The sequence below is a fragment of the Hypanus sabinus genome, chromosome 7 (assembly GCF_030144855.1).
Source record: "Hypanus sabinus isolate sHypSab1 chromosome 7, sHypSab1.hap1, whole genome shotgun sequence".
Taxonomy (NCBI): Eukaryota; Metazoa; Chordata; class Chondrichthyes; order Myliobatiformes; family Dasyatidae; genus Hypanus; species Hypanus sabinus.
In genome coordinates this window covers 62,792,948-63,012,284 of record NC_082712.1, presented here as the reverse complement: position 1 = coordinate 63,012,284, position 219,337 = coordinate 62,792,948, and the positions used below count along the sequence as shown (strand labels likewise).

Here is a 219,337-nt window from a genome sequence, read left to right as displayed (position 1 = left end):
TTCAGTAAAGAAGTCATATAAATACACATTTGTCCTTTCCAAAACATCGAAGTTTGTACAATTATATTTTTTCTCCCAATATACAATAATATTTATACCAATAATTGGCTTCTTTCCATCTCTGAATCTTGGTATTTAAACAAGGCTACTTTTTTAAAAAATGTTATTTCTTCAAACCATTAGCAAAGGTCACAAATGATGGGTAAATAAAAGGATAGGTGTGATCAATGGATGCAGCAAAAAGTTTGCTTTGTACAGCTAAGGAAAAGTAATGATGTGGTTATGGACATGACAATCTTACTGGGAAAACAACACTTTACACTTATATAGGGTAGCAGCACTATTTAAAAACTGATGGGTACAGATGAAAAACAAATTAAATTCAGTGCATGAATTTAACATTGTACATGCTGCTGGGTGGGAATGTTGAGATTAAAAACCTTCAATTCTATTGTCCACCATATGAATATGTGGGGTGTGTAGGCCACAATTGTAATTTATCAGTAAAAATGTCTTTTTAAAAAATACATAGCACAGAGGACAGAAAACAGGGTGGCATGGGACAGACCCTTCAGCCCATAATGTCTGTGCCATAATGCCAAATTAACTCTTCCCATCTACCTGTACATGGACTTTTCCCCTCCGTTTTCTGCCTGTTGCATGTGTCTATTGACATGCCTCTTAAACATTGCTATTGTACCTGCTTCTGCCTCCTCCACTGATAGTACATTCTAGGGAACCTGCCCTCGTGTACAAAAAACTTGCCATGTGAATTTATTTTGAGCTTTTCCTATTTCAGCATATTTGACATTTCCATTCTGGGAAAAAGACCATCTACCCCATCTCCGTGCCTGGAATAATGTTATATTGCTTGCAGATCCATAGGCATTCTTACAAGAATTGTGTGCCATAAAATGAAAGTCACTGAAAGATTGCTATTTATACTCTGCTTCATATTTCTAAAAGAAATCAGGTATCCAGGGGTCAAACTTTAATGACTGGGAATCCAGAAGGGTGGAGTGGCATTGGAGGATGGAGTGACGGGGGAAGAGTGGAATGGCGGGGGGGGGGGGCGAAGTGGGAGTTCAGATACTTTGCTTCTATTGTGATCATATTGCAGCATATGTCGTACAGACCAGCAATTTTACAATCTTCATCCCAGCTCCGTGTTGGATGGATGTTCATCTAGATCTCGCTATCTACTGCTTACTGTCTATTCAATATTGCATCTTGACCTTATTGAATTTATTTCCTACACCCTTCATATACATGAGTAAAAATCTTTATGTTACGTCTCCGTCTAAATGTGCAATTTATAATAAATAGAACAGTCAATGTGACATAGAAATACACTCAAATCAGCATGAGTTAATCAGTCAGCTGGCCTGGTGGAAGAAGCTGTCCCGGAGCCAGTTGGCCCTGGCTTTTATGCTGCGGTACCATTTCCTGGATGGTAGCAGCTGGAATAGATTGTGGTTGGGGTGACTCAGGTCTCCAATGATCCTTCGGGGCCTTTTTTCACATCTATGCAAATGTCCTGAATCATGGTAAGTTCACAACTACTGAGCTGTCCGCACCATTCTCTGCAGAATTCTGCGATTAAGGGAGGTACAGTTCCCATACCAGGCAGTAATGCAGCCAGTCAGGATGCTCTCAATTGTACCCCTGTAAGAAGTTCTTAGAATTTGGGGACCCACACCAAACTTCCTCAACCGTCTGAGGTGAAAGAGGCGCTGTTATGCCTTTTTCACCACACAGCTGGTGTGTACAGACCACATGAGGTCCTCGGTGATGTAGAAGCCGAGGAACTTGAAGCTGTTTACCCTCTCAACTCCAGATCCATTGATGTGAATAGGGGTTAGCCGTCTCCATTCCTCCTGTAATCCACAACCAGCTCCTTTGTTTTTGTGACATTGAGGGAGAGGTTTTCTTGACACCACTGTGCCAGAGGGATGACTACTTCCCTGTAGATCACCTCGTTATTGTTTGAGATTAGACCAATCAATGTAGTGTCAGCAAATTTAATTAGCAGATTAGAGCTGTGGGTGGCGACACTGCCATGGGTATACAAGCAGTAAATGAGGGGACTTAGTACACAGCCCTGAGGGGCTCCTTTGTTGAGAGTCAGAGGGGCGGAGGTGAGGGAGCCCACTCTTACCACCTGCCAGCGACCTGACAGTTATTTGACAGCAGAAGACATAAAAAGCAGTAGTATAACAGCACAAGAGTATTTATTGATTTTGGCAATGTTAAAGTGTCTGTATACACTTTCCCTCATCCATAAGCAATGTCTCATAGAAGACCAAGCATAATTTTATTATACACATCATGCAAGCACAATTCATATGGACATTCTTCATGGGGCCCACCAGTTTTCTCAAACATTTCTTAGATCCCCAGTTCTAAATGACATACACTGACACAGTGAATCCGATCCATCTGATGTTTATAAACTGCTTTTATGAACATATACTAAGAATGTACATCCTACTGTGCCCAATTAAGCAAACACTACAGGGTGCTCAATTGTAAGGCCAAATGAAATTGTCACAGAAATTACATTTCTTACTGACACCTTTAGCTTCAGAATAAAGATTTAACCTGGCAAAGGAGGCTGGAGTTATTTAACTCTGACCTGAGTAAATTAATCATCACCATTAATATAATTCAATTTAAAGTTAATTTGAAACTATACTAACCTACAGCAGTAAAATGGGCTTTTAATTAGGGTCTTATTTTTTTCTTTTTTTGTTAACCAAGTCTCAGATTTTTCTTCCCATACAAACAATTCTGTTAAGAAGTTCTGAGAGACAGAACACAAGATTTAGTTATCAGTACAAAGTTTTACCAGTGAATGGCTGGAGTAGCATCAAGTATTTGCCCACACAGGGCATGGTACAGTGTTTATGGTTAGCAAAATAGTGCAATCATTCTTTATAGAAAACTTGAGAAAGGCCACTTTTCTACTTGGATGTGGCTGGCATCAATCGTTCCCCCTCGTGAAGCTCAGCTTGAAACTATTGAGAACTCAAGCAAGCAAAGCATCCTAGTGACATATTGGTCAATAAACAAACTGCCACATACTATACAATACAACACTAAGAACAACCCAATATCAATTTCTAGTCTTTGCTCTCACACAGCTACAGGATAACCATACTTAAATTATAATTTAACTCCTCATTGCAGATCATTCACCACACAGAGTAGGGCGATATTTGGTGGGATTGAAGCAGTCAGCCAATTCTCCCGTCTGGTGTATGAGATGCTCGACCACAATTTCTTCATTAGGATCAAACTGACCCATTTAATGGGCAGATGTAGACATCAAACCCTTAGCTTTTGAGACCCTGTCCATTCTATGAGTTTGCCTTTCTAAATATTTCAGACCTGTCAACGATTTTGCAATTCCCAACTTTGCTCAACTTTGTTCTGCATTTACCTTAATTACTGTAAAAGTGCCATTGACCACAGAAACACATGATACATCTTACAATCTCCAAAAAAAATATTTATGTGAAGGAACAACATAATACATCGCCTTTTGATGACCTGGCACATCTATGAAACACAAAAGACAGACCATTTCATTGTCAGTATCTCAGGACTGATGGAAAATTAGGGGAGGTCTGCTTACCCAGATTATCTGTTGGGAGCCTTCTTTTGAACTGCTTTACAGGATCAAAGTAAAATGAAAAGATTTGAAGCTTGTTAGTTTGATGGATTTACTTAAAACATTAAGAATAAGAAAAAATTAACACACATATAGTGCAAACTGATCTTGCTTAGGGCAATAGAGGAGAAAGGTTGCCATTTATGAGCCCAGCATACGTACTAAAGCATACACTTCAATACAGCTCACCTTATGAATGCATTAGAAGATGCGTGACATAAATGGAATTAATGTATACTGTAAAGGGAAATGAGACATCTTGATTATCAGCTCCTTAGGGTCCTTAGAGATTTTATGCTTATGCAAAATTTAAAAGGACTGCAAAATGTTTTGCAGTTTAGATGGTTAAATCCTGTCAAGTATGATAATAGTGGTGAACTCTGGGAACAACCAAAATAATTCCTGTGACACCACTTCCATTTCACAGTACAAATGATGTTGCAGAAAATTCAAACTTGGCAGTAATAATTATATCATCAAAAACATTTTCTTCATCTTGTTTTTCCTCACTGCCCAAATTCTAGAAAAATGTTGCAATAGAAGTTCTGCAGCAGCATGGAAATAAGAAGTGCTAAATGTTTAGCTAGCTAAAGGGAAGCAGCTATGTGCTGAAATCAGTTCTAGAAAGAACTGATGTCTGAATGGCATTTTGGAGTGCACATTAATGTGCAATTATATTACAAATGCTGCCACAATGACAGTATTTAATGACATAAAATGGAGACACACTGCACCTTTGACAGCCAAGTGCTACCTCCTTCAGATTCAATATAATCTAATATCTCGTTGTAATTTATTTGACTAACACTTAACTTCACTAAAACTGGCACCAACTAAATTGATGTGCGCACCTCATAACCACACTTTCAACTCTGAACTACTGTTTGACAACCATATTCAATGTTTCATAACCAGAACCTTCAGCCTCTGTAATTTCCTGATTAATTGGAGGAATACACAGAGATATAATTTGCATCTTGAGCAGATATGAGAATCTGCAAAGCACTAACTGAACACACGCAAACCAACATCAGAAAATGGAATTCACCACACTCGCACCTCTTCTAAGCTGCAGGTACAGCGTTTGACTTATACTCTTAAACAGGCCAACCTGACAACATACGAAGCAAAACTTTAGGTCTAATGTATCCAAAATGATTAGCAAGAGTTTGGTTGTCAAGTCTTCAGCTGAACAGTAGGACTGTGCAGGTTTATGGGACACTTGCAAGGCGTTTCTTAAGAGTTGAAGCTTTATCTTTCAGTTCTGGCCTGTTGTCTGATTCCATGCTGGTTAGAGACTTAAGAATTATATCCCTCTTTTCAGGTGTCAAAGCTGCCCACTGATTAGTCTCTGGAAAAGAAAAGTGAACACAAGTTTTAAACAAGGAAATGGTTTAATGCATGGCCAAGATATGCATGGCCCTGGTAGCAGCAGAGATACCGAGGAGCAGATTGGGAGGCAGATTTTGGAAAGGTACAAAAATAACAGGGTTGTTATCATGGGTGACTTTAACTTCCCTAATATTGATTGGCACTTGATTAGTTCCAAGGGTTTAGATGGGGCAGAGTTTGTCAAGTGCGTCCAGGATGGATTCCTGTCACAGTATGTTGACAGGCCAACTAGGGGGAATGCCATACTAGATCTAGTATTAGGTAATGAACCTGGCCAGGTCACAGATCTGTCAGTGAGTGAGCATCTGGGGGACAGTGATCACTGCTCCCTGACCTTTAGCATTATCATGGAAAAGGACAGAATCAGAGAGGACAGGAAAATTTTTAATTGGGTAATTGGGGAAAGGAAAATTATGAGGCTGTAAGGCTAGAACTTGCGAGTGTGAATTGGGATAATGTTTTTGCAGGGAAATGTACAATGGACATGTGGTCGATGTTTAAGGATCTCTTGCAGGATGTTAGGGATAAATTTGTCCCAATGAGGAAGATAAAGAATGGTAGGGTGAAGGAACCATGGGTGACAAGTGAAGTGGAAAATCTAGTCAGGTGGGTGAAGACAGCATACATGAGGTTTAGGAAGCAAGGATCAGATGGGTCTATTGAGGAATATAGGGTAGCAAGAAAGGAGCTTAAGAAGGGGCTGAGAAGAGCAAGAAGGGGGCATGAGAAGGCCTTGGCGAGTAGGGTAAAGGAAAACTCCAAGGCATTCTTCAATTATGTGAAGAACAAAAGAATGACAGGAGTGAAGGTAGGACTGATAGATGAAAGTGGGAAGATGTGCCTGGAGGCTGTGGAAGTGAGCGAGGTCCTCAATGAATACTTCTCTTCAGTATTCACTACTGAGAGGGAACTTGATGAGGGTGAGGACAATATGAGTGAGGTTGATGTTCTGGAGCATGTTGATACTAAGGGAGAGGAGGTGTTGGATGGTTAAGTCCCCGGGGCCTGACAGAATATTCCTCAGGCTGCTCCACGAGGCAAAGGAAGAGATTGCTGAACCTCTGGCTAGGATCTTTATCTCCTCGTTGTCCACTGGAATGATACCAGAGGATTGGAAGGAGGCAAATGTTTTCCCCTTGTTCAAAAAAGGTAGTAGGGTTAGTCCAGGTAATTATAGACCAGTAAACCTCACATCTGTGGTGGGAAAGCTGTTGGAAAAGATTCTTAGATAGGATCTATGGGCATTTAGAGAATCATGGTCTGATCAGGGACAGTCAGCATGGATTTGTGAAGGGCAGATCATGCCTAACAAGCCTGACAGAGTTCTTTGAGGAGGTGACCAGGCATATAGATGAGGGTGGTGCAATGGATGTGATCTATATGGATTTTAGTAAGGCATTTGACAAGGTTCCACACGGTAGGCTTATTCAGAAAGTCAGAAGGCATGGGATCCAGGGAAGTTTGGCCAGGTGGATTCAGAATTGGCTTGCCTGCAGAAGGCAGAGGGTCGTGGTGGAGGGAGTACATTCAGATTGGAGGGTTGTGACTAGTGGTGTCCCACAAGGATCTGTTCTGGGACCTCTACTTTGTGATTTTTATTAATGACCTGGATGAGGGGGTAGAAGGGTGGGTTGGCAAGTTTGCAGATGACACAAAGGTTGGTGGTGTTGTAGATAGTGTAGAGGATTGTCGAAGATTGCAGAGAGACATTGATAGGATGCAGAAGTGGGCTGAGAAGTGGCAGATGGAGTTCAACCTGGAGAAGTGTGAGGTGGTACACTTTGGAAGGACAAACTCCAAGGCAGAGTACAAAGTAAATGGCAGGATACTTGGTAGTGTGGAGGAGCAGAGGGATCTGGGGGAACATGTCCACAGATCCCTGAAAGTTGCCTCACAGGCAGATAGGATAGTTAAGAAAGCTTATGGGGTGTTAGCTTTCATAAGTTGAGGGATAGAGTTTAAGAGATGTGATGTAATGATGCAGCTCTATAAAACTCTAGTTACGCCACACTTGGAATACTGTGTCCATTTCCGGTCGCCTCACTGTAGGAAGGATGTGGAAGCATTGGAACGGGTACAGAGGAGATTTACCAGGATGCTGCCCGGTTTAGAGAGTATGGATTACGATCAGAGATTAAGGGAGCTAGGGCTTTACTCTTTGGAGAGAAGGAGGATGAGAGGAGACATGATAGAGGTGTACAAGATAATAAGAGGAATAGACAGAGTGGACAGCCAGCACCTCTTCCCCAGGTCACCACTGCTCAGTACAAGAGGACATGGCTTTAAGGGGAGGGAAGTTCAAGGGGGATATTAGAGGAAGGTTTTTCACTCAGAGAGTGGTTGGTGCATGGAATGCACTGCCTGAGTCAGTGGTGGAGGCAGATACACTAGTGAAATTTAAGAGACTACTAGACAGGTATATGGAGGAATTTAAGGAGGGGAGTTATATGGGAGGAAGGATTTGAGGGTCGGCACAAAATTGTGGGCTGAAGGGCCTGTAATGTGCTGTACTATTCTATGTTCTATAAGAAGAATGATGACCCACGAGCAACAAACACAAAAGATTCTGTAGATACTGGAAATTCTGAGCAAAACACAAAATGTTGGAGGAACTGAGCGGGTCAGGCAACATCTATGGAGATAAATAAACAGCTGATGTCTTGGGCCTAGACCTTTCATCAGGATCTTGAGTTCTTCTAGCAGTTTGCCTGTTGACTCGCAAGTAAACTGCCCAGAGGTTTGGTGATACTACTCTTGAGATTGTGTACACAGTTTAGTCTTCATACCCAAGGAAGGTATGCAGTTACTGTTATATAGACTCACTCAGTTGACTCCTGTAATGAAAGGTTTATCTTATCCAGGGAGATCAGAAAGATTACTCTATGTAGGTTGGGTCAAAGAGGAACAATCTCAATTTAACTTGGTGGTTTCTGAAATACTTAACTGGGTAGAATACTCAGCTGTTGTTTTCTTGAGTGTTTAGAAATTGTAAGTAATCTCAGGATAAGGCTTGGCCAGTAGAGGAGAAATTTCCTTACTCAAAAGGATAACAAACTTTTAGAATTACCTAGCCCAGAAAGCACTGGATGCTCTGTTGGTTAAATGTAGTAAACGCTGTAAGAGAACGAAGTGTCAGATGTACCGCACAGGATCAGTTATGAACTGAACTTCAAAACAGGCTGGAAGGAGCATGTGGCCTCCCATCCATTTCTAAATCTTAAGATGTTTAGCATTCTAGTAACAATGAGGGATTCCCTCTGGCAACAGGAAAGCCTGACTTTTGGGAGAATTTTGACCGTCTGTTAAATCCATAATGATTTAGCACTTAACATGCATTCTATGAACAAGAATCAGCTCCACGAATGGACGTTACAGAAGTTCATGACATACAAAACCTAACTAGCTGAGCCAATGTGAGGAAAATGGTTGTGTTGAACAAGTTTCTAACGTGATTTGACAAAAGCTAGTAAGCTGGCAAGTTAGGAAAATTTTATTTATTAATTTACTAAACTTTAATGGAAATGTTTCTCTCTAGGCCAAGAACACTCTTGAAGGGTAGCATGAGCTGCATTAACCATTAGTAATCAACTATTTATGAAGTAATAGGCACTAGCCTAGGAAGGAAGTGTTTTTAAGAAAATATAAACAAATATTTGAGTGGAAGGCTCAGCCAGACCTCTCCAGATGCATTAACAGTGGTTTGTGAGAGCATCATACCATCGTTAGGTGGCTTCAGACAATAAATCATTTCCAATCACAAGCTGTCCTTTGCAGTGTTGTGTAGGTAACTTCTATTTACATACCCTCAAGTTTTTTAAAGAGGAGTTCTAATACTGATAAAGCTTCCGTTCGTACTGAAGAGTAGCTCTTGTTTTCTGAAAAGAAATGTTAAAACCTGTGAGTTTATGTTTAAACTGTTCTCCAAACCACACAAAAATCTCATCTTTTACATTGACTCACCTAATGGAAAGGTGAGTGCAGAGCAAGTGTCTTTCAAGATCTCAGATAATGCATTTGTGTCTTTGTTGTCTTGGCTGAGAAGCAGTAAGCTGCAGGAACAAATGACGTCCTTTATTACCAAGTCCTATAAAATCCACAGGTCAGGTTGCAGACACAAAATGTCATTAATTTACTTACCCTTGGAAGTAGGTGTTCATTGCTTGGAGCACTCCCAGTTGAACTTTCCATGTACTTAGCTTTAGCCTTTCACACATTAAATGACACAATTCTACATGGTACCGAGCTGCAGAAGAGACAAATACCATCTTTATTATCAAATCATCAAAATGTCACCATACAGTATATACTTTGGACTCAATAATAAAGCTCAGAGCAATGCATTTTCCACCCATGAGAAGTGATATCTACAGCAACCCACAATGAATTATGTGCAAAGAAAAATATACAGTACTGTGCAAAAGTCTTAGGCACATGTATCCACTAGGATGCCTAAGAATTTTGCACAATACTGTGGCAATTTTATGTATTGCACTGTACCACTGCCACAAGAAAAAGCAAATTTTATGACATAGGTGAGTGCCATTCCTGTGTAGCTTTAGCTTTATGCTTGGGGTCATTGCCTTGTTGGAAAACAATTCTTCTTCCAAGTCACAGTTCTCTTGCACACTACACCATTTTTCTTCCAGGACTTCCCTGCATTTTGCTGCATTCATTTTACCCTCTATCTTCACAAGCCTTCCACGGCCTGCTGCAGTGAAGCACCCCACAGCATGGTGCAGGCACCACTATGCTTCATGGTAGGGATGGTGTGTTTTGAGTATACATAGTGATTGGCTTATGCCAAACAGAGCATTTACTCTAATGGCCAACAAGCTCAATTTTGGTTTTATCAGACTGTAGAACCTCCTTCCAGCTGACTTCAGTCTCCACATGCCTTGTGGCAAACTCTAGTCAAGATTTCATGTGAGGACTTTTCCAAAAGTGACCACACACAGTGATCTCCATTTAACTAATTATATGACTACTAAAACCAATTGGCGGTGCCAGTGATGATTCGGTGAGTCATATTAATGGGGGTGAATACTTATGCAACCAATTAGAAACACAGAAAACCTACAGCACAATACAGGCCCTTCGGTCCACAATGCTGTCCTTACCTTAAGTTCGGGGAGTCTCTTAAAAGACCCTATCGTATCTGCCTCCACCACTGTCGCTGGCAGCCCATTCCATGCACTCACTACTCTCTGAGTAAAAAACTTAACCTGACATCTCCTTTATACCTACTTCCAAGCACCTTAGAACTGTTCCCTCTTGTGCTAGCCATTTCAGCCCTGGGGGAAAGCCTCTGACTAACCACATGATTAATGCCTCTCATCATCTTGTACACCTCTATCAGGTCACCTCTCATTCTCTGTTGCTCCACGGAGAAAAGGCAGAGTTCACACAACCTATCCTCATAAGGCATGCTCCCCAATCCAGGCAACATCCTTGTAAATCTACTCTGCACCCTTTCTATGGCTTCCAAATCCTTCCTGTAGTGAGGCGACCAGAATTGAGCACAGTACTCCAAGTGGGGTCTGACCAGGGTCCTATATAGCTGCAACATTACCTCTTGGTTCTTAAACTCAATCCCATGACTGATGAAGGCTAATACACCGTATGCCTTCTTAATCAGAGTCAACCTGCACAGCAGCTTTGAATGTCCTATGGCCTCTGACCCCTGACCCAAGATTCCTCTGATCCTCCACACTGCCAAGAGTCTTACCATTAATACTATACTATGCCATCATATTTGACCTACCAAAATGAAACACCTCACACTTACCTGAGTTGAACTCCACCTGCCACTTCTCAGCCCAGTTTTGCATCTTATCAACTGTAACCTCTGACAGCCCTCCACGCTATCCACAACACCTCCAACCTTTGTGTCATCAGCAAACTTACTATCTCATCCCTTCACTTCCTCATCCAGGTCATTTACAAAAATCATGAAGAGTAGTGGTCCCAGAACAGGTCGCCGAGGCATACCACTGGTCATCGGCCTCCATGCAGAATATGACCCGTCTACAACCACTCTTTGCCTTCTTGGGCAAGCCAGTTCTGGATCCACAAAGCAATGTCCCCTTGGATCCCATGCCTCCTTACTTTCTGAATAAGCCTCGCATGGGGTACCTTATCAAATGCCTTGCTGAAATCCATATTCACTACATCTATTGCTCTAACTTCGTCAATGTGTTTAGTCACATCCTCAAAAAAATTCAATCAGGCTAGTAAGGCACAACCTGCCTTTGACAAAACCATGCTGACTATTTCTAATCATATTATGCCCCTCCAAATGTTCATAAATCCTGCCTCTCAGGATCTTCTCCATCAACTTACCAACCACTTAAGTAAGACTCACCAGTCTATAATTTCCTGGGCTATCTCTGCTCCCTTTCTTGAATCAGGGAACAACATCTGCAACCCTCCAATCCTCCGGGGCCTCTCCTGTCCCCATTGATGATGCAAAGATCATTGCCAGAGGCTCAGTAATCCCATCCCTCGCTTCCCACAGTAGCCTAGGGTATATCTCGTCCTATTCCGGTGACTTACCCAGCTTGATGCTTTCCAAAAGCTCCAGCACACCCTCTTCCTTAATATCTACATGCTCAAGCTTTTCAGTCTGCTGCAAGTCATCACTACAATCACCAAGATCCTTTTCAGTAGTGAATACTGAAGTATTCACTAAGTAAGTCAACTCTTTTATGTTTTATATTTGTAATTAATTTAGATTGCTTTGTACAGATCTATTTTCACTTTGACATGAGTCTTTTTCTGTTGATCAGTGTCAAAAAAAAGCCGAATTAAATCCACTATAATTCAATGTTGTAAAACAATAAAAATGAAACTTCCGGGGGGGGGGGTGAATACTTTTTATAAGCACTGTACATGTACAGTATTCAAGGCTTTTGCACAGTACAATGACCAGAGATGTCAATTAAATGAACAAATGACCAGAGATGTCGATTAAAGCGTGGCATGTTTAGATTAAAATCTTCATTGTAACTGGGGTCATGGAAATTTTTAATGGAAAAACTGAATTAAAAATGGTAAAGAGGCAACAGAGAAAACGATTGCATGGATGAAATAAACACTAGATTAAATAACCGTGTCTTTTTTCTAAAACAGCATTTTTATGCCCTACACAGGCTGTCGCCCACGGTTGTCACTGAAGTACAATTGATTCTACTGCACAGATTACTTGCAAATTGTTGGAACATTGGAGAGGATGTCTGCTGAGTGGGGGTATCCAGAACTAGAGGGCACAACCTCAAAACTGAGAGGTGACCCTTTAGAACAGGGATAAGGAGGAAATTTTTTAGCCTGAGTGTAGTGAATCTGTGGAATGCTTTGCCACAGACTGCAATGGAGGCTAAGTCTGTGGGTATATTTAAGGCGAGTGTTGATCGTTTCCTGACTGGTCAGGGTATTCAAGGATATGGCGAGAAGACAGGTGTATGGGGTTGAGTGGGATCTGGGATCAGCCATGTTGGAATGGCAGAGTGGACTCAATGGGCTGAATGGCCTAATTCTGCTCCCATGTCTTATGGTCTTATTTCTTACTCTTGAAAGTGGCAATTGAGCATGCAGGGACTGAGAGAGCATTATCTGATTCACTGAAATAACTTACCCTGTGTTTCTAAAGTTCTGGGCCAGGCTTTCCCAAGAGTATCAAAAGCACAAAGCAGATATTCCATCCGTAGTTCTTTCTCTCTCTCCCCTTCCTCTTCCTCATCATCATCTTTTCTGGATGATCCTGTTGCTGTACTCTGAAGTAGAGAATCGAATGTTCAATAATCTCTTCTAAGGCTTTTGCTTTTTAGCTTTAAGAGGTTTGACTTGTAGTTATATAAATTCGATTCAAACCCCCCAAAGTGGTTAACATTCTGAAACTACTGAGATGTACATTTGGACAAAGTATTGTAAGCTGATGTCCCCACATCACATTACAGAAATTATATATGTAATGGCCAGGTGTACGTTAGTTTTAAGAAACTGAGAAGCACCCAATAATTTGTTTCTTATTTCATATTTTACTGTTTTTATGAGGAGTGCAAGTTAGAAGATGATAGGTGAAGCCAGGTGAGCGTCACCTATCACCTTCTATCTTGTACCCCTCACCCGGCTCCATCTATCACCTTCTATCTTGTACCCCTCACCCGGCTCCATCTATCACCTTCTATCTTGTACCCCTCACCCGGCTCCATCTATCACCTTCTATCTTGTACCCCTCACCCGGCTCCATCTATCACCTTCTATCTTGCACCCCTCACCCGGCTCCATCTATCACCTTCTATCTTGTACCCCTCACCCAGCTCCATCTATCACCTTCTATCTTGTACCCCTCACCCGGCTCCATCTATCACCTTCTATCTTGTACTCCTTCCCTGGCTCCATCTATCACCTTCTATCTTGTACCCCTCACCCGGCTCCATCTATCACCTTCTATCTTGTACCCCTCACCCGGCTCCATCTATCACCTTCTATCTTGTACCCCTCACCCGGCTCCATCTATCACCTTCTATCTTGCACCCCTCACCCGGCTCCATCTATCACCTTCTATCTTGTACCCCTCACCCGGCTCCATCTATCACCTTCTATCTTGCACCCCTCACCCGGCTCCATCTATCACCTTCTATCTTGTACCCCTCACCCAGCTCCATCTATCACCTTCTATCTTGCACCCCTCACCTGGCTCCATCTATCACCTTCTATCTTGCACCCCTCACCCGGCTCCATCTATCACCTTCTATCTTGTACCCCTCACCCGGCTCCATCTATCACCTTCTATCTTGCACCCCTCACCCGGCTCCATCTATCACCTTCTATCTTGTACCCCTCACCCAGCTCCATCTATCACCTTCTATCTTGCACCCCTCACCTGGCTCCATCTATCACCTTCTATCTTGCACCCCTCACCCGGCTCCATCTATCACCTTCTATCTTGTACCCCTCACCCGGCTCCATCTATCACCTTCTATCTTGTACCCCTCACCCGGCTCCATCTATCACCTTCTATCTTGTACCCCTCACCCGGCTCCATCTATCACCTTCTATCTTGTACTCCTTCCCCTCCCTCCACCTTCTTAATCTGGCTTCTTCTTCCTTTCTTTTTAGTCCTGATGAAGGGTTACAGCCTGAAATGTCGACTCTTTATTCCTTTCAACACATGCTGCATAACCTGTTAAGTTCCTCCAGCATTTTCTATGCGTTGTTCTGGATTTCCAGCATCGGCAGAATCTCTTGTGTTTATGATTCTCCCTTTTACTCCCTGTCTTGAAAAGATAAGGGCCTACAGTTTCCCAGCAGGAAAAGGCCTGCATGGACATTGAATAAACAGTTGGAGGACAGGTCCTACCATTAGAAAAGTGTACAGAGGCTCTTTGAAGTTAGCTAATCTCCTTTCAAGTATTGCTAGAATCTTAAATAAATTTCAAAACTACAAGGATCTGGCAACCACAAAATCTTTACATCATTAAAAATTGTTAGCAAACTACCACTGGATCTGCTCAAGTCCACTTGCAATATTAATTTTACCTTTTTAATAACAGGGAATAGAATATCCACCATATCCTGGAAACAATCTTCTTTTGTTGCTTGCAGAATGTTTGCAATACTTTTCAGAGCAACCATTTTGTACCGAAGATTTTCTTTGTGGCATTCTTTTAGCATAACCTGAATAACGGTGTCTATACTCGGCTGGCCAGGCACTGATTTCTGCAATTCTGCACTGGGGACAAAAGTCAAAAGATAAAAACAAAGTCACAATGAAGACAGAAAAAAGACCCTTTGTTAAATATATATAGTTGTTATATATTGAGAGTGATACTATTTTTCGTGATACTTAAAAGGCTGCAATTTTTATTTTTATTGTTCTGCTGAATTACATACCACAATTATACAAGAATGACCGATTGTGTTTGTTGTTGATGCTTACCTGCATGTAGTCACGACAGTGTCAACAGCTTTCAATAATTCCTCCTGAAAGAAGAACAAATTTTTGCTATGATAGCATTTTGGACTCTTTACCTTCCTCCATCCCTCTCTCAATGACTTCAATTGTGAAAATAACATCTCAAATGAGGAATACAGTTCAGAACATTGTTGATTGCTTTCACTATTTTCTGTTTTTGTTTCAGATTTTAAGCATCCACAATTTTTTTTTTTCAAATTTTCATCTTTAAAAAGACTATCTTAAGTTTGAACATTACTTGCAATTCCAAAATATTTTAGGTTTATTTAGGTTCATTGTGTTTACAACCATGCAGATTCTAAAGATATCACTTATGAATCCCTTTTGGCAAGCTGAACAAAAACAAGCATTCCTAACAACTAAAGGTTAATCCCATACTCCTCTGGCATCACCTTTGCATTCATTTCTGATCCTCTCTCAGAGACCTGCGGTGGAGGTAGAACCTAGTTGGGAGGGTGTATCTAACCATTCCTACACAATTCAAATGATCTTTTATGAAGGAGGCTGTAGATGTGAAATCTAAACTCCAACTATACAATGTGAGGCAAAATTGCAAAGACACATAAAGAAGAAACATTTTAAAAGTACCAATAATGGAAAATGCAGTTTTACAATGACTCTAACCATAAAACTAAATAGAAAGGGAAATAGATAGCAATAAAAAAAAATCTATCATGTTTATCAACAGAAAAAAGGGAAAAGAGAATATGATGAAACACACACAAAATGCTGGAGGAACTCAACAGGCCAGGCAGCGTCTACGGAAAAAAGTACAATCGATGTTTTGGGCTGAGACCCTTCAGCATTACTGAAGCTTGGCCTGAAACGTTAACTGTACTTTTGTCTATAGATGCTGCCTAGCCTGCTGATTTCCTCCAGCATGTTGAGTGGGTTGCTTGGATTTCCAGCATCTGCAGATTTCTCTTGTTTGTGAGAGAATATGATGATATTGATTAAAAAAAGTTACCATATCTAGTCCTTAAAACAAGTATGTCCCTACAGTTTTCCCTTTTACTAGTTCCTACTAATTTACTTCTGCAATGCAATATGAAACATGATGTCTCACCTTTCCCGTCCAAGTTCGACCTGCTATTCCCTGTAAAAGTGCATTCAGTATCATCCCTAAGTGTGGTGGAACCAATGAACCTGTCTGCTGCTTAGCAATGGATGCCATAGCCGTTGCTCCTTGCGCTTTCATCTTCCACGATTGGGACTGCAGTGCCTTTTGCGTAATAGCAATCAATTCCTGCATGTACAGTCGTATTCCACCAAAGCTACCTGTAGTAAAAGCATAAATATTAACCTATCGATGCCAACTGAAAACAGATTAATTAGTTTTCTTAAAGAGACCATGTTATTCAAAATTTATTTCACCTGCTTTAAGATATAGACATATTTATCTACCAACGAAATTGATGATTTAATTTGATTTAAAATTCAGTGTTTCTGGTTGTGCATGACTGACATAACTTGAGCTGATGGTTCAATAACACATACTACACAGAAAACCCATTTATACTTTGCATGTTGAAACATCAAGCCAGTCTGTATCAGGTATTCAGCTACCTGTTCTAGAGTTCCGTCCGATTCTCTCACCTTGGCAGGAAGGGAGGTGGGGGGGGGGGAAGCCCATGGTAAAGACAGGAGGTGAGGGAGACACAGAAATTGAGGGATGAAGCATGAAAGAAAAGGGAAAAGAGAGAGGCAAAGAAAGAGTTAAGGGAAATGTGATCAGAGGGATGATAAGCGGATTAAGCAGAAACAAATAGAAAAAAAAATCAGATACTGAAAATAGACAGTGAGAAAAAGTACAAAAAAAGTTAAAAGGAGAAATTGGGAGAAAAAAGTGCACAAAAGAATGGAGTGCAGAATGTAGAAGAATGTTTTAAAAATATTATTTTTTCTGAATTATCCGGGAAAAACATGACACAGTGACTAAAACCAATACAGATTCAGAAACTTGGTAAACAGGATTTAACTAGTTCTTGGCACTTTGAGATGTTATCTGATTTTTTTCCATGCAGCACATTCCATAAGATCCTTAAGACGTAGGAGCAGAACTAGGCCATTTGGCCCATCGAGTCCGCTCATCATAGAAACATAGAAAACCTGCAGCACAATACAGGCCCTTTGGCCCACAAAGCAATGCCAAACACGTCCTAACCTTAGGAATTACCTAGGGTTACCTACAGCCCTCGATTTTTCTAAGCTCCGTGTACCTATCCAGGAGTCTCCTAAAAGACCCTATCATATCTGTCTCCACCACTGTCGCCGGCACTATGCACTCACCACTCTCTGTGTAAAGAAAACTTACCCCTGACATCTCCTCTGTCCCTACTTACAAGCAGCTTAAAACTGTGTCCTCTTATGCTAGCCATTTTGCCCTGGGAAAAAGCCTCTGACTATCCACACCTCTCCTCATCTTATACAGCTCTATCAGGTCACCTCTCATCCTCCGTTGCTTCAAGGAGAAAAGGCCGAGTTCACTCAACCCATTCTCATAAGGCATGCTCCCCAATCCAGGCAACATCCTTGTAAATCTCCTCTGCATTTCCACATCTTTACTGTAGTGAGGCGACCAGAACAGAGCACAGTACAGGCAGTCCCCCAGGTTATGTATGAGTTACATTCCTGAGTCCGTCTTTTTTTTCTTCTTTTTAATTTTTTTTTTAAAAACTACCAAATTGAGCCAACAAGGATAAAATAGTGGGAATAGATCTATCAAGATCAGAAATATATAACAGCAAATCATCAGCATAAAGTGATAATTTATATGATTTCTCATTACGGGTAATACCAAAATTAGGAGATTCACGAATAGCAATGGCTAAAGGTTCTAACGCAATATTAAATAATAAAGGACTTAAAGGACAACCTTGTCTCGTACCACGAGATAATTGAAAAAAGGAGGATCTATAATTATTTGTAAGAACAGAAGCAACAGGTTTATAGTATATTAGTTTAATCCATGATATAAAATTAGGACTAAAATTAAAATTTCTCAATGCATTAAATAAATATGTCCATTCAACTCTATCAAAGGCTTTTTCAGCATCTAATGAGATAACACATTCTGGGACTGTGGGTGATGAAGTATGAATTATATTAATCAATTTCCTAACATTAAAAAAAGAATACCAATTCTTAATGAAACCAGTTTGATCTTCTGAAATAATCTGTGGTAGTACCTTTTCTAATCTAGTGGCTAAAATTTTTGTAAGAATCTTAGAATCTACATTTAATAATGATATAGGGCGATAAGATGTACATAAAGTAGGATCTTTATCTTTTTTAAGAATTAGAGAGATAGTAGCTTCATAAAAAGACTGAGGTAATCTCTTCTTAGCAAATGCATCGTTAAAGATTTCACATAACCAAGGGGAAAGCAAAGAAGAAAAAGTTTTGAAAAATTCTACAATATAACCATCAGGGCCAGGAGCTTTCCCTGAATTCATTGATGAGACAGCCTCACCTATTTCGGCCATAGAGATAGGAGCATCAAACAAGCTACGATCTTCACCAATCAGTTTAGGAATATTCAAATTGTTAAAAAAATTATCCATCATGGACAGGTCACCATCAAATTCTGATTGATATAAAGATTTATAAAAATCTTGAAAAGTATTATTGATTTCTTTATGATCAGTGGTTAAATTACCGTCTTGTTTACGAATTTTAATAATTTGTCGCCTGGTCGAAATAGCTTTTAATTGATTAGCTAACAGTTTACCAGTTTGATCACTGTGAATATAGAATTGAACTCTGGTCCTAATTAATTGATTTTCCATTGAAGAAGATAATAATAAACTATGTTCCATTTGAAGCTCAATTCTCTTCTTATAAAGTTCTATGGTAGGAGTCACGGAATAAATCTTATCAATTTCCTTAATTTTATCCACTAATAAAGCAATATCTAAATATCTTTGTTTCCTTTTCCCAGCGGAATACGAAATAATTTGTCCACGGATAAAAGCCTTAGAAGAGTCCCAAAGTATTCCTCTGTCAATTTCTTCAGTATAGTTTGTTGAGAAAAACAAATCAATTTGCTGTTTTATATAGGTGACAAATTCTGGGTCTTGAAGCAGAGTAGCATTAAGTCTCCAAGATCTAACGTTATTGGAAAAGTCCGGAATCTTAATAGATAACTTCAAAGGTGCATGATCCGAAATAGTAATAGAATCATATTTACAATCAATAACATCCGTTAATAACCAATGATCAATAAGAAAGTAATCAATTCTAGAATAACTATGATATACGTGAAAAAAATGAAAATTCTTTATCTTTAGGGTTCAAAAACCGCCATATTTCTGTAATTCCCGAATCAACCATAAAAGAATTAATAAGTAAGGCTGATCTATTCGGAAGAGTTCGAATAGGTTTAGATCTATCCATCAAAGGATTCAAACAACAATTAAAATCTCCACCCATTATCAACATATATTCATTCAGATTAGGAAGGGAAGTAAATAAACGTTTAAAAAATTCAGGGCAGTCAAAATTTGGGGCATAAATATTAACTAGAACCACTTTCTGATTGAAAAGTGAACCAGTTATCAACAAAAATCTGCCCTGTGGATCAGAAATAATTTCGTGATGTGTAAACAAAATTGAGGGGTCTATAAAAATAGACACACCCCTAATTTTAGCGGTACAATTCGAATGAAATTGTTGATCCTTCCAGAACCTAAAAAAACGTTGATTATCCTCCCTCCTAATATGGGTTTCCTGTACAAAAATAATATTAGCGTTCAATCTATGGAATACCTTAAATATTTTTTTACGTTTAATCGGATGATTTAAACCATTAGTATTCCAAGAGATAAAATTAATAGATTTATCCATCATGCCAATATTAGTTGTGTATATCATAATAGGTTAAAAAGACACATAACCCATAATTTAGGAAAAAGGAAAATAGATTCAGGAGCAACCGGAGAACATGACACCTCAACAATATTAATAATTTAAAGTTGGCCCATAAACTAAAAGCAGAAAAAAAACGCAAAAGCGTGAAAAAAGATCCCCACCCCCTCCCCCCACCCTTCGAAGAAAAGCCAAGCGGCAAGCGCATAATCTAACACTAACCTTACCCCCATTTCAAGATGGCAGCTCCATAAAAAGCTTTTAAAAAAAACTATGTAACACCCATATTTAAATATAGGGCTGCAAAAAGAAAATATATGTCAATCAGAATGAGAAAACTAATATAATAAAACAAACAATCTTTAACAAAAAAAATAAACATTAAAATTTAAGAGTGTAATATACCTTTAAAAAAATTTCATATATAAATGGAAGAAAGATGACGTTTCAAAAGCAAAGACTTATGGGAAGAAGAAACGACATTTTGAAAAAGCCATCTTACAAAATATAAATGTAGATTCAACAATCTATTAAAAAAGTTTAATAATAAAAAAAATACCAAAATAGTATCAAAAAAGATTCAATAAACACTACAATATATATAAAAAAAACTAAAAAAATTCAAAACATTCGTCCCATTTCTAAGTACAGGCAAACAAATAAATGTTTATAAAAAGCAGAGTCTTATGGGAAGAAGAAACGACATCTTGAAAAAAAAATAAATCATTATTACAAGATATAGATGTATATATCCGAAACAGAAAAAATAAAAAAAATATTGTGAAAGTTAAGAAAGCATCCATAAAACAGTGATAATAGTGAAAAATAAAAGCCAGACCCGTAGAACGGGATAGAAAGTTATAACCCAACTTCGTAGGTTACTTAAAATGAGATGGCACCCTCTCTCCGAGGAATCTTCAACATGACACATAGTTCAAGTTGCACTAGAAGATCTATATTCTTCAACAAATTTCTTCGCTTCTTCCGGTGTTTTGAAAAATTGCTGACTGTTGTCGTTTAACGTAATTCTGAGCTTCGCTGAATACATTAAAGCTTGTTTAAGGCCAATCGAATAAATCTCTGCCATCACTGGTTTAAAAGCGATTCTTGATCTCATTACATCATAAGAATAATCTTCAACAATTCGGAATGAATTGGTGTTATAAGAAATCATGCCTTTTTTACAAGCTAATCGAATTAAAAGCTCTTTCTCCCGAGGATAATGAAGGCGAACAATCACCGCTCGTGGTTTATCAGACAGAGCCGAAAATCTCGCAACTCTGTGAACACGATCGATAACAGGTTTGGATTGCAAACCTTCAGCACTGAAAGTTTCCCATAGTAATTTAGAGAAAAATTCAGTTAAATCACCGGACTCAACTTTTTCGGGAAACCCGATGATACGCAAATTCTGTCTACGAGATCGATTTTCGAGATCAGTAATTTTAAACTTATACTGATCCATAGTTTTAGCATTCGACTCTACCTTCTTCTCCAACGCTTCAATTGTACGTACTTTTTCACAAATGGATTTTTCAAGAGTCGCGATCTTATCTTCATGCCGCTGAATGTCCGATGCCTGCGATTGAAGTTTAATTTCAAGCGATCTATCAGCTTCTTCAAGTTCGGATATTTTCCTGGTAAGTTTATTTTCCAAACTTGTCAGTCTGCTTCCCAATCTACCATCCAATCTGCCTTCCAGACTCGAAAGTTTAATATCCAGTTTAGCGTCCAAAAGAGTAGAGATTGCGTCGATGGATACAGGTTCCTTAGACAATTTCTTGCTTGTAGCCATTTTAAGTTTGTCGAGATTAGATCAAATATTATTTTAGGAAGAAAAAGTTAATCAAAAGTATCAACCCATGTGATTAAATTCGAAAAGATTTAATTAAGAGGTGATTATAGTTGAAAAAATGAAGAGCGCCTAAAGGCAGATGTTTACGTCGCCATCTTGAAACTCCACCCCCCTGAGTCCGTCTTTAAGTCGGATTTGTATGTAAGTCGGAACGAGTACATTGGTATTATTTAGCATCAGTTCGGCAAATGTTTGTCTTAGTATATAGTATCTATTTTACCTTTCTATGCATATAAAACACTTAAGAACCATATGTATTCCAATAATTAAACGAACTGCGTTGCTTTGTAGTAATTGTAGCTTTCATCGGGGCAAGGTCTTTCACATGCTCCATTATTCTCACTTTAACTGTTATCCTTTAAAATTGTTCCGATCGTTGACCGACTGTAGCCTAACGCTTTTCCAATGACCAATGGCATTTCACCTCTTTCCAAAAGCTTTATTATTTCCATTTTATCTTCAATCGCGATCGCTTCCCGTCAATGGAACAGAAACACTGTGGGCAGTGGGTCCCGAGCTCCACTGGCTCCCGAGGTCCGCTGGGTCCTAAGGACCACCGCACTGAGACAGGTTAAATGGGACAAGTGGGGGCTGTGCTGAGTTTGGGTATTTGATCATCCACAATATTCCACGTGGGAATTTAAACTGGAGGTGGCAGTGTTTTTTTTTACGAGGTTGAGTTACGAGCTTGATATCAACCCGGAACAGATGGCATGGGAGTCACTGGATTAATATTAGCCCGGCACGGGAGCGGTCTGTCACTGGATTGAACTCGGGAACCCCGGCGCTGATCTCAGTGTGCTATCAACCGACTGGAATGGAGTGGGTGGGGTCAGGGTGAATCTTACTAAGAAAAGTTTAAGCCAAATACAAAGTTAAACACTCAACACAGTGTCAACGGCAACAACTTAAAATGGCGGACGGCGTTTTCCTTTCGCGGTTCATAAGTATGAGTTGTCTGTACGTCAGATGTTCATAACTCAGGGACTACCTGTACTCCAAGTGGGGTCTGGCCAGGGTCCTATATAGCTGCAACATTACCTCTCGGCTCCTAAATTCAATTTCATGATTGATGAAGGCCAATGGACTGTAAGCCTTCTACCATTATTACTATATTCTGCCATCATACTTGTCCTACCAAAATGAACCACCTCACACTTATCTGGGTTGAACTCCATCTGCCACTTCTCAGCCCAGTTTTGCATTCTATCACTGTCCCGCTGTAACCTCTGACAGCCCTCCACACTATCCACACACCGCCAACCTTTGTGTCATCAGTAAATTTACTAACCCATCCCTCCACTACCTCATCCAAGTTATTTATAAAAATCACGAAGAGTAGGGTTCCCAGAACAGATCCCTGAGGCACACCACTGGTCACCGACATCCATGCAGAATATGATCCGTCTACAACCACTCTTTGCCTTCTGTGGGCTACTCAATTCTGGATCAACAAAGTAAGGTCCCCTTCGATCCCACGCCCTCCTTACTTTCTCAATTAGCCTTGCATGGGGTACCTCATCAAATGCCTTGCTGAAATCCATATACACTACACCTACTGCTCTACCTGCATCAATGTGTTCAGTCATATCCTCAAAAAATTCAATCAGGCTTGTAAGGCACGACCTGCCTTTGACAAGGCCTTTCTATAGGGGCACAAATGAGAGCACCCTGACTGGCTGCATCACTACCTGGTATGGGAACTGTACTTGCCTCAATCGCAGGACTCCGCAGAGACTGGTGTGGACAGCCCATCTGTAGATGTGGACTTGCCACTATTCAAGACACTTACAAAAACAAGTGTGTAAAAATAGCCGGAAGGATTATTGGGGACCCAAGTCAGCCCAACCACAAACTGTTTGAATTGCTACCATCCAGGAATCTAGTGATTCTTGAAAGTTCATTATTAATGCCTCCACAATCTCTTCAGTACCCTGAGGTGTAATCCATCTGGTACAGATGATTTATCTACTTGTAGATCTTTCAGCTTCCTAAGCACCCCTCTGTGGCAACAGCACTCACTTCTGCTCTTGGCACTCTTGAACTTCTGGCATACCGCTTGTGCCTTCCACAGTGAAGACTGATACAAAATACTTATTCAGTTTATCCACCATTTCCTTGTCCCCCATTACTACTGCTCCAGTGCCATTTTCCAGCAGTCTGATATCTACTCTCGCCTCTCTTTTACTCTTTATATATCTGAAAAACTTTTGGTATCCTCTTTGATATTGTTGGCTAGCTTACATTCATGTTTCATCTCCCTCCACCCCTCCCCATGTTATTTAGTTACCATCTGTTGTTTTTAAAAAGTTTTCCAATCCTCTAACTTCACACTAATCTTTGCTCTATTATATGCCCTCTCTTTTGCTTTTACGTTGGCTTTGACTTTGCTTGTTAGTCACGGTTGAGTCATCCTGCCTTTAGAATATCTCTTATTTTGGCACATATCTATCCTGTGGCTTCCGAATTATTCCCAGAAACTCCAGCCATTGATGCTCTGCTGTCATCCCAGCTCGTATCCCCTTTCTATTAACTTTGGCGAGCACCTCTCTCATGCCTCCGTAATTTCCTTTACTCCACTGTAATATTGATACATCTGAATTTAGCTTCTTCTCAAATTGCAGGGTGAATTCTATCATGTTATAATCATTGCCTCCTAAGGGTTCCTTTACCTTAAACTCCCTAATCAAATCCAGTTCATTGCACAACACTCAATCGAGAATAGCCGATCCCCTAGTGAGTTCAGCCACAACTATTTCCTATGAATAATTTTGGAGTTTCCAATATTCATTTATTAAACTGGCTTCCATTTTTTGTTAATAAATAAGAATTGTGATTCCAGTGAAGAAAAAGGAGTAAGTATGAACAAGCATTTGAAAGTGCAATAATGATTATGATTAGAGTGAGAAAAATAAAATCTGTTTTATGAGAAAGGATACCATTCCTGTAGGCCTTGATTGAGGTAATTATTCAATTACTAAATTTGACCACTGTTAAATTTTCTATAGTTTAAACAGTTTTAAACCTGCAGAGGTAACATTTTTACCTACCAGGTACGTTCTCCTGCCATACTTCCATCCACAGCTCAGAGTCGCTGTTTTCCCCCTTATCTTCACCTGGGATTTCATGCATTCCAAGAAATGTGAGGGGTAAGGCCAGGGCTGCATGTTGCTTGATTATATCAGGGCTGTGCCGCCCAATGGCACTTACAGTTAGTACACAAGCTGACTGATAGACGGGCTCTGAAAAATTAAAAGGCAAACTAATTTCCTTTTAAATAGACCAGTTAAATAAACCAGTTAAATAGGCCGTGAGGTTTATTTAGCAAATAAGATACAAACACAGTATGGAAAACTCCCAAATGTTTCATGCTCTTTGAATACTGAGATAAATTCCACTTTCAAATGATCAATTTTTATGACAGCTCCCAGGTTAAAAATAGACATGTTCAATTCATTTATTTTGGTGAAACATATTGGATCAAAGGGATAACTCAAAATAAATGAAATGACAAGGATGTCATTAGATCCATCTTCAGGATGCTAGGTGGCATCTCCTACCTCTACCCAGAAGGGAATGTAACACATTTCTAAGCTTTGTGTCCTTTGGAATTTTTAAACACATGTTCACTCTTTCTACAGCATTCCAAGGTAGATTTTAAAGATGGTAATTTTAAAGGTCCACAACCAGCAATCGGAAGGAATTTGTCACATTACTTCTAAATGTGCTCCTAAGACTATACTTTTTAGTTCTGCACTCTCTGAGAAGCAGCAGCTACTTGTCGATTACATTGTCTGTCCTCAATGTGATCACTTCTCATTTTTCTAAATTCCAGTGTGTATAGACCAAGTTTCACCCATTGACCTTTGGGGGTGGGGGGTAACTCCCCCATTCCAGGAATAAGATTTGGAAATCTACAGACCAATCCTTTAGAACTTTAGGTGTAGTGTACTTGGATATCTAGAATCATTCAGTAAGGTACCATGTTGATGTACAAGATAAGGCTCATGGTAATGATGGTGATATAAAAGAATTTGTTCTCTACTCCAGTAAGGTGTAGATGTGGAATCATTAGCTATATTCAAGACTGAGATCATTAGATTTCCAGACTTGAGGGCTATAGGAGTCAGGAAGAAGGAAGAGGAGATCAAATCAGCCATGATATTATTGAATACCCCAGTAGATACAGAAGGGAATGTCTCAACTCTTGTTCTCATTCAATTGTTTATTGATGAAGCCGAACCATGTTAGGAAAGATTCAATCTTGCCAGTGGAAAGCCAAAAACATTCAACCAGATTGTCCATTTACACTACTGATAAATATCAAACCATTAAGCAACTTCTGCAGTCAACTGAAGAAGTTGATATTGTATCAGTTAGATTATATGTCCAAGTCCCCTCTAAATATTGGGGAAACCCAGTTTACAAAGTAATTTTGTTTTACAGCAGAGGTCTTTCCAAGATAAAAGCAATAATAATTGCCACTGGGACAGTTCCAATTATGAAATAGAATGATTATGAAGGTTAATCAGGTGTTTACAATTAACCATAGATCACATGGAACTTCTGCCGAAAGGAATGCAACCTACTTTAATGGGATTTCTGAATGAGAGGAATTAATGGATGAAAAACTGATGCAGAGGAACCCAGTGCCAGAAACAGAATTTCAAGTACTCTTCAACCAAGTTCTTTAAAAAGAATTTGTAGTCATGTTCTCAAAAGAATTTGCATTTGTCTTTCTTGGTTTTTTTTAACCTCTCTAATCTCCTTTGGTAATATTAGTTATATATGCTGTAGATCTATTGAAATTTGAGATAGGACATTACGATAACACCCTTTTTCTTCATGATATAGTGTGATGGACCTTTTTTGTCCATTTAACAGGGTGTCAACATCTCATCCAAAGGATGGCACTTCTGAAAACTCACCAGAGTGTGTCAATGCAGGCTTTTCTAATGTGGGCCTTTAGGACAGACTTTTACTCACTGTGGGTTCTACTCAACTGTGGGATACTTCTAAAGCCATAGCTGACACTAAAACAAAGTGGATAGGACATAACATGTAAATGTACTTACCATCTTTCTCAAGGTACCACATGTTGAGTTTTTGAAATAATTTTTCTGAGCTGCTGGACCGTGCTGTCTGTAAGACAATATTTGAGTCTTGTATCATTAGATATTTACCTTGCACATCAATATATGCAAAACATGAATTATGTATTCCATTGAATCCTCCCTACAGAAAGCTCAGAATATTGCTGCTGCACCAGTTTCTTATCATCATTGGCATACCAGTCATGGTATCTCTAGCGGCAGACAACATATACAAGAGCATTATTCTACTTACAGTTTGATTTTGGGAGAGGGAGGAACAATTGAGGAAATTTTCGACCTTTGTCTTCTGTGAACGTAACTGGCTTCCAGTGGCAAAATTAATGCTCAAAAGCCACATGGCATTTTAAGTAGGGCTGCTTTGCCCTCGGAAGTGGTCCAACAGAATCTCATTCATGCAGTGACTACATTTACTACGTGAGGTGAAATCTAATTCAATAGGTCAACCATTGTCAAGGAAGAGAAGTACAGTCCATGAACATTTATTCTGGGGCTTTATGGAGCTTCTTATGACCTCTGATATTCCAAAACCGATCCTGAGCACAACCATGTCATAGTACCCCAAAAATGTACAAAACCTAAGGGTAGCTGACTAATCCTAAAGCCTTTCTGAATAACTCATTCTTGTAAACAAGGAAGTTATTCTCAAGGGGACACTTCAGGTTTCTTCCAAAAAATTGTGCATTATACACGTAGTATTTCAAGGGTATCCTAATCATCATGAAGAACAAGTTGAACTCTACTGGACTGAAATCTCAACACACTCCGAATGCCTGCAGTAGTCTGTTCTGTTTTGTTATCACATGAAAGAAAGTTAAAAAGGAAATAGTAATTCATCTTAAAGTTATCTCCCATCTGCCTTTCTGATCACTAACTCTGCTCTGATTCAATTTCAATTTATTAATTTCAATTTATGATCTGATCTGATTTTTATTTCACACGTTACCCAAATTCACATATTACTCAATCACGAAGCAGATTTCATCAGAACCCGAGAACCTTAGTAATGCCCATTCAAGAGAAATGGACACTGAAATAATTAGAGCCACTATTATTTCAGCTCAGAGACTCAAAGTTCAAAGTAAAATTTATTATCAGATTACATATATGTCACCACATACAATGAGATTTTTACTGAACAGTAACTGTAAACAGGATCAATGAAAGAACAAGAGCACAGAAGACAAAAGTGCAAATGCAAATATAACCATACAGCAATAAATAACAAGAGCATGAAATAACAAGATAGAGTTCTTAAAGTGAGGACATTGGTCATCTATCTTAATAGATAAATATAGTTATCCTCTTTTGTTCAAGAGTTGAGGGGTAGTAACTGTTCTTGAACCTGGTGGTGCGAGTCCCGAGGCTCTTGTACCTTCTACCTGATGGCAGAAGCAAGAAAAGAGAAAGGCCTGGGTGGTGAGGATCTTTGATGACGGATACTGCTTTCCTATGACAGCATTTCATGTAGATATGCTCAATGATTGGGAGGACTTTACCTATGATGTACTGGGCTGAATCCATTACCGTTTGTAGGATTTTCCATTGAAAGGCATTGGTGTTCCCATAACAGGTCACAAAGCAGTCAGTCGATAAACATTCCACTATAGATCTATAGAAGCTTGTTAAAGTTTTTGATGTCATGCTGAATCTCCACATATTCCTAAGAAAGTGGAGATGTTGTCATGTTTTGCTTTATATGGGTCCAGGACAGGTCCTCTAAGTTAGTGACACCCAGAAACTTAAAGTTACTGACCCTTGCCTCTAAACTTCTGATGAAGACCAGATCATGGACCTCTGGTTTCCCTCTCCTGAAGTCTACAATCAACTCCTTGGTCCCTTGCTGATATTGAGTGAGAGCCTGTTGTTATGACACCTCTCAGCCAAATTCTCAATCTCTATCCTGTATGCCAATTCATCACCACCTTTGATACGGTGGACAATATAGGTGTCATTAGCAAACTTGAAATACGATGTTCACTACTGCAAAGCCTCTCCCAGTGACGCCTACACTGAAGAAGTTTAAATCTTCTCTTTGATGGGAGTTCAGTGAAACCCTCTCTCACTGCTCCCCATCTACAATTTCTTTGGCCCTTCAACTTTTCAATCCATTTTGACCCAGACACCCTATTACAGCTATATATCCTTCCTTGGAATGTGTCTCCGCTGCCAACTTACTCCAATTGGCTTCAGGATTCGTTTTCAAGCTCCTCAATTTGGACCTTCTGAGGATCTCAGGTACTCACATTTAATTGACTCCGCCTCCCGATGTTTCTCCCTTTGAGCTCTGAGGGTGACACTCTCTGCCATGAGAAGGTACCTGGCATCCCTATCCAAATCCCTTCCACGCCTCCAGGACACTTTCTTCGCCGTTTGTAATGGACTGGCCCATTATTTCATCCTCTGTCAGATCCATGCGTGCAATTGCTGTTTCTTTGACTTTGTCACATCCTGTAAGTATCGCAAGACCTTCCATCTGCAGACCCCAGAGCCTGCCGGCTCCGCCACTAGCCATCGATCTCAGCCGCGTCACCAACCTCGGGCATATTCAAAACCCGGACTCCAGCAGCATCAACGAGGGTTCCAATGACTATGGACACATTCAAAGTGATTGCGCGGCCTCCAACTGCGACTCCAGCCTTGATCTCCAGGCCAGGTCTTCACATGCTGCGATTGTGACTCCCGTCTCCCCTTCCCCACCATCACTCTGCAATCCCCTCTCCCTCAGATCCCATTGTCAGCTCCTGGGCCCTCAGAGGCTCCATCTTCCTCTCACCCCAACACTTCCCTCTCCACTGACACTACCAACCTCCCTTCCCCCTCTGATCCCATCTCTCATTCGTGCTGGGTCTTTACCATCCCCTCCGACCTTCAACTCTCTGAGGCAGAGCACTCTGTCCTCAGTAAGGGCTTTACCTTTGTCCCCCTTTGCTCACACCTCAGCAAGTTCCATGTACGCCATGATGCTGAACTCCTCTTCCGCTGGCTCCATCTTTGAGCCTATTTTTTCAGCAAGGACTCTCCCACCCCGACTGATGACCCCTTCTCCCATCTTAAACCCTCCTCCTCTTCATGGACACCCCACTCTGGTCTTCTGCCTGCTCTGGATCTCTTTACTGCTAACTGCCAACAGGACATCAACCATCTCGACTTCACCACACCTTGTTCCAATTCCAACCTCACTCCTTCCGAACACTCTGCTCTCCACTCCCTCTGCACCAATCCCAGCCTTACTATAAAACCCGCTGTTAAGGGGGGTGCTGTTGTAGTCAGGCGTACTGACTTCTACCTGGCCCAGGCACAGTGACAACTCGCTGATACCTCCTCTTACTTACCCCTTGATCATGACACTACCAAGGAGCACCAGGCCATTGTCTCCCACCCATTGCCACCAACCTCATAGTTCCCACACCCTGCACTTCCCGTTTCTACCTCCTACCCAAGATCCACAAACCTGCCTATCCAGGTAGACCTATTATCTCAGCTTGCTCCTGCCCCACCAAACTCATTTCTGCATACCTTGACACTGTTTTATCCCCCCCTTGTTCAATCTCTTCCCACCTATGTTCATGACACTTCTCACACTTTGAATTTTTTCAATGATTTTAACTTCCCTGGCCCCCACCGCCTTACTTTCACCATGGATGTCCAGTCCCTATATAACTCCATCCCCCACAAGTAAAGTCTCAAAACTCTCTGCTTCCTTTTGGATTCCAGACCTAACCAGTTCCCCTCTACCACCACTCTCCTCTGTCTAGCGGAATTGGTCCTTACTTTCAATAATTTCTCCTTTGGCTCCTCCCAATTCCTCCAACCAAAGTTGTAGCCATGGGTCCCAGCTATGCCTGCCTTTTTGTTGGCTTTGTGGAGCAGTCCATGTTCCAAGCCTATACTGGAATCCACCCCCCACTTTTCTTTCACTACATTGATGACTGCCTTGGTGCTGCCTCCTGCACGCATGCTGAGCTCATTGACTTCATTAACTTTGCCTCCAACTTTCACTGCGACCTCAAATTTACCTGGTCCACTTCCGACACCTCCCTCCCCTTTCTTGAGCTTTCTGTCTCCATCTCTGGAGATGGCTTACCTACTGATATCTATTATAAGTTTACAGACTTTCACAGCTATCTGGACTATTCCTCTTCCCACACTATCTCTTGCAAAAATGCCATCCACTTCTCGCAATTCCTCTGTCTCCACTGCATCTGCTCTTAGGATGAGGCTTTTCATTCCAGGACAAAGGAGATGTCTTCCTTTTCCAAACAAAGGGGCCTCCCTTCCTCCAATTCTGCTCTCAAATGCATCTCTCCCATTTCCTGCACATCTGCTCTCACCCCATCCTCCAGCCACCCTACTCGGGTTCCCCTTGTCCTCACCTACCACCCCACCAGCTTCCAGGTCCAAAATATAATTCTCCGTAACTTCTGCCACCTCCAACGGGATCCCACTACCAAGCACATCTTTCCCCTCCCCTCTCTTTCTGCTTTTGCAGGGATCACTCCCTATGTGACTCCCTTGTCCCCCCCTTCCCACCGATCTCCCTCCTGGCACTTATCCAATTGTAAGCAGAACAAGTGCTACACCTGCCCTTACACTTCCTCCCTCACCACCATTCAGGGCTGCAGACAGTCCTTCCAAGTGAGGCAACACTTCACTTGTGAGTCGGCTGGTGTGGTATTCTGCGTCCGGTGTTCCCGTTATGTCCTTTTATATATTGGTGAGACCCGACGCAGACTGGGAGACCTTTTCGCTGAACACCTATGCTCGGTCCGTCAGAGAAAGCAGGATCTCCCAATGGCCACACATTTTAATACCACGTCTCATTCCCATTCTGATATGTCGATCCATGGCCTCCTCTAACTGTCAAGATGAAGCCACACTCAGGTTGGAGGAACAACACCTTATATACCATCTGGGCAGCCTCCAACCTGATGGCATGAACATTAACTTCTGTCAATGCCCCTCCTCCCCTTCTTATCCCATCCCTTATTTATTTATTACTCCCCCTTTTTTCCCACTCTCTGCCCCTTTCACAATCACTCCTTGCCTGCTCTCCATCTCCTTCTGGTGCTCCCCTCCCCCTTTCTTTCTCCCGAGGCCTCCCGTCCCATGGTCCTTTCCCTTCTCCAGCTGTGTATCCCTTTTGCCAATCAACTTTCAAGCTCTTAGCTTCATCTCTCCCCCTTCTTTCATTTCGGATCTCCCCCTCCCCCTCTCAAATCTCTTACTATCTTTTCTTTCAGTTAGTCCTGACGAAGGGTCTCGGTCTGAAACGTCGACAGTGCTTCTTCCTATAGATGCTGCCTGACCCGCTGCGTTCTACCAGCATTTTGTGTGTGTTGCTTGAAATACGACGTGATTTTTAATTCATTCAAGGGATCTGGGCTTTGGAAGTGGAGTCAGCATTTAACTGCCCATCCTTCATTGCCCTTTGAGTAGGTGGAGGTAATGGGCCTTCTTTAAGTGTACATATATTCATAATGCTGTTAGAGAGGGGGGTCCAGGAGTCTGACCCAAAGATGATGAAGGGCGGTGATGTATTTCCAAGTCTGGTAGCTTGGAGGACAACTTTCAGTAGTGGTGTCCCATGTATTTCCTGCACTTGACCTTCTAGCTGGTAGATGTTGTGGTGTTTGGATGGTGCTAAGAGTCTTGGTGACTTGCTGCAATACATTGGGCATTTAGGAGATGAGTTACTGACTCTGCTCTGCCCTTGTAGACACACTGTGTATATGACTACTGCAGTTCAGTTTCTGGTCAATGGTAATCCTAAGATATAAACAGTAGGATAAGTGGCTATAATTCTTTGCATAAAGTGATTATTTTCCTCTTTGAGCCAGTGTATCTTTTTAAAATAAAGTACCTTACAGAACAGACAGACATACTTTATTGATCCTGAGGGAAATTGGGTTTCAATCCTTCTGTAGAAATTTACTGCCTAGTTCTTCAGTAATTTTTTCCTCATTGGATGACATTTTGAACAGTTTTCTGTAAGGTTTCCTTCTTTAGTTTCTCGCTCTTATCCATGATCATCACTCACTGAAATTCTCACTATTCATATCAATTCAAGATTGCTTAATGCCATTTCTAGTACACCAGTGTAAAGGAGAATGAAATATTTGTTACTCCGGATGCAACGAAGCACAAAAGACACAATGAATACAAGTACATTGAGGATGGGAAGAAGAATCGAATGTCCATAAAGTGATGCTAGGCATAGGAGTTCTGTACATGAGGTGACTGACAGGAAAGTAGCAGTGGTACGGGGGTGAGGGAGGGAGGTGTGGAGGAGAGGATTAGTGGTAGAGGTGTTGATTAGCTAACTGCTTGGAGAAATAACTGTTCTTGAGCTGGTGGTCCTGGTAGCCTCTTCCCTGATGGGACTGGAACAAACATTCCATGAGCGGGATAGGTGCAATCCTTCATGATGTTACTGGCCCTTTTCAGTAATTTTTGTATACACATCCTTGACAGCAGGTAGGCTGATACTAGTGTTCTGTTGGGCAGTTTTGACTACCCGTTGTAGAGCTTTTCTGTCCACCACAGTGTAGTCTCCATACCGTGCAGTGATGCAGTATGTTTGGACGCCCTCCACTAGACATCTGTAGAAGGATGCGAGTATGGATGCACATAGTCAAGCTCTCTTCAGCCTCCTCAGAAAGTAGAGGCACTGATGAGCATTCCTGATTGTTCTAGGACCATGAGAGGTTGTGCAAGGAGTGTACTCCCAGGATATGAAACTGCTGACAATTTCCATTGCTGAGCCATCAATGCAAAGAAGGGTATGAGCGGTCAGAGCTCACCTACAGTTAATTACCTTCTCTTTTGTCTTGCTGACATTGAGGAAGAGGTTATTTGCCTAGTAACAGACCTTAATTTCTTCCATCTCCTCTCTTAGAGTTACATCCATTATCTAATCTTAAACTACACCAAAGCATCTTTACTAAACACAGACAAAATAGTGGAGGAACTCAGCAGGTCAAGCAGCATCAATGGTAAGGAATGTTATTTTGGGCCAAGATCCTTCATCAGGGGTCCTGATAAAAGGTCTTGGCCCAAAATAACATTTCTTTTTTCTTTCCATAGATGCTGCCTGACCTGCTGAGTTCCTTCAGCATTTTGTGTGTGTTACTCTGCAGAAACTCCTGTGTTTATGATTTATGATTTACTAAATAAACACAAGCCCAACATCTAACAGCTAACATTGGGACATCTTGTTTGCTCATTTCTATTGTTGGGTGTACAATAATGCTCATACTATGACCAGGTGACTAGATAATCAAAATAGAGATCTCTGGGAGAGAATGACTAATGTAGCACTAATAATATACAACAATTATATAGCTGCTGTGATTTTATGACAACACACTGAAGTATTGGTATGTCTTCTCCTACTGCAGTGAAATATAAGGTAGACCATTATCTTCACAACAAAGCCTAAGACCTCCTGATCAAAATCTACATCACTGCATCATATGCAATATTTTTCTACTTCTTGCCCTGGACTTCACAATCTGACACATCCACACTGGCCTGAATCCATACTGAACCCATCTAAAGCATCCAAGTCATACTGGATGTTACCAAACTGGTTTGAATATCCAAATTTAGCAAACCTGGAACTCTTGCATTGAGATTTGAAGAAAATTAGATTTAGAAAAGCATTGCAGTGTTGGTTCGGAGTAAGTTTTGTTTGAAACAAAGTAAAATAAGTCTTCTCATTTATCTCACAGATGCCATAATTGATCAAGACTACTGAATTCAGAGAAATTTCTGAAGATATTCTACATGGTCCACTACCTACAGCCTAAAGTTCATGTTATTCCTAACACTGTTTCTTCATTTATTTTCCAGTTACTTAACTAAAATCACATAATGTCATATTTTGTAACTCACCCGAACCAAATGACCGATTGCAACAGCGTAAGCTTTTCGTATGGTAGCATTACGGTCATTTAAACCTGTCAATAGAGCGCTCAACAATTTACCTGTCAAAAATGAGAACAATGTTACAACAGAATTACACATTGCAGATGGACTGTCATGTCAGTTAGCAAATTTGGTTCATTTTGTGGGCATATTTTCAACTCTATTGTTACCTCTTCAGTATTTAAAACCAATATTTACAAAATATGAAGATGTACTCACTTGATTTTGGAATGACATTCACATTCAAATGGATGCAAATTTAACAGCAATTTTCAATTGAGAAAACTAACTGAAATCATTGATGGAAAAGTAACTGTCAGGACTTTGATCAAAAGAGCAGTGAACAGAATTAACTGGAAAGCACTTTCAAAGAGCTAGAACAGGCACAAATAGACTGAATGTTTTTGGAGCTGCACAATTTAACGTATTTAACATGAAACATTGATAAGGTTTTGTAGCTTTTTCTGAAAAAGTATAAGTATCAATTAACAAGTACTCTGTACACTCACTTGCAAACGAATTTAAGTCTTGTGGACATTTGGTCGTCAAAAACACCACCACATGGGCACAGCCTCCCTGTAAATCACAACATCATATTAAACAAGAGGTTTAATATTCTGATTTGCTTTTAATAAATGTAGTAGCATAACCATGCTTGATGCAGCTTATGCCTCAAGTTATCTGTAGGATACCCATTAGTAGATCTACCTTTTGCATCTTAGAAAGCAAGGATGTAATTGTTGAGGCTTTATAAAACATTGGTGAGGCCTCACTTGAAAGTATTGTGAGCAGTTTTGGGCTCCTTACCTAAGAAAGGATGTGCTGACATCGGAGAGAGTTCAAAGGAGGTTCAAGAAAATGATTCTGGGATTGAAAGGCTTATATGAAGAGCACTTGATGGCAATGGGCCTGTATTCACTAGAATTCAGAAGAATGAGGGGGGGATCTTATTGAAACCTACTGAATGTGGAAAAGCCTTGATAGAGTAGATGTGGGGAGGATGCTTCCTATGGTGGGGGAATCCAAGACCAGAGGACACAGCCTCAGAATAAAGGGATGTCCATTTAGAATGGAGGAACTTCGTTAGCCAGAGAGTGGTCAATCGGTGGAATTCAATGCCAGAGGCAGCTATGGAGGCCAAGTCATTGGGTATATTTAAGGCACAGGTTGATAAATTTTTTATTAGTCAGGGCAAGAAGGGGAGAAGGTAAGAGATTGGGGCTGAGGGGGAAATGGATCAGCCATGATGAAATGGTGGAGCAGTAACAATGGGTCAAATGGTATAATTCTACTCCTGTATTTTATGGTAGTATTGTCTGGAGGCCTCTCTGCTTTGGCTGCCCTTGAGGTGAATGGCGACCTAATCTTAAATGCTGCAAACCATGGTCCTACCAACAGACTGCCCTGATGGTTTCCTGATAATTTATGCTGTCAGAACTTTTTCTTCAGGTCTAAGTATCTCCAAATATTACAGACATTTAGAAATAACTGAAATACATTCAAATTATTAAATAAAAATTAAACACTCATTTAAAGTATTAATTTAACTTAAAACATTATAAACAATAAATTTAATATTTAATATTGGCCTACATAGAAAACCTACAGCACAATACAGGCCCTTCAGCCCACAAAGTTGTGTCAAACAATAGGTCCCTACCTTAGAAATTACTAGGATTACCCATGGTCCTCTATTTTTCTAAGCTCCATGTATCTATCCAGAAGACTCTTAAAAGACCCTATTGTATCCGCCTCTACCACCCCCCGTTGCCAGCAGCCCATTCCATGCACTCAGCACTCTTAAGTAAAAAACTTACCCTTGACATCTCCTCTGTACCTACTCCCACCTTAAACCTGTGCCTTCCTGTGGCAGCGATTTCAGCCCTGGGAAAAAGCTTCTGACTATCCACACGATCAATGCCTCTCATCAGCTTATTCACCTCTCATCCTCCATCGCTCCAAGGAGAAAAGGCCAAGTTCACTCAACCTGTTTTCATAAGGCATGCTCCCCAATCCAGGCATCGTACTTGTAAATCTCCTCTGCACCCTTTCTATGGTTCCCACGTCCTTCCTGTAGTGAGGCGACCAGAACTGAGCACAGTACTCCAAGTGGGGTCTGACCAGGGTCCTAATAGCTGCAATAAATGCTGGTCTTGACATTAATGCCCCCTTTCCAACAAATGAATAAAGATCAAAGCACATAAGTGATGAGCTCAACATATTTGACTAATCCATCGATGAACAGGAAGACATGTGGAAGAAATCTTGGGTAGGAACAAGATATGAGTAGCTATGAACCTAATGACCAATGAAAAGGCAGTCACTTCCTCCATGGTCAGAAAATTTGATCTACCCTCATTTACAACTGCACGTAGAAAACCCAGCAGTCATGTCTTAAGCCATTGGCTAAGATGGGAGCTAACCAATAGTTCCTTAAGAATATCCCTTTGACAATACCTGAAATCATGAAATGATCTTCAAACATGGTCGTGACTACTCTGATGTTTCAAATATAATCTTATACAGCAGGAAGAAAATAAATACATAACTTAAAACATTAATAACGTAATTGTTTATGCAATCTTGCTGTGCAGTGATGAGCTGCCACAGCTCCTACATTGTAACAGTGACCATATTCTTAAACTATTTCATCAGAGGAATGCATTGGCCACCCATTTAAATTCCACTTCCTATTCCCATTCTGATACGTTAATCCATGGCCTCCTCAACTGTCCAATGTCTCTTATCATCTTATACACCCCTATCAGGTCACCTCTCATCCTCTGTCGCTCCAAGGAGAAAAGGCCAAATTCACTCAACCTGTTTTCATAAAGTATACTCTCTAATCCAGGCAACGTCCTTGTAAATCTCCTCTGCACCCTTTCTATGGTTTCTACATCCTTCCTGTCATGAGGCGACCAGAACTGAGCACAGTACTCCAAGTGGGGTCTGACCAGGGTCCTATATAGCTGCAACATTACCTCTTGGCTTTTAAACTCAATCCCACGACTGATGAAGGCTAATGCACCATATGCCTTCCTAATCATAGAGTCAACCTGCGCAGCAGCTTTGAATAAGAGAACAACATCTGCAACCCTCCAATCCTTCGGAACCTCTCCTGTCCCATTGATGATGCAAAGATCATCACCAGAGGCTCAGCAATCTCTTCCCTTGCCTCCCCCAGTAGCCTGGCGTAAATCTCATCCAGTCCTGGTGACTTATCCAACTTGATGCTTTCCAGAAGCTCCAGTACATCCTCTTTCTTAATATCTATATGCTCAAGCTTTTCAGTCTGCTGCAAGTCATTACTACAATCAACAAGATCCTTTTCCATAGTGTATACTGAAGTATTCATTAAGTACCTCTACTATTTCCTCTGATTCCATATACACTCTCCCACTGTCACACTTGATAGGTCCTATTCTTTCACATCTTATCCTCTTGCTCTTCACATACTTGTAGAATGCCTTGGGGTTTTCCTTAATTCTGCCCGCCAGAGCCTTCTCATGGCCCCTTCTGGCTCTAATTTCCTTCTTAAGCTCCTCCCTGTTAGCCTTATAATATTCTAGATCTCTAACATTACCTAGCTCTCTGAACCTTTCATAAGCTTTTCTTTTCTTGACTAGATTTACTACAGCCTTTGTACACCATGGTTCCTGTATCCTTCTGTAACCTCCGTCTCATTGGAACTTACCTATGCAGAACACCACACAAATATCCCCTGAACATTTGCACCATTTCTTCCATACTTTTTCCTGAGAACATCTGTTCCCAATTTAAGCTTCCAAGTTCCTGCCTGATAGCCTCATAGTTCCCCTTACTCCAACTGAATGCTTTTCTAACTTGTCTGTTCCCATCTCTCTCCAATGCTATTGTAAAGGAGATAGAATTATGATCACTATCTCCCACTGAGAGATCTGACACCTGACCAGGTTCATTTCCCAATAGCAAATCAAGTACAGTCTCTCCTCTTGTAGGCTTATCTACATATTGTGTCAAGAAACCTTCCTGAACACACTTAAACTCCACCCCATCTAAACCCCTTGGTCTAGGGAGATGCCAATTGATATTTGGGAAATTAAAATCTCCCACCACAACAACTTGTATTATTACACCTTTCCAGGATCTGTTTCCCTATCTGCTCCTCGATATCCCTGTTACTATTGGGTGGCCCATAAAAAGTAACAACCTTCACTTTCACTTCACTCAAATGTATGGGGGGGGGGGGGTCATCATTTTAACACAAGGTGGTTGAAGTACATCAAAGAAGCCAGTTGTGTAACTTGGCCCTCTTGTTCAGTAGTTCAGGGGAAGGGCAAGAGGCCAGATGCACCAAAAAAGTATACCCAGTGCTCTGTACTTCGGTCACCAGCAAGTAAACTACTTCCCTTTACTCACTGCACAGGACCTCTTCCTTCTTTTTACCTATGTCATTGGTGCCAATGTGCACCACAACCTCTGGCTGCTCACCATCCCTCTTGAGAATATTCTACAGCCACTCTGAGACATCTTGGTCCCTAGCACGTCAGAGGGAACACAACACCCTAGCATCTCTATTGCAAACACAGAATCATCTGTCTGTCATCCTAACTACTGAGTTTCCTATCTCTAGGCCTGCCTTTACCCTTCCCTACTGAGCATCACAGCTAGCTACAGTCCGCTGGCCTGGCTGTTGTTGCTGTGCCCTGACAGGGAATCCCCCCAGCAATATCCAAAGGGATATACTTGTTGTTGAGGAGTATTAATACAGGGGAAACCTGCACTACCTGCTTATACCACTTACTATTCCTGAAGGTCAACCACTTACTACCTGAAGCCTACGCTCTGGTGTGACCATCTCATTAAATGTTTCATCTATGAGGTTTTGAGTTTCCCATATGATCCCGAGTACATCCAGCTGCAGCTCCAGTTCTTTGACCTTGACAGTCAGGCGCTGAAGTTGGATGCACTTCCTGCAGATGTAGAGATCAGGGAGACAGTTAGGAATCCTGAAATTTCCACATCTTACAGGGAGGAGCATTCCACTACTTTAACAACCATCCTACCAAAACTTGTTAAACCTTTGGCTCTAACTTCTTAAGTTCTACAATCAATTAAATCATTCCAAACCACTCAGCCTCTGCTTGCTCACATTCAAGCCCGTTGAACCCCAACTCAAATATTTTAATTTATGAACATAGTACCTTTTAAAAGCCTGCAAGTCCAAGTTTAACACATGCAAATATGATCAAAGCATTTGCAATCAAATCTTTTGTAATCGATTAAGACTCACCTTAGTTCCAAGACCTATTCCACTCTTCAGGAGTTCACACAACTTTGGAACTAAATCCCCTAGAACATTTGTGTCTATATGCTGGAGACACTACAAAATAAAACTAAGATTTAGGAATGGAAATGCATTTTTTGCTATTTAGAATGATAAAATTAGACTTGTAGGTAAATAAAATTGTCAAGAAGTACTAAAAATCATGCAATTAAGAGAGATTAAAAAAATCAGGCTTTTAAATGTCAGTAATTTTATAAGTGCTTAATCAGAAGTATATTTACAAAACAAAATAACCTCACTTCAGGGCAAGATACTTCTCTTCTGATCTTCAGATTGAAACATTAGTTACTTATTTAGCCTTTCCCCACACTTACCATATTGATGGTTTCCATCATCGGAGAAGACTTGGCTGCACTGAGTCTGGCACTGTCCATAGCAGTCTAGTGTTTAAACAAAAAACTAAAGTTGTCCACTGAATCTGACAAAAAGACTTAGAAAATATATTGTACAATATATAAATCTTGGATATTATACTTCACCTTCTCTTGTTCAGTTGCACGTAGACTCAAATAATTGAGGACTTGTGGCTCAAGTACACTAAGTGATTCCAATAAAGTGGGGATAAGTCTTGCTGCGTGTGGCTTTAACAGTGGTCCTGCATTTTTGCTAATTTTTACAAGGGTGTCGATGCTACGTAAAGAAAACAAAGTTAGTCCAATCAAAATCATGCTTCCTAATGTTGAGATATCTATGATTAGATATTAGATTCTTACGTTTTTGAAATCTCAAGATTTCAGAAATGCACACAAGGGAAACAAGACTTGCAGGAAGATTATATCAGCAAACAAAGGTCAAGCCTGTCTGCTTACATTCACTTACCCAAAGTGATTTTATTAGTTTTCCTATTATCTGGAGTACATGGAAATTTTAATCACAATCATTTTAATTCCCATAGTTAATATAATTATAAGAACTGTTTTAAATCCTCCTTCTAGTACTGCTACAATGAAATTTCCTAATAAAATACTTGTAGTAAAACTCAGATATTCCAGCAGCCTCGGGACTGTGGTGATGTCAGACAGGCAGATTTTCTGAACCACTAGATATTGTTCCTTTCAGTATCCCAACATACTTTTACTCAACTTTAAAAAAAATACAACAGGATAACAAGTCTTGAATTGAATTGACTTTATTACTTATATCCTTCTTAAACATGAGTAGTAAAATTTTTATGTTACATCTCTGTCTAAATGTGCAATTTATAGTAATTTATAATAACTAGTATGTACAACAATACAGATATGTCAGCATGAATTAATCAGTCTGATGGTCTGGTGGAAGAAGCTACACTGGCGCCTGTTGGTCCTGGCTTTTATGCTGCAGTACTGCTTCCTGGGTGATTGCAGCTGGAACAGTTGGGGTGACTCGGGCCCTTTTCACACACCTGTCTTTGTAAATGTTCTGAATAGTGGGAAGTTTCACATCTACAGATGCGCTGGGCTGTTTACACCACTCTCTGTAGAGTCCTGTGACCGAGGGAAGTACAGTTCCCATACCAGGCAGAGATGCAGCCAGTCAAGATGCTCTCAATTGTGCCCTGTAGAAGGTTCTTAGGATCTGGGGGCCCATACCAAACTTCAACTGAGTGAGTCAGGAAGCACAGGGGAGGGCAGGAGAGAAACGGAACCAAAGTGAGTTTAAAGAGAGTGCAACAGTGTCTGGTGAGCCAGATATTCTAATAGTGGGTATTTGAAGTTTTAATGCAAGATCAGAGGAAAGAATGGGACTGATGAGACTGTTAAGATCCAGCACAGAATGATTGAAAAGCCTTTCTTGACGATGCAATAGTTTTATGATCTACAATATGTTTGATGGGGCAAAAAAGGAGGAACATGTTTCCAGTAGCGTGGCAAACAGAATTCAGGTAAGTGATTTTCTGAAAGAGTAACATGGTTTATTGATAATAAGGGTAGTGTAAAACTGAACTATGAAAATGGAACAATCAAATCAAACTAAGGCTCTTTTAAATTCAACCTCTTTATATATATATATATATATATATATATATATTCTCCCTGATCTACAGAGTGCAAGATTGGTTCACTTGATTTTCCTCCAATTCTTACTGGAGAATGAAAGCACAAAATTAGGTGCAAATGGACTTACCCAACAATATCAGAAAAATGAATTAAAAAGTTTTATGCGTCTATTTTATTTTACCAAGTACATAAACAATTATATAATATGATTTACAATACATAGACAATACTCTAAAGTTATTCAATGTATTAAAAATGCATGACTTATTTTGTTTCTTCGTGGTATATACCTTATAGAACGAACTTCTGCCACAGGGCTAATAATGCCTTTGTCCAATAAGCAAGGTAAGAGCACAGCAACAAATCGCTGACCAGCGCTACCATTGGATGGCTCACACATCTGTATGCAGACCTATAAAAAGAAAATGGATTCCCATTAATTCCTTTATAACTGTTAAGTTTAAAAATATATTATACATTAAACAAGATATAGAAGTCTGACTCATTCTGGTATTTCATCATGAAAGACTAGGCCCCACTCAGGATCCCAGGGTCTCTTTAAACCATCCAGTGATTCTGAAGGAAGTGTTCTCATTGCATTCTAATACCCATACTTTATACCATGTGTTGGTACATGTACCCGCTTAACCTTTCTCTGCAACAACACTAACTTCCTCCATCTCAAAGCGGCCCTTTGGTATTCTTTGGTGTTTTCAATACTGCTACAGGTGGTGCTTCCCTTTCCTTTTCAATGTCAAAAATTGCAAACATCAACAGCAATTGAACTCCAAAGCCCTTTCTGCCTTTCTCTCCCTTCATTTTTCTTTCCCTTGTATTTCTCTCTATTACATTTACACCATCTTTTTTGACATTTCCCTCATGATCCCAAAAAAACTATTGTTGGAATTGATCGTATTTTTTACAATACTTTTTTAAAGATATTAGTTGAATTAATGCAAGATTAAAATTGTGCTTCTTATCGTAGTTTTTTTACTGACATAATTTGTATTTTTAACAAACTCATGTACTTTTCTCAGTATGTGATGATCTGTCCCGGCTTACTGGCAGAAGATGGCAATTGCATATACCTTTTCATTTTTGAATTGGCTAAGTATTAGCACATTATACACAGGTAATAATTGTTTTAATTGTGTAGCCTTTACTTCTATCTGAAAAAATTCTTCTTGAGAATAAAGGTGGTAGATTTTTCAAAGGTGCTGTCTTCTTCTTTTATTGATTCTCCTCAGCTCCTCAAGTGCTTTGTATCTTTGTTTAAACTAAAATAAATGAAAATTAAAGTTTTTCACTCTTTCCTGAGCTCCTAAAAGATCCCAGGGACTGAAAATAACAGATTTGAAACCACCCTCAGAAGAAGGGACTGTTTTATTGCCATCTCAATGAACTTGGCCATACATTGAAAAGTTCAGAATGATGTATTTTTCTCCACCGTCGCTTCCTCTGTGCCTATCTCTTTGGCCAAGAGCCCTTAAACTGCGGCCAATGTCTCTGGTCTCCAGAATTCCCAATTCACATGGATCCTTTTCTCAGGCCAGTTACCTTCTCTTGATCTAAATACAAATGGGACATTGGTTTTTCCACCCCCCCTAATCTTTCCACTACATGAATCTGCCACTCTTAGTACTGCTCACCAAGAACCAAATCTAACATTATCATCAAACCTATTCTATCTGGTGCATTAAAATTTATCATGCAGAGATTAAACATCACCTCTGACACATCACGACACTAAACATCAGGCTTCGAGAGATTTTCCCTTCAAAGCTTCTAACTTCTGCCTAAGATCCATAACCATGTGTGGGTAAACTATTGACTCAGTTTAGCTCTTACCCCAACAAACTTACTTCTTCCCAACTTGATTCCATCTTTTCTCCTGTGGTCCGGTCATTTTCCACTTACATCAGTGACATTTAGGACGTCTTCCCTCACTTTGATAATTTTCATTTCCTGGGTTTTGACTGGTTTGTCTACATCATAGATGTACATTCAGTGGCCACTTTATTAGGTACTTTCCATCACCTTCCTGTCAGCTTGAACTAGTCTGATCATGCTTCTCTGACCTTTGTCATTAACAAAGTGTTCTTGCACACAGAATTGCCGCTCACTGGATGTTTTTTGTTTCTTGCACTATTCTCTGTAAATTTTAGAGACTGTTGTGCATGAAAATCCCAGGAGATCAGCTGTTTCTAATATACTCAAACCATTCTGTTTGGTACTTACAATCATTTCATAGTCAGAGTCACTTAGATCATACTTCATCCCCAAACTGACGTTTGATCTGAACAACAACTGAAGTTCTTGACCATGTCTGCATGTGTTTTTGCATTTTGCTGTCATGTGATTAGCTGATTAGATGTTTGCATTATTGAGATGGAATACTGGTGTAAGTACCTATTGAACGGGCCACCGAGTGTATGATTCCCTTTATAATTCTATCCACAGCAGAACAGACTGACAGTCCTCTACTTCTTCCTTAAAGAGGCCCAGCTAGTTCCCCTCCATCAGCCTGGCCAAACCTGTTCTAACATTGAACAACTTCTCCTTCAACTCCATGTTTTCTCCAGATCAAAGGTAATCAGACGCGCTCAGCTAAACTATGGTTTTGTGGAATTATGTGGAGCAGACCCTGTTTTCAAGCCCACTCCCTCAACTCTTTTTCCAGCATATCAATGCCTGCATTTTTGATGTTTTCTGCGCCATACAGAAATCTATTTTAATTAAGTTGATATCAATTTTCATCCCACTCTCACTTTCACATCTCTGACTCTTCCCTTTTTTCCATACCCACATCATGCTCGGTACTGACATCACTACAACTCTGCAAACGCCCACAACTATCTTGATTCTACTTTCTTCACCCCTGCAATGACTCATTTTCTCAGTTCCTCCTTATCTTGTCACATTTGCTCTGATGGCAAGACATTCTGTAGAGATGTTTCCGAAATGCCTTCTTTCTTCCTGAACCATGGTTTCCCCTCTACTATAGTACAGAACTCTTAACTGCATCTCATTTATTCCCACACCTCTACTCTCATTTCCCTCCCCTTCTGGACTGGATAAGAGCAGAGTTCACCCAGTCCCTACCTTCCACTCCTCCCAACTTCTATACTCAAGGCATTATCCTTCATGTTTTACTTCCACAGGGATATATTCCCCTCCTCTGGTTCAGCATTTTAAATGAATCGCTCCTTTCATAACTCCCTGGGCCAGTCTTCCATGCCTACCAACTAGTCCCTGTTTTATGGTACTTTGCCATGTAATTGTAAGAAGTGTAAACATCTGCCCTTTTGCCCTTTTTTTCCACTCTCCAGGGACTTCAACAGTCCTTCCAAATGAAGCAACAATTCACTTTCATGTCTCCCAATCTGGTGTATTGAATATGGTGTTCACAGTAAGGTCTCCTCTGCATCAGTGAAACCAAAATGCAGATTGAATGATTGCCATGTTAGCTCTACAGGTATGATCGTGAGCTTCCAGGTGCCTGTCCCTTTAAGTAATCATTCCACACCTACTCTGACTTTTCTGTCTGTAGTACTGTTACAATGAGGATCAATACAAGTATGATGGACACTTCATCTTCCACCTGGGCACACTGCAGTTTTCTGGACTTGATATTGAATTCTCCAAAATGCTGTTCACTCTATCTTTCTTTCTGTCTGTCAATCAATATGTTGGCTCAGATGTTGTTATATAATCCAGTACAAAGGTACAAAGTACAGTACAAAGCTTTACTATTTACAACACCTCAGATAAAGAAACTTCATATGTTAATAACTGCTTTCATTAAACCGCTTGGTCTCACCCTTTTAGAGATTTCCTTTTGTTCTACACATCCCTGCGCTAGGTTCTCTTCTACAAAAAAAAAATTTGTATTTCACTGTTTTCTACTTCTGAAGAAGCGTCTTGGCATGAAAAACTTAACGTTTTTCTTTCCTGACCTGCTGTCTCAAATTTCCAGCATCTGCAGTTTTGTTTTAATTTTTCAGGATTGATTTCCTATCCTGTAAATTAAATTTACACAAATACATAAACATATTAGGTATACAGATGTCTCTCTATGACTGTACTTCACTGCATCCTGCAATCTTCTTTTATGGTTTGTTCTGTTACATTTACTGCACAGAAACAAACTATTTGGAATACAAAGTTGTGCACCTTAGAAGTTTCAACCCCACTCTTATTCATCCAAACTAATCAACAATATCATTTCTTTCTACTTAGATGGACGCCAGCCGTCTCATCACAATTACAAAGCAGAACATCTTCAGTGGCAAGATCAATATGATAAAGGTGTGCCAGATGAAGTGAAAAAGGAAAATTGTGACAAATTACAAAATCAGTATGACAGAGACAGTAAAAAGTCCAAAGAGCAAATCTGTGCATTAACTGAGCAAGCTGAACAACAATGTAAATGGAAAAGGATCGAACTGCACTGTACAGAGCTGAAGTATAAACTGAAATAGTATGAAAATAAAGGAGCTCAGATGGGCAATTCTGCTCCTGATCCTCTTCCTTGGGGCACGCATTGGACAATAACTAAAAGAGGTATCTTCCTCCAAACTCAAGAGATATCGCATGACGGACATGACACAAATTCTACAATGGTTCAAGTGGTGATGACAACGATGAGGAAATAAGACTGGCAGCCATGCCTTGATTTGCCCCAATAAGATTGATAAATAGTCCAAAGAGGCTTCACATCCTAATAAAGGAGGGTCCTAGATGCGAGCTGAACTTCAGTGTATTAAGAATATATACAGTTTGCAGCCATATGATGCCATCCAAATTCTGACTACCATGTTACCTTCACATCAAGTCAAACAGTTGACTAAGAGTTGATATTGATATGGGAAATGATAAGCAAAATCTAAAAAGATAGCTGGAATGACATTAAGTGGTGGTTGGAAGACTGGAGAATAGTAGTTAATTCACAAACAAGAGAAAATTCCCCATTCCCAATGTCTCCTTATCTGCCCATCACTTCCCTCTGGTGCTCCTCCCACTGCCCTTTCTTCCATGGCCATCTGCCCTCCTCTGTCAGACGCCCCCTTATCTCTTCACCTCTTCAACTTTCCAGCTCTTTACTTGATCCCTTCGGGTTTCACCTGTCATCTACTACCTTGTATTTCTTCCTCCCCTTCCACCCACCTTCTTACTTTAATTTCTCATCTTTTTTCTCTGGTTCTAATGAAGTGTCCTGGCCTGAAACGTCAACTGTTTACTCTTCCATAGAGGCTGCCTGGCCTGCTGATTTCCTTCAGCATTTTGTTTGTGTTGAACAGTAGTTAATTGCAAGCCATCAAACTGTCCATAGAGATTGACAGTGGATTATATGCTAATCTGTCTATTGACAAATAACTCTAGTGGTCAACCCATCAACCATTTTTAATGCATTAAAACCATGACACAAATTATTTAGTTATTGATACATCTAATGGATTCTGGTCTGTACCATTGGAGCCTGTGGTAAGCTTAATGGACAACAATACGCAGCCATATGGGATCCCCAACAAGCTAACAATAAGAAGTCCATCGAAAAAATCCAATGCAGTGCTGCTGGCTTTGTGCTAACTGATTACAGCAGGAATCCAGTGTCACCAACAAGCTCTCTAACCTTCAGTGGGAACCACTTGAAAACCGACGTACTAAACTATGGTTAATCTCCATTTTCACAGAAGTTCACAACATCACTCCATCAAACATCCAAATTTGTCACAGGATCAGCTCAACTCAACAGCAAACTGGACCTTACATACTGGAAACCCCTTCATTCAACAAGATTTGCTACCAGTACTCCCTCTACCCAAGATCAACAAGAGAGTGGAATCTTCTGCTGCCAGACCTGCGCAGTATTTCTGACATTAATATTTTTAAAGATAGACTCAATCAAATCAATTTAGGCGATCTGGTAAAAAAAGCTCACTTTACAATTTATCTCTCACACTGTTCATACAGACTGTGCGTTATAACAGCCGTCCAGCAGTGCTTGCACAGTACCAAGCAGAAGCAGAAGAATACCAGTGGATGAGGCCAACACAAGGGGTCCACAACAACTCCACATGGCAATGAAACATCTGAGGGATTTACTAGCCGCTGATTCTACCAATTTACAATAGGTGGATGATGATTTGATTGCTTCTGACACTGCAGACCAGCATAAATATGATGTGCTTTATTTACTCGTTTATTTATCCGCCAAGGGTCACAAAGCAAGTTTGGACAAGCCACAATTACAAGTAGTAGTAGTAATTTCATAGGGACAGAAAATTACCCAATGTAAGTGGAAAATTACTGCTTAGTGGGCCAGTGTTAGAATGGTCAGGCTTTGGTGAAAGCAGGCAGAGGAAGAGGTTAAGAGGCAAAGGTACAACAGGTACAGGCAGGAAGTGGAATGCTTCTTCTTTCAATGTTACAGAAAAGAAAGAAAGGGAGGTAAAAGCGATGGGGGTGTTGCGTTACTAATCAGGAACAATACCACAGCTGCATTCAGAGGGGATATAATGGAGGGCTTGTCCACTGAGATTACACGGGTAGAACTCAAAAACAGGAAGGGTGCTGTCACTCTGATGGGGTTGTACTGCAGACACCACCCCCCACCCCCCAAACAGCTACCAGGATAATCAGAAATAGATATGCAGGTGGATTACAGAAAGGTGCAAAAACAATAAGGTTGTTGTCATGGTGACTTCAACCTCCTTAATATAAACTGGGATCTTCTTAGTGCAAGAGGTTTAGATGGGGCAGAATTTGTAAGGTGCATCCAGGAGAGATTCTTAGATCAATATGTATATAGTCAAGAAGAGCAGTGACTCTACTGGACCTGGTGTTGGGCAATGAGCCTGGCCAGGTGAAAATATTTAGTGAACAGTGGTCACAATACTATAAATTTCAAGATAATTACAGATAAGTATGTACTTTGCAAGAGAGTATTAAGTTAGAGCAGGGTAAATTATGAGAGCATTGGGCAGGAACTACGGAGAATTATTTGGAACAGCTGTTTTTGGACAAGTCCATATTGACATGTGAAGGGTGTTTAATGTCCAACTGCACAGAGTACTGGCAAAGTACATTCCGGTCAGAAGGAAGGACAAGAATGACAAGTTAAGAGAACCTTGAATGTCATGGGAGTTGATGAATTTAGCCAAGAAAAACAGAAGTATGTAAAGCTATGGAAGCTAGGATCAAACAGAACCCTTGATGATTATAAAGAAGCCAGAAAAAACCTCAAGAAGGGAATTAGGAAAGCCAGGAGGGGCTATGAAAAGTCCTTAGCAGGTCGGATTAAAGAGAATCTAAAGACATTCTCTAAATCAAGAACAAGACAATAACTAGGGAAAAGGTAGGACCACTCAAGGATAAATGGGGAACATTTGCTTGGATGAGGAAGATGTGGGTGAAGGATGTAGACGATAGGAGATAAGTGCTGAACATATTGATATGCTAGGTCACTTCAAGGTAAAGGAAGAGGTAGTGTTAGGTCTCGGAGCATTAAGATGGACAAGTCCCCAAGACCTGATGGGATATAGTACAGTGCAAAAGCCTTTTAAATATATCCATACATACAGTGGCATGCAAAAGTTTGGGCACTCCGGTGGAAATTTCTGTTACTGTGAATAGCTAAGCGAGTAAAAGATGACCTGATTTCCAAAAGGCATAAAGTTAAAGATGACACATTTCTTTAATATTTTAAGCAAGATTACTTTTTTATTTCCATCTTTTACAGTTACAAAATAACAAAAATGGAGAAGAGCCCGAAGCAAAAGTTTAGGCACCCTGCATGGTCAGTACTTAGTCATACTCCCTTTGGCAAGTATCACAGCTCGTAAGTGCTTTCTGCAGCCAGCTAAGAGTCTTTCAATTCTTGTTTGGGAGATTTTCGCCCATTCTTCCTTGCAAAAGGCTTCTAGTTCTGTGAGATTCTTGTGCCGTCTTGCATGCACTGCTCTTTTGAGGTCTATCCACAGATTTTTGATGCTGTTTAGGTCGGAGGACTGTGAGGGCCATGGCAAAAGCTTCAGCCTGTGCCTCATGAGGTAGTCCATTGCGAATTTTGAGGTGTGTTTAGCTAGGATCATTATCCTGTTGTAGAAGCCATCCTCTTTTCATCTTCAGCTTTTATACAGATGGTGTGATGTTTGCTTCCAGAATTTGATGGTATTTAATTGAATTCATTCTTCCCTCTACCAGTGAAATGTTCCCCGTGACACTGGCTGCAACACAAGCCCAAAGCATGATCGATCCACTCCAGTGCTTAACAGCTTGAGGGGTGTTCTTTTCATTAAATTCTCCACGCTTTTTTCTCCAAACATACCTTTGCTCATTGCGGCCAAAAAGTTCTATTTTAACTTCATCATTTCACAGGGCTTGGTTCCAAAATGCATCAGTCTTTTTTAGATGTTTCTTTGCAAACTTCTGACGCCAAATTTTGTGGTGAGGACACAGCAGAGGTTTTCTTCTGATGACTATTCCATGAAGGTCATATTTGTGCAGGTGTCACTGCACAGTAGAACAGTGCACCACCACTCCAGAGTCTACTAAATCTTCCTGAAGGTCTTTTGCAGTCAAACGGGGGTTTTGATTTGCTTTTCTAGCAATCCTACGAGCAGTTCTCTTGGAAAGTTTTCTTGGTCTTCCAGACCTCAACTTAACCTCCACCATTCCTGGTAACTGCCATTTCTTAATTACATTACAAACTGAGGAAACAGCTACCTGAAAACACTTTGCTATCTTCTTATAGTCTTCCCCTGCTTTGTGGACATCATTTATTTTAACTTTCAGAGTGCTAGGCAGCTGCTTAGAGGAGCCCATGGCTGCTGATTGTTGGGACAAGGTTTGAGGAGTCAGGGTATTTATACAGCTTTGAAATTTGCATCACCTGGCCTTTTCTAACGATGACTGTGAACAAGCCACTGCCCTAACAAGCTAATTAAGCTCTGAGACCTTGGTAGAAGTTATCTGAGAGCTCAAATCCCTTGGGGTGCCCAAACTTTTGCATGGTTCTCCTTTCCTTTTTTTAAACTCTAAAATTGTACGAAACAAAAATAATACACTAATCTTGCTTAAAATGTTGAAAAGAATGTTTCATCTTTAACTTTATTCCTTTTGGAGATCAGTTCATCTTCTACTCACTTAACTATTCACAGTAACAGAAATTTTGACCGGGCCACTGTACGTAAGGGAGAGGGGAATCATGGTTGAGAAAAGGGGAAATGGCAGAGAGGGGAGGGAACAGGATGCATCAGAGACATTCTGTAATGATCAATAAACAAATTGTTTGGAATCAAATGACCTTGCCTGGTGTCTCAAGGCTGGCTGTGTTTGCACCTGAGCCACCCCCATGCCCCTGGCATTCCTTCTCTGCCATTTCCCACACCCCTCCCACGACACTCCACCCATGCTATTCCCAACATCCTTTTCTCCAGCCAGATTTACAAACTCACTATCTGCTTCATGTTCACAATACAGTATTGTGCAAAAGTCTTGGGCACCCTAGCTATATACAGTATATCTGTACAGTACTATATAACCCAAGTTATTGAGAGAGGCAAGAGAAGAGATTGCTGGGGCCTTGAGCAATATCTTTGCATTCTCTCTAGCCACAGGTAAAGTCCCAGAGGACTTGTGAGCGGTTTATGCTGTTTTATTATTCAAGAAGAGAACCAACGATGATCTTGGAAACTAGACTGGTGAGTCTCACATCAGTTATAGGGAAGTTACTGGAGACAATTCTTAGGCATTGGATTTGTGAGCATTTGGAAAATCATGGCCTAGTTAGGGAGAGCCAACATGGCTTTGTGTGGGGCGAGTCGTTTCTTACTAACTTGAGTTTTTTGATGAGGTGACGAGGCTGACTGATGGTAGAACTGTAGATGTGTTTAAATGGATGTCAGTAAGGCTTTTGATAAGGTCCCTCATGGTAGGCTCATCCAGAAGACTAAGATACATAGGATCCATGGTGAATTGTCCAAATGGATTCAGAACTGGCTTGCCCACAAAAGACAAGGGGTAATGGTAAAAGGGATTTATTCTTGGAATAGCAGATGGAGTTTAACCTAGCTAAGTGTGGAGTGTTACATCTTGGTAGGTCAAATACAAAGAGAGAGTACATTTTTAAGGGAAAGATCCTTAACAGTGCTGATGAGCAGAGGGATCTTTGGATCCGCATTCATTGCTCCCTGAAAGTGGTTCATGGATAGGGTGTTTAAGAAGGAATATGGCATGCTTGACATTGTTAGTTATGGAATTGGATTCAAAAATCAGGAAGTCATGTTGCAGATTTATAAAACTCCAGCTAGGCTGCACCTGGAGTACTGCTTATAGTTCTGGTCACCCCATTATAGGAAGGATGACGAGGCTTTGGAGAGGATTCAGAAGAGGTTTACCAGGATGTTGCTTTGATGTATACTAGGATGACAGCAAGTGCTCCAACAAGAGGTGAGACTCAGGTTGTTTTCCCTGGAGTGGTGGAGGCTGAGGGATGATCTGATAAAGGTTTAAGATTATGAGAGGCATAGAGTAAACAAAATTTTTTCTAAAGATTGAAATATCCAAAGCCAGAGGGCATGCCCTTAAGATGAGAGGGAGTAATTTCAAAGGAGATGTGAGGGCATTCTTTTTTAAAACATACAGACAGTGGTGGGAAGGTGGAATGTGCTGCCTGGGGTGGTGGTAGAGACTTTTGAGAGACGTTTAGACAGACACATGAATGTGAGGAAAATGGAATGATATGGACGTTGCATAGGCAGATCTGATTACTAATTTAATTTGTTTGGCACAACACTGTGGGCTGTAAGGCCTGTTCCTGTGCTGTACTATTCTATGTACCAAGGATTATACAAATGATATCCATTCAGCAAACCCACCTACAATCAAGATCTGATTCTGTTCACCGATGGCTCCTGATGGTTTAGGGAGGAGTTAAAATGGCTGGATGAGCAGTAATTTCTAAATTAGAAGTGCTGGGCATTAGGATGTATAACTCCTAATACCTCTGCACAATACAGAACTGAAGGCCCTGATTGGAAGCTGTCAGATGGCAGAATGAAAGCCAGCTAACATCTACACAGATTCTCGATATGCTTTTGGAGTTGTTCAAGATTTTGTAAATTTATGGAGGCAAAGCGGATTTCTTATGGTTGGAGGAACTTCAAACAAGAATTGCCAGTTAGTAAAAGAATTAATGGCTGTTTTCTGATGGCTATCAGAAGAGTCTGCACGGAAATGTAAAAGCCACTCCAAAATAAACAAAACTGAAATCTGTGGAAATGCATTCACAGATTTAGCAGCAAAAAGTGCAGCATGGAAAAGGGTAAAAAGAATACAATTATGAAAATACAAGAAATACATAGTGAATTTGACAGATGGATTTATGGAAAGAAACCTGAACTCTCTATCATCGACAAACACATAGAATAGTTGAGAAATGCAAGCTAATGCTCTCTAATGAAGAAAAGTTGTTCTGGATGGAGAATGTTGGGAAATTCAACAGTGACAGAATACAGAGATATGATACCAGTCACAGACCAAAGGAAGCAACGTGGTTGTGGCTACATCAGGCACAGAAGATACACCCCTTAGAACACATTGGAATGGAAAAGATAATCCCAATAGTGGCAGAATCCAAAGTTCAGGGCAAAAGCTTGACAAATAATAGAAAGATGCACATCATGCCAGGAAACAAACCTGGAAAAGCCAAAAAAACTATCACAAATGTTCCTGCCCGACTGGGCTCATTGTTGCGTCTACAAGTGGAATACATCATTTTACCAAAGTGCAAGGGATATCCAGACACACTGGTAATAGTACACAGTTATTCTAGCAAGGAAAGCCACTGCCAGATGTACAGCAAAATTCTGATCAAGTATTGCATTCCTAGATGGGACTGGCATGTTGCATTGACCCTGACTAAGGGTACTCACTTTACTGGAAGTGTATGCCAGGAATTACATCGAGTGATGAACATAAGTGGTCCTTCTATTGTCCACATCACCCAGAGTCATCAGGACAGGTGGACAAGATGAATGGGGTCATCAGACAATAACAAATTATCACAAAGATGGCATGCATGGCCTATGGTCTTTCCTATAGTCCTATTTGGTACCAGAATCAGGTTTATTATCACTGAAATTTGTTGTTTTGCAGCAGCAGTGCATTACATAAAATAAACTATAAATTACAGACAGATATAGACAGTAAATATATAGTAGTGCAAAAGGGAGCAAAAATATTGAGGTAATGTCATGGACACTACCTCAGTAGAGAAACCACAAACAAAACTACTAGATTAAGCCCACTCGGGGTGGTAAAAAGATGACCTATGCCACTCTCTGGAGTGACTGATCTCAATGAAGCTGATATACACATTAGTTTAGTTGACTACTGTGAGAAATTAACCCAAGCTGTTCGGTCTGCATCTCAAGTTTCTGCTGCTGGGAGGACACTGCTTGATTCCTGGCGACTGGGTCCTGATCAAGAAACCACATAAGGAGGCATCGGACACTTGGTAGGAAGGACCTTATCAAGTGCTGTTAATTACCAATTCAGAAGTAAGTGGATGAATGGTCGCCACTGCAATCAACCAAAGGTGGTTTTAGAAAGTAACAACAAGCACTGAGGTTAATGTGCTAGTATCCCATGACTCAGCATCTACACCACTGGGCTACAGCTAGTAAATCACTAATCGGTTAGAAGATACCAGACAAAGTTGTTAACTATTGAACATTGTTTATTCTGATGTTATTTGTTGTTACTGAATTTCTACCAGTCTTCTCTAATTAAAAATGTTGCTGCAGCTTTAGCAGGAGTAAGCAATGATACTGCTGGTGTCTCACAGAAAGCAAGAGCAGAAGAAGTTGAAATATGTAATTCGCATTAGATCTTCTCTCAGCCTTTTGGGGGAACCACGGGCAGGGGGTGCTGTATTTACAAACCTCACGTGTCTGAAGACATAACTGATTTGAATGATCACATTTGTAAGAAAGCAGCTAAGATAATCAATTTGACGCATTTCTTTGACAGGATCAAATCAATGCTAGGAAGCTGAAGTTCACTGAATATTACAAGTTATAATAGTTTCCTGGTGTGCCTTATCATAATTTACATCTTAATTACCTTTATGTCAATATTAATAAAGCTTTTTAAACTCACATGAGTGTTCCTACCCATAAGGGCAATCCATGTGACTGTGGCATAGCTGCAAGAAATACCCTTTGAATTTTTGATAACTCAAGGTTAATTGTTGATTTAGTGTTATACTTGATGCTGGCACTGCAAGTTTTTCTGCCTCTGAATTTTCAAACGTAATGATTCTAAAAGGATGATTTAGAATCAAAGGAGTGAGGGTTGGGAGACAATGTCCAATTAGAATCTAAATTGTTATTTTTCTTGTAGTTTAACTTCCTTCATGTTTGCTTATATTTTTATATAATCATTTGTTTGTAATTGTTCAGTAATTGTACTACAGCTGGTTCTGTATTTTTCTGATTGTTTATCTCAAAGTTCACAGTAAATTTATTATCAAAGTACAAATATGTCACCTTATACAATCCTGAGATTGATTTTCTTGCATCTATGCTCAAAAAATCCAATAACCATAATAGAATCAATGAAAGACCATCACAAGGTGGACAACCAGCTTGCAAAAAATAACAAACTGCACAAACAAAAGAAAGAAAAAATTAATAATAATAAATAACCAATAAATATTGAAGGAACATGAGATGAAGAGTCCTTGAAAGTGGTATAGGTTGTAGGTACATTTCATGATGGGGCAAGTGATTCCCCTTGGTCCAAGAGCCTAATGGCTGAGGAGTAATAACTGTTCCTGAACCTGGTGGTGAGAGTCCTAAGGCTCCTGTACCTTCTTCCTGATGGCATCAGAAAGAAGAGAACATGACATGGGTGGTGGCTGTCTCTGATGATGGATGCTGCTTTTCTGCAACAGCGCTCCATTTAGATGTGCTCAATGGTGGGGAGGGCTTTACCTGTGATTGACTGGGCTGTATCCACTACTTTGTAGGATTTTCCATTCAAGGGCATTGATGTTTCTATACCATGTTGTGATGCAACCAGGCAATATACTCTCCACCACACATCTACAGAAGTTTGTCAGAGTTTTAGATATCATGCTGAAGGTTTATAATTTCCTATGGAAGCAATGGTGCTACTATGCTTTCACACAATTGCACTTATGTGCTGGGATCAGGATAGGTCCGCTGAAATAACAACGAGGAATTTAAAATTGCTGACTCTCTCCACCGCTGATTCCCTGATAAAGACTGGCTCATGGATCTCTGGTTTTCTCCTCCAATTATCTCATGGATCTCTGGTTTTCCCCCTCGTCAATTATCAGCTCTGTTGTCTTGCTGACATTGAGTGTGAGGTTGTTATTGTGGCACCACTCAGCCAGATCTCCCTTTTATATGCTGACTCATCGCCGCCTTTGATTTGGCCTACGACAGTGGTGTCATCAGCAAACTTAAAAGTTGTATTAGCCACACAGTCATATCTGCAGCCTATGTTACACTATTGAACCTGTTTCATAGGTTGTCCCTTATTCCCTTATCAACCTAGCTTGTACAAGATAACCATGACTTCTGTGTTTTTCTTCCAGTCTTGGTTCTCTCACTGCCCTCTTCCCCTACAGTGGAGTGAGTTGTTGCTGCTATTTCTTGTTATGAACACCTAAAAAATGACTGTAACCACAAGTTTTACGCCTCATTCTTGACTTCCAAAGAACCTTCTGGATCAAAGCATCTCTAGCTCCAACATTAACTAGCTACCCCTTCAGTACATCTACATCACTTATCTTAATTATTACATGTGCAAGTAAGGCTGTAGCAAGGGCGACACATGAACACTCCGAAAACTCAATGCAATAGCAGGAAAAAAAAATCTGAAAATAAATCATTTATTTTTAGTTGAGATAGGTATTCCAAATTTGTTTAAAAGTTAGACGTCTGGTTAAACCATGGATATTGATGCATTCGTGGAAATTAATGTCTGGACAGTCTGTCATTTAGTGGCATAATTTGATCCAAATGATTGACCTCTAAATTTCCTGTGGTATCTTAGTGAGGCACACTGATACAGAATAAAGTTGATGGCAAATGAGGGAATTCCAAAATAGAGGAAGGAAATCAACCTCCAATCTGCTGTGGTATACTTCACAATGAATAGACTGCAATGTAGGACAGACTACACGCAAATAAAGGGTACAGTATTGCACAAACACGTTGGTTGTCCTTCGTTTTCGTCACATTTTGGTTTTGTGTCAATGTTGGCAAAAAGATTTTTTTTGCCTGACATTCAAAAGAAGTACGAGCTTATATAGAGTAAGTTACAAAACTAATTTAAAATTTAAAATCACTTTTTCTTGCTCTGTTTCAGGAAGATGAAAATACAACATACTTTAGCCTAGAAGACTGAAAACTTTCACAATTAGTTAAGCTGCACAGCTACTGCAAATAATTTAAGCTTTAGCTGATGACAATAATAAGAACATTTCACCTTAAAATTAATTAACACTTTCATTTAATAGCTTTGTTGGTATCATGGCAAAATTGTTATATGCACATGCATTCAAAGTACACATATTTACCTTACTCAGGGTTTTAAGTGCCTGGTCTGCTGCCTTACGAACAGATTCCTGTCAATTAAATAAGACAGTTTAGGTGAAGAGTAAAGGCACCCATATCACCAGAATTTTAAATATTAATTTCCATCAAAAGACAAAATCCACCCCATCCAAAGGCATTAACTAATATTTCTTTGGTGGCCACCTTGCAGAGAGGCTACCAAAGAAGAAAGATCAGGAAATCATGCATTAACAATTTGTAGAAATGATGGGAAATTTTAATGCCAGGCAGCTACTTATATTCACTAAGTTATTACAAGTATTCTTCCATTACTAGAGAATGAAATTACCTGCCAATCCTATGCTATTTCTTCAGTTTCATCCACTCACCTCTCTCCTAAAAAAATTTCTTTTTTCTTCCCTACTCAGCAGATTTTTGTTTACTATGGTTATGAGCTACTTCAATTTTGCAAGAACTGTGTAAATGCAACCAGTTCTTTATGATTACACTGAACAGGTTTTAAAGGGAAGAATGCAAATGTGGGGAAAGATACGCAGGATCCATTATTTATGTTTTTCAATGGAAAGGTTATCAAATTTGTGAAATTTGCAACCATAAACATTATTACTTCTAGAGTACCATTATTAAAACAATGTTATTCAAGTTGAAAGTTCATACAAACCATATTGATTTAACTCTGGATTCACATACTAAATGACAGTAGCCCAGTGGTTAGCACAGTGCTTTACAGTACCAGCGACCCGGGTTCAATTCCTGCCGCTGTCTGTAAGGAGCTTGTATGTTCTCCCAGTGACTATGTGGGTTTCCAACAGGTGTTCTGGTTTCCTCCCACAGTCCAGACATACCAGTTGGTAGGTTATTTGGTTATCGTAAATTGTTCTGTGATTAGGTTGGGATTAAATCGTGGGACTGCCAGACAGTGTGGCTCAAAGGGCCTATTACATGCTGCATTTCATTAAGATTAAAGAAAATGCTTTTTAAGATGTCAGGTCAGGGAGTTATCATTTTGCTATTAGTAGACAAGTAGCAAATAAATTATTGCATACAGGTATAAAAAAGTGAGCACAAATATGCAAAGAAAGGAACTGAATATCATAGATAGCCTTTGGAAGTAGGATGACAACAAACTAGTCATCTTCAAACTTGGAAAAGTAATTAAATTTAAAAAAAAACACAATTGTACCTTTATGTCATCCCGCACTCTGAACAGAGTTTCCCATATTTCTGGAATCCTGTCAATGATTTCATCCACTTTTCTTCCTCGCAATATTTCACTCATTCCTAAACAACTACAAGGAATAGGAGGCACTGTTACATATAAGTGGGTAGAGGACTGAGCAGAAGAAAAATAATAGATCTATATCTAAATTTATTTAATTTAGAGGAAGTATTAGTGTTGGGTTGAGACAGGAACAAAAACAGCTAATATAGGTGCTACAAAAATTTTGGGTCCCAAAAGAGATATAAAAAATGCTTAACATTAAAATATGGTTTGTCAATAGCATATTCAGATAATCATATTTCCATACAAGACATCAAAAGAAAATTTTATAAAACTACCAAATTTCATCTGTACTTATCAGTTAAGGACTTCACTAATCTTTTGCAAAATACGTGTATTCTAGGCACACCTTTTAACAGCCTTTGATCAGCTTTGCTGAAATGACACTTTTGACCAATGTCAGAAGCTTGTACATTCAATTATAAGTCTAGGCTGACATGCCCAATACAGTATTTAATATCTTATTTTTTGGACGGTTGCTAAAGCAAAGTCTGTTTTAGTCTCCAAAGTAGGTATAAACCCTCTTTTAGCAAACTTTGAAAAGCAATATATAACTGCTGCATTCTCTAGCCGTTACTTATCCCTTGCTTATCATTGAAGGACATCATGCAGTCATTATGACATTACTTATGTATTTGAATCTTGAGGATGCAAGTTTGCTGACCACTTCCTACACTACTAAACATAGCAAACAAGCTTCAAATGTCCTTGATTTGCTGTAACATATTTTAAGATGTGGCCAGGGAATGAAAATGGCTTTCTCCCCCCCCCCCATCATTTTTATATATACTGTACACAAGTGGTCATGCCTCCTTCAGCTGTTGTACTTGAAGGTGATAGTTAAAAATGACATTACTTTGTTGCTCTTTATTTTCCAAGCTTACTTAATGCTGTGCTCATAGCCATTAACAAGGTGACAAAGATAAACATTAATGAAAGTCTGCACCTTCTCCAAACACAAATAAATTAAATTCTGGTGGAGTTTTCTTGCAATAACATTTGATGACCAAATTCAAAGTTAGATGCAACACAATTTCTACAATTATTTCCAAACTTTTCCTACAAATGAACTATACCAAAAGCTTAACATAATCTTTTAAGTGGTACAATACTGGATCCATTCAGTTTCATACAAATTTACTTTTCTCACTCCATCTCAAATGTAACCTTCAACGTCATATTTTCAAATTGAAGGTCATGTCATAGGCAAGAAACCTTAATTATTTCAACGTGAATGAATGAATAAATAAACCTTTGAAAGAACAATGCTTCAAGGCAGATAATCCTAAAAGATGATACGAGTGAATCTGCAGATGCTGGAAATAAATAAAAAACACAAAATGCTGGCAGAACTCACCAGGCTAGACAGCATCTATGGGAGGAGGTAGTGATGATGTTTAAGGCCGAAACTTCATCACTACCTCCTCCCATAGATGCTGTCTGGCCTGCTGAGTTCTGCCAGCATTTTGTGTTTTTTAATCCCAAAAGACAACTTGCTTGCTGTTAACAGACTGACTGCTTTGAAAGCAACACATTACACAAATCATAAATGAGAATTACATTTTACTATTACTTAAAATATCTATTTAGAAAGAGATAGGTAGCTACATTTCAGCAGTATTGCCAATGTATTTAACTTATTCATTTTATTTTTTCTCTTGAAAATGGGTAATCTTATATATTTAGATGCAATCTCCTCACCACTCAATCTAATTAAACATATTAATTCCCAATATTATTTTCCATTTACACCCATTGTCTTAATTCTGCTATTCATTTTTATCCCCTCTTAATTGAAAGGACTAATTTTGTGCTGTAATTCACCCAAGCAAATGTCCTGTAAACAGCAGCCTTTCACAATAGTTGCCCAACAACAAGAGGCCTGCCCAATTTTCTTCTTTGCAATATAACACAGGAACACTCAGGACAACACAATCATAGAACAAGATAAAAATGTGAGTGCGGAACTATACTTCAGTTACATATTACTGTTGTTGGAAACCACTTTAAAAAAAAAACTTCTATGAGATATTGGATGAATTAATGTAAGATTAAAGGTGTGTGCGCGCGCGCGCCCCCCTTAACTCCTGGTGGAGTCATCGGGGAGCCGTTGTGACAAGCTTTTTGCAACAATCTTTTTGGTGATTGCTCATCGTATGGCGTGTCTTGGGCATCGGAAACCTGGCGAAGCCCATCCCTCACCAGTTTTTTTTACGAGGTCGAGTTGCTAACTTGACACTTACCCAGGAATGGTGGAGAAGATGCAAGGGAGCCAGCCAGATTCAAGCTCAGGACCTCTCGCCCCAAAGTCCAGTGCTGATGCCACACCACCACCAGCTGGCCACTAAAGTTGTAGCTTATCATAATTTGTACTTTTTTTAAAAACTCATGTATTTTTCATGGAATGTTGTGGTTCATCCCCACTTACTTGAAGAAAGTGGTATCACAATTATCCATAACTTTTCATTTTTCATTGGTAAGTGTTAACACATTACCTACGTGATGTAATTGTGCAAACATTGATTGGTTTATTTTTATCTAAGGAATTTTCTTTTATCTTGACTATAAAGGTGATGCATTTTTTAGGTGGACTATCTTTATTTATGTTTTCCCTTTTTATCTTTGCTTTTCATTGAATCTCTGCTTCTCAGCTCTTCACCTAGTTTGCTTAGTATTTGTATACTTGTTTAAACTTTAAAATAAATGATCATTAAGAGTCCTCATCATTCTTGATCCCTGGAAGAACCCCAAAGATCAGAAGATTAACATAAGATCCAACACTTTATTGTACTTCCAAAAAGCTTTGAAATAAGTACCTGGATTCACGAACACGCCAAAGATTGTTGGTTAGATTGGTTATAAGATCTTGAAGGATCTCCTTTAGGTATTTATCTATCTGTTGAAAGAAACATATAATTAACTCTTGGTAAATCTGATATAGTACAAAGCTCTAAATCCCCTCTGAACTAATCCAATGGTCACTCAGTTCAGGCAGCAATTTGAATGGGTAATAATTATTTGCCTTGTCAGCAATGTTCACATATCATGATAAGTAAAAACATTTCTGAAGGAACAAGGCTTCAAAGAAACCAGTTTTAATGCTGCACAGCTGTTGTTCATCTAGCACAAGATATGATGAAACATCCCTTAAAGTGGCATCATCCCTCTGAATCTTAATTTTTGAAAACATTGACACGTAGTTGTAAAAAACATTGAAGAGGAAGCCATTTGAAATAAAATACTACTTTCCTTAAAGTAACTGCCAATGTAGTCATTTGGTCTGAATAAAAAAGTTCAAAGACATGGAATGATAAGCTGCAAATAATATTATCCATTCAGTAACTGAAAAAGCAAATCAAAACATCTAGACTGAAATTAAACCTACACTTACAGCACTTTTATCTGTGACAAGGGCATTCCAAATACTAGTCATGGCTTGCCGGATTCCAGAATTTGGATCAAACTGATATCGGTAAAGTCGAGGGACAAGTTGAGATAAATAGGGAGCCAGCTGTTCTTCAGCCTTTGTTGCAATGATGTTGAACCCGAAAGCAGCACCCTGCAGGGACAAGCAGCAGCTATTCAATAATACCATTCTGCTCAAATCATCAACATAGATTGCTGGCAACCACAATCATCAGACTTGGGCAATACCTCTTGAAACACTACTTACCTTTCGGGAGTTCCACATTGCATGGTGATTGGCTAAATTCATGAACTTGTAAACAAGATCGGGTTGATTAAGGTCACTGGCAAGACTGCAAAGTTCTTTATAAGTTGACAGTCCCTGTCTAATGAAAACAGAACAGGCAGATCAATAGTGGTAAGGACCAGCATTGAATATATTTATTAAGTGTTAAAAAGAAAAAAAAACTGGACTTGATGGCCAGAGGCAAAAAAAAATTGCTCCTTTCAGAAAAACAGGATAAACAAAAATGTTTAGCTTAATTCCAAAAGAAAACACATTCCAATACAATGGATATCAGTTAATTGAGACACAGAGGACTAGTTTTGGCACAATTAAGTGGCTGCCCTAACTAGCCAAAGTTTCATGGAAGTAGTTACAAAGTTATGTAAAAAGACAAACTACAGTTTAACTGAGTCACAAATTGTGCATTTAAATGAAAAACAGAATAAGAACACCATCAATACTACCACAGCACCATAAAACTGTGCATTAGCCCCTTATAGTGATCAAAAGAGGAATTCATCCAGTGTATGCTGCCATGTTCTTTTGATTGACTGTAAATGAAGAAAACCAGCACAGTCACCTAGTGTAGATAATGGACTGCCTTCATGCAATCCTTTTGATGTTTGCATCCTCCAAATTTTCATTTTTATTATAACATTCAAGATAATTGTTGATACCTTCAAAATCCTCGTGGTTCCTAAATTGAAGTTGTGAAATGTTTCATTTTCACTCCTGGCTATTTCTGGCATCTCCAAGCCTAAGCACTTGAAACCACAATGCAAAATAGTTCTGAATTGTCTCACTGCTTATTTTTCATCATCAGTGAAAAAAATCACTGCTTTTTGAACACAAGCACACAACTGACACCATTTAAAACCTGTTCACTCTAAGCACAGTGTAGCATCTAATGGTTATACAAATGCAACCGACTGATATTAGGTAGAAACTGTTCAGTAACAGTCTGCTGACCCAATTAGGCATCCCAAACAGATAAAGGAAATCCTGGCGATTTTCTTGATTAGTTTTTGTTCTTTAAGAGTTGGCCGAAATAAGCGGCTGCCCTGATTAGCTGATGGCCCAATTAACTGGAATCACATACCATGAGAGTAATTATTATATTATAATGGCGATAATAGTTCACTGGTTGTGAAGCACTCTGGAAAACCCTGAAAGGGATGTGAAATATGTTGTAAAAATGCAAAACCTTGTTTCTCATCAGCTACTTAAGACAGATTTGCTTTCTGTCTTTCAATGAAATGAATTTAAATTCACGCTCAATGATTTCCAGAATCATTTACTTCCAACCTTGTATCCTTCCTTCACTGATTACATTGATAACATGCATTTATAGCTCCATTTTGCCAGATATTAATCTACATTTTCATCTGTCAAAATGGAGCTATAAATGCATGTTATCAAGCTTTTAAAGCGTGTTATCATTGGCTTAGAACTCACAAAATGTTCATGTTGGTAACCTAATATAAATCACAATTTACATTTTAATCAAGTCCTTTGCCTTACATTTGCCTTTCCTTTTGACAGCTTCTATCCAAGATCCTTATTTCCAAACTCTGATGGTTCAAATATGCAGGTTTATCATTGTTTACTTGTATTTCAATTTATAATCCATATATTTCAAGAAGAAAACAGATAATTGGAGGAGACAAATGGTTGAGAAGATGTTAGAGTCAATTGTTAAGGATGAGGTGATGGAGTACTTGGTGACGTAGGACAATATAGGACAAAGTCAGCATGGTTTCCTTCAGGGAAAAATCCTGCCTGACAAACCTGTTGGAATTCTTTGAGGAGATTACAAATAGGTTAGATAAAGCGGATGCAGTAGATGTTGTATATTTGGACTTTCAGAAAGCCTTTGACTTGGTGCCACACAAGGCTGCTTACCAAGTTAAGAGCCCATGGTATTACAGGAAAGTTACTAACATGGTTAGAGCATTGGCTGATTGGTAGGAGAGACCGAGTGGGAATAAAAGGATCCTTTTCTGATTGGATGCCAGTCACTAGTTGTGTTCCGCAGTGGTTGGTGTTGGGACTATTACTTTGTGTGCTGTGTATAAATGATTTAGATGATGAAATAGATAGCTTTGTTGGCAAGTTTGCAGATGATACGAAGATTGGTGGAGGATCAGGTAGTGTTGAGGAAACAGGTAGGATGCAGAAGGACAGATTAAGAGAATGGGCAAGAAAGTGGCAAATGAAATACAATGTTGGAAAATGCATGATCATGCACTTTGGTGGTAGAAATAAATGTGCAAACTATTTTCTAAACAGGGATAAAATCCAGGAATCTGAGATGCAGAGGGACTTGGGAATCCTTGTGCAGAACACCCTGACGATTAACTTACAGGTTGAGGCAGTGGTGAAGAAGGCAAATGCCATGTTAGCATTCATTTCAAGAGGTCTAGAATACAAGAGCAGAGGTGATGTTGAGGCTTTATAAAGCACTGGTGAGCCCTCACCTTGAGTATTGTGAACAATTTTGGGCACCTCATCTTAGAAAAGATGTGCTGGCATTGGAGAAGGTCCAGAGGTGGTTCACAAAGACGATTCCAGCAATGAAAGGGTTATCATACGAGGACCATTTGATGGTTCTGGGTCTGTACTCGCTGGAATATAGAAGGATGGCGGGGGGGGGGGGGGGGGTGGTGGGAGGAATCTCATTGAAACCTTTCGAATGTTGAAAGGCCTAGACAGTAGATGTGGAAAGGATGTTCCCCATGGTGGGAGAGTCCAGGACAAGAGGACACAGCCTCAGGATAGAGGGGCGCCCTTTCAAAACAGAGATGCGGAGAAATTTCTTTAGCCAAAGGGTGGTGAACTTGTGGAATTTGTTGCCACATGCAGCTGTGGAGGTCAGGTTGTTGTGTGTATTTAAGACAGAGATTGATAGGTTCTTGACTGGACGTGGCATCAAAGGTTACGGGGAGAAGACCAGGAACTGGGAACTGAGGAGGAGATTTAAATAAAAGGATCAGCCATGATTGAATGACCCAGCAGTCTTGCTGGGCCAGATGGCCTAATTCTGCTACTATGTCTTATGGATAATATTTCTATTTACACATATTTTCTTTCTGCATTTTTTATTAAAGTTGATGGGAAAATTTGTTTGGAAGCAGCTCAGCTGAAATTAATAAACCTGCAATACCTCCCAAACAGAGAAGGGCTAAATTAAATTTTTTGAAACTAGGAAAATTGATCAAGCAATCACAATCTTATTTAAGAATTTTTACAAGCAACATTATCCAAAAGAACTAATAAAATTGTAGATGATCCATTATAGTTAGTTCATGTATGTTATGGATGATCTTGAGGATATTAAACAAAACAGGGGACATAAATAATAGAAGATTGTCAGTAAATTAAACAGGAATTCAGCAAAAACGTTTAAACTCTAAAGAACTTTAAGAATATGGTACATGATTCTGCCAGGAATAGTCGAGTTGAAATTCAAGGACATTATGGAGAAAGGCACAGGATTACAGAGTTAGTTGAAAAGTGGTTTCATGTAAATAGTTTCACAGGGCAGGCTCTGTGCTTCAGATTTGGATACATTTTGAGAATGAACCACAGAAATAATTCCAAAACTAAATTCCACATCAAATTTACTTTACATAAATTTTGTCCTAATTAAATATGACAGAAATCACAAATATACAGATTGCCAGTAAATTGAAATTCCTGGTCTTTCTTACCCATCAGGGGTTTTCCCCATTGAGCCTCCTTGAAATAATTCCGTTTCTTCTGACAGATTCTTTTTAACCCTACAAGAAGAATCACAGATTTTCAATAATTCAGTAACAATATTTATTCCTTAACATTACTAACAAGGATTTTCTGTTCATTATAAGACTGGTGAATGTAGGAGTCTGTAAAGAATAAACAGTACTCCTGGATAAAACTTCACTGAAACTCAAAGTAATTTGAAAAATACTGTAGTCATGAAAGGTAATGTACATTGAATCCTCTACTTTCTGATCTTTTACTGTTCAAAATGACTTGTATATTACAAAAGCCTTGTAAAATAGTAGGGATTGTAAAATTTTCTGAGTCATGTACTCTTTTAAGACTATGTTGCACTTACAGCTAAAACATGTTTTCTTTCAATTTGTTATTCATTCTTAATACACATCAGTTCTTGATCAAGGAATTTCATAATGAAAGAGCACCAGAACCAAAACAATATGTATAATTCAATACATTAAACACTCAAATAAAAATACAAGCCTCTGCAGATCAAAATGGTTGAGAAAAGGGAATCAATTTTGTTGAAATTCTTAGCACTGAAAACAGATTGTAGAGGTTTCAAAAGCTTTAATCAATTGAGGGATCTTACCGTTTTCCTGTCATAAGTGTTTCCACAAGCACTGACACCAGCTCATGTTGGTCCTGTTCACTGCCTAGTTCATATACCAGTCCAAGACCTTTAGAAGCCACATCCTGGCTAAGCTCTACAACATTAAGCAAACAAGTAAATTAAAAAAAAGTTTCTACTTGTTGAATATATACAGGTCTGATCAAATAACAATTCCATACAATAATTTTTTGACCATGGAAGTGGTCTTGTTATTGCTAATTTCTGATCGAATTTTCGTGATTGCGAGGTCTTGTTTTGATGTTTATACTTTCCTGTAGTGATCATTGCATTATCTAAATTCAAATAGTCCCATAGTTAAAGACATTTCCACTGCTTTTTGTGATTTCAATTCTCATTACATTTTTAAATATATAGTGATGTAATTTTTTTACTCACAATATGACCATCTAATTAAACAAAATTAAATTCAATATGAACACTTAATTGAACAAAATTTTATGCATTACCTTAAAAGTCTAATTCAATTTGGACAGCAAATGAAAGGACTTTATTTTGTGTTATTAAATTTTGAAATCATAAGCATGTTTCTGTCTTGCAGGTGAAGGCAGTGATATGAACTAAACTGATTCATAAACATATATTATATATGGTATAGACAAGAAAGTTAACATATCAAAAAGACTTGAGAGTTTATACTTAAATCCAGTATTCTCTGACATGCAGTAAAATAAATAGTAGAGGATCAGATTAAATCTTAAATACACTTACCATCATTTTCTGATAAAATCGAGATGAATGCACCCTGAATTTCTTTTAAATGACTCTGTAATAAAATTATGGGAACAACTGATTAATGTTTGGAGGAATTATTTTGGAGAAAATCCTTTTACTTGTAACCTTAACTTGCATAACTTTTCAAAAAATTTTAGCATGACGTGATGCCAATAATAAATCAATTTCTCATTATTTCCATGATTAAAGCATTTTTAAAATCTTGTGCTTCAATACATTTTTCCAAAAATCTTTTAAAATGCAAATGAAGGCACATTTTGATCCAATTCTCATAGCTTCACCGAATTCAATGAAGAAGCCTCTATCATGGAACATTTTTGACAAAATATATTCCTGATGTTCATCTATTATATTTTCATATGCATTCAGTAATTTTTGATACTTTACAAAATCTTTTACTTGAAAATGTTAATGCTTTTACCTTGATCTCCTTGTGTTGACTCAGTTTTTTCACCAGTGACAAAAGCCAGATACAGGAAGCCTGACGGATATGGGGATTTGGACTAACAATGTACTTCTTTAGGATTTCATCCAAAACCCATGGAACAACATCATTTACTTTAATAGCTTTAGGACAAAGAGAAACAAAGACAGTTGGGCCAAAGAGACATATCCAATATCCAAACTATATTACTAAATCAGACTTTGGAAAAGAGTTTTAAAAGCCACTTGCTGAATATACTGCTGCTACAGCCATTCAAATTGAAATAAGCCCCTGATATGAACACACACAAAAATATTTGTTGATAGGTCAAAGGGATAAATTTGTCATTTTTCCCTGCTGTGGTATTCCCTAGAAATTCCAATGGCAACTTTTGAGGAGAGGATAGAGGTGGTGCAGGAGAAAAAATGCCACCTCAGGAACTCTATCAAATCAGATCTGGCAAAGAATCCGACACTCACATTGATTTCACTAGTTTCTAGGCCTACCGATTAGGAGGTGCATGTCAAGGTGCAGGTTTTTTTCAAATATTTCAATATTTTTCAGATTTTTCATGTTCTAGTTTTTACAATTATGTTTTATTAAATATGTAAAAACCATAGAATTAAATTTGAGCTTTACTGGAAAAGCAAAGCTTTTCCTTACTTCGCCTGTGTCAATGTTTGTCAGATTATGTTTTGGGACAGGAACATGGACAATGCCATCTGCTGGCTGCCCTGTCTGCATTGTGATGTTGGTTTCAAGGCTGCTCAAAGGCCCAGAAGGCCAATGGGATTATACTTTTACGTGTAATCCAGGAGAATCCATGGAGAGAATGATGCTGAAAATTCAAAAACAGCAACCATGATAGCTGAATAGTCATTTCTGCAGTATTTGAGGAAAGATGTTGAACTAAAGCCATTGATTTCTGTTCCACTTAGAGTTGCAGATTACTAAAAAAACCGAAGTTTACTTTGGTTCCAATTAATAACAATACCAACTTCCCAATGCAATAGTGAATGTAATATTTTCAAACATTAGATAATAATTCATGTTTTCCAATACTATTTCAAGAGTAACTTCTACACAACCAGTTTCCTCAGGTTTATTTGCAGCAGTACAAACACCATAAATAACTATATTTGATGCAAAAGTTTGCTTGCTTTAGAATTTTTCCTGTTGATGAGTCTACATTTGAAATATTCCACAGCATAATATTTTACTGAGTGCAAGACTGATAATCTGGCACCCTTGGGGCACTGGTGGTGCTAAATTAGCAGAGTTTCCGGACTACTGAATGTTACTTTACTAACATGGCAAAACTTTTATTTACTTTTTGCTAACAAGTTACACAGTAATAAACATTTCAGTGAACCTGCTAAGTTTAAAAGGTACAGGAAGAGAACAAGCACTCGAAACTGAATTACTGGATTTTAAAAAAAATCAACAATGTCTATTGATCTTTGCTAAATATAATCCTACAAAACAATTGAACTGATTGGGGTTTAAAAAAGGTATTTGACATCAAATGGCGACAATACACACAAAATGCTGGAGGAACTCAGCAGGTAAGGCAGCATCTATGGAAAGGAATAGTCGACATTTCGTGCTGAGACCCTTCATCAGGACTGAAAATTTGACTGTTTATTCCTTTCCATAGATGCTGCTTCCATTATTGTGTGTTTTGTCTTGCATTTCCAGCATCTGCAGATTTTCTTGTGTTCGTTTTTCGGCATCAAGTTCATTTAATGCCTTCAACCTTCACAGCAGTACTTTACTTGAACCTCCTGACCTTTACTCATGAACAGAATTTGTTCCCTCATAAGCAGAATTGACTTCACCTAGTTCTTACTACTCTTCCCAACATTCAGCAACTGTTAATTTCCTGTTTACAGCCCAAATGGCCACAGGATGATGTTTCCTATAGTTTCTCCAATTCTGAAATAAGCCATACATTTAGAATTGAAGATCAGATGCATTTACAGAAGTGCTTAAATTTGCTCTATTAGTCCACCAGTTTCAGGTCCACTGTAGTGTCAACTTAGTGCAATATAAACACAATTACAACAGGATGATGTGGAATAGTACATTTTGTGAAAATTGCTATGTAATAACATATTCGAGAAAAATTAAATACATCCACAAAGTACGAACTGTAGATTTTATGTAGAATACGCTTTTGGGCTTCAGTCATTTTGTTAAGCTGGGCAAGGAGATTAACACTGCTCTCCTGTCAGATCAGGAGGTTTATACATTACTTCAAACAAAATGATTGAGTTTCCTGTCATCTTTTCCCACTTAATGAACCACCTGTGGTGATAATAAAGGGTTCATCCAAGATGATTCTCCAAGAATTTGAAAGGTAGTTGTAATTTTGGTCATGTTATCTAGGCATAAAGCATTACATACACACACCACTTTAACTCAGCTACTGATTACCAATTTGAAAAATACCATGTTTGAAATTGTAAGAATAAAGTGTTTCTGCATTAATTTTTGTATTTTGAATATGATAGGAAAAGTAAACAATAAATTATAAAATAACAAGCCTTTTTACCCATCTGTAAACTGTATCTAGATTTTAATTAAAACACACATTGCCTTTCTGAGAAGTACTACTACATAGCATCTATAAGGTTTTATCAACTAACTATAAAATGTAAGTATTCATTAACTTGTATAGCTATAGGTTATTAATGCACTGTATTACCCTCTTCATTCTTCTAACAAACACTGCAGGCAATCACAAAACTTATTTTAAAGATAATATCAATAAATATAGAAGATCAATTCTAATACTATGTCAATCACATGTAGTGCATGCATTACAACTTGATAGTGTGATCAAAATTTCCACTAGACTTCAAAATGGCTAATTTCAGATTCTTGTTTTGGATAATCATCTTGGAGTGAACCCTGTACTATTACCATTATTGCTTCCTCTGGACTGTTAACAGAAAAATTGCATGAATTTGTTATGAAGTGAACTTATTTTGAGTGCACTTGTCAATCAGGTTTAAACACCCCAAACATCTACAACTTACTATCTGGAGGTATATATTCCCTTTCAGTAACCATCCACAGATCACGAGCTGCCAGTGAGTTTGTCCCTATTGCAGCATTGGTGATTGCTTCTCCAACTGTAAACTGCAGCTCTATTTGCTTTGCCTGGGAATAAATAAATTTAGATCCATTATTCAAGGTTTCAATTTCCAGGATAACTGAGAAAATAAATTGGATTCATTGATATCTGTATTAAGTTTTGAAAATACCAGGTCTTTGTGTTTGAGCAAGAGTTGATTAACCTACAATTCTACAACGTACTTAACATACATGCAAGACATATTATTCTCAAGACTTGCCACAAACCTAGTACGTATTTCAACTTGGCTTAGGACGTGCACTTCCATAGCATTTTTGAAGATCTCATAAGAACTCAAAACAATAGAACATTTTTATGTATTGGTTTCATGTAATTTGAACACACATTCAGAGGAAGCACAGGAAACAGAGCCCTGGTAGATTTTAACAAATGCTAAATAAAATGCTTACCTCAACAGAACCCATCAATCCTTGTAAGAGTTTCTTTTGATGAGGAAAATCAGCATCCCCAACGGGCAAATAACCCAGTGTCTGCACTGCTCGCTCTTTCATCTACAGAAACAGAATACAACTATATTCCATTACCAACCTTGTTTACTACTGCTAAATTTGATTAATACTCTAAAACAAAATTAAACTAATAATTCATTAAATACTTAAATAACATTTAAGCTAGATCATCAAGATTAAAGATTAGGTTTTTCATATGCTGGAAATCTAGAGCAACACACACAAGATGATGGATGAACCCAGCAGGACAGGAAGCATCTATGGAGAGGAATAAAGAGTCCATATTTCAGGCCGAGACCCTTCGTCAGCATTGGAAAAGGGGGAGAAAGTCAGAATAAGGTGGTGGAGGGAGGGGAAGGAGTACAACAAGGGAGGTGATAGATGTAGGAGAAGGTTGGTGGGGGAGGGGTAATGAACTGAGAAACTGGGAGGTGATATGTGGAAGAGGTAAAGAGCTGAAGAAGGTATCTGGTAAGGGAAGTCAGTGGACCATGGGAGAAAAGGAAAGGGGGGCACCAGAGAGAGGAGATGGGCAGGTGAGAAGGGGTAAGAGGGGAGCCAGAAAGGGGAATGGAAAGAAAGAATGCATTGGGCAGAAATTACCAGAAGTTAGAAAAATTGATTATCATGCCATCAGGTTGGAGGCTACCTAGATGGAATACCTAAGAGGCTCCTCCAACATAGCAGTGATTTCATCGTGACTATAGAGGAGGCCATAGACTGAAATGTTGGAATGGGAAGTTGAATTCAAATCGGTTGTCACCAAGAAATCTCGCCCTTTGTGGCGGACTACATTTCTTAATGAAGTGGTACCTAATCTACATTGGATCTCTCTGATGCTGGGGATACTACACCAGGATGCTGTTATCTACTGTTATCCATGGTATCTGGAGAGCCATTAAGACTGCATTTGTTGTAGACCTGTTGTGATGGTAGGTAAACTGCAGCGGTTCCATTTCCTTGCTCATGTATCAAATGGTCATGAGTTTCTCCTGCAATATAGACTTATTACCCAAAGACATATCAAAAACCAAAGGGACCAATTATTCCTCTTCATCAGTCAAATTGTGAAGGGGAATAATTAAGGACTGCTCCTTACAGAAGTGAGTGAGCAATTGGAAGAAGAACAGCTTGATTAATATTGCTAGTATAAAGATAAATCATTACCTTGTTGCTTTCTTTGCTTAGGGGGAGTTTAGCCAGCAGGGTCTCAACTATACGCAGCTTTGTGTACCCTGGGCCTTCACTTGCAATGGGCAAAGCACCATTCCTTCCAATTTCACCAACTGCCACACAAGCAGCCAAAGTCAGAGAAGGGGATGCATCATCTAAAAATGAAGCTAAAATATTCTCGATTAACACATATGTATACAACTATATCATATATTTTATCACAAACATATTTCTATTTTTTTGAAGGGAAGGAAAATTATGGAAATAAGTATCTCAAATTATTTATGAAACATATCTGTTAAACACAAATTGATGACGTTATCAGCGGGGGTCTTGCATGCGTCCTACATTCACTGTAAAGAAGTCAATACTTTAGATCCAGCCTGGAGGGCAATTTGCATCATAAATGTATTCTTTACACAGTTCAGGTACACCCCTACCTAAATGGATCCCATTTGCATTGTAAGACAAGGACAAATCTGTTGGCTCTAACCATCGCACAATATGAATGAAATTTGGGGAATGGAACTGGTTAAAAGGCTGGACAAGAGGTTGAGGGGAGAGGGCATGTGGTGTAGAAATGTTGTACAGAGCAAAATGTTACACAGTGTTGGATAATGCTGCTTCTAGGTCTGCAAACTGAATCAGATCTCTCAGAAATAGTGATTGTAGAAGCCTGGTTAGTGTGCTGAGGTTGAGCCATAATCATTGCATGAAATTCATGAAAACTCTGAAAGATATGGCTGAAAGATAATCAAAACAGGACAATTCATCCTAGTGTATCCATCTTTAGTTGGTTCTCGTCAAGATGGATTGTCTTTTTGCAGAGTTTCAAAAGACAAGTGAGCTCACTGGCTAAAACTCTGAACTCAGTCATGTTCAAGGCTTGCAACCTGGCAGGTAACAAACTTCATTTCTAAAGTTCAATTGTGTTTCTTTCCTCAAAGGCAACTTAAAATTTCTATTGTTATGTCTTTCAGACTTATTCAGGTGTGTTAAACAGGCCATTGCTTATACTGCTAAACAAAGCCACACTTAAGAATTTTTCTTGCAATCTCATAAAAAAAACAAGAATACGAAATCTCTCAAAAATAATTTAACGTAAAACAAAAAGCTTCACTGGAAATTTCACTTACTGAAAATACTTTAAAAACTATAACCGGAACATTCACAAACACAGAAGAAGTTGATTAGGTGCTCTTATGGAAAAACTAGTTAAACACAAACGCAAGGAAACACAAAGCTGAATGATATTTTAAGTTAATTACTAATTGTTTCTGTTGTTGATTTGAGCAACTGGTCTTCCAGAGGGTCCCGAACATCTGATTCTTCGAGATCTTGGATATTCAATTCGGCTTTTCTCTTTCTGTTCAAGTGGCGTCCAACCATATACCCCAAAGCTAACAAAGCTCCATGTTGTGTTTCAGGGCTCTGAGAGTAGGACAGAGAAATTATAAAGTAGTTTTTTTTTCTTATGAAATTCTATCGCATATAAATCAAGCAACAGTTTCAACTAACTGAAACTGTAGCAAACCTATTCCAGTGTAGTCATAGCATTTGTATCTCATTGACAACGTAGGAAATTGTCCAGGTTTATACGTAACAGCCAAACAATGCCAATCAGTCCACTTATCTTATCATCTTATACACTCATAATTTCTTAATGTTGCATACCACAGCCCCAGTGCTCTATTGGAGATAAGACAGATGTTTAAATTAGAGAAAGTCTCCCTAATTAACTTACATCCGGTCTGGAGGGCAATTTGCATCATAAACATGTTCCTTACACTGTTTGGTACACCCCTGTCCATATGGGTCACACTTGCATTGTAAGGCAGGGGCAAACCCATTGCTCTACTGATCTTACAACGTGAGTAGAACTAACTTAACCACTGTATCTCATCTCCAACCGAACACTGGGGCTGCAACGTGCATCATTTATAAAGCAAGGAACAACTTGTGAGAAAACCTCTTGATATATGTACATAAACCTGCAAGACCTAGATGGAAAAACTGAAGACTATGTGAACACTACCACTTCCAATGTCACTTCAGAGTCACACCATATTATTCCTGAAATTTCTTTCAGACAAAGCTCTGCAACTCCCCAACTAATAAGACTGAATAGTCACCTCCACCATAATTCCACAAACGTGTATTATTCTCTGAAATGAAATTGTGACTCAAGTTCACTGGCAACAAGTAATAGCTATTTTCATTCATCTGTGACTGTTAAAGGGAGAGTGGTGCACTTACTGAGGAGGCTCAAAGGAAGAAAGAGGGAAGATAGTAGCAAATGGTAAATAGATATACTTAGAATCAATAAAGAAACTTAACAAATTCAAGTGAAAACTTACACCGTCTTTAGTGGACTTAATGAGATTCTCAATAGCCAAGTGGAAATAATTCCCAGACATGATGGATAGCACCACTGCATAAAACTGTGCTGCTAGGTCACGCATCTCATCTTTGTTTGTGCTCATAAGGCCCTTAAAAATGGAATGGGAAGAAAATACATTGATCAAATATATTTCTTATTTCAATAAAAGATGCTAGAACAGTAATGCCCAAGTTATATCCTTTAGTCCTTCTTCTACAATCTTGCACCTCTGCCTACATCATAGAGGAAATGAGCTAGGGAGAAAAATACCACACACGCAGTGGTTCTGAAAAAGAATGACTAGGATGGGGTGAAGCACTGCACATACATGTGATTGGTGTGTATGTGTGCTGTGTGTGTGTGCCTAAGTATGGATGTCCCAGGGAGGGTTTGAGGTCAGAGATAGGATTACCAATACAAGAAAATCTGCAGATGCTGGAAATCCAAGGCAAAACACACAAAATACTGGAGGAATTTTGTGTGTTTTGCGCAGGATTACCAATGATGGCTTGGAGTCAGATCTGGCACATCATTATGGTGGAAGTTGGTCAGAGAGTTCACTGAATGGGAAAATAAGTGGAGCAGTGCACCAAATCCTTCCTTGTCGGAGATAAGGAAGAATCCAGTGTAATCGCTAATGTTGTTAAGTGAAACATGGCACCTAGGGTGTTGGGTGAAAAGTATTAGACTCTGTGTCACGGCCAAGGTGGTCTGGAGCCCTATAATTATTCAAGCAAGTTTCAACAACCCTATCAAGAACTGCTTCGGGGGCGGAGATTCAAGATGGCGACGTAAACATCTGCCTTTTAGGCGCTCTTCATTTTTTAAACTATAATCACCCTTTAATCAAATCTTTTCATCTTTATTACATGGGTTGATAGAGCCTCTATCTATTGATGCAATTTCTAATCTTCTGGATACTAAACTGGATACTAAACTTGCAAGTTTGGAAAGTAAAATGACAAGTCTGGAAAATAAGCTTACTGCGAAAATGTCTGGGCTCGAAGAAGCCGTTAGATCGTTTGATACCAAGTTACAATCGCAGGCAGCAGATATTGAACGACATGAAGAAAAGTTTGCAGTTCTTGATAAGTTAATTTGGGAAAAAATACGTACAATCGAAACATTGGAGAACAAGGTACTGTCGACTGCTAAAACAGTAGAGCATTATAAGTTTAAAATCACCGATCTTGAAAACCGATCTCGCAGACAGAATTTGCGAATCATCGGGCTTCCCGAAAATGTTGAATCTGGTGACTTATCTGAATTTTTCTCTAACTTATTATGGGAAGTTTTTGGCGCTGATGTTTTGAAAGCTAAACCTACTATTGATCGTGCCCACAGAGTTTCGAGATTTTCGATCTCGAGAGACAAGCCACGAGCTGTGATTGTTCGCCTCCATTATCCTCGGGAGAAAGAACTTTTAATCCGACTAGCTCGTCAGAAAGGTATGATTTCTTACAGAAACAACACGTTCCGTATTGTTGAAGATTATTCATTTGAAGTAATGAAAGCAAGAATCGCTTTTAAACCAGTGATGGCAGAGATTCATTCGATTGGATTTAAACAAGCTTTAAGATACCCAGCGAATCTCAGAGTTACGTTGAGTGATGACACTCAGCGCTTTTTTAATACTCCGGAAGATGCGAAGAAATTCGTTGAAGAACATCGATCTTCCAGCATAAGCTGAACTATGTGTTATGTTGAAGAATTTTTGGAGAGAAGATGCCATTTCGTTTTGGGCTTTAACTTATGAAGCTGCGTTATAGCTTTTTACTTTGGTCTGTAGACCCGTTTTTTTTTTACTATCATGGTTTATAGATGCTCTTTTAATTTTACTATAATGTCTTTTTTCTTATTTTTTTTTCTGAATTGGATATACATGTTTATATTTTGTAATAATGATTTCTTTTTTTAAGATGTCGTTTCTTCTTCCCATAAGACTTTGCTTTCCGTAAGCATTCATTTGTTTGCTTGTATTTGAGAATGGGACGAATGTTTTGGATTTTTGGACCCTTTTCTTATATTGTAGTGATCATTGAATCCTTTTTAAATTCTATTTTGATAACCTTTTTTTAAAATTTTTTTTAATAGATTGGTGAATTTACATTTATATTTTGTAATATGGCTTTTTCAAAATGTCGTTTCTTCTTCCCATAACTCTTTGCTTTTGAAACGTCATTTTTTTGTATTTGAATATGGAATCTTTTTTTTTAAAGGCATATTACACTGTTTCAAACTTTAACGTCTATCCTTTTTTAATTAATGATCTTTTACTTTATTATATTACTTTTTTTTCATTTTGATTGATATATATTCTTTTTTTTTTGCAACCCTGTACTTAAATCTGGGTGTTTTATAATCTCTTTTTATCTTTTCATGGAGTTGCCATCTTGAAATGGGGGTAATATTAGTATTAGTTTGTGCGCCTGCCGCTTGGCTTTTTTTCGAGGGGTTGGGGGAGGGGGGAGGGATCTTTTTTCACACTTTTGCTTTTTATTTTTTTGCTTTTAGTTTATGGGCCAACTTTAAATTATTAATATTGTTGAGGTGTCATTTTCTCCGGTTGCCCCTGAATCATTTTTTCTTCTTCCTGAATTATGGGTTATGTGTCTTCTTAACCTATATTGGCATGATGGATAAGTCTATTAATTTTATCTCTTGGAATACTAATGGTTTAAATCATCCGATTAAACGTAAAAAAATATTTAAAGTATTCCATAGACTGAATGCTAATATTATCTTTGCACAGGAGACCCATATTAGGAGGGAGGATAATCAACGCTTTTTTAGGTTCTGGCAGGGTCAACAATTTCACTCGAATTGTACCGCCAAAATTAGGGGTGTGTCTATTTTTATAGACCCCTCAATTTCGTTTACACATCATGAAATTATTTCTGACCCACAGGGCAGATTTTTGTTGATTACTGATTCACTTTTTAAATTGAAAAGTGGTTCTAGTTAATATTTATGCTCCAAACTTTGACTGCCCTGAATTTTTTAAATGTTTATTTACTTCCCTTCCTAATCTAAATGAATATATGTTGATAATGGGTGGAGATTTTAATTGTTGTCTGAATCCTTTGATGGATAGATCTAAACCTATTCGAACTTTTCCGAATAGATCAGCCTTACTTATTAATTCTTTTATGGTTGATTCGGGTATTACTGAAATATGGCGGTTTTTGAACCCTAAAGATAAAGAATTTTCATTTCTTTCACATGTATATCATAGTTATTCTAGAATTGATTATTTCCTTATTGATCATCATTTTTTAACAGATGTTACTGATTGTAAATATGATTCTACTGCCATTTCGGATCATGCACCTTTGAAGTTATCTATCAAGATTTCGGACTCTTCCATTAATACTAGATCTTGGAGACTCAATGCTACTTTGCTTCAAGATCCAGAATCTATTACCTTCATAAAACAACAAATTGACTTATTTTTTTCAACAAACTATACCGAAGAGATTGACAGAGGAATGCTTTGGGACTCTTTCAAGGCTTTTATCCGTGGACAAATTATCTCATATTCCGTTGGTAAAAGAAAACAAAGATATTTAGATATAGCTTTATTGGTGGATAAAATTAAAGAAATTGATAAGATTTATTCCGTTACTCCTACCAAAGAACTTTATAAGAAGAGAGTTGAGCTTCAAATGGAACATAGCTTATTATTATCTTCTTCAATTGAGAATCAATTAATTAAGACCAGGGCTCTATTTTATATTCATAGTGATCGAACTGGTAAATTGTTAGCGAACCAATTAAAAGCTATTTCGACTAGGCGACAAATTATTAAAATTCGTAAACAAGACGGTAATCTGACTACTGATCATAAAGAAATTAATAATATTTTTCAAGATTTTTATAAATCTTTATATCAATCAGAATTTGATGGCGATCTGTCCATGATGGATAATTTTTTAAATAATTTAAATATTCCCAAACTGACAGATGAAGATCGAAGTGTGTTTGATGCTCCTATTTCTATGGCCGAAGTAGGAGAGGATATCTCATCAATGAATTCAGGGAAAGCTCCTGGTCCTGATGGTTATATTATAGAATTTTTAAAAACTTTTTCTTCTTTGCTTTCCCCTTGGTTATGTGAAATCTTTAATGATGCATTTACTAAGAAGAGATTACCTCAGTCTTTTTATGAAGCTACTATCTCTCTAATTCTTAAAAAAGATAAAGATCCTACTTTATGTGCATCTTATCGCCCTATATCGCTATTAAATGTAGACTCTAAGATTCTTACAAAAATTTTAGCTATTAGATTAGAAAAAGTATTATCACAGATTATTTCAGAAGACCAAACTGGTTTTATTAGGAATCGGTATTCCTTTTTTAATGTTAGAAAATTGATTAATATAATTTATACTTCTTCACCCACAACCTCAGAATGTGTTATCTCATTAGATGCTGAAAAAGTTTTTGATAGAGTTGAATGGACATACTTATTTAATGCCTTGAGAAATTTTAATTTTAGTTCTAATTTTATATCATGGATTAAATTAATATATTATAAACCTGTTGCTTCTGTTCTTACAAATAATTATAGATCCTCTTTTTTTCAATTATCTCGTGGTACGAGACAAGGTTGTCCCTTAAGTCCTTTATTATTTAATATCGCATTAGAACCTTTAGCCATTGCTATTCGTGAATCTCCTAATATTTTTGGTATTACTCGTAATGAAAAGTTATACAAGTTATCACTTTCTGCTGATGACTTGTTGTTATATATTTCTGATCCTGATAGGACTATTCCCGCTATCCTATCTTTGTTGGTTCAATTTGGTATTTTTTCTGGTTATAAATTAAATTTGGATAAGAGTGAAATATTTCCTTTAAATGAGCAAATTTTATTGAATGACAGGACACCATTTAAAGTTGTTACTGATAACTTTATTTATTTAGGTATAAAAATTATTAAGAAGTATAAAGATTTATTCAGATTGAATTTTTTACCCATGCTTCATCAAATTCAACAACTTACTACTAGATGGTCTCCTTTATCCTTATCATTAGTTGGTCGGATTAATGCTATTAAAATGATTTTACTGAAATTTTTATATTTATTTCAAGCCTTACCAACTTTTATTCCTAAATCTTTCTTCGATAACATTGATTCAAAAATTTCCTCATTTGTGTGGCAAAATAAAAATCCCAGGTTAAGTAAAAGACAGTTACAGAAATCTAAAAAAGATGGTGGTTTAGCTTTACCTAACTTTAGATTTTATTATTGGGCGAATAATATTCGAAACTTAATATATTGGAAACTAGATTTGGATTCACCATTGTGCCCACAGTGGGTAAATTTAGAATGTAATGTTGCACAAGGATATTCTTTATTCTTCATTCTTGGTTCTTCTCTTCCGGTTGATTTAGTTAAACTCAATAAACAGATATCCAATCCTATTGTCAAACACACAATCCGAATTTGGTTTCAGTTTTATAAGCTTTTTACTCTGAAAAACTTTGTTCTTGATAGCCCTATCTTACTTAACTTCTTTTTTAAACCTTCTTTAACAGATCAAGCTTTTAGCAAATGGAAAAGGAAAGGTATAATATGTTTTCGTGATCTCTTTTTTGAAGGTAGTTTGATGTCTTTTGACCAACTTTCCAACAAATTTAATTTACCTAAATCTAATTTTTTTAGATATTTAAAATTTTTTATATAAAGTTTTACCATCCTTTCCCAATTCAACTTTGATAGACTCTTCAGACATGATTTTTACCCTGAATCCTTGTCAGAAATGATCAGTGGCTTTTATTTATAATAGGATTATGAAGATACAACCAGAATTATCAGGTAGAATTAAACAAGAGTGGGAAAAAGAACTTCAATATAATATATCAACAGAAAAATGGGAAAAAATTTTACAAATGGTTAATTCTTCTTCTATATGTGCTAAACATGCTTTAATACAATTTAAGGTCGTACATAGAGCTCATATGTCTAAAGATAAGCTTGCTCGATTCTATTCTCATATTAACCCTCAATGTGACAGATGTCATTCAGATGTGGCCTCATTGACCCATATGTTTTGGTCATGTCCCACTTTACATAACTATTGGAAGGACATATTTGCTACCATTTCCTCAATTTGGAATATTGATTCACAACCTCATTTTATTACTGCAATTTTTGGTATACCAAATGAGGATGGTAGTCGACTTTCCCCTTCAATTAGACGGATGATCGCCTTTGTAACATTAATGGCCAGAAGGTCTATATTACAAAAATGGAAAGAAGTAAACCCTCCTACCACATTTCAGTGGTTTTCTCAAACTATCTCTTGTCTGAGTTTAGAAAAAATTAGAAGTACTATTTTCGATTCATCAATTAAATTTGAAGAAACTTGGGGACCGTTCATTCGACACTTTCATATGAATTAATTTGGCCTCTTCCAGACCTTTTCTCTTTTTATTCTTGTTCTGGTATGGAGTTCCGGAGTTTTTGACACTATCATACTCATATAAACTGGTATTATTACCCATGTTAGTTTAGGTTTATTTTTTTTAATATACATTTCTTCGTGCATTTTTACTTTTTTTTGTCTTTTGATGACTATTTTTATTCTTTTTCATGTTTAATCAATAAAAAAAAAGGAAAAAAAAACTGCTTCAGTGTTCTCCTAGGTTTCGTACATTTGACAGAATTCTACAGAGGCAATGTTAAAGGTTCATTGTATGCCAGTATTATACATGAAAGAGGCTGCTGTGAGTGCCTCTCAAACACACACACACACACACACACACACACACACACACACACACACACACACAGAGTCAGGAACTTTAAAATCATACCTTAATCCAATCTATTTTTTCTGTGAACTGCACAGCCAACTTTTGTGGATAGACAGAGACTATTTCCAATAAACAGTACATCACAGGCAACCCTAATGTTTCCAGGGGGAAGACAGATTCAAAAAGAATTAAACCTCAAAATTAACTGTAATTTTATTTCATAAAACACAAAATTACATTCAGTTGTCACCAAAAAAACAAACGTTACTTCACAACCCAATAAAGAATGGATGGATACTCCGATTTAAAACATGAAACCTTTGTGTGATTACCTAGCCATTGTTCTTAGTCAGACAGGAAAAGTATAATTTACCTTAAAGTATTAAGCATTTACATGAAAGAATATGAACTGAAATGGATGATCCTGCCCACGGAAAATGTTCATATTCATGTTCATATTTATACTCTTTATAAAATCCCTCCTACAGGAATGAACAATTCTTTACCTTTATTCCTTTATTGTCTTACCCCACACAAATACATTAAAGTATCCCTTAACCTGAAATTATTAGGTCGGTCCCCCAGTCAGTAACTGTCACTGGCTACAAATAACAGCCAATCTTACTTAGCACACACTTACTTGTTCTTCTTAATACAGTCAGCAGATTTACTGAATCGTACATTCAACTTGCTGCTCAAGATATTTTGTAGTGTTTGGTATAGACTAGCAAGTCAACATACATTAAAACATACAATCTTAATTGTGTAAAAGATTGTAGAACAAACTTCCTTTATTGCTGCTAGTAATAAATGCATGCCCCAATGATAAAGAAGATTTTGGCAATTGATTTGTGTAAAGAAAGACTTAGCAATTGTTTAAAAATGCCAATGGATTGAGCTTGGGGCGACCCATAATCCAGAACATATTTCAAATCTGGAATCCATTAAGTGTACAATCTGTTGGCAAAGTTCAACCTCTACTTAAATGGGTCTTACCTCCTATGGTTGATAGCAATTGTTCAAGAAGATCAATGTATCCTTGCACAGGATCAATATCCCAATTCTTTGAGGATGATGGTGAAATTAAAGAGCTCGACACCAAATTTCTGACATAACAACCAATCGCTGGAGCTTGATCCTGCATGTCAACGAAACTTTGAGATGCGGGTATCACCCCTGCACTATGTGCTAGACACATCCGCAGGTACAGGATAATCTGTAAATACAACCAAATTATTAGCATCCACCTCACAGGCAACATTTGCTGTACTCTCCATCCACTCATCTGCATCCTAGTCCCTGGATACTGCATCTATTCAATGGGTCTTCAGTTTCTGCTCTCTTTAAATTCACCTGGTTCTGTTGACACCACTCCCTTAAAATTTACTGGTTCCCCACAGCCCTTTTAAAGTTACCAGGGCTTTATTTCAAATTATTCCAGGTAGAACATCTTTAAATAGTGAATTGAAGATGTGTAGAATACTAATATGTATAACAAGACTGGAAAATCTACTAATCTGGCACCAGAAGTCTAGGATATGCCAAAGAACAAAGTTTTACCATAGCTGTAAAGGTCAGGGCATAGAAAGACGTGTATTACTTTTTAACAGTGCAAATTTTGAAGTGACAGGCTGAATGGTTTCCTCCAGTGCTGCAACCATTTTGTGATTATGTTAAATTGATTTTCAAGCAGGCAAACTGTCATGAAAAATACTGAGAACACCTCACCAACTCTACTTCATCCAAAATTAGGGAACAGTTAACTTGTTAGGACATAGCTAACTTGTTGGGGCAATCATATGAACCCTGTCACATCTTTTACATGAGAAAGGTGCTAACGAGCTGTGGTTTATATTTAGAGAGCCGAATGACATAGTGTTATGAAAACAACCTTTCGCTCAACGTCAGCAAAACAAAAGAGTTGGTCATTGCCTTCAGGATGGAGAAGCAGTGCACATACCCCTGGTCACATCTACAATGCTGAGACTGAGGAGGCTGAGAGTTTAAGTTCTCAAGAGTGAACCTCACTTATCCTGGCCTAACCAAACAGACACCACATCCAACCGCACCAGCACCTATTTCCTCAGGAAGTTACAGAAATGTTGCAAGTCGAGAAGTCAGCAGGAGACACTCATGGAGTGAGCACTGTTTCAGATTTGCTCCATAACCTTTACTTTCTTTAACCTATGATCACCCTTATTTAACTTACTTTTACCTACACCAAAAGAATCTTGCTACTTTTTTGGACTTATCTTTAAGAGTTTATTGTGAATTTTGAAGAAACGAATACAGGAATGGCTCTGAGATCTACAGGGCGAGAACCTGGGAAAGATTCTAACGGGAACGGGAAGAAGAAAAAGACCAATCCTAAGCGCACTGAATTAACTTATGAAATGTTATTGGAGGTTTTAAATGAAAAATTTAAAGAACAACGACAAAATTTCAAACAAGATATAAAAGCCTTTCAGGATTATATGGAAAAGACGGATTCAGTAGTTAACCAGCAGCAAGCTCTAATCGCAACTTTGCAAGAGGACGCTCGGAAGCGAGACTTGATAATCAAAAAACTGGAGCAGAAATTATCTTCGACTATTAAACAGGTGGAAACACTTAAAGCCAAGAGTGTCGACTTTGAGAATCGGTCCAGAAGACAGAACTTACGCATACTTGTTCTCCCGGAAGGTATTAAACAAGGGGACTTTGCTCAACTTTTAAAGGATGCGTTCCCTTCTGTATTCCCAGACAGTCCTCTGTTACTCGATCACACTCACAGAATTATGTGTCGATCACCAAGTGCTTCAGCTAAACCACCGGTTGTAATTGTCCGATTTCATTATGTGCATGTTAAAGAGCAACTTATTCGTGTGGCTCGGCGTTTAGGGATGGTCAAATTCCAAGGTCAATTTTCGAATAGTGGAGGATTTTAGTCCAGAAGTAATGAAGGCAAGGCTTCTTTTTAAACCTCTGATGTCTGAATGTTATGAGAAAAATCTAAAACCTGCGCTCTTATACCGTGTGAAGCTCAGAATCTCACCTCCCAATGCATCTCGGCGTGTTTTCCTTTCTACATCTGAAGCGAGAAGCTTTCTGAATGAGAACTTCCCTACTGCTGCAGATTCTCATCTCTAATAAATGAGTGATTTTGATTGTTGCAAGATGGTTTTTGTTTCCAAAACCAGATTTTGCTTCTGGCTATTGGTGTAGGTTTACTCTATATGTTATACTCTAGTTAAAGTTTTTTTTTGATGTACTAATCTTTTTATTTTACTTCCTTTAATCACTGTACTTTATCTTTGGTCATTATTATTAATACTTCAAAGGCAAATTTTTTAAAAATAAGATGGCGGTTTCTTTAAAATATTTTTGGCTTTTTTTGATTTCGCCATTTTTTTTTCTCTCGTCTTCTTCCTATAATGCATTTCTTATCACAGTTTAAATTTTTTTTTTGGTTTGTTTGAGTTTTAACCTGATTTATAAGTTACTCGTGATTATATTCTTTTCGTTTTTTTTTACTAGCAATTATATTAAGAAATTTGGTTTTAGTATAGTGATTATTACTTTAGAGTTTGGGTGGATCTTTTTTATCCTTTACATATGGAGTTGCCTTCTGCTGATATGGGGGTAAATTTAGTTTCATTCCTCTTTTTTCCCAGCCTTTTCCTGGCTGGGGAGATCTTTTCTCCTCTTGGGTGGGGGGTAAGGGGTCTTTTTCTAAATCTTTTGCTCTTTATACCAGTTTTTTTTAAAGTTTTTTCATTTGGGCTGATTTTAAAATACTAAAATGTCCGCGAAGTCATCACTTCCGGGTCCGCCCCTTATTTCTGTTCCTCTTCCGGGTGCATGAGTTCATAATTTGGTTAACCCTTTATATACCAAAGGGTTGATTTCCGAAATATGGCTCAGACCATTAATTTTGTCTCTTGGAATACTAATGGCTTAAACCATCCACTTAAATGGAAAAAGATTTTCAAAGTATTCCAAAGACTGAATGCACATATTATTTTTGCACAAGAAACTCGTGTGAGGAAAGAGGACAATTATCACTTTTTTAGGTTTTGGAAGTGTCAACAGTACCATTCGAATTCGAATGCTAAAGTAAAGGGAGTTTCAATTTTTATTGACTCCTCAATTGCATTTGTCCAACACGATATTTTTTCGGATCCGAATGGTAGATTTTTGTTAATTACTGGCTCACTTTTTAACAAAAAGGTTGCTATGGTTAATGTTTATGCTCCCAATGTGGATTATCCCGATTTTTTAAAGTCCTTATTTACTTCTCTACCTAATCTAAATGAATATAATTTAATAATGGGTGGTGACTTTAATTGTTGTTTAAATCCTTTGTTGGACAGATCTATATCTATTCAGACTTTACCTAATAAGTCGGCCACTTATATTAACTCTTTTTTGACTGATAATGGAATTTTTGATATTTGGAGATTTCGGCATTCTAAGGACAAAGAGTTTTCATTTTTTTCACATGTTTATCATTCCTACTCCAGAATTGATTTTTTTTATTGACTTGTTTTATTCCATCGGTAATTGGTTGTAATTATGATATTATAGCCATCTCTGACCATGCTCCATTAAAACTTTCTATTAAATTTATGGATACAGTTTCTAGTGCTAGACAATGGCGATTTGATTCTACCTCACTACAAGATCTGGATTTTATTAAATTTATGAAGGAACAGATCGATTTCTTCTTTTCAACTAATTCCACAGATGATATTTCTTGCAGAACACTTTGGGACACTTAAAGCATATGTACGTGAACAGATTATCTCCTACTCTGTTAGTCTGAGAAAACGCATTAAGAAGGAAACTCTTTTATTGCCTGATAAAATTAAAGAGATTGACAAGAAATATTCGACTACTCCTAGTAAGGAGCTTTACAAACAAAGGGCTGAACTTGAAATGGAACAGTTTATTACTTACATCTTCGATTGAAAATCAATTAATGAAAACCAGATCTGATTTTTATATACATAGTGATAAATCAGGTAAACTGTTAGCTAGCCAATTGAAGAATGCTTTGGTTAAACGTCAAATTATTAAGATTCGTCAGCAGAATGGGGATCTGACAATTGACCATGATGAGATCAACAAATCTTTTCAAGATTTTTATTCCTCCCTGTATCATTCTGAATTCCCTCATGATTATAATACCATGTATGATTTTCTTGGGAAATTGAATTTTCCAAAATTATTATCAGATGATCTTTCAATATTAGAAACTCCTATTACGGATGCAGAAATTAAAGGGGTTATTTCCTCTATGAATTCTGGGAAAGCACCAGGTCCAGATGGGTATACAGTAGAATTTTTTAAAATGTTTTTCCGCTACTCTTTCTCCTTGGTTATGCAGGGTTTTCGAAGAAGCAATTAGATTGGGTAATCTGCCACTATCTTTTTATAGAGCTTCCATTTCTTTAATATTGAAGAAAGATAAAGACCCTACTGACTTTGCATCCTATAGACCAATATCTTTATTGAATGTAGATTCCGAGATCTTTTCCAAGTTACTGGCATCCAGGCTGGAAAAGGTATTACCTCAAATTATCTCAGAAGATCAAACTGGTTTTATTAAAAATCGCTATTCTTTTTTCAATGTTAGGAGATTATTGAATATTGTTTATACTCCTTCACATAGCACTTCAGAATGTGTCATTTCATTAGATGTGGAGAAAGCATTTGATAGAGTTGAATGGCCATACTTATCTACTGTGCTTGAGAAGTTTAATTTTAGTCCGACATTCATTTCCTGGATTAAACTGATACATCATATCCAGTAGCCTCGGTGCTTACTAACAATCAAAGATCTCCCTTTTCTCGTTTATTTCGGGGTACTAGACAAGACTGTCCTCTTAGTCCATTATTATTTGATATTGCTTTAGAACCCTTGGCAATTGCTATCAGAGAATCACAGAACATTTTTGGCATTAATCATGGGACGGATATACATAAGCTGTCATTATATGCAGATGATGTATTATTATTTATTTCTAATCCTGAGAACTCCATTCCTGCAGTTATATCTTTGTTGGCTCAATTTAGTAATTTTTCCGGGTATAAATTAAATCTTAATAAGAGTGAATTGTTTCCTTTAAATAGACAGGTTCCAATTTATGGAAATTTACCTTTTAATTTAGTTAATGACTCTTATTTATTTAGGGATTAAAATCACAAAAATCTATAAGGACTTATTTAAGGTTAATTTTTTACCCCTAATCGATCAGATTAAATGTTTGTTTACTAAGTGGTCACCAGTATCTTTATCTCTGATAGGTCGGATTAATGCTATTAAGATGGTTATTTTACCCAAGTTTTTATATATATATATTTCAAGCAGTACCAATTTTTATTCCGAAATCTTTTTTTGCTAATGTTGATTCAAAAATTTCCTCATATATATGGCAGAATAAAAATCCTAGATTAGGTAAAAAATATTTACAGAAGGCAAGGAAGGAAGGTGGATTGGCATTACCTAATTTTAGATTTTATTATTGGGCAGTCAATATCCGATATTTGATATGTTGGTTAAAGGATTGGGATTTATCTTTTAGCCCTCATTGGGTGAATCTGGAAATTAAATCTGTACAAGGATTTTCATTGGGTTCTGTTTTAGGGTCTTCTCTTCCCTTTGCTCTTTCTAAATTGCAGAAACAAATTGACAACCCGATAGTTAAACATACTTTACGTACATGGTTTCAATTTCGGAAATTTTTTGGGTTGACTCAGTTTGTTTTAAATATTCCTATTGTATCCAATTGCTTTTTTTATCTTTCTATTAAAGACCAAGCTTATTCAGCTTGGAAGACTAAAGGATTACTACGATTTTCTGATTTATTTTTGGATAATTGTTTTATGTCTTTTGAACAATTATCTAATAAATATAATTTGCCTAGATTTCATTTCTTTAGATATTTACAGATTAGGAATTTCTTAAATATTGCACTTCCTACCTTTCCAAATCTTGTGTCTTCAGGTATTTTGGAGAATTTGTTTGAACTAAATCCTTCTCAGAAAGGGATAATATCAAAACTCTACAATATAATTATGAAGATACGTTCAGAGCCCTTCTATAAGATTAAAAATGATTGGGAAAGAGAACTTAACCTTACTATCCCTATTGAGAATTGGGATAAAATTCTTCAATTAGTTAATACATCATCTATATGTGCTAAACACTCATTAATACAGTTTAAGGTTGTGCATAGAGCTCATATGTCCAAGGATAAATTGGCTCATTTTTATTCCTATATAAATTCTATTTGTGACAGATGTCATTCTGAGATAGCGTCTTTAACTCATATGTTCTGGTCTTGTCCGCTTTTGAAAAAATATTGGAAAGACATTTTTGATATTATTTCCACGGTATTGAACATTGATTTACAACCTCATCCTATTACTGCAATTTTTGGTTTACCAATGATGGACTCACTCCATTTATCCTCTTCTGCTTGTCGAATGATTGCATTTCTTACATTAATGGCTGGAAGATCCGTTTTGTTGAATTGCAAAGAAATTAATCCTCCTACCGTATTTCATTGGTTTTCTCAAACTATGTTATGTCTAAATTTAGAAAAAAATTAGAAGTGTTGTATTTGATACTTCTATTAAATTTGAAAAGATGTGGAGACCATTTATTCAATATTTTCATATGATGTAATATGACCCAGTTCCAAGCCTATTTGTTTTTCCAATTTCGATTTTACATATGTTGAGAGGATCGGAGTTGACGATACTGATGATTTTGTATTTTTGTTGGATATTATAAACAGCCCTTTTTTTATTTTTTTATTTTTCCCTTTTTTCTTTTTTCATTTTTTTTCTTATTGGTTATTAGATTGTTAGATTAGGTTTTTTTGCATAATTTTTTTTCTTTTTCTTTTTTCTGTTTTTTAAATATATATATTATGATATACCTAGGTTTGCTTTGTTTATTGGTTACTTGTATCGTCCATTATTTGGGAAGACTCATTTATACTGTAACTATTGCTTATGTATTCTTTCATGTTCAGTTGGAATGTGTATGTTTGTAATCCCATTATCTATGTATCAATTTTATTATGTTGATATTAATAATAATAATGAAAAGATTGAAAAAGAAAGAAAGAAATGTTGCAAGTCTGCTTTGACCTTCAGTTTTTACTGATGCACGATAGAAAACATCCTATTTGGATGCATCACACTTGGTATGGCAAATGCTCTGCCCACAACTGCAAGACACTACAAACAGTCCTGGTTCACATCACACAAACCAGCCTTCCATCCATGGGCTCTGCCTACTCTTCTTACTGGCTCAGTAAAACAGTAAAGATAAACAGAGACTTCATCTACCTTGGACATTTTCTCTCTCCACCCCCCCCCCCCACCCCGCAAGCTGGGCAGAAGCTATCAATGCATTTATCACCAAGGACAGCTATCCTGCAATTATAAGAATATTGAGAAATTCACTAGTACAATAAAAAGAACTCTTGACCTCACAATTTCTCTCATCATGGCCTTGCACCTCTATTTGCTTGAACTACACCTGCTCATAACTTTATTCTGATTGTTATTGTAAATCAGTTCAGAGTAGCGCTGAATGAAGTTATCCGCACCAGTTCCAGAATCTGATGCTTATTGAGTAATAACTGTTCCTGCACCTGGTGGCATAGGATCTAATTCTTCTGCACCTCCTGTCCGAGGAAAGGTTTGAGAAAAGGGAATGAAATATTCATGGCAAGTAGCAGAATTGGCAGGCAGGGAGCATTTTGGCTCTGGTAATCATACTTCTACTTGTTTTGAGATAGTGATTCAAAAAGGTCAGGACAGGTTCATAAGTTTGGGTTCTAAACTGGAGCAGGGGAAATTAGGCAGTAGCTAGCAGAGGTTGATTGGGTCAAGGGAAAAATGAACAGCAAGTGGGAGGCTTTTAAGAGTGTGAAAGCAAGTGTCCAGGAACAGCATGTTCTTGTTTGGGCCAAGGGTAAACCTGACAAGCTTATGAAACAAGAGAAAATCTGCAGATGCTGGAAGTCAAAGTAATACACAAAATGCTGGAGAAACTCAGCAGGCCAGGCAGCATCTATGGAAAAGAGTAAACAGTTTTAGGCTAAAACCCTTCATCAGTACCGGAAAAAAGGGATGAGAAGTCAGTAAGAAGGTGAGGGGAGGGGAGGAAGAAGTACAAGGTAGTAGGTGATAGGTGAAATCAGAACAGGGGGAGGGTTTAAGTAAAGAGCTGGAAGTCGACTGGTGAAAGAGAGAAAGGGCTGGAGAAGGGGAACTCTGATAGGAGAGGACAGAAGGCCATGGAAGGAAGAAAAGGGAAAGGAGCACCAGAGGGAGGTATGGGCAAGTAAGGAGAAAGCTAAGAGAGGGAAATGAGAATGGGGAATGATGAGGGGTGGGGAAGAAACCAATTTTCTGAAGTTCAAGAAATCAATGTTCATTCCATCAGGTTGGAGGCTATTTGGGAAGAATACAAGATGTTGCGCCTTTAGACCGAGTGTGGCCTCATTTGGCAGTAGAGGAGGCCATAGACTGACATGTCAGAATAGGAATGGGAAGTAGAATTGAAACCAGTGAGCACTGAGAGATTCCACTTTTTCTAGTGGACAGAGCATAGGTGCTTGGTGAAGTGGTCCCACAATCTACGTCAGGTCTCACCGATATACCAGGAGCATTGGATACAGTAGATGACCCCAAAAGACTCACAGGTGAACTGTTTGGAGTTCTGAATGGTAGTGAGTAGGGGCAGGTGTGGCACTTGTTCCGCTTGCAAGAGTAATTGCCAGGAAGGAGATCAGTCGGTTGAGACGAATGGACAAGGGAGCCACGTAGGGACCAATCCCTGCAGAAAGTGGAAAGTACTGGGGGTGGGGGGGGAGGGGAGATTTGCTTGGTGGTGGAATGTTGTCAGAGAAGGCGGAAGTTACGGAGAATTGTGTGCTGGATACGGAGAGGCTGGTGGGGTGGTAGATGAGGACAAGAGGAACCATGCCCCTGGTGGGGTGGCAGGTGGATGGGGTAAGAGCAGACATGCATGAAATGGAGGAGATGAAGATGAGGGCAGCCCTGATGGTGGAGGAAGGGAAGCCCCTTTCTTTGAAGGAAGACATCTCACTACTTCTGGAAAAAAGCCTCATCCTGAGAGCAGTTGCGGCGGAGACGGAGGAATTGAGATGGAGAAAATAAGGATGGCATTTTTACAAGTGACAAGTTGGGAAGAGGTAGGGCTGATAAGAGATAATTAAGCTCTGCTCAAGAAAAAAGATGTATAGGTTTAGGAAGTTGGGATCGACTGAATACCTTCATGATCATCTTATTTTCTTAAGAGGGCAAAAGGAGGAAATGAGATAGTTAAGGAAAATGCCAAAAGATTCCACAGCTATATTAAGAGTAAAAGGGTGGCTAGGGAGAAAGCAGTTACACAAAAAAAGTCAGCAGGGCACCCATATCTTGAGCCACATAAGGAGGGTGGGATTTTTAACAAATACAGTTATGGGAAAAGGTAGGTAGGTGGTGATGAGTCCATGGTCAGATCAGCCATGATCTTATTGAACAGCGGAACTGGCTCGACAAGCTAGATGGCCTTCTCTTGCTCCTACTTTTTACGTTCTTATTTCTCCTATGTGTTTACTGAGGAGAAAAATCATGGCTGCTCAAGAGATGATTGAAACAAGTTGACATGTATTGGAGGATATACATATTACTAGGGAGGAGGTATCTACAGCCTTACTTTGCATTAAGGTACATAAAAGCACAGAATCCTACCAAGTGCATCCTTAGACTCTGTGAGAGACTGGATAGGAAATTGCAGAGGCTCCTGTGGAAATATTTGCTTCACCATTGCCCGCAGGTGAAGTTCCTGAAAAATGGAATGCTGTTCCTTTGTTTAAAAATAACAAGCTAGGGAACTCCAGGCCACTTAGCCTAACAACAATGGTAGGAAAGTTACTACAGGAGATTCTGCTGGCAGGATTTATGAACATTTGGTTAAACAGATTCTGATTAGAAGTCAGCGTGGCTTTATGCTTAGGAGGTGTGCTTTACAAACATTTTAGATTTTTTTTAAAAGAACCAGGGAAGGTAGATAAGGGTAGGGCACTGGATGTACCTACGTGGACTTTAGCAAGGCTTTCGACAAGGTCATGCATGATAGGCTGGTCTGCAACATTAGATCCCATGGAATTCAAAGAGAACTAGTTAGATGGATTCAAAATTGGCTCAGAGCTCGGAAGCAGAGGGTGGACATTGAAGATTGTTTCTTGGATTGGAGGCTGATGACTAGTGTTGTGTTGCTGGGGTTGGTGTTAGAACACTTGTTATTTATATTAATGATTTTGAATTCACAAGGCTTGATCAGTAAATCTACTGATGATACAAAATTAAGTGTGATGAAAGTGAAGAATATCATAAATTACAGGGCAGAGTGGGTGAGAAGAGACAAACTGATTTCAGTACAGATAACTGAGGTGATGCAGTTTGGAAAATTCAAGCAGTGAAGGAGTTATACAATGTAAGGCATTAGGAAGTGTAATGGAACAAAGGGACTTAGGAGTACAAGTGTACAGTTCATTAAAAGCAAAGTCACAGGCAGACAGCTTGGTGAAAAAGTCACAGTCAAGCTGGAGATTATCTTGCAGTTGTAAAGTCGTTGATGAGACCAAACTTGGAGCACTGTATACAGTTTTGGTCATAGGAGTACATTTGGTCATGCCTGTTATAGGATAAGTGGTTAAACTGGAAAGAGTGCATAAAGAGATTTATGCTGATGTTACCAGGATGAGTGGGTCTGGGTTAGAAAAAGAAATTAGCCAGGGTAGATCTTTACCCTTGGAAAATAGGAGAAAGAGGGGAAACCTTATAGAAATGTTTAAAATTATGAGGGACATAAATAAAGTGCAGTCTTTTCCTGGGTGTAAAGGGAGTCCAAAATTAATAGCATAAATTTAGTGTGAGAGGCGAAAGATTTAAAAAGAACTGAAGGACAACCTTTTCACACGGGGTGGTAAGTACATGGAACAAGTGGTTGATGCAGGTATGATGGAATTATTTAAGATACACTTGGATAGATACACGGAGGGGCAGGGAGAGGAATAAAGGCTGAAAATAAGAAAGTGGTGCGAGCTGGGTGGGCACTGTGTTTGGCATGGACTGGTTGGGCCAAAGGGCATGTATCTGTGCTATATTTTTCTTTGACTCAATTACTCTATGAATTAAAGGAGTTTTATCAGTGACTGGTGTTTATATTTCAACTGGACAGAATCTTGCTTGACTCCACTTGGGTGGAGTTTAAACTATCTCCTCTACAAATGTGTTTGGACAAATACCGAGTAAAGCCTTTTTTTGTTAAGTTTGAATGCTAAGACATGGGAGCAGAAGAATACTTTAAGCACTTAAATGGAAATGGAATAGGTTTAAGATGGCTGGAAGGTGGGAAGTTGGGGGGGGGGGGGGTGCAGAAGGGTGGTTTCCAATGGAATCTTCACACTTTACAAGCCAGACTGGAAAGCACCGTCAAATCAATGTGAAACTATTCTGTACAGGATATTTCAGCTCACTGTGTGCAGAAGTCAGGTTAGCTTAGGAGTTCACTTGCCTGCAAGTTTGCATTGTCAAGGTGGAAAAATCTTTGATAAACAACATGAAATAACTTAAAACAAAGATTTTATAATAACTTGAGAAAGGATTATCTTTGGAAACTATTGAAAAAGCTGAATGAAAAAACAAAGCAAACCCCAGCAAAAATATACTAAGCAAATCTGTCCCATAGTAAATATTAAAATACTCAGTTCAAACTCCAAAATTAAGAGTAGCATGACTCCCATTGTACAAGGGCTTTCATAAACAATATACAGTATATGAATTAAGCAGAACAAAAATATATTTATTTTCTACATAAAGTCAACCCGAACAGTAAAAAAATAGTTACTGTGCAATTTGGAGAGAAATACAAAGGGGGATGTAATCATTTTGAAAGTAAACTTGAATGAGAACATTAATACACTGTTATGGGAGAATATTGCTCAAGGAAGCAAGCACTTCATGAATAGTAAATAAATAATGTTTTAGAATACAAACATTTTTCTGTGGCTCTCCCAAATTGCAAATCTTTGTTTACAGAGTCATAGAAAAGTACAGCACGAAACAGGCCATTTGGCCCATGTAGTCCATGCCAGACTATTTACACTGCCTAGTCCCATTTGACTTCCATCCGGACCATAGCCTTACAAACCCCTCCCATCCATGTACCTATCCAAACTTCTCTTAAACATTGAAATTGAGCTCACATGCACCACTTGAGCTGGCAACTCGTTCCACATCCTCACGACCCTGAGTGAAGAGGTTTCCCCACATGTTCATCTTGTTCTACCACACTCCTCAGTACCCTACTGTTCATTATGTAAAACCTACCTTGGTTGATCCTGCTGAAGTGCAAGAACTTGCACTTGTCTGCATTAAATTCCATCTGCCATTTTTCAGCTCATTTTTCCAGCTGCTCCAAGATCTGATAATCTTCCTTGCTGTTCACCACACTCCCAATCTTGGCGTCATCCACAAATATGCCGATCCAGTTAACCACATTATTATACAGACTGTTGATACCAATGACACACAACAAACAAGCATCGATCCCTGCAGCACTGCACTAGTCACAGGCCTCCAGTTAGAGAGGTAAACGTCTAGTACCACTGTATGGCTTTTCCCACGAAGACAATATTTAATCTAATTTACTACCTCATCTTGAATGCCGAATGACTCAACCTTTCTGACCAATCTCCATGCAGGACCTTGTTAAGTGCCTTACTAAAGTCCATGTAGACAACATACACCACCTTGCCTTCATCAACTTTCCTTATAACTCCCTCAAAAAACTGGTAGACCATGACCTACCACGTACAAAGCAATGCTGACTATCCCTAATCAGTCCCTATCTATCCAAATACTCATATATTCCCTCCCTTAGCATTCCATCCAATCACTTTCCCACTACTGATGTCAGCTTATAATTTCTTGATTTATTTTTAGAGCCTTTTTTAAAATAAGGAATAACATTAGCTATCCTCCAATCCTCCGGCACCTCATCTGTCACTAAGGATGATTTAAATACCTCTGCTAGGGCCCCTGCAATTTCTGCACTTGCCTCACACTGGATTTGAGGGAACACCTCCTCCTCTGTAATCTGAATAGGCTTCTTGCTATAGCTTTGCTTCACTTCTATAGACTGTATCTGTCTCCCGAGTAAATACAGATGCAGAAAAATCCACTTAAGGTTCCTCCCCCATTTCTTTTGGCTCCATGCATAGATTACTATTCTGATCTTCCAGAGGACCAAGTTTGTCCCTTCAATCCTTTTCCTCTTAATGTATCTGTAGAATCCCTTAGGATTCTCCTTCACCTTGTCTGCTAGGGAAACCTCATGCTTTCTTTTAACTCTCCTGACTTCTTTTTTAAGTGTTCTCTTGCATTTCTTAATCTCTGGAAGTACCTCAGTTGCTCTTAGCTGCCAATACCTCTTTTTTTTTCTTAGCCAGGGCCTCAATTTCTCTTAAAAGCCAAGGCTCCCTAAACCTGTAATCTTCATCTTTTATTCGGACAGACACATATAAACTTTGTACTCTTAAAATTTAAAATTGTACTTGCAATAAATAATATGATTTTTAGGCTTTGTGGTACAAATTCTAGTCTTCTCCAGTGTATAAAAATATTCTCTCTCCTAAATCTAAAGTAAGTATGGACCACTATAAATTATACAATGCTAATCTTAACTATCGTGAATAGTTCCACAGCTCCCACTGAACAAAAAGAACAGTATTCTAACATCACAAATAATTGCAAATTAATTGAAACAATTGGCTAATGAACAGATAAAGATTCTGTTCCTTATGTTGTGAACTTGACTGCAATAGCATTTTTATCTAGAAATGCTTCACAGTAAGCACCCAGTTTTCTTTTGCCATCACGTTCTTTCATTTCTTCAATTCAATCTACTGTTCAATTTGCCCTCTACATTTTTTTCTATATTAGATACTCACGCTAGGGGACATTGCAGAATGGGAAACCAGTTTCCATCATTTCAAAATTCCTTACCTCGGTATAGGTAGCTGGGTTAAATGGCAGGGTGTGTGTTCCAGTAATATACTTTGCTGAAGTTTTTATCCTTTGAGAAGCCTGAGAAGAAAGAAAAAATTAAGACGCATTTCTTAGACTAAATTTAGAAGATAGGATGATATAACTGCATTTAAAACCGTGACAGAAGCTATGTGTCATAAAGATCAGGGAACTAAAAAGAATTTTTTTGAATAGAGCTACATGAAACAGTCCTACTAATGTAACAACTATATAAAACTTAAGAGATCACTTAGAGATACGATGACAAGTCCTGGACCACGGGCAGATAAACAAGGAACACGTTATGCTCTGTAGGCTGTCCACATTTAGATCCAGATACAGGTTCACATTAAGCTCTAGAATATCATTCTGTCCAAATAGGTTTGTTTCAGTAATCCAAACAGGAATTGGTTTGTTACATTAAAACAGTAAAATACTCAAACACGAGGGAATCTAAAGATGCTGGAAATTCAAGCAACACACACCAAATGCCGGTGGAACACAGCAGGCCACGCAGCATCTATAGGGAGAAGTCAACTGTACTCCACTAGTCATTATAAAATGAATACCACATTGGTCTGCCCTAATTTAATACCAGATAACAATAAGCTGAAGTATTAGTTGACAGGAATCTTCATAAAGTCAATACAGATTTATCATGGCATAGTGATGATGTACAGTACTAGTGGGCTTAAGTTTGGAAAGATAGAAGCGAGCACAGAAGGTATGGCAAGGGATGGCACTGACTGTAATAGCAACAGATGATTGAGGAAGCAATAAAGCTCTGAAGAGATAGGAGAAGATTGGATGAGGGTTGAGCAAGGATAATGGTCTATGTTTTTAATTATGACTAAAAATATCACTATCTGGTCATGTGGAGCTAAAATAAAACACATTTCTTTAAGAATGACTCTCAGAAGTGGCTTGGATTGTAAATGCAGCATATCCAACTAAATTATTTTGCATCAGGTTTAAATTATTGATATAAATGCTGATAAATCAAATTTGCACATATGGGCAAGAGTTAAGCATTCAAAAAATTAGGATATACGTGAACAGATAATCATCAACAAGATGCAAACTATTGAGCATTTCATATAACCTTTTGAAATAAATAATGTGAATTAAGTGAAGCGTATGGGGAACTAGACTGTATACCTGTTTATTACAATGATAATTTGTCACGCATTCTTAATTTCCGTTACTAACTTCACCAAAGACAGATGGAATCATACAAAATGCAAACTGGCCTTTCATTCCATTGAGTCTGTGACGACCATTTACTGCAGGATTTTTCATCTGGGGTTCCAGGAGAGAATGTGATTTTTGAACTTCATGCAACACACGATGCTAGCGCTCGCAGTGGTGGTTAGTGACCAAGCAGTCCTGTTAGCAATTTCTCTCAGCCCAGTGTGGCAGTGTGCATTAGGAGCATGTTTATTCTCAGTTTTTAAACGCAAGATAGGGGAGGCAGTTGATAATTGGTGAGCACTGTATTGCATAGAGGAGAGGACAGTACGCTGATGAGGGGTGTGAAGTGCATTTACTGAACACTCGCCCAACTTGTGCTGTGATGTCAATCTCTCTCTCCTGAATTACCTGCCCCAACTTCCCCTTTCATGCCACTGACTGACTTACGGGAGCAAAAAATTCTAGTGGTGTAGAAAATTGGAGGGAAATTTTCATTCTGAAGATGACTCAATGTGGTGATTTTTGAAGAGGAGGTGTGTGATGGAAGAGGAGGATTCTAGGTCTATGGACAATTCTGATAAGGTTAGTGATGAAGAATTACAGTGGCATGCTAAAGCTTGGGCACCCCGGTCAAAATTTGTGTTACTGTGAATAGTTAAGTGAGTAGAAGATGAACTACCTCCAAAAGTCATAAAGTTAAAGATGAAACATTCTTTCAAAATTTTAAGCAGGATTAGTGTATTATTTTCGTTTTGTACAATTTTAGAGTGAAAAAAAAGGAAAGGAGCACTGTGCAAAAGTTTGGGCAGCCCTAGAGATTTGTGCTCTCAGATAACTTTTACCAAGATCTCAGACCTTAATTAGCTGGTTAGGGCTATGGCTTGTTCACAGTCATCATTAGAAAAGGCCAGGTGATGCAAATTTCAAAGCTTTATAAATACCCTGACTCCTCAAACCTTGTCCCAACAATCAGCAGCCATGGGCTCCTCTAAGCAGCTGCTTCACACTGAAAATTAAAATAAATGATGCCCACAAAGCAGGAGAAGGTGATAAGAAGATAGCAAAGTGTTTTCAGGTAGCCAGTCCTCAGTTCATAATGTAATTAAGAAATGGCAGTTAACAGGAATGGTGGAGGTCAAGTTGAGGTCTGGAAGACCAAGAAAACTTTCCGAGAGAACTGCTCGTAGGATTGCTAGAAAGGAAAATCAAAACCCCCATTTGACTGCAAAAGACCTTCAGGAAGATTTAGCAGACTCTGGAGTGGTGGTGCACTGTTCTACTGTGCAGCAACACCTGCACAAATATGACCTTCATGGAATTTATTATGTTTGCCTAATGTTTTAAAAAATTTATGAAAGAGAAAAATTAGTAATTTCAGGAAAGGTAAGCTAAGCTTAAATACCTATTCTTTTTCAAAAAAGATCAGCTAAAATTCATTCTCTACTCAAAAGAGCATTAACAATTATTTTTAGATTATTACATCTATAACTTACTGATCATACTAAAGTACTGTGAGCTCTAGATATAATAATTCTTATGCAGGGATTCCTTGAAATCTGAAAATTATTTCAAGGATTCCTCCAGAGTAAAAAAGTTAAGAAAGGCTGATTTATTGTATACAGTAAAATTCAGATAATCTGCTATCTGATTATTTGACATCCAGGTTATGTTTGCTGTGTTCCCTACCCCCCGCTACTCACTACATCCTCAGTTCCAATGTTCATTTTCTGCTCAATGAAGCTCCAGTTCCTGTCCTCCTTTCCTTGCAGATTACTATTTCCTTCAGATCAACCCCTACCCAACAAACTATCATCCATCATTACTTTATGACCCCCCCCCCCCCACCCATGGTTGGGTTTGACCATGGATGCTGCATCCTATATGATCTACATGTCAGGGTGGGAACTGGAGTGAAGGGACTCATGATGGGATAGGATAGATGTTAAAGAAGCAAAGATAGCATGCTGTCACACTATCAGGAAGGACAGACAGATGATAGGACATAATTGAAGCCAGCAGGGTGTGTATCAGTGCATTATGTATGCAGAATCAAAAAGGGTAGCAAATGCAGCACTCAAAAGTGTTGTATCTCAGTGCATGGAGTATAAGAAATAAGGTGGATGATCTTGTTGCACTATTACGGATTGTCAGATATGATGTTGTGGCCATCACTGAATCGTGGCTGAAGGATGGTTGTAGTTGGGAGCTGAATGTCCACAGTTACACATTGTATCAGAGGGATAGAAAGCTTGGAAGAGGGGGTGGCGTGGCTCTGCTAGTAAAGAATGGCATCAAATCAGCAGTAAGATGTGACATAGGATTAGAAGATGCTGTACCCTTGTGGGTTGAGTGAAGAAATTGCAAGGGTAAAAGGACCCAAAGGCAGTTATATACAGGCCTCCCAACAGTAGCTGGGATGTGGGTCACAGATTACAACAGGAAATAGAAAAGGCGTGTAAAAAGGGCAATGTTATGATAGACATGGGAGATTTCAACATGCAGGTCGATTGGGAAAATCAGGTTGGAAAGAGAGTGAGTTTGTTGAATGCCTAAAAGATGGCTTTTCAGAGCAGTATGTTGTTGCGCCTACTAAGACATCAGTTTACTGGATTGGGTGTTATGCAGTGAACTGGAGATGATTAGGGAGCTTAAGTTAAAAGTACCTTTACGAGATCACAAAATGATTAAATTCACTTGAAATTTGATCGGAAAGTAAAGTCTGACATAATAGTATTTCAGTGGAGTAAAGGAACATAAGAACTTAACAAACAGAAGCAGGAGTAGGCCATCTGGCCTGTTGAGCCTGCTCCGCCATTCAATAAGATCATGGCCGATCTGGCCCTGGACTCATCTCCATCTACCTGTCTTTTTCCCATAACCCTTAATACCCCATACTATGCAAAAATATATCCAATCTTGTCTGAAATATATTTACTGAGGTAGCCTCCACTGCTTCATTGGGCAGAGAATTCCACTGATTCATCACCTTCTGTGAAAATCTACTGCCCTGAATATTGAGGCTATGTCCACGAGTTTTAGTCTCAGCTATCAGTGGAAAGAACTTTCCTGCCTTTTCTTATCTATCCCTTTCATAAATTTTATATATTTCTATAAGATCCCCTCTCATTCTTCTGAACTCCAGCGAGTACAGTCCCCGGTGACCCAATCTCTCCTCATAGTCTAACCCCCTCATCTTGTGAACCTCCTCCAAAGCCAGTATATCCTTCCTCAAGTAAGGAGACCAGAACTACATGCAGTAATCCAGGTAAGCCTCACCAGTATCCTGTACAGTTGCAGCATAACCTCCCTGCTCTTAAATTCAAACCCTCTAGCAACGAAGGCCAACATTTCATTTACCTTCTTGATAGCCTGCTATACCTGCAAGCCAACCTTTTATGATTCATGCACAAGTACTCCCAAGTCCCTTTGCACAACAGCATGTTGCAAATATTCACTATTTAAATAATAATCTGCTCTTCCATTTTTCTTTCCAAAATGCATAACCTCACATTTATCAACATTGCACTGCATCAGCCAGATCTTTGCCCACTCACTTAAAACTACTTATATCTCTCTGCAGAATCTCTGTATCTTCTGCATAATTTGCTTTTCCACTCAATTCAGTATCATCAGCAAACTTAGGTGCACTATACTCGGTCTCTTCTTCCAGATTGTTAAGTTATATCATGAACAATTGCCAGATGTTGAAGGGTGTCAAGGAAGAGAAGTGAGCACAGTTACTATTACAAAGGAGAAGGTGCTCAAAAAGCTGAAAGACCTAAGGGTACATGTCAACCAGGCCAGATGAACTGCACCTTAGGGTTCTGAATGAGGTACCAGTCGAGATTGTGGAGGTATTAGTGATTTTTCAAAACTCATATGGACTTGGGCATGATGCTAGAGGACTGGAAAATTGCAAATGTCACTCCACGCTTTAAGAAAGGAGGAAGGCAGCAGAAAGGAAATTATAGACATAATAGCCTGACCTCAGTGGTTGGGAAGATGTTGGATTCAATTATTAAGGACAAGGTGATGGAGTACTTGGTGACACAGGACAAGACAGGACAAAGTCAGTGTGCTTTCCTTCAAGAAAAATTTTGTCCGATGAAGCTGCTGGAATTCTTTGAGGAGATTACACATAGAGCAGATAAAGGGGATGCAGTGGATGTTGTATATTTGGACTTTCAGAAGGCCTTTGACAAGGTGCCACACATGAGACTGTTTATAAGTTAAGAGTCCAGAAAAGTTACCGAATGGTTAGAGTATTGGCTGATTGGCAGGAGGCAGCAAGTGGGAATAAAAGGATCCTTTTCTGGTTGGCTGCCAGTAACTCGTGGTGTTTCACTGGGGTTGGTGTTGGGACCGCTTATTTTTGTGCTGTATATCAATGATTTATATGAGAGAATAGATGGTTTTGTTGCCAAGTTTGCAGGTGATACGAAGATTGATGGAGGGTCAGTGTTGAGGAAACAGGTAGGATGCAGAAGGACAGACAGATTATGAGAATGGGCAAGAGAGTGGCAAATGAAATATAATGTTGGAAAATGCATGGTCATGCACTTTGGTAGTAGAAATAAATGTGCAGACTATTTTCTAAACGGGGAGAAAATCCAGGAATCTGAGATGCAGAGGAACTTGGAAGTCCTTGTGCAGAACAACCTGAAGGTTAACTTGCAGGTTGTCAGTGGTGAGGAAGGCAAATGCCATTTTAGCATTCATTTCAAGGGGCTTAGCATACAAGAGCAGGGATGTGATGCTGAAGTTTTATAAGATACTGGCGAGGCCTCACTTTGAGTATTGTGAACAGTGTTGGGCTCCTCATCTAAGAAAAGATATGCTGGCATTGGAGAGGGTTCAGAGGAGGTTCACAAGGATGATTCCAGGAATGAAAGGGTTATCAAACGAGGAATGTTTGATAGCTCTGGGTCTGTAGTCACTGGAATTTAGAAGGAAGAGCGGGGATCTCATTGAAACCTTTCCACAGAGCAAATATGGAAAAATTGTTTCCCATGGTGGGGGAGTCTAGGACAAGAGGGCACAGCATCAGGATAGAGGGGTGTCCATTTAAAACAGAGACGAAGAAATTTCTTTAGCCAGAGGGTGGTGAATTTTGCCACAGACAGTGTGGAGGCCAGGTCATTGGGTGTATTTAAGGCAGAGTTTGATAGGTTCTTGATTGGACACAGCATCATAGGTTATGGGGAGAAGGCTGGGAAGTGGGGCTGAGGAAGGGGAGAAAAGATCAGCCATGATTGAATGGCAGGGCAGACTTCATGGGCCAAATGGCCTAATTCTGTTCCCATGCTTTATAGTCTTAAGGATATGGACAGCAAGTTGTTTCCCACGCAGCTGGCTCCCTCTCTCCTTGCAGCTGATGAATCCAAAGAAACTGCAGAGTCTGATACAGGTTGGTACCAGTGGTTTCAAAGGAGTTGCCAGTTGGCCTTGAACTCAACACAGGACTGCCCTAGGGACTCTACCTCCAGATTTTTGCTCAGTGTTTACTCCTGAAGCCTTTCCCATGAGTGGGTATAGCCACAGGGCAGCAGAGAGTTGAGATAAGAGTTTTCCTTCTCCTAGATGAGCTGCCAGCCACAGCTGATGAGCCTCATCTGCCCGAAGCAACAGGTCTGAAGTCACCAATGACCTGTCTTTGCCCATTCTCCTGTCAGTAGAAACAGTTCTGCTAGGTTTAAGCCAAGTGCTGCATATGGTTGCCAGAGGCTACCTGAGATGTACATCATTACTTGAAGGCCACTGGAACTGGTCTGGGACATTCTGATTCATCACTATTTTAACAACACAAGGAATGAATGCTTATACAGTATTTACTGGCCCTCATTGAAACTACAGGGTGAGAACTATATTTTGAAGGTCTGCATTTTGTTTCTGCTCAGAACCCTTTGGGCTGCTCACTGGTATTTGAACATTCAAAGGTGTTCTTTCTGTTGAGGTGTGCTTCCATTGTACACATGTAATTCTAAATGTCAAAGTAGATAATTATACCATTGAAACTAAAATGTAAAAAAATCTCACTGTACCAGCTTTTCCATATTGTCTTCAAGATAAATAGTCTGCTTCTCTTGCTGAAGAAAGAGCTTTTACTTCTTCTGTCCTAGTCACTGAGTAGTTCATTCACAACTACAACACTGAACCAGCTAGATTACTGTAATTGGATTTCACATAAAGCCTCTCAATAAAACGAAGAGAATATACCTTATCTTGAATATAATGGACCATTTCAGGAAATGCTGGCAAAACTGTAGGGGTGCTTTCCTTTTCTGTTGATTGATTTGGTAGAGCCCTCAGTACACGTTTTGCTTCCCCATATACTTCCTCTTTCCTAATTAAACATTAGATATTCAATCATCAAATATTGAACTCTTAAGCATTCCCATTGCAGTTATTACAAGCATTCATATTTACCTTACAAACATACAATTGCTTGTCATTTGCCCTTGTCTACAAATGAGTCACAGTATTTTTTAAATTTCAAACACAACTAAAGTGAATAGCAAAGGATGTTGACAAGTTACTATATTTTTGACAAACTTAAGCTTGTATATATCCTCAGTGGATATAATTCCTGAATATTCAAAATCTGGTGACCCTAACCTAACTTGCACCAAGTCTCTCCCACTCACCTAACATCCTAGTGTTTACACATCTACAACAGTTTCTGATATGTGGTTTTAAATTCACTTCTTGGTATTCAAAATATTCCATGTTCTTTCCCTCCTCATCTGAATAACCTTCTCTGATCCCATGGCATTGAGATCTTTGAGCTCCTTCAATTCCAATGTTGTAACATGAACAAAGACACTGAAGCTAATATTTTATACAATAACATGAGACACTCTTAGAGGAAAAGACCTGTTTGACTCAGTATTACTTGACATTTTATGTGCTAAGGATCAAAGGTGGCAGCAGGACAATTCCATGGTTGCAATGTGTCTACAATGCTTCCTTCGAATTACATCTCCTTTTCACACCCACAGTCGAAATACCCAAAATGAATGATAATCAGCATTGTCTGGCTTGATCTACAATTCATGTTCAGGTCTAAAGATTGGTTGCTAAAGTTAATATTTTGCGATATACCTTAATTCCAGAATGCATCCTAACACTGACTTCTTATGCACCCAAATTTTAATCATGACTTTAGACCCCGTGCATTAGAATTTATTTCCAAAACATTACAATCTCTCTAAAATTTTGCCCTTTAAACAAGCTTTTTTTCCCCCCACCAGTTATTATCTTTCCAGAGAGGAATTTTGTCTCTTTTCGCTACTCTAACAGAATACTTACGGATCTCCAGCAGCAAGTAACAACATGTATCTGGATGGTATATGGTCCGAGGCAAACACCGTGCTGGCAAATTTCACAGCAACCTGCCGTACTTGCACTTCTGGCTGAAAAGATAAGAATAGGATTCTGCGAGATTCTTTACTATGGATAAAACTTACCTATAATATCTTAAATAAAAATTTAGTAGTATTTGACCTATAGTTATTTTGCTTCCATATATTCCAAAGGATAGTTTTCTGTTAGGGTCCAATTTGCTTTAGCAGGATATCACTTTTAGAAGTACAACAGTAATTGATAAAATGTTGATGCTTGCTTCTATACTAGGTCTTCTATGTTTCTTTTTCAGGAAGGGACAGTCATAAATTTTAACCCTTTCGTAATAACATTTGAAACCATTACAACATAGCCTAATGACAAAAATTATGAGAAATGAATCCATAATTAATGACCACCTCTAATTATTATTATAGCATGCTATTAATGCATAATGTTTTTGCAACACACACCATGTGTTTAAGAATGCTTTAATATTCTCCCTAAAATGAAAAACTTTAAAAAAAAGCATTTTTCCCATTGTTGCATTGCTCTAACATAATTTGCAGAATTTACAATGACATTCTTTCTCATCATATATTAATAGATTGATGTATAAATTATTACATACCTTCTCCAGGTATGCTGCAACCAAAGCTTCCATTAATGTAACTGAAGCTCCTTGCAATGAACAGTAGGCTCCCACCATCATAGACAATGCTTCCTGAATAGAAAGTCTGATATCGGGATTTTCCTAATAATGAAGCAAGTAAAACACTGTTTTATTGGTGCAGAAATATTTTAGAAACATCCCCAGACACAACACTATAAAATAATTTGTTTTTTTGAGAATGTTCACTTACCTTGCACATGGCTTCAAAAAACTGCTGCACAAGTGCTAAATCTTTTGTAAAAAGTTGTGGTAAACGGCTAAATATGTGTAGAGCAGAACAAAACAGAATTTAGTGAAAATACAATGTTCCAATATTCATATACCATATTTACTATCTTTTGAAATGGAAAATTTACAACACTGAATGGGAACGCTCTAAGTGTATATTCAAGGTGAATATGTTCCTTCAAATTGCTTGCATTAATTAATTTCCCTCTTAATTTTTTATCAGTTGTCATCACCACCCTGTTGTTTTACAAGTAATATTATAGTACATAATCACATACTGCTCCAATTGTCTCTTGCGTTCCAATGTCACTGTGATTCTAGTTGAAAACACATGGAAAACTATCTATGTTAAGTCCTGGCAAGCCCTTCAGCGGGAACTATGGGAACTATTCTCTAGCAAAACCAGCCAACTGGCCTTTTAGCTTCTGCACAAGAACATAGGACTATGAAGGATCTCAATTTGCTGCTGGCCAAAATAGACTATAGATGAAAAACTCAGTACAGATTGGAGAATGTACTCTCAGTATTGAGATAGCATGGTAAAGCAAGGTAAAACATGTTAAAGACATTTCACGTTGTAAAGTCTAGTTTATTAAACTGTACATTTAATTGTTTTTATTGCAACATAGTTCCCTCCAAACTGCTTCCAATGGGTTTTAGATATACAAAGGACAAAGTGCATCATACCTTTCACAGAACTGAATCAGATTTGGCAAATTGTGCCAGTGACAGAGTTAGAAACAGAAAACCTACAGCATAATTTGGGCCCTTCAGCCCACAAAGCTGTGCCAACACGTCCTTACCTTAGAACTACCTAGGCTTACCCATAGCCCTCTATTTTTCTAAGCTCTATGTATCCATCCAGGAGTCTCTTAAAAGACCCTGTTGTTTCTGCCTCCATCGCTGCCGCCGGCAGCCCATTCCAAGCACTTACCACTCTCCGCATAAAAAACTTACCCCTAACATCTCCTCTGTACCTACTTCCAAGCACCTTAAAACTATGCCTTCTTGTGCAAGCCATTTCAGCCCTGGGTAAAAGCCTCTATCCACATGATCAATGCCTCTCATTATCTTGTACACCTTTATCAGGTCACCTCACATCCTCTGTCGCTCCAAGGAGAAAAAGCCGAGTTCACTCAACCTATTCTCATAAGGCATGCTCCCCAGTTCAGCCAACATCCTTGTAAATCTCCTCTGCACCCTTTCTATGGTTTCCACATCCTTCCTGTAGTGAGGCGACCAGAATTGAGTGCAGTACTCCAAGTGGGGACTGACCAGGGTCCTGTATAGCTGCAACATTACCTCTCGGCTCTTAAACTCAATCCCACGATTGATGAAGGCTAATGCATAGTATGCCTTCTTAACCACAGAGTCAATCTACATAGTAGCTTTGAGTGTCCTATGGACTTGGACCCCACGATCTCTCTGATCCTCCACACTGCCAAGAGTCTTGCCATTAATGCTATATTCTGCCATATTTGACCTACTATATTCTGCCATCGTATTTGACCTACTAAATTTTGCCATCATAGTTGTCCAAATTAAGCTTACATTTTACCCAAAGTCCAGCAAATTTTTACCCATTTACCTGTTATTAGTCTCTGTTCCTTTTAAAAGTTAGTGTTAAATAAGCATCATTAATCACTGAGTAGCATTTATTCTCATATCTCCTCTGCCTTTTTGATTATTTGTGTCACAGGCTTAAAACTTCTCTAATTACTGATTACTCTGCGAAGGCAACAAGTTTCAAACAAAAACCTTTATTGTTTCTACTTGTTACTTTTAAGATCCAGTAATCTATAAAATGAGCACAAAGGCTTATGTAAAAACTGAAAAGTACATTAGTTTGTTAAACCATGCATTGCTGGAGACATGCTTGCTCACAAATTCTGAATACTTATACTTCAAAAACTTATTTCTAAATACGTAATAATTTGTACTTTTAAAAGTGACATGTTTACTAATAATTTATAAATACTTAAATATTACCTATTTATAAACACTTCAGGCATTAAAAATCTCAAATAAACACAGAAAATTTTTACCTGGACACTTTTCCAACTGCTGAATATGCCATAGAAAGTGTTTTTGGATCCTTGGACAGAATAAAAGAATAGCTATTTACAATTCAATATATTATAGTTTCTAGAAGCAGATGACATTGATTAAGGTGTTAAATAGTTTTGTAGAAGAAGTAGCAGAAATATTTGAGGCTAGTTTGAATTAATAAATGAATTTATATCATTTTGTGTACACTGTATTTAAATGAATAGATGAAGTGCAAAATTGACAAGACAGGCAGCAACTAAAGGAGGAAAGTTCTGATTTAATACCCAAATTCCTGCACTACTTGATGAATAGTACAGGAAGGACAAATAGGTTCAGTGAAAGGCATAAGCCTGGCTACAAGGGCTTCCTTCTGGAACATGTACAAGACATCCTAGATAATGAGAGAACTGAGTGTGGATTAAAAAAAAGGAAATTAAGTGATAGTTAAAGCATAAAAAGCAGGGGGGCACTTGAAAAGGAAATTAGGAAGGCTAAAAGAGGTCACGAGAAATCTCTGACGACATGATTAAGGTAAATTCAAAAGCATTAAAAAACCCAGGGTAGGGGCAGCAGGGGTAATCTGGGCATGGAGACAAAAGGTGCAGAAAATAGCTTTTTTTCAAATTAGTATTAACAGTGGAACAGACTTTGTAGTTAGAGAATTTCATGAAGAGGTAGGTGAAACCCAGTGTTGGTCTCCATAAACAAAGAGTTACTCTTGATGCCTAAGCAGTCTTAGGTGGATTATTCCCTTAGCTGCTATGGGAAGCAAGGGAACAGAATATGAAGGGTCGGGTTGAAATTTTTTTTTAAACCTTGGCAGGACGTGAAGCATCAGATGACTAAAGAATGGGAAATGTGGCCATACTTTTTAAGAAAGGGAGTAGTGAAAAACCTGGTAACTGGACTTGTGAGCCTGACATCTGTGGAGGAAACTTAAGGAGAGGGTTAATGACCACTTAGAAAGGAGGGACTAATCAGAGAGCTAACATGGATTTAACAAGGGTATATCCTGTGTGATGAAGTCAATCAAATTTATCAACCAGAATTACTCTTTATCTCTCCAAGAGATCATTACAGTAACAAAATGTATTGTTGAGGCCAAGATAGTAGATATGACTTAAATGAACTTCAGTAAGGCTTTGGACAAAGTCCCAAATGATTCAAAAGATTAGAGCTCAAGAGGCCCTGGACATGTCGGCAAAGTTGTTGGCAATAGGAGATAATAGTATTAAAGGGTTGTTTGGTAATTGAACGCCTGTAACTGGTGGTGTTCCATCAGGATAGGTGCTGAGACCCCTTCATTTGTAATTATACATGAATAACTTGGATGTGGAAGGCATGATCAGTAAGCTTGTTAAAAAGATTGGTGAAGTTGTAGATAGTGTTGAAGTGGTCTTAGGCTGCAGCGATATTAATGTGTTGGTGAAATGGGTTCAAAAAGGGCAGAGAGAATCCAGACAAATGTGAGGTGATATATTTTGAAAGTATCAATAAGTCTAGGATATATACTACGAATAGTTGGTTTCAGGGAGTACTGAGGAACAGAGGGATTTTGGAACACAAGCCCATAGATCCTTGAAAGTGATAAGTAAGTAACATGATTAGGAAGTCATATTGGATACTGGCCTTTATTAGTCAGAGCAACGAATACAGAAATAGGTTATGTTTGGATTTAATAAGACTTTGGTCAGACTTCAGATGGAGTACTGTATGGAGTTCTGGTCATCATTGTCTGAAACAGATGTGATTTTGCTAGAGAGGGACCACAGTTTGTTCCCCGGCATGGAACAGATCAGTTATGAGGAAAGATGGGAAAAGTTACATCTATTCTCCTTGAACTGGAGGAGTTTAAGAAGAGACATGACCAAGATATGTAAAATTTTGTACATTAATTATGAATGAATTGAATTGGACCAAGCACTGAGAGATGGGATTAGTGTGGATGGATTGTCATTAGTCAGCATGGATGAGTTGAGTCCAATACTGTACAATTCAATGATTCTTTGAAATGTTACACAAAGATGAATAGCCAAGTGACTTCAATCACATAACACATGGATTTTCACATGGCTGAAGTAAGCCAGAGAATTACTTTCCAGTAGCAAGTTACTGTTTTCAGATGAGGAAAATAAATAGGAGAAAATAGAAAGAGGACAACTGAACGCTAAATTTGATTTTTAGTCTGGGCAGTGCAAGTACGAGTGCTCTTGCTGGTTTCTGCTCCTAAATGCTGTAGAGCTACTGCTGGGTGACATGGTTGTGATACTGTCCAATGTCCAATAATTTTCTGATAAAGGATGATGTTTCAGACTATGAAATGGTAAATTGTTAGCATATGGGTAAACTCTAGCCCAACTTAAGATGAACTGTGAGAGGAACAGTGAGTAAATCAGACAAGAGTAGAGTAACAGTTGGCTATTCAAGAACAAGTTTGTTGATCAAAGAGATTTCTGAAGACTTACCTCTTTGTATTCATTGATCATCTTAGTAAGCCCATTTAGAAGCATTGGTCCCAAAGGTTTTATTTTGTTATCAGGACAACTGTGAACATTAAAAAGGATTAGTGCAATAAATATAGAAAATGTGGTAATAGACTACTTAACCTTACCTCATTTTTTTTCTTTTGAATCAGAAATCAAATTGCTCTCCAACTCATGTTTTATAGTTATGTTCATTATAAGCTTTCTTTTAGTAACAAAAAAGCCAAAAAAAAAATACAGACACTCGAGTTCTGAAATGAAAACTAATACAGATCAGGCAGCATCGTCACAACTGTGAACAGAGAGAATAATAGGAATCTCTGTTATAGCATGGAGATCAAGAGAGACCTAAATATACAAAAGGTATTAGTGTTGACTGAGTGAAGGTAGTGAAAGCATGTTAACTGCAACTATTCTGCCTGAAGGAGATACAGATAAAAGATGGAATGAGGACCATTCACAGCTGCTGGAAATATGAAATAGAACAGCAAAAACAGCCTAACAGGTCAGGAAATTTATGTAAAGAGTTAACGTTAAAGGTTGACGATCTTTTGTTAAAACTGATTTGTTCTATTTCAAGCTAGAAAAACTGGTCATCTGAAATTGAAGAACACCTTGTTAATCCTCAGAAGCAAAGATGCTATTCCTCCAACTTAAATCAGCTCCATTAGAACAGTGGGAGAGATGAATGATGGTGAGTTCAGATTGGGAGGAGCATAAATTTAAAGAGACTAGCAGGTAGGAGCCAGTGTTGCTCTTGCAGACTGAAAAATGGTCACTGATTCTGCATTTAGTTTCTCAGGTATAGAGGAGACCATCATGTTGGAGAAACGTAACTCAGACTGGGGGACCACAATTGCAGAACATCTCTGTTCAATGAACAAGAGGAATCCTGAAATAGCAGCCTGCCATTTTAATTTCCACTATGACCTCTCTTTCTTGGGCATTTTTTTTTTACAATTACAACAAAGCCCACAGTTCTAAGCATCTTGTCACCTGTCCAGGCATGTAATAGCTCTCAGGGGTCCACATTGAAAAACTTTAGACAACCAGCATTTCCATATCGAGTCAGAACGGGCTGGTTTTAACAAAAGAACAGCAAACTGTGATGTTAACTCATTCATTCTCTCTTCCCCTCAGCCTCCTGACCTTCTGGGTATTTCCATTGTTCTCTTTTATTTCAGATTTCTACTAGCTGCCAAACATTTGCAATACTCCTTTGATTCTTTCTACTTTCTTTTTCCTCATTAAATGCTTTCTTCTTGCATCCTTTGTTCTCACTTCCCTCTACACTTTTTTATAACTTAAAGTGTGTTCTTAATGTTAATAACTTAATGTTCAGTTGAAAGGACATCAATGTGAATCACTGTTTCTATTTAACTCTTCACAGATGTTGCTGTACTTACTGAAGTTTGCTAATATTTTCTGTTTTGATCTTAAGATATCTTTTAGGGTCAGTGTAAATTAGATTAGATGAGCAGTATTTGTCACATGTATATCAGAACAATGAAAAGTGTTTGCATCAACAACCAGTACAGTCCAGGGATGTGCTGGAAGCAGCCCACAAGAATAGCCATGCTTCCACTGCCAACATAGCATGCCCACAACTTACCAACCCTAACCAGTACACCCTTGGAATGTGGGAGGCAACCGGAGCGCCCAGAGGAAGCCCATACAATTACAGGGAGAATACACAAATTCTTTGCAACAGTGGGGGAATTTACCCCAATTGGTGATTGCTAGTACTGTAAAGTGTTGTGCTAACTGCTACACTACCATAACACCGTAGATCAATGGCACTGTAACTGTTAACCGCTATGTTACCATGCCAGCAAATCTAGATTTCCTAACTTTGATAGCCACGTGTTCAAATTTCAAAATGACCACAGAGCAAATAACGAGTCTACTTTAGAGTATGCCTGCAACATCTCCTGACAAAATATCTACACTGGCACTGATTTCCTTTATTATCCACTTATCTATTAGACTTATTGGTCAATCAACTTATAATTAATATAGATGAACCTAATTTTATTAGGCCTTGTCAATACCAAAATAAAAACAAGGGAGGTTAACTATGAGTTGAATCTAATCATACAAGTAGAAAAGCTTAATAAAGAGAATTATTTAAAATATATTAAGTTGCTTCCCCTACCTGCAAGTTAATTAGCTTTGCCTTGGTGCTGTCAACAACTGACTAGTTTCCTAGCATGTAGCGATGTTACACTTACACCAGCTGATTGATAGCTTTCACTTTGCCCTGGTTGTTCATATATCCTGCTCTTCCTTTCACTGTGCTCCCAATCGTCTAACGAAGATCGAGTCATAGCGTGGAATAGGAATTACAGACATGAACCAATATTTTCACATCACTTATATTTTATTTATTGACTTTCCTAGTTTTCTAAATACGTAGAAGGCTAATCATCTACCTCTCCTTCTTTGGCACTATCAATTCAGTTAACATATATTTTGCACCAGCATAGCTCTGAAGCAGAATGTACTGTAGCTCAATTCTCTCGTTTCATATAACACATCGTTAAGAAAGATTTAAACCTAAGATTTTTTTCCTGTAATATACAAAGACTTTGTAGTTTTAAATGTGGTTAAATGATTGGAATTCTCCATCATTTCACTGCAAACTTGACAACAACTTTTAGAAAAATCTGAAGTTGCTGTGAATGGTTTCTTGCTTCTCTAGATGCTTCTCTAGAAGCCTTCTACATCATCTTCAGATAAAGACATCAGGTTCTTTTTTTTTGCATAAATACCCAGATTTAAATGCTTGACTGTCTGTGTTTTACAGCAAGTTTTAATGGTGTTTAAAACTACAATAACTATTTATCAAACTCACTGACAATGCTAAAATAATTTTCACATTTCCTCAAATAATATTTATAATATTAAAGATGGTCATTTTATATTAGGAAATTAAGATTTTCAGATTCTGTTTTAATCTACATATTCCATATAAGTGAATGTTTATAAAAGGTTTGCTAAAGTTGTGCTTTTTTTCTTCATGACTTGCTGGCTCAAGAGAATTTTTCACTGCTTTAGCTGCTTGATGACAACGCTAGGTTCCAGAGATCCTTTTGAGATGATGCATAAGAGCAACTAATTTCAGAAACATTTCATGCCATAAAGATTGCTAGATCGTTTCTGGGGTGTCAAGGGCAAGTATTTACAATCCTACAGTATGTAAAATCTGGCCCAATAATTCTTAAAAATATTAGAACTTACTTACACTGAACATATATGGTGAACAAACTGTATACTTAGACCTCTCAACTTGGCATTTGTATTAGCACCAAACAGCCCATCGTATACCACCTGTGAAAACAAGACTGTGAATAACAACAATTTAAACAGAAACACATACAATTAATAGTTTAAAGGGCAAATTAATACCCATTTTATATTTTGTTTCGTTTTAACAGTTTGTGAGATTATAGCATAATTTTCCAAGTTTGCACTGATACTGAGGAACCTCACAGTATTTTTGAAAATCTTATGTGCACTACATTAAACTCCTGGAAAAGTATTGCGGCATGATGAAAATTATGTTCCTCTTACAAAAAAAAATCTCTTTGCAATTAGTGGTTAGACCTCGGGTAAGTCTCCGCTCACTTTATTAATCTCAACATTTCCTTGTATTTAATTGTTACATGAAATCCTAAATGAATTTATTTGTGATCTCTAATTTATGATTGGCTTTGAAATCCACAGAAGAGGAAAATAACTCACCTCCCTCCATCATAGATTGAACAGACATAATTTGAGTCCCAGAAAAAGCAAGATTCTATAAATTAGCCTATTGGTTTCTGAATGGTGAGAATAATGAATTAAAGCACCCTACAGTGAATTCAAGATAACAGATCCTTCAACATTTTCAATTTAGTATTTCATAGCAAATAACAAATTTCCATATTTCATTTAATGTTCACGGTCCTGTGAGTAATTCAAGCAAGTATTATGTTCCAGTCAAGTATTGAAAATTAGTGTATCTATGAGAAATTCAAATGCTGGGTTAATAATGTCTGCAGAGGGAGAGTTTTGTTACCACCTATGTAGAGAAAACTAATACGGTATGCTGCATAACGATTAAGTGCTTGGTGGAAAAACTTCTGATGTATCCACTGCAATTTAATTTTTATTTTCCAGTATCTGCATTTTTTGATTTGCAGATCACAGCTTCAGGGGAAAATCTCTTAACTTTGAGTGTGTGCTTCAGGTTAATGATTAGTTTGTCAGAAGCAAGAATTTGTACTAATTGAGACTGTCAATACCTCTCATGATTTTGAACACATCCACTAAATCTCCCATTTACTTTCACTGTTTTAATTGCATTTATCTCTATAGTGATCACGTTTCAAGATGCACGAGTCTTCACGTTGACAAAAACACCTGCAAGGATTATTTCAATGGTCACAAGCTGCAAGCAGATCTCCTGGTGCTAAATTGCAGTAGTTCACTGACTCATTTGATTCTGTATATAGAACTCCATGCAGCAGCCCTGTAAATGGAGATTTAATTAAGTTATTTATATTCCAAAGAGAAGGAGGATTATTTTTCTCCATGTGAAAGGTCTAGTAGAGCTGCAAAGAGAATGTTGCAGGGCTATTTATGTTTTGATTCACATTTCATTGTCAATACTGCAGTGTAGATGGCCTATAGGAAACCTGCAATAGCAATAAATGCAAATGTTGTATAGTCATGTGAGAGGGAGGGGATTCTGAGGAATCCTAGATAACCACAGTTAAGAAATGCTATTATTAATTAGCAATAAAAATGAGCACATATTTAACTCTTGGCAGCACTTTACCAATCAACAGATAAAAATGACAATAATAAATAACACAGGAAAATTTAGGATTCAGTTGCATCATATTTCAGATGAGGCACTAAGTAAGGTGGACTAGCAAAGTGCAGAGTTCAGTCCTTTATAAGTTGTAAGTTATCTTTTCGAACATAAATTTCCCTGAAATAAATTTCGGGTTGTTTTGAAGAAGCTGAACACATTAACGTTAGTACCTGTATGCTTGCTGGGAATGTCTCTGCTGCCTGCCTGGACCGCATTAAATGAGGGAGAATCTTCAGTTTTACTCTGGTGCTAACTGGCTCCCGTTTTAGTTCAGGCTTTAAAGCCGCTCCCTGCAAAAGATTAGCAGACATTCAGTTGGTAACGGAGACTGGAAAACAAAGCTCAATAAATGTTATAGGCAACATAGAATGAAATAAGACAGCTCACATTAAGAACAAGACCATTAAAATGGAACAAAGACAAGCTGCCGGAGAAACTCAGCAGGTCAGGCAGCATCTGTAGAACAAAGCTTGACATTTCAGGAGGAGATCCTGCATCAGGACTGAGTGTTGAGGGGAGACAGCCAGTGTAAAGAAGCCAGTGGGAGAAGTGAGACACAGGCTGGTTGGTAATAGATAGAACCAGGTGAGGAGAGAGATGATACGCAGGTGGAGCCAGCTGATGAGAAGCAGAGGTAGAACAGGTGGAGAGAAGGAAGCGTGCACCAGTCTCTAACCATTCCCCTCCACACCTGCTTCCACTGTGCTAAGATCAGTTAATTTAACCAAGATCAAGTATAATCAAAAAAGACAGTGCATTTATCCTTTGAGTCAACTGAACAGTTGTAAAGACACAGCATCATTCTATGTATTTTCAGTGACTGAGTTTTGGAAATAGTTGAAAATACAGGCATAAATATGACTAAGGTGAAAATTCCAATTCGAATCTTTGATACCTACTCTTCTCATTTCACTGCTTGGATTAATTATGTGCATTTATAAAATACAATATTTACAAGCAACAATTTCAGCTTATACAAAGGTGGTTTTCTGGAGGGACAGAATTAAAAATACCAGCCCAGCATGACGTTTGTGAATGACATGAAATTACTGCTCCTGGCAATATTCCTATCTGGAATGAGAATGGGTAGATACCAGAGTGTATAATTGTCAAACAGAGTTTAAAGGAAGGAAATGTTGCTGAGCTGCTGAAGCAACTAACCGCTGGTAATAGAGTCACAGCTTAAAAAAGGAGCAAGAATTGGATGTTCAGGAAGAAAGGGAAGCAAAGCTGCGTGAGTTTTACTATTAATAATTGAGAATATTATCATGCTGGAGAGAGGGTATCTGGCCTGGATAAACTGTAATTAAAACTTGGAAAGCAAAAATTCAATTGAACAATAGGTTTTAAGTGAAGATGTTTCGGTTAGTCTTGAAACTTTGCTGAGGTGAAGTGTGGGCAAGTTAAAACCACCATTCCTTGATAATGTTGTTAAAAATATAGCAGGAAATTAAAAAAAACAAGTGATAGATAGTTGCAGGTTAATGAACGTGAAAAAGAAACTGATTATAGAAAGTTCACAGGATAAATGAAAATGTAAATGAGCAAAAATCAAAGAGACAGGATGAGAAAAGACTGATAAAAAGGAATCCAAAAGAATTCTACAATCTGACAGGTACAAGGGTTGCATGGTGAGAGGTGGGCTGAACAAAGGGAAAGTAACCACAAAGGCAGGAGGCTTGGCTGTGATTAAAAAAAAATCCACTAGTCTTTACCAAAGGATGTAAAAGAAAATGTAATTGAGAATCTGGACTAAAAATAGCTAAGAGGAGATAACAGAAAAGTTAACTGAACTTAAAGTGGATAAATTACCAGAGGCAGATAGGATGATGCATCCTAAGTTAAGAAGGCATATGGTGTATTGGCCTTCATCAATCGTGGAATTGAATTTAGGAGCGGAGAGGTAATGTTGCAGCTATATAGGACCCTGGTCAGACTCCACTTGGGAGTACTGTGCTCAGTTCTGGTTGCCTCACTACAGGAAGTATGTGGAAGCCATAGAAAGGGTGAAGAGGAGATTTACAAGGATGATGCGTGGATTGGGGAGCATGCCTTACGAGAATAGGTTGAGTGAACTCGGCCTTTTCTCCTTGGAGCTAAGGAGGATGAGGGGTGACCTGATAGAGGCATACAAGATGATGAGAGGCATTGATCATGTGGATAGTCAGAGGCTTTTTCCCAGGACTGAAATGGTTGCTACAAGAGGACACAAGTTTGAAGTGCTGGGTACTAGGTACAGAGAAGATGTCAGGGGTAAGTTTTTTTTTTACTCAGAGTGCTGAGTGTGTGGAATAGGCTACCGGCAACAGTGGTGGAGGCTGATACGATAGGGTATTTTAAGAGGCTTTTAGATAGGTACACGGAGCTTAGTAAAATAGAGGGCTATAGGTAAGCCTAGTAATTTCTGAGGTAGGGACATGTTTGGCACAACTTTGTGGGCCGAAGGGCCTGTATTGTGCTGTCAGTTTTTCTATGTATCTCCTTGCCTGCCCATCACCTCCCTCTGGAGCTCTACCCCCTTCCCTTTCTTCTGTGTTCTTCTATTCTCTCCTATCAGATTCCCCCTTCTCCAGCCCTGTATTTCTTTTGTCCAATCAACTTCCTAGCTCTTTACTTCACTCCCTCTAGGGACGTGTTCGGCACAACTTAGTGGGCCGAAGGGCCTGTATTGTGCTGTAGGTTTTCTATGTTTCCGTCACTAGGACAAGTGTGCATGAATTTTAAAAGCTAATGTGGCTTGGTTGAAGGGAAATTGTATCTGATTAACTCGACACTTTAGTTTTTACTGAGGGATAGTGGGGGTCGATAGGAAGAATGTGGTTGACATGGTATATAAACACTTCCAATCAATGTTTTGTAAACTACCATGCAATAGGCTTGTCATCATGTTTGGATCCCACAGAAATAAGGGACATGGATAAAGTTCCACAAGGGTTAGTGTAAACCACCAATTCTTCTAATGTCTATTAGCAAATTAGCTTAAGCAGGACAGGGCACAATTTCCCTCCAGATCAGACTTTTCCTGACATGTAAAAGTATCATTGTCCTATCATCACTGGTTTAAAATGCTGCGACCCCTGACTTAGTAGCACTTTAGGAGCTGCTTAAAGTTGTAATTCAGGGAGAATGGAAATATTTAAAATGCAATGCAAATACTTAGAATGAAAACATAAGTACTAGTGGTATACACTGATGCGCTCAGTGTTTCCAATCACTAAGGAAATTATAAATGTCAAATTCAGATTCACACTTCATGATTTTGCATGCTGCCTGTATTCAGATTTTCATTTGAACGACTTCTACAGTATATTACTTAAGCCAATTATTGAAAGCACAGAATCTTGAGTATTTGGTCAATGATAAATGGTAACCAGGACTTCTGAAGGAAAGGTAAAACAGCTAACAAAACAAACATACCTCTTTTGTTTTCAGTGGTATGTCTCCCAGGTAAATCTTGTAGAGTTTATTGACAATAATTGGATTGTTCCAGTCAATTACTCTGTGAAAGGTTTCAGAACATTAATTTTATGTTGAAAACATTTCTACCAATCTGCATTAAAAAAGTCTTAACCAATTCAAAAATCGACCAACCACAATATTAGAGAATTCAGATAAAAGTGTCATTGCATTATTAAAAGCACAACCCTTTTCCTTTAAATAAGTTTATGGAAACGCTATAAGGTTTTTTAAAAAAAGTCACATCAAATAAAACTGAACAACAATGGAAAAAATTGCAATTGCAAACTGGAACTTTTGAGCAATGATTTTTTTTTAATTGTTCTACTCTACCCAAGTCGTCAACAGCAGATTTAAATCCAAAACTCAAATGGAGCATTGTAGTCTGCAAAGACATAGCGGGCTGAAAAGCACGTTCCTGAGATGTAATGCTCAACGTTCTATGAGGACTTGAGCTGAAATATGACCTAACAAGTGCTGAATTACCATAGTAAGTCCATGTTGTATGAAGCAATGGAAAACAATAAGGTTTTCCAGAGAATGAGTCCTAAACAGGGCTAGGGTAGATGCAAGCCACTATTTTGCTGTTTCTTTGAACTACTTTGTAATAGTGGTGCTGAGAGTCAATTTCCACTTAGAAGAGAAGCGACAACTTCTATTTTCTATTATAGCCCATCTAAAATAAAATGCATGATTTTCAGATTGGAAAATTTTCAGTGCAACATTTCCAAAAAAAACTTTCAAGCATGGTAAATCCTCTTACATAATGGAAGCCCCATTTCTTACCTCTGCCAGCTTTTCACCTCCATATCTGCAGCAGTTGCCACGCTGTGCCGAGTATCACTTGATGCTACCACCAAATGAACAATTGTTTCATTTTCTGGTATCTGTTCCGCTTGGATAAATTTCAGAATTCCTAATTTGCACTAGTTTTGAAAATAATTAAAATTAGTTAGTAGTTTTCCAAAAATAAAAACAAGAGTATGGTGAAATTAATCAGTGCCTATGTGGCAAAAGGAGGAGAAACATAAGTTAATATTTCAGGTTATGAAATGTTAACCCACGTTTTCCTTCTTAAAGGCACTGCCTACTGAATATTAGTGAATATTATTTTGATTTCAGATTTCTTAAAATCACATTCCTTTGCCTTCACCAAAGTTGTTTTTTTCTTGATTATATCCTCATACAACCACCAAAGGTACTTCAGAGTTATTAGCGCATCAACTGATGATTGACTGAGGGGCTGATAAGACAAGAGATCATAAGACTGATCAGTGTGGTAGAACAGAGGAATACAGATCATATTTCGTTGAAAGTAGCATCATAGGTAGATAGGGTTACAAAGGAAGCGTTTAGCATGTTGGCTTTCATAAATCAAAGTACTGAGTACTGGAATTGAGATGCTATGTTGAAGTTGTATAAAACATTGGTGAGGCCTAATTTGGAGTGTGTGTGCACCAGCCTACAGGAAAGCTGTCAATAGATTGAAAGAGTGTAGAGAAAATTTATAAGGATATTGATAGGATGTGAGGACCTGAGTTATCGGGAAAAGTTGAATAGGTGGACTTTATTCCATAAAGCATAGAAGAATGAGGGGAGATTTGAGTATACAAAATTATGGAGTATAGATAGACCAAATGCAAGCAGGCTTTTTCCACTGAGGTTGGGCGAGACTAAACTACAGGGCACGGGTTAAGGGAGAAAGGTTAAAAGGAACATGAGGGGAAAACTTCTTCACTTACAGAGTTTAGAACAAGCTGCCAGTGGAAGAGGTGGATGTGGATTCCACATCAACAGTTAAGAGAATTTTTTTATAGGTACATGGATGGGAGGGAGGGCTATGGTTCCAGCTGTAGATTAATAGTGGCATGGATTAGATCAGCCAAAGGGCCTGTGTTTATGTGCTGTGTCATGTTCTATGACTATATTTGATGGTAATGGTAATAGTTGTTCCAGATTTATATACAAACAAAATTGTTCTATTCTCACCTGTCAATGTGGCAGTCTAGATTGAATTCTTGTACCACTTTATTTTTTAGGGAACCTTAATTGTGTTTCTCTTTGTTTTATTTGAAATGTTTATGCCCCTTCAAAATCTTCACTGCAAATTTCAAAAAGTAAGATTATCTGAAATTATTTCAGTTTTAATCATCAACTGTCCAGCTCTAAGTTTATGAACTCTTAATGAAAATGCAGCATATAGGATTACGTGAACTGCTCCCTCCCCAGACTCTATGATCCTTAAGTTATGCAACTACAGCTTCCACATCGCCAGCATTTTTGAATCTGGCTGTGGACTGGGCTCCCCATGTTTTTTTTTGAGTTGTTTAACATCTTTCCCCTGAATGCTCATAACGGTTCTGCAATTTTTTAATGCTTCTTAATAGTGCTGCTGAAATTTGCATACAAGTCATTTCCCCAATGAAAAAATATATAACATTTCACTGACATAAAGCAGAAACTTATGTGGGCAGTTTCATATTTACAACATGAACTGAGAATTTATAACTGAAATATAGAACAAAAGACTGCATGATTTTCAACTGGGATGGATTTAAAATGTGTGCATTTTAGTCTAATAATCCTCTGCCTAGTAACTCTCTTCATTTGAAGTTTTGTTTCCCTTCCAGGATAACTAATTTCCATTAAAATGTCTCTAACAATATGTGATGTTAAAAAAATTATAAAAAGGTCACAGATTTCCTCAAACAGATTGAAATCATTGATGACTCATTCTGGTTTTCTGCCAAATACAAGATCACTGATATTAACTGAAACCAAGCTCAATTTAAGGCCAGCAGGGATAATCCTGGTAATTTCAGACCTGTGAGTCAAACATTAACAGCAGGAAATTTACTGGAAAAATTCAAACGAAGTGGATTAATCCACATTTAGAAAGGCAGGGATTATTTAAAAATACTCATCGTGACTTTGTTGAGGGGAAGGTTGTACTTGACCAATTTGGTTGAATTTTATTAAACACGTTGATGAGGGCAACGTTATTGATTGTAGGCTGCATTTAAGCTAATGACAGAGTCTTGTATGTGAAACTGGTCCAAATGCCCACAGCCTATGGAATCCAAGGGATGTTAGGAAACTGGATCTAAAATTAGTTTGGTGATCAGAGGGAGAGGGTGACAATAGTTGTTTTTGTGATTGAAAGCCTGTGACCAGTGGTGTAACATAAGGATCATGCTAGGATCCTCACTGTCCTTATCTATATAGATGGCAATACAGAAGATAAGGTACGATTAATAAAGGTTTAGATTACATCCAACTTGGTATTATTGAGGTGTTATTGGCAGTGAGAAGGGTAGTCTTAGGCTGCAGGACAATACTTATCAATTGTTAAGAATGGCAGACAAAAGGCAGATCAAATTTAATTCTGAAAAATGCATAGTATACACTATAGAAGGACTAATAAGACTAGGACACACATAATGAACAGTTGGCCATGAGGGTATATTGAGGAGCAGAGGGTCATTGACGGACATACAATAAATGAGGTGGTAAAAGCAACAAATGTGATTCTTTCCTTCACTGGTCAAGGCAGGGAATCTTAGAGCAGAGAGATTATAGTATACAATATAAGATATTAGTTAGATGCAGCTAGAGTACATTATGTAGTTCTGGTTGCAGTGTATTTTAGTTATGAGGCAGGATCTGAAAAAGCTGAGTGTTTTCTTTGGTGCAAAAGAAGCTAAGGGAGGACCTGATAAGAGTATTTAAAATTATGAGGGGCATAGGGGTGTTATAAGCAAGCTTTCAGCTTAGAAAATGAGTGTAAATCTAATGGGTGCAGTTTTAAGGCAAGATGTAAGAGATTTAAACAGGATCTAAGGAAGAGTATTTTCACCCAGAGTGTGACTGGAAACTGAAGCACACTGCTTGATACAATGGATACAAGTACTCTCACGTTTACGAAGTATCCAGATGAACACTTAAGTTGCAAAGGAACAGAAAGCCAAAGGTCAAGAGCTACTTTAAAGGGAAGGGTAGACTAAAGTACCTATTTTTGAGCTACATAACCTTTTAACTGAAGGTTGCAGTGGTTATAAATACAAACAGCAGTAACTAAAAGTTGATTTGAGGCTGGACAAGACACTCACCTCTATCACAACTGTAGTAGAGTCCAGCAATGGGCACTTAGCATCAAGTGATAAGCTTCCCATATACTAAAAAGACCATGGCAGACTAACATATTTGTAAACTAAGACACTGCAGGATTTATGGTTACAATTCTTTCAAACGCTGCAATTTGTATTCACAGTTATTTATTTTTGCAGAACTCTAAGAACAATATAAGCGTGAGCAATTCTATGGTGGGCTAGCCCTATTAACATCAATGGATCTGGGATTGAGAGGGTAAACAGCTTCAAGTTCCACAGAAAACACATCACCGAGGACCTCACGTGGTTTGCACACACCAGCTGTGTGGTGAAAAAGGCATAACAACTCCTCCTTCACCTCAGACGGTTGAGGAAGTTTGGTATGGGCCCTCAAATCCTAAGAACTTTCTACAGGGGCACAACTGAGAGCATCCAGACTAGCTGCATCACTGCCTGGTATGGGAACTGTACCCTGTACCTCCCTAATTGCAGGACTCTGCAGAGAGTGGTGCGGACAGCCCAGCGCATCTGTAGTTCCCATGATTCAGGACATTTACTAGGACAGATTTGTAAAAAGGGCCCGTAGGATCACTGGGGACCCAAATCATCCCAACCACAATTTATTCCAGCTGCTACCACCTGGGAAGCAGCACCACAGCATAAAAGCCAGGGCCAACAGGCTCTGGAACAGCTTCTCCCACCAGGCCATCAGACTGATAAACTCACGCTGATGAGTGTACTCTATATTACATTGACTGTTCTATTTATTATAAATTACTATGGTTGCACATGGCACATTTAGATGGAGACAAAGATTTTTACTCCTCATGTACGTGAAGGATGTAAGAAATAATGTCAATTCAAGTCAACGATTAAACATGAAAAAAAGAAATGGAAAGACAAACCATTTATGGAATTAATTTAAACAGTCAAATCTTCTCCCCCACCTCAAACAGAAAACATTTCAACACCTTAAGAGAATGATTTGCCTGATCTGGTTGCCAATCTCTACTCATCTGACACTTTTTAATTAGGGTTGGTCTCCAATAATGTCACATACAGGCTTTGAGAACAACTCTCTCATTAGCATTTCACGTTTGAGCTCTGTGATACATGGAAGAAGCTTGTTCCTGTTCCAGAAGACTGGTGAGATGGGAAGGTTTTGTACAGGGTAGTGGGGTGGTGGTGTAAGAAAGAATGCTTAAAGGCCAGTTTAATTGCACCAATGTATTTTCATAAATCAATCAATAGCGTAACTTATCTGAAGAAAGGTAAACCCTCCCAGCAAAAACCAACCTCACAATTAGAAGTGCTACATTATTTTCTTTTAGGTGGATAAGAAATATTACAGTAAGGAAAGAAAATTAACTTCCAGTTTAAAATCAATAATGACCAACTGTAAAACCTGTAGAAACATGCAAACCAGAGGAGTGGGTTATGATATTATAGTCCCATAGCTGTAGATAAATGTGGATAAATTTAGATACAACAGCCTAGAAAGAGGGAGTACATTACAAAAGACTGCTTGAGGTGATCTATTCATACAAACTCTTTACCTGTTCCAATTGTTCAGCTGTCCAGGGGTTATCACCAACAACACGTTTAGCTGCGTATGAACTCATGCCTGGCGGTGGCTGAGCAAGCCCAACACCACTGACCCCTTGCTGTGGACCTTGACTTGGCCGACTCTGGGGCTCACTCAACACAAACCTAAAGAAAGAACCAACTGTCAGATGCAATAATCTATTTTAGGTGGCCTGGGCAGGCAGATTTTTTTAAGAAGCAAGTGGGTGAAGAATTTAGATTCAATAAACCACTATAACCTTACAAGATGCAAGAAAATTTATTGGTAGATATTAAAATAAATATAAATGCATTCCAAGACAGCTTGATTTTTCCAGAACTTCTGTCTTATACCCATAACTCAGTGATCAATGCTATTGGAAGGGTAACGAAACTAAAAGCATAAATAAAGAGAAATATTTCTGTTTGATTGTTTTAAGGATTTTCCTCAAATTCTGACTTCTATTAAAATGAACTTATAGTGCAACAAACCTCATGATGACCACAGAAGCACTCCATACAACAAAACGACAAATGTCAGGAGACCACTTTACAAATGTGTTCAACTCATGACCTTTCTGGCCACAGTATCCATTGGGCTACCCCCACACTGGACACACAGGCTCCATTTGAGACTGACCTGAAAGGCCAGAATTCATAAGATAAAGAGTTAATTTTGAGATTTTTGGAGACCGAGTAATTTCCAAACCTGAACAGAAAATATGCATTCTCTTTATATGTCTGCACAGGTAAACGTGCTACACTGTGGAGTACTGGGCTGCCCACAATTTTTGAACTGATTCGTTAGGACAACAATGGAGAAAATTGCTGCAATGTCACAAAAGGCTTCCATGGCTAAGACATCCTTTAATTAGAAGAGTAAAAGGATCACAAGGTTGGCCCTCAAGATTCAGCAACAATCTGAGGCAAAAAGTTAAAGTTTTAAGTCCTATCCAGACAGTGGAGCCCAAGAATTTACATCAGTGGGGGATTGCAATGTAGCCAGCTTGTAGATGTAAAAATGAGGAGCTGTCTGCTTTTTCCAGCTAAAATATCCCAACCATACATTAAAAGCAAGACATTTATCCCTTCTTTCCTAGCTAATATTTATTTTTTCCAGTCATCATACCTGAAAAGATCTGGTCATTCACTTGTTATTTTTTTGAATTTTTATTAATAATTCATATACCTTCAGCATGAGTTAACTGCGAAGACTCACACACCAGCTCTGCTCAGCAGACTGCTTTATCAAGAATACTAACTGCTTCAAATTTAGATGAAGAAGTGCATTAAAATGCACAGGACTTCTCATGGACTTGACAGATTATAATACATCTCCCATTCAGCACTTAGCTTCTCTATACTTTCTTGGTGATTACTAAAATTAATAATGTGTGAAATAGTTCCTTGCTACAGTCATCTCTGGGCCATTATCAATATGTTAATGATCATTATAAAATCTTCATTCATCAAGATAGAATGATAGAATGGTTCTCAATATTTTACTCAGTGTTATCACAAAAGAGCTGTAAAATAAACATGCATCTTAACTGAGATTGGTAAAGAGACTTCACTACTTTGGTTCCATAATAAAACCAACTCTTGTGAAACAATAATGATTTATTAGGAAGTAACTGAAGGAGCAGGAAGATTTAACATGGATTTATGAATGAGAAATTATGTTCAACAAATCATGACATTTTTAGAGAGAACTAGCAGAATAGTAATAGGGAAGTAATAAACGTGGTGTATTTGGTTATTCAGAAGTTTCTTCTTTGGGTCCAGTGCAAAACATTTTTAAACAAGATTACAGCAGATGGTTAGCTATCTGACGATCTAACTTGTCCAATGCTGACCGAAGTACCCGACTGTGTTAGTCCCATCTGCCTGCATTTGACCTACGTTCCTCTAAATCCTTCCTATTCATGCCCTTGACCAAATGGCTTTCAAATGTTTTAATTGGACCTGTCTCTTCTACATACTCTGGCAAGTTATTGTACATACCCACCATCCTGTGCGTGATGAACGTGCTCACTGAGTTCCTTTAAATTGTTACCATGTCACCTTAAATCTATGCCCTCTAGCTTTGGTCTCCTCTATCATGGAAAAAGGCTGACTATCCACCTTATCCAAACCCCTCATCATTTTATAAATCACTACAATTAGAAATCAACTCAGCCTCCTACACTCCAGGGGAAGCAGTCCCTCCTTACAACTTAATCCTCTAGTCCTGGCAACATCCTTGTAAATACTCATTGCCTGAATCACATCCTTCCTGTAGTACAGTACACAACACTTAATTGTCTCATACCGCTGTAATATTATGTCCCAACTCTTGTGCTTTCTTCACCACCTTGTCTAATTGTGTCACCTCTTACATGGAACTATATATCTGCACACCTAGATATCTCTGTTCCATAACACTCCCCAGGGCTCTGCCATTCATTGCATGTTGTACTCTGATTTAATTTCCCGAAATGCATCAAATCATACTTGTCTGAGTTAAATTCCACTTACCATTCTTTTGCCAATATTCCCAATTTATCTAAACCCTGTTGTAATCCAAGATAATTTTCTGCACCAATTTTGGTGTTATCTGTAACCTGGTTGACTAGATTACCCTGTGACTTAACCTCTTGGACCTGCCTATCTTGCTAAAATGGCATTGGAGGCCATAAATGAGCGTGCATTAAAAAAGGGTCATCAGATCGAAAACAGAATTTGGAAGAAACTGGTCAATTTTCAGATTGGGAGGCTGTGATCCCAGGGAATGCCCAAAAAACCTTGTGCTGTAGTCCCAGTTATAACCTGTATAATGATGTGGATGAGACAACCAAGCACTAAATTTCCAGGTTTACTGATAATATAAAGATGATATCAATCATTTTAGATAGAGATCAAAGATCTTCACCCAGGACATAACAAATACTCAGAATGTTTTACTCTGAATGGATGTAAGGTCCAAGTATTAATAGATTTCTTTTGATATCAAGGAATATGGGATTAGTACAGGAAAGTAACACTGAAGGAAAAGATTATCAATGGTTTTATAAAATAGAGGTACAGATGCAAAGGGACTAAATAAACTATTTCTGTATCTATATGTTCTTTTACATACCCATAAGGCATCAATAGAACATCCAACATGAAGTCTAATAACTGCTGAACAATTTCTGGTTTCTCTCCCAAGTTGAAAACAGATGCTCCTTTGGTTTTTTCAGCTGGATATTTCACATGATATAATGTTGGAATCAGCAACTGCATTAGGCTGGAAGAGAAAACAAAGATTCTCAGCTAATAAGCAAATGTGTAATTAACTCATAAATGTTAATTTCAAATCATAGAAAATGGAAACAACCGTACACTGTAACATTTTTAGTCATTTGATAAACTTCGCAGGAGTTTGAAACTGCTCAGTTTCCACTGCTGCGCCACCGACGTAAAGAGGGGTATGAGTGGTGTGAGTTCTCCTAAAATCCATAACCATTTCCTTTGCCTAGCTGACATTGAGGAAGAGGTTATTTGCACAGCACCAGACCTCAAGCTCTTCGATCTTCTCTCTGTAGGCTGTCTCATCATTGTTGGTGATGAGCCCCATCACTGTTGTGTCATCAGCAAACCTGACAATGTGTTTTCTTAAATGTTTGGTTGTACAGTCATGCACGAGCGGAGTATGCAGCAATGATCTCAACACAGCCCTACCCACGTTATGGATGATGGGAGGAAAGAGCGTTTATCCTATCTGAGAACCGTTGGTAAAGAAGTCAAACACCAGTTGCAGATTAGCATATTTAGAAAGAGGAGTTGAAGTATGTTTACCAAGGTTTGAGTGTCAATAGTGTTCACTACCAAACTGAAATCCAGAAAGAGCACTCTTACTTACGTAAGTGTCCTTGTTTCCTTAGTGTGTCCTAGCCAGTTGCATAACAGATGCTACTGCATCTGTCGTAAAGCAGTTCTGTCGATAAGTATTGCTAAGTGTCCACTGTGGCAATAATGGAGCTTTAGATGTGCACCATTACCAGCTGTTCATTGAGCCTCATAATTGGTGTCAGTAGTAGTCGTTTAGTTCTGGAGGTGTCGAGTTTTTTGGTACAGGGATGATGGTGGCTGATTTGAAGCATATGGGGATAGCAGCCTGGATGTGTGAAGTTCTGAAGATGTCCATAAAGATGTTAGTGAGCTGACGTACACACACTCCCTGAATATTTAACCTGGGACATCACCTGGCCAGGCAGCCTTATGAGGATTGACTCTCTGCAGAGTTCTTCTCATGTCTGCGGCTGTTACAAACAATGGCTGCTCACCTGGAAAAACTTGCAGCTGAAGGACACCGAATAGTATGGTCAAGAGTGCTGATCACCCTGCCTATTTCATTTTCTCTCTTCTACCTTCTGGGAGAAGATACAGGAGCTTAAAAACTCAGATTACCAGACTTAAGACCAGCTTTGGACTATTAATTTACCTCTCTAGGTTACTCTGTTATTGTCACTCACTTCAGCATTTTATTTTGTACTACTTTAGAATGCACTACTATCTTTGTACCATTTTGTTGCTTAAGCATCACTGCAATAATTGTATTTATTATTACTATGTATACTGTGAGCTTTGTGCAAATAGGCAACTTCATTGCAGCCTGGTGTATATGATGTACATTCCTGCAAATTCTTAAACTAATATTCCATGACAAAAGAATCACAATTGAGAAAAGATGACTTGCTGATGTATGAAATGCTAATATATATGCCAGAAATTTAATAGCTTTGGTAAAATTAGGAATAGGCATAGGCCACCTGTCCCCTTAAATCTGTTATGCTGTTTGACTGAATTGTACTGAAATGAGGGTAGTGCAGTGGATGTGATCTACATGGATTTTAGTAAGGCATTTGACAAGGTTCCATATGGTAGGTTTATTCAGAAAGTCAGAAGGCATGGGATCCAGGGAAGTTTGGCCAGGTGGATTCATAATTGGCTTGCCTGCAGAAGGCAGAGGGTCGTGGTGGAGGGAGTACATTCAGATTGGACGGTTGTGACTAGCGGTGTTCCACAAGGATCGGTTCTGAGACCTCTAATTTTTGTGATTTTTATTAACGACCTGGATGTGGGGGTAGAAGGCTGGCTTGGCAAGTTTGCAGATGACACAAAGGTTGCTGGTGTTGTGGATAGTGTAGAGGATTGTCGAAGATTGCAGAGAGACATTGATAGGATTCATAAGTGGGCTGAGAAGTGGCAGATGGATTTCAACCTGGAGAAGTGTGAGGTGGTACACCTTGGAAGGCCAAACTCCAAGGCAGAGTACAAAGTAAATGGCAGGATACTTGGTAGTGTGGAGGAGCAGAGGGATCCGGGGGTACATGTCCACAGATCCCTGAAAGTTGCCTCACAGGAAGATAGGGTAGTTAAGAAAGCATATGGGGTGTTAGCTTTCTTAAGTCGAGGGACAGAGTTTAAGAGTTGCAGGGTAATGATGCAGCTCTATAAAACTCTGGTTAGGCCACACTTGGAGGACTGTGTCCAGTTCTGGTCGCCTCACTATAGGAAGGATGTGGAAGCATTGGAAAAAGTACAGAGGAGTTTTACCGGGATGCTGCCTGGTTTAAAGAGTATGGATTATGATCAAAGATTAAGGGAGCTAGGGATTTACTCTTTGGAGAGAAGGAGGATGAGAGGAGACATGATAGAGGTGTACAAGATATTAAGAGGAATAGATAGAGTGGATAGCCAGCACCTCTTCCCCAGGGCACCACTGCTCAGTACAAGAGGACGTGGTTTTAAGGTTAAGGGAGGGAAGTTCAAGGGGGATATTAGAGGAAGGTTTTTCACTCAGAGTGGTTGGTGCGTGGAATGCACTGCCTGAGTCAGTGGTGGAGGCAGATACACTAGTGAAGTTTAAGAGACTACTAGACAGGTATATGGAGGAATTTAAGGTGGAGGGTTATATAGGAAGCAGGGTTTGAGGATCCGCACAACATTGTGGGCCAAAGGGCCTGTAATGTGCTGAACTATTCTATGTTCTATGTTATGTTCTATGTAACCTCTGCATCCTATGATAATTTGTTGCTCCCTTACTTTTCAAAAGTGAATCTGCCTGTTTTAAAAGTATTCAAAGCCTTCCATCATGTTTCATGCAAGAAAATTCCAAAGACAGGGCAGATGTCTTGAAGATTATGAATGGATAATTATGGACAAAATGGTTCCATTTGTGGAAGAATCCAATGCAAGGGACCTTGTAAGATTGTTATTAATAAATCCAACAGGGAAATAACACAAAAATACTTTATTCATGAACTCATTTGAATGTCATCTTGTTAGCATGGGAAGCTGTGGTGGCACATAACTTTATGCATTCAAAAACACTTGATAGGTACATGAAGAGAAAGAAAGACATGCCAAGCGATGGAAAACAAGGCAATTAAATGGAAGGAAGCTGGAGAATGTAAATGCCAACACACACTAATTGGTTCAAATGACCTGTTTCTAGTTTATATAAATCTACACAATTCTACAGCATACCAAACATATATCCACCTTGAGGTGTACAGGAATTCAATACTTGGAAACACTGAGGCTATTGATATTTAATCGTGCACAACATATTTAATAGCTGAAGCTGCAGGTCGTTCCTTTTACGCCTTGTGGCACATCGGGCAGCATTATTGCTGTTTCTATAGCATTTGACTGTTTTTTTACGAGGCTGGGTTGCTTGCTCGATGCCTAACCCAGCATGGATGGAAAGCATGTAAGGAGCTGGCCAGATTCGCCTCGAAGTCTGCTGCTGATCCCATTATACCATCAGCCTGCTAGCTGTGATAGGCGGGAAAATAATACCCCAGATAGAAACTGGAGACAATAAACTAAGATTAAAAATGTGTGAAATATTATTCATTGCATAATCCATCAATGTTTGATGGATAATGCCTTTCATATATACGAAGGACTGGAATATTTAAAACCTGATCAAGTTAAGAAGTGTATATAGCAACGTAGGCCTATGTAGGTACAATTTTATACCTCACAGACAGTTAATAGAATATTTTTTGTTGTTCATTGAGAGAAGACTTTTGTCCTAAATGAAATTTTATTTCTATCTGTAACCTGACAGAAAGAGCTCTGTGCCTTTCGGACTTTTCGATGGGGCTTCTATCATCATGAGCACTTGCTTGTGGGAGAGGTAGTGCGAAGTTTAAAAAGAGCTTGGGACCTTTCGAGACTTTTTGGAGGGCTTCAATCACAGCAGTCTATTCAGCACTTGGCAAAGGCTAATAAATAAAGTCAGCTGTAAGTGGAGCGACGATAGAGTGAGTGAGTGGTCAAGCTTTGGTTCAAGAGGCTTATGTGAGAAGAGGCGAAGGTCCTAAGTTTCTGGAAAATTGTTTTGCTTTCTTTGTCCATTAGTACATAGCTAATGTGGTGAGAATAGGTCCAGATTAAGTGTTATGTACTTCGTGTGAACAGTGGGAACTCAAAGACCTCCAGTCTCCCTGATAACTACATCTGCATAAGGTGAATTGTGGTGCATCTCCTTAGAGATTGTGTTTGAGTCAGTGAACTGGACAATATTCAGGGACTCATCTTTGAATCTGGATGAATACGCCACAGTTGTCACCAACTTCATTAAGACATACGTGGATGAGCACGTACCTTTGAGAACATATCGGGACATACCCAAACCAAAAGCTATGGATGAACCAGGAGATGCAAGGTCTGCTGAAGGCTAGTTCTGTTGCATTTAAGACTAGTGATCCAGATCTATACAAGTTGTCTAGGTACAACGTGCAGAAGGCCACCTCTGTCACGGTTTGCAGGCCAATACTTCCTACAAGGTGAAACCTAACATCATGAATGGCCGTGATGCGTCTCTCCCAGATGAGCTCATAGTCTTTTATTCACAGTTTAATGAGTGGGAGAATAATGTTATACGTGTACAAATCCCTGCAGATTTGATGACCCTGCAATCTGTGACTTGGAGGCAGACATCAAAGCATATGTAAAGAGGGTGAACCCTTGCAAGGCACAAGACCCTGATAGTGTACCTGGTAGAACACTGAAAATCTGTGCCAACCTGGAGTATTCAAGGACATCTTCAATCTCTCACAGCTCCAGTTGGAGATTTCCACCTGTTTCAAAAGTGTGACAATCATACCAGTGCTCAAGAAGAACAGGGTGTGCTGCCTCAATGACCATCTCCAAATTGCACTCACATCGACTGTGACGAGTACTTTGAAAGGTTCGTCACGGCCAGAATCAACTCCTGTTTAAGCAAGGACCTGGACCCATTGCAATTTGCCTATCGTCCCAATAAGTCTACAGTAGACACAATCTCACTAGCTCTCCATTTGATCTTGGATCGGCTGGGCAATAGTGATCCCTACATCAGGCTACTGTTTATTGATTACAGCTCAACATTCTACACAATCATATCCTCAGTTCTAATCGACAAGCTCCAAAAAGAAAAAAAAAGGGCCTCTGTACTTTCTTTTCCAACTGGATCCTTTACTTCCTTACTAGGTGACCACAGTCAGGGTGGATCTCTTCCTTGCTAGTAATCAACATTGGAGTAACTCAAGGATGCATGCTAAGCCCACTCCCCTACTCTCTCTACACTCACGAATGTCTGGCTAAGCACAGCTCAAACACCATCTATAAATTTGTTAATGACACACCTATTGTTAGCAGAATTTCAGATGCTTACAAGGAGGCGTACAGGAGTGAGACAGATCACTTGGTTGGAATGGTGTCACAACGACCTTGCAATCAACATCAGTAACACCAAGGAAATTATTATGGACTTCAGGAAGGGCAAGTAAAGGTAATACACACTAGTCCTCATCATCAGATCAGCAGCAGAAAAGGTGAATCGTTTCAAGTTTCTGCATGTCAACATCTCTGAAAATCTATCCGGGGTCCAACATATTTGATGCAAATACAAAAGAGTTATGATAGCTGCTATATTTCATTAGGAGTTTGAGGAGACTTAGTATGTCACCAAAAACACACACAAATTTCTATAGATATACCATGGAGAGCATTCTAACCGGTTGCACCACCACCTGATATGGACGGGCCACTGTACAGGATTGGAAAAGCTGCAGAAAGTTGTAGACTCAGCCAGCTCTATCATGGGCACTAGCCTCCCTGACCTGAAGAACGTCTTCAAACTATGATGCTTCACAAAGTGAGCATTCATCATCCAGGTCCCTCATCACCCAGGACTCCTTGATGGTAGCAATGAAAAAAGGAAGAGCCTGAAAACAAAACATCTCAGGAACATCAGAATTCTGAATAAACCCATGAACACTATCTCACTTTGTTTTGCTCTTTTTGCACTACTTACTTTATTTAGTGTAATTTTTATACGTATTTCTTATTATAACTATAGCTTTTAAAAATTCTTATGTATTCCAATGTGCTGATGCCACAAACAACTAATTTCATGATATATGTCAGTGGTACTAAACCTCATTCTGTGTTAAGGAACCAGAACTGCAGCTGGATGACCTTCAGCTCATATAGCAGAATGAGGAGATGATAGATAAGAGCTACAGGGAGGTAGTCACCCCAAAGTTGCAGGAGGCAGGTAGCTGGGTGACTATTCAGAGAGGGAAAAGAAATAGACAGCCAGTGGAGAATATCCCTGTGGCTGTTCCCCTCAAATACAAGTGTACCACTTTTGGTACTACTGGGCAGGGGAAGGGAAGCTGCAGCGACTGGGTACCTGGCACTCTGTCTGACTATGGCTCAGAAGGGAAAAGGGTGGGGGGGAAGAAGAGAAGAACAGTTGTGACAGAGGATTCCATACTTAGAGAAGCAGGACAGGAGATTCTGTGGATGTGAAAGTGACACCTGGATGATGTGTTGTCTCTCAGGTGCTAGGTCAGGGATGTCTGGGATCAGGTCTACAGCATTTTAAATGGGGAGGGTGAACAGCTGGAAGTTGTGGCACATATTGGTACAAATGACAGATAGAAAAAGTGATGAGGTGAAGGGAAAATATAGGGTGTTAGATAGGATGCTGAAAAGTAGGACCTCAAGGGTAGTAATCTCTGGATTGCTGTCTGTGCCATGTGCCAGTATGGAAAAGAATAGGATGATTTGGCAGACGAATGTGTGGCTGAAGAATTGATGCTGAAGTAGGGTTTCAGATTTCTGGATCATAGGGATCTCTTGTAGGGCAAGTATGACCTGTATTAAAAGGACCAGTTACGTCCAAACTTGAGGGGACCAATAAGCTTTCAAACAGGTTTGCTACAGCTGTTGGGGAGAGTTTAAATTAATTGGCAGGGGAATAGGAACCAAGTGATAGGGCTGAGGATGATGCAAGCAGCATACAATCAGATGGATTGTGCGGTGAGACTGAGGAAAGACGGGCATATGATAGGGCAAGATTGCAGACAGTGAGATGAGTTGAAGTGTAACCTGAGGGGAAAATTGGAAAGTGTGAGGATACAGGACTAAAGGTGTGATATTTGAATGCACGCAGTATACAGAATAAGGTTGATGATCTTGTAGCCTAGTTTAAGATTGGCAGGTATGATGTTGTGGGTATCAATGAGTCATAACTGAAAGAGGATTCTTCATTAAGGAGTTTAAGGTACCGGAACCCTTTGGAGAAAATGACCACAATATGGTAGAATTCACCTTACAGTTTGAGAGAAGTTAAAAATCATAAGTATCAGTATTACGGAGGAATAAAGGCAACTACAGAGGCAGGAGAGAGGAGCTGGCCAAAGTTGATTGGAAGGAGACACCAGCAGAAATGATGGCAGAGCAGCAAAGGCTGGAGTTTCTCGGAGCAATTTAAAAAGTGCAAGACAAATACATACCAAAGATGTAGTTATTCGAAAGGGAGAAAAGACAACCATGGCTGACAAGGAAGATCTTAGATAGCATAAAAGCAAAAGACAAAGCATATAATACAGCAAAAATTAATGGGAAGCTAGAAGATTGTAACACTTTTAAAACCCAACAGAAGGCAACTAAAAAAGCAGTAAGAGAGAAAAGATCAAGCATGAAGGTAAACTAACCAATAATATCAATGAGGATATCCATGGTTTTTTCTGATATATAAAGAGTAAAAGAAACACGACAGTAGATGTTGGATTGCTGTAAAATGATACTGGAGAGGTAGTTATGAGGGGCAAAGAAATGACAGATGAGCTTGAGTATTTTGCATCAGTCACACCAGCAGTACGCCAGAGATTCTAGTGTCAGAGACAGAAGTGAGTGCAGTTGCTATAATTAAGAAGGCACTTGAGAAGCTAAAAGGTCTGAAGGTAGACACCTGGATCCACCTGAACACTAGGTTCTGAAAGCTGAAGAGATTGTATGGCATTAGTAGTGATCATTTAATAATCACTAGATTCTCATACGATTCCAGCAGACTGGAAAATTGCAAATGTCACTGCACTCTTTAAGGGAGAAAGGCAAAAGGAGTCATAGACTACTAGTCTGACTTCAGTGGTTGGGAAGACATTGGAGTCCATTATTAAAGATGAGATTTTGGAGTACTTGGCGGCACATGATAAAATAGGCTAAAGCCAACATGCCTGCCTTAAAGGGAGTTCTTGCCTGACAAACCAGTTGGAATTCTTTGAGGAAATAACAAGCAAGATTGATAAAGAAGAGTCAGTGGATTTTCAGAAGGCCTTTGACAAGGCACTGCACGTGAGGCTGCTTAACAAGAGCCCATGGTACAGGAAAGATATCATCATGGATAGAAATTAGCTTACCGGCAGGAAGCAAAGAGTGGGAATAATGGGGGGGCCTTTTCTGGTTGGCTGCCAGTGACTAGTAGTGTTCCACAGAGGTAGGTGTTAGGACTGCTTCTTTTCACATTATATGTCAATGACCAGGATGTCAACTGATGGCTCAGTGGTCATGTTTGCAGCCAATACAAAGACAGGTGTTCAGAAAGCATGGAGTATGCAGAAGAACTTAGACAGATTAGGAGAATGGACAAAAAAGTGACAGATGGAATATAGCGTTCAGAGTACATGGACATGCATTTTGGTAGAAGGAATAAAGGGGTAGAGTATTTTCTTAACAGGGAGAAAATTCAAGAAATCAAAGGTGCAAAAGAAGTTGGGAGGCCTCATGTAGGTTGAGTCAATGATCAGGAAGACAAATACCATGCTAGCATTTATTTCGAGAAGCCTTGCATATAAAAGCAAGCATGTAATGCTGAGGCTTTAGAAGATATTGGTCATATGACACTTAATTTTTTTCAAAATTTAAACATAACATAGTTTGAGAAAACCAGTGAAATGTGGTAGGGGGATTAATTTCTTTCAAATTCAACAAAATAGATCTTTTGGCCATTAATGCAAGGAATGCAATCATCCGACAAGCAGAGGGAGATAAATGAATTGACTCCATCATTGGGAAACCAAAGATTGCAGTAATAGGATGAAGTTGTAAATCAATATTCAATACCGTAGAAATAATATCAAAAATGTCTTTCCAATATTTTTCCAAGGACAGATATGACCAAAACATGAGTTACAGAAGCTATCTCAGAATGACAACTGTCACATATAGGATTTATGTGGGAATAAAAACAAGCTAATTTATCCTTCCATTAAATTTGAAAAGACTTGGAGGCCATTCATTCAATATTTTCACATGATGTAATTTGACTCTGTTCCAATCCTACTTTTTTTTCTGGTTTTGATCTTATATATGTAGAGACGATTGGAGTTGGGGACACTGATGATTTTTTGTCTTTTCTTTTTTCTATTAGTTAGTGGTTAGTTTGTTAGATTAGTTCTTGTTTTTTGGGGTAATAATTTTTTTTCTTTTTCTCTTTTTCTGTTTTTTTATATATTGATATTCCTAGTTTTTTTTGTCTTGTCTATATTATATTTGTATCACATATGATTTGGGAAGACTTAACTATATTGTACTTATTGCTTAAGTATCCTTTTGTGCTCATTTTAATTTTGTAATTTTGTAATCCCAATAACTATGTATCAATCTTATGTTGATATAAATAAAAGGATTGAAAAAGAAGATATTGGCCATACTGCAGTTTAATTATTGAGAGCAGTTTTAGGCCCCTTATCTATGAAATATTGGCATTGGAGAGGATCTAAAGGAAGTTCACAAGAATGATTCTGCAAATGAAAAGGTTAACCTTTGAAGGGTGTTTGACGGCTCTGGGCCTGTACTCACTGGAGTTTAGAAGAATGAGTAGGAACTTCATTGGAACCTATCAAATTTTGAAATACCTAGATAAGGTGGTTGTGGAGAGAATGTTTCTTATATTGGGGGGAGTCCAATACCAAACTCCAAAACCTGGGCCTCTAAACATCCTTCTGCAACTGGATGCTCAATCTCCTCAATGGAAAACTAGTCTGTGTGAATAAGTAATAACATCTCCACCTCACTGATAATCAACATTGGCATACTTCAAGGATGTGTGCTTAGCACAGAGCTCTACTCTTTCTACAGCTACAACTGTGCGGCTTGACTCAGATCAAAAGCCATCTATAAATTTACTGACTACACAACTATTGTTTATAGAATATCAGATGGTGATGAGAAGGTGTACAGGAGTGAGATAGATCAGCTGGTTGACTGGTGTCACAGCAACAACCTTGAACTCAACATCAGTAAGATCAAAGAACTGATTGTGGACTTCAGAAAAGGTAAGGTGAAGGAACACACAACAGTCCTCACTGAGGGATCAGAAGTGGAGGCAGTGAGCAATTTCAATTTCCTGTATGTCAACATCTCTGAGGATCTATCCTGGGCCCATCATATTGACAGACTTACAAAGAAGGATCACCAGTTGCTATATTTCATTAGTAGTTTGAGTAAAATTTGGTAGGTTACCAAAGACAGTCGTAAATTTCTAAAGATGTGGAGTTGACTCTCAACTGGCTATATCATTGTCTGTTATTGGGGTGGGGGGGGGGCATCGAAATATGCTGCAGGAAGTTGTAAACTCAGTCAGTTCCATCATGGCACCAACCTACTCATTATCTAGGACATCTTCAAGGAACAATGCCTCAAAAAGGCGGTGTCCATCATTAAGGACCCCATCACCCAGGACATACCCTCTTCTCATTGCTGCCTTCAGGGAGGAGGTACAGGAACCTGAAAGTACACACTCAATTCAGGAAAAGCTATTATGGTACTTTTCTTCAAATCAAGCGTAGAAGGTTGAGGGGGGATTTGATTTGGAGCGTAGAAGGTTGAGGGGGGATTTGACCGAGGTATTTAAAATTTTGAGAGGGATAGATAGAGTTGACGTGAATAGGCTGTTTCCATTGAGAGTAGGGGAGATTCAAACAAGAGGACATGATTTGAGAGTTAGGGGGCAGAAGTTTAAGGGAAACACGAGGGGGTATTTCTTTACTCAGAGAGTGATAGCTGTGTGGAATGAGCTTCCTGTAGAAGTAGTAGAGGCCAGTTCAGTTGTGTCATTTAAGGTAAAATTGGATAGGTATATGGACAGGAAAGAAGTGGAGGGTTATGGGCTGAGTGTGGGTAGGTGGGACTAGGTGAGATTAAGAGATCGGCTCGGACTAGGAGGGCCGAGATGGCCTGTTTCTGTGCTGTGATTGTTATATGGTTTATATGGTTATAAAACAAGGGGACATTTCTGTGACGAGATCTGAAGGATTATTCTAAAGTGGACTGTTCCTTTAACAAGGGAGAGAGGGAGTGAACAGCTTGTGTGCTTATTCAGCAGCAGGGAGAGAGAGAAAGTCTGTGAGTTGTCTTGGAAACTGAAAGGCAGAGCTATATGATGGACTGCTCGTGTTCAGCACTTGGAGATATAAGCAGTCAGTCGACTTTTTAATTAGACACACAATGCCAGAGGCAAGGAGGACACTGGTGAGCTTTGTGTACCCACGACAAGGGTGGGGTTTTGCTCACAGTATGGACAAAGGGGTGACCAGTGGGGAGCTATCAGTGTGTTTAATCCTGGTCTGGGTTGATAACTCCACCACAGAAGATGGCATCCTCTTTTTGTAGTCCCAGTCAGTGACTGTAAGTTTCGGGAGCTGGAGGATAAAGTGGAGGATCGGCATCGGCGTTGGGAAGACAAACCAACTCTCTCTCTCTCTCTCTCTCTCTCTCCAACTCAACTCAAATCAAATTACAGAACAGAACTGATTACTTACCATACCACCGTAAGACTGTACACCTAATCACCTGAGCTGAGGAAGCTTGGGAACCTTATTTACTCATCTATATATATGCATATACTTTGCTAATCTGTTTACCTTATCTTGTTTTATAGTACTTTATTCACATAGTTACTAATAGAGTTTATAATGGAAGACTCAGACTCCAAGTGTGTCCATTTCTGCTGGTCCTTTTTAACCCGTTATGGGGTACGTAACAATTTTATCTAACCAGACAGGGAATCAATGGCTTCATTCAAAATATAATCAGAAAAACATATCTGGGAATGCAGTTTTGCTTTATTAAAGTGCATATGCTCTACTTACAATGAACTAAAAATACTATTCAGAAAACTCAGCTGACACCAAGTAACTTAGCTCTCTGTCCTCCAACATTGTCTTAATAGAAGTAATCTACTATGCAAATATTAATTCATGATGAACAAGATATCCAAACTGACAGTTTCACAAAACATTCAGTTGGAAAAGGGAGTTTTTAAAATCATACTTTGTTTCATGAGGTAGAGAGAATAAGAGCTCTGACATTTCATGTAATTTTTACGATGCTAGGAAAATGATTCACTTCCTGAAAATAAATTGCTTGTTAACTTAATAAACCTTGAAGCTTTATTAGTAATATAGAGCATGGTAGAGGTAATAAATTTCCAAACCACGACATCTAGTTAAGTTTAAAACACACCTCATCAAATGCAATATTACCAGTGATGAGCACACTCAACTTTCTTAATTAACTTCTCACCAGCATTCTCAAAGAACATGGCTTGACAGAAAAATGTACAAAATGATACTACAAATGATCCTTGTCTTTTAAGTTCATAAAAGGATTAAAAGCTATTTAAGATAGGTTAGTTTCATATACGTGGTCATTCAGAACCCTTAACAAAATACGTAGGAAACATTCCTGTCATTTTCCTATTTTTTTAAGCTGTTTTAGTTCTTTTTAAACTGACAGGGTGGGAGGAACCACAAATAAACTGTCTGCCTGCTGGGCAGGTGGGGGAGGCAGATACTCTCTCAACATTTCAATCAACACTTGAATTGCATGATATACAGATTATGGATCAAATGCTAAATGTTGGACTGGTATTGATGGTTACCTAATGGTTGACACAGCTGTGGTGAACTGAAGGGAAGCTTGTGTGTGTGTGTGTGTGTGTGTGATTCTACCCTAGACAAAGCTGGAACAGTAATAAATGTTGTACCTGTCCTGCTGTGGCTGAGGTTTGCTTTCCATTGCAGTAACCAAGGAAGGTGCCAATTCACATTGTTTCTCCAAGGATAAGCGTGGATATCCCATCTTGATATATATTATAGTAAAATTCTGTAATTTAAAGAGATATAACTACATTTAATAAGGCATCTATTAAAACTTTGATAACCTTCTCTTTCAACAAAGTCCACAACTTTCTGTTTAATAACCAGAGGCCTTACTCATAAAATGAACTACATTTTGAGACAAAAGTGGAGCAGACTGCTTGGCTTATTCCAAAAATCAGTAATCCCCATTAATGTTACAAAACTGAAAATGTTCTCTAGTTCATATTTCCACTTCATTCTTCAAAAACATTCCAGTGCCAATATCAAACATCTAATTCCAATATGCCACCTCCAGGATTGCTGTAGGGTTATTTTTTTAAGCAGGTGGTTAAATCAACATCTGACTGCAGAGGACATGGCGTCTGAACCATTCTCACCCAGCATCACCAGTTCATTTTCTAACACGGTATGAAAGCTAGAGATTAGGAGTGTACAGAGTGGCTGATTTTGTTGTCTCAACTTCTGATGAACAGGGATCAAAGGTAATGCACCACCAACTAAGGTCAGCTGAATCATACAACACATCTTTCATAAACTAGTTTCCAGCCTAATTGCTTTAACATCTGGCTAAAACATGTCCTGGTCTTAACGACTGATAAAAATAATGAAAATTGAATGCTTGTTACATCTGTTACGAAGGTGGAGCAACTCTGAGGGGCTGAAGGGTACAAAGTCGTCCCCTCCTTTTTGAGAATCGCAAGATCGCTATTATTTCGGGTCTGAGACCCAGGAAATGAGAAAGAGACACCCAGAATACACAACCAGCTGGACTGTCTCCTGACACCAGCGGAACGGAACCACTGACTACTGCTATTGTCTCTTGGAGAAGGAATTGTGTATTGAGTACTGTACTATTCATTGAAACCCCTCAGGGGACTACCAGAGTGGTCTGGTTGAGGGATTGCATCATCCCAACCTGATTGACATCTGAGACCCCGTGAGTAAGGATAAAAGAGGGGTCTGGGGAACACCCCTTTAGACACAGCTGGAGAAACGCCAGAAATCCTGTGACAGCGTTTTATAGTGAAAGCTGGTGGGGGCTCATATGCGTCCTCCCTTGCCTGGGGTGGTGGGCTCACCATGGAAGAACGGTTTAGCTAAAGGAGAGATCACAATTGAACGGCCACGACAACGAGACACCTGACGGATCGAAATCATAAAGGAAGGTTGGAAAAACCCGTAGCGGTAAATGTTCCCATTCTCTCTCTCTCTCTCTCTCTAACAAAGTGCAACACAGCGACAACCAAAAAGACGGCAGCTTGTGTGAAATGCAGTGAACTTTATATTTCCATCGACAATACATTATCCCCTAGACAACAATAGAGCTTATTTCTTATTGATTATTATTATACCCGCACTTTTAGGTTTAGTATTGACGACGTATATTATCTGTATATTTGCATTGATATTATTTTTGTGTATTTTTACTAATAAATACTGTTAAAAATAGTATCATCAGACTTCAACGGATGTCTCTATCTTTGCTGGTAAGTCACCCAGTTATGGGGTTCGTAACACATCTCTGAAATTCAAAGGTGAATTAAAATTACATATACTATTAACCTATTTTAAGAAATAATAAGTAATTAAAATATGCATTAAAGCATCAGTAAACATTTTGAAACATTAGCTATATAAACTCAATTTAATCACAAAATGCAAGTAACCATCTAATTAACATTCTCTAACTTGGCACACAAACACCTAGCAAAAATCGGTCTAAATGTTGGGAAGCAACATAAGTTTCAACTCCAATCAGCAAGTGCTGTATGGAAATATATACGAGTAATTCGGATGTTTGGGTTTTATACATTAGTGTGGGATTCCCAGTTATACAACACACTTACAAAGGTAGGTGGTAGCTGATCCATGGCTGACCAAATACGGCCATGAGGCATTTGGGAGCAGCATCATGGCCAGCTTTAGATTTTTTTTCGATGTAATGGGCAACTTTTAAATTATGGAAATTTATCTTCTTGTACCTTAATTGAATGAAATGTGAGCCATCAGAAATATGTTAAGTAGTTAGGTTGACTTTAAAATTCCATGTCTAATATGGAAAGCTTAACCAAGTTTGGATCTATATTCAAAACTTGAGATTTAAAGTGGTTTTACTGACACAAAGTTCTAACTTGGCTTGATGAGGTAGGTGCTAAGAACATGCTTCACCTAGTGAGGAAACCTACAATTAGGAAGAATTGTTTCAAAATAAAGGATCACTTGAGCACAAATTTCTTGAGACCACTGGGTCTACTCTTGCATCTATTTCTGGCACTTATTACATTTTTAAAAAGCAACATTAAATAAAAAATTAAATTAATTTTCAAATAGTTTTGATTACATTTAATGTGCTCTTAAACGTTGGTTCTGCGGATGTTTGTATTAAAAATGTGCAATAAATGTAAAATATCTGATGTCACTATTTTTCTGAGGATGTCATTAAGTCATTTCAGGGAAATGACTTCAATTTCCAAGATAATCAAATTTGTTTATTTCATGTTTTTCAGCATTCTTAAGCCGAGTAGATTTTGGTGTCTTTCATACATTCCTGACATTGTTAACCTTCAGAAACTAACATCAAATCTGGTGAGCTAGTCTCATTCACAATGACAGGGTTTTGCCAAGTTGGGGGACGGCAGTGTCTGCTTCCATTCACTGTCCAGATTTATGAGGTATAGCAGTTACCTGGTTTGAATCAAGACAACCAAACTTGCTTGTTGAAAATGTTCTTAACTTGTCCTGCACAATATAATTAATAGGGGCAAGTCCCACTCACGAAACTGCTAAGAAAACCCTTTTGATTGCAAAATATTGCAAAATCATGGCACAAATTTCCCATCCATCAAGGAAGCAACACTATTATCCACAGCACCATGACATTTAAAAGCAGTAAGATTACGAAAAACAACGAAATACCAAAATTTAAAGGTAAAAATAAAATCATTTAAAAATATTGAACAATTTAAATAATGGCCCGCTGTCTACCAGACCCAAGATCTGCATGCAGATTATCGGGAATAAGCAGACAGAGAATCTCAACAACTTTGTTATATAGATATTGAGTAAGAGTATAATAACAGATTAATCAGATGGAATCTATTAGCTGGTGTGAAACATTCTGTTGGGTATCCTTGTAGAAATTACTGAATGTGAGGAAGATGGGGGGATGTGGACACTGTGTAGGTAGAAGGGATTAGTTCTTGTGGGTTTTTTGATTTACTTTTTAGCTGCATCGTCACAACATTATGGGCTGAAGGGCCTGTTCCAGTGCTGCACTGTTTTATGCTCTATGATTTACAACATTTTCAAAGTCTTTTTAACTTCAAATAACATTCCTAATTAGAAATTATACTAATTCCATGGTTATTTATGGGATTTTATTTTCAAATCCTCTAAATAACCATTGACACAATGTAGCACTAACACAAAATCATGATTTACTGTTTGCATTCTCAAATTTAAAAAATATGAAACCAATGTAACATTATACAAAATGTACTACTCAAATTCCTTTTATTTTCACTCAACCCTCAACACATTCCCAGTACATTATAAAACTTTAATTTGCTAACATTGTCAGAAGCTATAATCTACAAAGATATTAAATATAAATCAGGTAGGTACTAACCGTGACAAATGAAACAGCAGCAGGATCCTGATACTGAACCAGGAGAGTTTCCACTGGCAACTGTATTTTGGGTCGACTTTTAATTCGCTTGTTGAGGTGAACCAATAGTTCCATGACCTGAATTTTAAATACAGAGCAACCATTTATTGTGCATTTTGAAAGAAAATCAGTTTTTTGAACAACCTTCCATCTGTTTGCCATTAGGTGATCAGCCACAAATATCCATATTCTGAACAATTCATTTTCATGACAATACCACAGTCCCAGTTTTCACAACTAAATTTAAACTTGCACTATATTTATAAAAAATTAAAATGCAAGTAATCCTATTCAAATGCATAATAATTGTGTAAAACAAAGCCATATGTACAATATACAGTATATGGTATGGCAGCTATGTTGCTAGTGCAACAACGCAGGAAAGCTAATTTAATAATCTAGAGATGGCAAATTCAAATCTTACTAAAGCTGTTTAAAATTTTGAATTTCATTCAAGAGATCTGGAAATAATAAATTGCTATCATCAGAAAAAAAATTCCAATGAAACTGTTAAAGTGCCACAAATTTTCAACTTAACAATCTTTAGGGAAGTCAAAAAATGATTCCATTCTAGACGGCAAATGCTATTCAGAGCCCAGCAGTATTTCATTAAATAGGCATTGCAGAGTTTTTTCCCCTCCAGCTTCATGTAAATGACAATGATAGAAAATGTCACCTTTTCTCCTTTCCCTCAAGACCAGTTACATTTGGCTCTGCAAAAAGATTGGTATACCCTACCAATTACTCACGTGGACCTTCAGATAGATTAGTCAAAGCTATCGGTTTCCATATCACCTGACGTACAACATCAGCATTGAATTGAATTGACTTTATTAACTACATCCTTCATATACATGAGGAATAAAAATCCTTACATTACATCTCCATCTAAATGTGCAACGTGCAATTTATAGTAATTTATAATAAATAGTATGTACAACAGGCAGTCAATATAACACAGAAATACAGTTGTGTCAGCATGAATTAATCAATTTCTTGGCCTGGTGGAAGAAGCTGTCTACGAGCCTGTTGGTCCTGACTTTTATGTTGCGGTACCGTTTCCCAGATCGTAGCAGCTGGAACATTTAGTGATTGCAGTGACTCGGGTCCCCAATGATCCTTTGGGCCCTTTTTATACAACTGTCTTTAAAAATGTCCTGAATAGTGGGAAGTTCACATCTACAGATGCGCTGGGCTGTCCACACCACTCTCTGCAGAGTCCTTCTCCTCCTTCATGACTTTATCACCAACTAAATCTGTGACTCAACTTACCAATGTATTGTTCTTTTCCATCACTCTTTAATACTTCATTTTTCACATTCTGTTAGCCACCTTTCCCAGATCTGTTGAAAATTTTTGCCTCATCCCTTGCATTATCTCTTTATGAAGTCATATCAACCTTGCCCAGGTCTGTTCTGCAGTGACCAAATTGTAATGATATGAAATAAAACCCATTTCCTGCATTAACTATTCTAATAGTCAGGAAGTGAAATTGATTTTTGATTTAACTTTAGCACGAGTGCTTAGTAAACTTACTTTTTTACGTACTCCTTCCTGAACACTAGACAGCTTCAGCAGAACTGGAGGAAGAAACTTCGAAATAATACTTTGTAGTTGCTCATCTGTTTCAGCAAGGCCTAGGCGCATAAAAACCCGCTCAAGTTGATCTAAAAGAAACAAAACAATATTCAGCACTTTGCAGAAAACTTGCTGTAACTCATAAATATACTCCCACTTCTCCAGAACATACCAGTCTTTCACTGGAAATTAGATTTTCTTCATTTACAAATTTGTATAATGGAAAACTTTAATGAAGGATATTGAAAGGAAACAATTGTGTAGGATGAAAATTGAGGTAAATACAGATAATCACGCAGTAATACATTTGGAGGTAAGAACAAGGAAAGGAAATGATAATTAAACAGTAAGGTTTTACATTAAATTCACAAGCAATTGGAAACTCAGTATGAACAGTAGTTTATCAAAAAGTGGAACTAATTATTGGTAAAGGAGGTTTGTAAACAAGATCATGAAACCAAGTAATATATATTCACAGGAGCTTCCAAAACCTGCAGTTGGAGCATTAATTATACATTTTTTGGATATTATATAGTATAGTATAGTTTAGATTAAAATATTAATAAATATTAAGGATTATACTTACACAATGAAATTTGTGAGTTAGTGATTCCTTTTACATAGGGTTCTCTAAATAGTAAAACATGTTGTAACCCACTGGTCAATAAATGGTCAAAAATATTTTAGTAAGAAATTGATACCTGATTGAAAGGAGTAACATGAAAGTAGCATGCATTGAAAATTGTTTAATAGATACCAGATGAGAAAAATAACTAAATATGTAAAATTCTTTGGCATAATTCTAGATTTTAAAAGATCAAACAACATTGGACTAGAATCATAATGATTCACTGAATATCTATTTAGCTAATCTCCTTGGAAAAAGTCCTGGTACAGGGACTTATCTCAAAACATCAGTATTTCCATCCCTCCATAATACACACACAATGTTTGGTGAAATCAGCAGCCCAGGAAGCCATCTATGGAAAAAAGTAAACAGTCAATGTTTCAGGCCAAGACCCTTAATCGTGACTGGAAAGGAAGGGGTGAAATCAGAGTAAGAAGGTGGGGGGAGAGGAGAAAGTACAAGATGGTAGGTGATAGGCGAAACCTTTAAAGGAGGAGGGAATGAAGTAAAGAGCTAGGAAATTGATTGGAAAAAAGAAATACAGGGCTGGAAAATGGGGAATCTGATAGGAGAATATAGAAGAAAACAGAAGAAAGGGAAGGGGGTAGAGCTCCAAAGGGAGGTGATGGGCTGGCAAGGAGATACATAGAAAAACCCACAGCACAATACAGGCCCTTCAGCCCACAAAGTTGTGCCGAACATGTCCCTACCTCAGAAATTACTAGGCTTACCTATAGCCCTCTATTTTATTAAGCTCCGATGTACCTATCTAAAAGCCTCTTAAAAGACCCTATCGTATCCGCCTCCACCACCATTGCTGGCAGCCCATTCCACGCACTCACCACTCTCTGAGTCAAAAACTTATTCGACATCTCCTCTGTACATACTCCCCAGCACCTTAAACCCGTGTCCTCTTGTGGCAACCATTTCAACCTTGGGAAAAAGCCCGTCTATCCACACGATCAATGCCTCTCATCATCTTGTACACCTCTATCAGGTCACCTCTCATCCTCCTTCACTCCAAGGAGAAAAGGCCGAGTTCACTTAACCTATTCTCGTAAGGCATGCTCCCCAATCCAGGCAACATCCTTGTAAATCTGCTCTGCATACGTAAGAGAGAGAAACGGGAATGGGGAATTGTGAAGGGGGAGGTGGGGAAAGCAATTACCAAAAGTTAGAGAAATTGATGTTCATATCATCAGGTTGGAGACTACACAAATATAACATAAAGTATTTCTTTTCTATTCTGATTGTGGCCTCATCATGGCAGTACAGGAGGCCATGGACTGACATATCGGAATGGGAATGTGAAGTAGAATTGAAATGGATGGCTACTGTGAGATCCTGCTTTTTGTAGCAGATGCAGTGAAGGTGTTCTGAGAAATGGTCTCCCTATCTATGTCGGATCTCACCAATCTACAGAAGGCCACATCAAGAGCACTGGATTCAGCAGATGACCCCAAAAGACTCACAGATGAAATGTCGCTTCACCTGGAAAAACTATTTGGGGCCCTGAAGGGAGGCAGTGTAGGGGCAGGTGTGGCACTCGTTCCACTTGTAAGGATAAGAACAAGGAGAGAGATCAGTGGGGAAAACAAGTGGACAAGGAAATCAGGTAGGGGGTGATCTCTGCAGAAAGTGGAAAGTGGAGGGGGGGGAAGAGGGAAAGATGTGCTTGGTGGTGAGATCCTTGGAGATGATGCTCCATATGCTGTTTGACTCAGTTCCTCCAGCAATTTGCTTTTTGCTCCAGATTCCAGCATCTACTGAAGATGCATCGCATCCCTTCCAATGCATTTTATTTGGCTCTTAATGTACTCCTTATCCATGAGTTCCGCATGCACGAATTCAACCAACCATGAATCGAGAAAACCCGGAAGTGCTCTTCCAGCACTTGTTGTTCGAGCATGTACAGACTTTTTTTCTTGTCATTATTCTCTAAACAATGCAATATACAACTATTTTACATAGCATTTACATTGTATTAGGTAGTATAAGTAATCTAGAGATGATTTAAAGTATACAGGAGGATGTGCGTAGGTTACCATAGATTAGAATTGAAAAAAAATCAGAAATTCTTACTAAGCAAATCAAAATAGGTACATCCGGTATTATTTAGCATCAGTAAAATGTTTGTCTTAGTATATATTTTACCTTTCTATGCATATAAAACACTTAAGAAAGTATGTTTCAGCGCCAGGCTTGGGAACAGAATTTTCCGAGTTCGATCCAGTGACAGACCACTTCTGAGCGTGCTCTCCATCCGTGCCTGGTTGATGTGGAGGATCAAAAACCCAAAACCCAATAATTAAACCACTGCGTTGCTGAGTAATAATTGTAGCTTTCATTGGGGCAGGGCCTTTCTCACTTTATCCTTTAAAATTGTTCCCAATGTTGACCAACTGTAGCCTAACGCTTTTCCAATGACTGATGGCGTTTCACCTCTTTCCGCTCGCTTTATTATTTCCACTTTATTTTCAATCATGATCATGATTATTTTCCTGAACAGAAACACTGTGGATTCAGAGGTCTGCTGCTGGGTCCTAATGTCAACCACACTGCGACAGGTTAAATAAGATCTGGGGTTCCGCTGGGTCCTAAGGTCCACCGCATTGAGGCAGCTTGAATAAGGGAATTGAGCATCCGCGTTTTTTGGTATCTGTGAGGGGTCCTGGAACCAATCCCTCACAGATAAGGACCACCGACTGTACATGAAATAGTAACTTACATTTGACATAATCACAGGATCTGGTAAGTATATGAGACACATTCCTGTCTGAAGAGATATTCACTGGAAAAGAGCTTTGCCTCCTATTCATTCTGCTGAATTTGGATCAAGTAGGCAGGCTAAATGGGCAGCAGGTCAAGTCTTCCAAGATCCTTGCTGCAGCAAGGTGGAGGAATGGAAAAGAGGTTGAGCAAAGGGAAGAACTCCATGAATTTTCTTGATGAAGTATCCAATTCCACTGTCATGTCAGACTGCTTGTGGAATTCAACAGCAGGGGTTTCTATTGTGATAATTAATTAACAGCTTCACTTGGAAACTTTCCACCAAAACTGCACTAATTACATTTATTTAAAGAGTAACATGATGTGAAAATATAGCATTAGATAACTTACACTTTCCTGCAATCATTTTAGCAAAATGTTCTGAACTGATATTCTTTGCAAATCTTGCCAACGTTTCCAAAACATGTACTTGATACTCCCTGTCTAAATGTCCTAGACAGCATTAAGGTCAACCCGAAAACAGGAGTTCCTAACTGTTTTTAGACCTTGGACAATCATTTAAACAAATTGTCTGTGGACATCAGTTTGAGAATCCCTGTTCTAGAATGAGGCGCCTGATAATAGTGCCCATTCCATGCTTTCATCAGTTGTCTTTTGCCAATTTAGACATGTTATTTGAGCTCAATCATTTACATATTACAGGTACAGCACGTTATGACACATATTTCATAAGAGTCTATTTCACTGATAATGACTGTGGTGGGGATTTTCTGCATATGACTCACCAAGCCTAATTTTACACTTTTTGTCCAGTTAGGTAATAAAACTCTTATTCTAGGAAGTCCAAGACTAACTCAACCATACTACCTTCATTATTGAAATAATGATGAAAGAACCACATTCCGCAATGTGACAGAAAAATTTAATCTTAATACATATTATCTGTCCTAATCTATTTAATTAAAGCATCTGCAGTTAAAACATGTTTATACAATGGTAAATTCCTGAGATAATATAGACAATATCATCAGGTCAGGTAATTTGGTTTGAATAAGGGTTTCACTAGCATACTACTTCTAGTAGCATTATTGATCAGTTGTAAGATAAATGCAAATTCAATGCAGTTTTGTCTGTTTCAGAGTTGATAAATAGAGGATGAATATTTAAAGTGGTAAAATAAATCAGAAGGATTATTAAGAATCACTTTGTTTACATACAGTGAGTTGTTTACAAATTTTACCCTCCATTTCCTACCCACTGCTACAGATTCTACAGAATGAACCATGACCTGCTGTTATACCACAGTTTAGTTCCCTCCCCTTACATCCCACTGCCATGATCACTTCCAATAAACTTCTTCTATCCTTTCCTAATATTCCTATCCATCTTTTCCTGGAAATGTAATATCAAACAATTCAAACCCAACCATTACCATACAATTTCAATGTTATTTTTTTCCAAATTCTGCTTTTTTTACATTCTGTACTGAACAATCAACTTTTGTATGTGATTTGACCACAGCATCTGCAGTGTACTTTGTGTGTACTGAACAATATTGTTCACATAATAGTTCTCTTTTGCTACTTTCTTAACTTGATATTTTATGTGCAAATAAATTCATTCCCACAATTTCTTCTTAACCAGGCAACCAACCCCATGTTTCTAAAATCTCATCCTTCAGTTGTTCTGAAAATAACCTTGGAATTACCATATCTGAGCACCTGTTTTTTTTATATATATCAAACATTTTCAGCGATTCCATCTGGCAAAGTTAAATGTGATCCTTATGTGATCCATGACTTCTTGCTGATTCCCCTGACATCTGCTTATGTCCTTTACCCTAGCTTCCACTGGAAGCTATCCAGTAACATAAAAAGCACACAACTTAACTACCCATGTGTTATTCCACTCGCTATTCAGAAACGTATCAGTGAAACACGGGCTACCAGTCACAATTTCCCATTATGAGGCAGAGGATACCACCAGGTCAAATAATCAGATTAATTTAAATAAGGCTGTCATTGGCATACTACCTCCAACAACATTATTAATTGCTAAGTGAAAACAAATGCTCTGCATTCCTCTGCCTGATCAGGTTAATAGCCAGAGAAGACCTCTAAGGTGATAGGGAGAAAAGAATCAGAATGGCACCAGGAATCATGTTGCTTTCAAATAGTGAGTTTCTGTGATTTTAATTCAATTTCTGAAACAAAAGCAAGTTCAACAACACTTATAACAGAACAGGCATACTCCAGTTTACAAGGAGATGGGCAGCATGGGAGCGTAATGGTTAGCACAAGGTTTTACAGTACAGGTGACCTGGGTTCAATTCCCAATGCTGCATGTTTGTACGTTCTCCCTGTGACCACGTGGGTTTCCTCCCCTAGTCCAGTTGGTAGGTCAATTGGTCATTGTAAATTGTCCCACGATGAGGCTAGCTTTGAATTGGTGGTTCGCCACGCACCATGCTCGATGAGCTGGAAGGGCTACTCCACGCTGTGTCCCGATAAATGAATAAATAAAATTACTGTGGTACAGAGAAAGAAAAGTGTATTTACATTAATTATATCACCAGCAAGAAGCCAGGACATGATTGATGTGAATTCTATGATTGTTTTTTTCTGAAAATAAAGGCAGTTGTAAAGTTAACTGATTGGCTGTGTAATAACAACATTTTACCCAGAGAGGAGTACAGGAATCAGGGCACCAGTGAGTGGGACGGGAGCACAGGAGCCAGATACTCAACCAGTGGGATTCCCAAATAATCAGATAATGGATTACCAATTTTTCTGTGGCAAATACATTCAATAAAAAGCCTCTGATTTTCATGAAGCATCAGTGAGAATACTGAAGTGTAAGTTGAGACCTGCCAGCTGGGTTTTAATTTTGTGGCCAGGGCTGGTGAATAGGGCAGTTTCTGAAAATACAGGGTTGTCAGAACTTCAAGATACCTGTATTTACTTAGAATCAAAGATTAACCTCCTAACACAGTGAACAATTAGAAAATAACCAAGAGACTAGCATATCATTGATTTCCCCTGTTGAATTAAGAGAATGCTTCATGATCCTATAACTCAATCCAACACTGAATGAATATATGCTGGTCTGCAGGATATAAAGTAGAAGACTCCACAAAGTTGAGGACTTCAATTTGAAATTTGGATTTTAAAAAGCCCAGTGTTCATTCCAAGGAGAAACAAACTGGTCCTCCTAGATGATTTCAATGGTCGGATGAGAAAAGGCACAACAAACCCTCTAGCAAGGTCTGATTGTCAAGGAGGAAACAGGAAAGGCCAATTTCAATAAAGGCCCTCTCCAGACAAAATGCTTGTAGTAGTCTTGTCAAACCAAATCTGCTTGGTCAGAAAAACAAGCAAGACCTTGTGGCAACATCAGAGAGAGAGGCTGCTGGAAGACTGCAGATGCTGGAATCTGGAGTTATTAACAATCTGCTGGAGGAACGCAGTGGGTCAAGAAGCATTTGTGGGAATTAACATTTTGGATTGAAACATGATGCAGGGTTTCATCTTCAACAATTCCTTTCGTCCCATAGATGCTCTTGAACTACTGACTTCCTCCATGATGCACATAGCTACATCTCTTGGTTGAGATACCTGTGTAAGTATGTTATGCACTCACAGGAATGCCCAAAACCCCAGTATCAATGTTGAAAAACATCATGGATTCCAAAAAAGTTGCTTTACTTGGATAGTGTCTCACAGAGTATTTGTGGGTTCCTAGCCAACAAAACTTGCAATGCTTCCAGTATGTATGGCTGCTTCAGTGTCCATTATAATTAGCATCTAAAAAGAGACTTTGGCTTCTTTACCATGAAAAATGAGGGCAGCTTCATGAGAATGACAAGGAAATCCAGAATATAAGTAACTTCAAAATCATGGTTTTCCTGGAATGGAAATTCCACTGCGCCAAAGGAAAAAGGGGTCTACCGTCACCTGAAGGCTGATGCCCTGGAGAAAAAAAACCTGAGACCTAAGGAGCGGATGGTGGGTAGAGAGATTGTAGGAAGCCAAGCAACTCAATAACAGCAATGATGTTGTGTTGGTTTTTCAGCACTAATGACACTGTCAATTGTTTCCATAAACACTTTGGCTCCAATTTATTAATATTGCCATCTCTGATTCTGAATATTGAACATTTGATGCTTGCGCTTGATGCTTATGGACTCACTGCCTCAGTAAAGCAGCCAGCATAATCAAAAGACACCAACTCACCCCAGACAATATCTCTTCTCCCCTCTCTCATCAGGCAGAAGATACAAAAGCCTAAAAGCAAGTATCAGGCTCAAGGACTGTTACCAGACTCTTGGAACAAAAAGCCTCCTGTATGATAAGATGGACTTTTGACCACACAATCTTCCCTACCATGATCTTGCACTTTATCTTTTACCTTCGCTGCACTTCTTTCATAGCTTTTACACTTTATTCTGCATTGTTATTGTTTTGGTTTATTCTAGCTCAATGCACTGGGTAAAGATTTGATCTCTATAAAATGTATGCAAGACAAGCCTTTCACTGCTTCTCTGTGAATGTGACAACAACAAACCAAGACGAATTTAAAGAAAATCAGATAATTTATTAAATTAAAATCAAATGCACGAATTTGAAGAAATGCCTCTTCTGTTCACAGTACTTGGGTAATGTTTTGGAGCTGTGTTACTTTGAAGATATGTCATGAGAATTCCAATTCTCAATTTACACAATGTATGAGGTAACTAATATCTGAACTGAAAATGATAGCTGCTACAATGTTTTAAAACACAGAACCGTTCAGTTTTAAAGCTAATTTGCTGATTTTCAATAATGAGAAATGACATAATCAGTCATATGATTATCAATCACAATTTAGTAAAATTTCCATAACCAAATTAATATTACATGTTTTAAACTAATAAAATGAATAAAGGATAGGGATGAGATGATGGCAGTTAGACAAGGACTCTCCTTCAGGAGAAAATTATCATCAGCTGGAATGGTAAATACTAGGGGAAACAAAAGTAAAAGAGGCTAAGTGAGAAGAGAATAAAGGGGATAGGTCTAACCAGGGAGGGGAGCTAAAGAAATTGAAGGGTGGACTGAAGCAGAGAAGAGCACAGTGAGGAAAAATTGTTGGGAGGAGCAAGTAAGAGTGCCAAGATCATGTGTTCATGTGCATGCTTGTCATGCCCGTACACAAGTGTGCTCTACGTTATGGTAACACACAAAATACTGGAGGAACTCAGCAGGCCAGGCTGACATTTTGGGCAGAGACCCTTCAGCAGGATGATGTTAAGGTAGCACAGCATGGTCTCCAGTGACCCAGACCACACACTGTCAAAACCTGGTGCTCAAAGTGAAAACATAACTTGCAGCTTCACTCTAAGGAAATGTTTCACCTTTTTTTTTTGTAAATCAATTTGCTAAACCATATTTAGTCCACTAGTACCAGATTTCGACAGGGCAAAACCTTTGAGGTACTGCTGAGCTTAATTACCTCAAATCAGCTGCACATAAACATTTTTGTGCAGCTGATAGCAGGTACTTCAGCTAAGTTCAGATTCAATTTAGCCCTAATATTCTAGTTGCATTCAAAAACAACAATCTATGTTTATTTATTGATTGCAATACAGTGCAGAATAGGCCCTTCAAGCTATACTACCCAGCAATCCTCAATTTAACCCTAGCCCTAGCCTAATTATGGGACAATTTATAATGGCCAATTAACTTACCAAACTGTACACCTTTGGACTGTGGGCGGAAACTGTATAAAACACCTTTAATGTAAATATCTCAAGTCACTTCACAGAAGTGTTATCAAATAAAACTTGACACCACTGTATTACAGAATATTAAGACAGATGATTAATTGCTTAATCGCTTAATCAAACAGATCACTGCATTTTAAAGGAGGAAATAGTCAATGCAGAGATTAATAGAGAAATTTTTGAAGATTGAAACTTTGGTAACTTCAATAATAATCATTTGTGGGATTTTTCCCTTGGCTTGGTACACAGATAATCGCAAATGAAAGGCTTTCAAAGTTGCCTCAAGTTTTGTTGACATCCTTTTGACTAGGAGTCATTCAAGGACTTTTTAGTTTTGTGTAGCATATTATAAAGGAATTTTATCTGGAGTTTTGGAATCATAGAGTTAGAATTCTAGAGACAGATACAGACTCTTCAGTCCACTTACTCCACACTGGTCACTTTGCTCAGCTACACTGATTTCAATTGCCCACATTACGTATAGCACCTTGCCTATCAAGTGTTTTTTTTTAAATACCTTTTGTCATGATTGTATCTGATTCCACTACTTCTTTGGGTAGTAAGTTCCAAATAATGACTTTGTGCGAAACAAAACTTATCCCTCAAGACTCCTTCCTATCACCTTAGATCTATGCTTTCGTCTTTGATACTCCTACCATAGGGAGAAAGAGATTATTTAACCTATGGACTTCATAATATGATACATTTCTATTGAGTCACCCCCTCAGCCACTCACACCCCTGGGAAAACAAGCAATCTATTTAATCTCTCCCCATAACTGATATCCACGAATCCAGGTAACACCCCCGGTGAATTTCCTCAGCATTCTTTCCAGCACAATGACGTCACTCCATTTTTATTAAAACAATACAACTTTGGGACATCTCTCATTCTATGATGCAATGACTTTGCACCAAACCTATCTCAAGTCTTTCAACTTGAAAAATCTTGCCGATTGAAAACAAGAAAGGAGGCATCTCCCAAGAATAGAACAGCTTTAAAAAAGTTTAAACACTTGTTTCTGGGCTAAGTATCACTTTCGTTTTTAGTGGAAATGGAGTGGATTTACACCGTGACTCCCTCACCAAAATGGAATCAATTTCAAACAGAGCCTGCATCCCCGTAACAGTCGACAGTTTGTATCACTGAATGATCAGAAGACAGGTTCTCAGTACCCTCGGGGCGGTGGCAGTGCTGCGCTCCAACTGCGTTGCAGACTAGAGATGCTGGTGACTATGGCCAAGGTCTGAGCTTCTACAGCACGGCCTTCACCTTCTCCATGGGACATGACGCCTTTCAAACCCAACTTTTTTTCAGGACACATAATGATTTACATACAGTTTAAATCTGCTCAGATGTTTTAAGAGTACGACGTGGAGAGAGTTTAAATATATAAATATATTTAGACACATAAAAGTATTAACCCACTCCACGGGTTTTGTTGATTCCCTTCCCACTGTGCATAATGTTGGAATGGAGAATTAATATTTATTTGGATCAATTAAGCTCCTTCGAGCCCCTTTATCGGCCATTTAACTCCCCCTCGCTCTCCAAACTTACTCAGCTCATCCTGGGCGGCCATCTTGCAGCAGCGGCGCCGACGGGAGCCCGAGTTCAGACCACGCGCCGTGCGCGCGCACACAGCGGGACAGCGGCGGAGACAATGAGGGCGGTGGTTGGGCGTAGAGCGCGCTCACTGACTACCTTACGTTCACACGTGCGCGCTCACCGACTACCTTACGTTCACACGTGCGCGCTCACTGACTACCTTAACTTTCACACGTGCGCGCTCATGGTGACGGAGCCTCTGACGCGAACTTCCCATTCCAACGCTTGTGTGCATTGGAGACAGCGGAACCTATTCTGCGGTTGTGTGGGAAAGAAAGGTAAAACTTCATCCCCAAAGCGATGACTTTTTGCAGTGCCACCCTCCAGAATCACTTCTATACACTCTTTATTTTCTGATTACTTTGATAATCTCCGATTCTCTTTCGACAGAATACTGCCCAATCTGCTGAGTGTCTTCAGCACTTGGTTTTCGTTCTTATTAATGTCCAGCGTCTCTCCCATTGTTTCTTTCTGAATCAGAAAGATGTTTCAAGCCGTAGTCCAGAAACTGAACAAAGTGTGGCGGCGTTTCACCTGAGAATGTGTTGGGATCATCTATGTATCTGGTGCTCCAGGTGTAGCCGTCTCCACCTCGGTGAGAGCTAACGCAGTTTAGGGGACTGCTTCAATGAGCAGCTTCGTTTTGTCCACCACAACAGCCAGGATTTCCTGATGGCTACCTATTTCAATTCAGTTTCTTATTCCCAAACTGACATGTTTGTCTATCGCATCCTCTGCTGCCACAATGAGGCCAAATCGATGACGGAGAAGCAACGTCTCATATTTCGTCTGGGTAATCTTTATGCGGATGGCATAAGCATTGATTTTTCTGACTTCTGGTAATCATTCTCCTGCTTGTTCTTTTTTTTTTGTTTACCCTGAATTCAGGTGGCCTACTCACCTCTTTTTCCTCTCCTGACTGCCCATCACCTTCAGATTGCCCACCTCCTTCCCTTTATTCTATGGTCTACAATCCAATTCTACAGCCCTTTACCTCTTCCACCTATCACTTCCCAGCTTCTCATCATCCCCTCACTGCCACCCATCACCTGGTCTCACCTGCTCCTGCCTCCTTGTATTCTTCCCACACCCCACACTTTCTAATTTTCGTTTCTGTCCCTTTCTTTCCAGTCCAGATGAAGGGTCTTAGCCCAAAACATTGACTGCTTATTTCCCTCTATAGAAACTGTTTGATCTGCTGAGTTTTGCTCAAGATTTCCAGAATTCGGAGAATTGCTTGTACTTCATGTTAGCTCTTTTCTGTTTCAGATATCTTTAGAAATGTTTATCATCTCATGAACACAGCATGATAAATGACCCCTGCTGACTTCATGCTAAACCTGCATTAATCCCATTTTATTCTCTCTTCCTTCCCATCAACTCCCCACAGATTTGACCAATCACTTAACACCTACACTAGGAACAACTTACAGTGATAAATTAACCTACCGATTTGCAAGCCTTTGGGATATCAGAGCAAACCAGCACACCTGAAGGAAACTTGTACAGTCACATGTAGCACTGGGGTCCAGATTGCACCTGGATCACTGGAGCTATAAGGCAATCACTGGGCTAACCATCTCATTAACATTTCGAGCTAACTTTATTTTGTTTTCCTCCTGAATAAAATTTGCATGCCCTTTCACACACATATGAAATGCCATAAAAATTAAGTAGTGCAAAATGAGAGCAAAAATAGGGAGGTAGTGTTCGTGAGTTGGTCTATTGTTCAGAAACCTGAAGACAGGGGAAGAAGCTGTTTCTGAAATGTTGATTGTGTGTCTTCAGGCTCTGATGCTTCCCCTTTGATGATAGTAATAGGAAAAGATTATGTCCTGGGTGATGGGATCCTTAATAATGGATGCCACTTTTTTAAGGCATCAGCTTTTGAAGATGTTCTCAGTGCTGGTACCCATGATGGAGCTGGCAGAGTTTGCAGCCTGCAGCAGTTTTTTCTGATTCTGCATAGTGGCCCACTCCACACCAGACAGCAATGCATCCAATTAGAATGATCTCCATTGTTAGGTCTGCAGACATTTGATAGAGTCTTTGATGATATACCAAATCTCGTCAAACTCTTAATGAAATATAGATGCTGATGTGCCTTCTTCATAATTATATCAATGTGTTGGGCCCAGGATGGATATTCAGAGATGTTAGTACCTGGGGAGCTCAAACTGCTCACCCTTTCCATTGCTGATCCCTTGTTGATGGCTGGTGTGTGTTCCCTCACCTTACCTCTTTCCGAATCCCTTCTGTATAGCAGCACATATATACAGGTATACTGACCTGTATGAGGTTCCAAAAGTTCAAAGTAAAATTTATTGCCAGAGTACATGCATGTCACCACATACAACCCTGAGATTCTTTTTCTGTGTGTACACTTAACAAATCTATAGAACAGTAACTGTAAACAGGATCAATGAACAACAAACTGTGCAAATGCAAATATAAGTAATTAGCAATAAATAAGGAGTGTATGAAATAACAAGATAAAGAGACCTTAAAGTGAGACCATTGGTTGTGGGAACACCAGAAATAGAATGAGTGTAGTTATCCTCTTTTGTTCAGGAGTCTGATGGTTGAGGAGTAGTAACTGTTCTTGAACCTGCTGGTCTGAGTCCTGAGGCTCTTGTACCTTCCACCCGATGGCAGCAGCAAGAAAAGAGCATGGCCTGGGCAGTGAGGATCTTTCATGATGGATGCTGCTTTTCTATGGTAACTTTTTATGGAGATGTGCTCAATGGTTGGGAGGGCTTTACCCATGACGTAACTGGGCCGAGTCGACTACCCTATTGGTATTGGTGTTCCTATATCAGGCTGTAATGCAGCATACTTTCCAGCACACATCTATAGAAGTTTGCCAAGGTTTTTGATGATTTCTCGAATCTCTGCAGACTCCTGAGGAAACAGACGCTCTATCATGCTTTCTCTGCAATTATGATGGGTTCAGGACAGGTCCTAAGAGATAGTGACACCCAGGAACTTACAGTTACTCTTTCTCTCCACTTCTGATCCTCGTATTATTACTGGTTCATGGAGAGGTTTCTCTCTCCTGAAGTCTACAATCAGCTCCTTGATCTTATTGACTTTGAGTGAGAAGTTGTTATTACACCACTCAGCCAAATTTTCAGTCTCCTTCCTGGAGCAGGGTGTAGCGATTCAGATTTCTGGATCATTGGGACCTCTTTTAGGGCATGAGTGACCTGTACAAAAAGGACGGGTTGCACTTGTATCCCAGGGACCAATGTCCTGGTGGGTAGGTTTGCTAAGGCTATTGGGAGAGTTTAAACTAGGATTGCTGGGGGGGGGGGGGGGTGGGGTGGTGGGAACCAAATTGAAGAGACGGAGGAAGAGATGGTTGACTCATAAATAGAGAAAGCTTGGAGGCAGTACGAGAGGGAGGATAGGCAGATGATAGAGAAGGGATGTGCTCAGACCGATGATCTGAGATGTGTCCATTTTAATGCAAGGAGTATTATGAACAAAGCGGATGAGCTTAGAGCATGGATCAGTACTTGGAGCAATGATGTTGTGGCCATTACAGAGACTTGGATGGCTAGGCACAGGAATGGTTACTTTGAGTGCCAGGCTTTAGATGTTTCAGAAAGGACAGGGAGGGAGGCAAAAGAGGTGGGGGCATGGCACCGTTAATCAGAGATAGTGTCACGGCTGCAGAAATGAGGAAGACATGGAGAGATTTTCTACAGAGTCTCTGTGGGTAGAAGTTAGGAACAGGAAGGGGTGAATAACTCTGCTTGGTGTTTTTTATAGACCACCCAATAGCAACAGGGAGCAGATATGGAGACAGATACTGGAAAAGTGTAATAATACCAGGGTTGGCATGGTGGGAGATTTTAATTTCCCAAATATTGATTGGCATGTCCCTAGAGTGAGGGGTTTAGTTGGGGTGGAGTTTGTTAGGTGAGTTCAAGAAGGTTTCTTGACACAATATGTAGATAAGCCTACAAGAGGAGAGGCTGTACTTGATCTTGTATTGAGAAATGAACCTGATCAGGTGTCAGATCTCTCAGTGGGAGAGCATGTTGGAGATAGTGATCACAATTCTATCTCCTTTACCATAGCATTGGAGAGGGATAGGAACAGACAAGTTAGAAAGCATTTAATTGGATTAAGGGGAAATAGGCTATCAGGCAGGAACTTGGAAGCATAAATTGGGAACAGATGTTCTCAGGGAAACGTACAGAAGAAATGTGGCACATGTTCAGGGGATATTTGCGTGGAGTTCTGCATAGGTACATTCCAATGAGACAGGGAAAGGATGGTAGGGTACAGGAACTGTGCTGTACAAAGGCTGTTGTAAATCTAGTCAAGAGGAAAAGAAGAGCTTACGAAAGGTTTAAAAAGCTAGGTAATGATAGAGAGCTAGAAGATTATAAGACTAGCAGGAAGGAGATCAAGAAAGAAATTAGAAGAGCCAGAAGGGGCCATGAGAGGAACTTGGCGGACAGCATTAAGGAAAACCCCAAGGCATTTTACAGGTATGTTAAGAGCAAGAGGACACAAAGTTTGGAGGTGTTGTGGATAGTGTGGAGGGCTGTCAGAGGTTACAGTGGGACAGTGATGGGATGCAAAAGTGGGCTGAGAAGTGGCAGATGAAGTTCAACACAGATAAGTGTGAGATGGTTCATTTTGTTAGTTCAAATATGATGATAGAATATAGTATTAATAGTAAGACTCTTGGCAGTGTGGAGGATCAGAGGGATCTGGGGGCCTGAGTCCATAAGACAATCAAAGCTGCTGCACAGGTTGACTCTGGTTAGGAAAGCATACAGTGCATTGGCCTTCATCAATCATGGGATTGAGTTTAAGAGCCGAGAGGTAATGTTGCAGCTATATAGGACCCTGTTCAGACCCCATTTGGAGTACTCTGCTCAGTTCTGATTGCCTCACTATAGGAAGTATATGGAAACCATAGAAAGGGTGCAGAGGAGATTTTTACAAGGATGTTGCCTGGATTGGGGAGCATGCCTTATGAGAATAGGTTGAGTGAACTCAGCCTTTTCTCCTTCGGAGTGAAGGAGGATGAGAGGTGACCTGATAAAGGTGTACAAGATGATGAGAGGCATTGATCGTGTGGATAGTCAGAGGCTTTTTCCCAGGGATGAAATGGTTGCCACAAGAGGACACAGTTTTAAGGTGCTTGGGAGTAGGTACAGAGGAGATGTCAGGAGTAAGTTTTTTTACACAGAGAGTGGTGAGTGTGTGGATTGGGCTGCCGGTGACGGTGGTAGAGGGGGATATGATAGGATCTGTTAAGAGACTCCTGGATGGGTACATGGAGCTTAGAAAAATAGAGGGCTATGGGTAACCCTAGGTAATTTCTCAGGTAAGAACATGTTCGGCACAGCTTCATGGGCTGAAGGGCCTGTATCGTGCTGTAGGGTTTCTATGTTTTTATGTTTCTAACATCAGCCTCTCAAAACATTTCATCACTGTGGAGGTAAGTTGCACTGGGCAATAGTCATTGAGGCAGGTTACTGTGGTCTTCTTGGGCATTGATTGAAACCTGCTTAAAGCAAGTGGGTACCTCACACTGCCGGAGCAAGAACTTGAAGATATCCGTGAACACACTAGTGGTTGGTCAGCACAGACCAGATGCTTTCCTTGGATTCAGTCTCTTGAAGGCAGCCTGTACCTCGTCTTCAGATACTGAGACCGAAAGATTGTCTGGAGGCACGGGGATGTGTGATGGTTCCTCCTTTTTCTGATGATGGTCAAAGACAGCATAGAAGGCATTGAGCTCATCTGGAAGGAAATGTTGCAACACACTGTTAGGAAGTAGCACTGAATATTACACCAAAGAAATAGGATTGAAGATTAGGGCAGACTCAGATGGATAAGAAAAAATAAACTTTTCTTATGTAAGAAATAAAAAGACTCTTATTCGTAGAACAGTATCTCTTGTTATTTTTTTCAATGGAATGCATGTATTTTAACTTCACACAAATTTCATGACATGCTGGATGACATTAAACCTGATTCTGATCCACAAATTCAATGCTGATTTAGGAGCTGGCTTTCCTGTCAGTGCTGCCCTCCAGTGTTCGCTTGGTGGGAGATAATTTGGATTGTGTATGTGTGTGCATTTGTCTGCGGGGAACTGCTTGCTCTTGTCAATAACACTTATCTACCTTCAGTTTACAGGACATGTCACTCAGGGACTTGGGCTATATATTTTTATGTGACTGTATGTTTACTGCTCTTATATGTGCTATGTGTGCTTTGTGTTGTGTATAATTGAAGGTACTGTATTTTGACCTTGACCTGCTTTTTGCAGATGATGCGGAGGTGCTCAATAAAGAGGAATACTATTTCGTTTGGCTGTATTCATGGGTATTCATGTATCGTTGAATGATAGTTAAACTTGAACATGAACTTGAAGAATTACAAACTCGTAATTAAATATTAGGCCTGCCTATCAAATCTATGTATAAGGAGATTGTAATTATACTATTGCCTGCAGAACATTTTATATGTGTCATACCTTGATGTTTCTTTACTGATTATATAATAATATATTTTCACAATTACCACCAATTGAGAGTTTGCTTGAACACTCACATCTACAAAGAAGAAAGCCTAATAATAAACACAAGAGATTCTAGATGCTGGAAATCCATACAAACACACACAAAATGCTGCAGGAACTTGGCAGATTAGGTGCATCTATGGTAATGAAAAGAATAGGACATATCAAGTGTGACAGTGGGAAAGTGTGTATGGAACCAGAGGAAATAGCAGAAGTACTTAATGAATACTTTACTTCAGTACTCACTATGGAAAAGGATCTTAGTGACTGTTGTGATGACTTGCAGCAGACTGAAAAGCTTGAGCATGTAGATATTAGGAAAGAGGTTGTGCTGGGGCTTTTGGAAAGCGTCAAGTTGATTAAGTCGCCGGGACCAGACGAAATGTACCCCAGGCTACTGTGGGAGCTGAGGGAGGAGATTGCTGAGCCTCTGGCGATGATCTTTGCATCATCAATGGGGACTGTAGAGGTTCTGGAGGATTGGAGGGTTTATTCAAGAAAGGGAGTGGAGATAGCCTGGGAAATTATAGACCAGTGAGTCTTACCTCAGTGGTCGGTAAGTTGATGGAGAAGATCCTGAGAGGCAGGTTTTATGAACATTTAGAGGTTTAATATGATTAAGAGTAGTCAGCATGGCTTTGTCAAGGCCAGGCCGTGCCTTACGAGCCTGATTGAATTTTTTGAGGATTTGACTAAACACATTGATGAAGAAAGAGCAGTAGATGTAGTGTATATGGATTTCAGCAAGGCATTTGATAAGGTACCCCATGCAAGGCTTATTATGAAAGTAAGGAGGCATGGGATCCGGGGGACATTGCTTTGTAGATCCAGAACTGGCTTGCCCACAGAAGGCAAAGAGCAGTTGCAGACGGGTCATATTCTGCATGGAGGTCGGTGACCAGTGGTGTGCCTCAGGGATCTGTTTTTGGACCCGTACTCTTAATGATTTTTATAAATGACCTGGATGAGAAAGTGGAGGGATGGGTTAGTAAGTTTGCTGATGACACAAAGGTTGGAGGTATTGTGGATAAGTGTGGAGGGCTGTCAGAGGTTACAGTGAGACATTGATAGGATGCAAAATTGGGCTGAGAAGTGGCAGATGGAGTTCAACCCAGGTAAGAGTGAAGTGGTTCATTTTGGTAGACATCTTTGGTATCTAAGATGGAAGAGAGGCATTGATCGTGTGGATAGTCAGAGGCTTTTTCCCAGGGCTGAAGTGGTTGCCACAAGAGGACACAGGTTTAAGGTGCTGGGGAGTAGGTACGGAGGAGATGTCGGGTAAGTTTTTTACTCAGAGAGTGGTGAGTGCGTGGAATGGGCTGCCGGCAACAGTGGTAGAGGCGGATACGATAGGGTCTTTTAAGAGGCTTTTAGATAGGTACATGGAACTAAGTAAAATAGAGGGCTATAGGTAAGCCTAGTAATTTCTGAGTTAGGGACATGTTCGGCATAACTTTGTGGGCCGAGGGGCCTGTATTGTGCTGTAGGTTTTCTATGTTTCTTTTCTTTGAAAAAGGAGGACATCTCTGGGAACAGATACAGTGGAACAAAGAACCTGAGAAAAGGAAATGGCATTCTTACAGGAGACAGGGTGGGAAGAAATGTAGTCAAGGTAGCCTTGGGAGCTGCTAGGTTTATAAAACACATTGGTAGACAGTCTCCAGAGGTAGAGACAGAGAGATCTGGAAAAAAGTGGCATAATTGGACCAGGTGAATTTTAGGGTGGGGTGGAAGTTGGAGGCAAAGTTGATAAAATTGTCAAGCTCAGCATGGGTGCATGAAGAAGCACCAATGGAGTTGTCAATGTAGAGCAGTAAGAGTTGGAAAGCATTACCAAGGGAGGCTTGGAACATTGATGGCTCGTAGCCATTGAAAAGGAAGGGCAACCTAATAGATTTTGTTGAATTTCAAAACTGGAAAAAGTCTTCCCTAAATTTGTGTCATGGTTAATGCTCTTTACTTAAAATGTTCTTGCCATTAGCAAACATGAGGAAAGGGTGTAGGTAGCGACGTTCAAAGACTTGCAGATTAGACTTAACACTTGGAGATATAAAATCTGAAATCTGGAGCAACAAACAAAATGCACCCAGGAGTTCCTCCATGATCTGTTACTAGAGTCAACGCATGATAGAAACCAACGTACCTCAGAGTTAAAATAGAGACACCGGAATTTGGAGTGAAAAAATAAAAGTAAACTGCTGGAGGAACTCAGCAGGTCAGGTCAGGTAGAGGGAAATGGACAGGTGGAGTTTTGGAATGAGACACTTAACCTGGATAGCACCCGAGGAGTTAAGAGGCAGGCAATGTTGAATATTATGATGGGAGTCTCAAACACACAATGCTCACAGTCAAATCCACATTCCTCACTTCATGCTAAATATGGATAGTTATGATGTAAAATGATTGACACACTTATTTCCAGTGTGTACCACCTGATAAAAAAGTAACTTTTATAAGCAAGATGTTTCTGTTAGGGGTGTGGGGGGGGGGGGTGGTTGCCATGCTAATTACGTGAAATATTTTTAAATGGGATGGAGGTGCACAGAGACTCCATTTCATAATTGAAAGGTGGCAGAACATTTTGTAGTGTAAACATTGAAGAGCATAGTGATAAACATTAAGATATAGACAAGCTGGTGGACATGGTGGACACTTATGGGGTGACGATGGGGGTGAAACTTTGCAGGAGTTGCCAGGCAGTGATGAACTCAATATAAAACTGCGTTAGGGACTCCAGCTCCAGATTTTTCCTCAGGGTTTACAATCGAAGCCTTCTCCATGAATGGGTATAGCTGCAAGGCGGCGGAGGTGCAAGATCAGAGATTTCCTTCTCTGAGATGAGGTGTCAACCATTGCTGACAAGCCCCATCTGCCCGAAGTGACTGGTTTTAAGACCCTGCTAGACTTCCTTCGCCTCTTCTGTCAGTAGAACTGGTTTTGCCAGGCTTAGGAGCTAAGACACATGTGAAGGCCAGCAGTTGGACTTGGTTGTCAAATGCTATTTGAGTGGCACATCATTGGGAACATTTAGTAGGCAGTGAGAGCTTATTTCCACCACCACCCCAGGCTAAAAAAATCTTAAGGAACTTTTATTTCTATAAAACACTAGTTGATCTACAGTAAGTTTTGACAACCACATTGTAGGAAGGATATGGATGTTTCAGTGAGGGCAATTATAATTGAATGAATAGATTGAACAAGCTTGGATTGGTCTAAGAGGTTGAGAGGACATTGGATAGAAGTATTCCAACATCATTCTCTTGACAAAATAAATAAAGGTTGTGTCTGCTGGAGGAAGATTTGTAAAACCACAGATATAATATAAGCCAAAGACCAAGGAGTGATACAGAAAAAAATCTGGAAAATTCATTACCAGGTATTTCAAAGTTAAAAGTAAATTATTATCAAAGTGCATATGCATATAAGTCACCATATACAACCCTGAGATTCATTTTCTTGCAGGCAAACACAGTAACCCCAAGAAAGACTGCACCCAAATGGATGGACGAACAACCAATGTGCAAAAGACAACAAAATGTGCAAGTACAAAAGAAAAAAAGTGGTAACTATCTAGAACGTGAGATGAAGAGTCCTTGAAAGTGAGTCTATAGGTTATGGAAACAGTCAGTGATGGGGAGAGTAAAGTTATCCTCTCTGGCTCAGGAGCCTGATGGTTGAAGGGTTATAATTATTCCTGAGCCTGGTGGTGGGTCCTGAAGCTCCAGTGCCACCTTCCTACTGACAGTGTTAATGGCCTGGATGATGGGGGTCCTTGATAATCGATGCTGCTTTCCTGCGACTCAGCTCCATGTAGATAAGCTCAGTGGTGGGGAAGGATTTATCTGTTATGGAATGGGCCATGTGCATTACATTTTGTAGTATTTTTCTTTCAAGAGCATATTCAATACCAGTTTTGCAAATTAAATTGTTATAATCAAGAGGGCTTATAACACTTCCTGTGTTCTGTGAAATGAAAGCATAGCCGACTACACCCATGATAATACACTGACTCCCTGAGCATTAGGCTATTTATCTTTATTTCTTATTGCACATTTAGATCAGTGAGGATGTCAGACAGGATAGTGGCGTGCTCATCTTGTGGGATGTGCGACCTCCAGTGTCTCTGACAACTATACCTACAAGCACTGCGTCTGATTGCAGCTTGCAATAGACCATGTTAAGGAGTTGGATCTGGATCTGAATGAACTCCGGATCACTCAGAAGGTTGAGGGGTTGATAGTCAGGACATAGAGTAAGTTTAGCGCCATCTAACTGAGTTCAAGTGACCCTATCTCTCCCTCTCGCTTGCTACTCCTGGTCAAAGCTGTCTGCTTGTGTTTCCTCCCTCTCCTTCTGAAGGAAGTTCCCTGCATTTGAGTGGTTCCCCCCTCTCTCTCCCCCTCACTCTGGGAGTGAGTGCGGAGTTTTGGGTCTTATGCAACGTTCAGTTGACACGATTTGTGGATTGAACTCTGTAATTCATATTATGATGTGTCTCTGGGTTTTTGTGACTCCTTTTTTGTTGATACTTTGTATGATTTTTAATCAGGGTAGACTAGATCTGTGGCCTGAATTAACAAGTTTGAACTGAACTGAGATAAACTGAATATGCCTGCACTCTCATTTAGAGTAGAATGTTTTCTCTCTCACTGCAATGTGAATACACTAGTTACAGCAATCTCCCATGGGTGGGCTTTTATTTAATCGATATGTAGTTGTGAAGACTCAACAAATTGATGACAAATATAGACCTGAATGTCAGAAAATATCACAAGCTGCACTGATAGTTAACAGGACAATTACAGGACAAAGCTGCAAGAAGAGAAAGTTAAACAGTACAGTGTAGGCCGTCATGGATTCTAACAAAGGGATGCATGAATAACTGCATAGTACACAGTGAAAGACACAGCAAGCAAAGTTGACTTCATTTAGGAAAGTTGATGAATTTGACAGCATTAATGTAGGCTGGGAGTTGTATATTGAGAGGGTTGAACTGTATTGTAAGGTGAATGATGTGGATGAGCAAAAGAAAGCCCCCACACTTCTTAGCTTAATGGGTGCTAGAACGTACAGTCTCTTATGCAACCTAGTAACTCCTGAAAAGCCAGCAAGCAAAACGTTTGATGAAATTGTTGCAATGTTACAGAATCACTTGAACCCTAAACTGCTAGTAATAGCTGAGGTTTAGATTTTACAAAAGGAACCAGTCAAAGGATGAAAGCATTTCTGAATACATTGCAGAAGTGCACAAACTTTCCCATTGCTGTGACTTTAGAGATGGCCTTTCTGGTGCACTAAGGGACATGCTTGTATGCGGCATGCTTAGTCAAAGCACTCAAAAGAGGCTACTTGTCAGAAAGAGACCTAACCTTAGAATGGGCATTGACCATTGCAATATCGTTAGAGACTGCAGCAAAGATGCAGCAGAACTACAGAAAGGAAGGTTAGAATATGAAAGGCACAAAATGTCCCTGAATGGTGCAAAAAGTCAAAAATGTTATCAATATGGCAAATGACTTGGTTCAAATAAAATGTTTGCAAAAAGTGTCACAGATCAGGTCACATAGAGAGAGTGTGCAAGTCAGACAAAAAGCACAATCAAAGAGAAAAACCACACTGAGTAACAGGTTTCAAACACAAAACTAAGCAAATGCATAAAGTGACCAAATGTAAAACAGAATCAGACAACATAGAGTCTGACAATGGTGAGCTGTCATGCCTAGAACCGCGTATATTACTGAAGCAGATCACAAAATCATCTGGTGTGAATTGTGTAAAACTGAAAATGCAGCTGGATACAAGGTCAGCTTTGTCTATAATTTCAGAAGCTGACTACAACAGACTGTTTTCTAAGCTACCATTAGAGAAGACCTCAGTGATAAAGACCTACGCTGGTGAGAAAATGTCTCCCAAAGGCAGAGTGAAAGTGAACGTGATCAATGGAGGCCAAACACAGCAGTTGGAGTTTTATGTATTGTAAAGTGGCAGGCCAGCACTTTTTGAATGCGAATGGTTGAGAAAAGTCCAATTGGACTGGCACGCACTCAAATCTCTCAATGTGTCATCATCTGGTGAACGCCACCCAAATGGTAACACTAACCAGAGACTGTCATAGCTACTTAATGCAAATGAAAAGGTGTTTGAGAAGGGGCTTGGTAAACTCAAAGGCATGAAGGCCAGAATTGGATGTCATCATGACTGGCAAGAATGAAGTAGAACATCTTCAGAACCTTGGTAAAGTGCTAAGTGAATATGGTCTGCTCGCAAAGAGAGAAATGTGAGTTTTTCAAGAATGAAATCTCATATTGTGGACATGTCATTGGCAAAGATGGTTAACATGAGTCACAAGAGAAGATTGAAGCAGCGCTACAGGCATCCAAATGGGAAAATGTGTTACAGTTCAGGTCATACTTGGGTTTCTCCCAAATAATGTTAGTGCTGCACCCATTGGAACGCACTGTTGCAGACAGGAGCAAAGTAGGAATGGTCAGAAAGATGTGAAAAGAGCATTCAAGAATACAAAAACTCTAATAAAATCAGATGATCTGTTCACCCATTATGACCCATTGCTGCCCATCTGACTGGCTGCAATGCATTCCCTTATTGGAACCATTTTGTCACACTCTGTGGCAGATGGATCTGAACATCTGATTGCATCAAGAGTACTGATGAGTGCAGAACACAACAACGCATAGATCGACCGAGAGGCCCTTAGTCTACTATGGGGAATAAAGAAGTTTTACAAAAGTTTACGCTAGTGACAGATCATCAGCCCTGTATGTCCATTTCAATCCCAGGAGTGGAATTTCAGTGGTGTCTGCCACCCTGTTACAATGTTAGGCACTGTTCCAAAGAGCACTTTCTTATGACATAGAGTTCAAGGATACCAAACAACACAGTAATGTTGATGGTTTGTCACGTCTTCTACTGTTGGCAACCAAAGAAGAAGAGGCTTTATAATGTGAGCCAGCAGAGATGTTCCACACAACATTGATGGAACAGCTGCTGGTAAAAAATTCTGAAATGCAAAGTGAAACAAGGAATGACCCGGTATTGTCAAAAGTCTATGATGTCATCATGCAAGGATTGTCAGCTCATGGTAACCCTTTGTTTCCAGAATTCCCTGTGAGACGAGACCAAATATCTGTGTCAAAGAACACTGATGAGTGGATCTCATGTTGTGGTTCCCCCTAAACTGCACACCAGAGTGTTAGAGAATCTGCATGAAGGACACCTGAGTACAGTCAAGATGAAGAGTCTTGCCTGAACCTCCGTGTGGTGGCCTGTAATAGATATACAGATTGAAGACTTGGCCAACAGCTGTTTGGGATGCCAAAAAGTTCAAAATGCACCCCAAAGGCATCGTTACACCAATAGGCATGACCATTGTCATTATTGCATTGACTTTGCTAGGCCATTCACGGCTCCATTTTTTGATTGTGTGGATACTCATTCGAAGCGGCTGGAAGTCATCCCAATGAAGTCAACCACCTCTGCTCTGCGGTCTACACCAGAAACTGCTTACCAGAACAAATTGTGAATGACAACGGACCACAATACACTTCAGAAGAATTCGGACTATTCTTGAAAAAAAAGGCATCAGACTTTTCAAGTCAGCTCCTCACCACCAGCATCAAATGGGTTAGCTGAAAGGTTTATTCATATCTTCAAGAAGTCCATTAAAGCAATGGACAAGAAGGACATTTCTGTACAGCACAAGGTGGACAATCTCCTTTTTGTGTATTGGAACTCTGTTCATGCGACGACAAATCAAGCACCTGCAATGCTGTTCATGAGCAGGAATCTGAAATCTTGCATAGACCTCCTGAAGGAAGTGCAGAATAAACAGATCAACCAATTGCCAATTGAATCAGCAAGGAGCTTTAAGGTTGACATGAAGTCCTAGCACATGATTACCAAGAAAACATGTGGACCCTTGGTAAGATAGCTACAAGAACTGAACCACTGATGTGCATAGTGGATGTTGGAGATCATACATGGAGGTGTCATGTGGACCAGATGCTGGATGATCAACTGAAAAACACAGCTGAGTTGATTGCATCCAACAAGATGGACACATTGCAATCACCGGACTTACCTGATCACATAACTGACAACAATGTGACACCGGAAACGAAGAACGTTGTCTTAGACAAGACACCTACCAAACCTGATGCCACTTCACAGTTCCAGAAGCGCTATCCTGAAAGAAACAGAGTGCCACCCAAAACACTGAACCTTTAGTGAAGTTAGTTATGGACTGTGATTGTGAAAGTATGTTTATTTGATTACAGTTTGTTTGCACGTGCATTGTTTTCTGCCTTTCGATCCCCCTCCCAATGTGAATACACCCGTTAAAGCCACCTCCCATGTGCGTGCTTATATTTAATTGATATGTAGTTGCAAAGACACAACACTTCCCTATACATACACACTCTTTCTCTACTATGATGGCAATATAAAATGTTAATCTGCCCGTATACCACCACAAAACTTTCCCTTTATTGGCAAGATGCAGTGAATTATAATATGCCGCTGTAGCAGACTAAACATAAAGCATACAGTACAGTCCAGACCCTTTGGCCCAGATGTTTTGCTGACTCTAACCTGCTGGAATCAAATTTTTTTTCCTATTACAAGATATCTAAGTTTTTTCTGAGTTCAAATTATGTGCAAAATTAAATTAACTAATTACAATAGCCAAACTATTTGTTAGAATGGTTTTGATTTTGAGACCAGGCAGAAAAGCTAATACTGTCAAGCCGCATTTGAAAGCCATTTGAGACACATAAATGTTCTTGCATACTTATTGTATGATCAAACTAACCCTTCCCTCCTACACCTCCCATAACCCTCCATTTTTCTTCTATCCAAGTGCCTATTTAAAAGTCTTTTAAATGTCCTTAAAAAGATGTGATCCCTTTTTTTAATCCAACTTGAGATACTAATGAAGGACTGAAATAAAAAGATTACTGAAGAAACTTTTGACAGGACAATTATTACAAGTTAAGTATACTGGAATCATAACATGGCGAATCAAAGCTCAAAAATCTGATTTGAATTTGTAGTCATACTCTGCAAGTTGAAATTTGATGGAAAGATGTTTATGCCGCTTAATATATATAAAAAAATACATCTGGAACAGTACATGATTGGGAAATCCCAGTAGAGTTGGGCTTTTAGAAATTGAACTAGAAAATTTGTTTAAATGCATAGTGAAACTTATTTCCATCATAAAGGGAATACGTGAGGGAGCATGGTTATTAAAGTAGATTAAAATCTAGTTACCCTAGAAACAGAACCTTTTCTTTTGATGTGCAATCACATTCTATGATAAATAAACTTTTTTGGAAGGGTAGGGAAAGGATCACCAACAAAAAATTACCTGGGCATTTCGAGAGACAGTTTGACATTCTACATGGATTGGTACTCACTCAGAAAGTTGGTGTAACATCTTGAGTGTAGTTGGTTCAAATTTCATTTCGTATAATTCTGGTGTGACATGGCCCTCTTGGCTATAACCTGCTGGAATCAAATTTTTTTTCCTATTACAAGATATCTTTTTCTGAGTTCAAATTATGTGCAAAATTAAATTAACTAATTACAATAGCCAAACTATTTGTTAGAATGTTTTTGATTTTGAGACCAGGCAGAAAAGCTAATACTGTCAAGCCGCATTTGAAAGCCATTTGAGACACATAAATGTTTTTGCAATAACAATATGAAGATGCTTGAATTCACAGCTTGGTTATAATTTGATTCAGCAATAGTTTGTTTTTTAAGGATACAAAAATATATCAAATACTTTGAACCCATTTCATCAAAATAATGCTCTACCTGTATTAAATACATGCACCAGGATAATACCTGTCAGCTTAACTATTATGCTTTAATACTACATTGCATTATAGCATTATCAGAAAGACAATAACACACCCTGAGGTCATTGAAGTGCTGTAGAATGAGTTACGTGCTGTTTTATATTAGTAATTTACACTGTAAATTTAGTCATTTCACAAAGACCTAAGATAAATGACTTCTGATAAAAGCAAGAATTAATGAAGTTTATGATGTTATTATGGTTTCTATGCACAAATTTCACAAGGTTCTTCTCTGATTTCACTATTGGAAATAGCAATGAACTATTTATAACATTGGACATTTAGCAGAATGCAGTTGAAAATTCTTTAACATTTTCATTACTTATAGTCAAACTTGTTTTAATTAATTTATGTCAAATAATTAACTATTCATATTACTTAGAAATAATGTGAAAACTGGTATAAAGTGTTGAACTATTTTTATTCATAAGGATCTGAAATGGGATTTTTATTTTGCTGATGCATATTTTGAAAATGTGAACTTCAACTAGATTCAAGATTTAATAATTGCACCTTCTGAGCCCTTCTTGCATCTTTTTATGGATGGATCTAATTTCCACAGGCAATATGTTTCACTGCATGTTTTGACTTTAATACACCCGTCATTCATTTTTAACTTGATTTGTAGGAATTGATTTAAATTTGTTCCCCCACATATTTATGTTATTTATAAATGACCACAGCTTTACAGTCCAGATTTTGTGGTGTCCTGCTTGTTTGTGACTAAAATCTTATATCAGCAGTGGAGTTTAAAAGTAAATTGAAATAAAAAGGAGCTTAAACAAGGCTGATTGATACAGCTTATCTCATGGAAGAAACTTATCTATTTTTTCAGACCATAACAGAAATTGTGTGTCTTTCACCAGCATGCTCCCATTTTGCAAAACATCAGATGTTTCAAGAGAGTTATTAAAAAATATATATTTCCATCTGCTTATCTTGACAGAAGTCCTGCAGGAATGGGTTATAATATATAGAAATAGGAGGTTCTTCATTGCAGTGTCACTCACATTGTCAATATTCAAATTCTAATGATAAGGAAGGGTTGCTAGGATGAGGATGGTTGCAAAATTATTTCAACCCTGATTGTATTGTGACTAATTTTAACACATTGATTTTGGAAGACCTGTTCCTGGATCAAGGATACCAGTGGGGTGTCAAGCATGACCCTCCACAAGCATGGACCCATTTGCTCTGCTGCCAAGGTCTATTCGTGGAATGTGCAGTGGCATTGGCAAGATTTTTCAGCAAACAAATCCTTGGAGAGAGCAGAGAATTCAAAGAGATGTGCAAAGGATGCCATATTGTATCCTTACTGAGCAATATGTGCTTCCCGAGAAGCAGATCAACTTGCTGCCAAGAAAACTATGGCCACCAGAAGTGAGAGGAGCATAGAAAGGGTTTTCTGTTTCACAAGTCAGATCTACTTCTCTTCAAAAAAAATGTTCTGGTTAGTTGCAACTTAAGAGGATCATCAGTTTTTTTTTAGAGATATAGCACTGGACAGGCCCTTCCAGCCCTTCTAGCTGTGCCAGCCCGCAACACACCAATTTAACCTTAGCCTAATCATGGGACAGTTTGCATCACCAATTAACACACTAACTGGTACATCTTTGGACTGTAGGAGGAAACTGGAGCATCTGGAGGAAGCCCACATGCACATGGGAAGGAGAGTACAAGCTTGCTTACAGAGGATGCCAGAATTGAACTCTAAACTCTAACTGAAATAGTGTCGTGCTAACCACTATGCTACCATAACGCCTCATCTAACCGATTTGCAATGAAGTACAAGGTTGCCCCATCATCTGGCTTGGAAATGCAACCAACAGCTATCTAATCTCAGGAGTACCCATGCAAATCAGCCAGCTATTTCTTCACCTGTAGTCCTTAGAGGACATCTGGTATTTCTTCAAAGTTACGCTCAAACATCTGCATGATATATTAAGATGAAGTCAAGGCTCTTTTAAGTGTATTGCATCACCCATTCATGTGGTATATATTTAAAGCCACATTATTCTTCTCCCTTTATTAACTCAGCATTATGGAACAGGGAAGGGAAGATATGAACATTTATGAAATGCTAAAATGGTTTGTTTAGTGTTCGGTCTTGTCTCTAAGGACATTAATAATTTTCACCAAAAATCAGAACACATCATTTTTGCTTTAAGCACAATGCCAGCTTTCAGCCTTCTGCTAAGTCATACTTCTTTCCTCATTCTCTTCCTTGTTGTGGAGTTTTGTCCCTTCATATAAAACACAACTGTAAGAAGTTGGAGAAAATTTGGTATGTTGCCAAAGACTTAAGATCTCCAGAGACGTATGATAGAGGACATACTAGCTGGTTGCATCACAGCTTGCTACGAAGTCTCATAGGATTGCAAGAGACTTTAGAGGGTTATAGACTCAGTCACTTCCACCACTGCCATAACATCAAGGACATCTTGATGCCTCTAGGTGGCTCATTACTTAGGACCCTCACCATCAAGGACATGCCATCTTGTTCCTACTATCCAGGAGCAGATACAGGAGCCTGAAGACCCTCACTCGAAGTTTTGAGAACAGCTTCTATCCCTCTGCCATCAGATTTCTGAATCATTCAAGAACACATAAACACTATGTAACTCTCGCTTCAGCTAGCAGCTTAACGTAGGGGGTGATAGCCCCCCCCCCACCCCCGGCCTGGCCAAACTTAAGAAATCTCGTTTGGGTGAATGCTGCACGATGTGTCCCCTGTTACAAATCAGTACCACGAAATAACAAACAGTGCACAATATGTGATTAAATGATTGAGCTTTGTAATTCTTAATTTGACAATATAGTAAAGAAAACAAAAAAGGAAAGGGGCCCATTCTCATGAAACAGTCCAATGCTCACTGATAAGACTGTTCATCCACCATCAACCTCTTCCGATCGTTGCTGACCTTCAGACCCTGACTCCAAGTCCACTCTGCCCAGCGGTCTACCAACTCTCTCCATTTGCGTCTTCTCTCCTCATCTCTCCCTGGCAAAAGACCGTGAATTCCTGGCTCCCAGACACACAAGAAAGAACAACATCCCACTCATTGGCTAACATTCATAACCTAAATATTGCTGCTACAGAGAAACCATTACCTTATCAGTGGAACATTACAGAGAAGCCATTACATTAGCAGTGAATCCTTACAGCGTGTTACAACTATTTTCTTATTCCTTTTTTTGAACTATTTATTTTTATTTTGTAATGCCAATTTTATGTCTTTGCACTATACTGCTGCTGCAAATCAGCAAATTTCACATCATAGTAGTGATAATAAATCAGATTCTGTTTCTGCACTCTCCCTCTCCATTTGGTAATTATGGATGAAGATGAAGCAGGTGGCTAGTAATCTCACGGCATGTACTTCCCCATGACATTTCTGTAAAAAGTCATGAAAGCTTTGTCATCAGGTTTGAGGGTGGGGTGAGTTCACAATTAACGTGTCTTTAATTTGGAAAAATCCAGCATGCAAATGTCCTTGCATAAATAAATTAAGGGAACTCTCAGTACATCTAGCAGGATATTAACTCTGCAATTACATCCAGTTGCACAGTTTTGGTTCTCTTTCTGTTAACATACACTTTACTCTATTCCTGACCAAAAATGATGTACATGTTACATTTTAAGAATCTATCCACTTTGAAAAGACTTAATTCCTCTAGGAATCTGCATTACAAAGAAATATATATAAACCAGTCTTACATATTAGAAAATGCTGGAAACACTTACCAGTTCAGGCCATGTCCAGGGGAAGAGAAACAGTTTTAATGTTTCAGGTTGAAGACCTCTAAAGAAGAATATATACTCATGAAAATGACTAATGTGTACATTTCTTCAAGACAGCACATTCCCCATGGTGGCATTCTTTGTGGGTGCTTGCAACATAGTTTTAGAATCTTTCAAGTTCCTAGAGTAAACATCTAAAAAGTCTATCCTGGTCTAGCAATATAGATGCCATGGCCATGAAAGCCCATCAGCACCTCTACTTCCTCAGGAGACTAAAGACCTTCAACTGTCCCTGTTGGTTTGCACCGATTTTTACAGTTAGATCGTTGAAAGGATCCTCTCTGGATGCATCATGGCTTCATATGTTAACTGCTTTGCCTGAGACTGCAGGAGACTGTAGAGTTGTAGACGTGACTCAGCACATCATGGAAACCAGCCTTCCCTCCATTCTTTGTTGCCTCAGTAAAGCAGCATCACAGTCAAAGGCCCCTCCCACACCAGACATCCTCACTTCTCCACCTTCCCATTGGGTAGAAGATTGCAAAAACCTAAAAGCATATACGATGGGCTCAAGAACAGCTTCTTTCACACTGTGGAAAGTTGTTGAGTGGGGTGGAAGCTGTCCTTGAGTCTGGTGGTACAGTAAGATGGACTCACAATTTAACTTGTCATAGTACCTTATTATCCACCTGTACTGCACTTTCTCTGTAAGTGTAACACTGTATTCAGGACTCTACTATTACTTTTCCTTGGTGTTATAATTTCAGAGGACCTGTCCTGGGCCCAGCACGTCACTGCAATTATGAAGAAAGCTCAGTAACACCTCTACTTCCTTAGAAGTTTGCCAAGATTCGGCATGACATCTAAAGCTTCAGCAAACTTCCACAGATGTGTGGTGGAGAGTATATTGACTGGCTGCATCACTCCCTGGTATGGAAACACCAACATCCTTGAATAGAAAATCCATCAAAAAAATAGTGGATACAGCCCAGTCCACAGGCAAAGCCCTCCCTTGCATTGAGCACATCAACTCGAGAGCTTTCGCAGGGAAGCAGCATCCCTCATCAGGTCATGCTCTCTTCTCACTACTGCCATCAGGAAGAAGATACAGGAGCCTTAGACTCTCACCAACCAGGTTCAGTATTGATTATTACCCTTAATCATCAGGCTCTTGAACTTCACTCAACTTCACTTGCCCCATAACTGAGCTGTTCACACAACGTACGGACTCACTTTCAGGGACTCTTCATCTCATGTTCTTGATATTTATTTATTTGTCTGTTTGTTCATTCTTTATATTGTTTCCAAAGTCAAAGTAAATTTATTATCCAAGTGCATATATGTCACCATATACAACCCTGAGATTCATTTTCTTATGGACATACTCAATAAATCTAATAACCATGATACAATCAATGAAAGAATGCATCTCAGAGTTGTATATGGTGACATATATGTACTTGGATAATAAATTTACTTTGACTTTGGAAACAATATAGAGTAAAGGATATTGTTCCGAAAGGAGTGCAGGCATAGAGAGAATCAGACCATGTGAACCAATTATTAAAAGTTGCAAGGCAGGTTGTGAAACTTGTTAATCAGGGATAAAAGCAGGGAGGTTATGTTCAACAGACTGTTCACTTCTACTCACTACATTCTAATGACATGAAGCCATGTTCAGGAAAGATTTATGAAAGTGATTTCTGGTATGAAAGACTAAAGTTGAAATATTAACAAGGCTGTTGCTTTTTTTGTCAGAAAGTTCTAAAGGGAGAGTTGATAGAAGTATAATAATGAGAGTTCCGGAGAGTTCTGGCTGTGGGAAGCTGATCCCTTTGGAGGGGTCAGGACCTAGTAAAGGGAATAAAGTGTGATCTGAAGAAACAAGTTTTTCTTAACCCATTGTGGGGCTAGAGTTACATTTGCTTTCCACCATTACCCTGCCAGCCCATTCCAACACCCTCTGTACCTCTCTCTCTGTTAAAAAAAAAATTGGCCCACACATCTTTAAGCTTTCCCCCTTCCACCTTCAATGCATGTCCCCTAATAATTAACATTTCTACCCTATGGAAAATATTCTGACTGTCTCATAATTTTATAGACTTCTATCCAGTCCCCCCAATCCTCCTGGCAATTCAGAGAAAGTAACCCAAGTTTGTCCAACGTCACCTTCCATTCACATTGTATCTTCTAAATTAGGCAGCACTTTAGTACACTTCTTCTGCACCCTTTCCAAAGCCTCCACATGCTTCTTGAAATAACATGACCAGAAATGCACACAGTACAGTAGTCCAAATGTGGTCTAAGCAAAGTTTAATATAGATACATCATGACTTCTTGGGATGCTCAGTGCCCCAACCAATGAAAGTAAGCCTCATACACTTTGTGAGGGCTTTGGAGAGTTACCAGGATGTTATCTGGGTTAGAGGATGAACTATTAGCAGAAGTTGGATAAACATAGATTGTTTTCTCTGGGTGTCAGAGGTTGAGGGACAACCTGAAAGTATACAAAATTATGAGAGGTGTAGATAATAATAATCACCTTAAAAGTTAAAAGTTAGTGGAGATTTAAGGTAGGAGAGAGGCATATTAAAGGAGATTCACAAGGAACTTTTTTTATACGCAATAAGATAGAACACGATGCCAGAGAGGGTGGTAGAAGCAGATGGAACAACAATATTAAAGGGGCACTTACACACACACACACACACACACACACACACACACACACACACACACACACACACACACACACACACACACACACACACACACACACACACACACACACACACACACACACACACACACACACACACACACACACACACACACACACACACACACACACACGATTAGGCCGGGGATGAGGAATAAAGACTGCAGGTAGATGAGTTTAGTTTAAATTGGCATAATAGTCAGCACAGAGATGGTGGGTTGAAGGGCCTGTTCCTGTGCTGTACAGTATAACATTCTATGTTTGATGGCCCAAATAGCTGCCTCCTGCTCTGTAACCATTCTACAATTATTAAGGGAATATTATTTTTAATTGTTCCTTTAGATTCTATAATTATTACTATCATTGGTACAGGGCACTAGATTAATAAATTTACTTAACCAAAAATGAAAGACACAGAAGTGAATGTCAAAATGTCTGTGTCAACCTGATGAATATAAACTGGAATAAATCCAACAATACCTAAAGTCTACATGTGCAATAAGAAAGCTGCTGACATTATAGCCTATTTCTCTGTAGGTGCTGTGTGCTACAACCTGTCTCCTCAACCCATCCAACCCCTCCCCCAGAGTTCACAGAACCACTATTATTTTCTCCTTCTCCTTTTCCTTTTCCATAATTCATTATGACACTCATGCTCTTGTACCAACTTACATTGACCCCCCACCTCCCCCTCCTATCATCTATCTTGCCCTAAATTTGCAGTCAGTCTGTGCAAGTTCCTCTATCTTTATTATTCCTCATTTCAATTTGTTGTTGTTGCTCAGGATTGGTATTGTTTAGTGTTAGACTGCAGAAATAAAACCCTGCAACATCTTTGTGTTGTACTAAACAACTTTGGAAGGAGACATGAGGGAGTGAATTGGGAGATGGATCAAATGATTCTCATAGGAAATCAAGATAAAACTAATGCTATTTTTAATCAGATGAGTGGAGAAATGCGGAGTTTAGATTGTGTTTAGACTTTGGTATGCAATGTTCTACATTTGTAATTGTTACTAACTGTAGAAATTGCAAGGAAATATTGTGAGCTTTCTCAAACTATAATTATAAACTATAATTATCCTGTTGTATACTAAATAAAATAATTTAATGAGGCCACCAGTTAATCAGGACAGATGCTTATCTGGGACAATACTTAAAGAAAAAAAGTTAATTTAGAAAAATAGCTGTAGATTCCCTTTGTTTGCTTAGGACACCAGCCGCTTAATTGGGACAGGAGACTACTGCCGAACAGTCTCTAACTAGTGTCAGTCGCATCAACTTGTGTTGCTGTTAGACACTACACCATGCTTTGAGCAAACAGTTTTTAAATAGTGACAGTTGCGTGTGCTTGTATTATGTTATCTATTTGGGCCAATGGTGGCCGATTCAAAAAGCAGTGATTTTTGGATAATTCTGTTTTTCATTTTGACTTTAAAAAATTTCAGACCCTTGTCAAAATGCCACGAAAAATTTAACACTAGCAAAAAAAAGTTACCCTACTTGACCAAATTAAAAGCCATCTGTCTAACAATCATCTTCATCTGCCAGAGATAATTGGAATGCCAAAATCTACAATTGCGTGCTTGATACATTTGCAAGGACAACTGCGAGAAGAATGGGCATTAGGTGAGGGACAATAGGGAATAGGGAACAGGGTTCCAGATGTTAAAGAGGACCTCAGTCTTCCATTGTAACTGGACGAGGTGTGTGTGTGTCAATGGACGAATGTTTAAATAAACAAGTCAAAGGAGCTGGTTTAGAAGCTGATCACAAAGATTTTAAAGTGATAGATGGTTGTCTTGATGGAAGTTGGCACCATATTAACTTCAAGAAGGCGTCCTACGACAAAGATGGTGCTGATGTGGTAAGTGCAGGTTTGCTCTTGTGGGATATCGTCTTTCCAAACAATCTCAGGTTCTTGGGCCTCCTCTCTGGTGGTTATAGGAACTAACTCCGGGGTTGCAGGAAGTGGGTCTGACATCTCCAGACACCATTGTTCTCTAACAATTGATTCTGCTCTCCTCAACCGCTCGGTGTCATCTCCAGATAATATCAGCCTAATCTCCACTGTGTAGGGGTGCCTCAGTTCTGTCCTTAATCTCTCCAAGTACCAGCCTTTGATCACTTCTGTAGTCCAGGAGTGAAACGTTGAACCTCCTTGTCTGAGGAGCCCTCCGTTTGTCTCAGCTGTTTATCTTGCATTCTCCTTCTGAGACTGAGCTTGAGCACATCAAAGCGTGAGTACAGGTAACGACCCAGGAACAGCATAGCAGGTGAGTTGTTGATTGTGGAGTCTGTTGCGTTGTGATATGCAATGAGGAAATCCTTCAGTACTTCCACGATTAGTTGTCCTCTTGAATTTGATCTTGTAATTGTGTCCCCCAAGAAGCAGCCTATCTCTGCATTTGTGCTGCTGCCATTAGTTGGATACCCTTCTGTAATTGGGCATTAGTGGTTGATGATCAGTAATGAGGGTAAATTCTAGTTGAGATGGTTTACATCCCCCAGTGTACTGAAGTAGCCTACTAGCCTACTCCCCCCCCTGCCCCGAGTGTGATAGCTATTGAACTGACCATCCACACAACCCTACTTGCTTGACTGTAGGATGTGATCAGCCAGGTGAGTGATCTCCCTGACTCGTCAGGAATGTATGTGCATTACTCTTGAGCAATAACAGCACAAGTTCCATCTTACATTGCGAACAGGCCATCCATATCAGTTCTGGGACAGTCCGGCCACACCATGCTGGGAAATGCTATCATCCAAAAGCTTTCTGCCTCTGTGATTGCCCTCCTGCTACACTGACTAACATAGACAGGGTGGTCATCCTGCGCACCGAGGTGGAATATATTCAGCACCCAGACAGCAGTAGCCGTACCATCTGGTGGGGTGCCTGTGGAGAAGCATGGGTGGCCCCAAGAGCCACGTATCCAGTAAGTGCCATTCAGTGTCCAGGGAGTGCCCACATTCACATCACTATTCAGTGAAGACACAGTTGTTCCACAAGATTGTTCCTGCTCATACTGACTGTGTCCCATCAACTGGTTGGACCCATGCCAATCACATCGCCTACACCAACATTCCTTTCCCTTCCCTGTCGGCAGGGGAATCACTTTCAGAGTCAGGGCCTTTGAGTTAAACAGACCATACATAATGTAACACTTACCCACAGGCTGGTATATGTCTAGGGCAGGGGTCAGCAACCTTTACCACTGAAAGAGCCACTTGGACCCGTTTCCCACAGAAAAGAAAACACTGGGAGCCGCAAAACCCGTTTGACATTTAAAATGAAATAACACTGCATACAACGTTTTTTTTGCCTTTATGCTATGTATAAACAAACTATAATGTGTTGCATTTATGAAATTGATGAACTCCTGCAGAGAAAACGAAATTACATTTCTGCATGCAACAAAAACATTTTGAACTCCGAAAAAAAGACGTTGGGTTGAAAGTTACTTTTAAGTAAAATATTCAATGTCTATTTGAGTCCTTCTTGTATTTATGAAAAACGCCGAACTTAAATTTTCCGCCAGCAGCAAACCAAAAATAACGTCAGCCAGCTGTCATCCTGAAAAATGAAAGGACTATTTCACTGAACAATGAAATAATATGAATATAAGTAAAATAATAGGCAATTAAGATATTTATCATACTTGGTTAATGGGATTTCTGCTCCTGGACCTCAGCGCACAGCATCTGCACATCAGGGCTGTATGATGTCACCTTCATCTTTACACAGGATCGCAAGCTGTCATCTGTGAGGTTTTCAATATCACTCCATTTGTGTTTCTGAGCAAGAACGGCCTTCTGACGGGCAACATCTTCAAGGTCTGCTGTCAAGCGTCTAAACTTGGACACCCATATGTCTTTGTCGGCTATGTCGGCCAGTTCCATCTCAAGATCAGGTTTACTCACACCTGCCAATGCAGTCGTATTCAGTAGGGATGGATCGATGCTTAAGGGAGTGACCGGGAAGGATAATGTGTTTTTTTCCTCTCTGAACTCACAGAAGCGTTTCCCAAACGATGTTTGCATTGCGATGATTGCAGAATGTAAATACTCCGAAATTATCATGTCGTGACCTTGTTTGAACTCTCTCAAATTGGGGAAGTGAGACAAAGTGCCTTTCTGTAAATCTCTGGCAAGCACTGTCAACTTGCGCTCGAATGCCAAAACATCCTCCAACATGTGCAGGGCTGTACGTCCTTTCCCCTGAAGAGCTGTGTTCAGCGTGTTCAGGTGCGCTGTCATGTCTACCATGAAGTGTAGCTTTTCCAGCCACTCTGGCTGTTCCAGCTCAGGAAAGGTGAGCCCTTTGCTGCCCAGGAAAGTTTTCACTTCTTCCAGACACGCGACAAAGCGTTTCAGCACCTTCCGTCTGGACAGCCAGCGATAAAAACACGTTGTAGCGGTGTCAGTAAACTGCAGTCAAAGATAGCTTTATTCGAACTAAACAGCCTTGCTTTTCAGATTCCCTCAACCCAGCCCCCATGGACGCAGATGCTGCAAAAGACGCGTACTCACAAACCCCCGTAGGCTATCTCCCTTAGCCGGAATGCTGGCTAATTGTGAGCCGTTTTATGATGTGGCAGGAAATGTGTCGCTACACTTAGGTTGTACAAGATCACCATAATTACATTTCAAAAGCTAACAAACTAACATAAAATACATTTTAATTAAATACTGACCAATTATTTCCCAAAGCCACAGGGAGCCGCAGCACAGAGGTGAAAGAGCCACAAATGGCTCGGGAGCCGCAGGTTGCCGACCCCCGGTCTAGGGGAAAAAGGGATCCAGCCACTCTCCAACCCACCTCCCGTACACGCAGGTGCTGTGAGAATCGAGTTTACGCCTCGAGCCCGCCAACAGTATCAAATCCACAACAAATACCGTTATGAAATACACTTTAAAGAGTTTACTAAAATTAGAAAGAGTAGTAAGCAATACAATATATATACACAAGGAAAAAAAACAAAAGGCGCCACTTAAGTTCAGTCTGTTTAGTGCACTCGTTGGAGCTCAATCAACGAACTAATCGACCCATCCGGCCGTCGCACCTGGGACCACCCCGGTGGTCTTACGAGCAGTCCAGCACACGTCCACCTTCTTCAGTGTCTTCCTCGGCCTCTCCCAAAAAACCCGCGAAAACCCCTCCCCCAAGTTCCCAGCATCACAAGACACAATGACATTCCCCATTGATTAACAAATGAATACAATTACCATATCAGCCATTCTAAAGTGAAACAACGGCTAGAGAAACACTTATCCGACAAAGAAACATTGCTACTTGTAACAAACCAAAGAGGCCATTTTGAGTAACATACCCAGGACATTGTACAATAAGAAAATACCAGCCTTTAAAGAACTTACTCCACTGGGAGTTACTAAGGCTCAAGTTCCCATACTATGGGGTGAGGATGGCTGGAATGAATGACTCCCTCCTGGCTTCCCCCAAAATAGAATTCCAAAACTCAAGAAACTGGACAATTACCCCCAACGTTCTTTTTCTTTGTTATTGAAGGGATCTGTATTAATGGCATCCCAGTTTTGGTATTGTTTGAATTCCTCCAGCAGTAAAACCTGTTGATCCTGTTTGCTTACTCATACACCATTCACAGGAACGTGTTATAGTACCTCTCACCATAAATCAGTGTCACCACCACTTCCATTCTGTAATGAAGGGAGCCACTAACTCACTTGCTCCTGATTAGCCCATTTCTCTCCTAAAATGTGGGCATCTGATTTCTGAAATAAAGATGCACAGATTTCTATCTGGATTCCACATGACCAGTGTGGAATTCAGGTCTCTCCCTAAACCAATTCCTGGAAAACAGATAAAGTAACAGACTAATAACAGACAAGACAAACAGAAATCTATGCTTGCACTTTTCTTTCTTCAGAACCTTTGCAATTAACTCCAAAACCGTGAATAAAAATTCCCACAGTGAAAAAGGGACACATTTTCCAAAGAACATAGGAAAAATAAAAACTACTGAGTGGGAACCCCTGATGCATTAATGCATTCACACAGCCACATAAAGAAACAGTCCTCTTAAAAGATAAGATCAAATTCACTTCACCAAATAGTGAAATAGTGAATGGGCTCCTTTTCCGCTGAAGCATAGGATTAATTCAAACGCCCTTCGAATACTGATTTAATAGACACAAGCTAGACTTTATATGTGTAATGCCCTGGTTAAGCTTTCTACTCCTATACTGTGAAGTACTTTATTTTTAGCAGTTTTCCATAAAAGCAGTGTGCTATGCTGGTAAGACTGTTTTGGCTTTGGCTAAAGGTAAGGAGCCATGTTGTCCAACCCCTGTGGAAAATTCAAAAGCTGGGTGGGATCAGATTTCTGAAGGACAGTAGTCTGGTTTGGGGTCTTTTGGCAGGAACTGCAGAGCGGGGCATAAAGGAAGATGTCACAGAATGCCACTGGAAGCAGTGGCCCTGTTGCAAGAAGTGCTTTGTGCAGGTGAATGGCTCAAGGAAGAAGGACCAATACTTCTGAGAGAGCCAATTCATTTGAGGTGGTCTTTGAGGGAAATTTGGACTGTGGTGGGTGTTTTCATGCAGACCATGGCTCCAGTGCATGAGTAAAGTGATATACCCCCGACTACTCCAGAAATGAGCTCCAACGTTTATCAGAAACACACCTATTGTCACCGTCATGTGTCATGAAATTTGTTAACTTAGCAGTTCAATGCAATACATGATAATATAGAAAGAAGAAGAAAAAAATAATTAAGTAAATCAATTACAGTCAGTATATATACGTATATTGAATAGATTAAAATAGTGCAAAAACAGAAATAATACATAATTTAAAAAGTGAGGTACTTTTCATGGGTTCAATGACTATTTAGTAATTGTGTGGCAGAGGTGGAGAAACTATTCCTGAATTGTGCCTTCAGTCTTCTGTACCTCCTTCCTAATGGTAACAATGAAAAAACGCATGGCCTGGGTTGATGGGGTCCTTAATAATGGACGTCGCCTTTCTGAGGCACCGCTCCTTGACGATGTCTTGGGTACTATGCAGGATAGTACCCAAGACAGAGCTGACTAATTTTATGACTTTCTGTAGCTTCTTTCAGCCCTGTGCAGTAGCCTCCCTGCGCCCCCTGGAGCATGACCATGTTGAATGACTGTCGGAGGAGCAGTGCCTCAATCACCTTTATCCAGGGGTCTGTGGGAGGAGCCACAGGAGCAGTCAGCAGATGGACGTGTCCAGGCAGATATACATGGTTTACCACATTCACCCCTCCTTTTTAAAGGAGAGTCCCCACGGGGCGAAGTGACTGACAAGTATATTTACAGGTCGAGTCTGTCAGGCGGTTGAGTCCGTCGCTGCGATCTACATAGCACTGGTGGTGATTGCACCAGTGCCGGTGGTGATTGCACCGGTGACGGTGGTTGTGCTGGCTCCGGCCTGACTTGAGGTGCCAGCCCGTTAGGCATCAGTAACCCTTTATGCGTGTGCATGGCGCCCGGCATGGGAGTGTCGTGAGGAGTCTGTGTAAGGCTTGGTGTGCACGGTGTCTCATGGGTATATATATCGGTGGGTACGGGGTTCATAGTCACCGTGGAGTGTTCGGGGTAGGGGTCTGGTTCTCCTGCGGGCGCCAGGTCGTGGATGGAGACTGTGTCCTTCCGCCCATCAGGTAAGACCACGTAGGCATACTGGGGGTTCGCATGAAGTAGGTGAACCCTCTCGACCATCAGGGAGTATTTATTGCTCCTCGCATGTTTCCGGAGCAGCACTGACCCCGGGGATGTCAGCCAAGCCGGTAGAGTGGTCCCAGTGGTCAACTTCCTGGGAAAAGAAAAGAGTTGCTCATGAGGGGTGGCATTGGTGGATGTGCATAACAGGGAGCAGATGGAATGGAGTGCCTCGGGAGGACCTCCTGCCAGTGAGAGACCGGCAATCCCTTTGACCTAAGGGCTAAGTGTGGCCTTCCACACAGTGGCATTCTCCCTCTCCACCTGTCCATTCCTCCCATTCAAATAGCATCTATAAATTTGTTGATGATACAACTGTGGTAAGCCATGTATATCTGTCTGGACAAGTCCGTCTGCTGACTGCTCCTGTGGCTCCTCCCACAGCCCTGTATAAAGGTGATTGTGGCACTAGTCCTCCCACAGTCATTCAACATTTTCGTGCTCCGTTTCCCTGTTAATAAAAGCCTATCTTTATTTACTCTACTTCCAGTCTCAATAGACTATAGACAATAGACAGTAGGTGCAGGAGTAGGCCTTTCGGCCCTTCTAGCCAGCACCGCCATTCACTGTGATCATGGCTGATCATACACAATCAGTACCCCGTTCCTGCCCTCTCCCCATATCCCTTGACCCCGCTATCTATAAGAGCTCTATCTAACTCTCTCTTGAATGCATCCAGAGACTTGGCCTCCACTGCCTTCTGGGGCAGTGCATTCCACATATCCACCACTCTCTGGGTGAAAAAGTTTTTCCACATCTCTGTTCTAAATGGCCTACCCCTTATTCTTAAACTGTGGCCTCTAGTTCTGGACTCACCCATCAGCGGGAACATGCTTCCTGCCTCCAGCTGGTCCAATCCCTAAATAATCTTATATGTTTCAATCAGATCCCCTCTCATCCTTCTAAATTCCAGTGTATACAAGCCCAGTCGCTCCAACCTTTCAACATGTGACAGTCCCGCCATTCCGGGAATTAACCTTGTGAACCTACGCTGCACTCCCTCAATAGCAAGAATGTCCTTCCTCAAATTTGGAGACCAAAACTGCACACAATACTCCAGGTGGGGTTTCGCCAGGGCCCTGTACAGCTGCAGAAGGACCTCTTTACACCGATACTCAATTCCTCTTGTTATAAAGAATGCTTAATCAAACAATATATTTACAATATTACTCATATTATTGAAATGTTGAATACACTACAGTAGATATCTCTGATACTCAGCATCAGCAGTTTGGGCAGCATCTGTGGAAAGGGAACTAGTTAAAGTCTCATTTCAAAGACTTTTTGCCAGGAATCTTGTTAGAGCCTGTAATGAGTGGATTAAATGCATGAGGCCACATCCAGGTTTGGAGGACCAACACCTCATTCTGTCTGGATAGTTTCCAACCTGATGGTATGAAGATTAATTTCTCAATCTTTTAGTAATTTCTCTCTCCCCTTCTCTCTTTTTCCATTCCTTGTTCTCTCCCCCTCACCTCCCTGTTGACCCCTTCCTTTCCCTTCTGCCATAGTCCACTGTCCTCTGTTGTCAGATTCTTTCTTCTTTACCCCTTTACCTCTTCACCTATCCCCTCACAGCTTTTCACTTCATTCACCCTCCTCCACCTACCTTCCGTCTCATCAGATCTCACTTGCCAGCTTGTCTTCTTCGCCGTCGCCCCTGCCTTGGTACTCTGGCTCCTGCCCCATTTCTTTCCGGTCTTGATGAAGGGTCTTGGTTGAAATGTTGATTCTGTTCATTGTTGTCCCCTGTTAGTCTCTACTCAGAGGCCACCCTGCACGGCAGTGTCAGCATTTTGTTTAGCCTCAATTTGCTCTGAATCTGACCCCTTGCCCTTATTGAGATGAAGCTATCAATGATTATATTCCATTTAAACTGGTACATTACAAGCTACAAAAGCCAAGATGCCCTTGAACTCAGCACTAGCATGAGATTCAGGCAGAGGCCATGGTATCAGCGACGGGGAATTTGGCGTTGGGAAGATGGGGCTTCCCAGCAACCAGGTGCAAAGTAATGTTGCTTGCACTGTAGTTGGTGGACAACAAGGAGGATGGCAACCCAACATTGACCAAGTCGCAGGCACTTCTGTTGAGTGCAGAGGAGATCCACAGTCAGTCCTGGAAGAGCAGTGGGTTGATACAGGTCTCGCGTCTTTCCCAGATGCAAAGGGCGAGGACGCTCCTGCCAGGCCAAAGAAATGTATCAAAGATTTAGGTAACACCTTGTGATGAACTTACTCCCCTGACATCTTCCGCGACAAGTAATTAAGCTTTCCCAACGATAGAGGAACGGGGTATTGTCCAAAGCAGATCCTCTGGCCATTGTGGCTTTCTTTCAACACACCCTAGTGTGTTTGAAAACCTGAAAGGTAGATGCAGAACAGCTGACAAAGGACCTAAAGTTTACAAACTCTTCAAGCTTAGACAGATGCCTTACTGTAAATTATTTTACTGTCAATCATTTTGTTGTAAATGATTGCTTTTTGATGTATCACTACACAAAATAATTTCAGTATGCAGCAAAAGTGCCCTTTTGGTGAAAGGATGAACTGATAGTTGTTTGTGAGTGTTGTCATTGTCATGTTTACTGAGATACAAGACTATGGTATACGACGGGCCCCTCCCACCTCTCACTGTCAGGAATCCTCAGTTTTGTGGGACTTCTTCACATACCCCACTACTGACCACTCACACACACGGGCACACACATCCCATCCAGAACCAGGTTGACAGCTGCGCTACCAACACCACTTGCGGCCTCTCCACTCTCAAGGTCCCTCCCCCACCGCTGTTCGCCAACCTGACCCCTGACTGTAAGCCTGTGGCAACTAAAAGCAGGAGGTACAGTGCGGGGGACAGGGCCTTCATTCAGTTGGAGGTGCAGCGGCTGCTCAGGGAGGGGATCATTGAGCCAAGCTCAAGCCCTTGGAGGGCCCAGGTGGTTGTTGTTCGGACTGGGCAGAAAAATAGGATGGTGGTGGACTATAGTCAAACCATCAATAGGTTTACGCAGCTTGACGCGTACCCCCTACCCCGCATCGCGGATATGGTCAACCAGATTGCTCAGTACAAGGTGTACTCGACAATAGATCTGAAATCCGCTTATCACCAGCTCCCCATCTGCCCAGAGGACCGCCCCTACACCGCCTTCGAGGCGGGCGGCAGGCTCTGTCACTTCCTGCGCGTCCCTTTCGGTGTCACGAATGGTGTCTCTGTCTTCCAGAGGGAAATGGACCGGATGGTGGACCAGTACCAACTGCAGGCCACATTTCCCTATCTGGATAACATCACCATCTGTGGTCACGACAGGCCAGATCACGACGCCAACCTCCAACGATTTCTCCAAGTGGCCGCAGCTCTGAACCTTACTTATAACAGGGACAAGTGTGTGTTTGGAACCACCCGCCTTGCTATACTTGGGTATGTCGTGGAAAACGGTGTTATTGGCCCTGATCCCGAACGTATGCGCCCGCTGTTAGAACTCCCTCTTCCCACCACTCTCAAGGCCCTCAGACGGTGCCTGGGTTTTTTTTTCCTATTACGCCCAATGGGTCCCCCATTACGCAGACAAGGCACGCCCCCTGGTCAAGTCTACCTCGTTTCCCCTCTCTGCTGAGGCCCGCGCGGCCTTCAGCTGCATTAAAGAGAACATTGCCAAAGCTACGATGCATGCGGTGGACGAGACCGCTCCCTTCCAAGTGGAGTGTGATGCCTCCAATTTCGCTCTGAAATCAGGAAGGCAGACCATTAGCATTCTTTTCTCACACCCTCCAAGGCTCCGAAATTCGGCACTCCGTGGTGGAGAAAGAAGCCCAGGCCATAGTGGAGGCTGTTAGGCACTGGAGGCACTATCTTGCTGGCAAAAGGTTCACCTTGCTGACCGACCAGCGCTCGGTTGCGTTCCTGTTCAGCAACCAACAGCGGGGCAAAATCAAAAATGATAAGATTTTGCGGTGGAGAATAGAACTCTCCACCTACACCTATGATATCCTGTACCAGCCTGGCAGACTCAATGAGCCCCCTGATGCCCTATCCGGGGGAACATGTGCTAGCACTCAGCTCGACCAGCTGTACACCCTTCATGCACAACTTTGCCATCCGGGGGTCACCCGATTTTACCATTTTGTGAAAGCTCGGAACCTGCCATACTCCCTGGAGCACATCAGGACGATGACCAGGGACTGCCAAATTTGTGCTGAGTGCAAACCGCACTTCTACTGTCCTGACACGGCACAACTTGTCAAGGCCACCCGCCCTTTTGAACGACTGAGTGTTGACTTTAAGGGCCCCCTTCCCTCCACTGACCGCAATGTCTATTTTCTCAGTGTTATCGACGAGTACTCACGGTTCCCCTTTGCCATCCCCTGCCCCGACACCACTGCCACGTCTGTCATAAAAGCCCTGTGCCAGCTCTTCACTCTGTTCGGGTATCCCTGCTATATCCACAGTGATAGAGGGTCCTCCTTTATGAGTGAGGAGCTGCGCCAGTACTTGCTAGCTAGGGGCATTGCTACCAGTCGGACCACGAGTTATAATCCCCGGGGTAATGGCCAGGTGGAGCGGGAGAATGCCACAGTGTGGAAGGCCACACTTTTAGCCCTTAAGTCAAAAGGGTTGCCGGTCTCTCGATGGCAGGAGGTCCTCCCTGAGGCACTGCACTCTATCCGCTCTCTGTTATGTACGTCCACCAATGCCACCCCTCACGAACGCCTATTCTCTTTTCCCAGGAAGTCTGTCACTGGGACCACCCTACCAGTTTGGCTGACGTTCCCGGGGCCAGTGCTGCTCCGGAAACATGTGAGGAGCAATAAATACTCCCCGCTGGTGGAGAGGGTTCACCTTCTACATGCGAACCCCCAGTATGCTTACGTGGTCTTACCTGATGGGCGGGAGGACACGGTCTCCATCCGCGACCTGGCACCCGCAGGTGCAGCAGACCACTACCCTGAAGGCTCTCCAGTAACTATGAACCCTGCACCAGAGGTGACACCGTGCTCACCAGGCCCTACACAGACTCCTCACGACACTTGTATACCGGGCGTTTCGTACGCATTTATACCAGGCGCCTCGCACATGCGTGAGGGATCACCGGCTCCTAGTGGGCAGGAACAAGCGCAACCTCCGTCCCCTGTGCAATCACCAATGTTGCCGGCATCCATGCGATCACAGCCGGTGCTACGTAGATCGCAGCAACAGATTCGACCACCTGATAGACTTGACTTGTAAGAAACTTCGCCACATGGGGACTCTTTCAAACAAAGGGGGGGGTGAATGTGGTGAACTATGTGCCTGTCTGGACACGCCCCCTGCTGACTGCTCCTGTGGCTCCTCCCACAGGCCCCTGTATAAAGGCGATCTGAGGCCTGACGCTCGGCCTCAGTCTCCAGGACATAGTATGATGGACACTCACTCCTGGTTCCTTCTTCCAGTCAATAAAAGCCGATATCTCGCCTTACGTCTCAGTGTGAGTTATTGATGGTGCATCAACAATAAAAAGCTTTTGTTTTGTTTGCCATTCAGATAGAGCATTCCATGCATAATACAGGCAGTAAAAAGAAAACAAAATGAAGAGAGAATGCAGGGCACTGCAGGTCAATTGACATAGTGCAAGGATCATAATGAGCTATATTGGGAGATCCAAATTCAACTTTCAGTGTAGGAGAGGTATATTCAATGGTCTGATAACAGTGAATTAGAAGCAGTTCTTGAGTCTGGTAATATGTGCTCAATAAGCTTTTATAAGCTTCTGCTGGATGGAAGAGTGGAGAAGACAGGCAGAATGATTGGGGTGAGAGGGGTCTGTGATTATGTTGGCTGCTTTCCTGAGTCATTGGGAAGTGCAGACAGAAATAGTGGAAAGTCTAGCTCTGACACTCCTCAAATACTTCCCATTCCCACTCTCTCCCCCACTGCCCAGTATCAGTCCCCAAATAAATCCAAATGCACTGGTCTCTTCCTGCCTTCCTGTTTCACTCCTCAAATACTTCCCATCCCCACTCTCCGCTCACAGTCCTGTGTCAGACCATGAACATTGCCATTGCCCTGTGCTCTCCCTGAAGTGTGATTAATTCGGGGTCTGACATGGCTCTGGAGAGAGAGTGGGAGAGTGGGCGTTCTTTAGGGACTGACACAGGGCCGTGTGGTGAGTGCGGGTTTCGAAGTATTTTGGGGACTGACACAATGCTATAGGGTGAGAGTGGGACACTGGGTGTATTTGCATGGATTAGGAAATAGAGTGGGGGCACTGTCGCTATTTAAGGACCGAGACAGAACTGTGTCCATAGAGCTGGGCAGCAGGATGAGTTTGGTGATGGACATAGGGTTCTAGGAAGAGTATGGGTTAGTTGGATTAGATTGGGGACAGATAGATCTGCAGGGAGGGGATGGGGCATGGGAATTAGTTTTGTGGTTGTGGAGAGAGAATGGAGGAGTGGTATTATTCTGAATATGATCACAGAACTGTGGGAAGAGCTAGGGACTGAGAGAGGGAACTGACAACAGAGCTGGGCAGTTGCAGGGGACTGATACAGGGCTGCCGGGCAAAAACGGGTGAGAGAGCAGACCTGTGAGATTAGTTGGTGAGTTGTACAGGAGAGAGTGGAGCAGTAGTCTGATACAGGGCAATGGGGAGACTTTAGAGATGTGTGTTAAGTATAGGAATTGACACAGGCTGTCCTGAGAGTGTGGGATTAGTTTGGTGTCCTACACAGAGATGTGAAGCAGCTAGATTATTCTGAGGGCTGACACAGAGTGATTTCTGAGCTGTGATTTCAGGCTGAGATTGAGTTCTGAGTGAATGAGCTCTAATTTCTGTGTAAGTGAGTAAGTCCAGAGTGGTGACTATAGAGTGACTTTACAAAGGCAGCTATTGAATTCTCTCTGTTAGTTCCATTTGCTGACATCCATTCCCTATCCTTCAAGACCCTCGCATTTTTATCCCTATCCATCACAGCCCTGTCCATCACAGGAAAAGCCCTCCCCACCATTGAGCAATGCTGCCACAAGAAAGTAGCATCCAGCATCAAATCTCTTCTGGCTGCTGCCATCAGGAAGGAGTTACAGGGGCCTAGGGTTCCACACCACCATGTTCAGAAACAGTTATTGCCCTACAGCCATTAAGCTCTGAATCCAGCTTGGATAACTTCAATCACCTCAATACTGAACTGATAACTGAAAACAATCCATGAACTCACTTTCAAGGACTCCTCTATACATCTCAAGTTCTCAGTATTATTAATTTGTTTGCATAGTTTGTCTTACTTTGCACATTGGTTGCTTCTCAGTCTTTGTGTACAGTTTTTCTTTGATTCTATTGCATTTCTTTGTTCCTTTATGAATGCCTGCAAGAAAATGAATTTCAGAGTACTATCCACTGACAAATACGTACTTAGATAATAAATCTACTTTGAGGTTTGAACTTTGAAATGCATCTTAAATGATGCTCTTCTTGCTGCCTCTACCACTTCCTCTGGCTCCGTGTTCCATATACTCAACACCTTTTGGCAGCATCTCCAAAATGGAGAGTGTGAGCACAATTTTATGATTAATAAAGGCCAACATACCACACAGGTTCTTAACAACTACCGCCTGGTGGAACTGACGCCAATCATCATAAAGCGTTTTGAATGGCGCACATCGAAAACTCCATTCCTGCCGCAGTGAATGCTCACCAATACACTTACTGATAGAGCTGCTCTACCATAGATGCCATAACGTCTGTCATGCAACTGGCTCTGACGCACCTAGAAAACAGGAATACATGCCAAAATGCTGTTTCTAGGTTTTGGTTTTGGTTCTGGTTCGGCATTTAACACCATAAGACCATAAGATAGAGGAGTAAAATTAGGCCATTTGGCCCATTGAGTCTGCTCCTTCATTTCATCATGGCAGATCCAATTTTCCTCTCAGCCTCAATCTCCTGCCTTCTCTCCATATCCCTTCATTCCCTGACTAATCAAGAATCTATCAACCTCTGCCTTAAATATAGCTTCCGCAGCTGCCTGTAGCAACAAATTCCACAGATTGGCCACTTTCTGGCTAAAAAAATCCCTCCTCATCTCTGTGCTAAAAGGATGCCTGCCCCTCTATTCTGAGGCTGTGTCCTCTGGTCTTAGACTCTCCCACCATAGGAAGTATTCTCTCCACATCCACTTTATCGAGGCCTTTCACCATTCAATAGGTCTCAATGAAGTCACCCTTCATTCTTCTGAATTCTGGTGAATACAGTCACAGAGCCATCAAATGCTTTTCATATGACAAGCCATTCAATCCTGGAATCATTTTCATGAATCTCCTTTGAATCTTCTCCAGTTTCAGCACATTCTTAGGTAAGGGGCCCAAAACTTGTCCTGCAGACTGTGGTGAATTAACTCCTACTCCTCGGTGTAAAGACACCACTGTGCAGTTGCGTGTTTGACCTCAGGTAGTCAGAATGTACAACTGCTCCTCCTTCCCCATCATCCCCAACACAGATGCCCTCCAGGCCTATGTGTGAGCATACTGCTGTACGCTGTGCAAACAAATTAATGCAAAGCAGTTTCAAACACTTGGCAGTGCAGACCAGTGCAGACCCTGGAACACATCCTACACAATCAAGAAAGCTCAACAGTGCTTCTACTTTTTGAGGAGGCTGAAGCGAGCTGGATTATGGAGATCAATACTCACGTCCTTTTACAGATGTGCACTAGAGGGCATCCTAACATGCTGCATCACTACATGGTATGGAAACTGCACCACAGCAGACAAAAGTAGTCAAAACTGCCTAATGCACCTTTGGCTCCAGCCTAGCCACCATCAAGGATATAGATATAGAAAGGTGCCAGAATATCATGAAGAATCCCACCCACCCTGCTGATTGACCCATTCCTATCAGGAAGGAGGCAATGTAGCATCCATTCCAAGACCACCAGACTCAAAAGCAGTAAGGCTGATCGACACCTCTGCCCACTAACACCCCCCACGAGAGAGAGAGAGGGAGACAGCCTGTGATATGTCGAATTCTTGGGTGAATGGTTAGTTTTTGTTGTACTGCAGATCATGGTCTTTCTTGGGAGCTTTGCTATTGCTTGCTTGGTGGGTGGAGCTGATGCTTTTGCTGAAATATGTGGGGGAGGGGGTTCATTGCTTTGCTGTTTGTGTATGGGAGGGGGAGGTAGAAGGCTTGGGGTTCTAACATTACTGGAACTAATTCTTTGGGGCACTCCTGTTTTCGTGGATGTCTGCAAAGAACAAGAATTTCAGGTTTTATATTATATAAAATGGATCTATTGAACGATCAAAATGACATTAAAAAATGAATCTTTACAACCCTAGGAACTTGTGCGGCAACTTTGAGGGATCTGTGGATGTGGACACAGCTAAGAATATCGCCCTTAACTCTGTAATCTGCCTTTATGTTTGACCTTAAAAAGTGAATCACTTCATACCTTTCCAAGTTGAACTCCATCTGCTACTTCTCAGCCCAGCTCTGCATCTCATCAATCTGTCTTGCATCCTACAACAAACATACACTATTCACAACTCCTCCGACCTTTATGTCAGTTACCAACTAACTGACACACCCTTCCACTTCTTCATCCAAATTATTTTAAAAAAACAAAGAACTGGTGTTCCGGAATAGACCCCTGTGCAACAACACTGATGACTGATCTCTAGGCAAAAAATGCTCCACCTACAACTACCTTTGCCTTTTCCAATTCGGAATCTACAACCAAGTTACCCTGAATCACAACCCGCCTGACTTTCTGAATGAGCCACATGGCTAGGCTGGAGCCACAGGGAACCTTATTAAATACCTTACTAAAATCCATATACACCACATCCACTGCTCTACCTTCATCAATATGCTTTGAAAATTTCACTCAGGAATATGATACATGATCTGTCCCTCACAAAGCCATGGTGACTATTCCTTATCAGACTGCACTTCTCCAAATGTTTGCAAATCCCGTCTTTTAGAATCTTCTCCAATAATTTGCCTACCATTGAAGTAAGACTCACTAGTTTATAATTCCCACGCTTATCCTGACTCACTTTCTTGAAAAGAGGAATAACATTTGCCAACCTTCATTCATCTTGTACTACACCTGCTGGCAAATGATGCTTCAAAGATCGTTACCAAAGCCACAGCAGTCTCTTCCCTTGCTTCCCATAGTAACCTGGGATATATTCCATCCGGACCTGGGATATATCTATCCTAATGTTTTTCAAAAATTCCAGTACTTGCTCTTTCTTAACATTGACATGCTATAACGTATCAACCTGTTTTACACTGTCCCCACAAACATGCAGGGTCCCTCTCACTGGTGAATATGGAAGCAATGTATTAATTAATGACCACTTTGGATATTGTTGAGGGTGACAACCTAACGGGGGGAGGTGTAACGACTGGGACTTTGGCACTAAGTCTGGCATTGTTACTCAGAAGAGAACAGAGTTGAAGAGGACTGCAGTGGTGATAGTAGATTTCATAGTCAGAGGAATAGAGATGAGGTTCTGTGGGTGCAATAGACACCTGAATGGTATTTTGCCTCCAAGGTGCCAGGGCTGGGATATCTCGAATTGGGTCTATGACATTTGAAAGGCCAGAAGTCTTGGTGCATATTGACACCAATAACAGAGGTAGGAAAGGTGAGGAGTTCCTGAAGACAAATTTTAGGGAGCCAGGTAGAAAGCTGAAAAATGGCATCTCCAGGGGGATTGCTGCCCAAGCCATGGCTGAGAAACTGGTGCAAGGGGCAGGGTTTCAGATTTTAGATCATTGGGATCTCTTCTAGGAAGGTAAGACCTGTACAAAAGGGACAGATTACATCTGAACCTGACAGCAACCAATATTCTTGTGTGTAGGTTTGCTAGAGCTGTTTGGGAAGGTTTAAATTAGTTTTGTAGGGGGATGGGACACTGATAGTGAGGCTGCTAGCAAAGAGAGGCTGGTGATAGGGCAAAATTGAAGTAAACAGGATGTCTTGCGATGTAAAAGTTGGACTAAATTGAAAAGGGTGATTGCAGGACAATGTTTATCTATGAATACATGCAGTAAATGAAATAAGGTAGAGAAATCGTAGCACAGTTATAGATTGGTAAATTTGCAAATGTGAAAAAATCCTGATGGGAGTTATATACAGACTCCCAAAAAGTGGCAAAAGATGCAGTTTACAAATTACAACTGGAGATAGAAAATGCATGTCAAAAGGACAATGTGATGATAGTTGTGAGAGATTTCAATAGGCAGGTAGATTGGGAAAGTCAGGTTGGTGCTTGATCCCATGAGGGGGAATTTGTAGAAAGCTTATGAGATGGTTTTTTGGAGCAGTCCATAGTAGAGCCCACTAGGGGATGAGCTATTCTGGATTGGGTGTTGCGCGACGAACCAGAATTGATTAGAAAGCTTAAGGTAAAGGAACCCTGAGAGGCCAGTGATCATATTATGATAGCATTCACCCTGCAATATGAGAAGGAGAATCTGAAGTCAGATGTATTGGTATTACAGTGGATAAAGGGAATTTCAGAGGCATGAGAGAAGACCTGTCCAAAATTGATTGGAAGGGAACACTAGCAGGGATGATGGTAAAACAGCAATGGCTGGAATTTCTGGGAGCAATTCAGAAGGCACAGGATAGCAATGAACAGGGAGTATTCTAAAGGCAGGATGACACAACCATGGCTGACAAGAGAAGTTAAAGCCACCTTAAAAGCCAAATAGAGGTCAAACTTCTAGTCAAGATGGCACCTGTGTGCAATGCTCCTTCAGTCAACATCTTCTGGATAGATTATGAAACCATATATTTAACTTCTTTTCTGTCTTTTATGTTTTTCATCTTGGCTGTGATTCTGGAACTATTGGAGTCTCTGATTTGCTGTTTGGGGATTGTTTTGGTGCTTCAGCACTCTGTAGTCTCCAAGGCACCTCAAGGCAGGCAGGCCCCAGGACAGCTGCAGGGTGCAAATTGATGTTCGAGTCCATTTTGCCGATTAACACCTATAATAGAGCAAAAATTAATGGGAAGTTAGAGGATTGGGAAGCTTTTAATAACTAACAGAAGGCAACAAAATCTCATAAGGAAGGAATGGATGAAATGTGAAAGTAAGCTAGCCAATAATAATAAAGAAGACACCAAAAGTTTCTTCAGATATATAAAGTGTAAAAGAGAGGTGAGAGTAGATATCAGGCCACTGGAAAATGTGGCTGGAGAGGCAGTAAAGGGTGACAAGGAAAAGTTGGTTGAATTGAATAAGTACTTTGTATCTGTCTTCACTGTGGAAGACAATAGCAGTATGCCGGATGTTTGAGAGTGTCAGGGGGCAGAAGTGTGTGAATTTGCCATTACTAGCAAGAATGTTCTTGGGAAACTGAAAGGTGTGAAGGTCGGTAAGTCAGCTGAACAAGATGATATACACCCTAGGGTTCTCGAAGAGTTGGCTGAAGAGATTGTTGAGGCATTAGTAATGATCTTTCAAGGATCACTAGATACTGGAATGCTTCTGGAGGACTGGAAAATTGCAAATGTCACTCCACTCTTCAAGAAGGAAGAGAGGTAGAAGAAAGGAAATTAGAGGCCAGTTTGTCTGAACTCAGTCATTGTGAAGGTGTTGGAGTTTATTGTTACTGATGTAGTTTTGGAGGCACATGATAAAATAAGCCATAGCCAGCATGGTTTCCTTAAAGGAAAATCTTGTCTGAGAAATATGTTGGAATTCTTTTAAGAAATAACAAGCAGGATTGACAAAGGAGAATTGGTGGGTGTTGTACACTTGGATTTTCAGAAGGCCTTTGACAAGGTGCCGCACATGAGGCTGCTTAACAAGTTAAGAGCCCGTGGTATTACAGGAAAGATACTAGCATGGATAGAGTATTGTCTGATTGACAGGAGGCAAAGTGTGGGAATAAAGGGAGCCTTTTCTAGTTGGCTGCCAGTGACTTCTTACGTTCCACAGGGGTCTTTTTTGGGACTGCTTTTTTCATTATATGTCAGTGATTTGGATGATGGAATTAATGGGTGTGTGGCTAAGTTTGCAGATGATAAGGTAGGTAGAGGGGCAGGTAGTCTTGAGGAAGCAGAGAGGCTACAAAAGGACTTAGACAGATCAGGAGAATGGGCAAAGAAGTGGCAGATGGAATACAGTGTCGGGAAGTATATGGTCAAGCACTTTGGTAGAATAAATAAAAGTGTAGACTATTTTCTAAGTAGAGAGAAAATACAAAAATTTGAGGTGCAAAGGGATTTGGAGTCCTCGTGCAGGATTCCTTAAAGGTTCAGCACAACATTGTGGGCTTAATAGCCTGTTTCTGTGCTGTTCTTTTCAATGTTAGTTCACAGTTTGAGCTGGTGGTGAGAAAGGCAAATGTAATGTTAGCATTCCTGTCAAGAGGAGTAGAATATAAAAGCAAGGATGTGATGTTGGGGCTTTATAAAGCACTGGTGAGCCCTCACTTGGAGATTTGTGACAGTTCTGGGCCCCTTATGGAGAAAAGGATGTGTTAACGTTAGAGAGGGGTCACAAAAATGATTCCATGATTGAAAGGCTTGTCATATGAGGAGTGTTTGATGGCTCTGGGCCTGTATTCACTGGAATTCAGAAGAATGAGGGGTGATCTCATTGAAACCTATCAAATGTTGAAAGGCTTTTATAGACTGGATCTGGTGAGGGTGTTTTCTATGGTGGGGGCAGTCTAAGACAAGAGGAGACACCCTCAGAAAAGAGGGACGTCTTTTTATTACAGAGAAGGGGAATTTCATTAAGCAGAGTGGTGAATCTGTGGAATTTGTTGCCACAGGTAGCTGTGGAGGCCAAGTCATTAGGTATATTTCATGCAGAAGTTGATATATTCTTGATTAGTCAAAGCACGAAGGGATATGGAGAGGGCAAGAGGTTGGGACTGAGAGGGAGATGGTTCAGCCATGATGAAATGGCAGAACAGACTCGATTATCTTCCAGGTGAGGCAACACTTCACCTGCAAACCTGTTGGGGTCATCTATTGTATCTGGTGCTCCTGATGCAACCTCCTCTACATTGGTGAGACCCAGCAGACCTGGGAGGACTTCTTTGTTGAGCTCCTCCACTCCATCCACCAAAAGCAGAATTTCCTGGCAGCCAACACACACAAAATGCCAGAAGAGCTCAGCAGGCCAGGCAGCATCTATGGAAAAGAGTACAGTCGATGTTTCAGGCTGAAACCCTTTGGCAAGAAAAGAAGGGTTTCAGCCTGAAATGTTGACTGTACTTTTTTCATAGAAGCTGCCCGGCCTGCTGAGTTCCTTCAGCACTTTGTGTGTGTTGCTTGGATTTCCATCATCTGCCGATTTTCTCTTGTTTGTGATTTCCTGGAGGCCAATTATTTTAATTCCTATCCTCTTACCTTATATGTTGGCCCATGGCCTTTTTCCTCCTGGTAATTTTTTATCCCTCTCCCTTACCTCTTCCTTTATTCCCCACTCTGGCCTCTTACCTCATCTCCTCACCTGCCTCTCACCTCCCCCAGAACCACTTGTTCTTCCCTTTCTTCCACGGTCCACTCTATTCTCCTAACAGATTTCTTCTTCTTTAGCTCTTTACTTTTCCCATCCACCTGGCTTCACCTATCACAACTATACTGTGATGATGACATGAGCTTCCTTTGATAGTTGTCCATCTCTGTCTCTTTGCAGAACCTGTTTCTTACTTGTATTTATTCAGCTACCACAGGTACGTAATTCATAGCTATGAGCAAATACAAGAGATTCTGTATATGCTGGAAATCTTGTACAATACACACAAAATGCTGGAGGAACTCAGCAGGCCAGGCAGTATCTATGGAGTGGGACACACACAATATGTTGGAGCGACTCAGTATCTGTGGTGAAGAATGAACAGTTGATGTGTTGGTGAGACCTTTCATCAGGAATGGAAAGGAAGAGGGAAGAAGCCAAAATAAGAGGGTGAGAGGAGAGGAAGGAGCACAAGTTGGCTGCTGATAGGTGAAACTTAGAAGCAGTTAGAAAGCAAGCCTGAAATTGGTCCAAGGTTGAATTATTTCATGTTCAGGTCCTCTGAGTTACTTGTTACTTCTTTACTACATCAACACCACCCGCTTTTAAATGTTAATCATGCTCTTACATATATTTTGCAATGGATTTTTTGCAACATGACATTGATAGTAAATGCTGCAACATTACATTTCAGTGGAGATGTGTAAGTTGAAAATAACTACATTCAGATTTTCCAGTTGGCTTGGGGCTGCAGCTGAAAAGGGCCAAATCAGTTAAAGTGGTTGTTTCTGGCATGAAACAACTACCATCTGCTATGTAGTTCTATTCCTTCCCAGAAATGTATGTCACTTCAGAAATATCTGAGATATTTCACATCAATAAACTATTAACATGTGAAACTGTCATTTCACAGTCTTAAATTTGCCACTAATAATGACATTAATTTAGATAACATATTGGGTGATACCACAGAAGTAAATACTGAGGATACTAGAAATCAGAAATTGAAGCAAAACATGTTGGAAGTACTTCATGGGCCAGGTAGCATTTCTGGTGAAGGGAACAGAGGGTAACAGTTCACAGAACAGAACAGTACAGCACAAGAACAGGCTGTTGTGACTACAATGTTGTGCCAAAACAATTAAATCAATAATTAAATGGCTAACTAAACTAATCTCTTCAATTTATACAATGTCCACATCCTTCTATTTACCCCACATTCACGTGCCTATCTTAAATGCATGCCCTCTGGCATTAAACATTTTAACCTTTGGAAAAAGATACTGTCTACTTGTCTATGGCTCTCATAATCTTATAAATCTCTATCAGATCTCCCCTCAGCCTCTGACTCTCCAGAGAAAAGAACCCAAGTTTGTCCAACCTCTCCTTATAGTGCATGCCCTTTAGTCCAGGCAGCATCCTGAAAAACCTTTTCTGTGCCCTTTCCAAAGCCTTGACATCCTTCCCATAAGGTGTGACTAAAACTGTATGCAACATTCCAGATGTGGCGTGACTGGAGTTTTATAAAGCTGCAACATAACTTCCTGACTTTTGAACTTAATGCCACGACTAATAAAGGTAACCATGCCATATGCCTTATTAAACACCTTTTCAATTGTGGCTACAATCAGGGAGCTATGAACACAGACTCCAAGATCCCTCTGCTCGTAACAGTGTACTGTCTCTTTGCATTTGACCTAGCAAGATGCAACTGATATTTGGCTAGGTTAAACCCCATCTGCCATTTCTCTGCCCATATCTGCAACTGATATATAGCGCTGTATTCTTTGCCAGTCTTCTACCTGTAATGTCCTGGTTAAGAACATGTTTTATTGTATTACTACTGTTGTGCTATTAAATGACTATTTTCTGCAGCTTTCCTGTAAAACACAGTGTGTTCTGTTGAGTAAGTTTCACAGTTCAATATTTTGGTTTCTGCTAAGATAAGGAGCTGTTTGTTCAGCTTAGGAATGTTGTTTCAGACAATTAGTAACATTCTGTCCAGTGGGATGCTATGGAACATTTGAGAGAGCGGTGTGGGGTCAGAATTCTGAGGGATAATGGGCTGGTTTTGGGTCTTTAGTTGGCAGGGGTTGGAAGAAGGAGGTGTGGAGAAGAGCACAAGGGACAACACTTGCAGAATCCTGCCCGAAGGAGAGACCTGATGTAAGAAGGTCTTTGAGTAGGCGAATGGTTCTGAGGAAGTGCCAGTACATCTGATTTGGACAGTTCATTCGTAACAGTCTTTGGAGAAAGTCTGAACTGTGGCTGGTGACATGGATTCAGGTGCCATGAGTAATTAAAGCGAAGCACCTGACTATCCAAAAATGAGCTCTGACGCTATGTGCACATTTAGACTGGCTTAACTGTAACAAGACCTTTTCTTTTTCTGTTAACTGTTGTTAAAGTTGAAATACCTGTAAATATACTTCCACTTTAATTTTATGCTGGTGTAAGGTCTGATATTTCCTGGTGAATGATAACTTTGCGAGGGGCGGTATTAATACAGCATTCACCATAATTTTTGATCCCTCAAGGGAACATTCCAACTTTCCTGTTTGTTGAAACCGAATCATACTGATCCTAGATATGGGTTGCTTACTGAAGGTGGCATTCTCACTGTTGCTCATGCAATACTGGGTCATGTTGCTGTTAGCCATAGTTAGCTAATGAGCCTAGATTGTTACGAACCTCGGTGGGAGGGTTACATACATGATTTACAACTCCACCAATCTTTGAATCATCCACAAACTTACTAACCCACCTATACTTTCACCCATGTCATTTACATATATAACTAACAGCAGAGATCCCAGTACAAGTCCCTGCGGAACACCACTAATCACAGATCTCCATCTAGAATAAGTCCTTCGACCACTACTGTAGGCAAGTCAGTTCTGAATTCAAAGATGAGCCTTCCAGGAGTGACTTTGTTGAACACCTTACCAAAATCCATGCAGGGAACATCCACAGCTTTATCACCTTTAACAGTCACCTTTGTCACCTTGTCAAAAAACGTAATCAAGTTATAAGACACAACTTGCCCCTCTCAAAGCCATGCTAGCTTTCCCTAATTAAGCTAAGGCTTTCCAATTGCTCATTAATCCTATCCCTAAGAATTCTCTCCTGTAGCTTCCCTACCATTGATGTGAGACTCATTAGTCTATAGTTTCTACGATTATCCCTGGTTCTGTTCTTGAATGATGGAACAACAATGGTCCTGACATCTACCTTCCTTTGCATCCCTATGCTTTCTAACCTAGTGCTCTGGTCCCCAACCCCCTGCCAAGCTAGTTTAAACCTTCCTGAGTAGCACTAGCCAACCTCCCAGCCAGGATATTGGTTCTCTTCCAGTTTAGGTGCAACTCTTCCCTCTTGTACAGGTCACTCCCACCTCAGAACCAGTTCAAATTATCCAAGAACCTGAGTCCCTGCCCCCTGCACCAGTTCCTCAGTAACTTATTCATCTGTACTATCATCCTATTCCTGTTCTGACTGGCACGTGGCACTAGGAGGAATCCAGAAATTATTACCTTGGAAGTTCTGCTCTAAAGCCTCTTTTTTAGTTTCCTCTGTTCATTGTGCAGGACCTATGTCATCGGTGCCAATGTGCTCCACAATCCCTGGCTGTCACTCTTCCCCTTGAAAATATTCTGCTGCTGCTCTGAGACAACACATCCTGGTGTCTCCTTTGGGGCCACAGAATCTTCTGTCCATCCTGCTAAATATCAAGTCTGCTATCCCTATTGCTCTGCCTGATTTTACTCTTCCATGCTGATCTTAGAGCCAGCCACAGTGCCACTGGCCCTGATACATCCCAGCAGTATCCAGGGGGGTATACTTGTTGCTGAGGGGAACGGCCACAGGGGAACCCTGCACTGACTGCTTACTCCCCTTATTACTCCTGGTGGTCACCCACCTGCTATCTGAAGCCTGTACTCTGGGTGTGATTACATCAGTAAAAGTTTAATATATGAGATTTTCAGCCTCCCACATGTTCTTGACTACATCCAGCTCCAGCTCCAGTTCTTTGACCTCATCAGTCAGGAGCTAAATTTGGACGCACTTTCGGCAGGTGTAGTCATCAGGAAGACCATTAGGTACTCTGCAATTCCATATCTTACTTTCTACTGCCTTATCTACCTTCCTGCCAACACTTGTTATACCTTTGGCTCTAACTTCTTAGACTTAAGTTCTACAATCAACTAAATGATTCCAAAAGACTAACACCCTTAGCATCTACCTGTTCTCATCGAAGCTAATCGAGCCCAAACTGTCCACTCTAACCCTGCCCCATTTATGCAATGGCTGCTCCACTCACACCTCGCTTCTTTTAATTGGCCCTTTGCAAAGGTACTAATAACCCCAACAATCTCTCACTCTGCAGACAAGTCCCAACAAGCCCCACACGGTTTTTAAAGCTGGTGCATAAAATTCACAGTAAACTGTCTCCAACTCACTCCACGATCTCCTGCTCCTCTGACAATTGGACAAGTTCAGGAAATTATCCTTCAGTGGAACCACAAAAACAAGATAAACTAAAGTGGTGGACATGGAGGAGATAGAAACTGTGATGATTTCACAAGGGTGAAAGTATGGATAGAATCATATAGCAAAGGAAGGTACTGATTTTTGGTATTTCCATAAAGGCTATTTGGTTTGACCCACTATATGATCCAGATCCATATAGGCCTCATTAAATCAGAAGTTCTGTTCTAATATGGAAGTTACTAATGAATCTGAACTCACTGTCCTTTTGGGTAGCGCATTCCAAATCAAAACAATTTACTCTGTAAAAGAGGTTCTTCTCATCTTTGGTCTGATGTCTTAGACAGCTAGAATCCATGTCCTTTACCTTCTGATCAGTCAATAGTGAAAGCTTTTTTTTCCTTATTTATTCTCCAGGATTCTCCATTACTTTGAATAATTTATTAGCTCGTTCTTTTATCTTCAGTCCTCTGAAGAGAACAATATCTAGTATTGGTTTTTGATCATGACTTGTGCTAGAATGATTAGATGGTGGTGACTGATAAACATACAGCACACCATAGTCACTGCAAAGGTTATGGTCTTATCTACATCTCGGCATCCAAGATGGTGACGTGATGCAGTTTGCAGTGGCCTCTCCGTAGTTGATATCTGTTATTTGTTAAGCGGGGTGCCGTGCACAATCCTAATCTGATGAAAAACAGACGTGGGAGCACGGAGGAACATCTGGAAATCTCCAGGAAGGCCTTCTTCATTGCTGCTGCTGTTGTGAGGTCCAGGTCTCTGCTGAGAAGAACAGGCCCCCAGTCCTCGGGGTCGCGTTGCCAGTGGCAGGTGGCAGGGTTGCCGTAGTGCACTCGGCAGAGGATGGTGCTCAGAGAGGCTGTGCCGGAGGGGATGGACGGAGGCTCGGAGGTTCGACGGACTCGGAGTCTGCTGCGGTCGGGGCACTTTCACTGCGTGCTGCGTCTGCGAGGCTGAGTCTGACGGAGCTTTCATTGTGTGCTGCGTCTGCGAGGCTGAGTCCGGTGGCAGCGTGGAAGTCCATAGCGGGGGTATTCCCTTCTGCCACCTGCGTGGGATGATGAGTCTATCGGGACCCTGAGGACTTGTGGAAACTGTGTGGTGGTTTCTTTCGAACTTACAGTCTTTTAACATCTTTGGACTATTTTTACTGGCCTATGGTCTGTATTTTATCAATTATGGTATTGTCTACACTGTTGTAACTATATGTTAATTATAACTATATGTAACTATGTGGTTTTGTGTAGGTCTTGTAGCTTTAGTTTTTGGTTTGTTGGGTGGTAGAGTTGGTCTCCTAACTTGGTGTGTCTGGGTAGTCTTGTTTTGTCTGATGGGTTTGGAGCTCCCGTCCGGGGAATGCGCGATATTAATACGCAACAGCCTCTCTGGACTCTGGATTTGGGGATTGCCAAACGTTATGCGGATTTTCTGGTGTAGTCTGTCTTGTCGTGTGCTTTTGTGATATCATTCTGGAGAACGTTGTCTCATTTTTTAACTGCATTGCATTTGTGGTTTCTAAATGACAATAAACTGAAATTCAATTAAATTCAATACATGTGGAAGGCAAATAGAGACAGGGTGACCACTGTCCCTCATCTCTGACCTTCTGACCCAAGCGGTGTTGCAAAATGAATGCTTGGCCATTTCGAAGTTGTGGATCTGGTGGTGCCGGCTGCTGGATTTACTCATGTGATCCTCGCATGCTTCTTAGTTTCCTCTGTGTGACTGTAAGTATCAGAGTTTAGTTCCTTCATTGTTGGGTCTCTTGCCTTGGCAAGAAGGCTTTAATAGTGATGTGCCTCAGCTGGCTTTTATCTTCTTCACTTCAGTTTACTTTAGTTCAGTTTACTTTTGGGCTTGGAAATTGAACAATTAAAATATTTCTAAACTGTATAGTGATTGCACTTCTCATTTTGAAAACAATTTGAAATTATAAATTATAATTCCTTTCTCCCAGAGCATTCTTTCACCTTAACTTTCCTTGATTTGTGATCTGTGCTTTGAAATAGGAGATTTTATTTGGAATAAAGTAACAACTAAATTGGAATAGTTATTTAAAGGGGTCACAATTTTGTTCTGTGGTGTCATCAGTTTGAACTGAATACTTTTCAGATTGGTCTGTGGGTGTATTTGGATGATGTAATTATCTAATTACTTGGTGGTGTACTTGAAACTATAAAAAGCAACAGTTGTTCCCATTATAAGAAATTAATTAACTTTTTATGAAGAATTATATCTTTATGTCCAATAGACCACTTCCAGTTAAGATCATGATCACAGGCACAAGAGATTCTGCAGATGCTGGAGGAACTCAACAGGTCAGGCACCATCTACAGAGAGGAATAAGCAGTCAATCTTTTAGGCCAAGACCCTTCATCAGGGCTGGAAAGGAAAGGAGTAGAAGCCAGAATAAGTAATTGGGGCGAGGAGAAAGAGTACAAGCTGGAAATGGATAAGTGAAGCCAGGTGATGGGGAAGATGGGTGGTTAAGGAAGTGGGATGCAGTAAAAATTTGGGAGGTGATAGGTGGAAGAGGTAAAGGGGTGAAGACGAAGGAATTTGTTAGGAGAGGACAGTGCACCATGTGATAAAGGGAAGAAGGAGGTGAAAATGAAATGTGAAAGCAGAAACAGAATAGAAAAAGAGAAGGGAGTGGGAGGAGAAAATAACTAGTGTTAGAGGAATCAATGTTCATCCCACCAGTTGGAAGCTAAGTGTTGTTCCTCCAACCTGAATGGTCTTATTATGACAGTAGACAGTAAACAATCTTTTGAGGCAAGTTGATACTTTATCTGAGAGTCTGTTGAGTTCATCTACTGTACCTGGTGCTCTCAGTCAGCCTCCTCTACACCACTTTGTTGACAATTTTCATTCTGTCCACCACAAAAGGCAGGATTTCCCAGTAAACATGGATTTCAATTCAAATTCCCATTCCTTTTCCAACAAGTCAGTCCATGGCCTCCTTTAAATTTCCAAATGAAGTAGGTTACTGCATTGCCGTGCTTTTAAAGTTCTCCACTGATAGTTTCCTTTTCCTTCCTTCCTCCCTCCCTTCACCTCCCTACCCTGTTTCATTCACCTCCATACTGCCTCTTTTAATTTCTCCCCTCCTCCTCCCTCTTTTTCCTCCAATTCCCTCTCCATCTCCCTTCCCTTTTCTCCCCCTCCTTTTCCTCCCCATACTCCCTCACCCTTTTCCCACACTTTCTCCTCCCCCTCCCCCTCCCACTTTTACTTGATTGCCATCCCTTGACCCTCACCCTCTTTCCCCTTCCTTTCTCACTTTGTCTTCTGTTTGCCTCTTTCTATTCCTCATTCTCATTGTTCTATTTCTCTTTTTCCCCTTCCTTTATTTTTTTGATTTTTTTTCTTCTCCGTTCCATTTTCTTTTTTTCCTTCTCATTAATTTCTTTGTGCACTTTTTCGTCTTACTTCAATTAATCTTTTTGGTGTCCTACAAAACTTATTGCTTATGATTCTTTTTAAAAAAGTGTTTACTTTCCTTCCAGTGTATGGTTGGGCTGACGCTATACAATTCACCATGTTTGCTGTTGTCTGTGAAACAATAGGAAGCCCCTTGGTTAAGCCGTTTTTGTTTGGGGCAACAGGCTGTAGAAGAGTAAAAGGTGAACTTCACTGGCAAATTTTCATTGGCTGATATTATTGTTTAATAAACATTAAATATATTTACAAAGTGGGGAATAGTTTAATCTGTAGTTGTCTTCTGCAATCACCATCAGCACAGGAGCACCGCAAAGCTGTGTGCTTAGTCCTCTGCTCTACTTATCACTGTGAGGCTAAGTACTGTTCCAATGCCATATTTAAGTTTGCTGATGACACCGTTGTTGTTGGCCAGACTTAGCATGTAGGAGGGAGATTGAAAATCTGGCTGAGTAGTCCCATAACAACAACCTCTTACTCCATATCAGCAAAGCAAAGAGCTGATTATTGACTGCAGGAGGAGGAAACTCCAGGTCCATGAGCCAGAATTCATCAGGAGATCAGAGGTGGAGAGAGTTAGTAGCTTTAAATTCATTGGTGTTATCATTTCAGAGGATCTGTCCTGGAGTCCAGCACGTAAGTGCCATTACAAAGAAAGCAGAGCAGCACATCTAATTACTTAGAAGTTTGTGAAGATTTGGTATGTCATCTAAAACTTTGACAGCATCTTTTAAGAACAGAGTATACTGTAAAGTGGTGGAGAGTATACTGACTGGATGTATCACAGCCTGTTATGGAGGTACCAATGCCCTTGAATAGTAAATCCTACAAGAAGTAGTGGATACAGCCCAGTTCATCATGGCTAATGCCCTCCCCACCATTGATTGCATCCATACTGAGTGCTATTGTAGGAAAGTAGCATTCATCATCAAGGCCACCCACCATCCAGGCCATGCTCTCTTCTCGCTGCTGCCATCAAGAAAGAGACATTGGGGATTCAGGTTCCCGCACCACCAGGTTCAGGAACAGTTATCACCCCTCAGCTATCAGGTTCTTGAACCATAGGGATAACTTCACTCAATCCAACACCGAATTGATTCCACAACCAATGGACTCACTTTCAAGGACTCTACAACTCATGTTGTCAATATTGATTATTTATTATCATTTTTTGTACTTGCATAATTTGTTACTGTAATGCATTTAATATTTCAGTGATGTATGAGTAATATTGTAAATATATTGTTGATTAAGCATTCTTTGATTACATAATTCATTACATTTTATGAAAGAAGTATGTGAATGGCATTCGCTATTACGCCATCATGTCATATGTGAGCACCTCACTGAAGAAAAGAAGTTAAGTACGTATGTTTCCCTGGCTCCGTGTTTTTTGTTCAGTTAGTTTTTGGAGTTACAAAACATCACAGTCACCTTTTGCACATTGGTTGTCTGTCTTTGTTGTGTACAGGCTTTCATTGATTCTATTGTGTTTCTTTGTAGTTGCTGTAAAGGCCCTCAGGAAAATAAATCTCAGTGTAGTATATGGTGACATACTGTTTATGTGCTTCAATAATAAATTTACTTTGAACTTTGACACTGATGCTTCTAGACTGCATTTTATTTTCCACTTAAACATGCAGTTGCTGAAATGCAGGATTTAGAGATTGCATAGTGGAATCTTCCTAATGTTGATCTCTAATTGCAGGAATGTTTTCACTTTTAGCTATGATGATCTCTATTTCTAAGAAGCATATTTCTTTTTTCTCTTTCTCCAGCACAAAAATCCAAAGTGATTGTGTTAGTGTCCTGTGTATCATAAAGGCCTTTATTCATAAACATCATAAAAATGTCTCGAAGCAGTATTAGAATATTTTTTCCTTAAAATTCCTGGTGCTATGGTTTCTTGTATATTGCAGCACTTTCCCTAAATGAAAACACATGTTGTACCCAAATTCTGACCATTAATTCACAACATATTTGAGTACTGTCCCATCCAAAGTTCAAATGATTGGGAAAAGAAGGTTACTAAACCTCACTATCACTTTGGCAGATGAAACTTGTTTGTCATAAAACAGAAAGACTAAGTTCTGAAAGACATTTCTGTTTGTAATTAATCTTAATTGCTATGTCAACAGTTTCTCCAGAACTAGCATTTTTTTTCCTGCCAAATTTACGTAGTTCAATGATTAAAGTGACCTTTAAGCATTGAACTAAGTCTCTCCACCTCCCCCACCTGGGTCGAAAATATTTAGCACCAATTTTTCAGGACTGGATCAAACGCATCTATGCAAGCCCACTCAAGCTTGTTAAATACACATTTGAAAGCCTGATTCCAGCTTAGTTTAACAGCTCAGGATAAAATCCTGCAGTTTCTCAGATATAAAAAGAAAAGAGCACAGAAATTAGGGTTTAAAACAATAACAAGCTTGAATTCTGTTTGAACGATTTATCAGTTTCATTCTAAATTAAATAACATGTCTCTGGGGGAAATTATAATAGAAATCTGGATTTGGCGCATAGCAATCATAAGTTCTTGCAAAGCCCTTGAGTTACGTGCCTTGTGTATAAGAGGTGATATAGTTAAATAGATTTAATGAGTCTGGCTTAGAATAGGATATCCAGTTGAAGTAATTTGAAACTAGTTAAATGTAATGTTTATTTGAAGCTGCTTATCTGTTATGTTTAAAAGAAAGGCTTAGATTCTGTAGCAAAATCCAAAGTTTCTGCAGAATCTGGATAGCCAATTAAGTTTTTTGAAGTGCAGTCTATGTGTTAGTGTAGGAAACAAGGCAATCAGTTCACACACTGCAAATGGTCTTAAATAACGTGGTAATGAGCAAAAATCTGTTTTAGTGGTGTTCATAAATATTAGCCCTTCTATTTTTCAAAATAGTGCCAAAGAACCTGGGTTTCCATTCTCATTAAGTATGCCCACAGAAAAAGAATCTCAGAGTTGTATGTGGTGACATGTATGTACGCTGATAATAAATTTTACTTTGAACTTTGAACATCATTAACAAAACAGTATTTTAAACTACACTACATTACCTCAGTGCTGTACTGAAGCATCAAACTGATTTTTCTGCTTGTCTCTCAAGTGGCAATTCATTTTTATAATATTTTAACTCAGAGGGAGGATTTCAAATTTGCAGCATCTGCATATCTTAGATTTTCAATGAGAGTTTCACTCTTTGATCCATAGTTGACACTTTAATTGGCTGATGGTAAGGCTTACATACAAGACTTGACAAAATGATATGTACACATATAACTAATGATCATGTATCAAACTTTCCAGTTTGGACATCTATTGAAATACCAATATGACATAACTTTGCTGCTGTAAGGAAGTCAAATTGTACGCACATTAAAACCCAATGGAGGTCTCTGTTCTATTATGAGGTTTCCAAAACCCCTGAATATTTTGGGCTTCTTCAGTTCATGATTCCTAACCCAAGGAAGCAATTTCTTTTCAGCACCCCATTGATTCCCTCAAGCTTTGCTCGCAGGTGTGTGCTGTTAACTGGAGTGTGCAACCTGAAAGACTGATGTAAGGAGATTCCACAAGAATGGACAAGAACTTGGTAAGAGTTCAATTTACAGTTATGGGATGAAGGCTGAGGTGTGAAAATAATTGAGCAATTATTCAAAGATAAATCTTCAAAGAGCCTGAACAACCAAGGCAGTCCTCAAATGGCCCCTTTCTGAATTCTACTTCAAGTAGGGTTGCATTGGATACGCTCCAGATACCTGAAGATTGCTAACCAGCTTCCAATCTTTTTCAAACAAAAGATCAATCAAGGACAACATCCATATAGTTGTCTACCATAAGAAAGAGATATCATTGATTACAATCAAAGAATCAGAGAATAAATTCAACCTGAAATTCTTGAACTTCACAGACATCCACAAAACAGAAAAAAACACTCCAAAGAATGAATGAACGAAAGAATGGTAATAAAACAAGAAATGGCTCAGTAAGGTAACAATAAATTCAAGTTACTGAAATTGATGAAAGGAGCATGTTGGCCAACACATTGATTGGAAAGTATTGCTATTATATTTTGTAACTCCAAAAACTGAAACTAAATGAAATGAAAGCATCTCAGCATTCAACTCAATCATACCTTCGATTCCAACCAACAAGCTCCAAAAAAATGGGCCTCTGGATCTCCTTCTGCAACTGGATCCTTGACTTGTGGATCAGAAATAACATCTCCTCCTCGCTGACAATCAACACTGGCGCACCTCAAGTATGTGTGCTTAGGCCACTGCTCTACTGTCTCTGTACCCACGATTGTGTGGCTAGGCACCGCTCAAACACCATCTATATATTTGCTGATTACACAATTATTGAGGGCAGAATTTCCCTGGTGAAAAGGAAGCATGAAGGAGCAAGGTAGATCAGCTGGTTGAGTGGTGTCGCAGCAACCTTCATTCAATGTTACTAAGACCAAGGAATTGACTATGGCCTACAGGAAGGGGAAGCCAAGGGATCAGAAGCGGCAGTTTTAGGTTCTTGGGTGTCAACATCTCTGATGATCCATCCTGGGCCCAACATATTGATGCAATTACAAAGAAGGCACAACTGGGCTATATTTCATTAGGAGCTTGAGGAGAATTGGCATGTCACTTAAGACACTTGCAAATTTCTACAAATGTACCATGGAGAGCACTCTAACTGGTTGCATCACCATTATGTATGGAGGGACCACTGCACAGGATTGGGAAAAGCTGCAAAAAGTTGTAAACTCAGCCAGCACCATCATGGGCACTAGCCTCCCCAGCGTCTTGGACACCTTAAAAAGACAGCATCCATCATTAAGGACCATTAAGGAGGAGGTATAGGAGCCTGAAGAAACACACTCAATGATTCAGGAATGGCTTCATCCCCAGATGTCTGAATGGACATCGAACCCATGAACTCTACCTTGGTTACTTTTTTCTCTTTTTGCACTAATTATTTCATTTAATTTATGCATATGGCTTGCTGTAATTTATGGGTTTCATTATTATATATTGTAATGTACTGTGGCTGCAAAACAACACCATTTGTGACATATGCTAGTAATATTAAACCTGATTCTGATGCTAATCTTTTGATCAACCTTTCGGTTAAATCATTTTATGATCAAATTGCAGAGCAAACTCAATGGGCTGAATGGCTTATTTCTAATCCTATATCTTCTGGTCTTATTTGGTTCCAAGATAAATATTGATTAATAAAATACCTTTTTAAAGTGCCTTGGGACATTTAACTGCATTAAGTCCAAGAAGTTTTTTTTTAACTTTAGTTCTAAAGTTGACATTCCTGCATAACTTATAACCAGAACTACTTTCTGAAACACTTTGAAAGGACCTGATGAAGAAGTTTGGGTATTTTGCATTTGCTAGAATTTCTGGGGTTGGCGTGGCCCTTTGATTCCTTGAAATGGATCAGAAGATGAGCCATCTGTTGTTTTGCTCACTTGGTAATATCCTTGGAGTCTCTGCCTGCCTGCTTATACAGAAAAGGTAAATCTAATAGGAACAAACTGTATATCACACTGGCCTTAACACCACAAAAATTACTGATTCGCCTGAAACTCCTGATGAGCCTTCTCTGACCTTTTTCATCTAACCTTTTTTGAATATTGATCCTATTCACTGTTATGTAATTATACTTTCCCCTTACACAGATCTTTGCTCACCCAATAAATTCCACAGTGTGCAATTTGAAAATTGTTTCCACATCTGCATCTTTGGCTGTGGCCAGTGGGTGGAACTCTCACTTCTGGTCAGAGGGTTGTGGGACCTGAGCACAAAAATCCAGTTCCCAGTGCTCCTGAAGGAGCTGTTTTTCAGAAGAAGATTTTATGGAAAATGTTATTACTAACGAGATGCTCTGTTGAGAGAACTGAGGCATTCTACTCTGCCTGTTCCATTGGCATTATAGAACCAAATTTCAAAGGTAGGCAGCACAGTATCACAACGAGTAGAGTTGTTGTCTCGTAGTGACTTGGGTTTGGTCCTGACTCTGGTGCTGTCAAATTCCTCTGACTAGGTGATTTGGTTCCTTCCACATCCCAAAGATGTGCAGGTTGGTAAATTAATTGTCCACTGTGAATTGCTCTTCGTGTGTCGGAAAGTGAATCTTGGGAGCTGATGGCAAATTGGGGAGAATAAAACTAGAATAAGTGTAGGATTAATGACTACACAATGTTCTGCACCATTCATGACTCCTCAGATAGTGAAGCAGTTCATACCCAAATGCAGCAGGACCTGGACAAAATCTAGGCTTGGGCTGACAAGTGGCCAGTAACATTGAGCCATGCAAGTGCCAGGCAATGACCATCTCCAACAAGAGAGGCTCTAACCATTGTCCTTTTACATTCTGTGTGATCGCCATCACTGAATCCCCAACAATCAGTAACCTGTGGGGTGGGGGGGTGGTCACCATTCTCAGGAAACTGAACTAGTCTAGCCATATAAACACCATGGCTACCAGCGCAGGTCAAAGGCTAGGAATCCTGCTGTGTGTAACTCATCTCCTGACTCCCCAAAGCCTGTCCACCATCTACAAGGTTCAGGTCAGGAGTGTAATGGAATACTTGCCAATCCTCTGAATGAGTGCAGCTCCATCAACACTCAAGAAGCTTGACATCATCCAGTAAAAGGCAGCCTGCTTGATTGGTACCCCTTCCACAAGCATCCAATCCCTCCGCCATCAACGAACAGTTGCAGCAGTGTGTACAATCTACTAGTTGCACTGTAATAACACACCAGAGTTCCTAAGGCAGCACCTTCCAGACCCATGACCACTACCATCTAGAAGAATGAGAACAGCAGATACCTGGGAGCGCCATCATTTGGAAATCCCCCTCCAAGTTACTGACCATCCTGACTTGGAAACATATCATTGTACTTTCATAGTTGCTGGGTCAAGATCATGGAATTCCCTCCCTAACAGCAGTGTGGGTGTACCTACACCACAGGGGCTGCAGTGGTTCAAGAAGACAGCTCATCACCACCTTCTCAAGGGGAACTACAAATGGGCAATAAATGGTGGCTTAGCTGGTGACACCCACATCCTGTAAAAAACAATTTAAAAACAATTTAAAAGGATCCTTGGACTACCTGAGTCAAAGGACCTATTTTTTGCTGTATGCTTCTATGATAATGTTTTATAATGATGAGTTTCTAAGTGGTTAAATTAAAGGTTCATTTGCTCTCTTAGGTTGGTGTGAAACGACATGACTCTTCTGCAGGGAGTTGCATTGAGTTGATGTTCGACACTCTGTCAACTTCACAAAAGCAGACTATCTGCTCATTATCTCATTATGCATTTGTGGGATCTGTATGAAAGTTGGCTGGTTTGTTATAACAAAGCCTTTGAAAGTTGTTGAGGTATTTTGGGATGTCCTGAAAATGCTGTAGATGACAGCATGCTTGAACACAGTGGCATCTCTTTTAAGATGTCTTTTTTATGGCTTCAAGACACTGCTGGACATTAAGAACTTTGAGTACTGCGGGTCAACCCCATCAGTCTACTCCGACTCATTAGCAGTGTTGCTGGCCCCTACAGAAAGGCACCGGAGTCAGTACACAAAGGCAGAGATGATTTCAGTGAGTGTTTTTCTTGGACGCTTTTGTTTTGTGATCGCAAGACCCTGTTGGACATTGGTAATATGGAATATTGCGAGCCTGACTCATTGGTTTATTGTCAAGACTGATGACGTGGGAGCGGCATATCTCAGTTGTAGTGTGGGCTAGGCCTCATGCCATGGAGTTTCTTGCTGCAGCCGCCCAGGAGGAGAGATTCTGGAGGCAGTGTGGTGTGGCGTCCATGCTGGATTGTGAGCAGACCTGTCCTGTCGGTGCTTCTCTCTAGTGTTTGCTCAGTGGAATGCAAGCGGCATGCGTACTGCGTGCATTTGCCTGTGAATTGCTAAGGGCTTGTTCTTGCCTACAACATCCCTGCACCATCAATCTACAGGACGTATCACTCAGGGCCTTGAGCTACATATTCTTTGTATCACTATCTCAAATGTGCTATATGTGCCTTTTGCACTTTGATCCCCGAGGACCGCTGTTTCATTTGGCTGTATTCATCGGTATTCATGTAGGGTTTGATAATAAACTTGAACTTGAATTTTAAATGTAATTTTAAAGATAAAGATTTATTAATGATTCTTATGGTCTCAGTTTTGGATTTCTCTATCCTATGGCAAATAGGAGCTACACTCACATCACACAGTTTTATTACAATAAAGTTGACATGAATAAGGGTGGTATGAAAGTCCATTTTGCTGATGCACTGCATGTCCTGCTGCTGGCTTCGTAGGCAATGATAGTGGTGAAGGAAGTTGCAGGCATTTTGCATCTTTAACTTTGAGTACATCCAAAGACAGGATCCCTGTCTGCAATGATGTTTATGCTTGCTGGTCTCCATGGGCCCTCTGTTAAGCAATGACTTGATTTTACAATCTTCATCCTTGTTGTCAAATATTGCAACATCCTATCAATGAAATCATCTCTAGCCTTAAAAATTTCTGAGATCACTGCATTCATTTAATTCTGCCTTTCTGCAAACTTCCAGATTTAACTGATTCACCACTAACGCCTATGCTTTCATCTGCCAAGTTTTG

General features: G+C 39.7%; 2 protein-coding genes and 1 long non-coding RNA gene across 3 annotated transcripts; 2 read left to right on the top strand and 1 right to left on the bottom strand.

Moving 5' to 3' along the window:
- Window positions 1-2,214: 2,214 nt before the first annotated feature.
- Window positions 2,215-157,720, bottom strand: ecpas (Ecm29 proteasome adaptor and scaffold). The gene is made up of 49 exons (XM_059974826.1): window positions 157,620-157,720; window positions 146,899-147,029; window positions 145,324-145,440; window positions 141,581-141,699; window positions 128,342-128,491; window positions 125,217-125,370; window positions 120,338-120,477; window positions 119,513-119,594; window positions 116,266-116,385; window positions 114,479-114,564; window positions 111,217-111,295; window positions 108,748-108,797; window positions 106,665-106,731; window positions 106,433-106,555; window positions 105,769-105,872; window positions 104,677-104,803; window positions 97,249-97,329; window positions 83,161-83,380; window positions 82,225-82,316; window positions 75,380-75,511; window positions 74,291-74,453; window positions 73,017-73,189; window positions 71,790-71,891; window positions 71,282-71,405; window positions 68,238-68,383; window positions 67,793-67,847; window positions 67,043-67,157; window positions 66,402-66,470; window positions 62,674-62,791; window positions 62,392-62,559; window positions 61,817-61,896; window positions 58,902-59,007; window positions 57,721-57,768; window positions 42,395-42,516; window positions 40,605-40,755; window positions 40,440-40,505; window positions 40,072-40,161; window positions 35,309-35,375; window positions 34,767-34,858; window positions 26,835-26,901; window positions 24,810-25,001; window positions 16,105-16,316; window positions 15,003-15,046; window positions 14,603-14,795; window positions 12,696-12,834; window positions 9,203-9,308; window positions 9,026-9,114; window positions 8,869-8,940; window positions 2,215-5,024 (listed from the first exon to the last, which is right to left on the bottom strand). The coding sequence occupies exons 1-49, from the start codon at window positions 157,639-157,641 to the stop codon at window positions 4,885-4,887; spliced, it is 5,505 nt and encodes a 1,834-aa protein (XP_059830809.1). The 5' UTR covers window positions 157,642-157,720; the 3' UTR covers window positions 2,215-4,884.
- Window positions 157,721-157,866: 146 nt separating this feature from the next.
- Window positions 157,867-174,836, top strand: LOC132396844 (uncharacterized). The gene is made up of 3 exons (XR_009513150.1): window positions 157,867-157,945; window positions 167,683-167,782; window positions 170,046-174,836. It is a non-coding gene; the product is annotated as an uncharacterized LOC132396844 (long non-coding RNA).
- Window positions 174,837-191,004: 16,168 nt separating this feature from the next.
- LOC132396843 (uncharacterized) lies at window positions 191,005-193,729 on the top strand. The gene is made up of 2 exons (XM_059974825.1): window positions 191,005-191,708; window positions 193,016-193,729. The coding sequence occupies exons 1-2, from the start codon at window positions 191,260-191,262 to the stop codon at window positions 193,512-193,514; spliced, it is 948 nt and encodes a 315-aa protein (XP_059830808.1). The 5' UTR covers window positions 191,005-191,259; the 3' UTR covers window positions 193,515-193,729.
- Window positions 193,730-219,337: the final 25,608 nt, after the last annotated feature.

What these genes read in the sequence shown, in the direction of transcription:
- ecpas (XM_059974826.1), bottom strand. Translation starts at nt 157,641, where the DNA reads ATGGCCGCCCAGGATGAGCTGA. An exon ending in ATTGCTATCAACCATAGGAG is followed by an intron (nt 82,317 to 83,160) that starts GTAAGACCCATT and finishes TGGAAACATTAG; the next exon opens with GGTTGCCTGTGATGTACTGT. An exon ending in GTCAACACAAGGAGATCAAG is followed by an intron (nt 67,848 to 68,237) that starts GTAAAAGCATTA and finishes ATTTTATTACAG; the next exon opens with AGTCATTTAAAAGAAATTCA.
- LOC132396843 (XM_059974825.1), top strand. Translation starts at nt 191,260, where the DNA reads ATGGTGGTGGACTATAGTCAAACCATCAATAGGTTTACGCAGCTTGAC. An exon ending in ACCCGCCTTGCTATACTTGG is followed by an intron (nt 191,709 to 193,015) that starts GTATGTCGTGGA and finishes CTCTTTTCCCAG; the next exon opens with GAAGTCTGTCACTGGGACCA.